General features: G+C 40.7%; 1 protein-coding gene across 10 annotated transcripts; it reads left to right on the top strand.

The window, feature by feature from the left end:
• Window positions 1-1,941: 1,941 nt before the first annotated feature.
• Window positions 1,942-230,768, top strand: LOC115373106 (coiled-coil domain-containing protein 172). Of its 10 annotated transcripts, XR_003929499.1 has the most exons (10): window positions 1,942-2,324; window positions 2,589-2,674; window positions 4,793-4,909; window positions 5,831-5,996; window positions 7,586-7,687; window positions 10,462-10,564; window positions 10,794-10,859; window positions 12,406-12,544; window positions 14,809-14,896; window positions 15,211-16,539. XR_003929499.1 is itself a non-coding variant. In XM_030071370.1 (9 exons), coding segments are annotated over exons 1-9 (864 nt in total). In that variant the 5' UTR covers window positions 1,942-2,245; the 3' UTR covers window positions 230,754-230,768. The 10 variants fall into 10 exon arrangements, 9 of the variants coding, with proteins under 9 accessions (XP_029927230.1, XP_029927225.1, XP_029927224.1 ...); XM_030071370.1 differs by lacking the exons at window positions 10,794-10,859; window positions 12,406-12,544; window positions 14,809-14,896; window positions 15,211-16,539 and adding exons at window positions 217,698-217,764; window positions 228,276-228,417; window positions 230,752-230,768; XM_030071365.1 differs by lacking the exons at window positions 10,794-10,859; window positions 12,406-12,544; window positions 14,809-14,896; window positions 15,211-16,539 and adding exons at window positions 217,698-217,764; window positions 222,897-222,944; window positions 228,276-228,521.
• The last annotated feature ends 13,535 nt before the right edge of the window (window positions 230,769-244,303 follow it).

The following is a 244,303-nucleotide window of genomic DNA, read 5'->3' as shown; positions in this document are numbered from 1 at the left end:
GGTTTAAATTTCAGCACCAACTTCTTCTAGGGAGGGGGCAACGACTTTTTTGAGCGTGTGCTCTTTTTTGTACTGTTGAATGTGAAGCATATGTTGCCAGTTATTTTGTTAGACTTCATCTCCACTTCAGACGAGTTATGAGTGAATAGCCCGTATTTCATCTTTCGCAGTCACGCACTATAGCCTACACAATCCTATAAATTAAATTTCAAGCTTGCGTGCTGCTCCGCCAGTTTGTTATTAACACATTAATTCCATTTTTCAAGTTAGAAAAAAGACATGCAATAGATGCCATCTGTGAGGAGGCTAAGGAACACAATATACATTTGAGAAGGGAGAGGGGAGGGTCATTTTAATCCCCCCGGAATAACATTTAGATAGAATTTAGGTCTGGACAAAATAAAGAGTTTTTTGTTGTTGTTTTTTTGGTATTTGGGGACTGACCTGGCTGCGCTGCGCTCTTGTGAATCCTACCTTCAATCCACAGTGCAGACAGAGTAGGACACAAGTGAATGTCGCCATCTATTGGTGATATGACAGTAGTGGGCCAACACTGGTTAGAGAAATGACAGGCCACGGTTTGAAGCCATTTTAATATTTATTATTTCAAAACAAATCATCATGAAATTTCACACAAACAATAATCAGAATTCATATTAGCTGAGTATCACCTTCTCAAGAGCTCCGACTGAGCAAATGAAAAGAGATTCAGCAAATCTGTGAACACATGACTGTAATAACAGGAAGATACATGGAGCGAAGTGTAAGTCATGGAATAGCCCATTGATTGCCTATGGTCTATTCAGTGGCTAATCCACTTGGCTAAATACATGGGACCAGACTATGTCAATGAGCCTCTCTCTGCATTAAAACCATTGACTGTGGGCTGAATCAATGAAGAATGTTGCCATCGACCGCAGTAAATCAACCTTAGTGAGCACATTAGAAAGAGAGAGAGAGAGAGAGAGAGAGAGAGAGAGAGAGAGAGAGAGAGAGAGAGAGAGAGAGAGAGAGAGAGAGAGAGCAGTTTCTGTCATATGGGAGGAAATAGCTTTGGATCTCAATGGATAGTAAAGGAAGCCATCCATGATTAGGTAGGCGCGATGCCGCCATCAATCCAGTGACACCCTTCCTTCAAAATGGCTCTCAATTTACTTCTATTGAGAGGCCACTGTCCACGACTATTCATAGAGAACATGTCGAAAAACGAGGAGAAAAAGGGGACAAAAAGCGACATACAGGGGCTAAATCTCTGATGATGAAAATATGATGACTTAGCATTTCTAAAATCTCAAAAGGGAGCGTTGCCAACCAGGCTTTGGGGAGGGAGGAGGAGGAGGAGTGAGGAGGGCGGGGGGTAGCAGCATCAGTCAGGTGATTTATGAAAAGTCTCAATCAATATGTAGTATTAATTTTGCAAATGACTGTCAGAATGATGTAGTCCTCAAGTCACGAATGAGCGAGCGTTTCACACTTTAATGCGCCTCGTGGCACCGAATCAAGAGCATTCTCTGTCGGCAAAAAAATTGGTCAAAGTCGGGAATTGAACATAACAAATCTACGCGATGGCGCCACGTCCCGGCACTGGATTGAGGTTATTGATAATGTCTAAAGCGCTGAGTGAGTGGTAGAGACACAATGTCCAGTGTGACTTCCCAACAGCCTGATGGGACAGGGCCCAAGAAGCGACTGTCACCGTGATCATCATAAATACACCATAACCATGCACACAAATTCAAGCAATGAGACACAACAGGCCCTGCTTCTTTAGGCTATAATCAGTGTAGATCATTAGACTCTCAGATAAACACTGATTATTAAAACAAGTGTGATGATTTTGGTAGTTCTCAAATGAAAACACAGTGCCCAGTCGTTAGTAGTCATGAATCCTATTTTTTAAACAAGGTCTTGAACATATCAACGCACAACCGTCACCCAGCTTTCTATTAAATCACGTGCGTCACCTTTTAAAAGTTTGTTTGGTTATCTGCGAAGGATGTTGGTGGTGTTTTGTTAGTCAAATATCAACTTTGTTACACCCATGCAGTTTCCATTCAAGCTGTGTGGTAGCACCTAAACTCGGTAAAGTTAGGGTTTCAAGTTTATCGTTTAAGTGTCGCGGCAATTCTCATAAGCGCGATAAATTGACCTTTGAGGAAAATTGAGCTAGCTTAATTTACTGTATCGTTAGGTCATTTTTCGGTTCATTTAGAGTTGAGAAACCCTTTTTTCGTCTAGTACTATCATGAGTTTGGAAAGTCTGTATCAACAAGTCCTGCTAACGGAGCGGCAGATGTCTGAGCAGACGAAAAAATTTCAAGAAGGTAAAGTTTGCTTGTTAACAGCAGGTTGTGTCAACGTCAGTAAGCTAGCGGCTAGCAGCACAGACCTAGCGATAACTAGCAAGAGTTTAGGTATTGAACGTTTTTACAGTCAGTGAAGGTGATGTAGCCCAACACCCCTTAAGTTACACTTCTCTGTAGTTCATTTCAGTCAAGTTAGCTTTTGTCTCCTTGTTATCGGCATGATATCAAAGGTTTATGCCATAGATTTATTCCCTAGTAATATTTAAGTGATTTTCATTTCAGTCAAAGTGAACATCATTAGATGCAGTGAGAAGATTAAGGCCTCCACTGACAAGTATGAAAAGGCCATTGAGGAACTTCATGGCAAGGTAAGGTCAGCAGCAGAGGTATTGTTAGTTTTACAGTTTGGATTTCCAGCTGTAGTTGTTGCCAATGTGACAGTTAATGAATACATTTTCTGAGAAGAAGAACAAATGATGATTCATCATAAAATGATACATGATGTAATGCCTAGGTGTCTCAACAAAAAAGGCTGATGCAAATAGAAAAGTGGAGTAGCCACCAAATGTCTATTCAAAACTAAGAATTCTGACCTTTTGGATAAGCTGCTTTTGAATTGCATTCCAGTTTCAGCATTTTTATTTGTATTTATTTTTTTTTCCAAACAAAATGATGTCCAAAAATGTATATTTGCAGTATTAGGGTATTCCTCCTTGCTGAAGAAAGTCAGAGGTCTGCGGTTCCTAAGTTAAACACAGATTAAGTATGTGCATAAAGAGAAGGGCATTAAAATGCAGAAAAATCAAGTTCTGTAAAGTGTGAAACTGTATAGGGCTTTTTGTAGGGAAGAGGGGAGAAAGGGAAGGTAGCCTTAGATAATGTTGCTAAGGAACAGGACAGTGTCTGGTTTGGTTGAAGGTCATGTGAAACATTCCTTTGATAACAGGGATACATCAGTTCAAAGAGGATCCTGGTGAGTGAGGCCTGTAGTTACAGGGGTGTGAGACATATAAAGTTAGTTTACCATTAACAGACTATAAGGCACAAGGTCCGTTTCTTCCACACTAGTGAGCAGTGTTGTCAGTCATGAGTGAATAAACTTAAGTTATATTACATCAAATGGCATCCTTTTTTATTTCATTGTCTGGTATTGCATTATATTATGTTGTGTAATGTTAACTGCTGTAAAAGGTAAGGGAAATCAGGAAATAATGATGGTTTCACCTTGAGGTGACACTCAAATGTGACTGGTATTAACACATAAGGTGAAGCAGTGCATATTGGCATTCTGATGTGGTGATCTGCTTTATGATGAAACCACTTAATCTCTCATCCACTTCATCAACACTGTCGGGCATCGATTGCAAGTGTGACTGTAAAATCAATGACTAATTTCCACCGGATAACATTAGTGTTATTGTGGGAAACCTTTTAGCATGTGTGAGATATGTCAAAAGACAGGCTCATTAACCTTTCAGAAATATTGCTAAGCCTGTCCCGTGCTTGTCAAAATGAACAACAGATAGGAAGAGAAAATTACTTGGTCAAATTACAAAGGTAGCTGATCACAATATAGTATTTGTTTAAATATTAACTGCTTCAAAACATGAGACAGAGATAGCTTATCTTGTTTTATTTTTACCATGACATTATGAATCATTTAATCATACTGGTAGGTTGTGATTTAGAATTGATCTCTCAAACCTAAACCTAAAACTAAAACAACTAAAGGACGTACAACTTGTGAGTGACGGCCTTTGTGAATATGCCGAGTTCTACCTGAGATGTGCTATGAGCTTAACTAGTCACATTGTGTTTTTAACACACATATCCACTTAAGAGAAAAACTCCCACATTGTGTTTTTTTTTTTTTTTCCTTTTTGAATGCTGTAATTATCTTAAGACAGCTCTCATAAATGGTACAACTATTCAGCTCTGAAACTTAAGAGCTCCTCCTCCTTCTATATAAGAAACAATAAACTCACTTTTTGACAGCTTGAGTCACAGACAGTCAATTGTACTAAATGTCACGCCTGAGGGAACTTACAAAAGCCTCCCCCATGAATTTACCATCCCATCTGACTTGGAAGTTTTCTTTCCTTTCTGGTGTATAATTACGTAGAATGGAGAAATGAAAACTAAATAAGAAAAAAAAATGATGATGGAATGGTGTACACATGTTGGACAAGGAATTCAGGCAACCACATTCTTAACAGTGGGCCCAGAAATAAGTCATTTCAATTGACTTCACTCCCCATGTAGGGTCAGCAGTTGTTTTTAGGAAAGGCCATCAATTCACATGTTTTAGCAAAGCATTATCAGTTATATGTCCTCAAGCCAAATAGTGTCTTCTTATGTATCTTGTACATTATACGGCAATTTTTGCCACTATCTAATTTCTTGTCCTCTGGGATCAGTGACATAATGTATCTCTTATGTAACACATCTCTGCTATATCCCTGTTTTTGTTATTTTCATCCATGCAGGCTCAGCAGCTGTCAGAGATGACAATGCAGCGTGATCTGATGAAGAAGAATGAGGACCAGTTGTTGAAACAAATACAGGAGCTGCTTGGCGTGCAAAGCCACCTCAAGGAACGTCTAGTAGGTTGAAGTCTGAGCAAATATTTACATCTTATACCATACTGCACTTCGTGAAATACATCACTGTTTGAAAGATAAGTTCCATGATTTAGTGCATGACTGAGCTTTTACAATTATTCAAACAAAGCTTGTGCTGTCCACCAAATAAGACATGGGACAAGTAAAAAATGTGCCGAAACAATTGAAATAAACATTGACATACAGGAGTGAGAAGAACTATCAGTCTTCTTTCAGTGGTGTATTTGTTTTAGGATCAATCATACCATGATGATTGATAGATAGATAGATAAATACATAGAGAACACTTAATTGATCCCTCGAAGTGGAAGTTATATCATTGCAGCTGTTACAATATCACAATAAATAGAAGAACAAAGGGGTGTGGGGTTGTCAGGCCAGAGCAGAGTTGTACAGTGTGATGGCAGTGATTGCGGTGCTAAGTGTTCCGATAACAAACAAAAACAAGTTCAACCACCAACTTGTATTCATTTTTGTTACATCCAAGGAAGGGTTAAATGTATTAAAACCAAAAAAAGAGACACTGGAGCATTCAGTCTTCAACATTATCTGCTGCTTGTCTGGAAAGTTCAGGCATTTTACTGAGTCCTCATTGATAATCAAGAGTGTTAACTTGTCAGCTGTTGGACCTCAGACACACAGTTATTGAAATATTACCCGGGCTTACTGTGTCTTGTTTCTCTACTGTACATGATTCAGTTTTAGGCTTGTTTGTCAAAATGAAAGTATGTGGTCCTGATCATAGGTCCCTTGAGTGGCCAGTAGTGTTAGCTAATATGTTCTAAAAATTAAACAAATTTCACAAAAACGTAATATCACTTTAATCTGTTGCCTTGAAGAGAGAGTTTTTTTGTGTTTATTTGTCTTTTGGAGCATTTACCATGTTCTATCAATTCATATTAGTATATCATTAAGAGGGACTCTAAAGAAGAAGAGGAGAAGTTCCTACAGGAGATCCAGAGGTTCAACAGTGACTTCAGTCTTGTTGGGAGCAGAGAGACTGTGATTGAGAGCCAGACACACTCTGAGATTCTGGAGCTAGAGAAGAAGGTGCAACAACTAAACAGAGGTGATTAAACACAGCTATTGTAGTGTAATCACTTGTGCAGTGGACAGTTAACGATGATCATACTGGGCAAAATATGTTACTTTAACTACAGTAATAGCCACATAAAACACAAGTAACTTTTTTGCTCATTTCAGATTATCTGTCATTTGAATAGTCCAAATGAACAACCCAGTACAATGTTACACTGTACAATGTTAGGAACATTGTACTCGATAAAAAAATTGTGCTGTCCTGCAAGTGTGACACAGTACAGCACTGATGTAGTGTAGTGCTACTCTATATGATTTGACATTATAGAATGTGCAGGAGTAGGACATTTAGGGAAATGAAGATCAGAGAGGACATGTTTCATTATAAAATGCAATGAAAGTGCGTAGTGCTGTAATTCACAAAATGTGTGGATAGCAAAATAAAAGGACCTGGAAGACTTCGGAATATTGGCCTAGTATTGAGTAAAACACCAACTATGCCAGGAAAATCCAAAAGCTTTCACGCAAACATCTGAGTCTCAATGCAACAGTCTATGCTTTCTGGCACTCACTGTCAGTGATAACATTATGCAAGTTTGATAGTGATGTGCTGATGGTGGTTGACTTAGTTCTTAACTATCAGAGACATGTTATAGTATCCATGATACATGGCATCAGAATATTTATGAAATGTTCAGTGTATGTATCTGTTCCTATCAAATAAACATTAAGTTATTAAGTGAATGTGCCATGTATGGAGTGAGCAAATAGATGGGGGGAAGAAAGAACATTACTCAGTCATTTCATTGTAGCATTTCAGTTCTGTGCAGTTCACACTTGAGCACACCTGTCCTCATCTCCACTAATGAGACTCTAGTTCTGAACACACCACCATTCACGTGTGTGGTAAAATAATTAGCAAAAAAGTAAAAATCTTATAAGTTTGAGAGTGTTGAAGACAAAATAAGGGCACATGTCCTACCATTGAAAAAGGTCTATTAAATAACTGATTTTTTTTTTTTTTTTTTTTTTTGGATCAGAAAAATTACTTCAATGACAAAGTACAGAGGGAAAAAAAGTAAAAATCTGACTGAGCACAGTTACAGATTTCCTCAGTATGTACTTCATACATACAGCTGTACATAGTCAATTTTAACCAGCACATTGGCAGGGGCCAAATATCATACAGAGATCATTTTTGCAGAAACTGCAGTTGTGATGGTTTATGGCGATGCAATGTACTGTAATTTTTAAAGCCCAGCAAGTTTTCATTTTAAATTACACTTTGATGTGATTTGAAGCATTTTCAGTAGTTCTACAAGACAGAAGGAGTAGCTCCCTTTGGACTTGTTAGTGAACACCAGTCTCCTCATTTTATATATAGTGTTTCTGGGCTCCAGGGAACCCCATTCACTGATTGCTTGTTCTAAAAAATTAATTTAAAAAAGCCCACATTGCAGCCTTGGCAATATAGATAATGTTTTCTCTCATTGTGCAGTGTCAATATAAATTCAATATAAAACCCAGCCTTCCTGGTAATTATCTTTTGTCTGGCCTGAGGTGTAACAAAGCTACCTCTTTTCCTCTTCCTTCTCCTCTTTGTTGTTCCTCTGCAAGCAGAGATGGAACTCATGAGACACAGGAATAGCCACATGAACTCCATGCAGGAGGAGAGGGGAGTGTTGCAACTGGAACTTCAAGGCTTGGACCACCTTAACAAAGGTAATTTTGTGTCAGGTCGATTTGGTGCTGTCCATGGTGCTGAAAGTGCACATACAGTGCTGCCATCCTTTTTGTAACTCCCCGGTCCCAAACAAAAGACTTGTGGTGATTTTTATGATGGATGTAGCTGAGGAGTTATGCTGAAAGCAAACCACAGCTTGAATTTGATTGCTGAATCTGGAAATTAAAGTGAAACTGGGTGGTATTACAATAGGTTGATGTTGTTTTTTTTTGTGTGGTAGCTTGGGGTGCTCTTTTCCAGCAGCACTCTGCTTTACAAGCCTCCTTTCAACAGAAGGCTTTACCAGGATATCACTTCGCCATTTTATGCCTTTTCACACACAGTCAGTACTGTTTTTGCTGTTAAGCAAGAAATATGAACATGAATTTGTTTACACTGATCATCTGCTGTGTTTTTAAAATCTTTTTTGTTTGAAAGTTATAGTACACATACAGCTACCAGGAATATAACTATATTTTTTTTTCCCCAGTAGAAAGATTCAACTGAGTTATCAGTTGGTTGTGTGTTGTGTTCAGCTTAGTTGTTCATCAGCGGGCTTGTTGTAAACATTCATAACAGTGTATGTGAGTTTCTCTTTGACTAACCTTGCAACATAACACATTACAAGAATATATCCCACATTGGAAAGACAACTTTTTAAAAGTATTTTATTCTGACACCACAAAAAAGCAGATCAAAAATAGGGATGGCTCGATACCACTTTTTCACATCCGATACCGATACTGCAGCCTTAAGGATCGGCCGATACCGATACTGATCCGATTCTTTTTGTCACTCTAAAAGTTGTTAATACGTGGATGTAATTTGCTTGATACTGACATCTAAAAACACCACATTCACTGTACAACAACTATTCTGGTCCCCTAAAGAAAGAAGGAAAATATGGGAGAACAACTGAAGTCAATAAAAGTGCAACTTGGTGCAAATTTTGCATTTGAGTTAGTTTTATCAACTCGGAGTAGTTTCATCTGGAGTTAAGTGCGTGCACAACAGCTATAAGACGAGTCACCATGGCAACGGGGAAGCGTCAGGCTGCGTTTTTCACCCCAATTGAATTGGAAATCTTAATGCATTCATACAGCGAGTTTGAACATTTTTTTTTTTTTTAAAAAGTGCAACACCGCTGCAGCGGCAAAGGAGAGGGAGACGGCATGGGAGAACATGCTCGGGTCAATGCGTGAGTTTAAATGTAGTCCGTTGCAATCAATAATATTACAGGGGAAAACTGCTTGAATTACTGCTGGCCTATTAATTTATTTCATTTAGGTGACGTGGAACGGTAACGCTCAAAAAGATAATTGTCTGGAAATGCTAAAACATCTATGCGCGGTCTTATAACCATCTCCCGACGAATATTTAATTCTCTGCGCAGTAACACTGCACCTTCATCCACGGTATCGTTATCGTAAGGACATGCCATGTTCGTGAAAAAAGCCACCTAACTACTAATGGACTTCTAATAAAGGCCTACTGACTGTTTTTTAATTATTATTTTTTAAATAACAGACGGCAGAAGTAATATGCCATGCCAAAACTCGCCTGCTGACTGAATGAATGAGGAAGTTAAATGTGGCTGAAAGAGGGCGGACACAGAGAGAAACTTGAGGTTTCATGAGAAAAACCTGGTCCCGACCAGGTTAGTTTCATGGAGTCTGTTACTGCGGTAACTGACCGAGAGCTTAAGTTACCTCCCTCTGTGAAACAGGCTAGAGTTAGGCCTACCCCTCTTTCTCTGGTTTGAGTTACCTCCCTTTGTGAAACGGAAAACTCAAGAGTTTCCCTCATTTCAAGGTTAACAGACTCAGAGATTTCACTAAACCTGCTTTGTGAAACGAACCCAAGATTTGCTGCACCAAAACAAAAACGGTTCGCTTTTCTTTGCACTCACCTGTAAAAAGTCTTCGTACTCCTTTCCATGCTGCTTCTTCAGATGCTTTATTAAGTCCGGTGTGTTAAAACTTCCGGTTTTGCTACCACCCCTTGAGACACTCATATTACAAACGTTGCGCTTTTGTCCTCCATTAATGTAAAGTTAACGGAGGACATGACTACAGCCCTGCAGGCTTCTGCTCACGTGACGAAAACACAGACACATGGCAACCATGGCGACAGCTCGTCTGTGTTACGGCATGTCGCGCAAAGTGAAGTTGAGGATATACGAGATAGCTTGGGCTTATGGATCGGATCGGACAGGTTCTAATAAAAAAAATCCGATACCCGATCCAGTCATTTTGGCCTGGATCGGACCCGATACCGATCCAGTGGATCGGATCGGACCATCCCTAATCAAAAACACCAGTAATTTCTCATCAGTGTGAAAGAGTCTACGCAGCTACGTGCACGCCTGGGAACAAGAATAGGGATTGTGAGGATAGGGATTGTAATATAAACCAAACTTGCAGGGATTCATATATTTTGTACTTAAGCCATCACCTTCAGTTAAATGCAAAATGTTGCCAAGAATCTTTTCCACTGAAATAGTGGAATCCACGAGGCACTTGAGGTCTACCCTTGATGGTTTTAACAAGTACAAACAACCAGCAAATTTCTTTTCCCTTATTCTTAAATGATAATGAACTTCTCCTACCACCCCAGGTTCTAAGGGTGGCATCTCTGTTCTGCTGTATAATTTAAACAATGTTGCATCTCCTCTTTTCTGTCAGCCAGCCAAGTGAATGAATTTACAAAGTACCCTGTGTCTATATTGTTTAGGGAATTTATTTTGTGGTTAATTTGCTATTCATCACTGCAGACCTGGATTGCCAGTTGAGTGAGGCTGAAGCAGTGACAGAATATCTGAGAGCAGAGAGTCTGATTGTCAGTCAAAAACCTCTCACTGACAGCACCTGTCTGAGGTGAGCATCATCAACTTTCTGGTTATAAATGTGGACATACAGACAGGCACTATACTAGATTTAGTCAGTTTTACTTTGTAATTATATGAAATTATGCAAAAGTATAGTGTGTGTGTGTGTGTGTGTGTGTGTGTGTGTGTGTGTTTTAAACACTTCACAAGGGAGAAGTGCAACTATTAAGTATAAAAGTAATGCTAAGCATTGCAAAAAAAAAAAATTCCCTTTGTAGAGAGGCCTGCTTTAAAAGAGTCCAAGTCTGCAGCTGGGCAGTTGTACACCAAATGGGGACAGAGAGGTAAAAAGTGTGACACCACAGTTCTTCTCTGAGGCTTGCTCAGAGCATCCTGACATTTTAAATATAGTTGTCAGAGCAGCTGTGATGTTGTCCATGAAATTGCATGGAGAAATGTCAGTGGTGTGTCCACACCCAACACCTCTTGTGAAGGCTTTCACGGGATCTGGTCTAGAAATGTGGAGCCACAAGACTCACCTCACCAATATTCTGTAATGCAATAGATACAGTCCATTTCAGTAGATCGTGTTCATAGCTGAGTTTACTTGTGTGTTGCTGAATTCACTGAGAAAAGCACATAGAAATGGAAATTACAGCATGTTGGCACAGACAACGCCAACTGTGCTGTAACAACACAAAACTACACAGCGTTCCTGCAAGTCCATTATATATTAGGTGTTATTTATGTACAGTAGAATTCAATCATACTGTGATAAGTGCTGAATAGACCCGCAAGCCCACCTCCCTGTCGGTGTCTCTCTCTCTCTCTCTCTCTCTCTCTCTCTCTCTCTCTCTCTCTCTCTCTCTCTCTCTCTCTCTCTCCCTCTCTCTCTCTTGGCTGGAGTCCGAAACTAGAAGTGTAAATAACAGAGCATTAAGGCCATTTGGTTTAATTAAGGCTTTGATCTGTAGCATATTTCATTCAGTCAACAAGTAGGAAAAAACAAAGTAAGCCTAATGTGATTGATGCAGGGAAGATTGTAAGGGAAAATGAATGAGGGGTTGTGAATTATACGTTCACACTGAAAGCTCACACAACTTGCTTACCAGTGAGTAAACACATTTTTTTGCAAAATCATACAGAACTTTAACTGCAAAAAATTCCATGTGGTGTCTCATTTTCTTGGTTAAACATAGGGCTGGGTGACATGGACAAAATAAAATTTTACAATATTTTTGACCAACTACTTTGATATCAATGTGATGATATTGTCAGTCTAGTGGTGCTTTCATAACATATTTACACACTAGACACTTTTGACAATTCAAACAGTCTGGTCAGTTCAGAAAGCTGCATTGCTTTACTGTAACTCAGCTTTTAAAACCAGCGGTTTTAAATTAAATTAAAAGCATTTGTGACCACTTAATTTTGTTGAGCAAACCTGAGATCGTTGTTGGCTCCTAATAAAGTTACAGTTGAGTCATTCAGTGTGCAGTGGTTAATTTTTGTCTTTACTGAGATGTTCCTGTCACTGACCAGCACCTTATTATTAATTCTGGCTGTGCACAGGGAGTCCTGATCTCTTTTATGCTTGAGAGGCTTGTCATCTGTAATGTTGTCTAGAGTGAGCATCCCATCAAACTTGGCCAACAATAGATTATTTATGCTTCTGTAGTTTACTGTCTACATCATTATGTCAACACACGGTAAGATATACCTGCATGAATACTACTTATTTGATATTACAGCTTGTAAAATGCATTGTCATTAGCTCTTATGAGGCAGCCAGTGTGGAATGTGTGTCTCCTGAAATGGTGCAATACAGTAACAATAACAGTAACAACACCACAATAACACAACTTAAAAAAAGGAAATTTGTCTTCACAGTAAGTGCCTCACTGGCCTTGAAGCTGTTGAGAAGACAATGTTGTCTTCTGTCTACAATAGTAATGCAGTAGTCATGGTCTTCTGCATGACTGCTTACCATTCTGAAGACTGCCCAACTAAGGATCAACTAAACAAATGGGTAAATTTTTTCAAAAAGCAAACTCTTGTTTAGATCACTTGTGTTTGCGTCTACAATATGAGTCAGAGCTGAGCTCCTGTTTTTTGAAACATCAGTGGTGTCTGAGTGTTACCCCACCTTGTTGTATAGCATGCTTCTTCACAAAGATAGTTCCTTTATGTAATTAAAGACTGAAGATCAATAGCGTTCCAGGAAGGAAGGGTCGTTGTTATTGCTGATGCTACTACTTTGGTTAATGACCCCTACTCTACTATAGTTATATGTATGAAGTACACACCAAACCCTCAAAGCTTCCACATGATTTTTTTAAATTTTTAATCACATTTTTTCTGTATTTCCTCCTCACTCACTTATGTAAAAGCACTGTATTTTCTCTGCCTTTTACTTAGCCATTATTTTCTACCTTTTGCTTTTCACCTTTCTGTCTTTATACATTTCCCTCCCTCTGCTTGCATTGCCTTAAATCATGAGTGTGGTTAGCATGTGCTGTTCATCCGTCAGCGCTGTTACACATAGGTCCTTCATTACCCCCCGGTTGATTAGCTTCAGAAGTGCTGAGGATGTGTCTTTGGAGGAGAGGAAGAGAGGGGGGAGGAGGCTCCTCTCCGTCATTCGTATGATCATCAATCCTGAACTGAAACCATCAATCCTGTCTTCAGTCACTGCAGGCCTCCCTTTAAAACACATATTTAACTCTCTGCTTATTGATTGTCGGAAATTGAATGCATGTCAATTTGAATGAGTGCTACGGCCTTTTAAAAAGTGTTCAGTGTGCAAAACATGGGATGGGTTCTGGTGTGGGTGATTCACTGTCACACTAGTATATGTGAAACAAAAGTTGTATCACCACAGAAATGTTAAGATGCCTGAGACTGCAAAGCATGATGATGCAGGAGTCCTTTTGTATCTTTTGTGTATTTATTTATTTATTTATTTGAGCTATCTATTTGGCAGTCATTTGTGAGAGGCTTTTCTGTGATGAATGCATTAATGATGCTGAAAGATAACTTTGTGAAGGATTTTCCTCATTGATGTATTGTAGCTAAATAAATTGTGAGGAGTCATTTACAGACATTACCATTGGAAAAGTGATATCAGTTACACATGTTTTCTTAGAAAGCCAATTCTCAGTGTTAGTGTCTTGCTGCTCGAAGCATCAAACTATTCTGTTTGAAAAGCAGTCTCTTTTGCCTCAAAAACACAATTTGTAAGTTCCACAGAAGAGTACAAAGTTAAGAAACACCGATGTTGGTTTTCAGACTGTGAAAATGCAATTTTAGCTTGGTTGCTTTATTGTTTCATTACTTTCCAATAAAAGAAAGAAAGACTCAGCTTATCTTGGATTCACATGTAGCTCCGTATAGATCCTTTAGACACCTACCATTATGCTTAGATCATGGCCGAGGCATCTGTACGCCTCAACAACAAACGTTTCCTTGCTTTTATTAGAAGCTGATATTAAATTGAGGTACAAAGTTGAAGAGTAAATACTATCAAAACAAATGTATAAAAATGCTGCATTTATCTTCACAAATCAAAAAGTCACAGCCACACATCTATGCTACTATAAGAGAGTTTTAATAGACAAAAATAATTACTTTCATACAATGCATGCTTTGGCACAGAGAAACTAATTCCACTGTTGTTGCCGCTTTTAAGTAGAAGTTACCATAAAATTTGAATACATCACTTTTCATACTTCCAAACATATTTTAGAGCTGTGTGATCTTTATTGGGGCCATGCAGCACGCATGACATTATACCATTATTTATTACATACATGCTTTCATTTTTGCATTTCCACAGAAGAAATTGCCATACTTATATTTATAAAGAGGTTATTTTAACCAAAAGTGCTAATAGAACTTTAAGGATGTCCACAAAAGTGACAAGTGTCCACACCTTTATTGTGCAGGGTAAGCTTATGTAGCGTTTATTCCTCCAAACAGTCCACTAACATTGTTCTATGGTAGTGTTATTTTGCCAGGAACAAAATCTTAACAAAAGCTAGGGGCCAGGTTTAAATTTTAAAACAAATCAAGGTAACTAAATATGGTGATACTGAACAATGATGCACAGAAAGAGCAGGAAAAAAACATTTGTGCAGAAATAAGAGAAAAAAGATACACCTAAAGAGTTTAATTTGAACTTAATAGGCTATGTAAGACCAAAGATGCAGAAGCTTCTCTTTGCAGTAAGCTGGCCCTTTCATGGGTTTGCAATTACATTTTCACTGATTGACACTGGTTTCATTTGTTTCCTAGACTGAAGAAGGAGCTTGAAATGCATAAGGAGGGAGAGCAAGAGCTTCTGCGAGAAGCCCTCACCTCAGAAATACAGTTTCTGCAGTCAGTAAGTTGCTGGAAATTTTGTGCAGCCTAAACAACGGTATTTTAATTTACACAGTGTTTAATCAGTACAGAAACAACACCCACACATATGAGCCAGTGTCTTGGAGTTATTTGCCTGTGAACACTGAAAAATGCTATGTTTCTATTACATTTTATCAGATGTGGTGAAACACAGCTTTTAGTCATTTTACACTGTAATGATACTCAGAATGTCTTACTATATAAGATAAATTCAAATCTTATTTGTGTTCAGTCTCATCATGTAGTATGTTCATGTTGGCTCACATGTGGTAATGTACACTGTTGTTTTTGTAGAAACTGGACAACCGCCAGGGCAGCCAGCAGCAGTAGGCGAGATTTACACAGTGATGATATTGGTTACTGAAAATTACAGTGATTATCTCATTTTCACTTTAGCTTTGAATGTAAGTGTCTCTATGCTAGCGCTAATTGAAAGTTGTTCTTCTTAATGTTTATTTTTTGTGCACAGAGCAGGAGAAAAAAAAACACATGTATCTATGTTTACAAAGAGGTAGATAGAAAGAAAGAGAAGGAGAGAGATGAACCACGATCCAAGTGCCTTATGTTTGTCCAAATAATAACTTACGTCTTGGTGTTAGCATAGTTTGTTCTTTAATTTTACTTTGAATGGTAGCATGAAAAAGAGGGAGCAGATTCCATTGTGTCGATAACCTCAGTCAGTACAGACTATAGAGAATGGCATCATACACGTCTGCTATGCTCCACAAAGGGAGACCAGTGCAAACAGTGTGGGGCAATGCAGCTAAGACTGCTGGTAAAAACACTCTTTTTCCCACAGTCCTTTAGCAATTTAAGGAAATCTGTGTATTCTGACAAGGCTTACTTGGGTTAGTCTATATGAAATTACGCAGAGATCTGTCTTGACTAGACAGAATGTAGAAAAATATGTATGCATGTATTTATTTATTTATTTTTATTTGTTTAGTTTAACCAAAAAAGTTACTACACACATGCAGATGGTTAGAGATGCAAATGGTTACTGGAAAGTTAAACATGAAAGTCAATATTAAATTTGAATTTGGTTTATTTATTAGATTAATTCTTTTCAAAGTTCATCATAAAAAATTAGGCTGCCTCCATCCAGATGTTCTCTAAATTGTTAATTGTTAGCTTACATATTTTATTCATTATTATCATTTCAAATCTATCATTGCTATGGACTGCATCTTTATACTGACCTCTCATAAAGTTGGTGACATTGCTATATCACCTGCATGTGACTGAGAGATTAAGTTAAACAAAAGCATTTAACTGTTATTATAAATATGTACAAAATGTTTTACTGCATTTAAGCATTTTGTGGTTCCTACAGCTGCATAATCAGTTAGTGTTTGTGTATTTTCATTATACAGGTATATATGTAGATTAAACTAGACACATGTAATAAATTGTAAACTATAAAAACATTCCTTACCAACTTTATTTTGTCATCATACATGTACCCTGTTTCTTCAGGCCTTAAGCCTGCCAATAAACATTAGAGATGTTTCAGGTTCCCAGAAGTTCATCAACAAAAGTTTAATCACATCATCAAAGAATCTATAAAGTGCATGTGTGTATTTTGTGGAAAAAGCAGTGGCCATAAAAGAATATAAAAGGAAATTCTGTTTGCCAGCTCATGTTTTTTTAGCTGCTGCCACCCAATGGCAAATCTGTGACATTACAACTCATCTCTGGTAACCCCTCAGTCCACAAGTAGTCATTTCACTAATTGATGATTACAGGGTCTGTGGTCGTACAGGATACGTTTGTGGGTCATTTCTCTCTGATTAGAGTGACCACTAATAGAATGATTTTGAATGTCAATAGCTAGTGAGCTCCTGCAATCCATTTGACTCTCTGACCTTGACCTTGGTGTGCTACCTTTTGGATTTGTTGTCAGAAACAGAGTCGGATGTACAGAGCACAGTCCATTTGGCTAAGTGGTTAACCTCATCACAACTGCCACTGTCATTCAGACCAACTCATGAAACATCTAAAAGAGTGAGTGCATTTAACTATAAGAGCACTGTAACATAAAATCTGAGAATAGAGCTGGGCAGTATATCTGTATTATATTAATATTGTCATATAAGACTAAAGACCTTTTGGATATCATAATATTGTGATATGACATATAGGATGTCTTTTCCTGGTTTGAAAGGCTGCATTACAGTAAAGGGAAATCGTTTTGTAGTAAGACTTGTGTGATAGCTTATACAATACACAGAGATGCCAACAAATGAAAACAGTGTTTTTTAACAACTTGCAAAGTTTAATTTCACAGTGAGCACCAACAAATTGATGACATTTTGGTCTGTGCATCACTAAGCCACTGTGTTGTGATCATCCACACACAAGACAGGTGTGCTGTGCCTCTCCATCCTTGCCATGTTTCCTCAGCTCAGCAATAAAGTCATCAAGTATCTTGGTCTTCAGTTGACTATTGGCCAGGGTTGTTGAGCAGTCCTGGGCTTCTGGGAAATAGGCCGTGCTTCCTCCGACAAATGCAAAAGGTGTTTCTAGGAGAGGAGAGAGGGCCAAATTCAACCTCATGTCCATAGTAAAATACCATGGCACAGCAATTTACAGTGAGATGCTTTTTACAAATAACTTAAGGCCCTGTGCAAATAAATAAAATTGAAGAAAATGCAAAATAAAAGTACCAAACTAGCTCCTGTTCTTAGCAGCAGTCATGCAGTACAGACACAGCAAATTGTTATTCCAGTAGATAAAATGGAGCCTTACTATTGCACACTGCCAGTTTGTTTCCTCCTATATACATGGTACTCCATGTTCCATCACTGCAGTCCTCGTACAAACGCGTCATCCTGGGGAACCCAAAATCATATCCCTGTGAAAGGAAACAAAATGAACACATAATCAGTTATCAGATTATCTATTTTTGGACAAAACTGAACATAAAAGTTGCTTGTACGGGCAAGCCTGTTTTTATAAAGCTTCTTCCTGGTAAAATAAAGGCTAAATAAAAAAATAAATAAATAAACATATTTTTTGCAATTTATTTACATCACATACATGATTGCACATTGGTTTGCAGTAGCGTGTGTTACTGAGAGTGACACAGGCCAACCCTCCATTGCTGGGCACCTCTGGCATAGGGCATGTTTTGGGCTCTCCATGGCAAGCTGTTGGCAATAAATAAAAAGAATTAAACATTTAACCTTGTGTGTATTTTTATATTCTCTATTTAGGCCTTGGGATTAGTCAGCATCCCCAGTCCTTTGATTAATCAAATGCTGGTCACTGCACCAGATTTCCCTGATGGTAAATGACGTTGCCTTTTGCAAGACCCAATGCATCTATATAGAGGAAAATTACAACATAAAACAAAACAAATAAAAAACAAACAAACAAACAAAAAACAGATAAAACACAAGCCAAAATAAAGAAAATGCCAGTTGTATCAGCAGCTTAGTGGTTGGGATCAGAAAATACAGCATTTTAGCCCCTTATCCACTGCGTACACACACACACACACGAGAAGCAACGCTGCTGCCACCACCATCTCAGGCTGTTCCTCCTACCTCTCAGCTGGTGTGTGTGCAGAGTGGTAGTGAGATCCCTCAAGGACAGTGCCAGTCCACCTATCTGATCTGAGCTCCACTGAGAGAACAGGGCTTCATGACACTTTGCTGCCTCCTGTTGGTCAACAACAGACACAACACGTCACTCCATATACTTGCAAACCCACTCTCTTTTCAACCATGTCTCCCTCAGAGAGCATGACAGGCAAAGCACATCACAGATTATAGGAATTTAAACACCTCATCATGAGTTGGTTCAAAGATACATAAATTATACATTCTGGAAGAGTGTTTTGGTAGATAGAGTGTGAGCTGCGTTCAGGTGTATCTGTTCCTGTAGCTGTACATGCAGGACAGACCAACTTACCATACCTTTAGGTTATCTGAGAGATGCTCATATAGCTGAGTGTTTGAGCTGCAGTTGTTTGACGTACTCTCGTCCTGAGCTGCAGTGAACAAGACTGCAAGCAAGCAAACAAATCCATGTATATATACTGCTTTATATCTTTGCATGTAGTATTTACAAGCCACACAATCACTTTGTTTTTCCCTCTCCTACTTTTAATACATTGATATTATAATAAAATTACCTGCCAGTGAACAAAGATAAATCAGTGTTCCTCGTATTGCCATGGCGGGTGGATTATAGTTCCTCTCCGTAAACTGAAGGCTGAAAGCAGTGACAGGTGGATATATTGACTTACCTCTGGGGAGCGGGCAAAGTTTACAGCAGTGACCCAATTTATTGTCACAAGCCAAGATTTGCAAGGCGTAACTAGAATGCCAGTATTTCACAAACAACCCTACCTTGTTGTAAGAACAAGGTGCATGAACTTTGATTGGATCATAATATTTGTGTTAGTCATGAGTTGTTTATTTTGATTCATTTCAAATGACAGATAGTGATTACAGAGTACAGGTCCAGAATTCACATCACTAATGGGTTGACACTGTACACTGTATGTTCCTCCAGTGCACTGATGGGGGAGCTGGCACTACACGCTAACTGTTATAATTAGCAGTAGTTGTAGTGTTCCTCTGCTCATTGGATATCAATACTACTGCTTAGTCGTGAACCCATTATAGAGTCAAATCTCAGCTGGAAAGGCACATATTCACACCACCGACACACACCCACATGCACGCTTGCACACGACCTTCCCACCGCCCATCAGACACAGTCAGTGACTCAGTGTCAGTCAGTAAGTTGTGCCACGAAGGATGACTGTGTAAATAATTCACTGTGGATGTTATTCATTATGAATGTCTGACGATCCGGGAGCAAATGAATTATTGAAGCTTTTAGGAAGAGCGATTGAGCTCATTAACACAGAGAATTGCCTTTTTATGTTTGATTTGAGGAACAAAGATTAGCCCTCAAAATGGACCTCGCCGGCTGTCATTATCTTCTTACCAAGATGTCCTTTCACATGCTTGGATTCTTTGACACACGTTTTTTAAATTTTTCATTTCATCTGACGAATGGAGCTGTGTTGTCTGGAATTCCTGTAATATAACCGCACTGTTATGGTCATACTAGTGCACATTAATATAAATTACAGAGTGATCATGTCTACAATTTGAGTATAAGTAAACAGTAGCAAAAAATGTAATTAGAAAGATTTTAGTTATTAACCAGGAAGTACCAATACTGAAACAAAACGGGAGGTTACACATTATCTGGCCCTTAAGTAGCCAGATCAGTATTTTTGTGTAACCAAATACAACAATTTTGTAAATATTCCAATAAAATTTGCACAATCCCACTCTATGCAAATCAGCTCTGTCAAATTTAGCATCATATTACTGGCCCATTAACTTTAAAAGGGCAGCTTGGCAGCTTTGTTTTATTGCAAGGTGAAGAAGGTTGATATCTTTCTTGCATGAGAGAGTACTATACCTCCACATGCTTACACAGACTTGATGAAGAAGCTGTATACAATTTGCCTGATACTGATGAAGTGCTCAACACAAAAACATGTACTCTGTAATGGCTATGATCTAAACCGTGGCACTGTTAAACGCTTCAACTTTGTTGAAGGTGAATGACTGGCTTCAAAATGTAGTCATTTTTCTCCCCCAACTGAAAGCTGGAGGCTGTGACAGGAGGATTTATTGACTCTTGGGAGTGGGCAAAGTTTACAGCGTGAATGCCAATATTTCACAAACTCCCCTAATGTGTTGTAACACAAACTTTTGAGTCAACCAAGGTGGATGTCATGCTGCGTTTGTTGTGCAATTTGGTCATAGTATTTGTGTTAATCATGAATTGTCCATGTTGATCCTTGCAAGTGAAAAACATAGTTGTCTTCAAAATATACAAAAACACACAAAATGCCTCTCAGCTAGAGTAAATGTAGTATGTTTCTTCCACCTTTGGTGGTGTGATATTAACGAGAGCTGCTGTCTTACAAAGAAAGTCAGAATGATGTAAATCCAGATAAGAAGTGAAGTTAAGACCATAATGAGTTGCCATTTACAGCCAGGGTTATCATTAAACTATGACTACAGTATAAGGCAGATATAAAAAAGATGGTGCTCATTTGCACACAAAGACACAGGGGAAACATGTACATATACACACATTTGCACACACAACATGTCACACATACATCAACGCCAATCTATAAGCATTTTCACATGTACATAAATACGCACAGACACATGGCAGCCCTCTGTGACTGCCTGGTGTGATTGTGATGATGAATGGCGTGCCTGATGGCAACATGCTCTCTTCTCTGTCTAACCTTTCTCAAATACCTGTGACATTCTCCCTGTGGCGCTCCTTGTCTACCTCCTTCACAGGCATTGTGCTGAATTGCCCAGCCGTGGAAAAAGGCTACTCTGTTGTCAAATGATTCACATGGATGAGCCGTGGATAGCTAAAGCGAAGCTAATTGGTATTCAGGAGGACGCCGCACTACCTGTTTCAAAAGACTTTTCTGTTGGGGGAGGATTGCTGTGCCTCCAGGGAAAGTTTGAATGCTGTAGCAGCTGATGAATGGCTAATAATGTCTATTAGCTCATTTTAATTACTCCCTCCCTTTTTAGCACGAGGCTGATTTATTTTCTAAACACACAAGCCACAGTGGCTGAAGATTGGTTTTAAAGGTGTAGTGCCCAGGCCTGTACAAGACACATCTAGAAGGTTAATGTCCAATTGCTACAAAGTGCATTTGTAATTGTTAACTCATACTGATAATATAGAACTCAGGTAATGCTATGTGTCTACCTTGTTTAGAGAAGGGTTTTCCTTCCAAATCAAAGTGGAAGGAAGAGACAAGAAGGGGAGCTCGGGCATAGTTGAAAGTGGACCTCATATCTCCAGCTGTGTGCTCTTGACCATCTGGAGCTCAGCAGGAGGCCCAAGTCTGTCTTTCCTAAATCTTTTTTTCTATTCTTGTACACCAATTAACAAACTATTAGAGAGAGGGACGGTGAGAGAGGGGTAGCGTCTGCGGGAGAGAAAGGAACATTGCGTGCACAAAGAATGTGAACAAAATGTTTGATTGGCAACTCCATTATTATAATTCATCTCTCTCTCTCTCTCTGTCTCTCTCTCTGTCTCTCTCTCTCTGTCTCTCTCTCTCTCTTACTCTCTGTCTCTGTCTCTCTCTCTCTCTCTCTCTTTCTTTCTTTCTTTCTCTTCTTTATAGTTTTGTGTACACAAATTATTAGACCATCAGAGAGACACCACTTAGGCGAAAAGTGCACAGTAAAGGACATTTTCAATGAAAAACCATCTTCATTTGCCTGCCTGTCTAAATGGATCCCACTGAGTGAGCCGGTGCACTGGGCTCACACAGCCACTTAGTCATTCAGTCAGTCAAACGAAACATGCAGAGTGCTCAACACCTACAGAAAAAGAAGAGAACATGCACTTATAAAAGCAGCAGCCTAGAAAACACAACAGATGGAGGAAACTATTAATTTATCAAATATTTATAAGGTGTAAATCTGAATAAAAAATGTTGCTGCTGTCCCTGAACACCTGCCTGTGCACCTCCTGCATCTCCGCCTGCTTACTGAGCTCTTGTTTACCGCCTGTCTTCTTACATACTTTCCACCTTCCTGACCACCTGCATGCCTGCTAGCTTACCTTCTGTTTGTCTGCTTTGTTGCTACAGTTTGTCGGCTTGCTTTCGTGCAACCTGCTTACCGATATTCCAGCGAGCACGCCTGCACACACCTTACCTCTGTATCCTTTCTTGGATACAGACAGAAAGGCAATTATTTGCCTCCTCACCTGCTTATTTTCTGTCTGCCTTCTTTATTGCCTGTCCTCCTACCTGCTGTCTGTACTGCCACCCATCTGTACGCTTGTTTACTGTACCAGTCGTGGTTTTCTGCCCACTTACTGCCTGTTTGCCTACTGCCTGACCTCAGCCTCCTCCAGCCTTGATGCTTGTGTCCATCCAAACTGAATGCTTACTAGCTGGCTTGTGAGCACTGTGCTGAAGCTTTCCTGGAAGTAGTGGCTCGGTTAGCAGATAAAAAAAAAGGACCTACTGTAACCCACATGGGTACTAAACCCATTTGTGTTATTTAGTTGTGTTACCGTGCCTCACCACAAGGTGGCGAGTCAGCTCCTTGCTCATTGTCAAGTACACACAGAGTACGCTCTCTCTCTGACCCGAGACACTGACTAGAGAGCTCAATACAACCGAGCGGACAAGCATCGGTAAGAAAGACGGTGTAAAGTCCAAAATTCATGATTTATCATCTCATAGCACTGTCTAATAAGCCTTTTACTTGTTAGGAACGAGTCTATGTATTTTTTGTTGGATGAGAGGAGCCGTTTCATCCGTGTGAGCCCTGAGAAAACTCCGGTAAGCATGGCTGCTACATGCTAGAGGCTAAGCCTCGTTGTTGCTTGTTGATTTAGCTTGTGTGAAAATGCTTTGAAATGAGTTATTTTACCTAAACCAGTCGGAGTTACAGGAGTGTTTCCTAATGTTTGAACCCACCGTGGTACTGTTTGTATCATTGTGAACCGTGTAAACGGACTTTAAAAAGATCGCTAGCATAAATTAGCTAACGCTAACGCTAATCGCGAGTGGCGCTAACACTGCGCTAACTCAGATATTCCCTTGACAGTTGATGTAAACGCTAACCGTTAACATAGTTAGCTGCAGTTACATGAGAGAAATAGAGACATATGATGCATTGTGTTAAGATGCCAGGTTGTGTTAATTATTATTGTCATAATTACAATGTGCATAAATCGTTTTATTGTACTGAGGTTGTTTAAATATTTAGATTGGTTTAAAAAAAAGGTAATGTGAAACTGTTATTTTACATTTAAAAAGGTTATAAGGAGGTGTTGAGCTACCGTTAAAAAGATAAACATTTAAAATGGTTTAAAAATATAAATAAGTGAATTCATGTTAAAAATTGAAGTTCATGATGAATAATTGTCATGGTTAAAAATATTTAAATTGTATTGTAAATGTATGCAGCGTCATTTACACTGATTTGAACACTATCTATATATCCTGCATCTGGGTATATTTATTTATGAGGATATTCTGAGTGAAAAGTGAGAATAGTATGGTGTTATTTGATTGAACAGAGAATGATGATTATATTTTCTGTACTCTATGTGCAGATTGGTTTTTTTTTTTAATTGCTGGATTAGAAACTGAATTCAAATCCCGAGCCTTGGAGGTTCGGTGGCGAGCCAGGACGGACGATTGATTGGACGGAGCGGTGCACAGTGTGGCCAGCCGTGGGATCCACTCCGCAGAACTTCGACATCATCTCACTTACTCTCTGACACAGATAAGAACCACACACAAAACCTACCCGGGTAGTAGTAGTGGTATTTACATGGAACAGAATTGAACTGAACTCTTATCTTCCAGTAAGGAAGAAGGGACACTTTTATTTCATTTTTTTATTTTATTTTATTTTTAAGAAAGAGCTCTATTTTTTGTAATTTTTTATTTTTCATACACTGCAAGCATTTATATGTGTGTGACAATAAATTGTCAACGTTCAACTTCATGTTATCTCATTTGATTAACATAGGGGTCCAACTCTCCGAACCTAGAGAGTGTAGGTGTCTATAGTGTGTTCTTCCAGTCAGGCTAAGGGCGCTACATAAAACTTGGCGAGCCAGCAGCCAGGAGTTGGTTTAAATTCTCTTTGAATCTTACACATGAAAGTTGAACATTTGACACTTTATTGTATTTTCTGTGAACATTGATATCACTTGACTAAGACTGTGGTAACAGTACAAACATGGATACAGTTATATCTGAAAATGTTAAAGTGCCCAATTCACTGCTTGTAAGTGGTGTAACTGGTAGTGAAATAGATGATGAAGTATTTGATTACTTGGCACAGTATGGTAAGATTGAAAGGATAATTAAAGTTACCAGCAGTGAAGCTAAGTTCAAACACACAGCTATAGTGGAATACCATTCAGGTGGAGCTATTGATTACCTTAAAGATGCCTTACCTGTTAATAGACCTACCAGTAATCCGAACACTGTCCACCACATTCAGCTCTTGTCAGAGTTGTACACAGCAGACAGAGGTTCCACATTAACCCAGACTTACCTTAGAGAACTGAAAGATGTTGCTCATCTAAGTGGAGCAGAGTTTGAAAAAGTTTTGCTAGATGAACTAGCTAGGATTCAAGAATCCACCAAGCCTAAAATAACTGAGCCTGATGCATCAGGAATTAATCAGGGGTCTCAGGACACCAGCCCTGCACACATGCCTGATGCGACTTCTGTCAACACACGTGGCAGTCAGATCCTTTCTCCTGAACGTGACTCACCCCCACTCGAAGTTGGTGCTGCGATGCCATCGTCACATAAGAACCCTAATCACTACTTACCTTCTGAGCATCTTTCCACTCCAGAGATACAAAGAGTAGTGGTTGAGCATGTCATCAAGAACAATGATCTTCCTCACCACTATCATGGCAACACCCGTCTTAGACCTTTTTCAGGAAAAGTCCCCTGTCCCAGTTCAGAGTCTGATTATGACACGTGGCGCAGCAACGTTGAGTTTTACCTCGCCGATCCTGCTATGTCTGACACACATACAACCAGGAAGATGGTTGAGAGTCTTTTCCCACCTGCCGCCACAATTGTCAAACATCTTGGACCCAATGCTTCTCCCCATGAATATCTTGCCCTACTTGACTCTGCTTATGGTATCATCGAGGATGGCGATGAGCTCTTTGCAAAGTTCTTAAACACGAACCAAGACCCTGGAGAAAAGCCTTCTGGCTATTTGCAGCGCTTGCAGGCAATCTTGAGCAAGGTTATCAAAAGAGGTGGCTTGGCTGATAGTGATTCAGATCGACAGTTGCTTAAGCAGTTCTGCAGAGGCTGCTGGAACAATGGTCTACTTACTAGTCTTCAGCTTGAACAGAAGAAGAATAACCCACCTCCCTTTTCCGAGTTACTCCTTTGGGTGCGCTCTGAGGAGGACAGACAAACTGCTAAGTCCAACAGAATGAAACAGCACTTTGGGGCTAAAAGAACTTATGTCCAGTCAAACACGCTCTCAGTAGAAGATTATGCCATCAATGATAACATGGCGACAGCTGCCTCTCATGACCCGCAAAAACTTGAAAAACAAGTGGCGAAGCTACAAGCTCAAATAGCTTCTCTAAAAGCATCCTTAAGCTCAAGCCAAGCGTCTGCTAAGCCAGGTAAGAAACAAAAGGCTAAGCCCAAAGTTCTTGCTGAAGGAAATCCTCCACCATCCCCTGAACCACCACTTGTCAGCAAGAAGCCCCGCCCATGGTATTGCTTCAGGTGCGGCGAGGATGGCCACATTGCGCCATCCTGCAACAATGAGGCAAATCCTGAGTTAGTTGAAAAGAAGCGAAAGGAGCTCAAGCAAAAACAAGAAGCCTGGGAACAAAGTTTAAACTGAATGCAGTTCCTGCTGAGGGACTACCAGGAGCTGTAGCTGAGAATCACAGTCCCAACCTAAAGCCTAAATCAAAAGTATCCATCAGATCTCACAGAGTTAATCTTCCTCAAGGGCTTGTAGGACAGAAATGTGTTGCAGATGTCAGTGTGTCAGGAGTTAATACTACATGTCTCCTTGATTCAGGGTCCCAGGTGACCACAGTAACTGCTTCTTTTTCTAAAACTTATCTGTCAGAACACCCTATCCAGCCCCTCCAAGACCTAGATGTTGAAGGTGCTAATGGTCAAAATGTCCCTTATTTAGGCTATGTACCCATCACTCTCAAGTTCCCAAAAGAATTTGTTGATGTTGAGCCCGAGGTTTCCACCTTAGCCTTAGTGGTACCAGACCGCCGTGGTAGTTGTGACTTACCAGTACTCATTGGCACAAATGCACTTGACATTTTGTATGAAGAACACTGTCTTGATAAAAATTTTAATGATTTGTGTGTACCCATTTCTGTGTATGGGTATAGACAAATTCTTCGAGTACTCAAGCTCAGAAATAAGGTTAATGCTACAGGGAGAATAGGGTTAGCAACTCTAAAGGGTAAAATGCAACAAGTTCTACCCGCCCAAGCAAGAGTCTGTTTAGAGGGATATGTGAAGGCTGATACCACCAGTGGCTGTGTTATAGTCGAGCAGCCTCAATCCTCTATCTTACCTGGTGGGGTGTTTGTGGAGTGCTGCCTCGTCAACCTGCCCAAGCACCATCCTCACAAATTATCTGTGTGGATGAGAAATGAGAATGATCATGATGTCACACTTCCCTCAAATTGTGTCATTGCTGAGCTTCACACTCCCAAAGAGATTTATGACAACTTACCTGATTCAGACCAACCTGCAGACACTGTGAGATGTTGTGCTGGCATTCCCAAACCAGCCAAGGAACCAGACCAGTCGGACTTCACTATTGACTTTGGTAACTCGCCCCTTTCAAAAGAGTGGAAGGACAGAGTAACAAACAGTTTGCATGAGTATCGTGATGTTTTTGCCTGCGATGAGAACGATTTTGGGCATGCAACCAGAGTGAAACATCATATAAATCTGAAAGACGATGCACCATTCAAGCAGAGGTCCCGACCAATCCACCCAAATGACTATGAAGCTGTGAGAAAGCATTTGCAAGCACTGCTAGACGCAGGGGTGATTCGTGAGTCTGAGTCCCCTTATGCTTCCCCAATTGTAGTAGTTCGCAAAAAAAATGGAGAGGTCCGTCTTTGCATCGACTATCGCAAGCTGAATTCACTGACAATCAGAGATGCATACGCATTGCCCAATCTGGAAGAAGCCTTTTCGGTCCTTGCAGGATCCAGATGGTTTTCGGTAATGGACCTAAAATCTGGGTATTATCAAATCGAGATGGAGGAACGTGATAAGCCCAAAACTGCTTTTGTGTGTCCGTTTGGGTTCTACGAATTCAATCGCATGCCCCAAGGCATTACAAATGCCCCCAGTACTTTCCAGCGGTTGATGGAGAGGGTCATGGGTAGCATCAATCTGAAAGAAGTGCTGGTGTTTTTAGATGACATCATTGTGTTTTCCAGCACTTTAGAAGAGCATGAAATCCGGCTTAAACATGTCCTCCAGCAGTTGAGAGAGAATGGCCTGAAACTCTCACCCAAAAAATGCCATTTCTTCCAGAGCTCAGTGCGGTATCTGGGTCACATCGTTTCAGACAGAGGGGTAGAGACTGACCCAGACAAAGTCAGTGCTCTCCACACCTGGCCTAGACCTCAAACCCTTGGTGAGCTCAAGTCCTTCCTGGGCTTTGCGGGGTACTACCGCCGCTTTGTTCAAGACTATTCAAAAATAGTCAAACCACTGAACGACCTCACCGGTGGCTACCCACCCTATCGGAAGGGCTCCAGAACATCTAGCCCTGAAGGGTATTTCAACCCCAAAGAGCCCTTTAAGGAGCGATGGACGCCTGAATGCCAAAGGGCCTTTGACATGATCATTGCTAAACTCACATCAGCACCTGTCCTTGGCTTTGCAGACCCAAAACTATCATATGTGCTCCACACCGATGCCAGCACCTCAGGTCTAGGGGCTGCTTTATACCAAGAACAGGATGGCGAAATGAGAGTCATTGCTTATGCGAGCAGAGGTCTTTCATCTAGTGAAAAGCGATACCCCGCTCATAAGCTTGAATTCCTAGCTCTTAAATGGTCGATCGTGGAGAAGTTCCATGATTACCTCTATGGACACACATTCACTGTCATAACGGATAACAATCCTTTGACATATGTTCTGAAGTCAGCTAAACTTGATGCTGCCAGTTATCGCTGGCTAGCTGCCCTTTCAACCTTTGACTTCAACATTAAGTACCGTGCTGGAAAGAGCAACCAGGATGCTGACGGCCTTTCTCGACGGCCACATGACAGTATAACTGACGACCAGGCATCTCTTGAGGAAAAGGAGCGAATCAAAAGATTCACCTCACACCATCTCTCTTCCTCTCCCGACCAACAAGACTTACCTGTAGACGCAGTCGCTGTCTTGTGTCAGCACCGTCTTCTGAGCGAGGCAGACAAGGACCTACCTTCCATCACCTTGGTAGAATCCCTCGCTATCCATCCTGATGCTGTTCCAGACACCTATGTTAATGATGACTTGACAGGTTTTTCTACCATACCTACCTACAGTATGGAAGAGTTACAACAGCATCAAAAATCCGACCCGATCATTGGACAAGTTGTCAACATCTTGGAGGCCGGAGGTGAGGCCAACCTCAACCCTGACTCCCTAGAGGTCAAGCTGATGCTCAAGGAAAAGAAAAGGTTGGAGATGAGGAATGGTCTTTTGTACAGAACACGTCAAGCAGGAGATGCTCTAACTTACCAGTTAGTTGCCCCAGAATCTCTCCGTGCTGCCATTCTCAAGTCCTTACATGAGGATATGGGACACATGGGTTTGGAGAGAACCCTTGATTTGGTTAGGTCAAGGTTCTATTGGCCAAAAATGGCTGCAGATGTGGAGAAAAAGATTAAGTCATGCGGACGTTGTGTCAGAAGGAAGACACAACCGGAAAGATCTGCACCTCTTGTAAATATCCACACAACTCGCCCCATGGAATTGGTGTGCATTGACTACTTGTCCTTAGAACCAGACAATCGCAATACCAAGGACATCTTGGTCATCACAGACCATTTTACCAAGTATGCTGTTGCTATACCTACCAAGGACCAGAAGGCCACAACAGTCGCCAAAACCCTTTGGGAGCAGTTCTTTGTACATTACGGCTTTCCTGAGCGGCTGCTCAGTGATCAGGGCAGGGATTTTGAATCCCAACTCATCAAAGAACTCTGTGCCCTAACAGGTATCACGAAGGTGCGCACAACACCCTACCACCCCAGAGGAAACCCCGTAGAGAGGTTTAATCGAACCCTCTTAGGCATGTTGGGAACTTTAAAGGAGAAAGAGAAAAGTCATTGGCGAGATTATGTGAAACCACTTACGCATGCCTATAACTGCACCAAGAACGATGTCACGGGGTTCAGTCCATATGAACTGATGTTTGGGCGTCAACCCCGATTACCTGTAGACATTGCCTTTTGCTTACCTGTGAAGGATGGCTCTCCCAGATCCCATTCTCAGTACGTGAGACATCTGAAAACATGCTTAGAAGAGAGTTACCAGATTGCCACCAAGAATGCACAAAAGGTTGCTGATCGAAACAAACGCCGTTTTGACAAGGCAGTGCGAGAGTCGACACTAGAGGAAGGAGACCAAGTGTTGGTGAAAAATCTGAGGTTCAGGAGTAAACACAAGCTTGCGGACAAGTGGGAGTCCACTATGTACAAGGTTCTAGAAAAGATGGGAGACCTACCTGTGTACAAAGTGCAGTCCATCAATGGGGATGGTCCCGTCCGAATTCTTCATCGGGACCTACTTCTCCCTTGTGGTGATCTCTCAGAAACGGAGGAAACTGAACCAGCCAAACCTAAGGTTCTCCGGCGAAGAACCCGACATAGTCATCCGCAACTCTTAGAAGAACTGTCAGAATCTGAGGACGATGTGTTCATCTATCCTGCCCAGTTTTCTGTTGCTCCTGAGGAAAGGTTCACTGAGGTGTGTGAAATGCCGAGACGGCAGCCACACAATGCATATTCAGAGGAGAATGAAAATTTGCCAACCATGACATCAAGGTTCTTGACCTCCCAACCTCAGGATGGTCCTAATGACAGAAATTCCCCTGCCGTACCTGCTGAGATGGTAGAAGGAAGGGAACTCGAGGGTACGGTTGAGCAACCTCTTGCTGACGAGGACAGTACACAACAGGATGTGACACATGAAAATGAAATGGATGTGACAAATGAAATGGATGTGACAAATGAAATGGATGTGACAAGTGACATGGATGTGACAAATGACATGGATGTGACCAATAACATGGATGTGACAAACAACATGGATGTGACAAATAACATGGATATGACAAAGGCAACTGATGAGGAAAATTCTGAAGGTGGAGAAAATGTGGAAGTTCTCCAAGATGCTGAGCCAAATCACACTCAAGCATCTAAAACATCTGACCAAGAGACTGGAAGTGAAACTGTAACAGATGGAGAAACAACTGACCCCACACGGAGGTCAGAACGGTCACGACAACCCCCTGACCGTTTTCAGTATGTTAAGCTGGGGAACCCTTTAATGTCTTTTGCACAGATTATTTTACAGAGCTTTAACCAAGCATTAGACACTATTAGCAGCTACGATACTCCCCATCTGAACCAGAGACCGGCTCATGAAGGGACTCATGCAGATTTAAGAGGGGAGGGTGTAACCCACATGGGTACTAAACCCATTTGTGTTATTTAGTTGTGTTACCGTGCCTCACCACAAGGTGGCGAGTCAGCTCCTTGCTCATTGTCAAGTACACACAGAGTACGCTCTCTCTCTGACCCGAGACACTGACTAGAGAGCTCAATACAACCGAGCGGACAAGCATCGGTAAGAAAGACGGTGTAAAGTCCAAAATTCATGATTTATCATCTCATAGCACTGTCTAATAAGCCTTTTACTTGTTAGGAACGAGTCTATGTATTTTTTGTTGGATGAGAGGAGCCGTTTCATCCGTGTGAGCCTTGAGAAAACTCCGGTAAGCATGGCTGCTACATGCTAGAGGCTAAGCCTCGTTGTTGCTTGTTGATTTAGCTTGTGTGAAAATGCTTTGAAATGAGTTATTTTACCTAAACCAGTCGGAGTTACAGGAGTGTTTCCTAATGTTTGAACCCACCGTGGTACTGTTTGTATCATTGTGAACCGTGTAAACGGACTTTAAAAAGATCGCTAGCATAAATTAGCTAACGCTAACGCTAATCGCGAGTGGCGCTAACACTGCGCTAACTCAGATATTCCCTTGACAGTTGATGTAAACGCTAACCGTTAACATAGTTAGCTGCAGTTACATGAGAGAAATAGAGACATATGATGCATTGTGTTAAGATGCCAGGTTGTGTTAATTATTATTGTCATAATTACAATGTGCATAAATCGTTTTATTGTACTGAGGTTGTTTAAATATTTAGATTGGTTTAAAAAAAAAGGTAATGTGAAACTGTTATTTTACATTTAAAAAGGTTATAAGGAGGTGTTGAGCTACCGTTAAAAAGATAAACATTTAAAATGGTTTAAAAATATAAATAAGTGAATTCATGTTAAAAATTGAAGTTCATGATGAATAATTGTCATGGTTAAAAATATTTAAATTGTATTGTAAATGTATGCAGCGTCATTTACACTGATTTGAACACTATCTATATATCCTGCATCTGGGTATATTTATTTATGAGGATATTCCGAGTGAAAAGTGAGAATAGTATGGTGTTATTTGATTGAACAGAGAATGATGATTATATTTTCTGTACTCTATGTGCAGATTGGTTTTTTTTTTTAATTGCTGGATTAGAAACTGAATTCAAATCCCGAGCCTTGGAGGTTCGGTGGCGAGCCAGGACGGACGATTGATTGGACGGAGCGGTGCACAGTGTGGCCAGCCGTGGGATCCACTCCGCAGAACTTCGACATCATCTCACTTACTCTCTGACACAGATAAGAACCACACACAAAACCTACCCGGGTAGTAGTAGTGGTATTTACATGGAACAGAATTGAACTGAACTCTTATCTTCCAGTAAGGAAGAAGGGACACTTTTATTTCATTTTTTTATTTTATTTTATTTTTAAGAAAGAGCTCTATTTTTTGTAATTTTTTATTTTTCATACACTGCAAGCATTTATATGTGTGTGACAATAAATTGTCAACGTTCAACTTCATGTTATCTCATTTGATTAACATAGGGGTCCAACTCTCCGAACCTAGAGAGTGTAGGTGTCTATAGTGTGTTCTTCCAGTCAGGCTAAGGGCGCTACACTACTATAATATTCAGAGGGAATCTGTGTCTGAGGCAGGGACACGCTCTGCAGATTCACGACAGAGCGACGCACAGAAGAGAGCAAGAGTTCATTGTTCGTGTCTTTAAAGGGTTAGCATCGCTGCCAAATGCTTGACAGGAGGACAGAAGGCCGGTGCCAATTTTTCAAGAACAAAAACACCCAGCCAGAAAGCTTTCTGAATGGCACAAGAGGCGGCATCGTGGAAGATCAATACGGTGTTTTCGAAGACTCCCAGACCTTTTTCATTTTAATAGCTTGTTTGCTGCAAAAGGAAAAAATCCAAATCAGCTTGATTTGTAGTGATGCATTCTGACTGTTTTGTTGCTTGCTGTCACACACAAACAGGCTGAGATTTAGAAGTTGCAAACATTTGATGTAGAAGTAGCCTCAAGACACAAACATTTAAAAAATAAATATATAACAGAGCCTATAAAATCATGCATTCATTTGACTAAAATTAATTGTTTTTCTGTTAGTAGCACTGGTTAGAAAGAATGTCATGTTTGATGTTATGTGCTTTGAATGTTTTGCAACTTGCTGGCACACTAGACTCTTCAGGGGGTTCAACTTGTGGGGAAAACAGGACTTTGTTCTGCTGAGGCCTCTTGGTGACTGGATTTTAATGGTTCCAGATTCAAGGATTCTTCTTTTAAGAAGTTGATTACAGATGGAAATTGGCCAAGTTGTGTCCTGCTGGGCATGCTGGCACTCTCCTTCAAAGTGCCCATGCTTTCCAGTGTAGTGTGTACGATCTCGACTGGAAGTTTGTTCCTCTTGTCAGTCTGTTTGATCATCTAGACCCCACACCTCACTTCCACATTGTGCAACTGGGTAAAATGACATTCACTACTATAACACCGAGGTTTGTGCATTTGTGGAGGAGGGAAAAGAGTAAAGAAAAGAAAAGCTCAGTAGACCCTTTTTTCCAAAGGTTTCTCTCTGTTTTCCTGTTTTGCTTACTCACTCTTCACTCTTTCCCAGAGAGATTGATGCTGCTAATGGGCACTAGGATGGTAAAAGGCTTTTCAGATTAGTGTTGCAAAAGCAGCTTAGAATTCTTCCTAGTCCCAGCGGTGGGATCCTCTCTTGTAGGGCAGTTTGGCTCTAAAAAAAAACAAAAACAAAAAACACTTGTTTATTGCTTCAAAACCCAAGTTTGAAACAAGACAACTTCCGACTGAGAGATGCAATGGCTGCAATGATATTTGACGAGATATTCAATGCAGCGCACATTGTCTGTGGTGAATGATGACGTGAATGTGAATGCAAGTTTCCATATGACTTAGTGTGCATATTCATCTGTGTGTGTGTGTGTGTGTGTGTGTGAGTTATTGGTTTAATTTTGGCCTTTATGCGACTGTAAATGAACGTCATTTGAATAAACCTACAGAGGCTCATAAAAACGCCTGTGTTGAGATAGTGCATCTAGTTAAGTTCTTGCTCACATTAGAGGGGGAATGAGCTGATAGGCAGTGACAGAGATGAGGGCCAAATAGACTATTCACCCACTGCTCTGCATCTGTTTTGATGTCTTGTAAGTGATGCGTTCCACCCATCTGTGATATATTAGTAGTTTTTTTTGTTTGTTTTTTTGTTTGTTTTTTTGCAACATCATAGTTAAAACAGACATCACGCGTCAGAAAGAGAAGGTTTTCAGCATGGTGTTGGCCAGCTTCAAACCCATAAAGTCACAGCTTAACGTGGGTGGAGGCCCAGTCAAGCACACTCATCCACACTACCATGGGACCCTAGCTTGCGGCAAATTTATTCATACCTCATTTGATTTCTTATTCAGACTGGGGTGGAAAAAGACATAAATGGTTTCATTCCAAAACACTATATATAGATGTTTTGGAAAGACATTGCTGCCTGAGATTCACAAGACAACATTTCACAAACGCAGATGATTATATCCTCAAAAAACATTTTGTATGGAGATGTTCTAAACTGTAAACCACAATGATGCCTTTTACTTTCATGCCAGCAGTTATTTTGTCAAAGTAGGTATGTTTTTTTTTTTTTTTTCCTTCAAATGGTCTTATTTTGGAATGAAACTGTTCAAATGGTGATGGGAGGAAACTAAAAAAAAAAAAAAAAAAAAAGGCCGATATAGGATTGGGGGATATGAACCTCCGTGTGTAGCAGTGCCGGGATTATTCCCTCATCAGATTCTTCTTGAGCCTGCAGGGATTAGCGCCATGTAAAATCATAACTTTTTAATTGCATGAGGGAAATGATAATATGGTTGCAAGAGTTTATGGGGACAGAACTGTTTACAATGAGATTAGCGTTAACATTAAATTTACATGTCTTACCATATTACATAAATAAATAACTTGAATGTGTACTTCGCCCACGTGCTTCCAAACTGACATGAGACAGTTGTTAAGCACTAGTTTAAAAAAAAACAAAGAAAGAAATCCAGTCGAATTCCAGATTATGGCATTTTCCCAATTATGGAAAAACTGCTATGTGGAAGATTCTTACACTGTAATAGAAACAGCTTGATAAATTGTCAGTACAGGATGCTGACTATGAAAAAAAATCTAATATAGTGTCAGTGCCTAGCAACTCTGCTGCACCACTATGTGAGAATCATGATGGCAAATGGGGAAGACGTTGAGGTGTCACTTCTTGCTTTGAAACGCAAAAATACAGTAGAATCTGATCACTGGTTCCCCCAGGAGGTCTAGGGGGCAAGTCGAAGAACAGTTTAATTTCAGTTTATTAGTTTTTTTGTAAATGGTTTTTATATTTTAATTTTTTTATACATTTTTTTCTGACTTTTTTGTAATTTTCCGGATACTATCTTGTGACTTTTTACTAATTTCTTGCAGATTTTTTTTCAAATGCTGGTGAAGGCTGCATTCAGATACCTTTTACAAGCATTTAGACACAAGAAATGTGATCCAGCATCAGTGATCTGATGTAAAGCCACTTCAGGTGGGGGTTCTTAAATGAGATGGTTCTTAAATGCTTAAATGAGAGTTAACCTGTTGGACTCAGAACATGAAAAAGTTTGAAAACCTGCTGAGGTAGGTAGGTATTTGGAAAGGAAGGGAAAAGATTGGGGGATTAATGAATCAACCTGACAATTTAAAAATGACATCAAGCTGCGTGTGGAGGCAGCCAATAATCCATTTAAAAATGGTCGAGGAGGGGAATACATGAGAACCGGCAGCCTAAGAAACGTCAAATCTTCAGTGTACAAAAAGCAAAATTGTACAGTAGCTACTTTATCATATTGTTAGACATTTAAGCTGTACCGGCAAATCTGTTAGTCAACAAATGACTTACATAACTCTTCACTGACTTATAACGCCCCTCCCTTTTTCCTTCTCGATGATTTCATGACATGACTCTCGGGTCCTCAGCTATTTTTACCCTTTTGCCCTCAAAGTTTTCCGTCCCGCAGTGGAGTGCAGTAGCATTAGCATATGAGTCAGAGTACCAGAGGGGGACACATGCTCCAGCATTTAGTCTCGATAAAAATGTGCAGAGCAGCGAAAGACCACTGAATTACATGTCAGACATTATTTACCTCAAAACTCGCTCTGTGTGTGTGTGTGTGTGTGTGTGTGTGTGTGTGTCAGTGGGTGGTTGGGGGCGTGTATGCTGTGTGTGCGTGTGTTTAACACCACAGGACCTTAGCAGATGCTTCACTAAGCACGTCTCTGAGTGCTGTTCCTCCCTTCATTATTTTTTAAATGTCACTGTTGTCTCTGCATTTTCTATATGCCTTCTGTCCACTAAAAAAAATGTCACAGCCTCAGCACAGAGAGTGGGAAAGTGCTGCAAAGTATCGCTTTTTTTGGTTGTTGTTGCTCCTTTCATTTTTTGATTCCAGCGCTCAGCCAAATTTACTGTGAGGCATTGTTGATTAATTGATGCTTGAAAATTGGGACAGTGAAAGCGAGCGAGCTGTCTCCCTCAGCAGCTCCTGTCGAGGTGCCTGTAGGCAAGGCACAAATGTTCCGAAGCACGCAGCAGAAAGCTGTGGTTGTCCTCAGCAGCTCACAGCCGTGTAGCCTTGTGAATGTGGAGCAGGGTGCCACTAAGAAGAGCCTTCATGCTCAGTCAGCCTCCCCTGTTTAAAAAAAAAAAAAAAAGTAAAATGGATTTAGAAAAGCAAACATAACCAATGAGAAAATAATGTTTCATATAGCCCTTGGTAAGTGCTCTTCAGAATATTTTGGCTGTCGTACTTTGGCAAGAAAAAAATGTGTTTTGATTGCTGTCAAACACATACACGTTCACAGGTATATCCCGCCAAGAACTCAGGAATGTGTGGATTATGCACAATGATCTGTTTGTAGACTAAAGGATTTTTTTTTTTTTTTTTTTTTTTTAAATACCGGTTATTAAAAGCTCAGCAGGGAGAATCTGTCAGATGAGTAAATGACAGCCGCATGTGAGCTCAAACACAGATGATTGCACTGTCTGAAGCTTTGTAACTAATTGATTGATAGACAGTTTGTCTGCAAACAGTGGCAGCTGGTATCCGGTACACAGCGTACACACACATTGACACAACCAAATCCTATTATGGAGATATGACCCTTGCTCTGGTTAGGATCAGGTTATTTTTCCAATATGGTAACAAGCACAGCTATCATTCAGGTTGAGTAGAGAGGGCTCTCAGTATGAAAAAGCCAGCCTTCCACCCATTTTTATTAGCTTTCCACATTATCTGATTTGACTCTTCTAACAGACACTTATTTAAGATGCATTCAAAATACATTAGATAGACAATTGAATGACTCTTAACTATAATAGCTATTACTAATTCAATTGAAAGGGCATTTTGATAAGAATCCAGCCATACTCCAAGCAATCAGGGGTCATGTTATGCTGTGTCCCAGGCTATGCATTCAAATTATCTATCAGCCAATGAGCTTAAGGTTTGAGCAGAATGTGATGTGAAAGGGTAAATGCACTGTGTGAAAAGTAACTGTGGGACAGGCTCAAGATTATTTTTTTATGGCATTTCTGCTTTATTGGATGCTGCACCATAACACTGACAGAAAAGATGAGCATGAGAGGCACGTTGACATGAAGCATAAATCAAGAGTTAGAGTCAAATTCATTCTTTTGCTAGTTTATGGCACTGTAGGCTCCCTGGCTGCTGTGCCATTTTGGACAATTTTAGTACCTCATAGAGCATACTCATGCATGAATGAATGCCTCTGAGTCAGTCTTTTCCCAGTGGGCTTGTTTCACATGGGAGAGAATGTAAACTATTCTGTAAAATTATATAAATATGTATCTTCTAAATCCAGACTGGAATGGTGAAACCGGCCCACTTATGAACAATACAAATAGTGGAAAGCTGCTCATATATGTCAGCCTTTCCAAAACAGTAAGCAGATGTTCCAGAATCACTACAGTAGTAGTAATAATAATAGCAGCACTCATTATGCAGAGAGAGAGAGAGAGAGAGAGAACATGTCATTTGCATTTGGTCCCAGGACAATTGCAGTCACGTACCATTCTCCAGACCAAGAGCTGGACTTGAGCATTGCAACTATTTTTTGTTTAAAAATAGAATTAAAATCCATACTCGGTTCATAAGAGACAGGGAGTGGCTAGCTAGTGTGAGGAGCCAAGACTTGATAATATATGCTTGACCTGTGCTCAATCTCTGAATCCTCTTACCTATTTTATTTCAATCAGGAGAGACTAATGTAGACCTTGAGCGTCATTATTTTCATAAGTCTAAGCCTCTGCTTTGCGTGTGTATCTGTGAGCACATCTGGGGTCCAAACGTGGAATAGTCCAGTAAGGACAAGTGTGTTATAAAATAGCATTTCATTATCACCTGTAAGCCATGAAAACCAACTGTAAAATAAAAGTGTTTATGTACCTCATCATTTTGGCTTATAGTGGCATGTACCAACTGCAGAATCACACCAGCAATTTCTAATAATCAGGATGCAAGCTTATTCTGTCTATTGTAAATAGGATACAGTCTTAACGTCCACAGAAACATTAAAAACAAAACAATTCAGTTTTCCAGATGAAGTTAAAATATGCTCACATCCGCCCACTCGGTGTCATCTGATGGTCTGATGACGAAGGACTCCTTTGCAACAATCTCTCACAATTGTTTTTACATTTGCACATTGATTTTATACAGAAGTGCTTCAGAAAACCAAATCAGTGTCAAAACCCAGCTCTGCATTCTTCACTGCTACTATCCACAGTATGTGCAAGTGCACTACTTTGGTTTTCAGAGTTGCCTGGCACTAGTAATTTCTTGGCTTAAAGAGGGGACCTGTCCAAATAATGTTTTGTTTAATGAGGCTGACCTGTCCTGTATTATTAGGCCACCAGTGTTCAGTGGCACAGACTTTTTTTGTTAGATCCCAGTAAACTAGGTACTTTATTCTTTTAAAAAATCTCTTTTGCTGCTAAAAGTATGGGGTACTGCCCATTCGTTTCATGAGCCTATCATTATGATACCTCTGTCTATCTGTCTATGTATCAATTACAGAAAATGTGGAAAAACAGTGACTGTAGTCCTGGCTGATATGGACCTATGTGTCTGACATAAAGTTAAATTGAATTGAACTGGTTGTAGCCATTTTTGATTGCTCTGTATTTAAAGCTAAAAAAAAAAAAAAAAAAGAGCACAATACTTTCTACTGAACTGGAAAATGATTGTGATTCAATCATGGTATCATGTTGCAGATCCAGTGGTTACTATCCTGTTGGCCCCCACTGTGCCATCTGTCCAGGCAGACAGACAGATGGCCAGACAGCCTAACATATTTACTGGCTCCAGGGCCCCAGAGACAGACAGACAGCTACACTGGAGGTTCTCCACGTTGGCCTCGTGTAAACAGTGTATTTGAACACACACACACCTTCTCTGTGCATCACTTCTTACTCACTTCTTCTTGTGGGGGGGAACTGAACAGAAAAAAGGCCCGAACAATGAGCAAGTGGCCCTGCAGCACAAAATAAGAAGATAAAGAGAGCAAGAGTTGAGAATGAGTTAGGCACAAAATCCTGAAGAAACTCAGATCAGAGCTGGAACTATGTTTGTTTCTGGGTGTGATTATGTTCATAAATGCATGCACATGTGTGCGTGTATACTGAGTGGCCACTTTATTAGGTCCACCTGCACAATGTAATCCAATGCAATCCAGCTGCTGTGCCATAAAGTTTCCTCTTCTGCTGCCTATAATGCTCAGCTTTTCTTGTTGTCACAGTAATAGAGGTGTTCATTCACTTCTATGTTTGGCATTGAGCTCAGCTGTTTGTGAATGTGACAGCTGTTTCCACTATTTTGTCCCCCTCATGTATATAAATAGGGAGGACAAAAAATTAGAAACACCTCACAATATAATGTAGTCCCATAAAAGACCTCTGCAAACTACAACCTCAATAATAAACATAAAATTAAATTGACACATTCTCCACAACGGCAACAAAAACTGAAGATTATAAACTTTGTTAAAAGGTAGAATTTATGGCAGAGCTGTTGCAGAGGCTCTTGCCTCTGCATTAGATTATACAGGTGGACATAATAAAGTGGCCACTGAGTGTATTTTTGTGTGTATGTGCAATTGTATGCTTTCTTTCTTGATTAACAACGAGGACAACTTGAAAAAGACTTGCTTGGCTGTCATCTGGCAGTCATCAGAGAAGTTACAGCAAATTTGAAATTCTGAGAGGCTGCATGACATCCTGTATAATCTGATTTTGTTTTACAAAGTAGAGAGGGGAAGGTGCCAGGTTATATGCTGGTCGTGTTTGAATAGGGAAAAAAGAAAAGAAAAACATTTTAATTATTGTCTATAAATTAGTAAGAGCTTTCTTATTTCAGGTATTCTGCAACACTGAGGCACATCAGCTATGCATGAGATGCAACAACCTTTTCTTTCTGCAAAGCCATAATAGTGTACAGGCCCATGTATAAAAGAACCACAAACACAGCCCTTGATACTGTGATAAAAGGTTCTACCACATCTCCCAAGAAAGAGCAGTCAAAATGGTTACCTGCTCTGACTTTTTGATCAAATGCAAAATATTAGATAAACCATCAAATGGATAACGGCGTCCTTGCTGATCAGAATTTGTGAATTTCTCTGTGCGCTAAAACACATGGAATGGACTGTGGTTCATTCCATGCCAGAGGAAGGGAGAAGCAGCATAGCATAGAGACCTAAATCCAGACTACTTTGATTGTTCAGTCAGAAGATGCACATGTATCTGTCAGAAATCGTCTGTGATACCAGAATGAAATCTTAACACTCACAGCCAGACCGTTCCTGTAGAGCCTTGCCTCTGTAACTCTTGGTTCCAGTGAGAGTAAAGCAAGGTGGATCTTGGCATTAGTGGTTTAGGATTGAGTGATGCTGAGCAATGTACATGGGAAATGTAGCAAGGTAAGCTACCAGTTGCTCAACAAGGAAAGCCCCACTACATGAAAGCTACCCCTCAGAGAAGTGTAGCTATCTAAGCTACAAGCCACAGGGAAGAAGGAGTTTGCTACATTGAAGCTACTCGTTTTTTTTTATTATTCTTTTTTTCCATTGAACTGACTTCATGCCAAATCAGTGACGACATTCAAAAATATTCTGTTTTTTTCTCTTATTCCAAAAACGACAGTATTCCTACAAAGCTGTGTACATGGCTAATGAAAATGAATGTTGCACTGATAGTCTCGTTTACATGCAGCCATGCATACTCGACTTGTTTAACCATGTGAACACAGCCTCAAGCTTGAATTTGTTCAGCCACCTTATTGAATAGGTCAGTGTTGCAGTATTTCCGCAAATCCAAAAACCAGTTGATATCCAAGTCTTTCATAATGTGTAAAAGTAGGTGTGTTTCTCCCTCTGATCAGAAATGTGAGCTTTTCTTTTGTGAAAGCATCTCTAACCCATCCTTGCAAACTGTTGGCTTGTTGGTTTGTTTACAGTGCACAGAACAAGAGGCTGTGTGACAAACTGCAGTCAAACCCTCAACAGAGACGCATATTGTAAATGCTCTGTATACATGTCCCGAGAATACCCGAATTATAGATATATCCCACATGTCTTTATCAGAAAATGTCAGATTCAGAATAAGGCAGCCATGGACTAAAGGTTAGAGAAGCAGCCTTGAGTCTGGAAGGTCACTGGCTCGATATCCGACCATAATATTTTGGTGCGGGGCAGTGAATGAGCAGCATTCTCCTCTCCTTCAGCACCAATGGTTGATGTGCCCTTGAGCAAGACACCTAACCCCTAACCAACCAGTAAAGACTATGGTTATACTGGGCAGCTCTCAGGTAGCAAGCTGTGTGAAGGCACCACAGGGCTTTTTTGAGAAAGAGAATACATGCTCAGTGTACTACCCTGGGTTTTTTAAAGGCCAAATTCAGAATATCTAAATGAAATATGCTGTGTGCATGAACCTAAGAAATTCTGAATATTGTCATATGTAGAATAGTAGTGGCAAACTGGTGTGCATGTAAACATACTGAAAAAAATATATATATTTAGTCAAACTGTCTATTATAAAATGAAATGCTGAGTGTTTGTGAGCAACTGTACCTATGGCTCGAAAACAAACATTAAAGATGAATTCCCATGACTCTCAAATTGGATATGATATAGAACCTGTTCACCAAAATTATACTGTTCGGTTAACATTACTATTAAGGATAAATATTCAGCAGGTTTCAGTGTCATACCGCCATACTTATCCTTTACTGTAAGGGGAAGCATTATCTGACAGCTGAGTGAGACCTCAGTTTCCCTTTTCCCTTCTATTCTCAGGAGAGGAATATCTCACATCCACCAAACTAGTATTGAAACAGTTTCCTGTTTGCCATTCATCAGTCAGCTGTCAGATAATGTCAGATAAAGTTACTGAATATTAATTTATGGTACTCCCCCACCCAGGAGAAATACAAGAGAACATATTTTTACACAACACCTAAACCCCTCATATCTTCACACTTTTGGCCTGTCCAAAGAGTCTCCCATAGACATGGACCAGAGGCTACTGCCCAACACTGGGAAGGAAAGACATAGACATGGACCAGAGGCTACTGCCCAACACTGGGAAGGAAAGACATGTGACACACACACAAAAAAAAAAAATGTCAGAAAGTATCAGCAAAAAACAGTTAATATCCTGTGAGTTGATTTGACAGAATATCCCTCAGCTACATTATCTGAGAGCCATCCAGGGTCTACTCAAACTACTCCTCTCACAATACCCCAGACACAATACTCCAGTCCATGTCCGACCTCTGCTTAGTCTGCTTTAGTTCCTTTTACAGCTTCTGAGCTCCAATTCTACTTATCTCCCAAGTCATTTTCCTTTCAGTGATTTTGTAATCAGCTCCTCATCACGACTGTCTCCAGCCCGGTCTTAATAGGTTTCCCTCTGGCTAATATCAGCTCCTTGTCTCTGTACGCCATTAGCCTCTTTAATGAAAGCATGACCCCTATCTGCGGCCTTGCCACTGTCTCCCTCTCGGCCCATCCAAAGCTCTAGACATCACAATAGTGAGGTGATGGAAAATGTCACTTCTCGTCCTTATTCAATTTGATGTTAGCTGTTATGGCTCCTCAGAGGCTCACACAGACCTAATGCAGGAAATAGCAAAGGAAGCAGGAAGCATTAGGTTGTTTTGGTGTTTTGTTTCTTTGAGCTTGCGCTCATGATAAAAAAAAAAAAAAAAAAAAAAAAAAAAAAAAATCCTGGTGCTTCTCCAAAATGGTGAGATTTTACGAGCTCAACAAAACAACTGCCAAACCCTTCAACTTTGGATTGTGATGGAAGTTCAACTTCTTTTGCTCCACTGCAGTTTATTCTCTATAAATGTTCAGACACATACAAATTCTCAGCAGACTAAATGACTGTAATTGGGTAGCATTTTTGGTAAAAATTTACAACAGTCAGGGAAGCAGACAAGTTTTTATTTATTTATTTTTTTATGTTTTTTTTTTTGAGATCCACACAAAAACACCCAAGCAATTGCTACCTGTCTACTTTGACTGTTTTAATGATGCTTCGCAAGAATTTTTTGACAACCCTCTATGCAGTAGTGGGCACATATGACAAGAAGGGCAAAGAGAAAATCTTAGTAGGGAAAGTGAATGAGTAACCCCCTACCCTCCCTCAGCAACTACGTGTTTTTGAATAAGGCACTTAACACAAAATTGTGAAGGAGGATCTGCTCAGTGAGTGGATCTCCACCAGCAGGAGTCTGTAGTCACACTGCAGAGCGCCCTGATGTGAATGTGTGTAATTGCAAGAATGTGATGTTTAAAAAGAGACTGCACGTTCAGCAAAGCCCTGTGGTGGATAAATAAATATTCAGCACATTTCCTAACCCCTACTGCAGAGTTATGCAGCGATAATAATGGAAACTAGTTGCCTTGATCTACCTCTGGCTAGAATTATCCTAAATGGTATCTGAAAATGGGAAAGTTTTAGTATTTGTTGGAGCTGGTTTGGAGAACCAGATGGGTGAGAGTTCACAGTGAGGTGAGTTATCGATCACAAAAAATAGTTCTTTCTCATTCTTTAATCTGCAGCACCTAAATACAGTAAAAGGAACATGTTGCTGATTTTCAACCCAAACTCATTCTGTTTTGGGGCATACACATGTAAAACACACATGCCACCTATCAATTTTGTGTCTTGAGTTTGCTGTAAGAAACACTGTTTTCCTCTATTTCTAAAACCATTCGCAAATCGAGAAAGCGTGCCATCCTTATTTTGCTTTGTTTTGCAGTGCAGTACCCTGATACGCAGCACATGGACAATTTTATGATGTTCTTTTGGAGTCACATACTGGTGACTGCTTATTTGACCCCAAATACAAAAGAACTCGGCATGTGGAGATCACAGGGAGTTGTTACTGATTGAAACAGGAGGAGCAATCACTGTGCTACTACCAGCTCTACTGGTAGTAGCACTACCTTCATATAAACACTACTCACAAAAAGTTAGGGATATTCGGCTTTCAGGTGAAATTTCAGGATGAACCTAAAATGCATTCTAACCTTTACAGGTGAACTTAATGTGACCTTCTGTAAACTTTTGAATGCACATGTCCAACTGTTCAATGTTTCAGTACTTTTTGCACGAGTTGCTGTTCTCTAACAAGGAGTTTAACGGCAAAATTCACAACAGGTGTTTGATCCATGAATCGACCAATAAATTTCCTGGTTCAATTAGAATTGGTATTTAAACAGTCCTCCTCATTATGCTGTTCACATTTTGACATCATGAGACCAAGACGACACCTAACAATTGATCAGCAGCACCTCGCCATTGCGAGGCTTCAAACAGGATGTTCTCAGACGGAAGTGGCCACTGAGCTTAGAGTGTCACAGAGTGTCATCAGCAGGTTGCAACAGAGATACAAAGAGACTGGAAGAGTCACAGAAAGGCATAGAAGTGGACGTCCTTTGGCCACATCCCACACTGATGACTGCTTCATTGTGAACAGTACCCTGCGGAACCGGATGATGAATGCCACTCAACTCCAGGTACGTTTAAGGAAGGTGAGAGGCACGTGACAAGTGTCACGTCAGACCATTCGAAACCGTTTACATCAGCATGGTCTGCGTGCTAGACGACCTGCAAGGGTACCTGACCACACCACCAGGCACAGGTGTCATCGTCTTGCATGGGCCAGGGAGCATTTACGCTGGACGAGGGACCAGTGGGCCTCAGTGCTGTTCTCTGATGAAAGCCAATTCATGTTGAACAGAAATGATGGCCGCCAACGATGTTGGAGACATCAAGGAGAGCACTATGCATCAGCCACTGTTGTCACCAGACGAGCCTTTGGTGGTGGTGGTGTTACTGTGTGGGCAGGTGTGTCTAGTCAATAGAGAACTGCCCTAATGGTACAGTGACAAGCCCATACTACCTGAATAACATCATTAATCCAGTCATTGTGCCCCTGCATGAACAACACAGGCCTAATTTCATCCTCATGGATGACAATGCTCCAGCTCATCGAGGTCATATCATTAGGGAACGGTTGCTGGAGACTGGGTTACCTCAGATGGAGTGGCCTGCACTTTCTCCAGACCTGAATCCCATAGAAAACCTATGGGATCAGCTGAGTCGCCGTGTAGAGGCTCGGAGCTCTGTACCCCAGAACCTCAATGTCCTGAGGGCCGCCCTTCAAGAAGAGTGGGATGCCATGCCTCAGCAGACAATAAGTCGACTTGTGAACAGCATGAGACGTCGTTGTCAAGCTGTAATTGATGCTCAAGGGCACATGACAAGTTATTGAGACATTGACATTTTTTGTTGTAGTATACCCACCACTGTTGTTGGCTTTTGTTTCAAGAAATTGTTTGAGATGAGGAAATCACCAGTGCATGCTTCTACTTAAATGCCCTACTTTCATGATATAATATCACTGTAGCGTGAACTTTTTACATTTTCCGTAAATTTCACCCGAAAGCCAAATATTCCTAACTTTTTGTGAGTAGTGTATATGAAGGTTATTCCAGTGGTGAAATTATTCTTTAAGCAATCTATAGAATTTGCAAAGACTATCTGATCCAGGTGTGATCCTCTGGGTGTGGCTTGTGTTGTATAATTGTCTTACCTAGATTCCAGGTTGGTATAGCTGTGGTACACAGGGCTCCCCCTCCAGTGGGAGTCCTCTGTCAAGTTGCATTGTAGCACAGTATAAAAGCAGGAGCAGAAAAGAAGGTAAGGGACAATGATGAGGGTTGACACTGACACAGCATGTGGTCTCTCCCTCTCATTCTCTCCCTCCCTGCCACACACCCACATCAAATACACACACGCGCACAACAGAAATCCAAGCCTAGCATCTTAACAATATTGGTTTATCCTTGTGATTATTGATTGATTACCTCCACGCAACATGGCGGTACAAGTTGTTTGTGAATATTGCGTTTGATGCTCATATGGAACAGTTTGTAAGTAAATAATGGATTGGCAAGCTGCCTCTCCTCCTCTTTCTCCCTCCTTTCTCCGTTTGTTCCTTTCCCTCTCTGCTTTGCCTTTCCCCTCTCTTCTCCCGCTAGTGCTGATACAGTGTACTAATCACCAGCTCAATAAATCAATGGCTGAGCCAATAACCATTACTCCAAATTAGAGCTGCTTGCTCCTGTGAGGAAAAGCAGCTGACACCTTCATAAAGGCAGCTTTCATTAGTGGCTATCGACCAAGCCAACCCGGCACAGAACCTGCTGGACAACACACACAGCAGGAGGGAGAAAACAGCAAGAGGGAGAAAGAGACAGACTGCCAGGAGAGAGAGAGAGAGAGAGACAGAGAGAGAGAGAGAGAGAGAGAGAGAGAGAGAGAGAGAGAGAGAAAGGGGAAAAAAAACAGCAACAAAGTTTCCAGTAAATAAATCTTGGCTGCAGATAAATCCCCACTGCCAGAACCTCCCAAATTTATCCTCTTTTAGTGGATGGGGATGAGCTCACCGCGCCTGTAAGAGATGCAATTATTGTACACACGTGTGTCTGCGTTTGAGCGTGTTTTGAGGGAGGAAGGGTTTTTGGAGGATTAATGAAATGGCAGCCTCTCTCTGTCTCTCTGTCTCCCTCTCCTTCTCTGGCGCTCTCCATCTCCTTTGCTCCGTCAGAGGCAGAGAACTGGTGCATCAATGTGGGTCACATGTAAATCAGCACGGCGGGTCGGGCTGGCTTTGCTTCCCTGGTGGGGTACCCTAGCTGAGACATCATGCATCATCTCAGCTTGCTTATTGTAAGGCAGCCACTCACACTGTTGGCTTATAGATCAGTTATGTAAGCGCTATCCTTTTTTTTCCCCCTTCTCTACCCCTCCACTCTCTCTCTCTCTCTCTCTCTCTCTCTCTCTCTCTCTCCCTCTCACTCACTCTCTCTTTCTCTCTCTCTCCCTAGGCTGATGTTGGTGTTCACAGAGTGACCCATAGATGGCAGTATGGTATCAGCAGTTTTAGCCGAAACTGCTGGTCATTCTTGTGTGTCCTGTTCCTTGAGGCAAAAAAAAAGAAACAGGCGAGCACAGGTGAAAACGCACACATACACACACATTATTCAGCTATACACACGCAGGACTAGACAGAAGCACACACTGTCATATACACACTCATATCTTCCAATTCCTCTGCTCTCTCCTCAAACAGTTCCAGTTAATCCCAAAAAAAGTCATAACACACTCCTTAAAGAGCTTTGATTTTTAACACACCGCAGTTTTTACATTGTTCTTTCCCATTAATGAAATAGATGATTAAAAGAAATGCAAAAAGTAGAATGAAGCTTTACATTGGTTCAGCCATGTGCACCATAGTGATTATTATGCTGTGCAGAACATACAGACCACAGCCAATTGCTGACAATAAGGAGGCTTTTTATATAAGCTGACCTGCTTCACAATTATTCCTATTGCAAACATGATTCTGCTGGTTGTGATGAAGCTTCCCTCCACCTACGTTGCTTGTGCTCCATTATCTGGAGATGCTCTTTATGTTAGCTTGCCATGTTTTTTGTGGTAGCTGTATCGAAAATATATCAGTAGAATCAGTAGAATGTGCAACTGTGTTGCTCCCCACCTGCTGCAATAGTGTGGTATTTATACTCCCTGCTAGTCTTTAGCATACTTCACTGCATTTGAGTGAAAAGCACCGGAAAATTCAAGCTTGTAATGTCGCATGTAACCCGACGACCATTTATTGTAACAAATGGTTTAAACTTCATGACGACAGAATTTCACAGCAGATTTATTAATCATCGTTTAGACCTACCTCCCACTCTGCAACACCCAATTAGGGCGATTTGAATGTAAGACTGGTGACATACAGCCATGCAGCTTACGCTTGCAGGCACTGATGCTTACGCAGCTTTGAGTGTAGCATCATGAGTTTGAGTTTAGTTAAGAAGGGGTCTGCTAAAAAGGGTGCAAACAGTCACAAAAAATAAAAACAGGCACAGGTGCATTCGAATCTGTGCTTGGTTTACTGAAACTCGCCATGCAAATTGGGTAAGCACAAATATTCACCAGATCACACTTTGTTTTACTTTGTGATCAGGTAAATAGGTGGTAAATCTATCCAAAAAATGCAAGTACCTCAAAGCAATCAACAAAATCAGGCCTGAAAACAGAGTGTTAGATCTGGCCAAAGAAACATTCTGAACTCCTCAGCAGAGAGCCTCTTTACTTCATAAGAAAATAAATCAAGTCAAATGTGTTATTAAGCAAAGTGGTGAGAGCCTATGTATTATCTGTTGCGTATGTGGTTAATGCGTATGCGTATGGTATGTCTTAATTTTACTCCCTCTAGAGAGGAGAGGTAGAGTGATGGGCAAGGTGTCAAAAAGTCAAAAAAGTTAATCCTAGACTACAGCCAAATGAATACGCCCCCAACCTCACAGGCAGCTATTGCACAGTTCCATATTTAGCTATGCATACATGCAGTTACCTGGAGCTGTCGGACTGCCATTGTGCTGTGGTTCACAGTGTTTGCTAATGTGAGCTAAATGTTTATTTGCCATGTCTGCTGTGGTGTTAATGCAGCTGTTTAACAAAAACACATGTTGATTCTCTCATGTAATGTTACAATATGAATGTAGTCCATGCATGTTTATTACATAAGCTCCCCATGCATTTGAATCAGTTTATCAGAGAAAAAAATACCAATGAAAGTAAACTAAAATTTATGGCTTTTCAATGCCATCATTGTTTGATTGGCATTTGCTTCTCTCTGGGCAGATGGTACGCAAAAATAATCAATTATACAACATTAGCAAAAAAGACGGCTTCATCTAAGCTGTAACTAAATTGAACTGTACAACACTGATCAATATAATTTGGCGTGAACTGGCGTTTATTTGATAAATCATCACGACATGAGGACGTCTTTCGTCTCTACTGAACAAGACTGCCCAGAATGCCTATTTTTTGCTTAATGTAGTGGTGTGTTTGCTGGCTTATACTTGGTTGCAATGAAAAATGTTGTTGACACATATCCTACAGTACAGCTTAGCCGCTGCATTCAGTTAATCTAAATTCTGAACATATTAGCTGATATGATTTTGTGTCACTTATCACCCAGTCTCACAGAACTGATGTGAATGATTTTCAGGGTAGATGGCAGGTATGAAAAAATGCTTCACCTGTTTTTCCTTCACTATTAACCATCCTATTGTGAACATCGCTTTTTTTGTTTTTCTATCTTGAGCAGGGGTGCAAATACATTTTTGTACCCTGCCACAGTGAAATGATCACAGAAAAACAGCCATACTTCCCATTTATAACATTATTAAAAGCTATTTTTGCAGGCTTTTATTTTTCCATTGGCTTTACCTACTTAGTGCCCAACTAAAAGATCAATCCAGGTACCCATAGGTGTAGCTAAGGGGTAAACTCTTCAGAAACTCTTGTGAAAGCCCAGTGCTTAACTTAGGATCTCTCCCTCTTGGCTTTCTTGACGTGCCTCTGCCTCCCCCGCCCAACTAACTCGTTGGATGTTTCTGCTGAAATCCCTGTGTACATTTTACAACACCTCCTCGACTCTGTTGTTATTTGTCAAAGCCATTTGAATTTCAATGGAAGCCAGCCCCTCCTGTTAAGTGCATTTTGGCACAGAGCGCCAGCAGTACCACTGTCGCAGCGCTTATTCCTAATACGAGAGAATAATGAATCACTGACTGAAGCTTCTCAGGAGAGAGGTCTTCAAAAAAGCAACAAGAAAATAAAGAAATAGAAAAACAAAGATACATGCTTTTGGGTAAATGCGCTAGATACTCCATCTACATCGACATACCAACTGTTGAATGACATCGATACATTTTCATTCCTAATGTGAAACGTTGAGCTCCAGATCACGAAGCGAGGAAACTGTGAAGGACAACCTTCTGTAATGGATCAAGGGTCTTTGTCTCCATTTTTCTCTCTTCTCCATCGCTTTCTCTCTCTCCATCTTTTTCTGTTTTTCTCTGATCAGTGTGCTGCCATTCATTTATCTTGATTTCAGGAGCTAAATTGTAATGTTAAACATAACTCAAGTCTCTGTAATGGAGAGGACGACCCAGTTCCCCATTGATTGGCAATCTACCAGTACCTTCAGCTCATCACATCTTCCCACCAACAGCCTCCACTGTCCCTCGCCTGTCCCACAGCTAATTTTATTGATGGCGCCATCTTGCACAAGACAGGAGAGTGAGTCGGTTCGATTTTCGGCGGCAATTTGGTGTAATTTTTACGCCTTTCTCTCCTTCTCCCAGGGCACTCAAAAGTTAGCAGTTAGTATATCATAATTAAAGGGAAATTGGTGATAGTCAGAAGTGGATTGAAAAAGGCAATTAAAATCACTGTCAGATGAACTACCTGAACCTAACTCACTCAATAAAAACGCCAGGGACTCTTTATTGTGAAGAGGAACTCCAAACGAACTGTGCAATCAAAACCAATAATTTCATAACGCTACCCTTTTCCTCTGTACGTGGCTGCTCTGGGTGACTAATTTCTGCTAACAGATATGTGCGTGCATGGAAAGAAAGGGAGAACTAGAGGACAGAGGAAGGGTGGATGAAGGAGGGAGGAAGGATAGGAGACGGTGCCTGCAGAGAGAAGGCATTACAGGTCTATTTTTGTAGTTCAATTTTCCATCCTACTGGCACTGACATGTCTCTCGCCGACTCCAGTGCTTAGCTCAGTTGGTGACATCCACACCAGTGAGAGGGAAATCAAAAACCACATTTCACTTTTGGGGTCAACCAATGCCTGTATTACATACAGTATTTAGGACGGTGCTAAATTCAAACATCCCCATGGTTCACTATAGAGTCTGTATGGATGTTAAGGGGGACAGTTGTGATGTACTGCATCTAGATCCAGTTCAGTGTCTTAAGTATCTATATGCACTAGCTGCAGTTTAAACTTTTGACTTGTGCCATGCCAGACAACAGTCTATACCCCTGCTGTTCTTGTATATGGCTGAGGGTGCAGGTTCCTGTGTCTTAGTTGTGGTGGTCAGTCATAATTGGTGTCAGAGTTTGTGGTGAAGTCACTAAATTTTATGAGACTGTTTGGTGAGTGACGTAAAGCATTTGCACGCAAAATTTAAAATCACTTTATATTTGGAACATCAGTGGTGATGCCAAGGGTGAGACACGTACGTGCCCTCAGTGTAAATACTGAAATAAGCTTTGTTGTGGTCAGCTGGTATAATGTTGATTTATTCTTTATTCACACTGTCAAGCTTAAAAGTAAAATGCTTCGTGCTGCTCTTTTTGGGGTGAGGCGCACAGTAGTTAGGCAGCTGTGATTTGAGTGGCCAAACCAGTAACATGACAGGGTTTTGAAAATTTAAGCAGAAATTCTGAACATGACAAGTACACTTTTCACAGTTGGCCGATCCTAAACCCCCATCCCCCAGATGCAAACCAACCAATCGTGGCCTTGTAAATGTTGCCCTCAGACATATATCTGTCTCCACAGGGCTGCTGCCTTGAAAAAAAAAAAAAAAAAAAAAACCTTGTTGGTGAAACTATGGGAATGAACACAGAAAGAAAGAACCTAGCAGCCTTTTTGAAGGTTATCCCTTTAAAACTGCAGGAACAAACATACTGAGTAGCCTATCACTGAAGGAATAAAAAACACAATAACAGCAGCAGAAGACAAGGCAATGGAAATGTAGCCACATCTGATCTGTTGTTAGGAAAGGCAGTAGCTGTGCATCAGGCCTGTATACACTATTTATTCATTCCATAATACTTAATATTAACAATCCCTGAAGCAAAACAGATTATTGATTCGAAACTAGATACCAAGGTGAACTAAATGTAGGTTAAATTAATGTTCAAATCTGTAACCCAAATGCTCTTTAAAGACTTCACTCCACTCAAAAATGTGTTATGTTCTTCAGGGGTTTCATCAGTAGCTGGAGGGAGACTTTAAATTGCCTATGACAGTTTTCTATGCACATTTTTTATTTAAATTTATAAACCTTGTCATCTGCCATTTCACTATTAAATCAGAGGGAAGGAATGTTGTATTGAATGCTGCTTTGCTAGCACAGTGGGTTGCGTTTGTGGGTAACAAGGTGATGTAATATGGCTGGTTCTGCAGGCGTTGTGTTTGACACACGTGCTGTAAGCCAACCATTGTACTAGTGTGATCTATTTTAACTAATGCAGTGCATTAAATATGGACTGATTACCTCTGAAGGTCATGATGTGCTTTCCTGTTTGCGTCCTTAGAACTCTGACTTGCTAAAACCCCTGAAATATGAAATATGGTACGCTGAGCACATCGTGGCTGGAATGCATGAAATATGAATGTAATCTTTTTTTGTTGTATGTGCATGCACTGCACTGCTGTACAACTCCTAGTAAAGCTTTATTCATTTATTCAAATTGTATTCCCACTAGTGGAATAACTTTAAAGTTTAATGTAAACACCATTTAAAAGTCATCGGCTGGTGTGTCCTTGATGCTCCCTGCTGGAACGGACACAGGAGGCCACACACTTAGCATTGCTCCTATGGGATGGCAATGTGGGCATGCTGTACCCCAAAGGGCGCAATATTATTTAAGGCGGAATACACTGTGGTGGTGGGATGCCCCAGTGACATGAAAGATCCTCTAAGAACTGTCAGGTCATAGTCTGTATTAATTTGTGTTAGTGTTAGTGTGTCCTTGAGTATGACACTGAACTCCCTTGCTCCTGACTGACTGAGCTCTGACCCTCCCGTGAAATGGATGCATGTCTTGGAGGGATATGCATGGGGGGGGATCTTAATTACACAGTGTGTAAAATGGCAATAAGTTGCTCTAATTTCCATATAAAAATGCCATATGTGAGAGCTAAGTAGCCTAGTTGTTTAGCAGCATCTATCCTGTTTAGCAGCATGAATCACCTAGCTGAAGGACGGTCTCCCTACTCTGCACTGTATGCCATCCTGCCACCCATTAGAGGTATCCTCCTGAGAAAATTATTGCAAGTCATGATATATTTACCGCTGCTGACAAATATCAATGTCGGTGTCATGGATTCATTTGAGCTGGTCCTTACAAAGATAGATGGGATTAGAAGTAGGACACTGAGAAGGATAGGGGCGAGGGGTTTGTCTCGCTGTAAGCATATTGCAGACTTATTAAGCATTTTAATCAAATTTTCAATTACTGTTTCCTTGGATACAGCACTTGCTAAGGGATTCCTTCCGACCTAGCCTTGCTGTCAGCCAAATGATTGTCTGGTGAGCTGCCGACTGGACAGTAGAGCCAAAAAGCCCCAGGATATGAGGCTAAGTCCCTATTCTCTCCTTTTCTCTATCTCTCTCTCACTCTCTCTCTTCATCCACAGTAATCCTCAAGAGCCCTGGATGATAATGGGTAATGGACCCCCAGAATGCTTACTGATAGTAACCCCCCATGCCCCCCCTCCAATACGTGCTCACACACACGCACACACACACTATCTGTGCTGAGGGCGCAGGTTCCTGTGTCTGAGTTAACATACTGTGTCCCTAGACCCTGTCCCTGTGAGGGCTCTAGCCACAGTGATTAGCTGGCTAACAGGATTACCCTGCCTCCATCTCTACATTCCTCCATCCCATCATTTATTCTCCTTTCCTCCTTTGGCACAGGCCTCAGTACCGTTGCCACAGGTGCTGCAAAAAGTGGGGCCAGGAATATTATGATGTTAAAGGCAAAAGTTCAGGAACAGCTGTCATTGCCAAAAAGTCAAGACTGACTTGGTAAGCCAGTTATCTGACTCATGGGTTGTGGTGTTATTCAGGCTCTTTATAAAATTGTTATGACAGTTTTCCTGTTTTTTTTTTTTTCCCCTCCCCAGACAGGGGTGAGAGAAGCATGACAGCATGATCTAGGATTCAAAAGCTTTCAGGTTGAATAAGCAGTACATTTCATTAGGAAAACCCTTCAGAACTTACCTAAGCACTTTGAAAAGGCAAAACTACATCTGTGCTGAACCTACACCATTAAAACATCCACATTTATTCTGCTTTCTCCTTACACTTTGTTCCAGTGCAGGAATAGAGGGGGAGAGGGAGGTTAGTTGATAGATGAAAGGCAGCAGTGTGAAACTGTGCTGACCCAAGTTGGTGGTCAGTATCTTAACCGAGAGAAATCAAATCCCCCCTATGTCCAGTAGCCCTGGGCTATTGCATTTCAGTGTGCTTAGATCTTCAACCTTGGCAGAGGCATGAGCAGCTCCTTTTGACTGATGCCCACAAGCGTCAGTCCATGGAGCCAGAGTTCAATTCTCTTCGTCCACAATAGCTGCCAGTACTCAAATTGCTCTCTATTGCACATCAGGTTCATGAATTCATAACCTTTTGAAACGCAGTGGTTTCCCACATCTCCCTCTCTCTTTGTGCTTTTCTTCAGTGCCAGATGAAGGAAAGCACAATGGTGTCTGCCTTCTCAACTTCAGTTCAAACAGGGAGGACACAAATGGTGATTCAAAAAGAACAGATGTTTTTTTGGCTATTAGACAAGCGCTTTGCTGTTGAAACTCTGAACGTTTGCCATGCTGTATACTCTCCTTGGGGAGCCACAGGGTCTTGATAATGGTGATCATGGTCAGGTCGAGGGGCAAAGTGGCGCACACCCTGAAATGACAGCAAGGAAACAGGTAGGCATGTAAAAATACACTAAATTGATCACTGATCACTGGCAGCCTGTGTATGTTATGAGTGTTTATTGGTGAGAAAGTGAAAGGGATTATCTTCTTGCTTGATTGTGTGCCACAAACTTTATTTCTATCCATTGCTACAACAGAAGCCTTAAAAAGTGATGTATGTTGCAGGTCCTTGTGTATCTGTAACACTTTGCAGAGACATTAATTTTCCTGCCGTTGAGGTAATGATGTTGAATATTCCCTTTGAAATTTCAGTAAATCGAAATAAAGCATATAATTAATGTTCAAAGTCATTTGTTTATAGGCATTCATCATAGGCATGTCTCAGAAGACTGCACAAAGAATCAGACTACCTAGACCTAACCAATCAACAGTCAATCATAGAATATAATTATAAAACATAAACACAAGGAAACAAAACAAGGCACAAGGTGTACAATAGCAAGTTCTAGCAGTGATCAGCAATCCTACCTACCTGCGACTACACCATAGTCGCAATCAGATCTGTATCAGGAAGCATCCATCCATAAAAATAAAAAGTCATCAGTGTCAGTCATTAGAGTTTGTTTGATTTGAAGATAAAATAAATGCTTTCTGCAGTGTATTGGAAAAACAGACTAGTAAACACAGAGCAGACAGGTAATGTGTCAGTATCTAAGTATTTGTATTTTTTTTAATTGATTAATTGATCTTTACCCTGTTCTTATACTAATCTTAAAGGCAGCCAGCCAGCCAGTTATAAATACTAATGCCCACATAGATTAATATCATCCCATCTAGCTACTGCATTCCTGATCACGCATAAGAAACATAAGATGAGATGACAAGAAAACAAAAATGACGTTACAAAATGGGAGGAAAGAAAAACATGATAGGGAAACAAGGTCAAGTGTTCAAATGCTGCCTCAAATGTTCACAGAAACAATGGCGGGACTTGTGTACACCGTCAGGTAGAGACAAAGCATCAGAGATGGGACCATGGCCAGCACTAGGACCATGAAAACTAGAGTAGCACCCACATTCAGCTGTAAGGGAGACACTCTGCAGCAGAGATGGGACTAGGGCCGATATTAATGTCCACAGAAAGTAGGAGGGCACCCATGTCCAGCTGACAGGCAGAACACTGCACCGGTGTCTGAGAAAGAGGAAAGATCGACAGGTAGCTGCACACACACACACATATGTTCATGCACACAGCCATGCTGAGCACGACCCACACATTCAAGCAGACATATCCAGTCACATACAGGCTCAGCACTGACAGCAGACAAAAAGTGAGTGTACAACTTGGAGGCAGTCATAGAGTGGGATCCCAATGGCACAGTTATGTGTTAATACTGGATACGCCAAAGTTGGAATAGAGACGATTTCTGGGTTAAATTGCACAGGGTTTGGATCTTTTAACCGTTTAACCAACAGTTTAATGATTTGCATGGAGTTTGTTCTGGTCACAAGAAAACACACAGGCAGTCATCATCTTGTGGTTAGAGGGTGCAAGGTCGTATAGGGATGATGAGTTCACATAAATGTGGTGGTTCCAGTCCATTTAGACTTCAACTCAGATCAGGCTTGGACTGGTGCCCCATGGAGGAATGGGACAAATGTGGTCTAATTTCCATGTTGTGGCTGATATTGTGGCAGCTGCATTCTGTATGCAGACGTATCATGTAAAGATAGAATAGCAGTGGGTATTTTGAAGTTAAAGCAAAATTAAACTTTGCTTGAGTGCTGGGTTGTAGAATTACTTGGGCGTTATGAGTCCATGTGGCGGCAAAATATCCTTGTTAGTTGCTTCATGCTCCACGGGGCTGGTAATCATCAATACTGTATTTGTATCTCTCCATTCACCTCACCACATCATCTCACCATTCAAGTGGCAAAACACTTCCAAAAATAACACTCAAAGCACGTAAATGAACCCAACCAATTATTTGTCAGTTATTTGTGAAAGTACTAGCTGTTTCTTCCCGGCACAAGGCTACTATACGGAAGTTTCCTGTAGATGCTACCTGCTGGATCTTTCCAATTCAAATAGGAAAATGGCAAACATAAGAGCTGTTTAAGTTCCTCAGAAAATGGGTACTTAGACTTTTTGTCCCTGTTTGTATGCCCATAATCTCCTTTGGCCGTATTTGTGTACTATAAGTGTTATTTGTTGGGATCTGTTTTGTCACACTATGAAAGAGAATGGAGAGTTATAAATACAGTATTTTAGATTACCAGTCCGGTCTCAAACAGCACAGTTAATTAAGTAGGACTAAAACCAAGGATCTTAACGAAATAACAGGTTATTTACCACCTTTTCGAGTGTTGTCTCACTTCTGTGGAGAGACCTGGAGGCAGATTAAGATGGTTCAAAAAGACTGCTGCTGGAGAGACAGTCAGATAATTGGTTAGATGCTATTCTTTCAAAGACTTTTAAGAGAATGGTAAGATTTGAAATTGGTCTGCACTTAAGGATGTCAGGATGTTGTTGTTGTTGTTGTTTTCAACATCAGTGTTTTGAAGGTAGAGAGCACAGTGCCAGAGGAGATGGAGGCATTAATGATACTGAGCAAAAATTGTCCTAATATCAGAAGGAAGAGGGTTTGGATAGGCTGGTCTTGGATTTAGAGACACATACTATTTTGGAAAATGTGTCTTGGGAGATTGTCTCAAACTGCAAATGGGCGGTCTCCAGAGTACCAGATGCTTAATCAAAAGAGGGATCATAACCCTGATTCGGTAATGAACTGAGTCTCATCTTAATACAGTCAATCTGGTGTTTAAAGAATGTTAAAACTCTGTGAATGGGGAACTAAGTACAGGGGGAGGTTTGCATAACACTTGTGCTACCGGTTTGAATAGAAATTTATGGTTATCTTTGTCAACATCTGCTGAGTGCATTCATTTATGGTTGGTTTCTTCAGTTGATGGGTCTTTTTGATCAGAGGTGCCACAGACCCAAGCAAATCAGGTTGTGTGGAGTTAAGTTAAACACTTTTGAATGTTATGAGTGAGCCAATTTGTTCAATGAGCGAGGCAAGAGCTTTAGGTAGATCACCTGTGAGTTATTCGACAGTGGGAGCATCAATACAGCGAGCGCTATAGGTATCAATCCACGTTAGTCTGAGAGAAGTCTGATGCAAATTGGAATTGAGCACAGTAATGATCTGACAGTGCTATAGCGGGTATGTCAGCTACTAGATCAGAAATAATACCGCAAGTAAGAACCGAATCAAGAGTGTTACCATTGGAATAGACTGCTTTGTTGACAAGTTCAGGAAAGGTAATTGTACAGATGAACAAATCTCACAAAGGGCTCTTGTTTGTTGTTTGATTTAGGTAAATTTTGAAAACACTAGTATGTTTATGAGTTTTCAGGTATAAGAGGAATTGCAGAATTGCTCTAAAAAGAATAATAAGGCCCTGGTGGGTGATAAAGGATAATTGGGTAGAAAGATAGTGGGAGGATACTGACATGATTACGGTTGCCGCTAGCTGGTGCAGAAGGTAGATAATGAACAGCTCACACGATGAGAGCCTAATATTCAAATGTCGTGTAAGGTTTCGACTAGTTGAAGATTACAGCAACACCCCCACCGTTCTAAGATGTCTGAACATCATGCAAACTGGTATACTTGAAGAGAGGTGCTTCATTTAATGATGGGAAGTTATTTGGCATTAGCCACGTGACACAACGCATCCTCCGGTCCAAATTATATGCCTTAAGTAGGACACTTAAAGAACATCACAGTAAGTGTTGGGAATGTAAAACTAGGGAAAAAATAAAAAACACATTACAACCATTTGCTGAGTCACTGCTGCTTCCAGTTGTGTCAGTATGAAGAGGGTTATTCTGAATACCTTTGACTGAACAATGTTGAATATATTCTTTTCAGAACCCAGACATGAGGTCAGCTTTGCCATTCTTATCAAAGTGAAAACATGCAGACATCAACTTATTTATTCATTTATTTATTTATGAAACCTTTATTTAACGAAGTTTGTGCCACTGAGATTACGTTCTCTTTTACAAGAGAGATCTTGCGAAGAAGGGCAGCAGTGCATATAGTTTAGACACTTAAAAACACCAAGCAAACCGTGCAATACATCAGAAGTGCAAGCAGTAAAAACACAATTTAACATTTACAGCTGTTAATAGACTCTGCTTCCATGCACTTTACAACAGTTTTAAATTCTCTGAGAGTGACTTGGCCCCAAAATTTTGTCTCCCTCTGCAGGCTATTCCAGGTAGACGGTGCACTAAACTGATGTCATTTCATGCTGAAATGTTGGTTTTGCTGCCCCTTCCATGCAAGTTTTTGCAGGGAAAACCCTAAAGATCTCAAGACAGCATTTCACACGTATGAACTGTTTTGGAGTGAATGTCATCCATGTGTGTGTAAGGACTAAACTTCTGTATTGCAAGAGTGTAATCCTGAATTCCTTTAATGAGCAGGTTTTGTTATTTTTATTCTGCTTTTTTCCCACCTCTCCTGTGTAATTCCATGCTAATGATTAAGAGTAATAGTCACCAGCTTTCTCTGACTGTGATCTTATGTTCTCTGTGATGCGTTTGATGTAAAATCTGAAGTGAGGAATGCAGTTCCAACAAAAAGGATAGATAAACAGCCCGGAAGTTTCTCGCCAACACACGATGCATGATTCATTTCATAACCAACAAATCCCGTCTAAACAATGCAGCAGTCTAAAGCACAAATCCTGTAAAACGTGCACTGTGATTTTATGTGACTGCTTGAAAGATATCGAGCACCAACAACTCTGAATGAAAACTCTTGACAATGCCTCTCTTCTCTCCCTTCATCCCTGTCTCTCTCCCCTCCAAAAGCATAAACATCATAGAGGTACGGAGACCAGCCTAACACTAACTTTGCTAAGCTCTGTGCCTGCAGGCTGATAACCAAGCTAAACCAACCATGACATACTTTGCTACGTTTCTTATCACTTTTTTTTTTTTTTTTTTTTTGACTCAGAATGTGGCCTTTTCGGCTCAGTAGCACCACTTGCCTTGGTTGTTGCGCTCGCTCACTTCATGGAGCCCTCCAATGTGGATTTTCAGGAACAGGAGAAGAAGAACTATTCTTTTAAACACTTGTGAGGCAGCAGGAGGAACAATCACAAGAGAGAAGGAGAAAATGGCTGAAAACAGTGCTTGTGAGTTGGTACTGGTTTATTTCATTCTTCTAGAAAAGTCACACAATAGTTATAGAGGATAGAGCATTTGTAATAGGTTCTGAAATTGTTCACCATAGCTTTAAAATGGATGGGAAAATAACATACAGATGCAAGGATTTTTCCCTTCCTAGCAGCATTCTGCACAAACATCACCTTGGCATTCTCGGCATTCTTCTATGCACCCTCAGAGTTGTACATTTGCTGTACTGATATTACAGGAAGTTGAAAAATCTCATCCTTTAATGTAGCACCGTCCAAAACATTTTTAAGATTGCTGGCTTACTTCCTCCTTGATAATTACAGGCTATTGTACTTGTGAACTTATTCATTAGAACACTTACCAAGGCCATTAAAGTCTGCTTCATCATTTATGGTGTTACACTTCTAGAAAGCTTGGTCTCAGAAATGATTTTGCTCTCTGTCTCTGAGTTCAGTGTTGTAAAACTGTTTTCTTTTTTGACTTTAAAGGCGTCAAAAAGGATCCTGAAACACACACAATTGATAGATGGATCTTTTATACATGTTTAACTAACATCTAGTCCAGTGAGGCTTGGCTACCAATCCAACTGGACTACTGTCAGACTGTCCGCTGAGCGCTCAGATATGGAATTTTGATTCTGCACCTACCTGCCATTGATTTAATTGTATTTTTGATTAGATGCATTGCTCGGTGTTGCTTGTCATAATGCTGCTTTCTTGGCCGGTCTCACATGTAAAAGGATATTTTATATATCAGTGTGAATGCCAGCAAATAAAAGGCAACATTAAGCTTAAGGTTTGATTCAAAATGCAGCCAAATTTACTGAAAATGCATGCACTCACAATACACTCTCAGCACTCTAGATAAAAGCATCCACCAAATTGGCATTCTGTATACTCTACCCTTTTAAAGCTGCGAGGAACCAAGTGAGTGAGAAGTGATGGACAGAGTTGTGCAGCCCTCTGAGACAGAGAAATAACTGAGCATAAAGGTCTCATCCATAACAGCCTTATATCTCCCACACTAACATGTAGGAGAAAGTAACTCAGAGGATATCTATGGATCATTCACTAACAACCCACACTCATGTTGCAGTATTGACAATATTGGCAGCACCTACAGCTGTGATTGATGAGTTGAAGCTGAGCCGATCTATAGAATTGACATGAGGAACCAACGTGGAGGATTTTTACACCCCCCAGATCAGTGAGCCTAAAATAATGGGATGTTATCTTATCGATATTGGGATAGAAGATTCCAAGAAAGATTCCACTTCCATAGATCAATAGTTCCCAACCTGTAGGTGCGGTCTGAGAATTTTAAAAGAGTCGTGATATTATTTATGTACTAGGAAAAAATGTATTCCTGCTGCTCAGATTGAGAATTACGTCTGTTTTTTTTTTTTTCCCTCAATGTTTTGTTTCCTGTTGTTTTCAGCCTCTATAGATCTCCTCTGATAATTAATCCAATGAAACAACTTGAAAGAGGAAAAATCATTCTTTGGTTGAACTGTGTGCCATTCTGCTTGTGACACGGGGGGATTGTGAGTATGCATCGCTTCATTTTAAGGGGTCCCAAGCCAAAAAAGGTTGAGAAGGGCTGCCATAGATAATAAGCATACCATTTCCTTGACAACAATTAGTGTTCTTTTTCATGTTATCCTCCTTGGCAGTTAGTTAATCCTTCAGTTCGACTACTAGCAACAAACAAACCACTGGATTCCAAATGAAATCAGTATAAACATTATAAAGTATAACTGAACAGGTTTGCTGCCAAAATTTGAAGTGGGATGTTTCTGTAAAGCAGTTACAGTTGGACAAGCCAGCTGTGGTATGAGCTGCAATATAGAGCCCTATAGCTTTTTGGATGCTATGATCTACTTCCAAACAATAATGAACCATAAAGTGTTATGCAGTATTTCAATCAGAAAAAGCTTCCTCTCATAAAATTACTGAAAATTGAATCTGGTTTAAGCTGGCATAGCATTACCATGTGAATAGGAGCTAAGTATGCTATTGTGGTTGATTCCTTTAAAAAAAAAAGTCTACTATTCTTTTGATTAGAAAGTACAAGCAGTCATTTGAATAATTCCATGAAATGAAGTTTTTTGCCAATACAGCAATTTAGTGCCATTATAACAATTAGTGTTGATTTTTTTTTTTCGTTCTGCCATGCCACTTCAAGTTTGCTAGTTCATCACCCTGAATAGGAGACTCTCATAAAAAAGCTTATTGCCAACTATGTTGGAGAGATTATAAATTGCCGAAGAAGTGTTGGTTGTAATGCTGTTCATGGCACGGTGATGTGCCATGAAATATACATTTTTAGTAGCATGAGCTTACTACTGACACACATGGTGCTTGGCCTTCCCTCACAGGGAAAGAAAGATCTGAGTAGGCCCAGGTCAAGAACAAGGACTCCAGTAGATCTGATGACCCTCAGCATAGACTCCCCTCTACCTCCCCAGTCTGTATAGCAGCTGCTGGTTGTTAAGTACAGCTTGTGCTGGTCAGCATATGTCAGTGGGCAGAGCCCCTGGTGGCCCCAGTGTGCTGAGTGCATACTAATTTAGTTTTACCACAGGGTACACAGCACCCTACCTAGCTCGCTTTATAATCTTAATCAGGCTCATTTTGCTGCAGACTTGGTGAACATATGTCACTTGACCATCTAATTCCTTCTTTTAATTCAGTCTCAGTGGGGCCAGTTAACCCTACACACTTAACGCATCATGTTATGTCACTGACTACCTTGTGTAACAGACACTCCATGGAGCAGCGGATGGTGGCACATATGCATATCATCACATACCAGTTTACAATTTAGAGCTATTTCAGAACTTCAAAATGTAGCCTTTTGGGGGAGCAACTGAAAAGAGAGTGAGGCAGAGAGAGAGAGCGGTTCCTCCTGATCCATGGCGGCCTAATTTAGAAGATTAGCAGAGAGACAAACAAAAGGCTGTAAATCCTTCATCAGACTGTGGGAAGCCCACTTTGTCAGTTATTAGGACTGAATTAATAGGGATCGCCGTGCACACTTGGCTGTCCTGCTCTTAGGCCATGCATATCATCCCTGTTAATTCTTGTCTGAAGCACGTCAACATGCCAGAAGAAAACACAAGACATGAATTTAAGTGTTACGTCTACAGATATGCACTATTCTTCGGCGTTCCTGGGTTGTAATCTCAACATTTTGTGGTATCATTGTGCCTGCAACTTTTTTGATAATTATTCACGGCTGTCACAGCACTTTTGCTCAGAGTGTTCCATAAGTGCCTTAAAAAAGGGCTGCAAAAAATTGTTAGGTAATTGCAAAAATATGTAAGGGTCGATTGTTGTGTAGTCATGTGAATGCATATGAAAATGTTCCAACATCTTAATAAGATTTTACAAAATTCATTTTTGATAATGGCACCAATGTGGCTAAAAGCATCAACGGAAACCAGAGGTATGTGTATACGTGTTTGTGTGTGTGTGTGTGTGTGTGTGTGCGTGTGTGATTAAAGGGGGTATTTAATGATTCAAGAAGGCTTCAGAGCAGAAGCCAGACGTCTTTGATGTGCTGAAGGTTGCTTTCAACTGTGTGGAAATGCCGGTTCTGGGAGAGCTGTTTGTTTTTCATTAAAGCAGACGTCCTCTCAGAGTTTGAGGTGGCACTCCTGTGATTGTCCACGTGCAGTGAAACCCCAGACAATTATGCGAACGGACGCATACACTGGGAAGCACAGGCGCTTGACATGCACAAATGAATTACTGACGCGCACAGAGACTTGCACCCATGCACAACCTGTGATGCTGGTTGAAATGAGATGATTGCCTCTGTCGTATCAGTTTGACCCTGGCTTCACCAGGGTGGCCAGTGTCACAGATACAGACATGCCTTTGTATGTGCATGTGTGTCGTCAGGCCTAATCGGGCGTGCGTTGACATTCTGATAAATCTCTAAATCTCCAGGTGGCAGGCGCTCTGCCCTTTCACAGCTGCTGACTATGCTAATGGAGAGTGGAGATACCAGGTCTCTCTCTCTCTCTCACTCCCTTTCTCTTTCTCTCTTTCACACACACACACACACACACACACATACATGCACACATATATGGCCATGCATAGAGTCGCCCCTCTCCCTCTTGTGGTCTGGAGCGGTTCTACAGCAGTGATGGGTTTGAATAAAATCAATACAGGCTGCAGTTCTCCAGTCTTCCATTCTGCACACATGAACCTGCCATTAGCAACTGACTCAAGTCGGAGTTTAGTTTGGTTTAAATGCCTGGACTGTGATAGGAAACTAGTGAATGAAAAGTCTGCGTTAGCATTGCACTCTGTAAGTACCAAGAATATGCCCTTGAGCAAGACACTTAACCCCCAGATTGCCCCAGGGAAGACGTTTCTTCACCACAAGAAGACTTCAGTAGCTCTGTGAACGTGTGTGACACCGCCTCCTCCCGCAGCACTTTCATCAGGTCAGCGCTGCAAGACAGAATTCGCAGCTTACCCTGCTTAAATAGCGACTAAAAATATTGAAATTAGAAGTTCCTCTCTTGGCTGTATGTTGTGCCTCATAAACATCAAAGTGAGTTCTCCTTTCATCATCATTTACACCTCTTCAAATGTCAAACAAATCAAATTCTGTCTTCTGTTCTTCCGTTCCCTTCAGCACTAACTTTCTATTTCTTTTTTTTTATTATTATTATTATTATTTTGTGGAAAAAACACAGGCTTGACTTCACTAATGCAGAGATCTGTATTATGAACGACAGATGAGTATTACCGTCAGTCACAAATGGAATTTTATTCTGTGAATGAAAATGTGTCCTTAATGGAAGAGATGGCAGGACATGCCTGCGCACTCAAACCGCAGCCACAAGAATAATCTAATATTTACAGCTTCATAACCGAAATTGGCATTCATATCTTGGCCGGTAATTGTGTCATCATTCAAAGACCCAAAGTAAGAAAAATGGCAATAAAAAGTAGCAATGAATCAACAGTTTGAAGTACCAGCAAACAAGCAGTGGGTGCAACCGTCAAAACCTCCAGGTACAGCAATCCAGAACCCTAAAAACGGGTTGATGCTCTGAGGCAATGACTCACTGTACATAGCTAATCTGCTGATGCTTGACGGAAGAAATCAATGGAAAAGCTTTATGCATGATACCATGATACTGCCACACATATTACCAGAGCAAATGACCCTGAAAACAGAAGAGAGAAAATGCCTGCGTGGATTTTACTTTAATGTGTATAGATGACCCTTCTCTACCAAATGGAGGAGGGAATTGTGGCCAGCGGCAAATCAACATCCAATGTAGCCTGATGTGTCAATAATGGAAAGTAGTTTTGGCAAGGGGAATTAGTCACTCTGTGCCCTCCACTGGGAGCAGAGAAGAGAGGGAAGAGGAGAGGTGAAAAAAGGTGGAGGAAGGAATGGGAATAGGGGAAGGAAAGAGAAATTGAAAGTGGACAAGAAGAGAGATGAGGTGAGAGGAGATAATGAGAAGAGGGCATGGGAGACGAGGAAAGGGTAGAGGAGAAAAGAGAGGAAGGATGGGAGGATGAGAAGAGAAAGGGAAGAGGGTAGGGAAGAAACAGTTGAGGGAAAGCAGAGCAGCAGAGTGGAGAGAAGGACAGAAAAGACGGGCGTAGACTAATGAGAAATAACAAAAAAGGGGGCAGATTAAGGAGTTGATAGAGGGATTGAAGAGGGAGAAAGAAAAAAGGCGGAGGGGGAGAGGAGCGGCAGAGGAAAGATAGGGGAAGAGTGGAGGAGAATTTGCACGGAAAGAGGAAAACACTCACAGATGTCTCTTTATAGCCATGTAGCCCGCTTCAAGGCACATAAGTCTCTCGCATCCAATAATCAGGATAATGACAATCACCGGCTTTATGAAATACTAGTAATGGCACATCCGGATACAACATACACATTCATAGCTACAAAGCACTGCGGCTACAGTGTAGCTCTCTGAGAATATAAATGGATGAATGATGACTTCAATCACGGAATGAATGCTTGTCTGGAAATTGTTAGTGTCTCTTCCTCTGTAACCTATTACCATAAATCACTTTAATATATTAGTTTACAAGTGTAATTGTGTTTCTAAAGCCCATTTCAAGCCACATCCTATATTGCTCGGCCATTGTAGGAAAAGACTGGAATACATTCTCTTCAACACAGCCCACTGCTGCCATACTTTAGCAAAAGCCTCTTGCAGATTGGGGAGTGCACGAGGAGTCGTCATTGAGTGATCAGAGAGAGGGCGAGAGAGTTTCATGCAGGATAAAGCCTCTTATTTTTTTTTTTTTCCTCCTGTCATTGTCATGGCTTTGATTTTGATTGACAGGGAGTTGCAAGAACATCCGTCCTTCTCAAGGTCTGTTTCTTTGTCAGGAGTGTGTGTGTCTGTGTGCGTCTGCATAATGTCTTGCAAAACTGTATGTATTGTTTGTTTGTGTGTGTGGTTACGTACAGTTTGTGTGTGTGTGTGTGTGTGTGTGTGTGTGTGTGTGTGTGTGTTTGCAACAACGCACGTGCCTGTTGATACATTTGTCATAGAAGTAAAATTGATGCACTTCCCCCAAAGAGACGCCAAAGCCGGAGAAGCCTCATGCAGAGTTAATCATCTCTACATGGCAATCATAATCACACCCTATGCCTGCCATCACTGGGCAATGGACAATCACCACTCTTGCAATTGCTGGAGGAGCATAAAACAGAGAACACGTGTCTCTTTTTCACCCCCATCTCGATGATTCTCTTCTGCTTCCTCTGCCTCGCGCCCTCCTTCCTCTTTGCTCGATTATCCCTCGCTTTGCATTGCTTCTCTGACTCATCTTTCTTTTTCTTTAAAGCTCCTACTCTCCCTACCTTTCCTCCCACCTTCAGTGTCATTATGCTTAATCACAAGACCCCACTCCCTGTATATGAAGCACTTTTGACCTGTTGGCTGTTTAAAAACAAGCACCGCATACACACATAGTCGGTCTTCACTTTATCCCCTATTCACAGCCGTGAGTATGAGTGTGTATGTGTGTGTGCATGTCTCTGTGAGAGTGTGTGTTTGTATGAGCACAAACTTGTGAGCTTACATACCTGAATAATGCTGTCTTGCTCTCACCTTGATCTGCGCTCACATTCATTCAATGGATGCTGAGGCAGCTGTCAAAGGTGTGCTGCATGCGTGTGTGTGTGTGTGTGTGTGTGTGGATGTGTTTGAGCATAGTCTATGGGTGTGCATGTGCTTGTGTGCACACTTGTGTATCAACACATTTGTGCCTATTACAGCACTTTGTGAGGTTTCTTGTGTTTGTGCATGTGTGAGAGTGGGTAGATGTGCTGTGAATAGGTGGTAGGATGTCTAGCTCTGCAGTCAGGCTTGCACACACAAGGACACACACACATACAAACACCGACGTGTGAGAGACAGACAGAGATAGAGTGAAAGATTGAAGCAGTGAGAGATATGCTTTCAGTTGCACTAGAGCTATTTACTATAGAGCTAAATGAAACAAGGTGGTGGGGGGGAGGCTTCACCGCTCTAAGACCCAGCGCCATTCGTCTGCATTAGGACCACTTATTATAAAGGCAGCAATTTATTTTCTCAGTCCCTTTTTTCTGTGAGGGTGAATAAGCAAGAGAGAGGGAGGGAGAAAGAGAGGGGGGATAGAGAGAAGGGGAGAAAGGAATGGAAAAAGAGAATTGATTTTGCAGGATGAATAGAGCTAATGTGGTGTAATATTTATCTCCACTAGATTAACGAGCCACTGGGTGGTGAAAAAAGGAAGCTTAATTGAACATCTCCAGCATCCCTCTTTTCCTGTCTGTCATCTGCTCTCCTGCCCTTTTCTCTCCTTTTACGTATCCCCTCTACCAGGATTCCCAAATAACAGGCAGAATGGGGAAGCAGTCATCGTCATTCATCGATGTGAGAGAGAGAGAGAGAGAAAGTAAGAGAGAGAGAGAAGAAAAAAAGAGAAGATAAATAATGTTGGTTGATGGATGTGGCATTTTTATTGGGATTGGCAGAGTACTCCACAGATTTGCATTTGGAGCATTTTTCTACCAATTCCAAAGAAAGATGTACACAAGCAGACACATAAAGTGCACACACACACACACACACACACACGCAGGCACGCGTGCACAATGCACATTGACAGACACACATGCCTACACAAATTGGCAGAAATGCACACAGAACATTGGCAGACGTGCACACAAATACGTGCATGTGCACACGCACAGCCTCACGCCATAAAGAGAGGCTTCTAATGAGCCAGCGTGAGCAACAGACTCCAACAGCCTTCCATCCTGACCATCAAATTCCCATGTGCGAAGGGCTCCACTGTTGTTAATAAAGTGCTCTATACAGCCCTGAGATTGTGGTATCCGCCTGTACGCACACCAGAGCCCCCTCAGTGGTAACGTGCACAGTAAGGGCAGACCTACAACACACTCTTTGACTAGCTCTCTTATACAGTCACAATCACTTGGGAATGTGAGGAAAATAGTATCTTTTGTTATTACTGAATGTGCAACTCTGCATTTGATTGATTTGATTCGATTTGTTTGCCCCTTGAACTGATTTTTAGGTGAATTTACTAAACTCTGAAATAATTATTAAATTGTATTATGAAGTACACACTCAAATATACACTCAGTATGCACTCAAATGCTCAAATGCTGCAAAGTGAGAACATCAAAAATAAATAAATAAAAAAATTTAAAAAATTGAGCATTAAATGGCATATTTGCTCCAAGCTCACCAGGCCTCTGTCGTGCTGGTTCCATGTGAACCTGCTTCTATATGGATAATTTATCATAGGACTGCAGAATTATAGTATTATTATTATTATTATTATTATTATTATTAGAAAGCCTAGCCTAATTCTTTATAGCAATTATAATTTATATTTTGATTTTCTATAGGCTAAATGCACATTCTGTGTAAGTCTGTGCTTTTACTGGATGTGGACACTGAACATTGTAATAATGCTTATTTTTCAAAACACATCGTATTTTTGACAGAATAGGCTAAACTTTATCTCAAATTCTTTAACTGTAGCAGCTGAGTGCAGTGCGGTGAGTGCAGGTTAATTTCCTCAGTCACATGACCTGCTTCACTCCAGGTTACACTGAACGTCTCTCGTAGAAACTCTATCTGAAGTTGTGTCTCCTTGAAAATATTTAGTTATGGAAGTGGCTTGGTCTGGGATGTATTTTCAGCTGCACAGATGCTACTGAATGATTATATAAATATTAAAGGAATATTAGAGGAATACTACAGCAGCAGTGTGTTTCTGTGATCTTCTTGCTCCTCTGCAAATACACATCGCTACTTGTCACTTTGATTATGAAGGTGACACTGTTCTATAGAGTATATAGGCTACAATATAGGATAGAACTGAGTATTTATATTATATAGGTTAGAGGATATTATAGATCCAGGATAATACTGACAGAAGGGTGGAACTGAGAGAAAAAGGCACAGTTTCAAATCCATCTGTTATTTCAGCACCACAGACAGCGCCAGGGATTTAGCAATACACAGCACAGTTAGGCTGCTGATATATCAGAGCCGCGGTTGGGGACATAGGTTTGAACTCACTCAAACTTCAGTCAGATAAAAGATCAATGAGTCATGCAGACTAAAAAAGTACTGCACCACAAGGATTAACTCATGAAGGTGAAATGACTCTTTTTCTCCAAAGTAATGTGCAAATATATCACATATTCACACAAGAAAACAACAGCTCTTTGAACCACCATGAAATTATGTAAATGCCTTTCCATGAGAGCAACATAACTCAAAGCAGACACATGCATAGGCTAATTTTTATGTGCAACCAAAAACATGCACATACTGTTTAAACACACACTGGTTTGGTTGGTGTTGAGAAATGATTAAAGTTACCATGGAACTCTGTAGTTCATACTATAAATAGTATTAATAATTCTCTGTCAGGCTAATGAGGATACTGAATCATCTGTCCAGTCAGGTGTCAAACAGAAAGATTGTCTGTATACTTAATGTACTCTAACTATACAGTACCTGTCATCCATCTTCATTTCAGCAGTGCTTCATCAGGCCTTAATGTGGTGGCTGGAGGCAGCAGAAGCCCTGCAGACACCATGCTGGGTATGTGTGTGTGTGTGTGTTCTTTTATCATCAGTACGTGTTGGAGCGATGCTTTAGGGAACCGGTTACAAAGCCTTCAGCAGAAGTCACACACATGCAAACACACAGACACACACACACAAAAGCACAGCATGACAGCATGGGCCCACCTGCGTCCTTATAAGCTGTGCCCAAGGGCAGGGCCAATGGGGGCCAGGGGTGGCACGAGCCCCCACTGGAATCTGGCAAAATCGTGATGCTTGCCATCAGACTCAGAATATGATGGATGCTTGGGTTGAGTAAGGACCAGAAATGAAACAGAACCAAGGCTGTATCTTCCAAACAAACCAAAATGAAGTTACCTACCACAAAGAAAAACAAAAGTCTATGTAGGTCAGTCGAAGCTTGAGTGTTAATCTGTGCACTCTAATGGACAATTAGAAGTTAACAAGTAAATTCATATAGATAGCTCTCACCACAAATGCGAACTGGGCACAGCTAGCTTGGTGACTACTTAACATGCACGTCATAAGTCACAAACACCTATCTTAAATAGAGCTATCAAAGCTATCACTTTGTTTTCATACCATTTCTCCAAAAACTACCCTACATATGTCACCTTTATCTATGAATTGGTAAAATTCTTTTTATGTGACACGTGTTTATGTAAATTAATTTTTTAATGTATATTTTAGTTATATTCGATAACTGAAAACTGAACATAATGGAGTATATCATCTCCTATGGTATGTTTAGCTATACATAGCATAAAGACAAAAAAAAAAAAAAAACTTTATATGCAGAGTTATTTCATTTTAAATGTCAAAAGGGTTTTGTAGCTCCCAGTGTTTTCTTTACTGTAGGAAACGGGTCCAAATGGCTCTTTGAGTGGTAAAGGTTGCCGACCCTTGTCTTAGACCTAGCAGTTTTTTTGGTTAAGGCTATGGCTAAGGATAATTCATACTGACATTTTTTCAGTTCATGCTTCTGCCATAAATTCTGAAAATATGTATTTGTGGTTCATGTTAATCACCAGGTCCCTTCTCTCTGTCTGTGCTCCAGCCTGCCCCCCCGTTTGCTGATTATTGATTAGTGATATAGCACTTGTAAGCCAATGTAAGCAACAGGCACCAGATTAATGTAATGGAAGATGATTTCCTCAGAATGCAAGGTTTTTTTTTTTTTTACCAGGCTTTATATTCTGTAGCAAATGCAATAAGTTTGGTCTGCTGGAATTGTAGAGAAAACAACCAAACCAGGATTTTTTTTTTTTTTTTTTTCACACATGGGTTCAAAATAAAACAAGCAAACAAGTATGATTTTCAAGACAGACTCATGAGACAAAACACAGTATCATCTATGAGCTGTGGTGTACAACATACCATTCTGTACTGTTGCAAATTTGGCACCCAACACCCTGACCTCCATTAAGATTGCCTGTATAATATAATGCAAAGTTTTCCAGATGTAGGTTCTCTTTCTCTCTCCCTTCTTCTCTGTTTCTCTGTGAGGATGACGACATTAGGACAGGGCAGAAGGGCCGCAGGGTATGTTTTTCTTTGCCATTGTCCCTTTAGCAGATGAAAGACCGGACTTGCATCACCCTTTCGTCTCTCTCCTCCCACACTCTCTCTCACCCTTCCCGCTGGAAATACTTTGATCAGGCATAATGAGCGTTTCAGTCATGAGCAAAATGTACAAAGTTGACTGCATTCCCTTTAAGATGTCTTTGTTCTGTCTGCTGTATAAACACAGTGTTGTTGTAATTACCCCATGTCACGCTGCTCAGGACCTTTTGAAGTACACAGCTTTATAGCATGATCTCACTAGGTTTTGCACAGAAAGGTGTGAATTTGACTGAATTGTAGAAGGTGTGGAGCACGCAAAGTTAATGTAAAGGTTTTCAGACTAGTAAAAATGGCACGTTGTGACCAACCCTTTTGGTCCCATGATGATATTTTCATTTTAATTTATGCATTTGGGGCTTGCATTGGAGGAGGGAAATGACAAAGCTAAGGCTTATTTAGTTTGGAGAAATCATCTCATATAAAGCTCCAATATTTAAGAGAGAAATAAATAAATAAAGTAACCCCATACTGAAAGTTTCATTAACACATCTATAAAATATTCATCATTAAATAGAAGAAAATGAGGTTTGTACAGTAGCAGGATTTAGTCTGTGCCTCAGCTTAAACTTGGTTGATTACAAAATAATAATGGGAATTCCCAACTAAAATTCCTTGTGCAAAATTAAAGATTTATAGCTATGCAATTATACATTGCACATAGGTCAATAGTGTATTTTTTATTTTGGTGGGATACATTATGTTTTTAGCGCAAAATGTTATATATCTATACCTTACGTTTATTATTCAAGAAGACTCAGACAACTGGATCCATATTTAATTCTTGTTTTTCACTCACTTCAGTCAAGCTTTGGCATTTCTCTGATCTGAGCTCTTTCTTCAGAAAAAGTAAAGAGCTTTTAGCCTTTGGAGCGATGCTCTGTCTCGCTTAGGTTCACAAGAGAGAGGGCAGGTACTATTTACTTTACTTACCTAGTTTTTCTCTGCTGAAAATCGAAAGGGAACCAAATTCACCATCACATATGAAGGGTTATCTGCTGTGAGGGAAGGGTGAGAAGGTCAGCATTAATGTGTTTCTCTCTGTGCTCTGTTGTTTGGGCTTAGCGATACAAGTGCATACCTGTGTGCTTTCAGTATACTTTCCAAATTGAAATCTCCAAAACAGGCGGCTAGTGGAAGGTCTCTGAGGGGCATTTAAAAACAGTTTAAACCAATTATTTTGCCATTATTCAGTGCCAACATCACTATACTGATCACACAAACATTCTTAAGGTTATGTCCTTTCTATACATAATTTATGTGATGAATGTATGTTTCCAATTCCTCTTTTTAGAATATAACAACAGAACAATGACTAAAGTCAGAATATTCTCTGAGCTGTTTAGATAGAGATGTTAATCTCTCAGGGTTTCCCTACTTTCTACCTTTGGCCCTCTTTCTCCGTTCCATTCCACCCTGTTCCTGTCTTGCCAATTATTTTTTAAAATATACAAGTTTTCCTTTGTATTGGTAGTGAAGATACTGCTGAGGTTGCCACCAATATTCCCAGGGGGCTAATTATTGTGTATATACTCCACATGGTGGAAGCAACAGCATTTACAGATATATTGTCTGCAGAGAGCTCATTTAAATGACTTGTAACATCTGAACAGACTGAACTGCTGTAGCACGGTATTGACTGTAAGTGATGGGTATAGCCTGAATAGCCAAAGCCTCATATTTTCCAAGTTCTCCTTTTGACTATAGAAGATAAAAGTCTGACATTGAGAATACAAAGCATGCCGCTGACAGTACACTCACTCCTGCTTTAGTCAGGTATGACTTAAGTAACCTCACTTCTCCTTGTATGGAATGTTTCAGTATGCCTTCCACCTCTGCTCGTCTGCTGAATGATTCCGTCTATGAATATGTTTGTTTCTGTGGCAGCGCTAATATGATTGCCTCCTCTCACTATTTTTCCAGCACATGAACCACTCAGTGAGTGTGAATAAAGATGTTTGATACTGCGTCTGTGTTGACTAAAGCATTAGTGATTGCTTTGGGTGCGTTGGCTCAAAAGCATAGATCAAACGCGACATCAAAAGAGAGAAGGAGTCAGTCAGGGCATCAAGCCACAAAAAAAGGCATTAAAAAGCTGAGATAGTAAAAAAAAAAAAAAAAATCTTTTAATTTGGCATGGTGCAAAAAAAATGAAAAGTGAGGACAGAAAAATGTAAGCAGTGGTTGAGCCCATCAAGCCAACATCACAGCAGCTGCTTATTTATCTCAGCCTCTTGAGGACCTTTTTTGTGGCGTGATGCTATAACTGGCTGCCGTGCAGGCTCCTCTTCAACCTTGATGAAAACCAGTAGCCATCCCCGCGCCGTCCACTCTGCTGGAGACAGCGCATCTATCTGTCTGTGTTGCCTCGAAGGCTGTTGACCTCAACCCTTCTGTCTCTTCATCTCTCTCCATCTTTCGCTCCCTCCTCTCTCTTTTCCCTTCCTTCACCCATCCACATCCTCATGCCATCTCCCCTCTCGCTGTCTCTCTATCTATCCATCACCCCTGGCTGCCAGAGGTATAAACATTCCATGTAGTGAGTGTCCGCGGGGCTACACATCTCCTTTACCGTAGTCCCATGACTACAGTGCTCCAGCCTTGACCCCAACCCCCCGCTACCCCGCCTCTAACCATCCTTCAGCACCAGAACTGTCAGACCAAGCAGTAGTCGGCTTTGGCAACGCTGGAGCTCGCCAGAAGGGAGCTGGAGGACAGGACTAACCTGGCTGTGATACTCATGATACAACCTGCTTTGCTGCTGTGTTAAAAAAAAAAAAAAAAAAAAAAAAACTACTTGAGAACAAATGTGTTTCACAGGCACACTCTATTTCACTTAAAAGATGTTCTGCTTTGAGTACAGTACGTTTGGTTTAAGGAACAGCTCATAATTAAAAAGAAAACAAAAGGAAGAAGATATTTTCCCATTTACCCCTGGTGGAGTTGATCCATTGATCCATCTAGAGATGTTCTGTGTGATTTGGCCAGGTTTCCAGCACAGCTTTACATATGAATAACTCAGAGATGCCCGGTGTAATTCATTGTCCTGGGGGCAAAGCCTTTCTTCATGAACTATTTCTTGCCAGATAACACCAAAAGACTGTATCTGTCTGCCTCCAAGGAGTTTGAATTCAAGACCGAGAGACACAGTTTGCATACAGTCCAGCATAGGAGATTTGTAGCAGTCAGCTAAATGAGCTTTTCACAAGTCAAGGCAGAGGAAAAAATGATGATGATAATAATAATCAATAACTTATATAATAATGTATATAATAAAAATATATAAATAATAATAAAAAAAATACAGGAGACCATTAACTGAGTCATAATTCAGCTCACAACAACATTAGCCCATGGGCTGTACGGCTTTTATTATGAAAGATTTTATTTTACCCTATGAAAAAAAATCACTTTCATCTTAACTTGTAATTTTTTTAGGGGGCATATTTTTGGGTATTTTTTGTAGTATATTTATATTTATTTATGTGTTTGTTTGTTTGTGTTACATTTAATTATAAATAAAATTTCCTGTTTTACTTGTTTTTTGGTAAGTTAATGATCATTTTCTCATCATTTTTTAAAATTAATTTTCTTTTACGTTTTTACAGATTTTTTTATTGCTAATTTTCAGGTGATTTTTTGCTAATTTTCTCATCATCTTTTCCCCATATTTTTGAAAGAAAACCAGTGAAATTGCTCACGTTTCAAAGGGTTAAATGATTATCAAGGCTTTTCCTGCATGCATTTAAGCACAAGAAATTGTACGCCGATCCAGGTTTCAAAGGGTGAACACATGAACAATACTGATCTATGCTTTTGGTCTAGAAAAAAATAAATAAATACATAGAGTAAATATCACCAAAATGCTTCATAAGCATGCTACCACCTCCACTCTATCCAAATGGCATTCAAGCTTTAGTGAAGCAAAGGTTCCCAAATCTTTTCTGATGACTTAAATAAATAATTCAGTTATCAAACCAGACACAGACGTGGCACAGCAGCTAAAGCAGTGTGCCCAGCATATGAATGACCAGTGCTCCAAATAAACAACCCATCTCTCCAAACTCCCAACATCACAGTCATCAAAAGTGAACAGCAGCACACTGCCACACACACACACACACACACACACACACACACACACTGTAACACCCAGCCACACACACATGAACAATGGAGCTGCCCATGAAATATCACGGCCCAATCATTAAAAGTGAGGTAAAAATCAGGGCAGTAAGGGACAGAAATAGCCAGCCTGCCTTTCAAACTATATCAAACAGCTAAAAGACGATAGCCTGCTCTAATTTCTGAGACATCAAACACAGCAAGCAATGAAACCCAACAGATGAGCTCGAGATTTCACTCCTTAATCAAGCCATTTAGAATGAAATGTAACATTAAGCTAGCTGCCAGCTCACTAACTTGGAAATGCCTTTGAAAACAAAACTACTCTTAATGGGTCCCAACTGCTTCACAGTCAATTTCGGTTAAGGCCCTTCTTTCAAATGAGGCTTGTAGAGCTTCCCCTGCATTTGGGTAGGTGCCATGACTGATACCACACCATCACTAATGATGCATTTAGCCATCATGTAGTAAATTGTAGAAATTAACTGATCTATTTTTGTAACTTATGGTTCAAATGTTTTTTGGCAGAAAGTGGGCTAATTGAAACCACTTTCATTGGCTACATTTCGCTCGAATCGAGGAGCTCTGACATTTGGAAATCCTGCATGAATGATAAACTACCCATACTAAAAACATGAAATCATGTTGTAATCCCTTCTTCCATGGCTCTGCTTCACAGTGCAGTGGTACACACAGCGGCTGCAGCCTGGCCAGCCTTGTGTTGAGCTGTGAGCACACACTCAGACTTACTTTTCTAATGAAGTTCTCCCAGCACCAGGCTGAGATTATCATACATCCCAGACATGTTTATGCAAACTAGTCTCACCCACAATGCACTGACGCTCACATTCTAACTTTGGTTGGAACAAAAAGAAAAAACCGTCTCATCGGTCCTCATTTGCTTTACTCCCACCTACTTGTCATTTACTTATATAGTTGGCTGAGTGGTTTTATTGTCAAAAGTTAGCTGTTGCAGCCAAGTGGGAAGCGTGAGCCTGGGCTGATAAGGCCTGATATTGCTGTTTTTTGTTTTGATTTTAACTATTGCCAAAAATTTAGTATATATAAATTTAATAAATCAAGTACCCAGACTAATGGTTTTGACAAAAGTTAAAAGAGACATGTGATGTGTCAGAACAGTGTGGAGCTGACAAGAGGTTAGTCTGCTGTGGTGTGCTCTGTCGGGTGAATTGGTTCCAAGGCCGGTATCATGTGTTGGCTATTATTTATTAGTTTGTAAAACAACAGAAGCATGAAATATTTTACAGTTCCAAATCCTTTAAATGTAACATGCCTTTGAGGTCAAAAATCAAACTACTACATTATACCTCTAAGTAAACTACATCAATTGGAAGTATCTGGTTAAATGATTCCATTCTCTCTCTCTCTCTCTCTCTCTCTCTCCCTCTCTCTCTCTCTCTCTCTCTCTCTCTCACACACACACACACACACTCACACACACACACACACACACACCCACACACACACACACACACACACACACACACACACACAGACACCCACAGAGGACTCAGCTTCTCTACTGTAGGTAGGAGAAGGCAGGGCTGCTCACCAGAGAGAAACACTATAGAAAAGTGTCAGTAATTTGTCAACAACTGGGTTGAAACAAGTTAAATAGCCTGATGCCTCACCACTGTAAAAAGTGACGGGTAAAACAGCCGTCGCTGTGTCATACATCAGTGGACTAATTAGCCTTGTCTTCATGGGCCCTCAGACCGCTGTGGAACCTTTAATTAGTAGAAAAGTTACCCTGGAAATACTGACTCAAGATGGTACCAGTAGCTACCCACACTCTAGTGCTCTGGAGGTGACCTGGTGATGACTTTACAAATGACTATATTTATTTGTTAAAAACTGCATCATTTCAAAGTTGTATTTGTTTCATATCAGTATGCTCAAATATCCATGAAATGCAGCTAGAATTTAAAGCAGTTCAAACATAAGCCTTGTGACATTATACCACTGTGCATTACAACTCATGCAATGAAACATGCAGCATGGGTGCAAACCTGCAATATTACAAATCACATGCTTGGTTTCATAAAACAGTTTTTGGGGTATGTTTGGGGTCAGTTTGACCCCAAAAGATGTTAGTAAATTTGAACATAACAGCAGGGTTAAATCAAGAGTATCTTGCAAAGCTGCAGTTTCCAAGTAGCTTCCCCAACACTGTCAGTCGGTGACCTTTTCAGCCTTAAATCAAGCTGGTCAGCGAGCTCGTAGGAACGGAAGGTCAGATGGCCCAGTCAGAGGCTGTGGAGAACAACCCTTGGCTGCACTTGGAACTAATTCTAATTGTATACAGTGGATGAATAGTCTTTACATCAAATAAAAATGCTATTAAATCACTTCTCCTGTCAGCACAGTTCTTTATTTTATCACATGGTGTGAAGACATAGTTGGTTTACAGGGTAACTTTTGCTCATTCTCAGTTACAATTAGTCTGTAATCTACCCACCTCTGCTTGTCATTCAATATTGTGTAGAACTGCTAAAATGTGATGAACAACACGCACACACACACGCACATGCACACATATATTTGTGTCTGTGACGCCTTTCAAGTCAAACTTAATTCCCGGGCATCAAGCCTTCTATTCAAATCATTTTAATCACACCTTTAATCAAACCTGTCAACTCTCATCAAACAGGTTTGACAGCATGACTGATAAGAATGAGCCTCAGTGCCGATTCTTCTTCATCACGTTAATGTACACATCGAGCAGTAACAAACTGCAGGCGAGAGCCCCAATAAGTTCTCCATTTGCTACCGCTGAAACCTCAATACATTAAAAATAGAGCACACTCAATACGAAATAAAATCTTTGCCTGTTCACAGTACATTTAAAAAATAATCTGTAGCCTTTGTATTAAGACATCTGCCAATATATATATTAACCATAATATGTGATGAATACTCAGATATCCACAAAAAAAAAAAAAAAACTCAAGAATGCTGCCATGAAGTTCAAGGTGTAATATGAATGAATTGGTGTGTGTGTGTGTGTGTGTGTGTGTGTGTGTGTGTGTGTGGGTATGTGGATGTGTCGATGTGTCGATGTGTGGATGTACATGCTCAGAAAGGCCTCTAGGGTGGAACAGTTTTATTAACTGGCAAATTAGACTTGATGCATGAACTGACTGCTGATGGTCAGTGTGGTTTCACCGGCTCTCACTGTCCTTGTCTGTATATGTCAGACTGGCAGTAGCACACACACACACACACACAGTGCTATTGACACAACTCTTTAAAAACCCAACATAATCCACCTGAGGCAGAAAGAAGCTCCAGAAGATAATATTCATGACGATAAAGTTGATGAGACAAGAAGGGGAAATAGGGAATGGGCCAAAACTGAGGCATATGCATTGCAGGTCATTAGTGCTGTGCTGTCAAAGGATTTGTTGGCCTGTGTATAAATGATTGTATTTAAACGCAGAATTATAATTATGTCTGTCTTCTGACCTTAAGCAACAGTGCATTGACTTTGCAATATCATTAACAATGTATGTGTGCACTGAAAGGATTTCATTTGCTGTTTTTTTGTGGTCACTGAGCAGAGACTGCCATCCGCCAACTCTAAAAAAGACATTTTAATACCACTGCTGCTGCTATTACTACTGCCACCACCAGAATAAACAGACTACAAACTAGAAGAGAAAATGGCCTTTCAAAGAGAATAGATCTAAGCAAGTCTGATCATCCTGTGTGCAACACTGTACTTCTTGGACAACATTTGAAAATCAAAAAATAGGGCCACAAAGTTGGGCTAATTTGACAAAATATTCCTAAACTATTCATGAGGAAGCCTTTCCAATACTAAGTGACCTAACTGTGGCAGTAGTTCAGTTCAAGTTCCCATAATTTGATCACTCCAGCAACAGAAATACTCCCTCAGTCAACCACAAACATATAACTGTTTATTTGAATTTACTGAATAAAATCAGTGCCTTCAGTTAAAAGTAAGGTAAATGTCAATTTCGGGAGACTGGAGAAAATATTCAAATAATTGAGTTTTATATAGAAAAACAAGATAAGGACTTTTTCATAATTCCAGTGCAGCTGTTATGTTTGCCTAATTTTGTCTCATGGAAATCTGAGGATTTTAGCTGCACTATATCTGATGCCCTCTCACTCATCATACATATTTGCATAAGAGCTAAACTAAATGGACAATTGTGTTTCCTCTATATCCACAATTATTGTGAAAATTGGCAAAATTATAATCCAGTCATTGCATTGTTGTGTTTTGAGTTTGAAAACAAAATGTCTCATAGTGGAATGGAACATCGCTACCTTTCCAGCACATACATTTAAAATAAATAAATAACTAACTCTGTCTTTCAACTACTGTATTAAACTATACAGTTACAATAAATAGTAAATAAAACAGTGTTTGATTGCTGAGGAATGCCAATAGAAGATACCATGCATATGGCCCATTATATATTGGCTCTTCTGAGGTCTTGTTGTTCTTTTGTGTGTCTTTCATCCTTTGTACCTGCTCAGTTCTTCCCGGGCTAACAAGGCTCTATAGCCTGTCCCAGCATGCAGTGGGTGGAGGCAGGGAACCTCTCTGGAGAGGCTGCCAGTCCATCACAGGGCAAACATGGATACAGACAGACACTCACATTCACGCCTGAGGACAGTTGAACTGAAAACCCAGCAGAACATGGGGCAAACATGCCAATTACACCTAGACAATGCTAGGAATCACTGTGCTTTAATTGCTGCTATATTTTTGTCCGCTGGTCACACTTTGTGATTTGGTGTGTCATCAACACCCCTCTCTCACTAGCTCGTGTCCTTTTCTCGAGGAAAGAAATAATTGTTGTCATAAATTCAGCACTTCTGGATACATTCTCGTGGTAAGAGAGAAAGGGGAGAGAAAGCAAAGGGCGTGTGTGTGCGTGTGATTGAGACCACACATTCATATTCTGCTATACCTTGAGCAAGGTGTAGTTCCTGAGTGGGTAGCTGTTGTAGATTTCAACCAAGTGTCCTGGTCCTATCAGTGGTTTTCGTTATAACCGTTAAGCCGAGTTTTGTTCAAACCCACAGAACTTTATTTTAAATTCTAGTGGAGATCCTCAGGTTTCTAAAGATACCAAATATGTCCTGCTGAATTACAGTGATGTGGCTTCCATGATGCATTGCTATCAGCAGATGCAGACTGAGGGCGGGGCGGTGTGAGCCTACTGTTGGTGCTGAACAGCTTGACACCTAGCAGGCAGTCTCTGCTATCTGTGTGTGTGTGAATGAGTGAATGTGAGGCAAACCTTTTAAAGTGCTTTGAGTGGCTGGTAGACTAGAAATGCAGTCCATTTAACATGTATGTCATGTTGTATTGCAGTTAATCCAGAACGCTGCTGCCCATTTGGTTACAGGTACACAGGAACTTTGAAGCTACTTATGGACCAATTTAACATGGTAGCAGTAGAGTTTAATGGGGTAAATCTGGGTCCTCTACTATACTTTCAACTAGCTTTACTCCTGGGAGGAAGAAGGGTGGTGTTTGTAATGGGGAGGGGTTTCAGTCATAGATGTTAGTATCCAGCCCTCCTGGGTGTATGTGTTCATATAGAAACTCAGTCATTATCAGAAATTAACCACATCACTTTCTGATTTGATTTGTAACTGAGACTGAAATCATGTGTGAGCTATGTATTTTCATGAAACAGTTACGGCGGTGTGTACCTGAGCCAAGGCGAATCTGCAGCTGGATGGAGCAACAAAATGCCAGAATGTAGCAAATGTGGAGTCCATCAAATCTAACATCTACCGTGGCCAACCCTCTGATACAACCCAAAGGGCTGTTTCCTGAATAAGTTATTGTCTAAAAACTCCCAGTTAAGGTTAGGAAAAGGTTATTGTTAAAGTTGGGGAAAGCTTTGTAATGTTTATGGTTACGAAAAGGTCAGAGTTAAGGTTACAAAATGCTATCTACCTTTAGCTACCAATACTTGATTGACCCATCCACCACGCGACCATCCTCCTTATGTGGACTTTGATGGTCCCTTAAGTTTTCACCAAAGTGTTGTTATATACAGTATCGCTAGAGGTCGCTTAACTTTAAATGTAACTGTAGGGCCAATAAGCTGCTGTACAAATGCCTTTTGTGGAGTCACACAGTAGCTATTGATTGCATGCATTAAGCTTGACATCTCCCTAGTTTATTATGAAATAATTATTTTAATTCTATCAAGGTAAAGATTCAGACTGCGAGCTGCTCTTCTAACAGGCTTTAATGATACCAACAAGTGGGCGACCTGTGTCTCAGCTGATTGTTGTGTCTGTGACTGCTGACCACGTTGACTAGGTGTTAATATAGGTCTTAGATGTGTGAAAAGACAGATGGTTTTGCCTTGAGGCTGCATCAATGTCAATTAACTATGAGCTAATGTTAACAATGGTGGGCTTGTCCCTTCTCTGCCCTCATAAATGCCTGTCATTAGTTATGCTCATTTGCTGACAAATATGTTTTTTGCTTCACTTCCCACAGGTGTGTGTGTGCCTATGTGTGTGTGTTTGTAACCCAACCACAATATTTTCCACCGTCACAATTATCACCACCATCCACCTAATTATACAAATGAGGTGGTTAAACTGTTTTTATTTAATTTAATGAATTTGTCTTTCACCAGAAGTACAGATCTTTCCAGTTTTCGGGAGTTGTCTCCTTCCTCTGACAGATAATTAAATGCTACTTGAAAAATCCACTTCCAGGTTGCTTTCAATCTTTTTGTGCAGAGAAAAACAAGGGGTGAAAAACAACACGTTATGGAATCTTAAGATGTGTTAATTAGCCATGCAGTAGAAATTGTGTAATTGACATAAAACACATCACTAAAGGTCAGCTGTGCACCAGGGCAGGAATGCCGCCACACACACCAGCTTTGCAATGTTTGCAGTAACACAAAATGCAGGAAGTTTCACCTCTGGGTCACAGGTTTAGTCAACTGTGTGTGAACTTGTCCATTTTTTTAATACATCTTTCATGAGCATGAATTTAGTTGGTGTTCATGAACACATATTTTCCCTTACCGGAAGTGGCCAAAAACTACCTCCAGAAGGGGCTAAATTTCAGTAGCTTCAGCCATCAAAAATGTATATCCAAATGAGGAAAGGTTAGATTTAGGCATAAAAACCACTTGGTTCATGTTGATCTTGCCTTGGACTCGAACCTGGGTTGCCTGGGTGACAGTTGTGTTGACTGACCGATCCGCCACCTCACCAGCCTCCTTATATGGACTTTGCAGCTCTTTATACTATTCCATGATGCATGGTACAGTCACAAAATATACTACCAACTGCAATACAATACTTTTAAAGTCACGCTGACTGTTATGAAAAATGGACAATTCATGTCTGTGGAAATCCATAGACTGCATTTTCGGGACTATATCACAAACCGCCAGCTGGTGTACTAGTTTGGCATTAGATTAAACTTAAGTCCCATGCTGTAGCTTTGAATAAACTTTTTACTTTACTCATACGGGCTGAGTCATATGACAACAATTGACTTGTTAATCTAGCAAAACAATCGAAGTTGGACAGTTGATCTTTGAGGTGGAACCAGGTAGAGACAACACAGCATAATCACACTGTATCGCGGCACGATCCCATAATGTTGGACCCTGTGCGCTTCAGTAGCACCATAAGATCTGGCTTCCTCTTTCCTTGTTATATTTCCTCATTATTGTACCCACAATGCATGGGGCTGCTTTGGAAAAAGAGCCACATGAAGCATGAAATTAGTTCATGACAGTTGTAAAGACAAAGTCGGTACAGACTAAAGAGAATTATGCTCTGGTATCAGTCTGTGTGGTTCACTGAGTGAAATAGTCCACTATCACTTACCGCCCATTTGGTGGGGGCGAGTGGAACACATCGGAGGGTGATGCAGACGGGGGAATTTTATCAGGCAGTGGCAATGAACCGCTGCTCTTTCACAGACTGACATTTCGCAGAATCACAGGAATGAGACGGCAGATAGGACGTAACAGATGCAGTTATCATTTGCACTAAAATGACTGCATACTTGGGCAGTGACATGGGTTCTAAACTTAGCTCATGCTGCGCTGTCATAAATACAGTAAATATGTCTGCTGTACAGTCAAGCCGGGAGTAAGACTTTCTGCTGCCAACCCCCTCCCACCCAGTACCACCACCCATTCATGCTTCCCAGGCCCACCATCACTGACTTTTATCACAGACACAGAGTTGCTGCTCCTATAAAACTATAGACACAAAACTGTCTGTCCTTATAATAGCACAACTAATCAAAACAGCAGTGGCCGAATATCCAATTTAAATAGACTGACCACTAATCCAAACACTGTCAGCTAAAATGGATCCATAACAACAAAAGCTACCACTTCCTACCAGCTCAAAAACAGTAACGAGGTATATAAATGTTTGGGCTTAGAGAACATGCTATGTCATATGAAATCCAACAAAACATCTGCCAGTAATATAAATTCAGACCTCATTAAAAATAAAATCTCATTGTACCTTTAGTTGAGCGTCTTTTTTTCCCAATACTTTAACCGGGAAAAGTCTTCATCAATGTCCTCAAAATCCATCTGCCTCAAGTAAAGAGTTCATGCTCCATTGAAATTTTCCACCACAGTAATATCCGAGGTCCCATGGCGACTCCTGCTGCCACCTTCTTCTTCCTCACTTTCCCATCCTTTTTTTTTTTTTTGCAAAAATAAAGATAGATATTTTAGGCACACTCGATAGCACTGTACTTTACAATGTGGTCAGCCATTCCGTCCAGAACCAATAGGCCTACCACACCATCCATAATTTTGTTTTTAGTTTCAAAAATATTTGGTGAAATGTAGTTAGCTTATTGCAGTAATAACCCATTTTTTTGTATGTTTGTTTGTTTGTTTCCCAGCTGTTTTATGTTTATGTTTATTTTATTTTTTCAACCAACATGGGCACTTTTTTTTTCTTGTTCCCCCTAGTGGCTGAAATTTTCCAGTGCCCCTGAGTACTTGCGCAACTTGGCCATATGGATAATCCAGGCTTGTGTACAGTATGTATGTGCAATAAATAGACAGAGAGTTGGAGATAGTTGGAGGGAGAGAGAGAGAGAGAAGCAGAGTAAATTACATCAGAAATCAGCAGCAGAACAGAAAGCTTTCACCTGTCTAGTAATGTTCCAATAGTGCTTATCTTTGTCCCCTATAAACCACATGAAATTACTTTAATATTGGACCTGGTGAAAACCCGTCACAGTAAAATACAAAGGTTGGCTCCTGCCATAGACAAAACAAAATTTAAATCCACTCAGATGTTATTTCCTTTACGCAACACAGGTGATGGTTTTCTGCCATTCCATTTCAGTGTAATTTTTTTGACGAAAAGTCTCGAGACATTAATAACTTTTTTTTTTTTTCATTTCCAGAAAAAAACATTTAGAGGAATATTTTCAGGAACGGAGCACAAATTCAACATGACATGCCCTCACAAAGAAACTCCTCTGATGTTTCAAATAGTTTGGGCAATTTCACTGCGGAACAATGATGGATGATGGTGAATAACTGAACCCATCTTGTATTTTGCTCTCTGTGGGAAAGTGAATTGGATGATCCTTTACTAATGCTGTGAGGTGCCGGGAAAGCTCACACCATAAAGAATCTTTAAAACTGCCTCACTTTGATAGTTGACACTGTTAACCTGTGAGACTTAAAATCGGCTATTTGCAATGCATTCTTGGGTCCATTTTGTTGTTTGGTGGTGTCATTTTCTCAACCCCTTAGATAAATTCCACTGTAATTTTCTGCATGATTTAAGCTGGTCATGGAAATGTACACCGAGCTAGCAAACTAATGCAAAGTTCAACAGTATCTTGAGGATGAGTGAACTCACTAAAACATATTAGTTTGTGTGATAGATATATTTACACTTAAACACACACATAACCTTGATATTCAATGAAATGGGTGCAGGATGTACGTGTTCATAATTTTGTTTAAATACTTCCTTTTTCATCAGAGAGTTTAATGTTTTCAAGCCCATTCTAAGATCAGTTTTAACAAATATAAAGACTGAAATTTGCGACAATCACCAAATCATCGATTTATGATAAGATAAGGAATACTTTATTAATACCAAGGGAAATTCAAGTGTCACTACAGCTCCATCCAGCACAAGTCACACATAACAACAGTAGAAAATAAAAGACAGGAAAAAGAAAAGAGAAGGGTTGCTTCTGTCTGTCTGCATTGTGCAGTAGTTATTAACATGTGCAATTCAACATTGTGCAGAAATATACATAGCATAAAATAGCATACGATTACAGCATGTAATTTCTTATTCAGATGAGCATTGCTGATAAGTGCACAGGCAAATTCTATACATTCAGTCTTGTGCTGAGTTCAGTTTTTTGTGGGAAGATGATCGCCTATTAACATGATTCTAACAGACTCCTTTAGCTTATACAGCAGCTGCTGAGACTTTTTGTAACCCAGAACTTGGGACAGGTAACTCCAAGGATTTTGGTGGATTTTTCTCTACTGATGCGCAAGTGAATCATCTGGTTTCTTGCTTACATCTTAAATGTAGTGTATGAGGGTAAATATAAAGTGAATTAGGTTCATCCACAACAGGCATTTTCCCAAAGGTTTAGAGTTTAGAGACCAGAAATGTTGACTTTCCTGGAAAATAGCTTGACAAGTTTTGAGAAAAAGAAATGATGGAAAAAGAAAAGATGGATAAAAGAAATTAGATAAAATTATTACGTGAAAATTAAGACCTCATAAATTCAAATTTAAGACTCTTTAATGATTTTTAAGTCTTATAAAATTGAATTTAAGACATTTTAAAACCTCCTAAGGACCTGTAGACACCTTAATCTACCTGAAGGAGAACCTCAATGGTCTAAATAACCGTTCCTGGTAAGTCAGGGGGCTCATGTTGTATGTTTTTTTAATAGACAGTGCCAGCACATTGAAATACCAATGCCATGCTTTGACTTTTGCTGCTTTTTTCCCCTCAAACTCCTATCTTTAACGTTATTTAACCTCTGTATTTTCATATTGTTGGCTGTTTTTCCTTTTGGTTTAACCATTACAACAAATTAAATAAAGGCCAGTGCTTATACATACTGTAAATGCAGCTAATGAAAAACACTGTTGCTTTGCTCACTCTTGCACTGCCACATGTTAAGCTGGAAATAGCCCACTGCTAGTTGTTCACTTGAGGGAGAAAGTCAAATTGAAGTGCTTCAGTTCACGTCTGTGTGTTTGTGTGTAACAAATGTGCATTTAACAATGTTGACATGGTTGCCTTGCATAGTATAGTACATACTGCTCTGACATTTTCTCACCTTGGTCTTTTGTGCTTATGTAAAGAAACACACATACACACACACACACACCAAATAGTTGTTTTGGTGACTGTATGTGAGGGCATGCTGCAGGGTCAGCCATCGATCTCACACTTAATTCATATTCAAATGAGCAGCCTGATCTATAGTACTTTATCCACCACCTCTCTGATCAATGCTCTATTTTGTAAAGGCTCTGTGTGGTTATCGGGAAATACGCGGTGTAAAAGCTGTGGGGAAACGTTTCAGGTCGTCTTACCGATGATGACAGAGAACATGCCAGTGGCAGCAAACAAAAGATATGAAATGAATAATTGACCTTTCAGTTTTAATTGTTAGGGGGGCAAAAAAATGTGTGCCACATGCACCTATAGAGCTGTCTCCAGAGGACATTAGGCATTTGATTTTCACCCGCGGTAATGCACTAATGATAGAGTTTCTTACTCTACACACACTAATTCAAGTCACCAAACAAAGAAGCAGGCGAATGTGCTTGTCAGCTCGACACACTCAAGTGTTTAATGTTTTCATCTCGCTCCCAAGAATATTCAATTTCACATGAGCACTCGGATTTTAACAGGAGGCAATAAACCCTGGTTTGGTTGAGTGTTTTCTGTTTGCCAAGAAAATTGTTGATATGGGCTACAAATGGCTGCGGAATGATAGAGACAATTGCACTGATATCCCTGATCGCATTTGGTGCGCCATCTGTGTAAGGGAATTGGATAAAAGACTCATAAATGGAGAATAAATGACAAGCAGAACTGCCATATCATGTTATGTCCTATTAAACTGCATACTTAATGATGATAGGGATGAAGGAAGAGGCAAATACAATGTGGCTACCAGAACGAGGTGTTGGTTCATCCAGCAACATAGTTAACAAGACTGGTAGTTCCTGTGGCTCTGGCTGAAACGCTCATTGGATATCCTTAAAGCATCAGCCAGTGCTAGAGCGCTAACTGTACCTAACCATCCCTACCGAGCTATATTTCTTTTTTGTGTTTGAACATTAGTGATGGTGAGTTCTGTAACTGTAGTGCTTGTCTTGTAATCCATGAAGATATGTAATGCCTGTCAAAAACATCTTTGTTGCGGTGCAACCTTTCACCTGCACACACACAGCTAAGGACTGATACCCGAAATCCAGTACAATACTTTGCAAGATTGGCTCTCAAAGCTGTCTGTGTATAAGGGGGTTTACTTGGCAATCTATTCCATGGCTGATCCCTCTTTCTCTCCCTTTGATCCCTCCATTGCCCCCTCCTCTGCCTTCCCCCAGGTGATCAGACTAGTAGACAAACACTATTCCTCACCCACCCCTTACTCTCTGCAAATCATCCACTACCTTTTTAAGACTCCCCATGCATAATGGGGGTTGATGTTATAATATTCCCTCTCCATCCTTTCATTCCTCCTCTCGCTGCATTCTTTATATTCCCTTGTTCGCTTGATTGTTTTAGCAAAAGCAACCGTGGTTCTCCAGCCAGTCCAGTGCAACCTGCTGTTCTTACACTTCCACCGATTCATTTTCAAGGTTGATAAGGGAAGGTTACGTTGTGTGGACAAAATAATGGAAATGCCCTTGTCAAGCCTGGTCAGGTCTGATCAGCCTTTAGGGAACTATGGGAACTCTAATCAGTGACTGGATGTAGACACTCATGGTTATTTCTGGAGAGCTGAACAAAGAACCTTAACTTGCGTTCTGAACAGCGATATAATAATATAAACTACATAAACATTTTTACTTACCTCTAAATGTTTCACTGGCACACAAAATTCCTTATTTCTTGTTTATGAAAATGCATCTTTCTCTTGAGAAAATATCCATTGTCTGTTTTTTTTTCAGTTAGCTGTTATTTATTTATTATTATTATTATTATTATTATTATTATTATTATTTATTTTATTTTTTTAAAGAAATAAAATTAATTTCATGTAGGTTTACCAGGTTTGCAATGATTTTTGAAACATCTGTATGTTGGAAGTGAACATGTGGTCCTGAAAATGGACCCACATGTAGTTATGGACCAGTTGGATCACTGAAAGATTTAATTTGGCTCAAATTTCCTTTATTCTGTTTGCATACCCCGAAGGATATCAATAAGAAATGAATACGGGTTTAATATTTGTCATTAGTTATCAAGGGTTTCCGTACATCATCCACTCAGGGGATTGCATTGCAGTCTGTCTCATGCATGCCCTATATTGACTGGCCAGCGTTGTCTTACCATCACAGTAATTAGCTGGTGTGGGCTTCTGCCAGGTTCACTCACAATAAATTATGATTTGCTCCTCTGCGACCAAGCACATGGCAGGCCCCGCCCGTGATGGAGAGATGTTGTTAATCAATGCCAAGACATTGCATTTCTGTCATCCCCTCTGGGTACAGCAAGGTATTGTACCAATAGCTTACAGCATGTTTTATGCATGGCTTCTCTCTTTCTGATCACACCTACAACTCCTCTGATGGAGATCAAGACTCAGATTAAATTCGACTGGCAAATGAAATCTTTAATCTTAAGTCCTCTATTTATTTTCATATGAGATGGGAGTGAGAGAGCCTTATGCTACAGGTGTCACTACCTGGCCAGGGCGAACACGTCCCTGCTGTTTGTGGCAGCTCTATAGTGACAGCTTATCGACTAAACATGCCAGAGGAAGATGTAGCTGTTCCAATATGCAAATTGGGTCAATGTGACGCCTGTGAAGACTCTCCGCAGCACATGGCCATCGCACTGATCTTCTGCAAATGGCTTTCCAGTGGAGACAAGAGTTTATCCAGAATATTGCTGAATTACATGAACCCACACAGCTCAACAGAGCTTCCAGTTTTTGTAGCAAATGATTTATGATTATATTTATCAGTCAAAGGTTCTCATCTATCTCAGAGTTTCTCCTCATGGTGATTTGCAAGCTTTGGCAGGATTTTATATTGCGATGCGATATTTCACAGGACGTTTGGGAACATTGATTGCAATATGGATTCCACCAATCATTGCTGAGTTTATTTATCAGGTTATTGATGTTTTTTGAGTCGATATCTGCATTTTGTTGGATATCAGATATTAGTTTGTCCATGTCTTTCCTCTCTGACATGAAAGTTATTCTCTACCTCTTTTTTGTCCAGTTTTTAATCGTGTTTGACCGTATCTCTTGTCTTTTTGTTTTTGCAAAACAAAAAGTTTACGTTAAAAAGAGATACACTTGTTTTTTTATTCATTCAATTCATTTTGTTTTTGAATAGAAATATCCAAAATTGAAGATGATGAATACTGGCACAAAATATTGGCTATCAGATCTGAACGATCAGAGTGCTTCTCTTGTTGCCTTTGAGATGCTTAACAGGTGCCTCAAAAAAGTGCACCAAACCTTCACTGCCCAGGAATCCAGTGAAAGCGAGAAGCTGGGAAAGGAGCGAAAACAGGCGACTCACGCTAAAGAGGGTAATTTCTCGTATCCTTGTTGCTCAGGGAAGCAATGAATCAGGCCTTGTTTTCATTTGGAGCGGAGATTTGGATGGAGAGCTGAAGTGACATTGCAAAGAGGGGAGTGGTGGTCGTTCATTTGGATTGTAGATGAGCTGTAGTGCGCCCAGAGGGAGAGAACAACACCATGCTGAACTCTTTTAATGTACTGATTCGAAACCCGCTTTACCCCAATGACTAGTTCTCTCTCTTTGTGCTGCTCTATTCCCACTTTGTCTCCTTTTCTCTTCCAATCTCACTCCTTCAGGTAGCCTGTAGAGACTTGACTGAGCTAATAGAGGCAGAGTGTCTGTCTTGTTTGAAAGCAGTTAGGTGCATACTGATACAATGGGCAACTAATTACATGTTGTATGGATAGTTTTTTGTGTATTTTGAGGACATTCATTGAATAGCTTGATTATTATTGGAATATAAAAGACCAGCGATGGTATTTTTGAAGACTGTCCAACACAGTAGCGTCAGTACGGCTTGACACATGGATATTTTGCACTATTTTCTGATTTATTATTTTAAATCTATCAATTTATTACCAACCAGTCAAAGAGAAACTGCATGTTGGCGAATGAGAATAACACATAATGTAGGATTACATAAAGCAGAAGAGAGAACTACAGCAAATATATAGCATACGGGTTTTGCCATTTTCCTCCCAGAAGAATATACTGCTATTTCCATCTTTCTTGAAAAATTCGACATTCCAACTTTTCACTTTTTTGACAGCAGGTTTGTTAAACTAACAAAATGCAGCAACAGTCAGTGCAGCTGCTAGCCTGGTGGTTTTTCCTTTACTTCCAGCCGATTCTATTTCCAGCTGATGGATAGTTTGTAGTGCTAGGTCTAATTAATTGGATGAGACGTGGGCTGGATTTGACCACCGGGCCATGTCACTGACATCTCTGGTTTAGAGGGTTGGTACAAAGGACCTGTGTGGTTGTATGGGTTGGAGGACCCGTTGTATTTTTGGTAAATACAGCCCATCTGTCATTTGAACGTCTGTCATATCTCCTCATTATTCACGATGCTACACATCAGTTTCTTCATCATGCTGCACATAAATTCTCCATCTAGGAATGTCTTGTAGATGTTTTGCGAGGTGCTGGTTGACAGTGTCAGAAATTAATTAATCTGAGTTGAAGGACACTGGAGGAGGTATGCGCACCAGCTAGCTGTGGCCCATCACATTCTTGCCGTCTCAGCATGCACTGATACAGGTATGTCCCTGTGGTTCAGATCTGACTCTGCACAGCGACTCGCCAGCATTGTGAGGCTGGGTCTCTTCTGTAAGCTGAGGATGACAAGTACGGTGAAGCAGAATCTCCTCCTATCCGCCTGACTACTGTACATTTAGCAAGCCCTATTTATTATGTAGGCCTGTGCTAAGCCTTTTTAATAAATTTTATGTTGCTCTGCCAAGTGACGTTAAACAGAGTGTCAGGACTGCTTCACATCACAGAGCTTTTGGAGTGTTAACTGTCAAGAGCCTTGGAGTGCGCATAATGCAGAGTGTCGAGGCAAATGCTAAGTTTCCACATTGTTGAAGTCTTAATGTGAGGATGTTTATGTTCTGCCATTCATCTTGCTGAAACACAAAAAGCTGAATGCAAACATCAGCAACCACACAGTGTAAATATGTTGGGCGAGTGGCACAAATATTACCATCAAACCTCCAAGAAGCACATGTCTCATGGTATATTTACATTTCCAAGCAAACCTTTGATTATGCATCTTTGTAATACGAACTCCTCAAATATAGAATATTGAATTTATTTGAAAATAAAAAAAAAAAAAAATTGGGAACATACTTCAAGAATTTTCACTTTTAGGACTTTATTATCAGCTTTTAGGGATTTTCATTATTTCAGTGCTGGCTTAAAGCAGAGTTTCGGAGTGGCCCAAAATTCCTTTGATGAAATTAATCAGTGAACATGAACAAAGCCGGGAGTGAGACAGTATTTCAAGTCAGGGGTGCCATGTTACAAGGGTTTTACATAACCCATATTTTGATCTAAGTAATGACATAATTGCATTAATATGCATGAAGTTGCATGTGTCATCATAAATTGTGCTCCTTTATCATATGTTTTTTTTGTTAGTGTACACAGAATGCGAGCTCGTCCACAGCTGTGGTGCTGCGAGCAAAAGTGCACACCTGAATACATGAATACAGTCCATCTGTCTAACTTAGTCGCATGCTATTTCCTCTCCTACCATAACTCATTTGTGTCCTTCCAATTTCATATAAATGCCATACAATAATGTTAACATGAAAGAGTAACAGTGGGTGAGTGTATGTGTGTGACCATTCAGGCCAAGGTGCAGTGAGAACAGCTTGTTCTTGAGCCTGAGTCACATTTCATCTCAGGACCAAAAAGCTCTGATTTACATGCAAATGAGGCTCGTTGCAGCTTGAAATGGTGTGTGTGTGTGTGTGTGTGTGTGTGTGTGTGTGTGTGTGTGTGTGTGTGTGTGTGTGTGTGTGTGTGTGTGTGTGTTTCAGAAAAGCTTGCAGTGTTTGTACTTGCACGTGTGTGTGCGTGCGTATGTCTGCGTGCACTCGCTAGTGCTTCATTGCAAAGAGTGTCTGCCTGCAGCTCATTAAGGACCGGGCTGTCCATTGATTACAGCCATGTAGTGAGACGGCCTTTCTTTCTTTTCTTCCCTTTTGATTAAAGACGCTGCATAGAGAAAGTCTTGATTCATCGTTATATTGACGCTTGTCTGGGCATGTAGAAAAATGGCAAGAAAAAAAACCCAGTGAGATTCCTTCTCTTCATGTACTCTGCATAGTGACACACCATCACACACACACACACACACACACACACACACACACACATCTTTTGCAGCATTTACATTTTCTCCACCCTTATTCTCTGCTCTCTGTGTATCAGTTTGGATGTTCGATGGAGCAGCAGTGACAAAGCATCTCTACAGCCAGCCGACTGGGAGATAATCAAATTCAATAATAGCCTTGACTCTGCACTCTCTTTCCCTCGTTCTCCCTCAATATATTTCTATGTTCTCTCTTTCTCTCTCTCTCTCACTCTCTCTCTCTCTCATGCACACACGTGCACACGCACACTCGCATCCAACTTCCCTCTCATTGTTGCCAACTTGGCAAATGATCAGTGGGCTGGTGTGTCCTATAAGGTTTCTTGCTCAGTCTATATTGAATAATTTAGGAGTCGCATGTGATCCATGCAGACTCCCACACACACACAAACATCACACACACACACACACACACACACACACACACACACACACACACACACACACACACACACAGCGACAGTTTGTCGGACCTTATAGTGTATGCTGTTGTGGTTTACTGCCTTGGACTTCATCAAATGCATTTAATCCAGGCATTTAGGAGTCTGGGCATTGTGTCAATTTCTGTATAAACAACTACTAAATAAAGGCTAAGTTCTAATGATCCAGGGTACGTATCGGTGCAATTTTGATCTCACTCCCAAGCAATAAATAAATACATTCTTATTTTCTTTGCCTGACTTGTCCTGAGTATAAAACCTATACAGGTTTTTGTTGTAATTTAAGTCCGTAGTTGCTTGCCTCTGAAAAATCCCCTAATGATATACGTAGTTAATATGTAGATTAAGGGCAGAAATTATAATCAATAATCATAATTATCAGGCCAGACCACTTTGTATATCCACTTAACTCTTCATTCGTCCGATTTCTCACATTGAACATTTCTGTTGTCAGTCACAGTCTCAGCTGCCAGCCTTTAAAACAGGCAAGCCTCCGAACAATGTTGGCTTACTTACGGCCTCATTATCCCTGTTATCACCAGGATTTTCGGTGATGCATTAGGTTTGCAGATGTTTTCTCATTTAAATGCATCGCAACGGCAGATGAGGCTTGACTCCTGCACACCGCTGCAGGCGCTTTACAAAGGTGGCTGCTACTTCAGTTACTTCTACACTCATGCCACACTAGGGGTGAAATAATGTGTCAAGCCCTGCTGCAGTGTGGCAGTGCCAGCACCCCATCAACCAGACAGTGCCAGGCTCACACAGCCTTCCCTCCCAGCATCCAGGATCATCCTGTTGAATAATGCAGAGTGGAATCGGCTCTTTTTCGCTCCCTCTCTCTCTCTCTCTCTCTCTCTTTCCATCTCTCTCTTTCTCCCTCACACACACACACACACTCTGTCATTCTGTCTGCGTGTGCAGTAGCAGCATCAGGCACACTGTGATGCCATCAACATGCTAATTGCATGCAGATAGGTCTTCCCGTGGCAAATGGTATGAAGATAGGCCATCCGACAGCTTCTGACTCATTCATCATAAGCGGGTTACAGAGCTTAGGGGATCAATATCAATGCCATATGAGCATTCCATCAATGTCACCGTTACCACATTAATGGTATAGGACATTCACACAGGTCCCCTGACACCTCCACCTACACACACTCACACACACATTCATGCATACATACTTTCTTCTTGAGTCCCGGTGTGGTTTTGAATCACAGCTTGAGAGGTGCTGTTACCGCTCACTCTCCCCTGGTGGGTGCCCCCTCCTCTGAAAGAAAGAAAAAACCAAGCGAGTCGAGTTTAGCTGGACTGCCACTGCAGCGTGAATCACTCAAACTGAACATTTTCAGCTATTTCACGTTCCTAGGGTGCATGTTAGTGTGTTCGTGCACCAGCATGAAATTCTGTGAGCTCGCGCATCAGGCACAGGCGACATTGCCTACCGTCTGTTGGTGTGATTGCTTTCATCAGCGGCCCACTAAACAGCCCTTCTGCAATTTGGTCACCTGACAGAAAAAAACAGCCTGTCAAAATTCATTGCGTCCAGTGCAGGCTGGCCAAATTACCTCCCAAACAAGTAACAACGAAGTAAGGACCACATTTCACCAGTAGATGGCAGACTCCGCCATCTGTTTCAGCGTTCATGCTGAATGTAGACTGAATAGGAGGTCCCGAGCCATGATCAACAGCTCAAAATGAAGCATAGATTTGGGAAAAAATGATTGACTTAACTTTTTCAAAGACAAGGTATCATTATCCTTAATTGTATGCTCATGTGTAGGCCAGTGTGCGAATGTAGCAGCAAACAGAGGAGCTTATGCTAGCATTACACAGTTCATTTTGTTGGTCAAAATGTGATTTCATATGGGCATTCGGTAAATAAACTATTGAAACTGAAAGTGTTCAGTGTTTGTCATCATGTCATCTGTTAAACCAATATGAAAGCAAAAGAAACGCAATAATTTCATGTAGGCTAAGGTGGATTAGGAAACTATGTTAGCTTAGCTTTAGCTACTAACAGAATTTTAGATGGGATGAATGAAAGTTAAAAGTAAAGGTACTCTTTGCCATATGTTTTGGCCAACATGGGTGTTTTTTTTTTTTTTTTTTTTTTTTTCCCCTCTTTGCCAGTGTCTGTCAGTCTAGACCTCAAGGACCCCCTGTCCTGCAGATGATATGGTCCAGCTCTTCTGTTGCACATTTGATCCAATTAAAGGTTGAAACAGGTTTATCAAAGTGTGTGGCCCTTTATTAATTGGATCACATGTGTGACACTAGAGGTGGAATGAAAACTTGCAAAACAGGGGGACCTTGAATACTAGATTGAGAACCGCTGCTCCATGCTGATGAAAACGCTGATTTATGTTGCAGTCACATCTGAATTCAGTCCATATTTTTCACACATTGCCCCAAATTTGGATGTGACATCACATGTGGGCGAAGGGGAACGTTTGAGTAGCAACAGCTGCCGTAGCAGCAGTAGCCAGCTTGTTCAATAGAAATAAATCAGAACACACTCTGTGTAGTACCATCTATTCCTGCCTCACTGCTCACTGTGAGCCAGGCTGCTTCCTGTTTAGGCTTTTGCATTTTACATGTACAGCACCAGACAGCGGGACACAGCACAAAATCAAAGCCTCCTCCTCCTCGTTTTGACCATTAAGGAGAGATGCATTTGTATTGGTGGTATGCAAATTCACAGGTTAGGGTTAGCCTGTGAGGCCAAGCCTCACATTTATTTTGGAGCAGCTTTCCATCCGCTCCCAGCAACAAGGACTGAACTTGTAAAGCCTTTGGTAACACTAGCCAGCTCTCCGCTATCGTGCCACTGTGAGCTAGGGCTATCCTCATGCCAGACGGTGCTAATGGCCTGCAGCCTCAAACCATGCCAACAAAAACTATTTGCATTTCCACTGTTGTGCCAATGGCCCGCAATCTTGTGTGGCAACCCACCCATCACATGCTGCCTCAATGTATACATCAAACACCCCGTCCTTGCATGCAAGTGGGAATAACAATAACAACACACAATACACTGCAGATAACATAACCAGACTTGTAAAAAACCCAGTTAACTTAAAATAGCCATACTAGAATTTCAGTTAACGCCTTCGAGCAATCTATAACACAAGTAGGCTAAGATACATTCAGTTGCTGCGGGCCGTCTCTCTGCTGACTGCAGGGCGATGGCCCAAGACACTGTCCATCAACTCATACCACAGGAAGTTTTTCCTTTGGATACCACTTTGTGCATTGTGTGCTTTAAGTGCCTTGTACTGAGACCTCAGGTTTTTTTTCTGTTTTTCACAGGCCTGTCCCATTGTGTGCTGGATCCCCACCACTGCCAGCTCTCTCACTATATATCACATAACATCTCCATTTTGGCAAACACAGTCAATTTGACATTGGACATTATCCTCTGCCCAGATAGTGATCAGAGCCATAATGTCCTCATTTGACCATTACTGCCACTTGTTCTCCATTTTTCTTTTCTCCATTATTTTTCTGCTTCAGAAGCGAGCTGCTGCGCTGACATCTGTACTTGCCAGCTACAACTGTCACCCCACCAAAACCCACGTAAGCCCTGCCTCTGACCCTAAACGCCGCCTCAGGCCTCGGTTAGCCCTGTCTGACCCACAGGTGTTTGGTGGGCCATTAGCACCTGGAAACTGGCCCCGACATAAGCCCACCAAGGTGTGATCAAAGACCGGAAGTGACAATGGAACCGTGGCTGGCTTGGCCAGTGTGTATTTAATTTTCCCTTAGCCATCCATCCCTACCAAATAAACAGCAGCTCAAGAGAGTATAATACAATAGTCGTAAATACTGCTCATGAATAAGCGGTACTTCATCAGTAACTGAACACATAGGTCATTAGATAGATAGTTAGATTGTAGTTAGATAGATAGACAGTTAGATTGTCCAATACAGTTGAGGCTCATTACCTGGTCATTCACTGATGCAATGAGGGGCATTCAGTATTTTGGACTTACCTACTTGGGCTGTACATCAAATAATACCACTAATAATGATGATGATAAGAATTTAATAATCTAAAGGTCTAATTAATAAAACATTCAATAATTGGTACGATAGTGAAGTGGTAAACTGTGGTTTGGTGATTGGAGGAGAGGGTAGTGTTGACTTTGTCCTTCTGTGGCCACTGCTTTAATGTGCTCCCTGAATATAAATGGATTCACACTGTCCAGCAGGAGTCATTTACTGTGTTGTTTGGCCTCCTCTCCATCTGTTCTGAAAACTGAAAAGCCAACAAGAGCCTCCAATAAAGGAACCATTTCTAATTAATATTATAGATCTAATACTTGAATTTCCGGTGGACTAGTTGACAGAGGCCATCATGACAAGAAATTACTGTGCCTACAAGTGTACTGCAATGGCAATTACTAAGGAAACTGGGCTTTATTTGTGCTTTTATGATAGTGGAATGGCTCATAATTGAGATGCCTGCACTCTGACATTAAAGTGATCCCAAATGCCGGCATCTCCAGCTAAGATAAAACATTCGGACATCATTGGAATTTGAATCAGCAGCAATTTGACCATCGGGATAATCATCAATGCCAGACTCGTGGGTCATTAACCATTTCACGCTGTGCAAACATCAATGATAAGACGCATGCCGAGGGGTGCCGTCTAGCCAGGATTCTGATTTTCTGTCATGCCCAGTCTGTTCTTGAGTAAATCAGCTTTGATATTGCCCAGTTTGAGTCCATCTCTAAGCAAATTTTGAGCAGAGATCGCAGACGGAATTTAATTTGATTTAATTTAATACTGATTCTTGTCTTGACAAGAACAACAGTGAGATCCTGAACACCCAGCCATGGCCAGAGAAACAGAAATGAACAGTTTCTGTGGAATGCATGCTTTGAATAATCTGGCCCATTGTGTGGGTTCATGTGAATGAGAGAGAGAGCGAGAAAGCTCCTCATCACTTTGAATAAGACAGCATTGGCTGCTGTAGAAACGATCATATTCGTAGAAATTTCTGAGCTTTGCTTTTCATTAGGATCCTAGCGGACAGACACACACATGTGCGAAAAGAGAAAATATACACATGTTCACAAACAAGAATGTGGAAGTGAGAACAGACATCTCATACTCTGTACATTACACACAAACTATATCACTCCACTGCTGCACACACACACACACACACACACACACACACACACACACACACACACACACACATTCTGCCCAGTGGGACTAGTGCAGCTCTGTTCCATCACAAGTGCCCTTCTCTGTCTCCCTTTCAGGCCTGGGGCGGTGGGCAGTGCCGCTGTGTCACCTGGAAGGCAGGCTGATGTTTTCTGAGCCAACCCTCTCTCTAACCCTCCAGGGTCTGGGCCAGAAAAAGGGCCATATTTCATAAATGTGGAAATTTTACAGAGGGGATAAGCGTGACAAGGATATAGAAAGCAGGAGACTGTCACAGCTTTTTGCTGGAAAGCACCTGTGCATTAGCTACATGACACAGGAAACTGTGGCCATCTAGCTATCCAGCTATCTATCTCTTACTAGCATACTGAAGGAACTGAATCTCAAAGATAATTCTGATTAAAAGGAATTGAATTATAATTTATTTTTATATGTCACTCAAAGAATGAATTATGCATACAGTGGGATAATTATTTTAAGGCTAGAGAAAGGTAGTCCCAAATTAGGAATAATGCCTAAGTTATCATAATGACAGACACCTTGTTAGTCTTATGGGAGGCAGGCAAATCTTTGTAGGTTTAGTGACTGATCTGTAAGCATAAGCCTTTGGACAACTGACAACACACACTTTATTATTAACACTACAGCTGACTCAAACAGCGAGATACACAAGTCTAATTGGGAAGGCTATTTACAAAAGGCTAAACATGAAAAGGATGCCATATACAAGGCAAAGTGAAATTGATCGAATTATGGAACGTGAACAGAGGATGAAAAATGTGGAATGGACCACAAAATGGTGCAGAGGTTGTTACAGTTGACAGACAGGAATAAAAAACAACAGCGGGACAAATGTGTCTACAGTGTCTACAGAACTACGAATTATGAGGACAGGTTTTTTTTGTTTTTTTTTTAAGGACGCGTCCACAGCATGAGCACCATGTGGAATGTCTGTGTGTGTGCATGTGTGTTTCCATCTCTGGGATTGTAAACTGTCTTTGCTTGGTTGTTGCCAGCCAGGGGACGAGAAAGTGGCCTGCACTAGTGCCTTTTTTTTTTTTTTTTTTTTTAACTATTATTTTATGTCAGAGGATGATAGTAGTGCTGGACGAAAATGGTTCCTCCCACTCTGAGTTTTCCCTCAGATCTCATTGAATAGTCTGCCAGCAGCTAGTTGCCTTTCTTACTGCCAAGCCTGCACAGAGACAAAGGGCCTGTGTAAATTATCAAAGTAGAGGCTCCAGTGATCCACAGAACTACACCAGTGATTGCAGTGTAAGCGTTGCAAATTTAAAGGCAGACTGTGCAGTTTCAGATGGGAGGGGCACACCACTTTGTTCACGAATGTTGAGGATGAGGAAGGATAAAACCTTCACGTTCATGCCAGGACTAATGACACACAAAATTAATGTATAACTTTGAATTGTCTGTCTTGACTCTAATGTTTTGATGTCAAATGCTCACTAACACATCAACTATAAAGCGCAGTGCTGTTATAGTTTGGGTTATGATGGGGTAAAAGAGTTGTCCTCAACTCCTGACACATTTATAAGTTCTATTCTTTTGAGAATTGAGTGGCATCATTCTTCACCACTTTCTATCAAGATGAGGTTCCCTCCCCTTTTAAAGTGCCTTTAGTATCTGTGGGCTAAATCGAACTGTATACCTTCACAAACAATGACATGTCACTTTCAGATCCACTCTTTGAGGAAGCAGTACATTGTTCAGTGCTTATTCATTTGGGTCTCAGAGTCTCAGTATGCATTACGAACACACTGATTATTCTAAGCTTAGCTGACACGGCAGTGAGTCAAATCGCTGAATGTGCTTCATAAGACACTGTGCCTGTGGAGATACACAGCAAAATAAATACTATTCTTTGTAGGTGTGATAATGTCAAGAGAGTTTCACTTTGATTGAATGAATACAAAACAGTACTGTTTTTTTTTTGTTTTTGTTTTTTTTTGAATGTGACAAAACTTTCTGTACTTATCTATTCAGTGCTTGTGTTGATGTGAGTGCTGTGGCGAATTCTGCTTTGTCTGGCTTATTCTGTGCCGTGAAAAACAAGCTGATTTCTGTCTCTCTTCACGGGCCCTGATTAGCTCAGATGGAGCAGCCAATCAGAAAGCTCTCTCTCACCGACGGCCTCCACCACGGGTTCAACCTGTTGAATCAGCTGGCCGACGAGGAGCGCTGCTGCAGGACAGTACAGTTTTTGACCCTCTCTAATGGCTAAACGACAGTTGACCGTCAGCTTAATGTGTCAGGGCCTTAAAAGCCAATCTCCAGACAGTGCTTTACTGAACTAGTCCGATCATGTGCCCGCATACTGAATGCTTAAAAGTTGATTTGACATGACAGTGCTATCAAATGAGGTGCCGCTTGTCTCAGGCAGTGAAAAAAAACACAGAGCCTGCAGTATTTGGCCATTTGCTGCTGCAGTATTCAGCTTAGTTTGTAGTTACTTGATTTGTATATTCATCTAAGTACATTTATCTCTTTTTACAAAGAATCAAAGAACTATTATATTTTTCAAATTATTTGCCTAAAAAATAAAGACACGCTAGTTAGAAAATTACAATTATAGGGTTTTTCTCACCATATTAGACAAGTGGAACCGTGTCATTCAAAACTTTTACACATAAAAAAAGTGACTTTCTGAGTCACTGTTTCCCCATGGAAGTCATACCCGCAATATCCTGACAATGCTGACATCAAGGAATTCAGTCCAGCGTTTTGTGATAGTTAATTTTGTCTACATAGTCCAGCCTAATGTTGAGCCATTATTTTTACTAAGCGTGTCAGAACAGAAGGGGAAAATTCTCACTGTGCATAGAGACACATGACTGTGGAGCGGCAAGCAGGAGAGATCAGAGGCCACCCAGTGAAAGCTGTAGGCTTTGCAGCAAGCACCTCATCTCAGAGTGTCTCAGATGTTAGCCTGTACTCAGCAGGTTACATGTTGTGGACACGATTGCTGCAGTTGTCAACTCTGTTGGATCTTTCATGGCTAGGTTAGAACCGACAGTTCCTGAATCCCAGTACCGGGCGTCGGGTTCTGTCACTTGGTCTCTGTCACTTGGGTTGTTCTTTAGGGTTTTGCAGCTTAGTTGTGGATGTGGTTCAGTGCCTTTCACGTTCCCATTCATTCACTCTTCTTTTATTCCCTTTCTTTTGTACTTATTTGGACTTATTGTTTTGTACTTATTTGGACTTATTGTATATTGTTGTATATTGTACATAGGTTGTATATTGTATATAGGAATGTTATATATACTTTCTATTTTATTTTTATTTTTTTTTATATCTATTTTATTCTTATCTATTTTTTACTTGCACAGTGCTGGAGTTGTTGCAATTGCATTTCACTGCTGCTGTACCCGTACATCATGCATGTGACGAATAAAAATCTTGAGTCTTGAATCTTGAACTTGTAGCTCAACACAGGTGTGTGTCGTAGGCCTGCACAATGTTGGCGATCAAAAGACAATTCACAGAAAAGTCAAAAATGAATAAATTATGGCTGGCATGATGAGTAACGGTGATTACTATTAATGTTTGGTCATAGGAAAATAATGGTCCTATTTTCCAGTTATTTAGTGTCATAAAACACATGAACAGAGAAAACAGAGAAAACTGACAACCTGCTGACCTCTGTTGGATAGTTTGCCTGAGCAGTAACCAGGGCCAACTGTTAACATTTTGTTGTAAGCTCTTTTACTTGTTTCAGGCATCTTGATTAATCTGTAGTGGCTGATCGGACATAAGGTCCCTTACAGTGTGTAAAATAAATAAATAAATAAATGCATATATAAATAAAAATGACAAGGTTTTCTGAATAAAAAGGATTGTTTTCAGTGAGCAGATTGCCTTGGCTCCTCTATATTTTTGTTGTTTGTGCGATGCTGTTGTCTTCTTAGCCAAGATGCTGGGAATTACTGGATACGGGTGTACTTGGGTTTGATACTTTAAGCTGTTTAGATTAGTCAGAGCAGGTGGCAGCTAGCATGAGTTTTCAAATGTTAGCACTGTTAATGTGTTCCAGGTTGCATTTTTATTTTACATCTCTCATTCATTTTGTCTGGCAGTAGACTTTTTAAGCCCTTTGTCATTTCATAGGGAAATTTAAAATTCACCCCCTCTTGGGCTAAGGGGGAGACGTATTTGATACCTATAAAAGAAAAGGGATGCTTAGCCTCTTTAAAGCTGCAGGCTGTAGCTTTTTTGACATCCTCAGTGCAGACAGGTCAAACATCATCTTATCCCGTAATCCTGAACCCGAAAAAAGGAAGATATCAGTTTTCCGTGTAGCAGTCTCCCTCCCTCTGCGGGTCAAAGCGCTCATTGATCATTTTGTGGAAGCTCATGGCAGCAGGAGCAGGTGGGTGGCAGGCCTGACAACAGGGAGGGTATGCTGATGTCTCCTTGGAGAGGTGCCTCGTCCCGCAGTGTTCCTGCATTGTTCCAGCTTCCCGGTAGTAGGCGTACAAGCACCAAACGTGTTGATTGCTTGAAATGTGAAAAGGATCTGAGAAACCATAACAAGTACAGTATTGTAACTTGGCCGACAGCCACCACTCAGGAAAAAAAAAAAAAAAAAGAACACACACACACACACTTATCAGAGTCAGCTGTGTGGATTTGTATCAGTTTTTTTCACTTGCCCTTGCCCCAACCTTTGCTCAGTTTAGAAGTCCATCACACTGTATTTTTTCCAAAATATTCAAAATCAATTAACGTCTGTATCTTCAAAAATGTTCATTCAAATTCTCACAAAATTGACTCAGACACTCTCTCGATGGTAGATATCAAGAGTTCCAAGTGCTGTTCAAGTCTGTGGAGATACTCAATGTCTTGCTGTAATTTGAACTTGCACAACATTTTCTTTTTCATTTTTCATTCTTTTTCTTTTCTTTTTTTTTTCCCCAGAATTTAATCCCCAACATTCTGTCGGTTGCAAGCACACAAAAGCACCCTGTGGGTCATATTGAGTCAAAGGCTGCCTTTTGTGCCTGGGTCCTGCTCGGTGTCACTTGCGGCTATATTGCTATGTCACTGCAGAAGAACAATATCCACAACTCATTTTGAAGGTCTCATACAATTAATATTTTATGATGTTGTGCTTTATGCTTTATATTTCACACAAAGGTATTTATGTATTTATTTATGTGCACAGTGGAACAAAAAAGGAACAAAGTATCAACATGCAACAGACTGTGCAGGCTGAGATTAAAAACCCCATGAGGTTATTATGAGATTATCTCACTTAGATAAATGCAGAAAAATGCAGTTTAAATAATAGGGTGTTCCTGAAATTGATTTAAATAATTGATGCAAATGAAAACCTGTTGAATTGAGGCATTCCAGAGGGCAGTGATCACTTTTTGAGTTGTGATACATTAACTAGAGCCAGTCCAGTTTGAGAAGATGGATGAACTTTTGAAAATGCAATAACTACCCCTAATGACCTAATTAACAATCCCTGAGCTCATACCTGTTGAAATATTGGGACAATTAAATTCTTAAAATCTAATATCTTAAAAAAAAAAAAAAAAAAAAAAAAAACGTTTTGTCTGCCCAGTCTTATTTAAATTCGTTTTTCTATCCTTCTTTGCCCTTGGGTTTTGCTGAGAATGGGTGCAGAATCTCTTTCTCATCTATATGAGCCAATATCGCTGGCAGCTTCTGTGATCATAGTTGATGGATGAGAGGTAGAAAATGATTATCCTCAGCGTGTCGCCAGTGTTTGTATGTCTTCAGATTCCTCCTCATTGCCCTACACGTGCATTAGCAGTGTGAAATAGTTCTGTTTGTTTATTTTTTTGCAGAGACACGGCATAGAAACAAAGTTGCATCCTGCATTAAGCATAGCAAAGTGAGCTCACGCATGCACGGCCCACTTGTCAGATGATACGTAGCAGCTCATTATTGCCAGTGTTTATGTTGTGTGTCATATTTGGCAAGTTAGCATTGTTTAGTCAGTTGAAGGGAACTGCTTGTTACTCATGCTTTTTCTCTTTTGGCAGTCTGTGCCGTCGCTTGTGCGGAGGAATGTTTCTGAGACGCTGCTGTTCATTTATGTATGGAAACACTGATACTGAGTGAAAAAAACAGTGCAGTGTTTCCTCTGTAACTGTTTTGATTTTTGGTGATTGTTCCATTTCCTGTGCTGTCAGTCGTCGCTTTGGTTCTGCTGCAGGTTGCGACACTAAAACCTTTTCTTCTTGGATATTTAATTCAGTTAAGCACCACCTAGTCAAAAAGCAGCGGGCAGTGCTGCTTGTTTGTGCTGGTTGAGGCAAATTGAAGCAGAGATTGTTTTTGTTAATCTAACCCAGCAGTTATTTAATGTAGCTTTGGTGGAAATGTTCTCACTGAGGCAGTGGACCACAACTGAGTGCATTGTGATACCTGTACTTTAATATCAGGATTCATGGATTTAAACAAAGACAGTAATGGATTTGTTGCAGGATCCACTCTCACTCTCTGTAGTAATGGCCATGCAACATCAGTATATCTGGATTAGTATGCCATTTTGAAAAATTAGGGATAATTGTTGACGTTTTTATTATTTTTACTGTAAAGCCATGGAGAGGCACCAAAACACCAGTCTTGAAAACAGATTAACTTCCTTGTTCTAACAAAAGTTTTTTTTTTTCTTGTACAAATTGAACGTTTTTCCGGAAATTAAATGGCTCTCCATCAGCAACATTAATGGACAACCCATCCTCTACAATGCCCATGATCTGCTCACTTATTGATGAAGAAAGAGGGGAGCCGTCTTCTCAGATGCTCAGGAAGTTGGTGCTGTTTGTTAGTTTCCTTTCACAAAAATGCTACTTTTCTTGCTTTTCAAAATGTCGCCACACACCACACAGCGACTGTCGCACTGTTCTGGCAGTAATTTTTTGTTGCTGTTGTTGTTTTGGACAGGCTGTGTGATGTTCAGGCTCATTCGGCAGCCAATCACACCAAACTACATCAACGCCCACTCGTGAAAACCAGGAAGGGAGCAGTCGGAAAATCATCCAGTGTCCGTATCTATTTATTCATGCAAAATAATTTGAATAAACAATATGTATTACTTAAAGATAATTCACCTTAATTTATCAAGAAGTGGTCCCATACCTATGCATCTCACCACCAGTCAGAGGCTCTGGTGCCTCTCCGGCTCCTGGTGGCTGCTTGACTCACAGCAGTGCTGCTCTCACCTCCTTTGACAAGTGAGTATGAGGTTCATACAAGACTGATTGAAGTGTGGAATGATAAAATGTGGTTGACAAGCCAGCATTGACTAGTTGGTCAGGTGATGTCTACTGGTGCTGGGGTGGGGGTTGTTATCAGAGCTCCAGACTAACGTTTTTCTCCAGAAAAATAATTTAAACAATTCTAAAGTCAGTGTAAACTCCCTAAAATTCTAAATGTTGTATTTTTTCTTTGTTATTGTCAGCTATAATGGTTATTTGCATAAAAAACATATCATTAAAATGATCAGTAAATAAGTTATTTTGATTTAAATATTTGGTTGGAAGGAAAAAGAAAATCTATCTATCTATCTATCTATCTATCTATCTATCTATCTATCTATCTATCTATCTCTATTTTTGTATACATTTTTGTTGTTATGATTTTTCCAAATTCAAAACAGTGATGGATATTTTCTCCCAAATTATTTTGTTCATGGCAACAGTTCCATCACACAGCTGTCTCTCTGCATTGATTGTTCTCATTGGTTTTTCACTCAGTGAAGTAAAAGCTGGTCAGTTCAGTCAAGTATATCAGCTTCGAAATGCCACAATTTGTACAAATCAGTCTTCAGCTGCCTGTGTGCGTGTGTTTGTGTGTGTGTGTGTGTGTGTGTGTGTGCGTGTGTGTGTACACACACATACACACACACGCATGTGCTTGCAGCTATGAAAGATCTACACATTCAACTTGGCCATATATCTTTTCCTCACTGAATATTGATTTTATTTTCACACTGCTTTGACCTCAATATTCACTCACTGCTTTAGCCCGTGGCATTTTAAGTATTAGTTTAATAGATGTGTATTTTGAAGAAACACGTTCTACTCATCTAATTACTTCTCACGCATAAAGCCTCTGATCCTCAGGATTACTCTTGCCTAAAACTTAAACTGCTGCACTACAAGATATTTTTTCTTTTTTCAAAAACTGGAGCATCAGACACACCTCACCATACCTCATACTCTCTCTCTCTTGGCTAGAGCAGTACCTAACAAAGTGTGTGTGTGTGTGTGTGTGTGTGTGTGTGTGTGTGTGTGTGTGTGTGTGTGTGTGTGTGTGTGTGTGTGTGTGTGTGTGTGTGTGTGTAAAATTCATGAGCTGGCCAACCTGGCTGTGCCTGAGGGCCTGGTGCCAATGACTTTTCCTGTGCTCTTGGGAGGCGTTACTCTGACAGGGTAATGTGAGAATGCTGAATTGCACGCAAACAGAGAGAGAAATACAAAGGAGAGGTGGCAAACACTGCATCTTTGTTGTATTAATATTATTGCATTCATAAATGACACCTGCTTTTCCCATAGACAAAAAAGCTGACCCTTGTGTATCTTCAAGAAACATTAGCACGTGAATTAATTTCTGTCTGAATGTCAGTATTTCTATCCATCTGTCTATCTGTCTCTGTTTATCTGTTTGTGTTTGTGCTTGTGTGCAAGACAGGTTTTTTTAATCTCATAAACTCTCTGACTTTTAATGTATGTTTTGTGTAAAACGATAGCCAGCATCTTACCCAGCACCAATAACAACTGTCGATCACAACATGTGTTATGAAAGCACATGGACCAAAAAATAAGTGAAGGAGAAAGAAAAGAACAGGAGTGTCAAGTCAGTGGAAATTCTGTGATCTTCCTGTTTCATTCCTCCACAGTCTGTCAGAGTATCAAATTAGCGAGCGCTGACCTTGACTCTGCAACTGACAGGTGAGGAGAGAGAAACAGAATGAGGAGACAAAGGGAGATGAGGCTGTTGAGATGGCTTAATCACACAAACACAGGTGTTTGGCCTGCACATGTCAAGCATAGCTCCCACCCGCACACACACACACACACACACACACACACACACATACACATACACACTCATTTACTCATTGCCTTATTGCCTTATCTGAAGTTAATGCCACACATTTGTGATGATGGACTGGATATACTTGAGTATGCACTGATGCCTTTTAGATGACAATTAGGGGTGGTCAGTCGTGTGTAGGTTAACATTGTTCTATCAACAACTGCAGATTAGCAATGGAGGGTCACAAAAGTCAGACATTTAACATGTATGTATACTTGATGGACTTCCACACCCACTTTGATTAGTCTGTTTCAATCAAACCATGGTGCTATTAGTCTTGGTAGGTCAGTTTGTTTGGAAAGATGAGAGCATGCTCTCAAAAGTTGGGATTAAGTCCAGTTCCAAGAGAACCACAGTTCACTACAGTTTGTAAGTGATGACGCAATCCTTTCTAAACTATAGGAAGTGAATTGTAACTTCTACAGCTCAAATATGCATAAAATATGCATATATCCAACAGGAATATAACCTGCAGAAAAACACCAAATCCATACCCAGTCATCAAGTCCATGTCTAACATGTCTTCTATGTAGTGAGAGTTGTACATTTTGTAGACCAAGGGTTTGGACCTTTTAACCCTGAAGAGCTTTTTTTCCCTTTTCATCTGACATTTTTTTCCCCCTGAAAGAGCAATAACAAAGTACATCTGGCAGGTGATGTCACCACTTGGCAGGTCAGCCTGGAGGTCAGCATTCACAGAGATTTGGATTTGAGGGTTAGTTACTCATTAAAACCAGAGGAAATTTATCTTATAGTATAATGAGGATTATTTTGGCAGTGTTACATTTTTCAGGGGCATCTGAAAAGAAGCAGTTTTTTTTTTTTTTTTTTGTATTATTATTATTTAAATAATATCTATCTATCCATCTATATATCCAAACAAAAAAGAAACATGACTGCCTCCTTCTGCAAGTGATGAGTGACAAGGGTATTGCAGAGTTATCCATATTTTTATACCCTCTCCTTTATTAATAAGTACCCTCTAGGGCCACAAGTGTGACTTCATGAGGAGTGCCACTTCATAGTGAAGGGCTAGTGGGAAGGGACCCATTTGGGACAGAGCCTTTATCTGTGTGTCAGCCCTGTGACAGACTGGTGACCTGTCCAGGGTGTCCAGAGAACCATCAGCCATGTTAGCAAAATGACCAGAATGCATCTCCCTTGTTAACCAACCCCAGCCCCAACACCTCTCCCCATTCCCTGTGCCTTGTATTGATAAATCCATGACGCTGTCCGTGGTGCTGAAGTAGCAGATGAATTTGGAATGGCGCCTTTGTCTCTGAGTCTTGCCCTTCTGTTAGTTTCATCTTGGATCTATAATATTCTCTAACTTAGATAATATAAATATTCACTTCCATACTATATTGTAGTCTATATACTCTATAGAATAGTGTCACCTTCGTGATTAAAGTGACAAGTAGTGACATGTAGTCGCAGAAGAGCAAGAACATCACAGAGACACACTGCTGCTGTTGTATTCCCATGATATTCCTTTAATATTTCTATGATCATTCACTAGCGCCTGTGCTGCTGAAAATACATCCAAGACCGGCACACCTGTATGACAAAATATTTGCAGGGGGCACCCGCCTACAGATACAGTTTTTACAGATAGAGAGAGATGTTTGGTGTAACTTGGGAGTGGTGCCGGTCATATGACTGAGGAAGTTAACCTGCACTGACTGCACCGCACTCAGCTGCTACAGTTACAGAATTTGAGGTGAAGTTTATACCGTCAAAGCCACGGTGTGTTTTGAAGATTAAGCATGATGAGTATTCTTATTGTCCACATCTAATAAAAGAGTAGGCCTAGACAAAATATGTGTTTAGCCTAAAAACAGTCCTATTACACCAAACTTATAATCACAATTATACTGTCAAGAATTAGGCAAGGGCTATATGATAATCCTGCACTTCCTAATATAAAGTAGTCATACAGAACCAGATTCAGGTGGATGCGGGTCTCCCTTACTCTCTCTCACGTATAGTACCACAGCAGTCAGAAATTAATAGATGTTGAAGCAAAAGTGCCTTTCAGGTTTTTTTTTTTTTTTTTTTAATTTACTCAATACTTTATACACAGTTATAAAAAGACAACTGTAGTTGGGAGTGAAGAAAGATAGTTACCTTCCTTCTCTCCCAACTACAGTTAAATTGGTTCAGGTGTCCTGCACCAATGTCCTTTGTGAGATGTACATGGGTCTGTATTGGTTGGTGGTGTGGGAGCAGGGGGTGCTCTAATTGGGCCACCCCCCCTGTTGAAAAATAGCAAATCACCTACCGTTCCTGGGAATAGGAGTAAGTGCCGAGGGAAAATGCACTGGTGCATAGATATACTGTACATGTCCCTAGAGATTTGAAATGAGTTTAATTAGTAATATTTTATATGTTTTGCAGAGCAGACATTACCTAACATTTATGGCATTAATGGTGTGTTAACTATAATCATCATAGCCAATCTTGATGGTCATTTAGGACATACTTGTCGCATTTGTCTGTAAGTAATGAAACTGCTACCGCTTCAGCAGTGGAGGCTAAATGCATCAAATGTATTTTGCAAGTACAGCAAATGGTGTTATAATGAAATGAGTTTCTCGAGTGGGTTGAATATCTGATCAGCATCTGTTCTGGTTATGGAATAAAAGTCAGCATGTTCTGATCTAGCTGTGTAGCTGTGTGTGAGTATGTGTATGTGAGAGTGTGTGTGTGTGTGGGTATACACACACATCCAAGTGTGAATGTGTGTAGTTTTGATTAAAGAGCTGCACATGACATCTTGTTTAAACACATCAGCTCCCCAGAGAAAGTGAGAAAGCTGCCTAAACATATCCTGGTCGTGTCTGTGAGCCAAACTGTTGAATATGTGTGTCATGCTGAGTCCGATCAAAATGTGCTACAAGATTTTTAAAAGGTTCAAAAAGATCCACATGGATTTCAGAGCACTGTTTTGGACAACTGTGGACATACTGAATTTAGGTTTCAAAGAAAATGAGAAAGCAATCACTGAAACACTGTACACATAACTGCAATGACACTGTTTGATCTTCCTATAGGACCCTGGAAAACCAGTATAATTCTAAGTTGCTGAGGGAATTTTTTGGAATAGTATAATATCCCTTTGAAAGCCAAAGTAGTAAAAGCTTTTATGATCTTTATTATGTCCACCAAGGAGGTGAAACTTCCGGCAGCGGGTTATGTGATTGACCCTGTCAGTCCATCCATCTGTCAGCATGATAACTCAAAAAGAGCTAGACAGATTTGCACGAAACGTGGTGGGAAGGTTGGTCAGGGGCCAGGGAAGAGGTGATTAACTTTTTGGGCAATTTGGCATTGAGCGGGCGTGGCAGTTGGTGTGGCTTGACACAAACAGGACTGTAGCTTCCAAGCACATCAGCGTGCTGCAAAACTCAGGGAGGAGGCTGGTCATAGGTGAAGTTGGCACTCACAACCTTCCATGCTGATTAGCCGAAAGGGGTGTGTGACAGCAGCGCCTCGGAAAAGGGGGCAGGGCTAAGCACAAACAGGTTTCTAACTTGTAGCTGTGCACTGGCAGAGGTGTTTGTGCTGTACTCTGTGCCTTTTTTGTTGGGTTCTCTGTTCAAGGAAGATTCAACTTTAAACCACATTGACAATATTTAAACACACATCTGAGACTTCTATTTTGTGGTAGTGGTGCTGTTTTGTTGTTTTCTAGATTTATTTCCTTACACCATAAGGTCCTGCTAGTGTTAGCAGAATTATAATGAGATAATTCTGAGGAAGAAGAATTTTAGAGACTAAAGGGGGTTGAAGGGGAAAGACTTACATCCACAAACAGCAAACAGTTTCAGTGCCCTTGTTGTTGTGGCGCCACAATCCATGTATATGGTTACATCTGCCAAAGCCCACAACGCTTTCAGAGTTGAAACTTCTTTAAGAAAGTGGTTTTGGATCCTGAGAGAGGTCTCAACTACATTCTCTTCACCAATCCTTCCATTTTTGAGCCACTTTACCAGGGTCAGGACTGTGGTGCAAGCACAGCATTCCAGATGTCCTTTTCTCCAGTGTGACTGCCTAGCTCTTGTTGAGGTTTCCTATGTAAGACACCACAGGGTAGAGCTGGGAAAGACTGTCAGTCGAATGATTGCCACCCGGGGTTATTTGGCCTGAGAGGATACAGAGTGCAGACCTGACTAGTCTCTCCTCTTGCCTCCTTCACCGTTTTTTGTTTTTTTTCCCCCAGATGCTTAAACCACTTCACTGTTCTCCATGTAGACAATAATCTGTCTGACTCTCTTTGCTTGCTTGTATCCACAGTCTCCTTCCTTCAGTTGCTGCCCAAGGTTTGTGATTGTGAGTGTAAGCATGGAAGCATCAGAATGTAAGCATCAGCCTGAAGATCGATCTGTGAACTGAGAGCTTTGAGTTGCGGCTCCGTTCTGTCTTTATCACCGCGGTCATACAACACCTTGACAACCGCGGCCAGTGCACTCAAACCCCACATACCACCCCTTGCTCTGCTTCCACTGTGTTTAAGCTACATGCAGTAAAGCCATTGAAGACAGTTCATTATTTCACAATATTGAGTTCACTTTTTTCAGCTGCATTCTTCACTAGTATTTTTCTGTTGTGTATTATAACAAGTGTAAAAAAATAATTGACTTTATCAGAACTATCTTGACAGCTGCTACACTGCTTTGTTGAATTCATCCTTAACAAACTGCGTATTGCACTGTAGCTAGATTTTCCCAACAATCAAAACAGACAGGTTACCATTCTTTCTTTTTACACCACTATATCCACCACTGTGGTTAAACCCCTAAGTAGAGCTTTCAAAGCACATGGCGTTCAGGCACACTATCACAACAACAGATCTATTGCTCCCCATCTAATTACTGTCAGAAAGAGAAGTAATGGTGAGTTGACGAGTTAAGTAAATGATACCGACAGGACATGAAACAAAACAGATCTTAAATACCATTGATAGCCCTCCCTGTTCTACCTACTGTAATCCTCCAGGATTTATTACATGTGTCGGTTGAAGTAAGATAAGATAATACTTGATTATCTATTTGCACAGAGATTTGTTCTGCATTCAGGGCTCCAAAAATCAGTTAAGAATCATTTCACACAGAAAAAACCAGCATAGACATCTGAAGTACAGTGCAATGGAATATGATACAGCGCCACTCTTTTGTCCATTTACATGTTCATGAACACAAAACATATTTCCTTACTGTACATTCCCACATAATAATCATACAGGGTCCTTCTCAGATATTATCTGCTTTGGCATACTGAACAAGCCCCCATCTGAGGTTGAGAGAAAAGGGAAAATGGATCATGTAGAAAATCAATGCTGATGTGTGTTTGTGTGTGTTCACTTGGCTGGCATTGCTGATATCTGACAGTCATCAACCTCTGAGCATCTACCATTGTAACATCAGGATTTAAAAGCCCCTCCCCCCACCCCTGTGTTGTTGTCTGTCCATCTTTTTCATGGATTAAATTTCTCATATTGACTTTTTACCGGCAAAGCTTTCATTGCACTTACAGAAACATAACGAGTGTAGTTGTCGTCAGCTGAAGGAGTTCACCTAGTTCACTATCTTTTCTTTGCTCAGCCCCGTCTTCAGAGAGCAGAGGAGATGAGAGAACCTAGTTTGACCATAAATGACAGCAAAACACAGTGAGGACTAGGTTTATTTATGTTATTTACTTAATTTATGTGTACTCGTTTCATTTCAGCCTAGTGTGAGAGTCTCTACTGCGGTTTGCTGTCATTTATGGTTGCACTAGTTTCTCTCCCCTCCTCTGCTCTCAGTAAGGGCGGGGCTGAGCCCTGCGTGTGTGTGCTGCACACACACAGAGCAGAGGAGAGACAGTGAACCAGCTGAACTCCTCGAGCTGATGACAGCTACACTCGTTACTTTACTGTAATTGCAACAAAAGCTTTGCGACTAAAAAGCAAATCAGTAATTTAATCCATGCAAAAGATGGACAGACAACCCCCCTCCAACATATCATCGTCCGTCGTAATGTTTGAGATTGTTTCAATGACTGTTCACATTCATCTTTGTACGTGAGCCTTATCTGCGAGCACTGAGAGCAGATCTGTACCAGGAGCACACATTTACAACATGCATGACGCTGAGCAATAGAAAATCTAATTTGCCTGACAGTTCATCAGCTCAAATAATAAAACAGTCGCACAGACATTCATTTCTTGAATTGTTTGCTGTGCTAACAGTGGTGTGTTGGCAGTCCATCAGCTGTTGAGGCTGAAGGTAAAAAGGCAGAGAAGGGCTCTGACTGAAGCATCCACCCATCTACCTATTAAATTTGCAACCTCATGTCCCCCTGTTGTTGTTGCTGCTATCGTCCATGTTTTGTTTTGTCCAGCACTGCTGACAGTGATTAATGATGGTCTGACAGTGGTGTGAGTAAGTTCAGTGGGAGAAAAACCACATGAATTCTGATGTGAGCGTTCACACAGTTGGCACATTAGCAGGAATCAGATGCATATCTTATTCAGGACCACATATGATAGAGCTTGTGCAGGCAAATCAGATTTGTTTCTCAAATCAGATCTTTAAGCCAGATCATCCACACTGTTATTTGCAAGTGATCAGATAGGATTTGTAGCATGTTGTGAGCGATGCAAAAGACAGTTTGAAATCTGATTTGAGCAGCCCTGGTGTCCAGACTGAGGCACATCTGGAGAGATCTGATCAGAATCATGTTTCAAACCACATCCAAATGTGGGCTAGATCCGATCCAAAAATTGCATTTTTTGCATTGCATTGCCTTTTTTTTTTTTTTTTCTTTTTTTTTTTTTTTTACTTAAAAATCAATCAGGATACACACTGGGTATGCCAAAAGTGGACCTGACTGGGAGTCTGAACAAAAGGGCAAAAATCAGCACTGAAAATGCCAGATTCCATGTTTTGTGCTGTACATACTGGCATAAAATCAGATTTGTGTCACATTTGACACAGAAATGAGATCTAGGCCACTTTCTACTGTCTGAATGAAGTGTGTGTGTGTGTGTGTGTGTGTGTGTGTGTGTGTGTGTGTGTGTGTATGCGCGCGTGTGCGTGTGTGTGTGTGTGTGTGTGTGTGCGTGTGTGTGAGAGAGAAGGTTATTTCTATTTTGTAGATGTTTAGATGTGTAGATTTTGTAGATGTGCTATTTTATTTTTCTAGGTGCAGGGGTCAGGTTCCTCTCCTTCCTTCATCAATCAGTCCAAATTTAAAGTGATAGTGATTAGGCAGCTTGGTAACACAGTCATTAGTTTCCAAGCACCAGTGGGGAGCTGACACATGCCTGTATGGCCCGGCTGCTAGTTGCATCCAGGGAAGAAAGGGTGTTGTTGACCCTAACCTATTGTAGAGTGTTGATGAGGAAGCGTCATACATATGGATAAGATATGGGCTAATCTGCAACTGATGGATGCTAGAGAGCAGTTTGTCTGGCTGAATTGCTTTGAAAACTGATGAAATTTCTATGAAAAGCACTTGAGCATATGTTTTTGGGGAATCCAGATGTTTTGCAACTAAATGCATACAAATAAAGGCTGTACTCTGGCTTGAATGCAAATTTATGAGGGTGTAATATAGGGATTGACCGATCCACTTTTTACAGCTCTCATCTGACTCCGATATGTGAGCTTTGGGTATTGGCCAATGCTGAGCACTGATCCAGTGTTTTCCACTAATGCATACAATGTCCGGTTGGGTCTGCTGGACATTGTATGCATTAGCGATCTTCAGTAGAGTGCAGAGGCTGCAGCAGCATACATCCATACATGCAGCAGCATACAAATTGAGCAGGTTTAACATACAAACAGGTGTAGGAGCGCAAATTGCTATGAAAACTCCTTTAATGTTTTGAAAAACTATAGCAAATGAAGTTCCCATCAATGCATTGTCAGACTAGTTAGTCGATTTCACTCATGGTAATGAGCACAAGAAGCTTTGTTAGAATTTTCTAATTTGACTTCAGTGCTGGCACACTCCACTGTGGCACTCTACTGTAGGCAGCACAATGCATCAGACAAAGAAAAACCTCTGTGTTCACTAGCTACAGCCAGGCTAACACACTGTTGTGGAGACATTAGTCGTAGATTAAGTACAGAAATATAGAAATATTACAGGCGGCATTGTGTGTGCACGTCTATCGCATCTCGGTATGCAGATTAGGACTAACGGCAGTCTGATATCTGATTTATTAATTATGTCTGGATCACCTGATACCAGTGCATCACTAGTCTAATATATTCTGCACTCACAGAGAGTGCATGAGAGGCGTTTTTTTCCAATCGCATCATTAGGGCAGAGTTCAGGGCCACCAGTCGAAAGTCATTGTGCTTGTTGGGGTATTCCTCCTTGGGAAGCAGGGTGATGTGTGAATTTTTTTCTCCCCCTTGCTCTGGAGACACTATGTGTGTTTAGTGATTGCTGGAAGACGAGATGCCACCTTGCTGCATGTTTTCAGGATGGAAGCTCTGATATTGTCAGGGCCAGTGGCCTTGCTTGTGTTGACATGTCAAAAGATACTGCCCACATGGCTCACTGTAATGTCAACTTTGTCTGCAGACCTCAGTGACTGACTCCAGCAGCAGTGGCTTCAAATCAGTTGCGAAAACCAGTGTACAGTTTGTTTGCAGAGGCCAGCTCATTATCCACCACAAATGACTTGTGGGTGCTTGACATGCCTGCCATGTGTTTCATTGTATCCCACATCTTTCTGGGGCTCCCAGCTTTGAATCCATCCTCAAGATGCCTTTTTTACTTTTCTCCATTCTCATCAGTTCCTCTGTGTCCTTATTTTTTTTAAAGCTAATTTCATTCAGCTTATTGTTTGTTTAATGCCCTTGTTTTTGACTGTATTGCCATTTGGATACACCTGAACTTTTTTTGTGGGGATGACAGATTGCACACAGAAACTGATGTAATCTGTTGACACTGTGCACGTCTTATTCAAGCTCCTCTCCCTTAAAATTTTCCAGCCTGTAATACCAAAACAGGCTCTCAGCAGCTCCTGTTTGCTTTTCTGTGTCCTCTGCTCCTCTGTTTTCTAGGTTAGAACAAAATGCAACACTTTTGGGTCTTATTTCTGGAGCAGCAGACGATCAAATTTTCTATGGGAATTTAAAAAAATAAAAATAAACAAATCAAAACAAAAAATCAACCTCATGCACAGAAATTCCATGTTGCTGTTGCATTTTGTGCTCTTGATTGTGTATTGGCAACACCACCGCTCATTAATGTAAATGCAGACCCCCCCCCCCCCTCCTCGGCTTTTCCCTGAGTTGCTATTCCTGCCTGTCTGTATGAATGAAAATCCCTCGGTGTCACAGGGTGAATCCGGAGCTGTGGCACGCAGCCAGGTCTCCATAAAGCACAGTAGTAAAGCCTCACAAAAGTCATAGGAATATCAAAGGCCTGAACCTCATTTAGCACAGTGCTGGTCAGGATTGCTGCTGTCATCGTCTGCTTTTACTCAGCAAGGGCAGGCAGGAAGTTATCAGGGAATAAGGTTGAATGTTTTAAATTTTATTTTTAAAATGCATTTATCATTTTTGTCTGGGATTATTAAGAATTTACACCTGCACAGGATTGAATAAAAAATATTGAACATGGTATAATACTACAAATGGTGGACACTTCCTCCTAGTTTGCATTGGTTTACGAGTGTGGCCACTATATAACATTTTCAGAGATCCTCTTTTTGACTGCTGCATTAGGATATGGGATTGTTCTATTGATTTTTGTATTGACAGTAGAAAGAAGAGGAATATTGGTAACACTTTACAATAAGACTACAACAATTAATGTTAGTTAACGTTAGTTAATGCCGTAATGGTTAATTAACTGTTAGTTAATGATTATTATGGCATATACTAATGTTAATAATATCTACAGTAGCCCTTGAATAACATATAAATTAATACCTTAGTAGGAACAGCATTAGTACATGATTCTTAGACACATTACTTAATTAAATTAATTAGTTAGTTAACTGTTACTTAATGTTTATTACCTGTTACTTAATGTTTATTATGGCATTAACTAACTTTAATTGTTGTACTCTTATTGTAAAATGTTACTGGAATATTTATAGTCTTTTCATTTAGTGATTGATCTTCCATTATTTGCATTTTCCTATTCTGTTCTAAATCACTTAAGTTTTTGGCAATTGCATGTATGTCTTCATATACTTGACTTACAAACTAAATTGACAGTGTGCATATTATCCTCTATCAAATTGGCTCTTCATCAAAGTAACGTCAAACCAATATGTCCACATTTCGATGAGTTTTCATCATGTCAAAAAGTGTCTGCATGCTTTCAGACACTCTCATGTTTCCGTAGTCCACACCTTTTATTTACCAATGTAAGTTAGATGGATTGCTTGAAAAGAGTGTGGTTTAAACGCAATATGTCACACAATGTTCATTCATCAGCAGCTTGTCTGTTTTGTGTCAGCTGACTGACAGCTTTAGTCTGGTCAGCTTTTGATGCCGAAAAGATGATTGGTGTCTTCCACTGTGCCTGCCTCTCTCCTGTTGACTGACAAACGTGAATGAAAGGACTTAGCTTTTACACTCACAGTCACGACTGGCATGTGTGATTCATTAAAAATGGTTTCCCATTCACTAGAGGTGCTCATTGTACGGATGCCCCATGCTCAATCACTGGTCAACATTGTGTGTGTGAGCTCAGCTGGGGAAATGTCTCATGCGTAGCTCCCCTTCCCTCTGTCCTATCTTCCTTGCCTCTCCCCACTGTGACAAGATTCAGTTTTTAACCGGGAGGGATGTTCCAGTTCTCACCCCTGTGTAAATTTAATAAATTTGCTTGACGCCACATAAGCCTTACAGCAGAAAAAAAAACACCCCTATTGCTGTGTTCCCCGCTGGCTATATAAGAAAATATCTATATAGTATACACAGTCCTCCAGGCTCACATATGGACATCGACTCTTAAACATCTTTTTAACAAGCTGAGAGCCTCCTGGATTTTCCACCTCCCCTCCAGCACCCCTTCTACTTGACACACCTTCTTTCTGATATTCAGTAACGCACTAGGCCTATATATACATATGTGTATGTGTGTGTGTGTGTGTGTATATTTATATATATATATATATATATATATATATATATATATATATAAGCTGAAATTGAGTGTTTGATTGCATCATTTATGCATGAGCCTTAAGCATAGGCTTTGTGCTTACAGTTCTATAATAAGATCAGATATTTGCATATTTAGGTTGGGCTGACTGTCTGGTTTATTTGCCAGTGCTGTCATTTTTCAGCAAAATTGCTGTTTAGCGCAAGCAGCGGCGCCTTGACTGTACGTCTTTTTGTTCGTCTTCAGGGTGCTGAGTACATTGTCCTGTGTGACCTCCTGGCATTTCAGAACTGTGTTGTTAAACAAGGATGTAGCGAATGTACTGCTATGGCCAGACATGACCCTTGGAGAGGCAATGCTATCCATTCTGTTGGCTGTGTGTGTGTGTGTGTGTGTGTGTGTGTGTGTGTAGGTGTAGGTGTGTAGCCAGCGATCCATTACATTGACCTGACGCCAGTGTTGCCGCTTGGCTGAACATTAAATCTAGTGGAGGGCCGAGTTTATTTTCTTTGGTTTGAAAGGCCACATTTATTGTTTTCAATTATCCCAGATCCATAAAAGCTGACCCTCGCTCTCTGCTGAACTGCTGGAGAGAGAGAGAGAGCAAATGGAGGTCCAAATTGTATGTTAGGTTACAAGCTTCATAGATTTGTGTATCCCTGTCGGTGTGCTCACTCATATGTATTTCAACATGCATTTGTGTCCTTGTGTGTGCTGTATGTACTGAGCATTAGGTGTAATGCCCCCTTAAACCATTGAAATCTCGATACGGTGTATTTTCATTCCACAGAGCTGCAACAAAACCCGTTTGATCCAGGATGAACTCGCGCTGTATTAACATCAACAGCACCTTCCCTAGTTCTGATGCTAATTGTAGATTAATACCAGCCTTGATGTCAAACTCTTATCATGTCATCGTAAAATGTGCTCATGGCCTGGGGACACACATCCAACTGCTCTCTGTTCTCTTTGAATGGAGAGTGTGTCACCACAGCCGCCGCCCCCCCTCCCTCCCCTCTCTGTTAGCCATTTCAGAGCAAATGCTGCAATGGTTATGGACCGAAAATGATGCCATCTGTGTGAGTGTGTGACTTCCACCCACTCGCAGTGTTGTACATGATCAGCTAACATAATCTTCTTTTTATGTTGATTGTGTACACTTGTGATTATGAAGCGAACGGTGTGTGTGTGTGTGTGTGTGTGTGTCTTTTGCATGTGCACATGTCCTTGTGCGCTTGTTTTTAATGGTTTCAGGAGGAATTTCATGTGAGTGCGTGCAGATAGACTCGCTCATGTGTGCAGTCACACACACCCACACACACACACACACACAGCTTATTGGCAGAACACCATGAAGTAGACATTGAGCAGAAATACAATGTGAGAGATGTTCCTGCATTTAACAGAATCAGTGTGGGGAAGCTAGCTTTTAGATGTAATTCCCTTTTGTCATCGTTAGGTTGCCAGCATAAGATAGTTGCAGTTCTTTGGAGCTAATGGGTGCCTGGAGAATTTTATCAGTACTAATGGGTTTGTGGTTTTGGCACCCACTGATTCCATCCATAGTGAACACACTCACAGAGCTATAAGTTGTTTTTGTGGAACACGTATGCCAAATGCCACCCTCTGCACAGATTAAATTGAATTTTAAAGGACGCGCTAGTTTTACCACTGCCATCACACTGCATGAATTTTTATTCTCTCACTTGGCCAAGACAGAAGCACTTGGCACAACCGGATAAGGCCACGATCATCAGCGCCGGGGCGCAGCTCTAACTAAGGCTCGGACTCCTCATCACAACTTAACTCGTTAACCAAAAGAAGGAGAATTGGGAAATGGGAAGAGGAGGCAGTATCTCCTGGAAAACATCGGTGTTTGATGTGCATCCAGCTGAACTGAAGGTGCAGTTTGAATTCCCATTGCACCACAATGGGAATTCAAATTACATGCTCACTCTCATCTGGCATGACCATCATCCACCGTGGCTTTGTGGTTTAATTACATCGAGGGTTGGCACACCATGAATATCAGGGTTAGGCAGGCTCAAATGGTTATTATGCAGGCTAAAATGATCCAGGCCATGCACTCATTTCCATATGCAATGCGGATGGGCTGTCCAAAGAGCCTTTTCAGTTCTGTGAGGGTTTTTTTTTTTTTTTTTTGGAAGAGTTGCACCAGTTGGAGTCAAACCTGTGCTAGCTGAGCCATGCTGTGAACTGTGTGTGAAAGTGGATTTCCCCACAGGAGCCAAAATCCATATCACATTATTACTATTATTATAATTCTTAAGGAAAGCACAGTGTGTATGCAGTGCAAGCACAAACTTAGAGATTAAGCATTTTGGTAAATCTTGATTTCTGAACCTCAGAGAGAGGAAGAGAGAAAGAGCCAGATAGCGGGTGAAAGGCAGGCATGAAGACGTACATATTTTTATCCCCGACCTACAGTGACACTCATCCTCCTTTCGCACAATAGCTTCGGAAACCAAGCCTGCCTACTCAGCCTGTCAGACCTTGGCTTTCTGAGGGCTCTGTCTTCCTCACAGTGCCGCTGTCCCTGTTGGCTGTCAGGATCTGTCCTCCAGCCATCTGCACCCTCCAGGCTATTACGGGAGTGTGGGTGAGGGGCGGCGACGACTACCGGCTATTTTCTCCTCACACTATTTAGCGCTATTTATTTATTTTAGATCTTCCTCCCTCCCTCTCTCTCTCTCTCTCTCTCTCTCTCTCTCTCCTATCCCTCCAAAAAAGGGGGTTGTGTGCACAGTTGATAATAATTTGTGTGTGTGGTGATGGCGGTGATACTGGCCTTGTGTGTGTGTGCAGGGTTACACTAACCTCTGTTGTCTCCAGATAATCTGCCAATTACCAAGTTCTGCTCAGTGTCAGAAGAGCCTCTCTCTCTCTCTCTCTCTCTCTCTCTCTCTCTCTCTCTCTCTCTCTCTACTGTCTCCATGGTAACTTCTTCACGTCTGACAGAATGGTTGTGGAGGCAGAATGAACTCAGGGATTACCATTTGACAACAGCTTCGGTCCTGGTTTATCTCCAGCCAAATACCACGCTGGGGAAAAGAATTTTTAATGGCCTGAATGTCTCTGTTCAATTAAGCCGCAATTTTATGACTATGTTAGCACTAGTGTTCGCACTCCTCTGCACCCCTACATAATATCTTTGTAGCTCTTCCAAAATGTTGTAATTCGGGGAAATTTTATGGCATCTGGGCCGTGTTCGTAAAATTCTGTAATAACAGCATTGTGGCTCACAAAGTCTGCGGTGCATTTATTTGAATCCTATTTAGTTTACCAGGGCTGTGATGACCATGATAGAGCCACATTATTACTGCTTTATTCTCAGCAATAGCCCATGTAGCAGCTATTAAAAATCAACATGTTAATTAAGCGTTCCATATTTAGCAGAAGCCCTGATGGAATGGATAGAACAAGCTTTCCAAGACTGATGTGAGGTTAGTCTGGCAAGAGATAGCTACAAGTCAGGTGATTTTACCTTCAATACGAAAGTGTCGGTTTTGTATGTAGATAATTTTTTTTCAGCTTTTGCCGATTTTTCTTTAAGCCTGCCCTGTTGCTACGGGTCCCAGCTGATTCCGATTTTCTTTAGCTTAACATAATTAACATCCTACACAAAAAATGCTTTCATCTGTTCTTTAATGAACAACCTAGTGGTCTGAATGTAAAACAGTAAACAGATACAACAACTTATCCCAGTAGGGTAAAAATGAGTAAATAAAGGGCACCAGGTTACAGACCTTACTTGATATTTTTTTTCTGTTTTTCCAAATATATAATAATAAAATTGATAGAAAAATAAATTGAACAAATTTGTTGCTGCCAGCACGTATACATGGGACCGACAGATGGGCAGCAAGTGCTATTGGTCAGCTGGTCATCGAAAGATGTGAACACCATTATTTTCTTTGTTATGGCTTCGGCCTTTTGACCGTGGTGGCCAGAGCCATGCCCTCTATCAAGAAGTTTTTTTCTCTGCTTGGCTGTTTTCTTTTTGTTGCAGAAAGTGAGTATGTTCACCAAGGTGACGGGTCCATGAGTGTTGTATTAAATTTATTGTGCCAAAAGTTTTCATGGTACCTCCTCCACAGGCAGCTTTTTCTTTGCATGTTTTACAAACAGCAAACTTTAAATCTTCTCCATACACTTTTTAGAAATCCCACACAACAGACACATTTGCGCTAGTCAACGCAGGTCAGCCCAGTGTTGCCAGGTTTGGTGGTTTACCCCCAATCCAGCAACACTGTATGAACACTGTTCCACACTGTTTGAAATGTTGAATTGTTCAGGCATGGTTCAAATTCAAATGGTTTCCAACCCACACATTTTTCAACTGTTGAGCTTCAACCATCATAACTATCTGGCAAAACTGCCGCCTGAGACTGGTTAATACAATCGGTTTTATAGTCTGACTGCCGGTCCAGGTCTGAGCCGATCTGACATAAAATCGATCTTGGGCCAATGGATAAGTGCACCCTTTTATAAAAGTCTATTTTGTTCCCATTTCAGTGGAATATGTGGTATATGGTAACAGTATAACATACGCCTATACTGCTCTTGATATGCTGTGAAAAGGATGTTTTAAAAAATTGTATTCGATTTTTCATTTCATTCAATATTTCCATCTCTGCACTTAGCACAACTCAGAAAACCTTGGAACATATTTGTCTGTAAGAGTTTTATTTTGAAAGCTATGTCCAGAAGTCCTACTTTTTCCTCGAGCTGGCTTGAAATTACTGCCTGTCTGAAAGTTCGGTGGACCGCATATAGTGCTGGCTCCAGCCTATTGCAGACCCCAAGCACAATTTTCTCAGGGGGCTACCTCGGGGTGAGTCAGCACAGCAGTGTGGAGTTGTACTTTCACATCAAAGACGAGATGTTTGCTCTAAATCAACACAACAAATGTAGAATGCAAAGCACTGTGTTTGTTTTAAAATAACACAACAAATCACAGCAGTGCCAGCTGTTCAGTTTCATGCATCATACAGCGTATGGGGATCCTCTGGCTGTCTGCTGATGTGTTATTTTGTTACCAAACTATCAGTAAACACACTGTTAATCAGCTTGAGGAGCTCTAGGAGGGCAACAGAGGGAGTGACCACAGTCCCATTGAAAGATAGTTGATTGATGAAATAATTATATATTTACAAAATGTCAAACAACTGAATAAAAAAGATTACAATAAATCTTTGGTAGTCTTAGACAGCAGCAATAAATATGGGCTCTGCCTCAGTATAATAATGTGGCAGATGTATAAGTCATTTACATCATTAGGCAGGAGAGGGCTTCCACACATGCCCTGTGATCTGTGTAATGGAAGAGCTGGCACTGACCACGCACTAGACACCCAGCAGAATCTGCACTTTAAACGAGCAGTGGCACATCATGCAAAATCAACTGGGGAGAGAAAACATGAGGCGCTATTGATAAAAGATTCCAGCGGTCCTGATGTGATACAGTGGTCCCTCGTTTATCGCGGGAGTTACGTTCTAAAAATAACCCGCAATAGGCGAAATCCGCAAAGTAGTCAGCTTTATTTTTTACAATTATTATAGATGTTTTAAGGCTGTAAAACCCCTCACTACACACTTTATACACTTTTCTCAGGCAGGCATTAACATTTTTCTCACTTTTCTCTCTTGTTTAAACTCTCAAAGTTCAAACCTTCGTAGAAAAATAAGTCCAGTATTATAGAATGAACACATTCTGTACTGTACAGGAGACACGGCACAGAGGAGATTGAGATTGATTGACAATGGTCTACAGTTCCTTAGCCAATCAGGACGCAGAACACAATGCACTGTAAAAAAAAAAAAAAAAAAAAAAAAAAAAAAAACATGCAAAATTGCACAAAAAAAAAATCTGCGAAACTGCAAGGCCGCGAAAGGTGAACCACGTTACAGCGAGGGACACCTGTATTGTGAACTTGAGAACCAGGGGCCATCAATTTACTTCACCCTAAACCATGCTGTCGCTGCATCTCATATCATTTATCTAATATAATTTGCCAACAAAACTTCTATGCCCACTTATATCAACTACATACGACCATGGATAGAGCTAGATAGAAAATCTAGAGTAATTTTAAAAAAAAAGAGAGTAAAAAGTACTTTGCAAATTATGAGTCTCCAAGTTACTGCTCATTGTAATATTGTTTGATGTGTGTAATCCAGTGCATATCTCCAAATCATTTTGGAGATATGTCCCTTCCCTCTAGTGCCACCAACAGGCCAAAATGTTGTAGCAGTAGTGGTGATGGTTGTAAGACTTGAAATTTTGGGACAGCATGAATGTGGCCAGAGGGTGAAACCTGCAGCCGAGTTCCAGACCGGTGAATCACACTTTCACTTTAAACCGTTTTGAGCAGGTCTGCAGGTCGGGTGTTGCTCAATTCAACTGTGATTTCTCGGCTGAAAAACCAACCGAGTCAATCAGCACCGCTGTAGGTTCGACAAATGTTTTGTTGACGTAATCAAGCTGTGCCAGAGACTGCGAGCCAGATAACAAACCAGATAGCAGATGGAAAGTAGCTATCTAATACAAACCATCTCCTCTGATTGTTTGAGATGTGCAATTTCCAATCCTGTTTTTTAAATTTGGTGGTGGGGCAGCATTTCAATCACAAACTGTGACAAAGCCATGTCTAGCAATAGGCCTAGCTAACACCTTTTTTGCAGGTGGAAATTCAGAATTGCTTTGAAATCCAATAGCCAAAAAGTTAATTTCACCACTACTCACAACAAGTTTGATACTTTCTTACTTAACTCCCCGGGCAGTCAGTCTCCAGTTTCAGTATCATCACTCTCAAATTTTGTGCACACACTTGCTATGGCATTGTCTTCATACCACAACACTTGAATGAAATCTAGTGCTGTTGTGTTTTTCTGGTCCTCTTTATCACATCCCAGCAGTTGGCGGGGACCCACAGTATGATGTCTGGAAAACATGCAGCATGATGGAATCTGTCTTTGAGTGTGTGTTTTTGCATGCTGGTGCCTGGCCAGGTACCATTAAGAACTGCACCAGGCCGTGGAAGAGGAGGCCTGAACATTCCCACAACATCCCAGAGGCTCTGTCCGGCTGAGGCTGTGCGTTTTGCCAGGACTGAAAGGGCACGTGTTACCTGGAGTAACATGGGAGGGAATTTGGCTGGCAGTCTAGCTCTGCAATTCATCATTCAACACACAGCTCAATGATCAAGGTCCTTTCTGTGCTGAAATGCTGGATGCACTCTGTGTGTGTGACACTCAGTACATTTAAATGCTTTCCTGCCACACTGTGTGCACCGCAGCAGCACTATCTCCTTTGTTGATCCCTTAAAATATTAAATACATGAATGCCAAGACACATCTTCATAGCATAATTATGAGGAGACATCAAATTGCCTCCAATTATTCAGACAGCAGTCAACTGTACTGCATGGTCCACTTCCTTCCCATTAGTTTTTGTGTATTCTATTTGGTGGAGGCTATTTACCTTTCTTTTTTTTTCTTTTTTTTTTTTTTTTTTTGTACTGCAGATGTTTTGTTCAACATCATGGCACAAATGAGGGCACTAGACATATTGTGGGGTTTCAGGTGCACAAGGAGAGGCGTGTACAAGTGGATTTAATTTTTTTTAGTCACAAGCTGCGTATCATATTGTGAGGGTGGACACGCCTTGATTTACATATTCATCATGTCAAGTGTAAACCATGCAGGAGGACTCTTATCCTCATGCGCTACTCTAGGGTTGGAGTCGGTGGAACAGGGCATAATTGTAAAAACTTATTGAAGCAGTGCATGCAGAACTTTGGCGAAGATTTGCATCAGCCCGTAGACTTTGTCAGTATTTTGAATTTTGATCAAAGGAAACTTCAGAAGAGGAGAGAAGAGAAATACACTTGGTCCTCTGAGACGTTGTCACTGGCCTTAGGACCATGGCGTCTTACAGCTTTCCCTGTCTTTTCCTGCTTGCCCCCTGCCACCTGCCTTTCAAATGGAAGCTTAAGTGAGTGAAGTCTAACTGACTTGATCAATGATCGTATGAACAACAGTGCCAGAAGAAGAAAGACTGATGCGTGCGTGTGCATGTGTGCATGCATGGCTGCGTCTGGGAATGGCTTCAGTGGAGCACAGACAGTGATGAACTGTTACAAACAGGTAGTGCATTTGCAGGGGTCATTAACCTCATCTCCCCTTTGCCTCTGGACACATGCACATCCAATGTGCATTGTCCTCTCTAAATAAAAAAAATAAATAAAACATACAGACAAACACATACAGACGATAACATGAACTGTGCTGGTGAGCTTACACGTTGAGGAATGTGATTCGCTGCCAGTTAAAATATTTGTGCTGTTTTCATGAGAGTGGAAATGAGGGTTAATAGGAGTTGCAGGCTTGTGCTGGTTGAAGGATGCTGCTGGGGTTAAGAGTTGGTTAGCACCAGTGTCAAGGAGAGACCTTTTACTCATACAATTTGCAAATTAATAAATAAATAAATAAAATCTCCTGTCTGTGTCCAGCAGAAATGTGGAATTTTATTAATAAATAATCTCTACATTATCACAGTTAAGTCTATTTTGTCACCTGTCTTTGCACCAGATGCATTATATTCAAAGAGCCCAGTATGAAGATGTTAGGTTTATTTTTTTGTTGTTAAACAGTACATTTTGTAATAGCCAGTCCTTCCATGAATTCATTAGTTAGTAGGAAAACAAGCCCCACATTATTTATGAGTAATAAATTTCCCCATAAAACAGGAGAAGCCTGCCACTGCACTTTTTTTTTTCATTTTTTCATTGTCCAGTTGAACCATAAATCAACCAACTATGTCTACCTTGTCAGCAAAGTCTGTTCTTGAGCTTTGAATAAATTATCAACGTCTACAAGCTGGCTTTGTGTAACCTCGGACCAAAATCTTCTGAGTCCTAATCTTACACAGCAACCATAGATTTCACAGAAAAGAGAGAATGAGGGGACACAGGGTGGTAGCTTTATGCATTTCATATGAATTTTTAACTTCTGTACAGGTGGAAGGTGAGGGCACTATTTTTTCCTCTTCATTTAAACCGTATAATTCTACTTTTCTGTTATGCTGAGCCTTTGATTATCTATCCCAAACATAAATATAAGCTTTAAAAAAGGCATGGATGGAGCACAATTTCATTCGAGAGATGTTTGTATGTCTTTCTTATGGGAGATGTGTTTTTTTTTTTTTATTATTATTATTATTATCACAGTGCCATTTTTTAATTCACTTGCATCACGATTTTGGAAAAACAAACAAAAGTAGCAATAAAAGCCACAGCAAAATCAATCATCCCAGGTCTTTGCAGTCACTAAAATAATGAATAAATCCCTAAGGAACTGCCTTGCAATATCTGTAACCTCAACCTTTCCATCAGACTATAGGTTAATAGGTTAATAAACTGGAATATGGCCATTGAACAGTGTTACATAAGTGTTATGCCGAGAAAAAAAGGTCTTTTCACCCCATCAGAATGTAGCCTCAACAACCCTCATCCTGTTTCGCTGCAGAGGATGTGTGACTTGATGTTCAAAACGGTGAGGAAATCCTATTCAGGGTAAGAGATGTATTGGAAGCCGCGGAAGATAACTGACCCTGTCTGAGAGAACAGCTCACATGTACCGTGGCTGTGAGAAAATCAATCACATTAGTACCTTTAATAGTAAATTGATTCTAAACAATCGATCGGTCAATATGAACAACTGAAACACTGGAAGGATAAGGTTCCATCTGATTTGGATTCTTTGGTCAACTAGTTTATATAATTGTTCTTGTAGGTCTATAAACATCATTTTACAGGCATCTGAGGCAGGACTGTGTTCACTTAAAAACACATAGTGAAGGTCATATTGCTCTCAGTAAATGCAATGTGAAAAACTTTCGGTATGTGAAAATGTCTGATGTTTAAAGGATCGTGTCTGCATGCGGATGGTCCGTTATAATTCCAAACTCATGCAATGTCACCTTTTTCTGCCCGATGCCATTTGTCAACTTGGCCAGTTACAATATGAAATTAAGGCTACATTGCTTAGAGGTACCTCTTTTCTTTTCCAAAGTGGTGGAAACCAGATGACAGAAAGGTGAAACAGAATGGTCAGCTAATTATCCTGACTGTCAGTGCTGAGTATGGTGTTATCTATAGCCATTATTTATCCAGAAAAGGTTGGCTAAGCCAAGGTGATTTTTTTTAAAGAAGTTCCTTATTTCAAAAGCTGCAAGCATTGCCACCTGGGAGCTACTCTGTGCAACTACAGACTCCTGCTGTTGGCCACTGAGCAGCTCCGTGGCAGCAGCTGGTGTTCAGGGACCATAGTGTGTGTTCAGGGCTGCGTGATAAGATGATATTTATTATGTGATGATATGGTAATGTCTATCGTTCCATGTTATGCTCTATTGTTTATTTCGTTGTCACAAATCAACTCGATCTAATAATTTTTCACGGCAGTTTATTTTGGGGAATTTCAACATTCCTCTGCACTGCATGTGTGAACGTAAGCAACATAATCTAACTATTTAGCATACATAGCATACAGCTTGATTTAAATCCTTTGTGGAAATGTTGCAGCAGCTCTGTTGTAAAGTCTGTCACACTTCGCCAGTCACTAGATCGCAGTGTCAGGATTTTATTAACTCAGACAAAAACAGAAGAACTTAAGGTTGCATTAACGGAAAAAAAAACTTAACTCCAAAGTAATGTTTTGATTTATTTCTCACTGTGAATTAAGTGACATGTTTAATGACCACAACTCTAACAATGGGGAAAAAAATGAGGGAAAAAAAAGTAGAGTTTCCTATAAGTACAATGCACAAAGTGTGCACTGCCAAAGAGAAAGAGCTGTTCTGAGCCTTGGCTCTGAGTCTGGCTCAGGCCTGGCTAATTAAAGCTGTGAACTAGTGAACTAGTAGCTAACTCACAGTGAATGAGGGGATACGTGATGAAACAGTGAGACCGTCATCAGACTGCTCAGCAAACAGGTGAATCTTCAACTCTCTTGCAGCAAACAACTTCATGCATTTTAAGAAATTTGCTTAATTCCCAAACACACAGCCAGTCTATTTTCCAAGTCACAACAGCAACAGCAGTGGTCTTCAACTATGTAAATGTGACAATGGAATCACAGACTTTTTTCAAGAGTTGGAGAGAATAAAGACGATAGATGAGCTGGGGCGGCTTGTGCCTTAGGGCAATCGGGCTTTGCACCAGCTATCACATCCTACCACAGCGTTACGCTATGTATGCTAGCTAGGACTGCTCTTAACAGTTTGTCCTGCCTCTGAATTTCACTGTCCAATCAGCTTCAAGCTGTGACCTGTGGACTACTGCCACTTCGGGGCAATTGTGGTCTGGTTTAAGGGCGCCCAGACCACTCTCTTAGACCTTCATGTCAAGGCAATTGTTTGCGAACTGCAGGCACTGCAATGCAATCTCTATGGATCTGAGTGGGCTTGCATCATAGCATGTAAACCAACAGGCATTGTAGTCACATTCAAGGCCACAGTCAACATGGCAAGTACCAAGTCAACTCATTGTTTCAGTAAAACAACAACAACAACAACAACAACAAAAACACTTCAGTTATTGTAATAATTGGCTAATAGGCTACATGACAACGGCTGAAGCTGAGACGTGTCTCTCGACCTGAAAGAGAATCAAGACATTCGTGTAAAATGCAACAGGACATGAACGTCTGAATGCACTGGCCATGCTTTCCACAGAGCGAGAACTAGTCAGGAGCATGATGACGTCAGTGAGAGCATTATTGATCACTTTGCTGCTTTGCAAGACAGATGAGCAAAATGTATCCTGTTATCTTTATGGGCTGAAATCTGTGGACAACCATTTCTGATGTCATATTCTTTCGGTGTGGCATTAAAAAACTTTGTACTTTATCAATGCATCTGGTCAGCAAGCATAAACACGCAGTCTGTCATCCACCACCGCTATGTTTTACACAAGCATAGTGCGCTAGCTCAGCTAATAGTGAATTGTGGCAAAGCTCAAACAAAAGTTATCTGTTTGTAGTCTAACTGTTTAGCTTTGTTTGCCACGTATCATAAAAACTGGTATTAATTCTTTTGAACTTAACTGCTGGCTAAGACAAAGCAGTCCCTCCTCCCTCTCCCAGCAGGACCTGCAGGCAGAGAGACGAGAGCAGAGGACAGGATGATGTCCTCTTGCTGATGTGTTCTTCACGGAACACATTTGCTCTTAATGCAAGTGATAATAATCAAGTAAAACAGTAATTTTCGGCAATGTAAGTGGCAGCCAGTTATTTGCACGATGGAATTAACTATGTATAGCAAGTTTCAGGGGTCACAGAGCAGTTGTTCACATTTTTTTGAACATGAATGGAAATGAATCGGTGTAAGCTTGTCTTGACCGGTCTGGTCCTTTTTTAATGGCTTGCTTAAGACAGCTTAGTGGTAGCTGGTGAGGGAAGAGACAGCGTTACTCATTCACTTTCCCCCTGATTTTTTCCAGCAGTGTTTGAGAGATTACAACTGGTGACCTTTTGGTCTCAAAACCGTTGGACCCTTAAATGAAAATGAAAAGCACCCTCAGCCAATTGCTTTGGAGATTGGTTTTGATGTCAAATATTTCACTGATTCTCCTTCACTTTCACACCTGCTACTCCAGCAAAGTGGAGACATTAATTGGAATCCATGATGAAATATCTTGAGGAGAGATTCCCATATTCGTCTAATCTTCTGTCCCCAAAGCGGTCAACACTTTTGGAGTCGCCGGTCACATCCAATCAGCCAATCAACTGCGCTGCATGCTGGGGTATATCATCAACTGCACACCTTTTCACCCCCGCTCGCTTGCCATTCTCCCATCAATACCTTGTCCCCGTTCTCCCCTCTTGGCTGTTACATCAAATACAGACCAGTGGGCGTGTTTCAGCACAACCTTGAACCTCAATCAAGCACCGGCTTCACTCCACTGCTTCAGATCAGACAAAAAAAAAAAAAAAAAAAGTTACATAAGCACTTGATTTCATTTCACCTTCCCTCATGTTTTTCTTGTTCTCATTCCAATGTTAAAATAATAATCTAACCAGTGAAAGTGTGGTTTTTGTGTGCATGTTAGTGTGTGTGTGTGTGTGTGTGTGCAGAGGCGAATGGGAGAGAGGTGTGTAAAACATACTGATACAAATGAGCTGTGTACTAACAAGGGTCATTAACCTCATCTTCCTTTTTGCCCACACACACACACACACACATATATATACACGCCGACACAGCCACACACAGATACACCGTGTAATGGGCTCTGTGCTGAAGAGCTCTGATGGTGATGAATGAGAGTATTAACAGTGTCTAATTAGCGGCCAGCCACAATAATATGCTGTGCTCATGGGAGTGAAACAAAGATGGTGCACTCATGAGGGTCTAAAACTATGACTGTCGTTTATGTTTACTTCTGCATATTTATGTTTATGCTTTGCAATCTGCTAATGGGGTCAACGTGTCTCATTAGGTCTTAATAATAAGTTTACTATAAATGGGCTTGTGCTCTTTCTAAAATTCAGATTTTATTATATATATTTTACATTAACGTTTACTTGCATCTACCGTCCCATTAGAGTATACTGTAAAGAATGTGGGCCCAAAATGAATTGATGATGCACTGGAACCCACTTGAACCATGCAGGATCACAGCACAACACTGAAGGCGCTTACAGTGCATGTGCTTTCTCTGAGGCACCGCAGTGGCACTGCTACGGCAGATTATAGCTGAGCCATTTTGGGAACCAGAGAATGAATGAATGAATGAATGAATGAATGAATGGACTTTATTGTGAATGAATGAATGAAGTGGAAAGAGTGTTTTTCTGATTTGATCTGATTCTGATTGGCTGATACCAAGTACAAATCAGATACCAGAGCTTTTTTTCTTGGTTATTATTACATGAGGTTGTAGTAAACTACACAAAATGTCTCATTTAATGAGCTAAAAAAAAAAAAAAAAAAAAAAAAAAGGAAAAATGCATTAAATATAAATGTATTCCAAAGCATTTTATTTGAGCTGTAGCTTAAGTGGCTTCACACACAAACAGGTGTAGGAGTGTGAATTGCTATGGCCGCTCCTGAGTGCACAGCAGTGTATTATTAACTACTAGGAAGTGGATTTCACTCAAAGTAAAGACTACTACAGTACAGTTTTCTAATTTGACTGCAGTGCACACCACTGTGGCACCAAAATCAGCACCAGGTGTCTGGAAACGCACTGCTGAAGAAGAAAACCTCAGTGTTCACAAGCTACTGCAGGGCTAACAGACTGTTGTGACGGCAGTAGTGGTAGATTAACTACAGAAATATTATAGAAATACTATAGGCGGCATTGCTATCTCGTATCGGTTCGTGGATGTCAGTCTGATGTCCAATCCGTGGACCAGCAGCTGGTGACGATACTGGCACATCGCTGGTTGAAAGTGGCAGCAAAACAAACATGGATTGTTGAAAATCATGTTGTTTTCCAGTTTATTCATTTTGGAGCTGTATATTCCCACTTTAACTCTCCCAGGGAAGGAGTTAACAGACCAAAGTAGGTGGATGTATGACACTTTCATACAGCAGCGAGTAGGTGTTTTTATTTCTATTTTATTTTGGCTTTGAATGTTGGTACTGTTCTGTACTTTATTCTGCACCAGAAATGAAAAAAAAAGGTATGGGTGCATCCCATGTAGTACTACAATAAGCCACATCTGTTCTCATCATGCAAGACAGAGCAGCATTGCTTTAGGAAGTTTTTAAGTGTCTCCCTTTCTGTGTTATTTTACCTTGATTCTCACTAGCAACCAAGCAGTGGACTTTGTCCTGCACATGGAGTGTCATTCATATTTCTGTTTGCATCATAATGTTTTCTCAGTAACCAATGCAGGCATAACTGTTGCACCACACAACTCGGCTTCAGTGAACTGCTTCCTGGGAGGTTTCAACCTCAAAATGTAATATAGGTAGCTGTCAAAATCTAATCTTAAGGATCTGTCTTTTAAAAATTGCTGTCTGGTGGTCTGGGATGTGATTTAGTGGAATTGCTGAAAAGAAGGGAGAACTATTGGATAATAAAATATTTAGTAAAATTCCTTTATATAGTGCCTTTAAGTTCAGTTTTACAATTAAATATGTCAGTGAACTGGACGGTGTTTCAGCTCATCTTTTACTGCAAGATTCCATCTGCCAGTGACCTTAGTTCCATTTTCCCTTTCTTTTTCTGCCTTTCCCTCACACACACACACACATACACACACACTCTCATTCCCCTCAACTTTCTTTGGATGGCGGTAAAACAGTGTGACAGTGAAAGAATTGTGTGTCAAAGTGCGTAACCGCCTGCCATGCAGATCCATAACGGGACAAATATCTAATATCCTGAAGGTTTCATTTATTTTCTGTTCCGTTCATTGAGTTTTTGGCAACGAGTGGCAAAAAAGTAAATGCTTTGTGTGTGGGCGTATGTGTGTGTATGCTTGTGTGTGTCCATGCACTATATGTATACGTGCACACATCATGCGTGTGTCTGGCTGTGTATGGGTTCCTGGTTTTTATAGTCTTTGGCCATCAGTGGCCTATCACTAGGAGTCTACTGCGCACAACAACAAAGACACATTAAAACAACATCAGAATTCAAAACAAGAGAGCAGAAGAGATAACGCAGGACTACAAGACGGAAAGAAGAGAGACAGAGAGAGAGAGAGAGAGAGGAAGCCACAGGACACCGCCCTCAAGGATTTTGGCGGTGCGATAAGACCTTGGCTTAATGGTGTCCAACATCAAGCGTTTCACTGATCTCACCTCGCCGTCTTATCTGCAGCTCCAGAAGAGAGGAAACATTTATGAGTGTCTGGTGAATGTCTGTGTTTGTTTGTGTGTGTGCGTGTGTGTGTGTGTGTGTGTGTGTGGGAGTACAGAGGGAAGGAGAGAAAGGCAGAATGAGAGCACTTTTGTACATTTATTAGCATTTGCATGTGGGAAAGTATATGCGCCCGTGTATGCATGCATGCGTGTGCTTGCATGTCCATGTTCGTGTGTGTGTGTATGTGTGTGTGTGTGAGACTGTATGTATCTGCGTAAGAAAGGGAAAATAGAAAACTAATGCTGGAGAGAGTGATGACTGTGTGCATATGCATTTGCGTGTGCATGTTTCTTGTTGGGTGAGCAAGCATGTGTGTGCTAGTGTGTGTGTGTGCAAGAGAGAGAGAGAGAGAGAGAGAGAGAGAGAGAGAGAGAGGAAGACAGAATGCTGATGAGTCTATGAGCGTATGCATATGCATTAGAACGGTGTGTGATGGGTGTGTATGCGTGTGTTTATGAGTCCTTGTGTGTTTTTGTGAGTGACAGAAAGAGAGACAAGGACACAGAAAACACAGATGCAGATGTATGTTTGTGACTGTGGATATATAAATGTCCTTGGAGGTTTGGGAGTGGAGTGTAGTGTAGTGTAGTGTGTGTGTGTGTGTGTGTGTGTACTTGTAAATGCTCCATAGTGAGGACCAGAATGCATTTTTAACCAACAGAGTGGGGACATTTTGGGAAGTGAGGACATTTCGGTCAATTACAAAGGCAAATTCTCTCTCATTGGTTAAGGTTAGGATTAAGGTTAAGGTAAGGTTAGGGTAAGGGTTTGAGTTAGCCATGCACTGATTATGGTTAAGAGTAGGGAAAGTCTGTAAAAAAAAAAAAAAAAAATACATGGAAGTTATTACAATGACCTCACAAAGATAGAAGTACAAGAATGTGTGTGTGTATGTGTGTGTGTGTGTGTTTCAGTGTAAGCCGAAGCCCCTAACATCACTTATCAGAGTGCTGTGCAGCGTCACAAGGGGAGGGTCACCATCATACACAAGGTGATCCTTCTTAGAGGATTAATACTCGGTATTTATACGAGTACAGTATGCTTCCTGCTGCAAATTGATTCAGGGATTAACTTGTGACCCATTATGAATGTCTGAGGGTTTCATGCGATACGCAGAAAGATATGTGTGTCTGGGATATCCTTTTATCATGCATATGAAAGCAGGGATGGTCGTTGTAAGACTATTTGTTTCTGTGTTGTGGCATTACGGCCCCTGAGAATAAATACTGGCACTGTTTTTCTTTCATAGTCAATGTAGTATCAGCTGCTCGCTCCGTCACAGAGAGACAGCAAGACTCCTCAGGGTTCGTCTTGGCAGTAAGATTACAACAATGGCCTTTACTAAACTTGGGATGTGAGCCTTTATATATTTAAATCCAGAAATTATATTTTAAGCTCAGTGGACGCAACAAACCACTTCATTTTGTGTCTTTTTTTTCTCCCTAGAATCTGTGGACTTACATTTAATGCCTGCTGGATAAGCACAGATGCACAAACAGTGCTTGGCAATGTAATTGGCAGATAGAGACATTCTCGTGAAGGAAGAAAAAAAAGCATTGCACTGTCTAGCGCCATATGAATAATGGTTTTAATTACATTTCTTCTTTCATCTCTGATTTTGCAGCTCGTCAACTTTTTTTTAAGTGTAATTTCTACGCAGTTAGGGGAATTTTGCCATTTGGAGAAGACGTGCATAATTATCTGCAGGTTTTGCCTGCCATTGTACGTGCAAACATGCTATTATTTTTTCTCAGATTTATCATTTTATTTTCATGGTGATTTAGTTTAATACATGTATAGATATGAAAAGACCATCATGTCTTCTGATGCGTTCGCATGGTGATGGGAAGCTCTCACATCTGAGACTTCAAAGTTGCCTGTCAAACAGCGTTGCATTCACGTGCTATTTGGACAGAAAGTCGAACCCAGAGGGCATATGTCATGAAAAGGATGGTGTGGATTTCACTCCTAGATGCTTTAAAAAAGTTATGATAGTCTTGTCAGCAACCGACTTTTTTTTTTTTTCTGATTTATGTGATAGCACATTGTTGCATCATTCCTCTCTTTCTGTTGTAACTTGGAAAAAGTGAATCTTCTCCAGAAAATAGTAAAATATTTGTTTACACACTGAACTGAAATGTCCATGACTTCTAAAAAAAATGTTAGCTGCTACAGTGAAAACTTTAAGGCAAGTTTCTCACCTGAGTATTTGAATTAAAAAGAATAAAAAAAAAAGATGTTTGGAGTCCAGTGGGTGATTAGACATCTGCTCAGAACTCTTATTGCTTCATTGACAGTTCTCAGGCATTTTTCCTATGACTGTTCTGTTGCATCTGTTAGGGCAGGACAGTTTATGCCTTCTTTATCATTGGATACTGGCCATGGTCAAAGCTGACATCACCGTGGACCAAGAATAGTTCCACTCAACACTGACCAGAGTAGATACAAACAAACGAAATGAAATGTTATGTTTTAGAGAAGAGAAGGTATGGCTCTCTAAGTGTTTGCTGTTTGCACAGAGATAGTGACTGCAGGCTGCTTTAACATGGAAACACCATCTAATGTGGGTCGCATCAGGTTAAGTATCAGATTTTTCAAGCTCATGAAAGATTTTTTTTTTGCACATGCCATAGCTTCTGTTGCCTGTATAAGGACTTTATGAGGACTTTGGATTCTGGATTGCTGAGTGCTTTTGTCTCCACTGTAAGAAGGTGGCTGTTTGACGCTGCTGTCTCAGAGTCACTGGCAGCTCACTAAGTTTCAGCTGACTATTAATAGCAGCTTATTGATAGAAAATGAATACATACCTGCTAGCTGCCCCTTAGCCCTGACAGTTGACTTGACTGCGCAGCCTCACCAGCAGAGGCGTGAAACAATGGAGGACATTTAAACAAACGTGTGCGATCTATGGAACGAATACCTGCAACACATTTTCTTTTCGTCCTCTCATATTTCACTTAATTGGATTGGTGCTTTCTTTTCCTCTTGGCTCCATAAGCAATTTGTAAGCGTGAAGGCTTTCAACAGTGTAATTTTATAGACGAAAGCAGGGCTCTCTGTACACATAGAGAGGGACTGATATCCATGTGAGTCATTTTCTTTTTACTGTCAGGTTGCGTGCTCAGTAGTCTGGGGAGTTAATGCAGCTGTCTAATGTGCTAGGTGTATGGTGACAGGCAGGGGAGAGAGGGATGGGAAGGAAGGAGGAATGGGAGAGAGGGATGTTGGGTGGATGGGATGAGGAGGATGATAATCAGCAGAGTGAAGAAGAAGAGGGAGGAGAACTGGCAGGAAATGAAAGGTTCAGGTTCTAAAATAAAAGAAAAAATAATGATGACAACAACAACAACAACAACAACAACAACAACAATAATAATAATAATAATAATAATAATGCTTGTCTCCTTCAACCAAGCTGAATTTAAGAATGATTATTGTGGGGGAAAATTGTGACAGTTTTCTTTTTCCCATAACTTGAATAGAAGAAATAAAGAAAACATAAAATGATGAATCATATTTTTGAGAATCTGGATGAATTAAAGCTTAAGTGTCGTTTGTTCCAAAGCAGTAAGGCCAGTCTGCAGAAACGCATACATAGTTAATCCACATACATACTACAGTATCTAGGCGCTGTTACACTGTAACCCCAGAGGGCAGTTTTTCTACTTTTTGTTTTCTTTATCCACCTACCTGCTCACACTGGGCCAGAGCGGCCTGTAGCCCTGCACAGCCTGAATAAAGGAAGATTTGCAGTCGGTTGGCAGAATGAAGGTCCTTTGGTGGTTCTTAAGTCTTTTTCATCAGTTTCCAGAGCAATTTCATAAAATCGCCAATAATTCCATTTGAGGATGTAATCGCAGCACAATATTTAAAGAGTTGGCTACTCATTCATCAGATATACATGAGGCAAAACTAGCAGTGCAAGGGTCTACTATTAAAGGGCAATCTCTTTATCGCATTTTTTGACATTGTCAGTGGATGTAATCTCACTGGGACTACCCTTGTGTCACCATGAGCAACAGTTTTTACCTGCACCTCTCAACCCCAAAATAAAATCAACAATTTTACCGTTGTAGATTTGTTGATTTGTTGTTTGTGTGTGTGTGTGTGTGTGTGTGTGTGTGTTTGTTTTGCGTTTTCCTATCAGTGTGAAATATCAATTTCATAATCCGGGGTGGCTGGTTACAGGGGCAGCATAGTTGTACAACATTGCCCATGGCTGTAAATTACATTTTTTAGAAATATCCAGAGGGCAGATTCATGGGGCTTCCCTCACACTGCTGCCATGGACAAAGCAAAAAAAGTTGGCAAAACATATCCATCATGGTAACCATTGTGGTATCACATCATTTCTATTCCTCCAAAGTTTTCCGGAGGGATTGTAAAAAGTGTATTTCAAATTGAATTCACAGTGTATATTTCATTTCTGTCCTTTTCTGTTGAGAAATGTAGAGGCCTTGCTACAAATATAGGTAAAATACTTTGGGAAAGACAGGGAACACTTAAGATTTCCCACAAGGGCTTTTTGAAGGCAGTCTATGGGCATTCCCTGACTTTGAGAGACTAGAAACATGCTCCCACTTAGACGTATAAAGAGAGGAGTATTGAGAGAGAGGGAAGAGGGCTTTTCTTTCATCAGGGCAGTGTGCACAGAACTCGTAGAATATTATATTTTAAGGCCTTGCTGTATCTCTATTGCACAGTGCATTTTCCCATGTCTCAAGTGAATTGAGGACAGACCAGTTCAATTTCACACAGGTTCTGCCCTGTATCGAGGCTCTATTGGCTTAACCACTCATCTAACAGCCAACTCTGCCTACTCACCCTATGGCCTCTCCCTTATATAAGGTGACTTTACCTTACGCTTTTCTCCATTGCTAGAGGACAACAACATCACTGAGGACGACATCGCCTGACACTCCGATAGTGAAGTACCGCCTGGTGTGCCCTGCGCTCGTGTTCTCCTCTTGGCACGAGGCTTTAAGGAGAGGTTCATGTTCGGTCGCCCTCTGCTAAAACATCCTGTGCGAGGTGCGGGGAGGAAACATCAAGTGATACATACCGCTACTTCGCTGTGGGAATTGCCTTTGGTTCTCGAAGCCCTCTCTAAAGAGTTGTTCAAGCCTCTTAGGCAGACTTCTCTTAAAGCACTGCCAATTAAGGCGGCACGGCTGCTGGCATTGATGTCAGCTAAGAGTGTGTGATCTCTGTGCTATCCACCCACCCCAGTTGTTTACTGGTGAGAGGGGATTTGGGTAGCACTACACTCAGACAAAAAACGTCCTTCACACTTAGGAGCATCAGTAGTTCTTTGAGGTCCAGGGCGATTCAGTTGGATGCATTTTATCCTCCTAGCCATGCTGGGAGCAGGGAGGAGAGATTGCATCGGTGGTGCCCTCTGCACACATTTGGCGTGCTATGCGGAGTGCACAGCTACACGGAGATGCACACAGCAGCAGTTTGTATGCTATAGCAACAAAGTGGATGGCAAGTCCATGTCAAAACAGAGACTTGCTCACTTGCTTCATGATGGCATTTCACAAGCTCGTGTATCAGTGGGCAGAGAGCCTCCAGTGGTGATACTGATGCATTCTACATGGAGTGTAGCAGGTTTGATGGCCTTTTTTAGTGGAATAACAGAGGAGGTCTGGGTAGTGGTGTCACGGTCGATGTCCAATCGGTTCATCAAATTATATCTGTCGGACATGACTGGATCTTTCCCAGGGTCTGTGCTCACTTTTGGGACACAAAATCCGCTTGAGGAGCACTCATAATGATGTTGTCTTACAGTGCAACACTGAATAAAGGCTTTCAACAGACATTAAGCAGCATCATAAATGTGCGACTCATTCTCTGTTGGAGGAGAATATTGAAATTTTCATGCAGGTGCGGGATACACACACATGTATGACAGCATTGTGTTTCACCCAAGTCGAAATGGGCACTACTTTTGCAGCGTATTCATATGTGGTTCACCCGATCAGTGGAGATTATCTTGATCAACCAATGAGAGTTGATGTCACTTTCTTGTGGAAGATGAAGCAGGGCAGAGGACAGGCTCATTTTAGCAGGTGGAGAGTTCCAGCAACTATTTGATGTTTCTTCAAATGCATACCGGGACAAAGCACCACATGAGAGCTAATGGGGACATTTCTTCTGAGATTCCTGATTTTATTTATTTTTAGTTTGACAATTTTTCCTCAAAATCCATTCTTTTATGGGCATTTTTTTTTTACATCCTTGTTTGCTGTCTTTGCTAAACGTTCATGGACTCTACATTCCTTTTTTTTTTTCTTTTTAAATATGTACACATGTGGAGCAAGGTGACTAGTAAGTTCTGTGCACTGATAGCATGCAGCATAAGCTTAGCTCCTTTTCTACTTGTATTGGATGAGATGGGCACGGACCCTGACTGTGTCCATAGTTTGACAGTCAAACAAGTGTGTGTGTGTCAGATGATCAATAAATCATGGTTTTAGTTATTTGGCTTTGCTCCATTAGAGCCCTGTTAGCAGGTGAAGCTTATGTTAAATAGGACATTCAAGTGTATCACTTGAGCTATGATCATGAATGGAGCCAGCTATGAATCATGTTGCTGTTTGCTTGAAACTTCATAGCTTTCTTGTTTCGTGACCTTACCCATACTTATTATCTGCTTTGCAAGCACTGTGTTTCATAACCTTATAATGAAAACAATTCATGTGCATGTTTTTCTACAATCTGTCGCCTCACTGATTGAAGGTTGTTTTTTAAATGGAGACAAGAAAGCTGTCAGATGGTTGACATTGTTTCTTGTAGAAGAGGAGATAAAGATTTTTTTTTAAAAGCATGGGTTTGTTAGACTTAAATATTATTTATTTTTATTTTGCAGCCATCTTTGATAAGTGATCAGTGCCATGGTGTATTTGCACTTGACATCCCAGGGATTACTTGGCAATTAAATTGTCTAGCCAGTGAAATCCGTGTATCATTCGTTCTTTCTATTTTCAATTGCCAATCAAAAATTAAAAAATGAAAAAGTGACTGATTATTTTGTTATTTGTTTTTTAATCTAACACCAAAATCCAAAATATGCCTGGTTTTTCATAGTTCAATTTTAGGCTCGGATCAAAAATACGAAATGGAAAAACGGGAATCAGGACTGAATTTGATTTTATTATTTAATTGGTCCGGTTTACGTGACCCAGAAGTTTGGTAATGAGCGGTAGCTCACAGCAGATCACAGCAGCCAGGTGCATTCAGTCCCGCCACCCTGATCACCGCCACCATGGATAGTTATTACCTGTTGTTTCGAGGACCAAAGCGTGTGACTCTAAAAGAAGAGGACATGACAACCAACGCCTGATGCCGTCCGGTGCCGCGCCTGGCCCGCCTGATGCCGCGACCGACTGGCGCCGCGGTAGGAGTAGTGACATAGAAGGGCGCAAGCCACTAATTTCCCCTAGGGCGGCAACATAGGCAGAACCGCCACTTTGCAATTTCACAGAAAAGGGCCAGGTTTCCCAGATCGGTTAAGAAGGTCTCCGGAGCTACAACCCATCATTGTTAAGAAGCTCAGCTGATTTTTTCGGTTGTCATGTTCTCTTCTTTTAGAGTCACACGCTTTGGTCCTTGAAACACGTAATAACTATCCATGGTGGCGGTGATCAGGGTGGCGGTGAGCTACCGCTCATTACCAAACTTCTGGGTCACGTAAACCGGACCAATTAAATAATAAAATCAAATTCAGTCCTGATTCCCGTTTTTCCATTTCGTATTTTTGATCCGAGCCTAAAATTGAACTATGAAAAACCAGGCATATTTTGGATTTTGGTGTTAGATTAAAAAACAAAAAACAAAATAACCAGTCACTTTTTCATTTTTTAATTTTTGATTGGCAATTGAAAATAGAAAGAACGAATGATACACGGATTCAGTGATTTGACTTTTTTTTGTTTTTTTTGTTTTTTTTTTTCTGCTACCAAGTGTGAATTTCTGTAGGCTTTGGCTTGTTCTTTGTTTTTTTTTTTTTTGTTTTTTCAAGCCATTGTTACTATCACTGTTGATGCTAACTATCCAGTTCCTTTATTGACTCAAAAACAATTCAAACATGAAACACATAATTTCCTCTAAACCAGAGAGATTTTTTTTTTTCCATCCAAAGAGATTCCCGGCACCAGGTGCTCAGGAAAGCAAATGTGATTGCTTTCACATTATATTGGTTGAATGTGTAGGATGTCTTTGTACATGACAAATTACTTTTACTATTTTATATCAATCTTCACCTAAGTTTAAAAAACAGTCAATCATTTGTATTAAAATATCATGTATCATTACTTTAATGCAACAAAATCTATATATCCTGATTTTGGAGAACCTTTTCATCACTACTTATGTAAGTGGTATTTTACTATTTTTGAATCCATTTCTCACCTTTTGATGGACATGGAGCAGCCTCTATCCTCCATTGAAAATTTCACCTCACTTTCTGATATAGCACACTAGCGTTCTTTTCATATTTCCTTTTGATCTTTCCCTTTCTTTCTCCGTCTCTCGCTCTGAAAGTTCCTCAGTCTCATAGGGCTGGCAGCACTTAGTTATTTCTAGGGGCTGCCCCAAATCTTACCTCGTTGTTACCCCTGTACATGTCAGTTCACTTTACCTTTCTTCTCCATGTCCCGCTCTCCTTAGTATTCACTGCACACTGAAAGTTGCAGGCTACCTCTCCCACCACCTTCTTCTTTCATCCTTTTCTTCTCTCATTCCTTCCTGGCTGTCAGTACATGGCTGTCTCCTCACTCTTTTCTTGTCTGCATCTCCTTCTACTTGTGTGCTCGATTCAACCTTTGACTCCCTCTATCCCCTCTTCTCATGGCCTGCCCATCCATATCCACCATGGCTTACATGGCTGTCTGAAACATTCTGGGTGAACAAGGCCTTTCTCACTGAAGTTTAAAAAAAAATAAATGTAATTTTACACAGCACTGCTGCACTCAGCAGTGGTCAAAACAAAATGACTCAATGTATTGTTGATAAGTTGGCAGTAAACTGTCCGTAGATAATTCTTTATATTCATGCTCATGTTTGTATTGATCTGCCTCACTAAAGAGGATAGATTAAAGAGAGAGAATTTCTCAAAGTAAAAAGGATAAGCAACTTATTCTCAGTCATTTGGCAAGCTTATCATCTCTCCACAGGGCTAAGATATGCATAAGCAAATGAGGCGATGGGGTTCGTTTCAATTTTCCCTTCTTAATTAATGGATTATTCATATCAAATATTTTAAAGCATAACAACACAAAAACAAATGAACCATATTACATTGTGTTAAATGTATGTCTACAAGCTTATCATTTTTTTTAAATCATTAATTAAACAAAAAACCTTAAGCTAAACTCTGCTTGATTGTTCCAGTGTGAAGTGGAGAGCGTAATCAGCAATAAATAGCTCTATGCCTAAGTTTCTAATTCAATTAGAAAATATTTTTTAAAGTCTATATTTGTAGAGGAGAAGAATACCGTGGCACAGTCACCGTTACTGCTGCAGGTCATCTTTCCATGTGGTCTGTGATGATCATATTTCAAAACTGAAGTTTACCATGAGCCAAGACCTCAAGCTGTGTGGAAAAACTAAACATCTGACAATTATAAAGGTTAAATAATGAATTATCCTGTGGCTGAGAGTGACTGTCATCACCAGGCAGGGGCTCTCAGGAACCACTGATCTGCATGTCATGACCCTAATGCACAATCAATGACGTAGCCCATAACAATGTTAAATGACCTGTTTCTAAAGAGTTTTTTTCAGTATGTTAGCTAAAAGGGATTTCAGGGATCCCCTCTAAATCCCTGCTAGTAGATGGTGTGTTTGTGTTGCACTGCTCAGGGAAGTCAATTTCACTGACTGAGCCAAAAAAGATTAGAGGTCATGCCTGTGCTGGGCTCATAGTCTTTGAATCATCAATCTCCTTGGCAAGCAAGTATAATAATCCTTGTTTTTCTTTTAATTGCAAAGCTTACTACCTGAGGATAAAGGCAAGGAAAGAGAAATTGCAGCATAAGCTTTGTGAATATCAGTTAATTTCAGTCCATTAATCAAAATGAATTAAATGGGACACTCCTTAAGCTTACAGTGCAGTATATGTTAATATAAATAATGTTAATGATGACATCAGTGTATACAGCATTAAAAAAAAAAAAAAAACAACACACAAATAAAAAAGATATTAAGAAAGAGCACAGTCCCTGAAACAACTTCTTCAGAGTGTTTTGGTATCACTGATACTGTTCACAGATGGTTCAATGCCAAAAACACCTATTTTTTACATAAAAATATTTCTAGACATCGTCTTTGCAAAGAGCATGCACAGTTCAACTGTAGTGGACAGAGTGGTCCAACAAAGACGGACGAGAACTATGGTTTCAAGTTTTCCTTAATCATTTGATCCATCTTTTGATACAAAGGTTTGCATGCCGGCATTTGTATTTTAGATTTATATGACAACATTATGCTATTAAATCCCAATAGTCTATGTAATCACAAGCTACAGGCTTGTCAAAGGCAGCTTGACAGGAGCGCAGTCTGGCTGATGGATTCCCTGTTGGAAGTGTCCCTCTTGGCTATTATTGGTTCAGTTCTTCTAATCAGGTTGTCAAGGCCTGATCAAGGTGAAAATAACTGGGGAATGCCTCTCCATACATCCACAGTTCAGATGAAATAGTGATATGATATGAGCACATATGCCCCGCTGTACTTTTTTCCCTTGAGCCTTTTTACTTGAGCAGTGTAACAGGTAAATGTGGATAATTTCCAAAAACTGTAGTCTAATGTTGACGAATAGAGAATGGACAAAAAGATGTGCATGTGTTTTATGTCTCTACTTTCCCCCCAATGAAGTACTAGTATGGAGAGAAAACAATTCATATGATTCCTTAATATTTTGATGTATGTATTTAGTAATAAAGCTGAATCTCTGTTACTATGCAAAGTTAATTATTGAATAATCATTTAAATGTATTACTATTTCTATAGCTATTTTGGCATCTGGGTTAGTTTATACTTATCTATAACACAAAAGTAGGATGAATCCAATTCATGCAATGCTATAGAGCACTAACAGCAACACAATGCATCTGCTATGCAAACCCAGCCCAATAATGCAACTTGGAGGGAATGAATTCTCTGCAGAAATTCCGGTTCACAGCGCCAGGTCATGTATGCGCCAGGCCAAAACCAGGATGCTCCTTCTAATGGATCTTGGGCCAACCTTTTAGAAACAGAAATAATTTCCCCCTGTCTTTTTCCTCCTGCCTATTGTGGCAAGTGTCAAGTCAAGCAAGGATACCAGCGTGTCTTTGGGGTTTTAAGCTGTTGCTGTTGTTGGGCATTTAAGTAAAGGATGAATCCAAGTACAACTTTCAAGACACTCGATCCCCAGTGGTCTGTAGCCTCATATGCTCTGTGTGAGTTCATGTGTGTCCTGATGCATGTGTGTGCGCGCATAGCTTGTGTCCACTGGTCAGGTAGATGGTGGTGAGATGCCAGTGAAGCTAGCAAAGAGACAGTAGGGAAGAGAGGAGCTTTCACGTTTGATTAATGGGTGTCATAGTCCATTCCCTGTTGTATAGGTCTGAGTCATACAACAAACCCTACCTACATGCCCAGCAACACTCCACTCACTCTATTATATCACAAAAGCTTTCCAAGGCAACTGTCAGTGTCTCAGCATATATGTATATATATATATATATATATATGCTGAGACACTGACAGTTGCCTTGGAAAGCTTTTGTGATATATATATATATATATATATATATATATATATATATTATATCAGTGAAAACACTTCACACAGAGTTAACTGATTAACTGAAGTGTGGGAGGAGGATGGTGATGAAATGTCACTTCACAAGCAAGGCTATATGCAGTACCCAAGAGTCTAAAGCCCATTGGTGTTATTTTTTTTTCCTGGGCTCAGTAACACTCATTAATTTCCTGCAAATGTATGATTCAGAGTAGTTTATCTTTTGATGCCAACAACATCACTCTTGTCAATCATAGCCTTCCCCAGGCCTGGAGTTCCTCTAAGTTTAAAAGGTCCCATGGGAATTCAGGTTTCCTGTATACATATATGATCAAAAATGTTTAATAAAGACATTAAGTCATAGTTTGAGTGGTAAATTTAAGTATATTGCATTCATTAAGAAAAAAAAAATCCAGCTTTTTAAAGATAGTTTCAGAGTAACTCTACTAAACACATCCTCATGAAGAAATTACCTTTCCAATCAGGTCATTTTGCTGGATTTGAACCGGCACACCTCTGGCAAGCCCCCATCATGCAGTTTAAACTGAATACTATGAAAACTTTATCTCAGTTTCTTCATGCTGCCAAGAGCTTTACAGTGTCCCTGCTCAGCCCATACTGGCAACTGCTAAACCATGACCTTTACCTCTGGGAGCCTGGTAACCACCTCGGGCAGCCCATTTTTATGGTTCAAATAGACTTACTGTACTTTCCCCCTTACCCTGCTCCTCCTGTGGCGATCCAGCCATTTTGCTCGTCAGCCGTTGCACCATTGCCTGCCCCCTATGCAGTTCACTCTCTCATGCTTCATCCCCCAAGTACAGTCACTAGTGTCACTATTAATAGCGATTAGATATTCACACCTCCGATTCCTATGCATATTTATGGACAGTCTCTATGGAACTGTCATACAAGCTCATCTGTATCAGCTACATCTTGTCAGGCTTCACAAATCCCCAGTGCACACAATGCCAACTCTGCAATGCTAACCCACCAAGGTTATGTCAAGGTCACAGTCTCAATCACAGTCTCAATCATCAAGTCAATCGTCAAGTATTTTAAGTATACAATAGGTTAGTTAAAGGCCCATTCTATTTGCAAACGGGATTTTCCAGTTAGGAGAGATGTTGAAAGTTAATTGAAATTTAGGATTATTGAAATTGGGGGTCACTTGCATATTTCACAAACCTAGCATGACCATAATGTAGACTACAGTGGGTGGGATTAACCACAAGCAGGGCTGTGGTATCCAAAGGCATCCACATACCATCACCAAACCTGTTGGGGTGGTTGGTCATGGGTCAAGGCAGCCTTGATCAGCTTTCCACATGAAGCAAAACAGCTTATTTATTTATTTATTTATTCATACCCGCGCCACCTGTTACACTACTGCTGTATGAGTATGGCTTAAGCTGAACATCTGTCACATGTTCTTTGCAAAGAATTCACACAGGTTGATGCTTCCTTAAAAGAAATCTCTTTATTTGACAGTCAGCTGAATTCATGACCAGGAGTTGATGTGATTAGTGTCCCACAAATTACAAGTTGGTCCATCATATAATTTCTGTCTTTGTTTGAAAATGTGGTAATTATGTTTGGCAGTTCAGCCGCAGCATCTGAATTCAAAGATTCCCAGGATTCTGAGCTGGAGCCATTATTAAAAGGTCTGGAAAACTAAATTATTAACTTTGTTTTAGCAGTAAGGGAACATGCATTTGCATTCACTGTGGGTCCCTAAAAATACTTGAACATGAGTCTCGCTAAAATGCACTAGGTCCTTGTAGGGATGGGCTGGCTGTGTCACCACACAACTGTTTTGCAGTGATACAGGGTCAAAGTAGTTCCACCGGTTAGCAAGCAAGAAGGCTGGGAAAGAGCGCTGATAATGAATCCCAAACAAATGTGTGTTGTTTTGCATGCTTCAAAACATTTTTTCAGCTTTGGGTCATGGCTCAAAAATGTTGTGTTTGCTGGGGCAGATCCACTTCATTAATATTGGAGAACACCACCAGGGAAGCCCTCGCTCTGGCAACAGGGAAAAAGCAGGTGGTTCAAACTTGGAGGATCCATTACACTTGTATGGAGTAGCAAATACGACTGTAAGGCTAAGAACCTGAATTATCACTTTAAAGTCACAGTCACATTTTGATTTCATCCTAAAATGCAGATGCATATCTTGAAACAGAATACAGGGAGGGATCATTCAGAGGTGTAAAGCAATGGGCTTGGTGGAGAAGGGCAGTTTTACTATATGAAAATCTGTGATACTAAATTGTTTGGATTTTGTATTTACTTCTTCTGGTACACCATGAGGTAACCATCAGCGATACAGTGTTTTTCAGAGGGAAAAAAAAGATGAAAATACAGTCAAGTAAAAATTGAATATATTTTTTGGGGCATTTCTAGTTAAGCTGGTGTGTCTTACGACATGGAGAATCAGGATACCCAGATGGAAAATGTATTGTTTCATTTCACTGTGATTTTAACATCACTTTACTTTTTTCTATTTTCTCTGTTTATCTTATATTGTTTTGTAATCTCCAAGTGTTGTTGCCTTCACGTTAGCCCTTTAAACAGGACCCTCTTGAGAACAAGTTCTTGCTCTCAGCAAGACTCCTTGTGTAAATAAAGGTTTGAAATAAACTGAATTGAGAGATAAAATTGGCATAAAAACTACCAGCTGTAACGTGTCAACTTTCACTGCCATTCAGACTATAGAATACCACAAACAGCTCAAGCAGGAGACAGTGATGGAACATGTGGGCAAACCTGTGCTGTATTCAGGAGGGAGGACCATATGTTCTGCCAAAGCATCCAATCTGCATGAGTCACCAATAAAGCCTGGTGTCAGCAAAATCTTCTTGAAATGCCTGGAGTATGGCTGTCGGTTGTTAATCTTAATGGCTAGTGGTGTGAGTTCAGTGCATTCATTGTGTCAGGCAGAGCTGGACTGGCCATCTGGAGTAAGGGGAGTTTTGCAGGTGGGCTGGGTGACTTGTGGGCTGGCAGCGAATGAGTTTTAGTGGGCCTTGTGTTGTTTGGTAGTTCGCTTGACGAACTTGCTGCGTTATCCTCTAATTAGTGTAATTTTCTAAATGAAGGGTCACACTCATGGAGCTCTGCTGTTGTGCAAATATTTTGTGTTGCCAACATGAGAACTAAATGGAAAACAGTAATATATTTTGAACTTGAAACATAATGTTACCATATATAAGTCTAAACAAAAATCCCCTGTATTTCCAATACCTATACATGTCTGCATGCCTCCATAGTGCAGTGCAGTGGGTGTAGAGTCTATATGTAGGTCCATTGTGGCAGGACAGTCCAGATCAAATTTCCAAACCTGTTGCTTTTTTTTTTTTTTTTCAAATCCCAGTCCACTGGTGTCAAGAAATGCTCAGTGTGAGTAAGAGCTGAGACAAAAAATAAGGACTGCATTCAAGCACACCATAAGACGATGACAATTTCTCCTCCTCATTTGTAGAAATTGAGATGCCAAATCACTCTTTTGGGCAGTTTGGGCAGTTTATCTGTGACTCTTAAAAACAAGGTAGTGTTAGTTTTGCCGCTGGGTAGTTTACAGTTGTGAGTGAAAAATAATCAATTTTGAAAGCTGTGTTTGTTTTGCATGTTAATTACAATCATCTAAGAGTGAAAATAAAATTACACTGTAATTGAAAAACAGCAAGTCATGCATGCATACATTCATTCATTTCTTCTTGCCTGCAATTTACAGGAAGGAGGTATACTTGGTACCTGCTGTGTGCCAGCAGGAAATTAAACACAGTTGTTTTTCCAAGACTCTTATTATGATCTATTGATGAGTTTCAGGGTGTGCTCTCAAGATGGTGAATCTATGCTGCGTTGCTGCGCATGAGCATTTTTTTTCCTGCCATGCAATTATATTAATTTTCCAGCTTTGCATCGATTTTGCTGACCAAAATAGAAAGTGCAATTACCAGCAAAATGCAAATTGCTATTGCAAAAACCTTATTGAAGACAAAGATGTATGTGTGCAGCTTGAGGAGAAATGCTATTACTTTAAATTTGCAAATACAACATAGATGTTTGGGCAAAAATACCCCTGGATTTCACGCTCGAGTTGTCCGCTTTATAAATAAAGACAAAGAAAATAAAATGGAATCAAACAGAAAAGAAGAGTTATTGGCTTCTGTGCTAACCCTCCATGAGTCTTTTGTAGAATAGAATAGAATAAAATAGAAAGCAAAACAGGAACACCATTTTCAGCATTTTCTCCCTGGAGACAAAAGATTATTATCAAAGATGATTATGTAGGCCTGTATGGGTCCATAATCTACCATCACATCCATTACCCACAAAAGAGTCATGCATATTGATAATCAGCCAATCTCACTTGGACTCCATCCTCAGCTTCATCGTGAGATTATCTCTTATTGTTACCATGCATTATTTATTAAATGAACTGTGGTCAATTTAAAGTTCCATACCTGTGTGATGAATTAAAAACCAACTTCAATTTGAGTGTGCATAAATATGCTCAATAAATACGCCATGAGAATTCTGCCATTTAACATTCAGGTTGTTGCCTCGTAAACAGACCTTAGTTGGATGATGGAGGAATCAAGGCTGAGAAAATGTGAAAACCGAAATCTGCTTCTCTGGCTAAACCAAATCCTGTGGTGTAGGTTCATTTCCACGTCTTCAGGCCTCTGTTTTTGTACTGGTGTCCTCTGAAATGCCCCAGTGCTCCAGATGGCCAGTCTTCTCTTGGCTGTTTTGAAAGGCATGTAGAAATGACTCTGTTGTTCTCTGTGGAACTCATTTTAACCTTACCGATGCAGGGAGACAGGTGTGATGCCTGGAAGTCCACACCAAGTCTTTTAAAATCAGTGTTGTGAAAAGCAGTGGTGGCTGGTGGGAAAATTTCTCGGTAGGGCTGTGCCACATCCAACCAATTTCAGTAAACATCCAAGAATGACTTAATGCAAACTGCACACATTACTAGTTAAATAGTTAAAAATTATTTATTCCAACATGGAATGAAGCAGTAAATAAATGAAGCCTTAACAAACACATAGGGACATCTAATTTTTGTCACCAAGAAAAATTCAGTATAGCCTGTAAGATGTCCTCACATGTAATAAATAATATATATAATGTTTTTTTTTTTTATTGAAATGCTCCTGTGGAAGTTTTATGTTTGGAAAATCAATAAGGAGTTAAAGATTAGCATAAGTAAACATAAATGTGTATTTAGGAATATTGGTGCTGTGGTATAAATCCTTGAGGCCCAGCCAGACATAAGCAGCCCAGGCTTCGATTTGCTTTAATCGTCAGAAGTAACTGACCTGTATTTGAGACCTGTGTCTATTTGGGACTTTGACCTGCCTTTAATTCCTTTTCCACAAAATTCTTGCTCAGCAAAAGCTAGAAAACATAATCAGAAGATACCTCTGTGTGACAGCAGACCAAACAAGCTTTAGTGATATGATCTCTCCTTTTGGATATGAACAGGAGGCACCACATCTCACTTGCACTCTAGCAATGACTCTGGTTCTACTTCATCTCTATGCCAAATTTGCCTGTGGCGCGGTATGTTGGCGGAATTAGCAATCTATGTAAATGCTGAAATTGCTTGGGTCATGTGCTGCCTACCACTTTGAAAAGCCAGCTAGACCATTTGAAACATCGCAGAGGGACTGAATACAATGCACAAAAGCCGGGATAGCCGTACACCAAAAACAGTGCATTCAGTCCATTTTCTTGTGCATATGAAAAGTTTCACAGCGGTTTGGTTTCTCTCTCATGGGTGCTACTGCTGTAGGCAGGTGAGATGTAATGCTTTAGGTGGAGTGTGGATGTATGTATGTGGCTTGTGTAGTCAAATGCATTGACACTTGGACAGATTGTGGCCAGAATGTGTCTCAGAAGTCTTCCTGTGGTGCTTTTAGAGATCCAATGTAAATCCAGCCCCAATGCAATACAGGGTATCCGCAGAGTCTCTTTACAATTTAAAAAATCTATTACAAAAGCAATTGTAAACAAGATAGGCTAAATGTAAACAACATAAATGTCTTTCATATACGTGTCAATGCAGTGTAAATCTTGATATGAATTTGCATAACCCAATTAATAACAGTACTACAGAACATTTGGATCTGAACAATGAATTTGCGACATCTGGAGTCGACGTCTGTCCATCTTTGATTTAAGACAGACTGTATTAATAAATGACTCCTATCTGTAGAAAATACTTTCACAGTGAGCTGAAATGAAATAATATAAATAAAATATTTTTGTTTATTTCAAGGGGGTGGGCAGTGCCCCAAAGTGATGGAAGGGGAAACCCTGGTCTGGATAATAAACAAGCCACTCATGCCTATGCATTCACCCCTGGTAGTTACAGACACACTTGTTGCATTCTGTCCACACTGTGAACAGATCTCCTACTATGCATGGACTTATTTTGCCCTATTTTTGACCTCTATGACTGTTGATGTTCCTCTTCTGTGGGCCAAAACTGGAGTTTGATCATATTAAGTTCACAGTGCATACTGTGTGCATTTAGCATGTGTTAAAATGAATTTCCCTTATCCAGATTTGTTATTCTGGTCATAGTTTGGTAATACGTTTTTTGTTCACATGAGGGAGTGTATGCATGTGTGTGTGTGGATGTGTGTGAAATTTCTTTTTTCCGTAACTGGCAGGACGTTTGCCTTCTCTCAGACTCTCAAAACCCTCTGACCTTTCTGGTCTTAAGACAAGGGAATCTAGAGGTACTTAAACCCGTTCAGAAGGTCATCTAAAATGTCAACAAACATGGGCATCAGAGGGAGAATATCCCAGGTCTTTGCTGTTATTGGAAAGGTTTTACATTTTATTTTTCAGAAAATAGACAACGGCATTATATAATCACAAAGAGGAGATCAAGGATAAACAAAGGAAGCCACCGCAGCATGCTGTGAAGCTTTTTAGCATCTCCTAAAGCAGACTTTACCACCCAAAAGGGACACATTGCTTCCTCATTTCCAAAAAATACCAGTATGTTTTAATGAGCCCAGGGTGAGGATAAATTTACTCCACTTGGGTCTGAAAATGATTTAGCAACTCATCTAATACCACTCATTATTTAAAAAATGTGCTTTTTTAAAGTCATCCCATAATGCAAAGATTTTCTTTTCAATATTTAAGGTTTGTACTATTGAAATGCCGCTTTGTGCAGACAACAAGAGCTGAGATTCTGTGTTTTTATGTGGGAGAGTCAGCAACAATCCCTGTGGGTTCATAGAGAAAGAACGACACACAGACACACACGTACGTGCACACAGAAACACACCTCCCAGACATGGCCAAAGTGGCATCTTGAGACATTTGGTTGATTTCTAGGGAGCACAGTCATAACAGGTTGGCATGATGATGTTTGTTTATGCCTCCCAGGCTTTGTCTCATATACACCTCCACACCCAGCCTGTCTGAAGCCTCAGTGTGACTGTTGTTCATATGAGTGTGTGTATCCATGTGTGCTTACTTACTTTCTTATCCCTGTGTGTGTGTGTGTGTGTGTGTGTGTGTGTGTGTGTGTGTGTGTGTGTGTTCTTCTATGAGCTTGCTCTTGTTTGTCTCTACGCATGGTGCCTCTTTGCATCAGATGCTTTGCCAAGATGTTCGGCGTGTCGCTCTGCGATCACTTGAGACACTTTATAAAATAAATTAATGATCCTCTCAAGATGGATCATTCCATTGTGAAAAGCAAGGACTCCAAAATACTCAGACTACATCTTCCAGTTGTTTTCTCATTATCTCTGTGCTTCAGCTCATTATCCATATTTGTCACTTGGTAGCACACAAATAGACTCAGAGGCAAGTCTTCTCTCTGTCAGCTCTTTGACAAGTTCTCTGCCGATGGGAATGGCGCCCCTATTTCCATGGTGACACTGTACTAAACAGCAAGCTCCGTGCGGGTGTGTGTGAGTGTGTGTGTGTTAAAGAGAGAGAGAATGACAGCAGGCTACACACTCCTTGATGGCACACACATTTTCGTTCATGCTCGCGTGTGTGCGAGCGAGTACATGTGTGCATGTATTTGGCTGTGCATGAAATTCCCTCACTTTGTCATGTTTATATGCCATCTAACGCACACGTGCATCCACAGACATACACACAGATGCGCACACACTCACATTTTTAATTGCCGCTAATAACCAGCCTGTGCACGCTTCCCTTGTTAGCTGTTGTCTCCGTGGTGTGTAGGGAGCTGCTTAATGATCATTACAAACGGAGGAGGAACACTGAGGTGAACAGGGAGGCAGCCACAGAGCTGAGACTTGTTCACTGCGCAGTATGGGAATGTGTTGTGTGTGTGTGTGTGTGTGTGTGCGTGTGTTCGAGTGAGATGGAGAGTGCACATGTATTAATGCATATTTCTTTGAGCATTAGCATGTGTGTGAGACATGGAGGGAGGCTGAAGAGGAGTGTTTGTATGCAATTGAGCAGTAGAGAGTGGAGGAAACCGAGAATGCACCAGAAAGTTAATTTGTGTGTGTATATGAGAGACAGTGTGCATGACCTCATGCATCTTGCATGTCTTTCAACATCCTGATGCCTCCCTCTGCTTGCTAATGAGCACGATGTGCAATTTTGCAACAATTTGTCTGTTTTGACTACGTCATATTTTTTTTGTTGTCTTTCTTTCTTCTTTTGATAATTGGGGGGTGATGATGATTTACCTCCATGGGAGATTCGTTGTTCATCTTCTAAATCAGGCACAAACACACACAGCCATGCGCCATGCAGTGCCATTGAGTTTGGGACTTGCAAACAAAGCCTTGATGTTTCCGGCAAATTATGGAATCAAATAAACAAAATGAGCCAGAACATTCAGTTTTTTAACTGAACAAACTGAAAACAGCTGACCCCGAAAGTTAAACTGAACTTAACATTCTGCTGTTTACTTACTTGGTAGTGTTTAATGTGCTTTACTGTCACCAAGCCACACACACATGGTTAATGTGAGAGGAAAACAGAAGTTGCAGTGCAAGGAGCTGCTACAGTCCTGTCACCACAGCTTCTTTGAGATACAGTGTATATACAGTGAATCTGCCCTATAATAAACTGGGAGGTGTGTGCGCCGGCATGTGTGCCTCTCTTACTTTTGGTAGGGAAATAAGACATTGCTTTATTTTTCACCAGCTAATGTTAATGCTCATTTCAGCGGGCAGTCAAAACTACTTTGGCTAAGGCTTTTTTATGTTTAAGTTTAGGCAACTAAAACAACTTAGAGTAATGAGAGGCTGAAGTTAGCCTCTCTCTTCCACAATATTCAAAAACTCCAGAGGAAGTCTGCATTACAGCCCATTAAAATTTGTGTTTGAGACAAAACCAGAAGTGTTCCCCTCAGAACATTTATTAGCAGCGTCTCAAACAGGGATGGAGTGGACACAACACTTAAGAAACCAGTCAAACACGACATTGTTAGACAATATAAACCATCTATCTGTGGCTAACCATAGCAAGTAGATCAGAGAGAAATGAGCAGATATCCACTGTCACCTCATATCTCAGCTTCAGGCATGCAAAAAAACAAAACCAATCCCTGTATACCCATCTGTCTTGAGAGACTGGGGTTTATTGAAGATATAGGAAAGCAAAGCAATCTGGTTAAAGTTAGGAAAGCATTTGGCCGTGGTTAAATGAGAGGAAAACTTAAGATAACCCTCACTTCACAATAGAAAAATGTGAAATTGGTTTGGAATGAAGCCCAGGTCACCAGAGGTGAAGGCAAATGTCTACATCGATCCGACACTCTGAACTCTCTACAGATACTTTCTGCTGCACTATTGTCAGACTGTCAGACTGCTATCTGTTTCTAGTTCTTCTTATTCTTTTGTTGTGGGAAAATGTATTTCTCTCACTTTTTGTGCATGCGGCACGGATTTGCATTTGAAAGGAATGTTCACATCATTGTGCAAGAAAAGTTTTGCACATGTCTCAGTCATTGCATGTAATGAAGACAGATTTTTTTTGTTTTGTTTTGTCCTGGTTAGCAACCCAATGTATGTGGTACACAGTGTGCCTCTTTCTTTCTTTCTGTCTTTTTGAAAGCCTCGCTCTCTGTTCTCCTTGGAAATTTGTCTCACTCCTTTATGATGACTGGATAGATTCCATCCAGCAAACTCAGCACACATCTGCTTTGTACCACCAGAACCCATTACCTTACCGATGGGGGATTTGTGCAGATAATTCCTGTGTTTTGACCAACAGGTACAGAACCTTCCTTATCGGAGCCCATTAAAAGCTAAGGTCAGTCTGGAGAAGACATACTGAGACCTAAAGCTTATAAAAAATGTGAAACATGTAAGCACACACAGCCTAAAATGCCAAGCTTAGTTAGATCTGCAGTTGAAGTGCTTTGAGTTGCATGTTTCAATCAGGAAGTTGATATGATGTGCTGGTGTCTCAGCTGTCTAATGTGTGCACAACACATCAGCAACTGCGTGATTTCAAATTTATACTGCCTCTCCATGCAGTGTCTATGGTATATTTTTCTGGCTTGCATGCCAGTTTACTTTTCTGCTTAGTGAAGAAGGGCAAGAGGTTGTTTTTTTTTTTTTTTTTTCATAAACATTGCACTACCATGTTGTAATTTGGAGATGTCTCCTCACACTCTCATAGGAAATCTGTTGTGCCTGTTGCTGTTGTCAGGTAAAAATATATTTTAAATGTCACATTTTATTGCATAGTGACAAAATGTAACTTAATTTAACTTCCCAATGTAATGCCAATGCACAGGTATTTCAGGAGCAATGGACTTAGTGGGCAATAGAGTATCAAATCCCTTTGGGCTCAGATTAGCTTTAACAGACACTTCATGTCAGATTGCCATATAACAGGAGCTTTGGGCACTTGGGAAAGCATTAATATAATTCATTATCATCACTAGTGACGTCTCATTATCAGCTGTTCAGCTCATTGAACGGAGCATGATGCTTGCACCTTTAGGTGCCATACCATTCGATTCCAATTCCACTGGGGCAACCCCAACTCAAAATGCCTTGCACTCACATTGCTGTGAGTCACAATGGTTAATAGCATGTGTCAGATAGCGTTAGGTTAATGTCAGTAAATAACTTTAAATAAGGAGGCTGAGACAAGCTTATTGTTTCTCTAAATGACCACAATTCTCACCTCTCTTAGAGCATAAAAGAAAATCACACCGAGGCAATCGACCGTCAGACATTGATTCAATAATTGTTTCTGTCTCTGGAGGTTGAGATGAAGAGTGAGACAGAAGTGTGCCTGTGCCAGAAGCCTTTGAGTCTCTGTATCTTGGAGCTATCCAGCCTCAACTTATCTGCCCACACTCGGATCCCATAAACGCACTCCACAATCTGGAAGAGGCTGTCTTGGCTCAGGATAGTAAGCCTGGAGAGGATCTGTATGTGTGTGTGTGTTTATGTGTGTTTGTGTTTGTGTGTGTGTGTGCGCACTTCTGTGACAGCTCTTTTTCCTCTGCTAGCCTGAGGAGGATGAATTGAACCGATTTCCCCAGTACTCACCACAGCTCTCGCTGTCTTCATCTAACTTGGCCACATGACACTCTGGCAGGAGTTGCATTAACACTTCACTTCAGATTGTTTCACGGGTGCGACACAGATCTGGAATTAGCTCCCCAAAAACTATCTTAGTGTCAAGATCATCTTCATCTAGAGGCTGATGATGAGAGAGAGAGCAAAGTCTTAACAAACTCATTCGTTGCTGTACTTAGGGAATAAGTCAGAGTTTTACCACAATTACAGAAGACTAATTAGACTGCATCTGTGTCACACTCTAAATGCAAAAGTTATTCTTAGTTATCCAGTATAAGAATATGTTTTGCTCTTCGCTGAAGTCATACAAGAAGTGCAACAATCTCTTGTCTGCCTATTTCTTTTTTTTTCTTTTTCTTTTTTTTTTTTGCCTTTCGATTCTTGAGGGAGTTTTTGACTAGGCCTGGGGGTAGGTGAAAAAGTCTGATCTGTCACAGTCAACAGACAGCAGACAAGAAGAAGGGAGAGAGAGAGAGAGACAGAGAGAGAGAGAGAGAGAGAGAGAGAGAGAGAGAGAGAGAGAGAGAAAGTGAAGAGAGAGACAGAGAGATTACCACAGTCAATTACAATCCTGTCCTGCCCCAGAGCCTGTCCTGATTATCAGCTGCCTATCTCAGGCCTATCTAAATGATTCCACAGGCTGAGTAAATAAAGACATCCCTCAACATGAGGAGGTCCTGCCTCTGCAGTGCTGATGCAGGCCACTAGGGGATGCTGTTTCAGTAAGAGATATAAGGGCTACTGAGACGCTGATAACACAGTCTCTGTCTCTGCACTTGTGTTTTTCCCAAGGGAGGCAGGAGTCTGCACCATACAGGGCCGGCTCACTTTCCTGTTTGTGATGGAATTACATGAATCAGAGTGAAGAATCTTACCTGATACAATGTAAACAAATGATACATTCCATGTTTGCAAATCTCACCTATGTTTTTCCTCAAAGCAGGCAGTCCAATTTAAAAACAAAGATATCAGCTAATAATTGACCCATTGCAAGCTTTAGTGCAAGCAAGACACATGAAATTAACATGTCGTTGCATTGTGAATGTATGTCTGTTTACTGAAATGTAAAATTTTTAAGATGATAAGCAAGACACTAGAAACTGAAATTTAACTCTCCGATAACAGGTGAATGCAAGATTTGACTAAAGAGCATATCCAAATTTTGATTAGTAGCATTTTACACTCAAGTACATGCACATTTTGCAAAATGTGCGGTTAATGGCAGGGCCACTTGCTAAGTAGCAGCCTTGGCTGGCTGTTTGATTGCATTTGTATACAATGAATTGGAAGCTGTTAGAGAACTTCTAAGCCCTGCTCATCTGGTATGGTATGTGAAAATAAAGCACATTTTGAACACCATTAAAGAAAAACCTATTTAGCCAAGGTTTGGCAAAGAATTACAGCTTAAAAACAAAACAAACTGTCATGGGATAGAGAGTGAAAAACAACAACAAAGACCGACAGTGAGAGAAGGACTAGAGAAAGAGAGAAAGCAAAAGATGCCGTGAAAGAGCAGGGGAAGAGCCAGAAAAGAGAGGGACTGGCAACAGGGCTTAGGTGAACTGGAGGGAATTGAAATGCAGATGGCTAGGTATTCCCTTTAGTTCTTGTTGCTCTCCCTATTCTTGAGGCACCGTTTCTAATTTCACTCTCTTCACACTTCTCTAACATTTCTTTTTTTTTTTTCGCTTCCTTTTTCCCCATTCCTTTTTTGTTATCCTTAAATTCACTTCTCTTTTATGGTCTATCTTCTGCTCCATTCTCTGTGCCTACGTCTTTATCAGGCTCACTCTTTTGCTCTCCTTTCTTGTCTATCTCTCGGATCCAAACTACATGTGGCAATGCATTCTCTCCCTGGCACTGAGTAGCAGTATTCCTTGGCCAAAAGAAGGCAGGGCTGTGTGTTTTTTATATCTTATTACACTGCATGCCTCTAAGTATGACACTCTGGAGCAAGGTAAAACTTGAAAAAAGCTTCAGACAACACAATTGTGCTCTTGCTACTGGGTTTCATATGTAAAAACAAACAAACAAAAAAAAAACAAACGTCATATTGGCAAGTGGACATTCGTCTGTGTATTTTGGCATAAAACAAACACTGGCACAAAATTAAACAGGTGGAAATACAAGGCAGTGCTATCCAGTTGGTGAGATTGAATGTTACATTTCTACATGCACATCAGGCACACCTCTCTCTCAGCTCCACAATACCGTATCAGTAACAGGTTCAACAGCTTCCAGGCATAGCACATGTTCAGCTGTGACAACCTGGAAAATTCCATCATTCCTGACTGCATTAGCAATGAAGAGAAAGCACATATCTCAAACGATGCATATCTGTGCCATGCAGAATAACGTAAAACTAAACAAAGCAAAATCAAAGAGCATCCACACTCACTGAGACACTGCCAGCCAATGTTCCCCAACATCCAAACATAGTCAAAAGGAAGCTGTTGTCACATGTACAAACTGATGTATCACCGAGAGACCAAGAGAGGACATGGAAGCTGCTGATACCGCCCCATAGCCCTAACATCCATAACATCCATAATAATGAAGTGCCTGGAGAAACTGCTGCTGAACATCATTCTTCCACTCGTCACCCCACACCTGGACCCCCTCCAATTTGCCTACAAGGCAAAGAGGGGCACAGAGGATGCTGCAGCCTGCCTGCTCCACCTCCTCCTCCAGCACCTGGACTCCCCAGGCAATTTCGCCAGGATCCTTTTTGTGGACTTCAGCTCCGCCTTCATCTCCCTACAGAAACACCTGCTGATCCAGAAGCTACACCATCTCAACACCTCAAGGAACTACTGTTCAGCCCCCCCACCCTCCCACCCTCCAGCACCCCACCGTCATAAATGCCCAAACAGTTGAGACAGTGGACACATTCAAATATTTGGGAATAACTCTGGACAATAAACTAACCTTTGATCAGCACACCACGGACATCCAAAAAAGAAGCCACAACTGTGTTGTCACTGTTCTACTGTTATGTTCAGTCGTATGTTATTACCACTGTTGTCTGCCTTGTGATGTGCAATGTTGTCCTCTCTGTAAAGCACAGTCAGTCAAGACAAATCTCCCGACGGGGACCAATGACTCAAATCAATCAATTAATATCAAAACCCAGAAACTCATCACAATAAAGAGGGATTCCACCTGGAGTGTAGTACCCTTAGACTACACCAACTGGAAAGAGGAGGAAGGGTTTAATAAGCCCCAAAGTCACCATCCTGAATGAAACACAAAGCATAATCTACAAGTACATCTGTTAAAAATCTCCAAAGGATGAATTGCTAGGACTATATCTCAGACAGCAGCAGATAGGGAATGTGGATGAAAAACAGAAGCAGTGCAAAGCAAGCTAAGCCCCTCCATGGAATGTACCAATAGGACATAGTGGGGGTCCTACCAATAGCATGAAATCCTATCAGTAGCTTGAAAAAGTTGGACCACTCTAAGGAGCCAATCACAGCAGCACAGGAGCAGGCACCGAGTCAGTAGAAGTGGGTTTTTACTATATCAGACAGGACCCAAGGTGCAGACTGAGCAAAGAGGTCTCACAGTCTAACACAAAGTAGCCATGTACAAGATGCAAGCAGGAACAGCACATCCTGAGTAGCAGAATGAGGTTGTGGGAACTGTGGAACATCTGTGCCAAGTGTGAGCTGGCCCCTTCAAAGTCCAGATGGGAGATGCTGCAAAGGGTGGTTGAGCTAAGATCCTGTGGGACTTACAGGTCCAGACATATAAACGAGTATTGGTTAATCAACTGTACTAATAGACAAAGAGCAGAAAGCAGTGGTGACAGATGTAGCAATTCCCAGGAAGAGGGAATATGGAATGCTGGAAGATCACCAGGGATTTAAAGAGGACCTGGTGAAGTGAAGGCCAACATGGTCCAAGTAGTGGCAGGAGCACTCGGGGCTCACGGCAATCGGCTAAGTTGAGGTGTAGCAGAGGGTGTGGCTTCTCATACGAAGGCATGTAACATCCCATTGGATTCACATAATATCATGAAACTTTAGAGAATTTTTGTGAATATCCAACATCTGTTGCATGCGTTTGCATACTGTTGCATGCATTTTAAGACATTTTATTTCAGGCCAGCCTTGATCATCATAATAAATCAAAAAGCCCCTCAACGTATCTCTTTATATTAAAAAATCAAGTCTTAAAATACAAATTACTGCTAAAGACCAAAAGCCCAAGAAATTTGGGCAATGCGAGTAAACTTATCGTGTTTCTACTGAACAGTGTCATTCTCAAATACCCACGACAACTAGGCTACACTACTGCTTGTTATCAAACATGGCATACAGTGCCAATGTCATATGTGTCTAATGTCATTCAAAACATCAAAATTTATTGTGATTACCAAGAACATTGGTTCTCATGAAGTGTGAAGTCCCTTGCAGTTGGTCCCAGGGCAATGTCTAAGAATACTATTATTTTGTGAAAATTTGTTTTCTATACCCCACCATATTTTTTGATTGGCATTTGCTGTTTCATAGTGCTGTTTCAATTTCTTGTCATTCCAACTTTTGCCAGTTTACAAACATTGTGCTTGTAGACGTCATGTCTTACAACACAATAAAATTAATGTTGTACATCAGTTTCACCCTAAATATTTAAGTTAAGTTTTTGCAATTTTATATAATACTTAGGGTATTTCTTTGTTCACCAATGTTAACTTCAAGAACAAAAAAAATGCCCACTTTTTTGCTCTTCTGCTGGTATTACTTAGCATCCCCTCCGTTGTCAACAAAAAATAGATCTTGATAACATTTAAGCACCACAGCTAAGAGATTAGATCCAGGGATTTGTGAAGCCAAAGCAGAGGAGCTTGAGTTCTTGTACAAGTGTGGTTTTAGCCCAGGAACTCTGGAACTAAAGTTCATGTACCAGGTTTAGGCCTTAGTAGAAAGGGGGGGTAATGTCTCCTTCTCAGTTGTGGAGCTCACAATGGAGCTTGCATGTCATAGTTAAGCTCCTTTGAGAGTCTCTTTGCACCTGTTTAGGAAAGTGAACAAATGCCTCTATTTATCTGATTCATTTTGTTCAGCTGCCTCATGCATGAGGGGTAGAAGAAGATCCAGAGGTAGCCCAAGCTGAACCAGGTAATGATATGCAAATGCTAATTAATCTGTTTTGGACTTGGAGTATCCAGGAGGTACCCATTAGCTAAAATTAGCCCTTTTGCATCTTCTAATAAGGACTTAGATGACCATACAAATCCTGTTTATGTGTTTTACATGCTTGTCTCTGCCATCTTTTTTCTGTGTTTCATAATATCTCCCATTCTTTCTGCTTATCTCTCCCACTTTACCTATTTCTGTATGATTCTCTAGGTCTGTAGTTCTACTGATTATTTCTCCAGTCCTCTGCTCTCTATTTACTGCTTTCTGTTCAGAAAGAGAGAGACAGGGATCCCTTATTCCCTTCCCATGCATGAAGGCCAGCTTTTTATCTGTCACCCCTGTGGAGAGAGAATGAGAGGCAGGGAGGACAGAAAGTTATCTGGGATGTAAAAGCGGTAAACGGGTGAGACAAAGCAAAAGAAAAGAAGATTCTAGAATATTTCCGCATTGTTGAAGAGTCCAACCAGAAAATTAAGAACTGATCCTGCGATGTCATCAAAAAGTAAAATTTTGATGCTTTGTCAAAGGGGAAAAACATTTCAGATGTTGAAACAACTAGAGGCACTGAGGACGAACGTAAAAGGGATAACAGCTATAAAAGTCTAAAGCAGTATGGGCACACAGCTTGCATGTCCACCTATTACTCAGTCTGAAAGGACTATTTTGACTTCTCATTATCAGTCATGAATACAGAATATGCTTTGGTAGCTTTAAAGTCAAGGCTAACTTACCTCAATTCGCGACCATTCATGTTCCAAAAATATGAAAAACTGCTTTGTGAAACATGAAAGTTGCTCCGCATAAGTAATTCCATCTTGTGAACTGGTGGCTGGCAGATATATCCGCTAAATTACCATATATTTGGGCACTTGAAAGTAACTATGTTTTTCCAGGTGCATTCACATTCTGATCATTGCCTCTTTTCAGGTTTGTTGTGAGTGGTCGTGATGGACAACTTGGAGGGCAGGACCCAAGTATAGTCGAGTTCAGTGATTGGCTGAAAGTTACACCATGGCACAGACTAGAAACAGAGAGGGAGCACTTGATATTCAGCCCGACTTACACCTGAACTGAACAGCTAGCTTCAACTTGGACACTTACGTCTCGCCGGGGCACTTAGTAATGCTCAACAACATACAGACCGAAAAATCTGTTGGAGCTTTGAATGCGGAACACATTTGGTATCAATGTGCAAATTTTAACTGATTATGGTAGAGTGAAACAGTCATCTAGTGAATGTATGTCCTAGCCAGTTATTCACTAGATGGAATTACGCCTGTGGAGCAGCTTTCAAGTTGCATAGAGTAGTATTTTCAATTTTTTTTTTTTTTTTTTTAACATAAATGGGACTGTTGACGTAAGTCAGACTTGGCTCCTAACCTACCAAAGCTTATTCTGTGCACACTGATGCAGACAGACTGTCATGACTGCTGATGAGAAGTCAAAATAGGATCAGTATGGTTCTTCAATGTGATTATGAGAACACTGCGGTTGAGACAGAGGCCATAAAACACATATTGTTTGAGGGTTGTTTAGACAAGTAAGAAATGTCCTCCAAGTAAGCCTCTGAGTTTTCAGGAGTTATGACACTTGGCAACTCATCCCGAACACTATAGTTCACTTTGTCTTCAGCCTCCTCCATTCTCCCCCATTACTCCCCTCCCACACTCTGGCCAGTGGCTGCTTGTATTGAATTTAAGCAGCCCTGCTGTTGATGGGCAATGGTGCTGAGAGAGCCATGTTGCCATATCTCTGGGCCACAATCCAGCTCTACACACCAGCCAGTGATCAGAATTCTGCCAAAAGCATCCCTGCCTTGTGACATGTTGGTCATCACTTCACCCAGACTTGACTCTTCTCCCCTCTGGCTCCCAGATGGTGGAATGTCCTGCCCATGCCAGTCAGAACAGCAGAATAGCTCTGCATCCTCTGTCGCTGGCTGTAAACTCATCCCTTCAAGAAGTACCCAACATCACTGTCTCCCGGCTCAGGATATCCACAACCTTACATCCTCCTCCACTTCTAACGAATTTGCTCATTATTTCTACTATGCCTTTGCTACTTTGTTTTTTACATGGCATTTCTGCTGCACTTTTCTTTAAAATGATAATTTTTTGCTCTCAGTAATATCGCCATGGCACTGTGGCTTTGACCGTTGCACCCATAATGATAAAGGTTGGTTATGCAGTAAATGAAGCACATTTTGCAACTTCTACTAAGTTCCCGATATGCAAATGGACTATATCTTGGTTTGTACAATTTCCATGGGATTATTGTCATACCTTGGCGTGAGTCTTATTGCTGGGTAAATAGTGGCAGAAGTTGCAAAAAGAACTGCATAAGTGTAATGAAAGAAATTTGAGTGGATTTTATGATAAAAAAAAAAAGGGAGTAGCATTATGACCAACCAATAGCCACCTTATGCAAGACTGTCGAACAACAATTTGAAAAGAACCTTCTGCAATGCATGTAAAAACCTTAATCAAATTATTCTCATAATAAAAGTAGCAACAATAATTTGCTTATGTGTGTGCAGTAGTTGTCTGTCAAGACTAAGACTGAGGTTGCTTTATTCTGGTCTTAAATGCAGCATTTTGGTTCATGTTCCAAAATGAATTAATTGATTTTTTTTTTTTTTTTTTTTGTCCAACAGGAACTAAAGTCTGTCCTTCACACATTTTCCCCCTTTTGTCTCACGGGAGCTTTTAGTGCTCTCTTAGAGTATGTGAATAGTCAAAACACAGCTCCTGGTTGGCTGGCTCTCTTTTTTTGTGTCAGAGAGCATTGGGAACACTTGTGAGAGACAGAGAGGCTGAGGGAGGGAGGGAAGGAGAAAGGTTGGAGAGCTGACGTTCGGCTGAGCGGAGACAAGATAGTCTCTGCAGTGCGTTCCTTTCGCATCCATGGAGGCCGGCTCTTTATCTGGTGCCTCTACGGGCAGACAGACAGAAAGAGAGTGAAAGAGACAGTGGTGTGAGGGAGGAAAAGGAGACAGTTACCTAGGGTGACCTAGAAATGGAGAGAAGAGTGCAGGGCAGAGGATAAAACCAAAACTTCAAAAGAAGAATAGTTTGAGAAAGAATGTGACTAAGCCTGAAGAACACCCTCCCCCTTCTCAAAAAAAAAAAAAAAAAAACACTTCCCTGGCCACAGTCAGCCTCTCTCTCTCTCTCTCTCTCTCTCTCTGAGTTGGAGGAGAACTGTTTTGTACTTGGCACACTGTTTGGAAGATAATTACCTAGGCCTCTGTAGTCTGCTCCCTGAGCCTGTCTTAAGACGATATAGTGGCATACACAACACACACACACACACACACACACACACACACACACACACAATGTTCCAACCTCAGAATTAGTGATGTAATGACGGCAGATCAGCTGGCACACTTGCTGTTGTGTGCTTGCGTGTGTGTGAGCGCGCGTTTGCACACACTGCCACCGTCCTCGCGTCTTTTAGACTGTGACAGAATCTATTCCCCCACCTGCTCCTCTTCATTATCCAAAATGCAGAGCTGTAGATATAGGGCAGAATTTCCCGCCTGGTTACGTGCTCCTGTCTCCTTCCCTTCCGTTTTCTCCCTCTCCTCTTTGTTCCTCCTCTCCCTTTTGTTATGTCTCCATCTGTTTCCCCGCCTGCTCCTTTCACCTCTCCCTTGGCCACCTCCTTTCTTCCTTCCTCCTTCATCACACCCTTTCCGCTTGATCCTCAAACCTTCCTCTCTTCTCCTCCTCGCTCCCTTCTCCCGACCCCTCCTGCTCTGTTCTCTTCCCTCCTTCACGCCTACCTCGGCATGCCCGCCACGTATTCAATTACTCTGGACTTGATTACATACTTAAAATGCGACATTGAAGGGCAAATGGCTACTTACTCTCCAAAGGAAATCTATTGGAGTCCTGCTTACAATGCCGCTGCTTTCTCTGGGGTTCGGTTTTTGTTTACTTGTTTTCAAGAGCGGTTGTCCTATTTTGGTGCTGTCAGGTGTGTGTCGTGGAGAGCAAGGAGGGAGGGAGCTAGGTTCCTCTGCTGCGGTATTCTCTCTCTCTCTCTCTCTCTCTCTCTCTCTCTCTCTCTCTCTCCCTCTTCAGTCACACACACACACTCTTCCCTCTCACTTACTCCACATAACACCTCGGCTGTGCCTCCTGTCACCTGTCTCTTTTCCTCTACATCCCTTTAACGGCCTTACACACACACACACACACATCCCTCATAATATCTGTTCATTAAGGACACACCTTGGTCATCAGTTGGTTAATAGACGGTGCTGTTTGTGCCGCGTAAACAAATCACTTAACATGTTGCCTTTGCAACACCTGATTTATCTGAGCACTGTGAGGTGGCTACTCTGACGCAGCAAATTATTGGGTCGCCTCTGCTCATTTGAGCAGCCAAGTGCACACACAGACACAGACGCCAGCACACACACACACACACACACACACATGCAAATAAACATTTTGTTATTCAAATTTCGGTTGAGACTCTAAATAGAACTTGATGAGTTTAAATTATTGTTTGTTCATTATTCATTCCTTCATTATTCTAATTTTTAAAGAATTAAGCACAAAGGTTGCCAGGCTGTACAAGATTTACATTTTTGGATGCACTTAGGGCAGGAATGGGCAACTTTTATGGGAATAAGGGCCAAAAAAAAAATATTTTTGGCTTCTGCTAACTCTAGTGCTGCTTGGTAGGAGGCATCAAGAGAACATTTTTTGGAATCATGCAGAATCTTTTGATTGAGTTTATATCACCAGTCAGACTATTATGACTAAGGCTGTGCTTGACAGTGTGGTATACCTTTAGAGATGGGCACAAATATATCAAAAAGTGTCTTATTAGAAATTGCAAATAGTTGCTTGGCAAACTATCAAAATAAATTACAAAATGCTGGTATGAGTGAATATGTTTAATTCAGATACAAGCGATTTGTATTCTGAACATGCAAAAATGCATTCTATACAAATTAATAACCCATTTTAGGCATTTAATGGCCTCAGTATTGGCTTTGGGAATAAAATGACATATTAATAATGTATTTCACAAGTATTTAAAATGCACCAATACAAGCTCTTAAAATATTTTGTTATAAATTACATCTTATTTTTTCTGTCCAGCAAAATTCAAATGAAAATACTCAGGAGTAATTTAATACTTATTTCAAATACATTTGAAATACTGCCTGTCTCTGTATACCTGTGTTAAATCAGCTGCTGTAACCACACCAGCCTGTGGAGATGCTTGAGGTATGAAGAACTGTGAGACTGCAGTTTGGTTTCTGCTGGTCTTGTCAGTGCAGGACTGTTGTTCTCCTGTGCATGCTGCACGTCTGCCAGGTCGCCATGCGCCACAGAAAACACTCACCGACATATTTTGCAGTTTGCTTTATATTCATTTTCACTGACACTGCCAAATATTTGAATAAAAAAAACAATTTTGGGACAATTCTAATTCTGACTGGTGACAATCCTACCTGGGGGCCACAAGGGCACAGTCAGTCGCCCATGTCTGACTTTGTCGGACAACTTTGAGAATAAATGAATTGATTTGAATAATGGCGGAAAATTGCACTGAAGTTAGGAGCCTTTAAACTCAACTTACAAAAAAAAAGTGGAAAAAGCATGAAACTTTTTGGTTGAGTATCCATGGATCTTATTTTTGGTGGTGCTTTTTTGTCAATCGATTAACATTCAATTTTGCATCGTGCACCTTTAACTTGACCTTCTTGTTTAGTTTGAAACAGTGCATCAGAGAGTCTTTTCAGTTAAATTCATGTAATGATATGGACATTTGTGTGAGAGCTTTGCACCCGTGTACTTGAAATTTAGGCGTCAAATCAAGCTGAGCAAAGTTAATAATTCAAGGTGTGGATTCAGTTCCGCGTGCTGCATTAGCTCGGCCGTGCTAAAGCCTGACCGACTAAGAGGTGGGAGGGAAGGAGAGACAGAAGGAGGAGAGAATGACTGTGAAATGTTATTAAAGTGATTAGTTATCTGCTTAAAATAGGATCACGTCCTGGAGGTTACACTTCTGACACCTTCGGCATGTGCCGGGGTTTAAGGAGTTGTCCTTGGGTGTAGGTGAGGTAAGCTCAGTGTGCTGGTTTATTCATCCCTCCCACTGGTGTGATGGAAAGCCTTGGCATGAATTATTCCGTTTTTTTGTTTCTTGACATTGAGATCATTCCTCGCGGACCTTCAGCTGGGACATTTGGCACACATACGCAGGGCAACAGGGACGCCGCCTTATCATGAGTAATCTGGATACTCTTCAAAGTCACCATGAAGGAACATGAGATTTGACTCAGAGAAGCACTCAATTGTTTCTGTTTTTTGGGGTTAAACAGATTCCCACTAAGACGCTTGGAGACAGGTGCAGCTGAAAATAAACACGTATGATAATGAGTTTGGTTTTATGAAACGCTTGTATTATTTTTTCCTCTTAATTACTTGTTGCCAACTTACCGCTGTTACTTGAGAATGGTAAGAAAGTTGTGCAACTAATTATCCATCTTGTCTGCAACGTGAATCCCCCATCTGGATGCTAATTGAAGAATACTCACAAATGTCACAAGATGCCTACTTTAGAGATAACACAATAATAGCCTTTACAGACATTTTAACATGGAGTCGTGCGAGGAATCTAGATAAATACACATTACTCTTGCCATGCGAGGGCCCCCATCTATTTATTAACACGCCCACCACACCATTCATCATATTTATTTGCTTTATTGACCAAATGTCTGTAATTACTCAAAGCATCACAAGATGTTTATCCTCATCAAACCAATGCGAGTGATGCTGATTTCACCGTTATAATAAAGATGATGGATTTTCCAGTGACTGAAGGCCAAATGCATGTATTTGGAAATGGTAGGGTTATTAATACAGTAGATGAGGCAACCCACCCCCCACCACCCTGTTTTAAACTACTTTGAATGGGCAAGGGTAACAATTTATATTTATTAGAGCTGCAATAAATGATTATTTTCATTGCTGATGGATTTGTCTATTATTTTCCCAAACATTTGATCATCAGGGTTTATCTGGAGCATTTCACTGTAATCTACAGATGTTGGCTGTAGCTAATGATTATTTTCATTATTGATTAACCCGTCGATTATTATCAATTTGTTGTTTTGTTCAAGAAAAGGTCACAAAATGGTGAAAATGCTGATCACAATTCCCCACAGCCCAAGGCGACGTACTCAAATGTCTCGCTTTGTCCCAGCCAACAGTCCACCGCCCAAAGATATTTCATCTAAGGAAACCAGAATATATTCACATTTGAGTCACTCGAATCAGAGAATTTGGAAATTTTCTTCTTAAAATTGACTCAATAATTTATCAATTATCAAAAGAGTTACCAATTAGTTTAATAGCTGGCAACTAATTGGTTATTCCACTCATTATATTGCAGCTCTAACATGTATATTAACCCATTGTTTTGGTTGTTTATCTCATTTATATATTATTCCTATTTATTTACTGATTATCGATTATTTTACGTCACTTATTATTTTATTGTAGCTTTTTACTCAACCTCATATTAAGCTTTTTGCTTTTATATTTCCTCCTAATTTTGTATGACTAAGGATTTTTAAATTGTTTTTCTTCCATTTTTATATTTGTCTCGGAAAGCACTTTGTAACCTTGATTTAAAAAGTGCTATGCAAATAAAGCTTATAATAATAATAATTATTATTATTATTATTATTGTTGTTGTTGCTCTAAATGATTATGTGCCACAAGTTCTTTTGTGTGCGTTTTATCATGCGGTGGATGTCTGTCCAGCCCTGCTTTATACAAACTGAGCCGCTGAAACAATCACAGGGCTTTTCTGTTGCACATTAGAGAGTTGAGTAATGAACCTTGCTGCTCACCATCTCAACACTTCCTTGTCAGATTGCACAGGGAGCGAGTTGTGCCCAGACAGGAGTAAAGTCTACACGTTGCAATGTCTGCACTACACCCTCGAAGTTCAAATTAATGTCGCTGGATTGTGTTTTGGATTTCAGTGGAGACAGGAGAGACGATGACTCAGTCAACCACAAGGATGACTCGGCCTTTAATTAGCAGAGGCTGGAGGCAGAGAGGTGTGTCCATGCCTCACACACACACACACACACACATGCATGTCCACACACACGGTCAGTCGCGCACACTGATACCTTAAGTTATTTGCACGCTAATTCACACACAGCTAGCCAACACGGAGCGTGGCTTCCAGCAGGCTCGCATGTCTAAAAGGCATGCTGCTAACAGGACTCAAAGCCTGAGTCACACTGAGCACTGAACTCAAGGCCCACTCAAACATCCAACTTGTCATCACACCTCAACACACACACACACACACAGACAGGAGAAAAAAAATCTCTCAGGAGTGTTACGGAGGCTCAGCAGGCTAAGGCAGATACGAGGTACTCACAGTGTCATGGGATGAATCCGGCTCACGACCTTTCTTGCGTGTCATCCCCTCTCTCTCGTGTGTTTTCTGTCACTCCCCACTGTATGCTATCCAATAAATCAGACATACCATAAAAATAATCTCAAACCCTCTGACTCAAAGCCCCCCCGCCCCCCCCAATCCCAACCCCACACACATGCACTCACACACACGCATACACACACAGGTAGTTACACATGAGCAAGTGCAGATTGGAAAATAGTCTCCGCTTTGACGGGAGCGATTTCAATGAGCTTTTTTTTTTTTTTTTTTTTTTTTTTTTTTCCCTAGCGGGATATGACAGAAAACCAAATTGAGTTGCTGGTATCTCGGTGTTTGCACTGATAATGTGAAAATCTGTCTTAGTATTTGTTACAATGCACATTCCTTCGCTTTAAAACGATTTCAGCTTACAAAAGAACAACTACTGCAGGCGTGTTCTGTTCTGCTTGAGGGACTGCGTCCTTGGATAAAGAGACTTAGTCATAGTCATAGACAGAGCAATCAGTCATCATCATAAACATTCCTCTCGCTCTCTCTCTCTCTCTCTCTCTCTCTCTCTCTTTAGGCCCTTAAGTTCCTTTGCTTGTTCTCTTTCATCCTTCCCTCTCTTTTTCAAGAGCTCTTGTTGGTATCATGGGCTTGCACACTTAGTCATTGTTTTGTGTGTGTGTGTGTGTGTGTGTGTTGCAGTGTATGTGTGCCTGCATAGTTAATGAGCCAATGATGGTCCACCTGCTGACAGTCTTAAACATGGCCTTATAGCAGCACAGTGAACATCTGCAGGTCCTCAACGACACACACACACTTCCTGCAGAGTGATTGATTATATGTCAGAGGTGTGCGAGCGTGTTCACATCTCTGTCTTTTTGTGTGTGCATGTGTGTGTGTGTTGTTTGAACATGGTGCACAGCCATTCGAGATGTAGCTCCCATTGTGCCCTATATAACCCTGTGGTGTTTTAGGTTAAGTGTTTTTAAGCAGTGCACAATATATGAAATATATCAGTTTCAGCGCTTTGCTGCCCAGTTGAAGGGGTTGCATTTAGGTGTATTTATAAGCTGCTTTGGCCACTGCACAGCCAGCGATACAGTCACAGACCTTTTCTCAGAGGCTTACAGGCTGCAGGCTGACACAAGAAAGAGTCAAATAGCAAACCAGCCATTTGGCAGAATAGATTAGTTTTATTTAGAAATTATCTTAAAGGGATGGTAAAGTAAAATATTAAAATGTTCATTAAGTTTGTATTTTTTTGTATTGTATTGTATTAATTGGCTGAAAACCTCATGAAAGTCCTTTTTGGTCGTTTTTGCTGAGGACTAAAAGCCACAACAGAATCAGAACATCAGCTCAGTTTTTATTATTCCCACCCCTGTTTGATTGACTCTTCAACTGCGTCCTCCGCTAGATGAAATAAATGGTAGTAACAGTAATTTTTAGCTTGTTAGCACTGCCAATGTTTTGCTGTTTCTCGAAATAAATTCACCTTTTTGCCACAGATTATAGTACCAATCTCCCATGATATCAGAGCAAGAGAGGGCTAGCACAGCACTACAGTCTAATATGAAGTTTTAGCTAGTGATGGTGGCAGCCATAGACTTTCTCACCTCAACTCTACTACTGCACGCCTGCAGAGTGTATATGAGAGAAGTGTAGCTGTTTCAGTTTTAGCAAGCAGGATATTTTCACTGGACAGCTGGTTGGTCTCACCAGAGTCAAGGCAATTTTCTTATCCTACGAGGGGAACTAAAGCTCGACTGGAACTGTAGAAAATGCTGCCCTTAAGGGCGCTTTGTCATCACTTAGTATCTGCTCTACTCACAGTTTGTTTTCCATTGCAGATAGTGCTTCCTCACGATGAAGCCCCGGCGGTCAGTTGTGGGCGTGTTGACTAGTTTTTCCTCCCCTCTCTAGCTGAGCCCCACGAGTGTTTTTTTAAAAATTAATAAGAAAAATAAGAATAAGAAAAGAAAATCAATAAGACCAACTTGGAATGGCTGCTTCACATGACCAGCAGTAGTGTAACTAAGAAATCATTTTTGACATGGACAGATTATCAACTTGGATGCAAATTTCGCAACTCTCGCTTTTTGTATTTCCTGGTTGTAAGCAGTGACCGGCAGGGCTTTGCCACCAGCAGGGTTTTGCTGTTCAGTTTCTCTCTGACCAATCAGTGCTCTGCAGCGTTTCACATCACATTTTATGATCAATTATAACCTCAACGGAGGTGGTTCCAAAAATAGTATCTGGTGCCAGATACTATCCTAAACTTTTGGCCAACAGAAAAAACAAGTGGGTCGAGTTGAGGCAAGCCAAGTAGATACTATGTAATGGAAAAGTGTCCATTTAATTACTTTAGTTACTGACTTTTAGGAACTCGCAAATCTTGGTGGATGATGAACACAGCACTCAAGAATAGTACTAATTAAAAAAGTCCCTGTTTTCTACTGGATTTACCCTCCCTTTAAAACTATGCAGAACCTCTGTAATAATTCAATAATGTATTAGTGCCAGCTTGAATATTCAAAAGCAAAATTAAACACCAGACCTGTTTAATTCATACCAGTTGCCATACTGGGCCAAACAGTTCAACTCTAAACCTACAAATGAATCTAGACTGTTTTCAACGTTCTGTCTGTGAAAAGCAATATTCCAGTATCACACGCCGTCTCACCTCCCCCCACCCCCCATCTACCCATAACTCTATCCAAGTGGGATAAACACATGCAAAACCTGAATATGTTGTATTTGTGCACACGTTTGTGCTTGTGCTTGTGCATGCGCGTACAGATGCACTTCCTGACGCCTGTTCAAATATCTGTGGATTTGTGTTGTGAGGAACAGACAGCTTCTGATTTGAGGCGGGATGGATACCGCCCTTGGGATGAGGCACAGTGAGATAACTACCAGTGCTCTGAGGGTCTGCGCAAATATATGACAGAGACAATCACATGATAAGAGCCGCATGCCTGAGAGGAGCCGACATGTTTATATGTAGGCATTTATTTACGATGATATGTCAGAGTGAAAAGGAAAGAGATGTTGGGGCAAAAGAGATGTTTATCTTAATATGGGTTGGTGTGTCTTGTGACTGTGTGTGCGTGTGTGTGTGTGTGTGTGTGTGTGTTAGTGTGAGTTATTCAAAAGTGCGAGCGCCACAGAGACAAACCTAATGCAGCTTCGGGCCCTGATCCCTGTGACCGGTCGCAGGGCGTTCTACTCCGATGCCTCTCCATTTCACACAAGATGTTTTACCACTGACGTTACAAAAACTGAAAAATGAAAAAAACAAACACCTTTGCCCACTTTTTGAGAATGCTATAAATCTATGACATAATGCATAGTGTATATCATGCTTAGTGCTGTAAAAATAATGCTTGTTGCAGAAAATAGTGTCTTTTAATGGAAAATAATAAGTTAATAAATAAATAATATCTTAAATAAATAATAATAATAATTTAATACATGATAATTAATAATAACAAACCATTGCTTGTTTCCTTTTAGCAAAATTGAAGGGCAGCTGATAGGAAGATAGAAGGGATGTGGGCATTTGGTCTTCAGTGCCAGTCATTGTTTTTATTGCTCAGAGGCCAGCTGCCCAGCCAAAATGATAATATGGGATGTATGAGGAAGCTGCGCTCTTAAACGACATCTCTGCTCATCCCTCCATTTTTACTCGCACCAGCGTGGCCACCGTACGCAGCGAGAATTTGTACGATTTTACTCCACACAAGAACTCATCGATAACTTGTCAATAACTCATGAGAACCGTGTAGCAGAATGTGGATGTGTGGGGATTTGGTTGTGAAATATTTCACGAGCAAAGGGTATAGTGAAGATTTACACTAAATAAATACAGGCTAAATGCAGGCCTTTTCCGTTAAGTGTGCAATCGTTTTGCTTCGGAAGACTTGGATCGTGCTCCATGAGCTGTACAGTCATTTTGCTGTCGGTTTTGCCCTTTTTGAACTTTAAAAAGTGATGGCCATTGACTTCAGTTCGTTTGGAGAGGGCTGCTGCAGAGTAGAGCTGTGTGTTGTACAGATGAAGACGCTTCGCCACGTGTATTTCAACACTGAGGTGAGTAGATAAGGGTCAAGTTTTCATTTGAAGGTGAACTGTTCCTTTAACACAGTATAGCTGATATACTGAGGGCTCTGCATGTGTGCGTGTGTGTGTTTGCACGAGCGCTTACTTACATGCATGAAAGTGTATCTATCAGAAAGTGACTGAAGATAACTTTGTTAGAACAGAGACTAGTGTAGACTCTGTCACTCTCACTTAACTCATACAGCCTACCTGTCGGCGATCCTGCTGCATGCCAGCGGGACGGCTGAGGCACTGTGACATACAGTTTTGCTATCTGACTGCTAAGAGATGTCAGCGCAGTAGCCACCATGCTGACTTGTGCTCAGACTCTTTCAGAGATACGAGGATAAACCTTAAATGAAAAATTGGCCCTGGCAGCAGATAAAATGCTTGAGCTCTGAATGTCTTCACTGACTGTAACGTTAGCAAGATGAATAAAGTTCAGACGATTTGCAATATATGTGATATGATCTGTTTGTGTTTTTATATGCCATGTTATGTTAAGCTTTATTCAGTTATAATGGAGACTGTATACATTGCATTATCTGATTTTGGTTTGCTTTTCCCTTCAAGAAGCAGTGAGACAGAGAGAGAGTTATCACACTGATTTGCATGTTTTACAAATCCGATAAATCCTGTGTATCTACTTTGTTGGTCAGCTCAGCAGGAACCTTCCAGCTAAGGCTGGCTTTATAACAAGAACCAATATCTGATTTTCTAAACCCTCTGAGCAACAGGAACCCTTGCTTTTTTTCTTTTTTCCATTTTCAGCTTGCAAGCAAAAGCTCTGGGCTGGTCTGGCGGGGTCATGAATCTGATATTTTCTTTTTACAGCAAATCCATCTCTGTCCTTCATCTTGTCTGCCTGATTCAGACAGTCTAATGGTGATCATTATTCCATTTCATTATGAACACCTCACCTCTTGCCACCCAGAGCAACCCTCTGTAACCCCTGCCGAAACCCCAGTAATCTCCAGCAAACTTTTTTCTTCAACTTTCTGACATTTTTGTATGGGCTCCCTGATTAGTTGATTCAGCTTTTTTCTTATGCATGGACGCATACATCTGAGGGCGCGCACACATGCAAATGCAGCCCCTTGCTGCCAACCATACAAGTACAGTTTTTAACCTCACGACTTTCCCCGAGTGGCATAATTTAGGCTCTTAGACAAGAGAACACTTATCCTGTCTTTTAGGTGTGAAGGTGAAAGATGTCCCCTATCTCTCTTTCACATGGTTCGGGGCCCTTTTCAGCACGAAAGACTCTTAAAACACTCAACGAAATTGAAGGGTTGCCAAAGGTCCCTTTCGGTTGAAATCTTTATAGATGGCAATCATTTGCAGTGAATGACAGCGACAGTAAATAAAGCAGTATTGGCCTCACAGTAGCACAGCCAGGAAAAAATGGCAGTAGCACTCAGATCTGGTGACAGACACTTCAGGTTCTTTGTAGCTTTTATCTCCACTTCTTCCCAGTGGTAAACCAAGCTGCTCCCACACCAAAGGACATCTGATATATAATATGTAACAGAATCTGTTCTATATCAGCCAGGGCTGGGCAATAAGGAGAAATTTTTCCAAATACCTCAGTGTCAATAATGTGACACATTGCCATTGCGGCCATTGGTGCCTTCACAAAATGCCTACAGAGTGACATTAGTAATGTGGATATTATGACCAAGCAGGTAGAGGCAAATAACACAACAGCTACAACTACAAGTTTAGAAAACTGTAATTCAACCTTTAAAACAAGGAAAAGACAACACTTATGCCATATCATGGTATTGTGCTATCAAAAATCCCTTTAGATATCTAGTCTTACTTCATGATATTGATATAATATTGATATTTACACCAAAAGTGGTCAGATTTTCCTCAGTGCCACGTCAGATAGATCATCCACAGAAACAGTTGACACTGAAGAGGTGTGTTTCCATACTGTAATTACAGGCAGTTTAATTAGACGGTTGTTTGACACAATTAGTTATGTTGCTGCAAACAAGTCTATTATTAACCTGAACCAGAATTAATGTTTGCTGGTCAGGTTGTTGGGTACATCAGGGGGAATTAATTATTGGTAATGGAGAAAAAACAGTGCCAAGTCTTTATCTTGTCTTGTCAGTATTAGTAGTTAAAAGTGTAGCTGCTCATCGTTTGTGATGATTTTTTAAAGTGCACTAGAATTACAGATAATTACAGGATACAGTAGCGTAATTTGTTTGTTTGTAACATAAATAATAAACAAACAAACAAACAAACAAATTTATAAAGATTAGAGCCCTGAGCTCCTACAGTATATTCATAATACTACAGTATAATAATAAACATTTGTCAAAAATTCAATCCATAACAGAATTAGGAGGGAACAAGAACTTGACTTCTTTGTTCCCTAAATCTTTCAGATTAGCTCCCCTGGGGTGCGGGCTATCAATACATTTGTGAAAGCATCATAAACTGGCTGGTGCTGCGCACAGCAAGGCCATCCAGACGTATGTAACAGGCTGACTGATAAGGAGGCACACCGCACAGGGCAGCAGTTAAAATCTCCTGGAGGAGCAGGAGATGCCGAAGAGAATTACATTAGCCTTTAGTATAGTATGTTGAACTCTGTGGGTGCAATGTATTTTTTAAGCTCGATAGTTTAATTCTATATCTGAGCGATCGGTCAAACGCATTGCTTTTGCTTTGAGCCAACACATTTACAAATTGCTCTTCCCAGTCTGTATCAGGATGAAGCTAATAGCCTCATAGTTTTGGCTTTTAAGTAAGCCTTCCAGTGTATAACAGCAGGAGGCGAAGGAAAACGAAGATGAAGACCAACACCTAGAGCCACAGCCTTAACAACAACAGCAATGGCCAATAAACAGAGGAGGAAGGAAGCAGTAGACAATGCACATCTTTACTGTTCATTGGGCAGCAGAATCTCCTTTATGCCTATTCATCTTGTTTATTGGTTCAATGGTAGCCAAGGTAGTGACAGACACATAAGGTATTCTCTCTGTTTCTCTCTAGTGCTGCGGCCTTGTGAGGCTCACTGGTCCACTCCATCAAGGTAATGTGATTAGTTTACTAGGCTTGGGACCTGGACAGGTTTCCTCTTGCTGCAAGCTGTTTGTGTGTGTATATGTGTATGCATGTGTGTGTGTGTGTGTGTGTGTGTGTGTGTGTGTGTGTGTGTGTGCGCACACGCACGCACGCACGGACGAGCGCATGCGAGTGTTGCCCCCATGTGGACATTGTGATGGATGAAGAAGATGAACAAATCAATACAAAAGGCCTGTCATTGCTACTACATCCCAATTTACCTCGGCACGTCTGCGCTGTCAGTCAGCAAGAAGAGACGGAGGAAAAGGAGAAAAAGAGAGGGAGAGGAAAATAATGATGAGGCTATGGGGAGGTTTAGAGGAGAGAATGGGGAATAAGGAAACAAATTAAGAGGAGAGAAGGAGAGGGACAGGTAGGGAAATGTAGAGGGGGATCAATAAGGAGGGGGCACGCAGGGTGGGGTTAGAGAAAGAGGGGAGCAGAATGGATGATAAAGACACAATGGCTGACTTGGGCATTTTGCCAGACACGATATCAATCAGATTTGGTGCTTGTATGAAAAGGTCAGAAAATACACTTGGATACCTCCACTAATTGACAATCCAATGATGCACGCGCACACGCATATGCAAATGCAACATGTGCAAACCATCACACACATCCATGCATGCATCTGTCCCAAAGGGTTGTCAGCCTCTCCACTGCAGAGATACGCATGCTAACCCTTGACGCCTCACAAATGGATTAAGAGCCTCTTGATTGTAAGTCAATTTTCTCTAAGCTGTATGCCTTAATGTGTGTTTTCAGCCCCAGTGCCTTGCTTTTAATGGTTTCTGCCTGCTTTTATGAATTCAAGGATGGAATTAAGTTATCTAAGAGGAAATAATTCAATGGAAACATCACCTCGCAGGCGACTGCTGCAGGATTGAACTGGCCTGTGTTTCTGTGGGTGTGTATGTTTGAGTGTTTGCATGTATATTATGTGTACATATGCCTGTCTGTGTGTGCTGAGCCTGGGCACCGAGTGAGCAGAATACTGAAGTTGCATTAAGGCATCAGTAATATAAGCGATTATCTTCTCCAATCTGAGCACTTCACAGCTCTCTGTTGTGTCTATTCAACTGTCAGGGATGACAAGTCGACAAATGTTTTTTTTTTTTTTTTTTTTTTTTTTTGTACTTCTCAACAGTTCAAACTTTCTGTAAACGTCTCAAGGCTGTGGTTATGAAAGATGATGATTGCATGGCAGCAAAACTGTGTGTCAGATTAGATCAGAGAAGGCATGCATTAAGTCAGTTCCTCTTGTCACGACACGCTCAATTCATGCTTTAAGTGGCACAGTTGGAGTCAGAGCACTGACATGACAGGTCAAAAGCACCGAAGCAGTGGTATAGCCATTGTGGAAATCATTATTTTAACCATGCGTTATACATGAGGCTGGTAAAAGTTGAACTGGAAAAAACATATTGCAGCGAAGCTTGTGTCTCACAAACTACTGTTGTTACAATTTCTTTCAGCAACATTGCAGCAGTAGCTCTCCGTTGCATGAAGAAATGTGTAGTAAGTTGTGATGCTTATATAATAAGTTGATGTCTAAATAATGCCTCGAATAATAACGACATAAACATTTTGACTTTGTGAGCAAGAGCTGGTCATCTTCCAAGTTCTAAGGCAAAGTGAACAAAACAGCTTAAATATTTCAATCCTTCTGGGAATGGATAGCGTTCACACAGACAAATTGCAAATCTTACTTAAACACGCAAGGTGACTAAAAACACATTTTTACTCACAGAGACAACTGGTGGGAGTAGTTGCAGGGGGGACATTTGCAATCATGCACATGCGCCAACCTGGCAACTGTCCAGTGCAACTTCAGTCTTGTTTTCTTGGACGCCGGAGGAGTTTGGGATTAAATGCCTCGCTCGGGGGTACATCAATGATTGATACGGAGATAGAAAGGGGTGATAGTCGTGTTTGTCGAAGTATCCAAGTTGTTCTGATGGAGATAAACTTACCACTCAAAAAATTGCTTTTCATGATTTAAAAGCAAGGACGAACACATTGTCGCAGTCGAGACCTTGTCCACAGCAAGCCGCCTTAACTCGAAAACAAATCTTGTTTGTCTTCCGTTTGTCCTTCATTCCACACTTAGAGTATTCAGTCCCGAGAAATAGATAGTTTTGAATACGCTCTGTGAAGTGGATACATTCCAATACACTGATCTGGCAGCGTCGTGTGAACGGGGAAAACGGGGAGTTTCAAAAGCACATTTTCAAGCTGCAAACGAAAAACGAAAATGGATGGAGATGGAGTCGGTATGTCTTTTACCTGTACTATTATGAACATCTCTCTTTCTTTCTTTCTTTTTGCCTCAAGGAGCATGATTAAATTTGCTGTCTTAAAAGCGTGGCATGATTAAGTACGTATTTAATGACAACAATGACACCTTTTGCTCATGCTCCATACATTCTACATGTATTCAGCACGAGGCTTGTTATGTTACATGTAATGTTAACACGTCATGACATATTACAGCACACATTGCTGACAGTTACTGACTTATCTCATTACATAGAACCCAGCAGCTATGCTTTACAGCCATAATGTCACTGCTTGATCCAGTCAAGAGGCTGTTTCAAACCCACACAAGCTCCACCTATAGCTCTCCAGATTTTGAACGCGTGTGTCCTTGTCGGCTCCGCCTCACCCCTTCGCCTCCTGTTTTCGTCTGAGGACAAACTCATTTTCTTTTTATGCCTCTCTGCCCCTCCCATCTCCCTCCATCTCACTCTCTCCCTGCTGTTTAATTGGAGGACATTCACCTTTAATTGGTGTTATGGCTTTCCCTCTACGTTGCCACAGTAATGAGACCATTTCTCACTCTCCCATTAGCATGTGATGTCACTTCCCCACTCCTGGCATAGAGGTGAGCCAGGCAGTTCTGGGCAAAATAGGATCAAATCTGTCACGGCGTCATTCGAGCAGAGAGGCCGGGAAGGAGGGAGAGGACTCATGGAAGGATGGAGAGGGAGGGAGAGAACAGAGAAAAGAGAGAGAGAGCAGGGGGTAGGAACAGAGACGGTCCGAAAATCTATCAAACCTCAGACAAACAAGGTGTGGGCATATGCACGCTCTTCCACTGTCTCCGCTTCTGTGTATGTCCATTTACATAAATCTGTGTGTATGTGTCTTCTTTCTCCTCTTGACTCTGTGTGTGTGTGTGTGTGTGTGTGTGTGTGAGCAGGCCACTCTGGGGAGCCAGCTAGCCAGCTGCTGGGAGGGAATTATAATTCCTGTATTTCTCAGGCCAGTCAAAGACTAATAACTCTGCCGACTGTCCCAGCAGAGGGTATTTTAAGACATTCAACTCCATATCCATTATTGACGAGACGGACTTGAATTTCACTGAAATCTGTCTCTGTCGCCCTACCTGACGTACTCTACATATGACACGTGCACAGATGCTCGGATGCACACATGCGTGGACATATAGACACACATTAGCTTATGCTGCGTGTCAGTCATGTGGATCTGTGGAAAGGTAGGAGTTGATACACACATGCAGGAATGTGTGCATATACGAGCTGGTGCTGGCCACATGCAAACACCACACCCACACACATCAGCATACACACTGAGGCTTCAACGGGGGAAAACAAGCCAAGCATTGATTGTGACACAGCAGAAGCCAAAGCAGAAAAAAAAAAAAAAAAAAAATCACACCCATGCCGATGCACATCACACTCATATGTGGCTGCGCACATGCTCAGTCAGACACACACACACACACACATCAAATATCTTAAATAGGGAGAGGAAATCTGTTATTTGATTGAATAATCACAATTGCAGCTGCAGGGACGAGGTAACAGATGAACTGAGCAGTAATTAATTTCTCTTTCTGCCCATGTCTCCCCTCCTCACTGTCTCTCCTTAGGTAGCCCTCCTCACTTGTTCCACTACTTTCAGCTGGTCATATTCTCTCACTCTGCCACCTCTCTGGCCCCAAGGCCCTTCCTGCGCTACTCAACTCAGAGCTCATAACTGCCTTAATTGAAACCGTCATTGCCTTAATTGCTTTAATTAATCACCTTTCCTGTGTTAAAGCCTTTGAGGGGATTTGTAATAGGTGCCGGCATTGGCAGGTCTGTTAAGTGTGGCAGGGGAATGAGAGAGTAAATATCTGTACCTTAGTGAAGGGATGCATGGATAGAGGGAGGGGGTAAGCCACGTAGCAACGCTGAGGGATGTGAGACACAATGAGTTTTCATCATATGCAGTCTGTGACTTTGGTGAGCTATTGACACCTGGAGCACAGCTGCATGTTTCCTGTACGCTTTCTTTCTGCATCTGTGTTTCAGGAATCAGTGCACTTGTAAGCGCCTCTCAATATTCGAGTTCCCCACATGGTGAGTTTGTTTGTTTTGCATAACTTTTGACAACAGCGGATTAGGGTCATGCCCGGGTTTAGTTGTGATTGCGGTGAGAATTGGTGGCATATTGATTTTTTTTTTTTTACAATCTTAATAGTAAAGCTGGAATTTATAAATCAGTTTTTAAATTACATTGTAAAATCAAAAAACAACAACAAATAAATAAAACAAAAACAATTACAGAGCACATTCCTCTGCCAGTTGTCAAGATATGCCAGTTCCACATGTTGGATTTTCACCAGAAGTTCTTCAGTTCTTCCTTGCCACATGACCAACCTTTCCACAATGTTTAATGGTGTGTTAATCTGCAATTTTATGTGAGGCCACGCCCACTGTCATAACCCCATTTTGGCCAGTGGCTGTGAAAAGTTAATTGGTTCTTCGCTGGCCCATGACCAATGTTTCCACAAAGCCCCATGCAAATCCGTTGGTAACATTTGGAGATATCCTGCTAACGAGTAATCAACCAACAAACAAGGACACAGACAAAGAGAATGGGGTGAAAACATAACCCTCATTCAAATCGGAGGCAGAGGCCATATTGTTGTCAGTGTTTGCATGGGATCAGAAAATCAAGACTATTCCTGCCATATTTTACCATCTTGGTCATATTGTCCATGCGTTCTCACCTCTTAACTGGGACATTTCCAGCAGTACTTGAAAGCAGCATTGTAGCTTAGTGGCAGGATTATGCCACTACACACTGATGTTAGCAGAGCTGACACGTGTTGCAACTGAATAAATGATTCAGTTCATGGCATGCCTTTGCTGTCGCAGGTGACTGTTTGGCAGTTTGATTTTTCACTTTGTTTTTCACTCCTAATTTTGCATTATTGGCTGCCTGCTGCTCCATGTTCATTTGTTAGGTCGACCCAGTGGCAAATTATCTGCACCACAATCAGCCTGTCATTGGCAGCACCACATTTGAAAGGGAGAGCGTGCAAAAGCAAAGCTGGCGTGGGAAAAGACGGTTTCATGAGACGTGATGAACCTCTGCCCCCTGAGCAGAGATATAGGGAAGTAGAGATGTAAAGAAACATAAAAGAGTAGAGCTACATTCATCTTGACAAGCCAGGTACCCTTGTAGTTAATTGCATTGCCCTCTTTTCACATTTGGCGTGACACTTTCAAGGATTTAGGATCGATTCATGTGTCTTGATGTCTGCTGTAATTTTGTACACTGCTGTCCTTCTACATCTATAGTCTTTTTAGATCACTGTGAAGCTGAAAAACACTTATTCAGGGTAACCCACCAAACACCTTAAAGGAGAAAATAGCTTAACTGGAGAATTAGGTGGATAGAAAGAAAGGAACAAAGAAAAAAAACAAACCCTTAATTGGGTGTTGCTTACAGTTGTTCCAGCAAAGGCCATGTAGACTAAGCAAACAGATAAACAATCAGACATCATAAATCCAGCAGTTTTGCAAGACACTTGCATGGAAAAGACTGGATACCCAGACCCCCACGTATGCTGCAAAGTAGAAAACTAGACATGCCTAACATGTAACCACTGACATATTGGTGAGGTACCATTGCAAGTTTTCCCCGCTGAAACGAGTGGAGTACTGGCCAGCCAATTAGAAGCCAAAGTTAAATTGGTGATTGACAGCTTGTCAGGTCAAGCAAACGGAATTTCTGGAACCCTGCAGAGTCCAGGTTGAGAAGCAGATGAAAGCGCTTTCCTGATTTGCAGCTGTCAGATTTAGAGGAGAGGACCATCAAAACTCAGTCATTTATCTTTTGAAACTAACAAGCAATCGAGAATACGACACGCCTGCGTCCAAATTGTCTTTCATCTTGGTGAGTGTTAGCATGCCAATGGGTTGCATTTTTTTTTTGTATTGCCATTAACTTGATTTTGTTGTGCCTAGTTTGAAGTTGCCCACCTTAAAGTGACAGTACAATATATTTTTTGTGTTTTTTCCAAGGGTATTATTTTGTCTGGGCAAATTCTCTGCAGTTTGGATAGATTTACAAATTTAATAGCATACCATATGAACTGAACTTAATTTTCATAAAGCTTTGACTTTGAAATAGACTGACATGTTAAGTAACTAGTACTATTTATTTAGCACTTTTGAAAGCTTGGGGTTAGAAAGTGCATCAAAATCAAAGCAAATAAGAGAGCAAAATGTAAAAGTATGTATACACACATGCATACACATATATACACGTTAAAAACAAGTAACAAACCAAATGCAGAAAAGCAATAAATCAGTGCACGCAAATCAAATCTTTTAAAGTGAGCCTTGTAAAGACATTTGAAACTTAGAGTGTCGCCCAGAACAACAAACATATGTTTCCCTCTGGTCTTCAGTTTAGTAAAAGAGATTGCCAGACTTCAATCAGAGATATTCTGGTACTGAATGAATTATAGCCCATATGCCACAATATGTTACCTGGTATAACTGAATTATTGTACATCAGCAAACTCTAAGGCCTATTTTGTGAATGCAGGTCAGGTCTCATGGATCCCCTGAGAGAGTGTCTAGCCGATGTCCTACAGAAGGCTTTATCTGATTTACTTGATCCCCGTTGTGGTAGGGTGCTGTTAACTCCACCGAATTGGTCCTGTGGTCACATAACACATGGGGCTCTCGTTTTGTGACTCAAGGCACAGATGCAGGTGGTGGTGCAAGATCACGGTACAAACTCACTTGGGCGTAACCAATAGATTTTTAGTAATTTCATGACCAAAGGGGCTGGCATAGCAATGGCAAATCAGCAGCAAAGTCGTGAAAGAGGGTGGATTTGGAGGAATATCTTACCAGTTGTGAGAAAGGGTACAGCATCAGTTATGACCCATAAAATCAGCTCTTCTGATTCCCTGTGAAAGCAGAAATGTGGAATTTTGAGCTTTCTTGTATAAAACAAAACACGCTATCGAATCCCAAACAGTTACAGTTAGGATTCTGCCCTGCCACACCGTTGCTTGTGCCAGCCATAGGTCTCTGTTTATTGCACTTAAAATCGCCATGCTTCTGGTGCTACTTTCAGGAGACATTGTGGAAACGTGATGCATGCACGCAATCCAGCATTTTTGGGTTCGAATACAGAATGAGGGCTGATTATCATTTGCACTGTATGCTGAATAGCCTGACATTTAATAGCCAACCAGTTTGGTATCCACAAAAACAAATAATTTTTTAGAACTTTTACAACAGCCTGGTCCTGGTAGCACAAGATTTAACCTTGGTACCCACACTGGAGTTTGTGTGCATAATTGCATTGTGCTTAGAAAATGCCTTATCCCGTGTTATCCTTAAAATAACAAGATAGCCTACTGATGAAGCAACATACTGATCCTGCTGCATCAGATGGCTGTAGAAATTTTATCAACCAAAAGGCAAGGCTGTCATACATCCTGGAGGCAGTTGTGGATCACAGATACAAGGAAGGATTAACCTTTTATCTAACCCAGTGCAGACTATGCTTTACTGGCAGCGGGTGCAGGCAGGTAAAATTCTTTGTGCACTCCACGAAATTACCACTTCACCCGCTCTAAGTCACTGCGCTTGTTCTGCGCCGGAACGAAAATTGGGCCCAAAGTGCACCCTCTCTGCAAAACAATTTGAGCACAAACCTCCTCATGAAGGGAAACAGATGGCAAAAATCAGACTCTAAAACACAAAGTGATCACAATCATGGTTCAACAATTTAACACACCATTTTTGAAGAACCAAATTTTCTTTCTCTTTATGTAACAATGATGTTTACTTTAGTAATATGTACTTCACATTTGTTACAACTTTCACTGAAGTGAACTTTTCTGTTAAGACTGCTTCATGTCCACCCATTGATGTCATCCTGTCTCTTCATTATTTCTCTCAAACCTAGCTTTTTTGTGGATCCACAAAACTGTAATGGTCACAGAAAAGTCAGCTATTAGGGAGTCAAATAAAGCAGTGATCTACTTACTCCCTGAGTGGACTGCAAACACATAATGTTTTCATGCACTGCATTATCTGTTCATTATTAACATGTCAGTGCTTTATCTATGATAAACCATACGATGTAATGTGTCAGGCCAGTCAGCTGTAGCGCATGCAGATGGAAAGCTGACTGGTCCTAACCCCCGACTGTAAGCAGGTGTGTGTGTCTGTGTGTGTGTGGGTGCGTGGGCTTTCTCATTAACAGCTTTCTGCTACTCTGCACTCACTCAGGAGAATGTAGCATTTGTAACCAAGATATGTTCAATATGCTAATTTGACATCAATTAGAGAGTCAGCGGCATCATCTGAGGCCTTCCAAATAGATAGACAACACCACAATGGGCCATTTAAAAGCCATTCTATTACAACCCTGATAATACCAGGCTAGAGCTGGGCCTCAGGCCAAGGGCTGGACAACCACAACAAAGAGGTCAAAGGGATACCGCAATATGCTGCATTTTAAGCTGTAATTTGTTTGTCACCATATGTGGAAGAAACATCTGGACTGTTGCCACTCTCCAGTGAAAACTAGTTACTTCTAACTGCAAGATATCTCGTTAGTGTGCTCAGTGAGTACCTGTTGCTTTTAATGAGGATCACTAGCTAACAGGCATGATTTTTTACACTACTGAGACTAGGGCCTGATGAAAATACAGATCTGAAAAAATATAGATTACGAGTCAATGTACATATTTAACTTTGCTGGCTTGGCATCTCAGCCAAACCCCAGCCAAACAACCCAGACTTGTGAGGCTTAAGATGTTTACCTCAGACACACAAACCCTCAAAGACAGCTTGTATGGCTCACATTCCCATATCTCACAAGGAACACCATGCAGATAAAACATAACCCATTCAAAAAGACTAACGAATCTAGCTGTGACTTGGCTTATGATGCGGTTGACTTTCCAGTTCCTTCCTTAAAGCCAATCTTTAGTATTAACATTGTATATGTGAACTTTATGGTTCTGTCCACATCTCAATGACATGTGACATCTATGAAAAAAAAAATGTGTTACTGTCAAGTACTTCAGAACTAATCAGACATTAACTGGTAAAATTTAGCTTCTTAAGATAAGATGCAGGATTAAAATGTTCTGTACATGCTACAAAATTATATAAAGTGACATATAAAAATAACAGCAGAGAGCAAAACACACAGGGACATCAGATCGTGATGACAAAAAGCAAGCCAGAGTGCATTAATAGAAGAGTGTATTTGCTAATTATTAATGAAACAACAAAGCTGTTTCGTGACTGAAGTGGCTGCTAATGAAAGTGATAAATACTGTGGAGAGCCAGCCACATGATGATTAAGCCATAAACAATGTAGTCGATAACAACTCACCTCAACAGAAATATACATTTTCAAACATTTGTGCGTGAGAAAGACCAGTTCTGTGGCTCATATGCACTGAAGTTTAGCTCTCACAGTTTTTCAAAAAATACATAGGAAACAGAAGTCAGAAATTTGTACAAGGGTCCCGCAGCATGGATGAAGAAAAATTGCTGATTCCAAAACTAAAATTCAGACTCAAACCAGTAAGGCGACGTCACCTTTCAGAAGGCATGATTTCAGAAAGTAAATGTAATCCACTGATCTTTTGAGGCAGTGCTACCCTCATTGAACTGTGAAATAATTATACAATTAAAACTGTATACATTAATGCTTACATGGTCAAGCATTCGTGCGTTTTCCAAGGCCGCCCAAAGGAACTGAAATCAATACAAAACAACAGTTGAAGTATGCTCAATCCAGTTTCTCATGCAGTGTACATATTTATCTTGTTAAGCAGGCAACATGCTGTTAGGTTAACCTCTGCACTCTGCTTAATTGATCCAAATCCTCACTTTCACCAAGCCTGATTAGTTCAGCTTGAGTGCAGCAGCTGCAAAACAGTACACTTCTTCGTTGAAATACGCCAATGCAATAAAATATGAGGTAATCTGACCACTCTCTCCTCATTGCTCAACACATTCGCACCTTTCCTCAGTTGGCCTGATGGGGGGGGTTTCCCAGCATAAAGGGCAGGACAGCACACGGCAGGGGGAGTGAGATAAACGATGTGTGTATTTCACCGTTTTCACCCACCATGTCAAGATGGGTGCCATCCATCACTCTGCCACAATGACACTCTAAATTGGTTACGTCAAATTAACCTGATGTATCATGGCGCCATGCTGGGGGTTTCAAATTGGTTTTGTGTCCTGTTATGAGCAATGGGAGGGCATTCATCAGGATTGGTTTTTACATGTCCTCAGGCAGGTCTTGGTGTACTTTCTACCATACCCTCCAACTGAGGAAAGCTATAGATGTGTTAACTTGTCATGAGCATACCATGCTTTATCCTCTGAGGTAGCACCACAAATATCGGTCGCTGCTTAGAGATCCACATATTGACCTTGAAACTGATTTGTGAGGACTGGTTGGTTGAGGTATCGTATAGGCTGTAGATTTCAGTTGAGCACTGCATAAAACTTTACAGGCTGTGAAATACCTTGTTAGATTATGGGCAAAATGAACTCTCTAGACTGTCAGTAATCAGTCAAAATGTATAGCAGCTCATGCTTAGAAGCATTATGAGGTAGTCTGGCTCATTTTGCCATCTTTGGTTACACTTTAATTGCAAAATTTTGTCTTTAGGAAAAAAAAACTTATCAGCAGCTATCCAGCATGTTTATTAGCACATGGCATGAAATGTTCAAGCTCCGACAGGCATTAATCTTGGCTGGATGACACGTACACCACTGGCTCTATGGCTACCATTATGGATCACTATCTTGTTACAGTGGCACCCAGCTGAATAGTGTCATGGAACCAAAGAACCACTAAGTACCAAAACCTCCTCCAAAAAAAAAAAAAAAAAAAAAACGTTAAGCATGACCCACAGTTTCACAAAGTGTACCACAAAGAATCACGCTGCCATAAAGTGTACCACAAAATATCACTAGATAGATAGATAGATAGATAGATAGATAGATAGATAGATAGATAGATACTTTATTCATCCCGCAGGAAATTCACAGTTTTTCAGCAGTATCCACAGATTACAGATTAAATAAAATAAAAAAACATAAAAAAATAAAAAATAAAGATAAAAAATAAATAAAGAATAAGATCTAATTTTAAAAAAAAGATAAAAAATAAAGAATAAGATCTAAGAGACATAAAGCCTTTCACAAAACACTATAGTGAACTACAAAGTACCAGAGAGCGTAACAAAAAATACCACAAAGGACCACAAAACACACACAAATAAACAGTAATTCACAAAGCACTGCACCTTTCAGTAAGTGGAACAAAATTTCCCAAAGATAACAAAGAACTGCAAAGCACAACAAAGCACACCACAAATGACCACAAAGTTCAACAAGTTGGGAAAATAGGACTATAGATGAATGTAAATGATTTGCCCCAGTGCAAACATAAATACTTTACCGAATTATTCCCTTTTCTCAAATAAAAAGGCTTTCATATGAGAAGAAAAAGATGTTGGCTTCCAAAAAAACTGAAGTAACAACAGCTTTGAGGCAATGAACCACATTATTAAATTGGATACAGACTGGAAGCCCCAAAAGCTTCCTGATTTAATTTTGAGGCTTAAGTCGATATCAGAGCTACACTATACACAAAGACAGTCGGTACAGACAGGGCAATTACACTATTATAAAGAATTCCAAAAATACGAAATGCCCAAAACACTCTGGGAAAGCATCAGAAAATGCAACAAAAAACTGTTTAAGGAGCAAAAAAGAGCAAGCAAAGCTGAAAGAGCAACGGAAACAGCAAAACAAAGCAGAGCAATGTGCTCCGCCTTGTGTGAGTTTGTCATGCGCTCTCAACTGTCAACTGTATATATAGACACTGAAGTCATGAAGACGCCATAAAATACAACTTAACAGCTTGAGGCAACCAACATATGTTAGTCATCTTCATGAGCCATGCCTTGAGGGCATTAGTACCTGTAATGTTACCACAGGTGTTAAAGAAACAGTTCGCCAATAATAACAGAGCTGTCATTATTTCACGACAGCTGAAACACAGGTGGATTGTAAGCTGATAAAACATACAAGTGTATTGGCATAACTTAATACCATTCTTCAGCAGAAGAGTCCTACTTCTTCAGAATGCCAGAAAGGGGAAAAAATCCTAAAAATTTCTCTGTTCATGCAATCCCAACAGTTCTCCCAAAAGTCCAGTATTCACCTCTTTATCTTCTAGATTTCTCTACTCGCAGCAAAAATTTGTGAAATCTATGTCTGAGAATCTCTTGTGAGATTTTTGCTTCATGCCTGTGCTCCTTCCATGCCCCTACATCTGAGTTGTCAACCCAGCATGTATGCATAAATATTTTAAAGTCAGAAATAACTTTTGATGACTTTTGCAAAAAAATACACGGCAGAGAACTTCATTCTGCAACAGCAGAATAAAGAGAATATTCACACCAGTTTGTATTTTTTATAAGATTGTTGGCTATATGTTGCATATGCATAAGACCTGAAGAGTGAGGATGAGGCATCTTGGGTATCACATAAAATTTCACTACCGGGTCGATCAAGTATAATTACTGCTACCTGTAATTACAAGATTTGAAATGGCACTTGATGGCAGCATCTGCTGGCTGCTGTTGTGGATGTGCATGTGATGCAGACTAAGTGCTGGAAATCAAGGAGATAACGAGATAACTATTGGACTTTTGGACCCACAGTACAACCATTTGGCTTCATGTGCTGCATGAGCTGTTAGGAGTAAATTTACGGCATTCTTTGTAACAGGCTTTGAGGTACCCTGAGGTTTACCATATAAAGTGCATGCAAAGGTTCATATCCAGTGTAAGTGTGCAAGTGTGTGGATGCTGAGCCCTGTGATGGTGTGTGTGATTTTCCCATGTTTTAATTTCTGTTGTATGATACTAATAACACAGTTGCCAGAGGCTGCTTTACAATGTTGAATGACACTAACTTTGTGGAAGGAATGGGTGGGGTTAGGAGTGTTGGTGAATATAATTGTTTGTTGAAATCATGTGAAATAATATATTTGCCTATTTCTATTGATTTGTGTTCGTGGCTATGTGTGTTTTGTTGTGAACATGACAGCTCTCTCTCCCCTACGCTCCTCAGTGCCTGCAGATCAGTGTGTGTTGATCAGTTGCAGGTGTGTGTCATTGGTCAGCTGACTGGAGGCTGTTGGCTGATTGGCTGGAAATGACTACTTCTTCCCACCGGTATATTTTGTAAAAATCTATTGAAAAGGAGCACAGAGCACCCTGTAGGAAGGAGAAGCCCTGTTTTTGTTTGCATCATTTTCTCCTGTTTACAGTTAGGAGCTAGATTAAACTCTTTGTTTTTCTTATTTTCACGCCAGGTAGGTCAGCATTGTAATTAGTTGTTTTGTTAGTTGTTTTGGGTGAAATATTTCTCCTATCCGAAGTAAATAAAAAAAGCTACTCTATGAACTTCAACCTTGGTCCAACATTCTTGAGGATGAAAAGAGCGGGGGCTCTAATCATGTTGTGGGTCAAGGTTTCCCCTAGGCCAGGGACATAACAGAAACGGCATGTTGTTAATGACGTATTGAAATAATCAAAACCAACGTGGTACCGAATGCCACTTTCTTTGTCCAATACTCTGTAGCAGCAAGGTATTTAAGGTACCAAAAAGGTCCTGTATTTTGATACCCAGCCTTACTCAAAATATGAGAAACATTTCTGTGTGTCGGCAAGCAAAAGTGCTGATTACATGGTGATGGTGACCACGAAAGGAGGCGGTACGGCCCTGGATAGGGTGCATTCTACTTGGGCGGCCATTGGTATTCCTGAGTGTGGCGCCCAACTATAACGTGTGAGAAACATCCGACTACCCCGTTGAGGTAGTTGGCATGTATATCCGTAGTTCCCTTTTGGTATGTGTGCCTAGTCTATAACATAGAAAATTTAATGAGTAGAGCTGGCATGGGCCTTTGGTTCATGGCAAATTTCACAATTGTCAGAATAACCTTCTGGCTCTTGTTTTGATGCAAAGTAAAAAAAAAAAAAAAAAAAAAAAAAAAAGTTGGTTTTCAGAATTGAGCTTTACCTGGTAACTTGTTTATGCCATTGCTTTGCCATAAATCAATAACTTTGTTTACAACATCACGGCTAATTAGGATTAACTTAGCTGACAACATCTAATTTCCTAATAATGTTTGCCTGAGATAGGCTATGAAAGAGCTTCCATTCATTTTAAAAACTTTAGCAGCATGTCAATGATTTTAATTAATTCCATGTGTTAACTTGCATTAATGCTAGAATTCCCCAAACAATGGTGGTTCTGCTCCATGGACCATACATATTTACTATTTCATTACATGCAAGACCAGTGCATAGTGTTGTTATTATTGGTGCCTGCTGCGTTACTTCATTTGCATTTTTGTATTGGCCACTTCATTAAACTTGTGCTTACTGTATTAATGATTTCACTTCAAAAAATTGAGACCAAGTTTTTTTGTTTTTTTGTTTTTTTTTAATATCTGTATTTTTCTAGGGCAGCACTCACCAAATCTCAGTTCCAGGCACCTGCACCGTTCCATATTTGTTAAATTACACCACCAGCACACCTGATTTAACTTAATGAGGTATTGATTTAGGTATTGCTTGAGCATGCCAGGATGCATCACAGTTGTGATAAAGAATCAGGGTTACTCCACCAGATATTGATTGTTGAACCCTTCCTAAGAGGACATTGGTATTTTTATGATTTATCTATGGACATCAACTTTTAATGGGTATTGGTATATAATGGATATGGATATAAATGTTTATTTTGCATTGTTTAGTGTATAATGAGATTTTGTATTTTGGAGTATTTTGACCAGTTGTCAATTTCTGCACATAAATGCTTCGAATGAGAACACAATTAAAGTTTACATAGACACATACCCATAAACTGTGAAACTGAAATGCTGATGTGGTCTCCTATTTTTTCCAGTGCTGTATAGTTATAAAAATGTGGTGCATCTGCTCATTAAGCAACAGGAGACAGAGGCCTGACATACTCCCACAACATCCCTAGACAACCCTGTCCAGTACCTGTCGCCAGGGTGGAGAGGACACAAGTTACATGCAGTAACAGGGAAGGAATGTAGGCTGGGCACTCTGGATGTGCAAACCTTTTCAAAATGTGGCACAGCTCACTTAAGCCTCGTTTCTAGCCCTTAAAAGTTGGGATCACACATGATGGGACTCACAGGGTTCTTACTCTGTCTGGAAAAGTAAGGAAAAAGTATAGAATATGATTTTGATTGTTTCCATCTCTGGATAAATACCAAAAAAAAAAGTAAGTGAAGATGTGTGTTTCCATACTTTCTTGTATTTATAATTTTCTATAAAGCGGTTTTCTAAAAAGTGTAATTCGCTAAACGTATCATCAAATATATGCTTACTTTGTTTCCTAAGGCTTTTTGTTAACATAATTTGCCTTGCGGCGTAAGAACATTCCCTCTGATTATGATAAATGAATGAAATGAATAAACTAAGCAGTATAGCTTATAACTTCTGACCTCTTGAGTCTGCATTGTGTGTAAGCCAATGGAAAGAAATACATTTTAACAAAACAAAGTGTAAAAAAAAGTATAGTCTTTATTCTATACACAAAGCCATCATATACACCACTATCTTCGGAACAGACACAGCTCCCTGTGATTACATGGACATCACATGTCAGCGCCGTACAGGCACAGCTATTGTTACAGCCCGTCTTATCTCAGTGATAACTGTCATGGTTTTGTTGAGAGTTAATTGGCTTTATTGTCCTCCAGTGTTATGAAGGAAATCAATATGTGAGTAGGTCTGAGAAGAACTGAAAGTGTCTTCACCCACAAGAGGCCATCTGTTCAATGGAGGGAGCTGGAATGAACTTACTACTCTCTAAGTGGAGGAAGAAATGGCTTGTAGGAGTAGGACTTTGAGTACAGTCTGTGAGTCTTTCTGAATGCTTGCCTGTGCATACGTGTATCTATCCAAATATTCCAGCCTCATAGCTGTTTATACACAGCATTACAGGCAGCCATTAGAGTTTATGGGTCAATTGTTATCACTATTTCAAAAGCAGACTCTTTGGCTCAAATATTAAGGAATCGAAAGAGTAAATGCAGTCAAAAATGCAGACAAGCTTCAGGCAGTGCGACTGTGAAGAATTCAAACACAAACTCTCAGTCAAACTTTCCAGGCAGTGTCTCATTAATGCTCGCTTAAGATGGAGAGAAAAGGGAAAAAAAAATATGAACCCTGTCTGCTTGCACTTCACTGTCATTCTGCTGGTTTGCATGCAAGAGAGAAGGGGGAGACAGTCAGAGATGGAGAAGGAGACAGACAGACAGATTGAGGTTAACCGCCCCAATTACACAACCCCACCCACCCATGTAAGGTAGCCAGGTTAACACAGAGGGACTCGCCATCAAGTTGTCAAAATGCTAATGCAACGGACGACGCTGGCTGTGTTTGCAATATTCAGACTCTCTCAGTCAGGGTGCTTTTCCTCCTCCCCAAGGCCGGAGGCATGGAGGTTGAGATGGAGGAGAGCAGAGGACAGGGAATTGAGTGATAATGCACTCTGTGGTATCTGACCTTTCCTCTCTCTCTCTCTCTCTCTCTCTCTCTCTCTCTCTCTCTCTCTCTCTCTCTCTCTCTCCCTCTCTCTCTCTCTCTCTCTCTCTCTCTCTCTCTCTCTCTCCCTCGCCAGCTGACTTGCAGCAGCAGTCTGTCAGGAGAAATCTAGGCTTCCTGTGAGTCACAAGCTTGTGTTATGAAGACATTGCTCCATGAAAAATTGTGTGTGTGAGAGAGAGAAAGGTGAGAGACAGAGAGAGTGTATGTTGGGGATCGTTTGTGAAACTGGTCGTCTTCCTGTGACGGTGTACATTCATCTGTGTGTTTCATATGATGTGTGTATGTGTGTGTGTGTGTGTACACCCGTTATCACCCACCTCCAGCACAGACTGGTCTCCTTCCATCATATGAATTACCTTCTCAAGCCCTTTATGCTGGCACATGGATTCTGTCATCCTGCCCAGCTCAGCCCTGAGACACAAGCCCCTCAGGTGATCCACAGCATATCCCTGTCAATATGGCCCATATCTGTCTGTTGCCATCTTCATCCCAGTTTGAGCAAAACCTCTTCAATTTCAGTGTACCACAGAAATGGATTTGTCAGGAAAATGGAGGCACTGTTCAGAGCTGGCAGCACCTTCAACGTTGTATCAGCAAAATGCTCTATTCTTTGTGGCTGTCACTTGTTGAAAAATGTTTTGTTCACTCTTCCTTTTATTGTGATTACAATAATAGAAATTTTGTTTTCACGTCTAGCTGAGGAGTTGACAAAAAAGAGAATAGGGAGGAAACATTGAATATGTAATTATCGTTTGATTTGATGTTGCGCTGTTTTTTTTTTTTTCCAAAATTGTTAAAACTTTCCAGGTGGTATATTGACCTTTGTTTGGTCTGGTTTATATGCGTGATAAAAGAGTGATACCTCATGTCTATTGTAATATCACAGGTTGTACACCTTCCCTGTTTTCCTGCAACCTTACAGGATTATTCACATGATTTAAGTCAGCCTATATCAGGCCTTGAGGAGTTGCTATGGCAGCCGTATACGATGACTCTCGACCTGTGGTGGAGCTGATGACAGTTGGAAAAATACCTTGGTCCTAAAATAGTGACACAAACACCACACACACACACACACACACACACATCTACTACTGCTCATGAAGTCGCCACACTGTGAAAGTACCCTGGTGCATTCTGAGAAGAAGCGAGGTGTTAATTATGCATCTGTCGCTCCACTGGAACAAAATAACACTGGTGGGTCTATGTGCTCTACATGTTGAGAGAGAGAGGGATTTCTTTTATAGATAGATAGATAGATTTTATTGTCATTGCACAATCATATACGTATAATAATGCAACGAAATTAGGGCTCAGTCCTTTCGGTGCAGGGGAGAATAGAAAGCATCGTGCATTCTGCTAGTTGATTTGCCAAGTCCAGTAATAGATGGCTGCAGCCATGTCTCTGATATCAGAAAAAATGCAACAGTCACGGAAAACACTTGTTGGATGTGCAAGCACAGTTCGTCATCCCATGTTCGCCATGGACCTGGCGCTGGAAAGCCCAAAGGGCTGTCCTTTCAGCCGTGTCAACGCACCGGCCCTGCAGCCTCGGCGTCCTCCGGAATGTCCTGGCAGCGACGAAAGTCCGGTGAAATTGGCATCCCGCAGCGCAATCCCAAGCTCAAAAGGTGCTGATAACTGTTGTTTCCTTTGCTTGTTTACATTTCCTCCTGGACTTGTCACTGGGAAGAACTATCCGCGGAGACCCCGGTGTTCTAACGGCGTCCTCAGGAATGTCCTGGTAGTGATGAAAGTCCGGCGAAATTGGCACCTCACAGCACAATCCCAAGCTCAAAAGGTGCTGACGACTGTACGCGTACATTGCCCAACATAAGGTGGTGTTTTAAGCTAAAAACACAACCTTTCACACATACAAAAACATATAATACGGCACCGAGAGTGGAGAGCTGTAGCCGCTGCGTCTATGCGCGCCGCCATGGCAACCACCAGAATGCATTTGTGCATTTGTTGTGTGTCTTAAGATATGTGCATGTATGTTTTTTGTAACCATGTTGTATTGATATGTTTTGTCTTCTTTAGACTTTGTTTTTTTGAGAGCCCATCTACCAAAGACAGTAATAAAAACTTTTGAAAAGCAAGGATTCTATTAAAACAGTTTCTGGAAGGGAAAAGTGAACGACTTTCACTGACGCCTGCGATGCATTATTGTCCATATTTTATTAAGGAGAGGGGGGACTATGTACATTCAAACTAGATATCTTGCATACTCCAACCCATGCCACCTTTAAGCTGGAAAAGAGTGTTAGAGAAAGTGTAGCTCCCTCTCTGCTCCTTCAATCAACATTCATGCTCCACTGGACTGGATTTCCCAAGCGTGTACTACATTTAACAAGGTATACAAAGCACACACACATACACACACACACATGCACGAAAAGATAGCATGACTACATTTGAGGCACAGTAACACACGCTGCCCTATATACTTCACAGTCAAAGCTGCATAGGACTTGTGTTGTTCAAACAAGACACAATGAGAATGAATTTGAACAGCAAAGGCTCTCAGTTCCCGGCCAACAAGCAACATTTGACCCGCGCCTGACAGTTGAGCTGCCTGTGCCCAGTCCGCTAATTCTACAAATCAGTTGTCTTATTAGCATAGAGCGCATTCACTGTTATCTCTCCACTGATGCAGAAAGTGAAAATTAAAAGGGCTACGCACACAATATGTCAGGATTTCCTCCACCATTCAAGCTGCTTGGGGGTGGGAAAAAAAGGAAAAAAATGTTGAGATAAAAGTGGCCCGTTTTCAGCAGTAGTTACAGATGTTACTCAACACAAAAATTAATTTGTTTTTCAAAGGTTGGAGGCGGAGGTTGATGTATGCAAAGTGTTTAATCTAAGCCTGCTGCAGGGATGCTGTAAATTAGGTTTATAGGTGTATGTGCCAAAAAGGTAATCTAACTCAGATGTTGTGAAGTATCCAAAACTTAAGCCATTTTGCACATTTTGGATGCTTCTAGTGTGGGTTAAACAGTTTCAGTATAAATGCATACACTCATGCTGCTGCCTGCAATATTTCTGTAATATTCCTACAGTAACTTCATGTGTCATGTGAAACCATTGAAAGGATTGTGAGCTTAGGCTTATTTAGATCTAAGCAGTTTAATAATTTACACACTGAAAACTGTTACAATGCTTTTTTTAATGCAGAGGGCCTATAAATTAAAATAATAACATTAATAATGGTCTAATTACATGTAGCTGTATCTCCCTTCAGCAGCTCTCCTCCCCCTGTGCTGCTTACCACCTTGCATTGTAACATAAATTGTGAATGAGGGGTAGGAGTTCATGCTTCACTTCATATCCAACAGCACTTGTCTCATTGTATTTCACCTGTCGTCTTCATTCAGGGATGGGGATGGAATACATAATGGAATACATGTAAAGGGATCATGTATTTAAAATACAAAATATAAGTAACTGTAATCCATTACAGATTAAAATAGGGCAATCAGATTACTTTTGCAGAAATATTGGGAATTATGTGGAGATTTCTTTGAATTTTAGTGCTTATTTATTTTATATTTTCATTAATGTTTAAGCAGGGCTCCAAGCACTACAGTAATCAGAAACATAACATGGAGTGGAATGCTTTTACAGCCTGGAAATACCATGAACATTTTCAAGCAAATCAATCAATCAATCAATCAATTAATCAATGGTTGAAACATAATTGTTGAAGGGCAAATGGTGTTGGCCAGCAATGAAACAGCTTTCAGCATCAAGAGACCTCAAACCTTAAAAAATATCTTGAAGTGAGCCATCTTTTTTATTAGGATAATGCTCATTATCCTCAGCTAGAATCACTGGCTAGCAAGCTGTTTGCATGGCACTTTTAGGTTAAGTTAGCAATAACACTGAATCAATTTTTCTCTCGGTCGTATCATATTTGCTGTCATTAAATTTTTATGATTTAGTGGCAGCAAACTTCACGCAATCTGGAAATTAATGTAAAACAAATTCAGAAGTATAAATTGAGAAAATTTGTTTTACTTGAGTCATTGAGTTTGAAACAAGCTACCCTAATTTATGAAAACAGTATTCTAAAAGTAATCTAATGTATTTAGATTGAGCTTGCCGCTGTGCATGTCTTTACAGTTTTACTTTTAACTTGTCAGGGACAGGCCTGACAGTCACCACTGGCAACTGGCAGGAAAAAAAAACTAGTCACAAAGTAGCATTTCAGTGTCCATCTCAAGCCCTGCCTCTAAAACAGCCATGGCTGTGAAACATGAGTGTAAGTTTGTGAACTCAATCATGAAATGTAACCTAGGAGACGACTGTATTACTGTGTAAGAAGGTTCTTTGGTGCAAGAGAAATTATGACTCACCTGTGTGGGAAACAATCAAACCACCAGCCTTGTTGTTTCACCGCAGTCTGTCTGAACTAGCCTCTGGTCAGTCACGCCAGTGTACATCGCAGTGCTTGGTGCTGATTATGGTATAGCACCACTGTGGAGTGTGCCAGTATTGCAGTCAAGTTAGAAAGGTTATATAACTGTACTGTACAGTTTAAAAAAAAAAAAAAAAAAAAGTTAATTGTGCTGTTGCATGAAATTTGAGAAACTGCATGTTTGACCATGTCATGTGAATCTGTTCGCAAGTTATGCAGCTTTTTGTCATAGGCCACTCCCACTGCCACACCTCCTTTTAGCCAGTTGGCATGAAGAGTTAATCAGCTGTCCTTTCACTCATGGCCAACCTTTCCACAAATTCTTGTGCAAGTCCATTTGGAAGTTATGTGCTGTTTTTGGGATAGGCCACTCCTATTGCCACACCCCCTTTGAGCTGGTTGGTATGAACATAAACACACACATAGACTTGATCTCCGTGCCAAATTTCAGCCTCCTAGGTCGAAAACTGTGGCCGCCAAACAGTCGGAAAATTTTGTTGAGCAACCGACCCAGCAGTCAACAGAGTGATACTATAGAGAAATAAAGTATAGAGCGGCTGGTTGCAGCTAATAACCTTGAATATAGTCAGTTCATACTTTAGAGACCCCCCCACCACCACCACCACCACCAAAAAAAAAAAAAAAAATTCTCAAATCAGGAAGGGGAGCTCATGTCTTATTGAAGGGGAGCTCAGTTCCCCCTGGCTTCCCCATAGTTTGCACCATTTGCAAGGCTACTCAGCATTTCAATCAATATTAAGTGTGGACTGCTACCTAGGGAAGGTAAAATATTAATCCATTGACACTTTAACTGCGCAGCAAGTGTAAATGCATTTGAGCGTATGAAGGGTTGAAGAGCAAAAGCAGTCAGATGCCATAATATGATGTTAAAAATGTGGGTGGCAAAACCATACAGAGAACTGCTGTCAGTGCATGTTGTAGTTTGACCTAACTGCTTTAGTGAGGCAACCTCTGTGAATTTGGCGCCGTTAATTGATTTTTAAGCTGATTGATGGTGTTTGGCCATGAATAACAGTCCAATTTTGTGACGATTAAACTGCAGCAGGGTATTTTCTGTGTCTTTCCACCTTAATATTGATATGGCTCTCACATAAATTTCTGTTTATTCCTTCTGTCAGTGCGTGCATGTGTGTGTGCATGTGACTGAGTGGGTTGCTTACTGCAGTAACACATGGTAAGTGCCATTGTTGTGCTATATAACATAAATTGCATGGTTTAAGAGGCTGCTTTGGTGGCATTATACTGGCACTCAGCAGTGCTTGAGATGATGTTAAGTACAAAAAGTAACAAACGGAGCATCATAAATGTCGAATACACACGCAGGCTTATACACACCCATGACCACCAGTGACAGATGCACTATGGTCTGCTTTCATCTTGAGAGAAACAAACCTTTTCTATGTGGATTTTTAAGAAAACAAAGCAAAACACCTTCAATGATGCAGATAGATAGAGATATATACACATAGTGCTATAAGTAAGGAATTCACAAATATGTTCATTTTAATACCAACATACTTTTCAATTGTCTTCCTCAAGCTGAAAAACATGTGTATACCAGATCTAGCAAATCTCAGGGAGGCAGACAAATGACACATATAACACACTATCTCAGAGGCACATACCATAATCGTCTGTCAGACTTCACATTCACACTTGCAGTTAAATAAAGACAGGGGTTGTGATGTTCTCAGAAGAATGCCTGTGACACTTTGCTCTTCCTGTGCTGAGTGAGCCAATTTCCTGTAAAGGTGGTAAATCAGTCAAAGGTAGGCTACTTACCTCCACTTGAGTTGTCTTAGCAACTCAAGTATCTCTGCGAGCACATACAGTGCCTTCAGAAAGCATTTAAAACGCTTGACTTTTTCAGTTTGTTGTGTTGTTTCATTCCCAAAAGGATTCCATTGCATCCTATCTACACTTATCTACAATCTACACACAATAAAAGTGTATATTTATATTCACCAGTTTGTTGCAGATCAATAAAAAATGAAAACACTGAATGTTTGGAGTCACCAAGGATTCAGCGTCTTGCCAGTGGCAACTTATTAAATTAATGATTGAGTTGAAGGTGCATCCAAATTTCTTAAAATGTCCTTGAGAAGTCTCTCCAACTTGATTGGAGTCCACTTGTGGCCAGTTCAATTGATTTAACCGGATTTAGAACAAAATACCTATGTATGCTGACAGCTGACAGGCCATGTCAAAGCAGAAACTCTACCATGAAGTCCAAGGTGTTGCCAGATAAAATAATATAGAGACAGAACTGTTATGGGGCATAGATCAGAGGAATGGGATTATCCAGCTTTTTAAAAGTTTACAGGAGCACGCTGGGTTCCATAGTTCCATAGTTGCGTTACAGAAAAATGAAGACATTTTTCTGTAACGCACTTCATGCCTTAGTTGGTTCTTCATATAGTGGAAATGGAAACAAAAGGCAGTCCCTGATCTTCACAGGTTTTGAAAAGTCCCAGGTTACAAAAAAGTCTGGGTTCCTGATGGTAGTCGAGAAGGATTTTTTTATAGTGCTGGTTGTTTAGCCAAAATGATAACAACAATAATAATGATAATCTATAGAGAACTGTTGTATTTCTTGGCCATTATGGGTAATCTTACCTTAAATTCAGAGCAGCACTTTGAAAATTTGAGCAACATGCAGAAGGAAGCCACTCCTTTGTGGAACACAGTGTAAGGATGGAGAAAAAGATGATATGGTCTGAAACAAAAATTTTACTGTTGAGCTGCAAAAAAAAAAAAAAAAAAAAAAAGGGGGACTATGTGTTGCAGAAACCAGGCACAGCTCATCACCTATCTAAAACCATCCCTACTGTGAAACATGATAGCAGCAACATCAGGAGGGATTTTCAGAGGCAAAGATGGGGAGACTTTAAAGATAGAGGCAATGAATGGAGCCAGATATAGGCAAGCTTTGAGGAGAAGCTGCCTCAGAATGCTGGTCTTAGATTGGGAAAATGATTTATGTTCCAACAGGACAAAGACCAAAAGTACAGAGCCAAATCAACACTGAAATGGCTTAAGACCAATGATGTAGAGGTCCGATCAAAGCCCAGAGTTGAATTTTATTAAAAATCTATGGAATGACTGTTCAGAGCCTATCCCCTTCCACTGTAGGTTTGTATAGTCAGACATGCAGTTTCGCAGAAGGAGAAAACAAAGAAATCAGCTGGTTTTAGGGCAGAGGTGTGCCATCAGGGTCCAAGAGTCCTGTCGTTCCAACACTTAGGCAGATGATTGATTCGCCCAGAGAGGAGCAAGTAATCAGGGAAGTCACCTTGGTTTCCATGACAAAATGCATACTCTTGGGTCTTAATGGCACAGCTCTCAGCCACCGCTTTATGCTACATTTGCAACGCTGCAAAAACATTTTTTTTTTTTTTTTATCTTTTCTTCTCTTGACTTGCTGTTTACGTTATCGTGTGAACCATTATATCTGATTTGTGTTTAAACAAAGGTCACATCCCGAACCAGAGCATGTGCAAATGATCTTTAACAAATGTCAGCGTGCAAGCTATGGTGCGACTCACTTAACCATTATTAGCTGTCCATCCGTGGTGATAAAAAGATAATGGAATCTGATTTTCCTTTTATGAATCCTCCAGTACCACTTTAGTTGAGATAGCAATAACAAATGCCACACTGTCTCGCGTAGATGTCACCAACAACAGTGAAGCTGCACTGACCTTTTATGTACAGCCAATGTGGTTACTGCTATACCACTTTTAAGACTAAGAACTTTTGATACGTGGTGCAGACATACCTATTAGCCAACTTGGCATTTTTTTTATTTTAATACAAAAGACAAGCAACTTTTAATCTTTTTCTGTCGGGTTTAAGAGAAGGATTAGGCTTTGTCCTGTGGGGAAAGAAATGCTGACTTAATCTGTCCATGTAAACAGCCAAGCAGTCCAAAAGATAAAATGCAGTTGAATACATTTTTGTTTACTTCTGGCCCTTAGATAGTCTCTCACCTGTTACCTGCTGCCACCCATTTGGATTAGAATTTGGATAATTATGGGTGGAAATGGCATTTTATATACATGCTCCCTCAGAGGAATATTAAATGTCTTCTGTGTTGAAGTGTGGAGGATCAGCATCACTGGGCACACCTGTTTCTTTCTGAGAAATAATATAAAAGATAACTCCACGGCTTGATTATAGGACCCAGTTGTGATATTAAATCCCCACTGTGCACAGATAACTGAGGATCTAAGCCACATTTTGTTATGGCTGCATGACTCTGCATGGCCAAGTCTCAATGTCTGTTTGTTCTCTCAATACTTTTTATATATAGAGCAGCACAGATGATGCCAGTGATATTTTTGCTATGTTCATTGTAGCTGCTCCAGGGATTTGTCCAGTGGATGAGCCTGTTTATGTAGGAGGAGTGTAATATAGACGGTAACCCACAGGGGAGGAAAAAATGTTGAATCACCTTAATTGTGAAAATGGAAGGAATCATACTGGGCAGGTGAGGCGAGAACAGGGAGGAAAAGATAGGAAGTGAGTGCGGACACGAGAATAAGTTAGGAGAGATGGATGCAGAGTGAGTCAGAGCCTAATATCCTATCGTTCTGTTAACATCTGTCTGGCTGCTCCTAAATTCAGGAAGCCAGCTGCAGCTCATCTACTGATTACAGCTGTAATCAATCACTCATCACTGTGTGTGTGAGTGTGTGTGTGTGTATGTTGAGTTGAGATAGTATTAATAAAGCACAGCCAAGTTGAATCCAGTCTTGAGCAAAAATTATGCTGAGCTTTGGATAAGCAAGACTTTATATAAAAAATGTCATCCTCAATGACTGACAGCCTATTCATGTAGTTAGATTTGCTACTAAGCTACACTTATCAGTCAAGCAAGAAGAATGCTGCACCCTGATTTGGATGAAAACCTTTATTAAAACCCCCTTTTCTCCACAGATCAAATGCTTCTCCAATATGTGTCTCCTTTCACCAAACAGTCTAACATTCAGGTCAGCTTTTCATCCTTGGTTCTCCCAAACTCTGTTGTGTCTTTTTCCTCTGCTGACATGGTTATTAGTGAGCACAAAGGAAAAACAACCCGTAATGGTCTGCAGGCCCAGATTCCTCCCTCTCCATAGAATATGCTGTGCTATGTCACCTCGATGCCGGTAAAGTACATCCTTGTGTCTGCCTGAAATGACATGATGAGTGTTTTTGTTGTCCTATGGGGGCACTATGCTTACCAGCACCATTAGTGGCTGGAAAACCCACTGGCCATCTTCAGAAGTGAAACACAGTCTCTCTCCTTAAGAGCAGTCAGTGAGCAATCCATCCAGACTTACTAACATTAGATCACTTATCTTGGCCCTTTGATAACTTTTGGTATGACGTGATCGAAGACCAGGTGGTAAACATGGTATTATCTTCTAACCTTAGTGTGCACATTTTAGAAAACACATTTGAGCACCATTAAGAGCCATCAAAATGCAAAATTAGAGTTTTAACCTGTCTTTAAGTGCATCTATTTCTAATGGCCCACAACTGTCAGGCATTGCCACTGGACCTCAGCCACTGAGTGAACACTCCCAGTAAATTCACTTTATCCTGGTCCACTGGCTGCATCGTGCCATGCCCCACCGGAGCCCCCAGTGTCAAAATTCAACTAGATACAATTCCCGCTGGCTGATGAATGGAAAAATAAATGACAAATGAAAAGAGGCACATCAAGTTGTTCAATCAAATATGGTCTAACACTGTATGTAAACTATTCACAGACAACCTAGTGTAAGCTATTATGCATTATTTCATAGAAATAGAGTTCAAGTTTAGCTTTTTATGAAGTGCGTATTTCTTGCAGGCTGTGTGTTTGTTTCAGCCCAGGCCATATTGCCATATGCAGTAAGTGTGCCATCCAGTTGATGCAGCGCTGATGGCATTGCCTCCGGTATAGCTCCTCTGGAAGCACTCCCTTTTCTTGTCTAACCTTAATCTGAGGACAACAAACACTTTTGAACTGCTGCAGTCTTAAAAGGATACTGAAAAACAAGGTTGAATTATTATAGGAATATACATTACTATAATAATCACACATATTTTACATGCCTGTAAAGCAGGTTACACATGTCGTTTCCTTTAAGGAGCACTGGAGGATGCAATGATGATCTGCAACTTCCCTGTTTATAAAAGTATTCAATAGAAACAGCATTGATGACAAAACAGTGCTTATTGCCAAAGATATTTCCAAAATAAAGATGAAGATAAAGATAAAATAAATTTGAATGTTTGAAAAAACAGTCAGTATAAATTAAATAAAGTTTTCCTTCAGTTATAATGGCTATGTAATTGTCTGGGCTGCTCCCCTTGGCATGGTTTTAATCCCTTCTTCTCTTAGAAGACAAAGTTAGTAATTACCAAGACAAGTATAGACTGTAATAAGGGCTTCGTTAACACCTTTTAAAATTGGAGTGTTTGCACAGCTATCATTGTTATCATGCTATCTAACCCTTTCAGGAAAGAAAAGCATGGTTTGGATGAAAGAATCACTTACACTCTCAGTATTAATTAGCATTTATGTTTACTGATAAACCACCTCTTTAGGAAAAACCTTCTTTCTCTGTGGATGTGTGTCTGTGCCAAAACTGTGGAGCCATGACATGGTAGAGTTTCCCTCCTCAGAAGCCACACATCTCTGACATCTAAAAGAATCCTCCAGCTTTCACTCGAGTCTCAGCGGCACTGTTTGTTTCACTGGAGTGTGAAAAGCACATCCGCCACTCCTCTTTCCATGTCATCATAGCAGTTGAGAGCCAGCAGAGTGCGTACACACTCATCATGAGCACAGATCCCTGCTATAAAACATAATTGTCAGGTGTTCACCATCCATGACAAAGCATTTGGTTAACTAAAATATATTTTTTTCATCATGCTTCTTTTTTTTATTTCTTCTGGTGTTTTGTTGTGTGCATGGCTGCTGAATGTATAATCTGAGGGCCATAATGCTATACTTTTCTCATTATGTCCTCATCACAATAATATGGGGGTAGGTGGCTTCCTCTGCATGATTATGTGAGCCTTGTAAGCATCCCATTACAACCCGTAATACCATTTCAAGTGATACTTCATGTGGAAAAAAAATGTAAAAAAAACTCAAGTCAAATCCCCAGAAATGCCATGGCATCATCCCCATCTAAATATCCTGCAATGGAAATGAGTATGCACAAGTGGTCATGTGTGAATATGCCTATAAAAAGCTGTGCACTGATTTATGAACATGCATTATTTTGTGTGTTTACAATTTAAGTTGTGGCCTGCGTATGTGTGTGTGCCAGCGCAGACATCCTTCAGCTGTCTGTGCATTGTGTTCAAACCATTTTCGCTTGGTTTGACGCTTACTGACACTTAAGGAGTTTGCGTTTGCTTTGAATTATCTGGAGAACACTTATCCAAAAGACTTAATTAGAGCTTAGTGAAACAGTCAAAAAGAGAAACTTTCATTTTCCCTGCCAGTACCCTTGCTCTTCATGAAAGGATACTGCAGGGGAAAATATAGGTGTTTTTTTCAAATCAGAGTGCAGTTTCTCAGACATAAGTTCAATTTATTTCATGATTTAAATGCAGGGCTTGCATTATGTGCTATTCAATTAAATAAAGATCTTGGCAATCTCTTTAAGCACAACATAAGTTAGCAAAAAAGAGCCCATATGTAGTAGGAGTGAAATTCCTGCTTTAAAATCACCAGGGGAAACCATTAATCTCACTGTTTTATTTAGGGTTCTGAAATACCACACAAAGTGAAGTGCATATGCAAATGTAACAAAATGGAAACAGAATATAACAGTTTAAAATTTAAACTGTAGCTACATAGGCGTGCTTGTTTGGCATCATTATTTGTGCATAACCAGAATCTCAAAGCATGCCCGATCCCATTGGCTGTCACAGAACACTACATTAATTCAACTTGCTGTCACTTTTGTGACATATATGGTGTGGTTTGCAGTGATGTATGACTTGCACATCAGCGGTGCACACGGCAGCACCGTGCACGGTGTGTGTGCAAATGTGACAGCTATGTGATGTGCACGGATATGCACTGACGTGTGTGTATGTCTGTGTGTGCGTTAACACATAGTGCGGTTGCCAGCCGTTCTCTCATTGTTTTATCTGATCCAGTCTTGAGACTTCCATATCTGCCTGCTCCCACAATCATTGGGCTTTTCAGTCTGATCACTCTGTGTTTTTCCTGTGTGTCTGTCTTTGAATATGTGGAGGAAAATGTGTGTGTATTGTATGTGTCTTTCTATATCTGTGCAGTAAATTGCCAAAAAAAGAGAGACAGGAGAGAGGATGCAAACCCATGTGCAGAAAGACAGAGAGGGAATGAAAAAGGATGCATAAGTTTGTCTTGTTGAATTTCCACACATCCAGCAAATGGCTGTTTCCCTGTTGAATTGTGAGATTTTTTCTGTGTGTTTGTGTGTGCGTGCCTGTTACACTTAAAGAAATATGGTTTCCTCTTGGGGTGCATAACCTACATGTTGTGTGTCTGCTGGCTTTGTGGCTAGCCACATTACCCATCAGGCTCTCGTGATTAACCCCCGTAATGTCTCCTCTCCCCTCTTAGAATCAAAACCCATGAGTCCTATAATTATCTTACCTGAGTATCACAGTAGTGTAATGAGTTACAGTTTAAAATGGGGTAGTGATGCACAATATTGATTTTTTTATCCAACATGCTGATATTGCCCGACTCTTTTGGCCAATACCAATACATGCACATATTTTTTTTCCTTCCACCTTCCAACTGCAGAAAACATCTAGTCTCTCTTGTACTGAAGTGGAGACAAAAAAAATACAATGCTTTTCAAAATGTACACATTTGGGGAAAATAAGAAAACTACTTCAACTGAAGTTATGTAAAAATACTTTATTTTCCTATACTGATGCTCTCCCTGAGAAAAGTCAGTTGACAATTATCCTATGTGAATTGAAACATAGATGAGTCAGTGACTTTCAGTGAGCAAAATTAGAAAAAAAAAATCCATATATTATTTTTAGGTTTTCATTATGCTCTCGAAGCACTGACTGCAGGATTTTTTGTCTGAGGCAATTATTTTTTAATTATTATTTTTATTTATTTATTTATTTATTTTAAATCCGCTACAAGCTTGTAGGCTATAGGTGAAGTGAGTCATGATAATGGCACTTTATTTTACTTTATTTTATTTCTTAATATTTACTATTATTTTTAAGTTATTATATGGACTTGGTTTTAAGATAGTTAAGAGATTGTTTCTGCTTCTATGATTTTCATTAGCTCACCACTTGGAGAGTAACATAATGAGCAATATAGCAAGCTACCATGTACAGAAAGTAATGATGCAATTAAACCCCAGTATTTTTTTTAATGGGGAGTAATAAGCAATATGCCACGTTTTGACAGTAACTTCCCCAACACTGAATGCCAGCATAGCTTCTTTCAAGTTAACCAAAACATAATTGCATCCTGGGGAATGAATTTCGGCATCCTGTTAGAGTGTTTAATTGAAATCAGAGGCAAGCATTTAGTGTAGAGTGGGGGTGGATGTTGGTTTCGGTGGAGAATGTGTGACAGCCATCTGTCCTCTAAAAGGAAACCGGCCTGCTTCTGTAATACTATACCGCAGCTGTGTCATTCACTCCCAAGGCCTTGTGTATGTATCACCGTGTGTGTACATGTGCATGTGTGCATACATGGGCCAACTTGTGTTCAAACACTCATGCGCGATGTTTAATATGTTGTCACAAAAGGCCCCTAATCCCTTTCATGCTATAATCCTTTTGATACTGATGCCTAAGTAGTAGCGCTATTTAGAAGAAAAATCGGCTTTGTCTCCCACCGACACTATTAAATTAACCATTGGTTCATGTCCACTTTTCTCTGAAAGCCACCATTAGGAACCATCTAGTAAACAATCCATCTCAAGCACAAACGCACACACATGCACGCATTCTCACACACACATACACGCACGCACACACCCAATCAGAGAGAACATGGGCACTGGCAGACCTATCAACACCCGTGGCACTAGTCAGGTTAGCGCAGAGGCTGCTGCTTTAGAATGCCAATTGGGAAAAAAAAGAATAGGTCAGACTTTGGTGTACCACCATGGACACACATCCACACACGTGCACACACACACACACACACACACACACACACACACACACACACACACACGGACTCCAGCTCACGTCTGCAACTGACAAAATGTCCTACTCAATCATGTTCTCTTTTTCTCCCTTTCATTGTCACTCTGCTCTGCAGCAGCATTGCCAGAAACAAAACACAGACCCACCTTTCCCTTCTCTCCATCTCCCTCCCTTTCTAATCCCCCTCTTATCAAAACACAAACGCTCCATAAATCCAGCTATGACCATTTTGTTCAGTGCAGCCGTCTCGTAACTCATACATCTACAGTTGAGCTGTAACTATGTGTTTTGTGCCTGTGTGTGTGTGTGTGTGTGTGTGTGTGTGTGCCTGTAGAGAAAGTGTGGGACTAGTAATTGTGTGTCTCTTATCACCATTGTCAGAGCTGTGGGCTGATGCACGCCAAAGTGTCAACAGTGTTTAGAAATGGAGGTAGAAATGCACACAGCAAATCAGTCACTGGCAAAGCGCAAAAAGCTCCTTCTTTTGATGTACTTTGACGATAAGGACAGGGCTGTTGTTTTCGCTTTCCGTGTGGGTGAAAAATGGCTGTGATTTAATGAAATTCTTCTCTCATTACCTTCCGCTATCTGGCTTTTATCAAACCGCTCACAAATTTTTATGTTTGCTCTTTTGGCAGCCATGGCCCATACTTGCACTTGCGAGCTGAATCAGGAGGGGGTGGAGGAGTGTTAATATGTGTATTAAAGAGCCGGCGAATACAAAGACCATTTATTCTGCTGTCACTGGGCTGCTTGGGATACACAACCAGGAAGGAGCCCTCCGTACTGCACTGTTGAAGAATAGATTACGCAGCCTGGCAGGAAATTTCAGAGTGTTCCGGTTCATTCTGAGGTAGAGGGGCTGCGCTTGCTTTTATACATAATGGGATTCAATCCTATGAGCAAAAAAAAAAAATGTCTCGCAAACGTTTTGAAGGCTGTGCTCTGTTTGTGTTGTGTTATGAAGGACGGAAAGCGCCTTTGCTTCTTTACACTGTGGTAAACCTTGGGCTTGAACTCATGAACAAACACTGGACTGCTGCAGAATGTAGGGCTGAATTTATATTTGTTGCACTTACGGCATGTTAAATGACTGATTTGTAGGTGGCAGTAGCTGGTGAGAAGTAATTGCAGGTATTTATTATGTCGGTACAAAAATGCCAGGAAATTGATCTGCCTATTTTGTGGAAATAATTTGCAGTTCCAGGTACTTTCTGGCAACAGTGAACAGCACAACTGAAATATTTCCAAACAAAACAATATGGCCAAGTGTGATGTCCAAATATCCAAGCTGCTATTTATAATTATGTTTTATTTTTTGAATAAGAGAAGAATTTATGCCAATGATGCTTTGGCTTTTAAATCCTATTCTTCAGATTTAGAAAACATGTTTGTTTGGTACAGACCCTAAGAAAGATCACATCACCATTTTAGACTTTTTTTTCTCAGGGAAAATGGAAACTGTCACAATCAAAGTCAATCGCAATTATTGCAATACGATTTTTTTTTTTTTTTTTAATCTTCCCATATCATTCAGCCTTATTTACTGGTATCAAGTGTGCATTGAATTCAAGAAGTGTGTTGTACTGTTGTTAAATCAGGTTGATGTTTGTGTCATTTCAGTGGTAATACCATGCAACACCATCTCCTAAAAATGATGTTCCTGTACAACTAAACTGCATTCTCACATCACATTTATAGGGAAACATATTTTGTTGCAGATTACATTTGTTTCTGATGTATCACAAATATGTTTCTAATCAACATGTCTGGTTCCCACACAACTAAATGAGATGCACTGGGGTTTCTTGCTTTTATAGTGGGTCACATGGGTAGGTTTAGGCACCAAAACCACTTAAGGGTAGCTTATGCACCACAAGAGGAAACCATATTTCTTTAAGTGGTTAAGGTAAGGGAAAGGCTAGGCATAAAAAACACTTGGTTAAGGTAACATAACTAAACATAACTTGGTTCTCCTTAGTGAAAGCTGTGTTGCCACCCCACCTTCCTCCTAACATGGACTTTCGATTAACTGATTTCAAACATTTCTGTGATACAATATGAACAAATGTAATCTGCAACAAAATATGTTTCCCATGAAATGTAATTGAGAATGCAGTTTAGTTGAATGAGAAAGTAATTCTTAGGCGACACAGTTGTACCATGGCTAGAAGTCTGTAAAATAAGTGATGACACATTAATTTCCGCAGTTGCAGCACAATACTTTGAGGTACCATCATCAGTCAATTCAAAAGCTCTATAATAAAATCTGTAAATTTACTAAAAATGCATCATGATTGCATCTGTTGGTATCTTTGGTAGCTGATTTTAAGGTTGTTAGTGCCACAAAGTAGCACCTTATCGCTACAAAATTACTATGGGAATTTATCATTTTATTTTACAGGCCCTCTGCCACCGTGTCATCCATGAATAATACTTTTATTAACCTGGAAACACTGAATTAACAACAGCACCTCAAACCTGCTGAATACAGATTTAATATTAATAACAGCAAGTACATTGTTACAACTTGTTACCACATACCTACAAAATGCCACATAATACGCAGATTAACTACCTGATTTTTCTTTTTACAACTTGACAAAATAATTACCGGCAAGTACTTCCTCTTACCACATAATTATCTGCTCCATGTCATGTATTTATTGTACTGTAAAATAAAGTACTGCCCTGATGGGATCCTAAACATAGCGTATCTGAGAGAGGCATTTCGCTAGAGAGGTGCCGGAGACTCAACGCAGTTTTCTTTTATAGCGTCATTTGATTTGTAGCTCGAGACTCATGAATTTACATAAGATGGGGGCATATTTAGCAGTCAGGCGCTTGTTCAAGCCTTTCAGGTCCTGCTGGAATTTTGTAATTTTATTCAGAAAGTAAATGCATACCATCAGTATCTGGGTAAGTGTGACAAATTTAAAGAAAGGTCATTGTATTTGATGTTTTATAAAGCCAGCGGTGGAGGGTGAGAGCGGTCTTTGGGCTCAGCAGTAAATAAAGCAAGAGAAATAAAGGGTGTGGCAAGCTGTTAATGCAGTAACTCTAATTCTTTAATATGTCTTCCTTTGTCCTCTCTGGGAGACTGAATGCTTTGTTCCTGGACTTGAATAGCCCCATTCTTCACTTTGATTAGTTTCCAATGCTCCAATAAGTGCTCTCCTAAAGCTGATTAGTTAGTTTCCATTCCACAAACACATTAAGTCTCATCTTCATTGCTGCCTCTCATAATGGTGCTTTAATTCCACACCAGCCAACATGACAGTGTTGGATGCACATTCATATAGAAATGTGTGTTCTCACACACGTGCACACTCTAATGCAGGCTGACACTTGCAGACTCCCACATATAAAGACGCATGCACACTCAGCATGCCACACACACACACACACACAGAAAGAGAGACAAAATTGTTGAAATGATTGTGTTCCAGGAATGCTCCACCTAATATGACAGTGTTAGATGTACTTTCTTACAGAAATGGACTATCTAGTATATACTCACACTCACACACTCATACAAAATTGTGAAAATGATGCCGTTCCAGGAATGTGCCACCCACTGGAACAGTGTTAGATGCCTATAGGGATATATGTGGTGGCCTCCACCCACAAAAACACATTGCCATCATTTATCCAGCAATTTAGAAATTAGTTTGTCCATAAATCATCCATCCACATATCCACATTTAGGACTTAGTAAAATATCTGAATTGTTCATGTGTTCAAACAAAATTTACATGTCTCAGAGGCTGTGAAGCATGTCTTTCACTTCAACTGGATTGTAAATAGGCAGCTTTCGGTGTGTAACTACTGTTTCTCAAGTTATTAATCTGTTGTAGATGGTCTTTCAATGTGCTTTTATTCTATAATCAGAGAGAGTGTTTAAAGAGCTAAAGTAAAGTCACAGATAATTTGGACTCATGAGGGAAAGGAGGAGTGGGTGAAGAGGCTCAGCCCACAGTCCAGTTGGGTGTGCTGGGTGGAACGATGCCACACACCAACACATCTCCACTGACAACACTGATCTGCGCGTTGATAGGGAAAGCACAGCGGTGCTTGTTCCCATGTCATTGTGCTTGGTTTAGTAGTGAACTGTTTGAAATAAAACCACTGTCTTTTATTTACTGAGTTATTTTTTTTCCAAGGTTCTCTCTGAGAATGTATCATAAATACATTTCTGCTCCATGATGACCCTTCATATGTGTGTTTTCTTTGAGTTTGGACATTATAGCACTGTTCCTGCAGCAGAGTAGCATTGGTTTGTTTGCTGTTTGAACTACACATAGCGTTTTCTTGGTTTCTGCAGTGCTGAGGTGGTTTCAAACTGTCTTAGATGTCACTGTGACCTAAAAGACTTTGACTGTAGGTGTTCTCCTTTGCTTTAGACAGTATTTTCAATTCAGAGCCATTATCTTAAGTTATGAGTATGGAAGTCACTTAGACATGGTTCTCATTCAGGAATGATATGGATGAAGACATGTGCTTCCAAATGTTTGATGAATGTGGCACATTATTATTCTTCACAGAAATGTGTACACAAATTCTTGTGTACACACAAGCACAGACACACACATTAATACTTTTTCTCAGTAGAGATTCATGTGGTTCCAGGAAAGTGGTAAAGGACAAAGAACCCTCCTTTTGGTGGACAAAATAAGATTTAGACAGCTGTTGAGTGGTGTTTGCTCCTGAAAGGCTGCCTGTTGCTTCCTGGGTCAGTCAGGAAAGACAGGATGATCAACATTTTGCGATCTCTATATTAAAATAATGTCCTCTTCTTTTAAACTCCTTTAACATCTACATCACCTGTCAAGTATATATAGACGCACAAACACTCAATATGCATTTACACCCACAGGCACAAGCTCATATACACACACACACACACACACACACAAACAAACAACTTTATAAACAACTTTACAGCTGGTGTCCTGTAATCCACAAAATCTATTTTATGCTCCACTTTATCTTTTGGCACAGTTTTGATGGCCAGTCATCTGTCCATTTTATGTGATTCTGTCTCATCAATAACTCACCCTCATTATTTCCCAAATGCTTCAGGCTAGCTTCTCCTCAGTGAGATTTAAAGGCATCTGTAAGCGATGTCTGAAAGACTCGCATACCCATTCAACAACATCACAGGCCCTTCAGAGCAAATGGGGACATCTTTTAAAAAAAGAACAAGCCTTGTTCGAATGGAAAATGTCGCCAGGAAATAGTGGCGGGAGCTGGCAGGATCCTTGATTCTGGATGCATTTCCGTTTTATAGGCAGTGTGAAGATGAGGGAGAGACACTGAGCGCCGAGATAGTGTCATTACTAGCTAGTTCACCTTGAGGTTATGTGCATTCCACTATAAATCCTGGGCCTGCTCTCACCTTGGCCAGGTGCTACAAACTGCTCCTCTAAAGTGGTGTGGGGGAATCATTCATCTAATGAAATGTTTGGGGGAGCCGTGTTTGAAGAGAAGTGCACGACTTTCAGAGCCTTGCCTTGAGTTATTCTTCAGGACAGCAGCTGCATTTGTTAGTTGTACGTGTGACAGAGTTACTTAAATATTGTGTCTCACACTGGCTGTTTACAAGACAAAGTGCATTATGTCCAAAGTGAAAAAATGACACAGCAGCAAATTAATTGTGCAGCATTACCTACTGCTAAATCTATACTGAAACAGCTTCTTTAATTTGATGTGTTTTGTTTGAACAGCATTGGAGCCAGGCTTAATGCAGAGAGGGATCACTCAAAAATGCTCTAAGGTTCAATAAGGTTCAAAGATCTGTGATGACGTGGTTAGTTGAATTGCGTATGTAAACATGCCTGTGCACCATGAAATAACCCCCCCAGTCTTGTTGATTGACCCATGAGCCACCCAACCTTCTCCCCACCTTCCTCCCATCGATCTGTATAACACACCAGGTTGTCTTTACTTACAGGTCTGGCAGGTCGCATAACTTTAAAACATAACTATAATTAGTCATAAGCTGCTTGTACAAACAACCTATGGGGTAGTTTGTGCTGGAGGACAGTTGCTCTTTATGTTATTGTGACTTTAAACCCATCAGTTCAATGCTGCTCCATTCAAGACAGGTTTTTTTTTTGTTTTTTTTTTTTGTTTTTCAGCAAGCCAGCCTTCATGATGGCAGAGAAAAGCAGAGCACAGAAGCCCGATCAGCACAGAGTGGGGGTGGTGAGTCACTGCTCGCTCACAGATTTAAAATGACTATTGAAATGTTAACAAACTGACTAACATGTACTGATGTATAGCGCTGTGATACTTCCAAGACCAGCCACATACACACGGACACACAAACTTGCAACGGGGCCAAAGCCACCACCCCTCTTCCGTCTTGGGCCAGTGCCTGTAGCAGGGTGAATGTACTGCTGCCAGGTATTGATTTTTGAATAGCAGGCCAAGCAGTGCTATCCTGGACTGAGAGGCCCTGTCAATACAAATCTTATCTCCACATTGACAAAGTGCAATAATTTCATTAATTCCACTGTGAAAAGTATAGAAAGAGAGGAGCAATCTGGCCTCGCTTCGGTTTGTCCAGTCAAAGAGGTGCTCTGTTTGCACTCAGCACATCTTGTCTTTTCTAATAGAGCAAGAGAGTGAGAGTACGAATGGATAGCCGTGGACATCTGTATCAAATATTATGTAATTCCACTCTCATCCAATTACACTGAAAGACCAGGAACACGCAGTAAATTTTAACTCGCTAGCGATATTCTATCTTTAGAGATAAAAACTGAAAATATTGCAAAGGATAAAAGCTAAAATGCCTTCCACAGATGAACAAGCCATTATCAGTATGAAATTTTACATTCTGCAGACCACAATACTATAATGTAAGGGCTGTTTTTAAAAAGTAGGATACTAATTTAAGTAATAGAATGGAACTTCTTGTGTTACTTGTTATACCAAGTTTTATGTCCGTTATGACAGGTGATGTTATTAAAACATGGGTAAAATGGCAACAAATTTCATACATTATTTCTTTGTGACTTGACCTTTTGCTTTAAGTGTGGAGAGGCAAAATGATAACATATTCTCCAAGTTAAGCAAATCAGTATTCATGTTGCTACACCAGTAGTGGGCCGATTTAAATTCATGACAAGCCCTGGAGATTTCCAGAGTCCTTTGGGTTCAGGGTATATTGGCACGCTCCAACTGGTGCCGATGAACAAGATGCCTCCCTGTCCTTCCTGAGACTCTTTAGGATTCCCCAGGGTGGACAAAAAAAATCTGTTTGGCAAGGATAAAACTGATCAAAGATTTCTGCATTGCTTATTGAGTCATTTCAGGACATTTTTGTTTCCTCTTCCCTTTGGTTCCACCCTCATGAATGGCAGTTCATTTAGGAATCGATTTTCCTCCCGATTCTCACAAAATGATAGTTGTCACTCTTGAGCATATCCGTCATAAACAAGAAAAAAAAATCAGTAGCGAGACACGGTCAGTTGTCACAAAGGACACAGTGATGACGACAGACAGACAAATAGAGATGTTCTGACAATGCAGATACCTGGCAGATGAAGAAGGAAAAGACTTGAAACTGCTGGCACAAGGCATAGCAGTAGTTTATGTCAATACTATTGCCCTGCTTTGTATTTGTTTGTCTTCAAGACCTCGACTGTGGGCTGCTATTTTTCAAGACGTTCCTCCTGCAGTGTTGTGGGATTTTTTTTGATCATCTCAGAATACATTTGTAAAGGTTTTGAAACAGTTGGATTTTGGATTCAGCATTTCAGACACATGAACAGCCTCAAAGGTGGCAACAAAAACTACAAGCCAACATCACAAGACCCCCATAGTGTTTCAGAAATCCCAAATTGATTGAAATAGATTTGATTCAGGTAGATTTGACAATGATTATCCAAATTACTGGGGGGTACGGATTATATGAACAATCTCTTTAAAATTTCCTTTTATTTCTTTTATCTGTTCAGTGTATAACATCAAAAACATAGATATGCTGCTCTGATGCATGAATTCATGACCTCATGGTTTTGAAATATGTCTGTAATTTTCTTATTGAGAGGCTGCTGTATTTTTTCCCAGGCCCAGACTTTGTAGTGTCACTCCCTCTAAGGGTCAGTATGAACAGTATTGATCTGAGCCAGCAACAAGGCTACTTGTACAGCCAAGTCAGCAGCGCAGTGCGAGAAGGGCACAAGTGTCCCGTCTGCAACTCAATATCCATCTCCAGAATGACGATTGCGTTAAGTGGTAGGCAGCGGATGGAGAGGAAGGGCTGACAAAGTGTTCAGAAGGTCAAGAGAAGCCCAAGTTAAAGACTGTTATCAGTGGCCCGGGCCTCTGCTTCTGAACGATTACCTGACAATTACGTTGCAAAGCGGTGGCTGTACGTAGAATTGTAAACACAGCAGAGGGCCTCCGCTGCTTCCGCCACCCTACCAACTTCCATCTTTTAAGCTGTCTCGTACAGTATCCAGTTCCCTCTTTATCTTGATCTCCAACCGGCAGCCACTTTCCCTTTTTCAAATATCATTTCAATTTTCACATCATGTACCTCAGTGGTGGATCATAATGATGACAGGCCTTTGGTCCACAAAAAATGCCATCTTTGTATAGCACACAATTGGGACTCCTGTGGGTTCTTACATGTGTGCGGCTCCCTCTCCGTCTTTCAGAAATTATTTGGGCACAGCAGACGCATCATAATGTCTGTCTGACATGAGTCTATTTTTCCCAAACTGTACTTTTTCCAACCATGTGGTCAAGCATGTAATCCACCACTCTGAATTCAGCTGGGGCCCGAGTACCTCGGATGACTGACAGATTCACCCCTCTCAATATCACACTTCCTACGCTGAGCTTCTTTCTCTCTCTCTGTCTCTCTCTCTGTGTCTTTCTCTCTGTCTCTGTCTCTCTCTCTCTTCTCTGTCCTGTGCTCTCTCCATCATTTTTCCTCCTCTACTCAGCCACCCATCATCCGCCACTCACAAACCCTTTTCTGCTCATGGCAGCGTTCCAGTGGCAGTTACAACAGAGCAGCTAATTCTCGAGCCCGTTAGCATGCGGCTCTACAGCACGGCAGCCCAATCCCTTTACACTTATATAATCTCCTGAAACCGTCACCTCGCCACTCCTAACATTCTCTCTTTTGCTCCTCCATTCACATGCTGTCTCCCTTCATACTTTATTTTGCTTTTAACACATACTCATTGTGGGGCCAGAGGATGGTTCAGTGTGAGAATGAGATGATGGCAGAAAAGGAATTAACGAAAAGTGATGATGTATAAATAGATTCTGCAAGTGGAGGACACTGATTGTTGATTTTAGAATGTGTGAGAACAGATCCTTCCCTTAACTCGGTGTTACACAACCAGAGCTGTGCTTTGAGTGCTCCTCTAACACGAAACCATTCTTATTTTTCCATTTCCATCTGTCTGCCTGCTGGCCTGCCAACAACTATCTTTCTGTCAAGCTAACTGTCTGTCTTTGTACCTTGGATTTGGTTAAAAGATTCTCTTATGTATATAAAAACTCAGAGGTCCTGAGGGGAACCTGTGCTGCCTTAAAAGATGGCTTCAAAAGAAGCGTGGAAGAGAGCATGTTGCAGAGCATTAATTAGGCAGATTGGTTGAATTTATAATTTATGGGATTTAAAGCTCAGGGCAAGCCACCACCACCACAATAGCTGTGAAGTGGCAGACAGAAGTGAAAAACTTATCCCAGATACGCTGTGCACACACAGGCATGCATGCATACATCAAACGGCAGCTACAGTTTCTGTTTCTGTTTTAGCCCATGTACTACAGGGCATGTACTTTACGATTATAGCTTTTTTCATGCCAATTCATGCTTGTTTAGATGTTTGATGCATTTGCAAAATGCTGCAAAACAGTCCAGTCAACAGCAAACTAATCTAGATCATCTGTTTCTCACCATGGAAAGGATGATGTGGACTTTGCTACTTAAATATATATACATACATATATATATATAAGATAGATAGATATAGATATATAGATAGATATATAGATAGACATAGATATACATTAGATAGATAGTTATACTTATATAATAGTTAGTCAGGCTACCAAGTTGGTTTGTTTTGTGCTTCTCCCAGTTCTGCCCACCAGCACATGATCGACCTAGCAGACCTTCAGACTTTTCAGGTATGTGTGCAAGGATCTCCAAAACTACCATAGAAGAAGTACAATAACAAAACAAAAACAAACCAAAAAAGCCCCCATGAAAAAGAAATGGAAAAATGTGTTAAAAATGAATTAAAACACACAAAGGCATGGCATGCTTTGAGAAAAGGTTGGTAGTATTATAAAGTGTGTGTGTGTGTGTGTGTGTGTGTGTGTGTGTGTGTGTGTGTGTGTGTGTGTGTGTGTGTGTGTGTGTGTGTGTGTGGCTAAAACAAGAGTATTAACTGAAATTGTGCTTTAACATCATATGAGAATTATAGCATTGAAGATTGCAGCAAACCATTTTTTTACAACGTTCAGTATCTGGTAGCAAGACAAATTAGGTATTTAAATAGCACCAGGCTTTATATTCTTTCTTTTCAGAGGATCCACATTAATCCAAATTCCCAAATTATCACTCATTTAATTAGTTCACGTTTTTTTCGTGTGTCATGGGATAACTCAAGCAGTAAAGCCTGGAGCTACACCACTGACAACAAACACCTTGTGGACACATTAGATTATTTTGAGCTCATACATTTTTGAACCATACATCTTTGTATTTTGGTAAGAAAATGAATTTGTCCCAGTAAATCATTCTGGGTAATTTTACTTTTTTCTGTCTGGTCGTGTTACACACATAACTGCACAGTTTAAATGGGTTAATGGGATGATTTAGGCTTAACTTGATTGGAACTTAACATGAAACATTTGCTGCCCAAACAGTCCCCACAGAAACTGCTGAAAATTTTCTGGCTTTTGCACAACTGGATCAGGACAGACCTACTCAAATGTAACACCATCGTTTTGAATCTGGTTAGGACCACTGAGGTCTAATATGATAGATCTACTGATCGCAGCCCATGTTGACCTAAAGCCCCATCCCAAAGTATTAATATTAATGAAAATACCGCAAGACACAAGGGAGTCATTATAATATCAGAGACACCTTACAGACCTTGCCTGAGTGTGAACATATTACCAAAAGCCAGAAATTTTGTCCTTCAAGCCATATATGTACTGGAACCATCTGGTGTGCACCTATTTCTAAAAAACAGCTGTTTCCAGTTGACCTAACATGTGCATAAGGCATTGAGTGGAACCCCTCACTACCTTGTCATGCCTGATTCCAACTTGATTTAATTTTCGTATCGACAGAGCAACAACACGCTGGTTGCTGGAGTTGCAGATGGCAAAGTGAAACAGGTAATAAATTGTACCCATTGTTTTTGACTTTATGATTAGTAATGCAGCTATATACACTATATTACCAAAAGTATTCGCTCACCTGCCTTTACTCATACTATGAACTGAAGTGCCATCCCATTCCTAACCCATAGAGTTCAATATGATGTCGGTCCACCTTTTGCAGCTATTACAGCTTCAACTCTTCTGGGAAGACTGTCCACAAGGTTGAGGAGAGTGTTTATAGGAATTTTTGACCATTCTTCCAAAAGCGCATTGGTGAGGTCACACACTGATGTTGGTCGAGAAGGCCTGGCTCTCAGTCTCCGCTCTAATTCATCCCAAAGGTGTTCTATCGGGTTCAGGTCAGGACTCTGTGCAGGCCAGTCAAGTTCATCCACACCAGACTCTGTCATCCATGTCTTTATGGACCTTGCTTTGTGCACTGGTGCACAGTCATGTTGGAAGAGGAAGGGGCCCGCTCCAAACTGTTCCCACAAGGTTGGGAGCATGGAATTGTCCAAAATGTTTTGGTATCCTGAAGCATTCAAAGTTCCTTTCACTGGAACTAAGGGGCCAAGCCCAGCTCCTGAAAAACAACCCCACACCATAATTCCTCCTCCACCAAATTTCACAGTCGGCACAATGCAGTCTGAAATGTACCGTTCTCCTGGCAACCTCCAAACCCAGACTCGTCCATCAGATTGCCAGATGGAAAAGCGTGATTCATCACTCCAGAGAACGCGTCTCCACTGCTCTAGAGGCCAGTGGCGGCGTGCTTTACACCATTGCATCTGACGCTTTGCATTGCACTTGGTGATGTGTGGCTTGGCTGCAGCTGCTCGGCCATGGAAACCCATTCCATGAAGCTCTCTGCGTCCTGTACTTGGGCTAATCTGAAGGTCACATGAAGTTTGTAGCTCTGTAGCAATTGACTGTGCAGAAAGTCGGCGACCTCTCTGCACTATGCGCTTCAGCATCCGCTGACCCCTCTCCGTCACTTTACGTGGCCTACCACTTCGTGGCTGAGTTGCTGTTGTTCCCAAACGCTTCCATTTTGTTATAATAGAGCTGACAGTTGACTGTGGAATATTTAGGAGCGAGGAAATTTCACGACTGGATTTGTTGCACAGGTGGCATCCTATGACAGTTCCACACTGGAATTCACTGAGCTCCTGAGAGCGGCCCATTCTTTCACAAATGTCTTGTTTCACAGTCTGCATGCCTGAGTGCTTGATTTTATACACCTGTGGCCAGGCCAAGTGATTAGGACACCTGATTTTGATCATTTGAATGGGTGAGGGAATACTTTTGGTAATATAGCGCATATATATATATATATATATATATATATATATATATATATATATATATATATATATATATATATATATATATATAATTTTATTTTATTTTTTTTTTTTTGGGTGCATTTTAGGATGCTTTCTAGTGCCCCTTCTAAAGTCTAAAATTAATTTAGAAGAACTTTACATGCACTTAAGTCCAAAAAAAAAAAGAAAAAAAAGGTGTCTTGTCATGCTCAGTTGTTGACAACTTCTTTGCTCTCTGTCTGCCGAACATCACATTATCGTAGAAAATTCCAGTGTTCCTAGTCCTACTTACCACATTGCTTTGTTTATGTGTGCTCAACCTGTGAGTATGATTTTCAACAACACTTAAAGGTAGCAGTGGGCTTCACTATATTGGGATCATCATTTTCCTTAATTCTAGACACCAGAGATTAATGTGAGACTGGCTTCACAAAACTTCACAAACCAACTTAACAAACAGCCAAGAGATGAATGTGAAAAAGGCAAAAAAAAAAAAAAACAATTGTTTGGATTCCACCGTCTCAAAAGCTAGCAGACAGTGGTGTCCAAGAGGTCCCTGAAGCCCAGAGTACAGTCTTATTCAATTTTTGTTTGTTTTGCTAAATGTCAATTTCAGCAATGCATTTTTGAAATAAGTTATATTTAGGGATACTAAATAAAATGCACTGCAAACCTGAGGCGTTCTTTACAAAGGGCCTAGTGATGGCAATCACTGCCACACATCTCAATACAAATTCCCAAATTCCCACCAGTGTGGCCGCAGGCTGCTGCAAGGGAAGCCTGGGATATGCTGTTCCAGGAGCTGAACATGAAACACGGGGGTGGCACGAGGTCCTCCGAGGACATCACCGCGTGTGCGCACAAACATACAAAGAGACACACATACACTCACACGCACACGCAGTTGAGCGCAACACAAGCAGACAGGCAGAGAGACAGCATTCGAATTGTAATTAGCACCAGCCACCCAAACAGTCCAGCAGGCCTCAAAGGCATTACAGCAGAAGAAGGACAATTACACAGAATCCTTTGAATGTTATTCTGTGGGCTACAAAACAAGGCTCCAAACAAACAAACACTGGGCATAATTAGCAACTTATACACAGGTGTTAACAAGGATGGAATGAAGCTATAGCCAGCTTGCCTGCGGCTCAGACTTGTCAAGACGTGATTTGGAGAAATATTATTTTGCCACTGAATATTTCTTAGTTTGCTTGTCCTCAGACTGCAGCCAACACTTTGCTACAGAGTTGCCAGTTTGCTTCTTACAGCAGGGTACTGGAATCTAAGACTATGTGGCATAAATTATGATATTTTCACACAGTGCAATCGTTTCAAATAAGTTCAATTAATGCATTTTTAAATGAATATATAACATTGTGGAACTAAGCAAATATTATGAAACTAACTTTCCAAAAGATGAATGCATACCAAGGCAGGAACACTATAAACCAGGTCATGGAAACAGGAACAATCTCTAATGTAATCAGTAAAAATCAGTAATCATTAATGAGGTACTTTTGGGTAATCCACTCACTACTGTAGGTAAGACTCAGTGAACTGATTTAAATTGAGTTTGGAGTCAGGATTAATTGTTTCTGTCAGAAGAATGTCCTCTGGGGTCTTGAAAATGTTTTCTCAGAGGTCACTGGCTACCGGGTCTTTGAACAACGAGGACAGTGAAAGAAAGAAATCTAAGTGTGCAGCTAAACAAATCTTTAACATTATTCCGCTATTTGTCAGGCCACTGAAGAGGAGACAGACTTCCCTCCTTCTGTCGCCTATCTTCCAGATGGGAAGATGGCCAGAAACCACAGGACGCGCCACACTTTTTGGTCTTCCACTTCCCCTCCTCTCCCTCCTTCACCTCCCCCCCGCTCTACTTTTTTCCTCCTCTCCTCTGCCCCCTGCTCCATCCCCCATCTGCCCCCCCATGCCACCTAGTAAGTTAGCAAGCTAGTGCTCTGTGCCCGGTGCTCTGTGGGTATGTCCATTAAAGCTGTGGCGGGGAGGACCATTAGCGCTCCGCTTCATTTACTACGGCCCAGCCTCTAAATCAGCTGTCAGCCACCTCCAGCCGTTTATACAGAGTCGCAGTTCCAGCCATTAGACAGACGCACAGCCTGCACACTGCAGTTCACTTCAGAATTGCCCACACCGGTCCTCACTTGCTGATTCTTACTCTTAGTCTCTCTCAGAAGCCCTCTACCTCTTTCTTTCTTCCTTTGTGTGATTGTGTCCAGTGACCAGCGCGGCCCACGGATCCTCTTCTGATGTCTTTGATCAGTGGAGCTTGATGACACGTCTTCTGCTCTCCAGTTAAAGGTGTTTCCTTGACATTTTGAATCTTAGGCTATTGTAATCCACCAGGCATTTGGCACAACCTGGGAAGTAAGTGTTAGCATTCCTCAGTGAAACCCACCAAAGTGGTAGTTGCAAACAAATGAGGTGGCTTACAGCTAACATTATCCAATGCTTCTGAGAAATCAGAGCAATTCCAGCAATGAAGCTTATCTAGCAAACATTCAAACATTAAATGTTAGTAAAACCCTGATGGGCCCTGATGGAGGCTTGCCAATGATTACTTACAGCCACTTCTCTTTCTCTGTCTCTCTCTCTCTCTCGCTCTCTTTTTTTTTTTTCAATCTGCTACCTGTGCAAGTCTATTCAGGGCAGAAATTTGGAACCCCCCTCTCTGCAGAAGACTTGAGGTTATTTCTCTGTTTTGCTGATTAAGAAATGTTTGCATTCTTTATGATTGCAAGCTGGTTGCAAGCCTTTTCATCTATGACCAGTTAAAAATACAGCAGCTAGGATCTTAAATAGATCTAAGAGATCATTTAACTGCCATCTTAGCCTTTCTTCTTAAAGTCTCCCTGGGTCCCTGAGTGTGTACCACATAATGATGAAGTAATTACAAAGTATTCATGACTGTACAGATGGCTATAAGATATATATATCCAACATAGCTATAGGTGTAACTAAGAAGGATAAATGCATAGAAATCACAGCTTAATTACTTAATAACACCTGTGCTATTACTTGTCACTTTCTTAGAAACACCTTTTGTATTACCAAATTATGAAATTGTATATCTGTAAGTTGTGCAATTTGTTGAAATTTCATTAATAACAAGCTTGAGCATACTTACATAACATGATACTTTGCCATAATCTTTTAGTTTCATGATACATAAATACTACTTACATGCGTGCAAACTTTCTCTCTGCAGTGTTCTGCAATAAGCCGTCACTGTAATGACTAACTATGGTGAATTTAATCATTTTATTAGCCCCTTATTGCTTTATTGTCTTACTTTATTTCCCTTTACACTATCATGTTTAAACATGTTTATCCATATTTAATAACATATTAAGATTAACATATTTACCTACTGAGGGTGATTAAATATTTTACACTGGCTTGCAGTTGGATATGTAATTGACTTCAAGGTTTCACTGATTTTTAATCAATAAAGGGCTTTGGACCATTTTGTTTTATGAAACCTTTAACTCCTTGCATAAAAAAGTAAAGTCTTAGATCTAAGATAAAACTATTTGTGCTAATCCAAGAGATCTAGGTCAAAGACAAGATTTTAAAAAAGAGACAATTAAGCATTTGCAATCAAAAGTTTGGAAGAACCTGCCTGAGGAAATGGATTTAACATTATTGAATCTCAAAAAACACACAACTGAAGACTCATTCGCTAAATTTGCAATTAAGTGATTTAACTTGTTTTTGCATTATTAGTTCTGTTCATCATAGTATCATTCATAGAAGTGAAGTATTGTCAGTGTATTTTGTCCTCTGTTGTTTGCCTTAACAACCTACTGTCAGTGGACTATTCTGTAACTGATTGTTTTGCTGAGATGTTTGTTTTGTTCCATGTATTCACATCATAACTCTGTTGTGGAAAGTCAAAAAGAAAAAAGAAAATAAATAACAGTGCACTCAAACAGCACGTGTAATTACAACTGACACCAATAATGACTGAGTGTGCTCTTCTCTCAATATTTGTCAGGTGACTGCGCAAACAACTTTCAGGACCATGGACAGCGACTGTCTGGATAAAAGAGCACAACATGAACGCAGAGCACATTTGATCCGTCACAGTCCCTTGTTTCCTCTCAGATTCCTTCATTTGTGTCCTCCCCTCACGAGATGTGAGCAAGACTAATCAAAACGTCCTCTGACATGTTGCACACCTGTTTTCACTTGTCATTACTTATAATGAACTGTTGCCTATTGTTATACAAAATCTAATATTCTGCAAGTGCTTTTTCTTTATAACTTTCACTTTTTAAAAAAGTAATCTTGATGTGACAGTTTTCAAAGTAAAGGAACATAAAATGTAAAAAAGTTATCCAAATCCTAACTGCATAATGTAGACCTATCTGAAAGGGCTTGACACATCCTGCCTAATATTATGTCTGGCATTTTAGACATGAACAGAGTGGGTAAATAATTTGATGCTATTACAGTGCACATAAGATCAAGACAGGCTTTGTTTGTTTATAGCTTTTAGTTTCAGCTCCCTGCGGGTGTGACAGCTTTTGTGTGCATTGATTCAACACTACACAGCAAAAGGACATAGTTCTTTTAGAAGATCTGAACTAGTTAATCTTTTGTGAAACAACCTTCAATCATCAACTCTGCAATGACTGATAAATGACACTTATAGGTCCAGAGGTAAGTACATAAAAACGTATGCTGAAGTTGATGACGCTGTTATTCCAAATGTTAGCTGTGAACATGGTGGAAGATTTATGACCTATGTCATTCCCAGAGGTGAGTAAGTCACATATGCAAGTCCCAAGTTACTGTGGTGTTCCTGCTTTAAGTCCACCTGCTATAAGTCAGCCTAATGAAGTCAAATTGTTGCTTTGGTCAAGCAAATAACATAATAAATAATCAAGTCATATGAAATTCTGATGATCTTCACCAATTTACACATTTAAATGAACTGACAGTGGTCATGAAAAGTTGAGTTTTATTTTGAACATTAATGAAAACCATAGCAGCCTGCTTGCACCTTATAAATCTTACTGATATTTGACATTTTGTGGCAATCAACAAGAAGCCTCCTAAATGAACAACAAAGAGAGTGGGGCTCTGATCCTATAATATAGCCCTATAACTCTAAAATGCTGTTAAGCTGTAAAGTGATAACAGAAGTACATCAAAAAACAAAAACAACAGCAACAACACACACACACACACACATATGTATAACTACTTGCCATTGTTCTATTGAAGGCCTTCTTGCCAAACTTATGCAAAGTTAATGCAACACAAAACACAAGCAAGAGTTTTCAACAGTGATAGAAAAAAAAATTCTAGCCTATTGCAACACCACTAATGAGTGGACAGTTATACCTGTACACATGCAGCATCAAAGAAAAAAAGGTAAACACATAAGCCTGTAGGTTCAAGCCCAGAATTTGCTTTCCAGGCATAGAAAAAGTTAAAAGCTGGGTTCCAACTGAACTTTGCGAAGTCAATCAATCAATAACTTTCTTCATCCCTAGTGGGGCAACTGGTTGTCAGCTACAAGGTCAGCAATTCTGGCACCATTAAAAAGCTCTGACTCAACCAACAGTCTGAAACTATAAACTATATGAACTAGAGAGCAAGCTATCAATAGGAGCTAGCCAATATTTCATGTATAGCAGCATATAACCACTCAATTTTTTTTTTGTGTGTGTGTATTTTACAAATACACAAAGGTCTGAGAAAAAGCATGGGTAAAAGAATATCGCTTCTGGAGTAGCTTTCTGGTCCACTCTTCCTCCTGGAATCTTTCAGTTAGATCCTTTTCAGATGTGAACTTTGTTGAATAAAATGTGCTTGATGTGGTGGTTGTCTGGGTCTGGCCAACAGTGGCAGTGGTGATTCTCCAGGTCCACATGATGGATTTGTTTTCCGTTGCATCGAGAGATGTACTGGCCACAGCTAAGCTGGTGCAGTCAGACTCCAGTGGCCCCTCACTCTGAATTCTCACTCACCTACTAGTTGTGTTTGATTTCCATTGTCATGGACTGACAGCAGCACTTACTAAACTAATGTAGTGTCTACCTCATCCTAGTAGCTAGCCAGGTTTGCGTGCATTGCAGTAAAAATCAGCCAATCATGTTTCAAAAACAAAACGTAACATCTTAATATCTAGAAAAATGCACAAATTTAATTTAAAAAAAAGTCCTTTCGAGTCATCTTCCTCTAGTCTAAATCAAGTGTCAAGTCATGAATACCAAGTCAAAGTCAAGTCAAGTCATTTATCAGTATTAGACAAACAAGTCTCAAGTCCTCAAATTTATGACTTGAGTCCCCCACCTCTGGTCATTCTGACGGTAACATAAAGATAAATCAATAAATGAATAAAATGGAGAGGCTTATTTGTGGAATGCACTGACGGTTTTCTTGTGTTTACTTGCTCAAGGCTCCTCTGGAAGGCTCCTTGCTCCTTGAACATTTAATGAATTGAGACTTCCTTCTTGCAGGAAGAGATTGATTTCCAGGTCATGAGTTGGAGGACGGTGGACTATGGAGTTGAGGATACAATAAAGAACGGGTTTGAGTTCCAGCTTATGGTGTTGGAGCATTCCTCTCAATAGACTCATAGCTGACCCCGGCCTTAGACTCAGAGGAATACCACAGCAGTAACCACTTGGGGTTTAACATGGTGGCTTTAAAAAGAAGACACAAAACGACATACCGCAGCTCATGCATTTGTTGTGGTTTTATATGCTCTTTGCTCTTCCTCGTGCTGTGCTGGCTACCACAGGATCACTGTGAGGAGGCTGATGGACAAACTGTGACCATTCCTGTGGACTCCGAGCACTGCCTCTGGAACTGTCGCAGCTTGTGTCCCACCACCAGGACCGTTTTCTCCATTTGAAGCTCACCTTTTGCCTGCTAAGATTTACCTTTCTTCGCCATCACTTCACCAGTGGTTTGTTTCACGAGGCTCTCAAATCTGTGTGTCAGTTGCTGTATTCCCTCTCCCTAACTACTCTAATAAAATGTCTACACATGTTTTATTCAGAAAGACAGAAATTTGTGTGGGAGAATGAAAGAGAAGAAGTATTTTGAGTTTATGCGATATAATGATAGGTATTTGGTTGTCATGGTTGCTCCTCAATATGCAAGTGTATGCAGAGCTGTCAATTTGTCATCTGACTGAGTCATTTGACCTTGGGAAATTCAGCCATCCTAATGTGAGACATAAGCAGGTGAGTGGGCTAAATTACAGTTGCACTTTCTGTTTCTTGATAAGCCTTTATTACAAATTACTACCTGAATAGCTGGCGAGAGGCAAAAAATGGAGGCGAATCAAGGGAGTAAAGAATTGTGGAGGAGGCCAACGCAAATGAAAATGCACAGTGTAGAGTGTGTGTGTGTGTATGTGTGTGTGTGCGTGTGTGTGTCTGCGTGCGTGTGCGTGTGCGTGCATGCTTGCGTATGGCATTCAAGGTGGCAATTTTCCTGTCACCAACCAGCAGAATGATTTGATTTCTTGGTAACAATAAGGGATTCATGTATACAGATTGAGTCTGGTGTTCTTGAGCAGCTGAAGGTTACCGCTGGAGTGTTGGGACAGATTTACTGAGAGAGAGGGAGAGAGAGGGAGAAAGTGTGAGAAAATGAATGGGAGTGAGTGTGAGAGAGTGAGAACATATGAGAGGGGGATAGGGAGAGAGAGATGGGACTCTTAGGCTCTCTTCATTATCATTTCACTCGGCAGCTGATGCGGCTCTTCACCCAGGCAGGTTGGTGAATAGGTGAGCGACACAGAGAGGCAGAGGAGGGGTGGGGGCAACCCGAGGAGAAGGGGATGGCAAGGAGCAGCAGACGGTGGGTTGTCACGGCGACAGAGAGCTCTGACCTCACAGGTTTTGAAGAGCATGCCAAGACAGATGTCCCGACAGTGCATCATGTTCATTACTCAAGCCATGACACCAAGTAACTCACTTTTACAAAGCAGAGGTCTGCTCATTATGGGCAGCATCAAGCCAGTCGGCTTTGAAAGAGGAAGAATCTTTTCTTGATTTTGGCTGATTATGGTGCGTCACCATCATTCTATTTCAAAGTAATCAAGCTTCTGTGTCCAGACCAGTGCTTGAATCAGGACATGCATCATTTAACAAACTGGAGAAGATGATCCCAGCCATTTTGAACACATGAATATTCGCAGATGTTGTGGCTGGTGTTGGCATATGTTGGCACATGTTGAGCTTGGCATGGCATGTTTGGTCCCTCAGTCCACAAATTGCCGCATTTCGCTTTGACCTATGCATTCTTTGTCCATTTTGGGCAGCACTAGCCTTGATGAAGTTTCCTTGGACTTGCAGTTTTACCAGATGGCGAGAATTTGGGGGTTTCCATTTCTGCTTTCACCTGTCTTGCAGAATATGATTCTACAGGAAAATGGTGATATTGAAAAACAAGTGGTTGGCAAAATATGGAGCTCTTGGAGGCAATATTCAATGACAGTGATGCGGAGACTACAAATAACTGGGACCATTAACAAGTTGCTCTTTCCTGTTCAAAGTCAGCCTAACAACTGGAGAGACAAAACAAAGGATGGTGGGTGGGTCTGATTAGCTGCCCCCTTTGTCCACAGTAGTCAAGGACCTTCTTCCAGGCCTTTTACGCTTTACTCTGTACATTTTTTACTGCACAGAAGAGAGAGCCTGGGATCCTTTGCCTGGAGAACAGCCTAATTTCTTCAAGGCATGAATGTATCAAGGTGCTGGAAAAATGCCTGAAGGATCTTTACTAATGCTTGATCATTTTCAGGGGTATGTCATTCTGCAGACACCCCATTCCATCTAATTCCCAGAGATATCCTGAGTTAAGACCTGGGAGCTGTTCAGACCATGGGAGTTTCACAAACTCTCTGTCATGTTTATGCAACCATTTTGCACCCATTGTGACATAGGACATTATCCTTCTGGAAGTATCCATTTAAAAAAGGTAGACTGTGGCGTCACTGTCTTGTTAGAAGCTGACAGAAGTGAAACCCAGCATGGTCTTGTGCTTGCCATAGCCCATATACTGTGCGCTCTGAGATGCCCTTCTGCACATCATTATTTGTTTTCCTATGGCAAGACAGCTTGAACAAGTCTCGCCATAGTTCTCTGCCTCTTTCATCAATTTACAGATGGTTATGCAGAAGACTACCGCTTGTGCAGTGCTCTTTCTGAGGGTTTGTTTGCACCACAACTTGATTTGCATTGTGCATACAATGAAGACACTGCAGTCTTAGCTCAAGCATATGAGGTGCCAAAAAAAAAAAAAAAAAAAACATGCAAATTGTCCTCATAATGAATTCGTACAGTTATTACTAGAAAGGAAGTCAAACTTTGTATGATGATAAAAAAAAAAAAAAAAAAAAAGATTTCTTCTTATAAGTAAAGTTTTTCATCCAGAGCTACCGCTTCCAATTCACAACTGAAAGCTGCAGTATAAGTACAGTTGTTAAGATTTGGCTGCCACACAGCCCACTGGAACAGATGGAAGTGAGGTGCCTTGCTAAAACCTGGGCATTATATGTATCATAAAAGAAAACCTTATGGCAGAACATTTGTATTGTATTAGATTGTGCAGGTGTACCTAATAAAGTGGCCACTGAGTGTATATGTATATTTTGTCATTGCTGACATAAGACATAATCACATGGACTAAAATTCCAAAAAACCATAATTACACAATTGCTGTGAAAACGTACATCTTTAGCCACCTCATATGTCATCAAAATTTGTCTTACATGACCCCTTTCCCCATCACGTTACAACATCAACTGGGTCAGCGTTATTCATTTGAAAGGTCAACTTAGCTGACAAGATCAAGTGATAATGAAGTGTGTGAAAGTGTCAGAGAAGGCGCTGGAGGCTGGCTATCTCCTGGTTGAGACTGAACTGAACATTCAAACAGTTTCTGTCCTTATCTCTCAGCATCTGAGAATTCTCAACAGTAGATTTAGTCACTATTTACCATCACAGTCTTTTGCACAGTTTGACTGAGTCTGGCTTTGCACAGGTGTTGGATAATATTGGAGAACAAGTACCCAATAGTTTCAAATAGTACCATTGCAATTCTGCCACTCTTCTCGATGACAATTTTGTGCAAACTGGGCTTTTTAAGCCTAACTTACATCAAAAACAACTACAGGGAGCAGCGGACGGCTGTGGACCAGGAGCCTGAGGTCTTCACAGGTCCACCCAACCCAGGGGACCCAGGACCCATATGGATGTGGAGCCACGTTTTATCATTGCCAGTTGAGTCTGGGTTGGGTTGTGGTCTCTTGTCGTGGGTCCTGGTCCTGGGTCTGTTTAACAATATGTGTAATACCCAAATGGATCCGAGAAAGTCTGGTTGTAATTGGACAGCACTGATCATGATGGAGGTGCTCTGTGTGTGTGTGTGTGTGTGTGTGTGTGTGTGTGTGTGTGTGTGTGTGTGTGTGTGTGTGCGCATGTTGTAATTTGCAACACTGTAACATTAGCAGCTGTGACAACAAATGAGCAACCTTTATTTTAGCTCAAAAGGGTAAACTGTCAAAGTTATCTTTCTTGTGCCAGGTGTAACAAACCTGCAAAGCTGACTTTAAATGAGCAAGTGGACTTTTAAGCTGAAATAATGAGTGGTTTAGCCGTGCTGTTTACCTGGATGTATTTTATCTACCTTCTTGGCAAGGAGGATGGATTATATGCACCACAGCCAGGCACAGGGGAGAAGGCCATTAGTGTTTCATTAGAAATGACATAAAGTTTTGTTTTGACAACTTGCAAATTAACGTTAACTTGTTAATACTCCTCTGCCACTCATCCATCCCTGCCAGAATACTGTCAAGTTTCCCATTGATGGTAAGTCACATTTAACCCCTCCCCCCTCTGTACTGTGTGTGTGTGTGTGTGTGTGTGTGTGTGTGTGTGTGTGTGTGTGTGATGTGTGTTGGCTGAGGGTTGCACAGGGATGCATTTTGGAAACTTTTTAGATGTGTAAAATCTCAGGTGTGACCTAACTTTTAACATATTTTTAAAGGGTGCAGTGACTGAAAAAAGGTTGACAAATGCTGATGTAGAACATTCAATGCTGCTTTTGATTACATTAGGCCTAAGAACTGACTTTTGCATAAACCACATTCAAAGGCGTCCGTTACTACGTTGCACAACCTTTAAAGCACATTGTCAGAAGCCTCATTCAACTTTTTGTGTTGAGTTATTGATACACGTTTAACCTAAAAAGACAGAACTTGATTAATGAGGCAGTTCAGTCTTGATACAACAAGAGCTGGTGGCTAAAAACTGGGGAAGAAAGTGAACCATGAAAAAGGTTAACTGTTACACCACTACTGACCGTAAATCCACCCAGAATACATTTGGTGGATGCTGTTATCCAAAGTGTCTTATAATCCCATGATCACTGACATGAGAGGGAATCAAACTCCTGACCCTGAGAGGGTTAGTGCCACAGCGTGCTCATTGAACTATGTAGGGTACTATTATTAACCCATCAGAACCATGTGTTGTATAGTGCAGTCCAGCATGATAAATGTCCGGTCAAAGAAGAGACTGCAATGTATGAAAAATGACTATGATTATGATGGCAGAGTTATAGCAGCTTGAAAAGGTTTCCCTGTCTCTTCTTCCTCAAGTACAGGTCTTTTCCTGTATAGGTCACCTGTATTATAAATTTGAATATCAATGGTTTCCATTGTTACCAACTCTCAAGAATCCCCCTAACCACAGCTTGCACCTTTCCTCCCTTTGTATTCAGCTGAGACTGTGGATGTTAACTGGCGTTAATACCACAGTCTCTGGGATATTTTTAAACCAATTACTGTACCACAGACAGATGCCTCAGTTGTTCCTTAGTGTGCCTTCTGTGAAGTTAGTTGTCGTTTTATCTCATTTGGTATCCCACAGATTAATAGCCACAGCCATTTGGTGTGTTTTCCGAAATCCCCAAAGAAAACATGAATGGCTTTTCAAAAAACTGCAAATACAAAGGCTGTATGAGGTAAATATCCTTGAGATTTTGTTGTATGTTTTGTTCCAGGTTTTAAAATCACCAATACATCACCTCTGTTGGTTTTGAGTGAATTACTTTTAATATTGACTTTTTATTTACAAAATGCTAATGATTAGGAAAGCGGACTATTGTGAGCATCCTCCTTACCTCCCAGAACTCAATCTCCTGATTACAGTGTACTTTAAAATGAAAATTTAAATTGTGTCGCACTGCTGAGTTATTAGTCAAGTAATTTCTAGTGATTTTTTCATATGTATTTATCTTATTACAACACAACAAATGGACTGATAGGTATGGCTGAAAGTCTTCTTTCCAAAATAAGTAGCATTTACAAATATGATGTTGTTTGATGTAGGACTGGGCGATATATTGATATCTTACCAAAATAGTGATATGAAACAAGTGATATGAAGTATCATGATATTGCATACATCTTTTTCTGGTTTTAAAGGCTGCATTACAGTAATGAAAGGGAATTCTCTGAATTTATTGGTTGGTTCTAACTGTTTTATTATTTGTCTTTACCTGCTTGGTCATTGTGTCCACCTTTCTGATGACTGTTTAGCAAAAATCTCTTGTGTGTAACTATCTTATGAAAGCACCAACAGTCATTCCTACAATACTGATGTCAAGGTATTTGGTCAAAGATATGGTGATATTTGATTTTGTCCACATCACAAAGCCCAGATTTGAGGAATTTTATTTCATGAAGCATGGACTTTATTATTGGTGATTCCTGCAAACCTCATTTTCCACAAGCATTTTGGACTGAATGGCCAACAGAATAGCTCTCTTATTACTACATAAAGACCCAAAGTGTCGCATTTCTTTAAAGTTACATATTATGTCAAATGGGCACTTCTGAGTAATAGGCAGCCTGTAGTGCCTAATTACGTTCGTGCTCATGCATGCACACACAGACATTTACACACACATGCACACACACACACACACACACACACACACACACACACACACACACACACACACACACACATATAAGTAATGCAGCGATGCCAAGTAGGGAAATGGAGTGCTCTGTGGGAGCTGTGGGCAGGGTCAAAGTGCAAAACTTGCTATGCTTGCTTCAAAGTGAATTATTTATTTATTTTTTATTTTACCTTCAACAGCTGAGCAACTGCCAAAGTTACCTCAAACCATACGGATTAAGCACTGGTACAAAAGCAGTGGTTAACAAACAACTAAATCACCATAAAGATAAGGTGTAATTTGAATTCCCTTCTCGTCTTTCTCCTGGTTATTATGGTAAAATGAACAATGAATTGCCATAGAAAACACTGAAAGGACTCTGACCTCAACTACACATAAACACACGCACACACAAGAGGCCTATTGAGCTACATGAGGGTGTTTGTCCCACATCGCTTTTTATTAGGTGACATTAGGTCACATTCACATGGCAACAAAGCACCGCAGAGAGGAGAGGAGCCACAAGTGTATCCTTTTTATTGCTAAGGCAGTGTTGCATCCTTTATGATGACAATCAGCAGACATCATTAAAAGTTGACTAATTATCCTTCAGAGTGAGAAACAGAGGAATAGATGCTGTAAGCTACAAGGCAAATGAGGTTGGGTGTGTGTCGTGACACATTTGCATGGTGTGTGTGTGCGTTTTGAGTCATCTGAGTGCATATGCAGTGCCACAGGGTAGAAGGAATTAGAGGTGTGTCTGCAATGCTGTATCTCACTGTTAATTAACAAAAGACAGACTGACACCCTGCTCATTCATACAAGCGGATGCCCACACTGCACACCACACACACCCACACTCACACCTACACTCCAAACCGCACACACACACAGATGTAGTCCCGCACACAATGACATACACACAGAGACAATCAGAGATTTTTCATGCCTTTGATGTTTACTGGATAGCCACTATTCTCTTCCTCTGGCTGTCAGCACTCAAGCTCCTGCCTGTGCTTCTGTTTGAAGTTTAAACAGTCATTTCGGATGCATTTTCCTTTTTCTTCCTCATAAGCCTTCAGCAGTGTCTGCTCTTTATCCACCTATCCCACTGGGATGCATTAACAACAGTACACTGCTGCTTTACATCATATGTAGGACACCCTTCTTACTTTGCCACTGTAAATCTCTTGATGGTGTGTGTGTGTGTGTGTGTGTGTGTGTGTGTGTGTGTGTGTGTGTGTGTGTGTGTGTGTGGTGTGTGTGTGTGTGTGTGTGTGTGTGTGTGTGTACACGTGTGTGAGTGCAGTTTTCTCCTGCAGCCACCATCAGGAAGGCCTGTTAGAGGATGCCATTAACTGGCTCCTTGCTTTCCACAAGATCAATCGCTCGTGCAGATTGTCTAATTTGAAGCAGGGGTTGTTGCAGGTGTGTGCATGTAAGTCTGTGAGTCTCTCTGTGGGTGTGTGTGCATGTGTGTGGCAGGGCAGGGTTAGCCGTAGCCACATGCTGAGATCAGTTCTAAATTAAGGATCTGACTCATTATGTAGCAGGATTTAAGAAATGTAGGGAGACGTAGGTTAATGAGATGAACTTTCGCATGGCTTCTTTTCACTGGATTTAAACAATAGCTCTGAAAAATTTGTTACAGATACACTTCCTTGTGGATTGTCCCCTACAATCTACAGAATGTCAATTGATGCATAAGTTCTATATCAACAACAAGTCAAGGGGCCACCTCAGTAGCTCCCCTGATGCAGCGTGTGCCACTTAGCAAGGCTGAGGCCTTGCCCCTGCTCCCGGGGCCGACTCCTACCCCAGCCCTGTGCTGCATGTCTCCCCTGCTTTTCCTGTCTCTTCCTACTGTCACTGTCAAAATAGTGAAATGTGGGCGTGTTAGTGCTGTTTTGGGAATATATATACACTAGTCACAAAAAGTTAGGGATATTTGGGTTTTGGGTGAAATTTATGGAAAAGGTTCACGCTATAGTGATATTATATCAAGTAGAAGCATGCACTGGTGATTTCCTCATCTCAAACAATTTCTTGAAACAAAAGCCAACAACAGTGGTGGATATACCACAACAAAAAATGTCAGTGTCAATAACTTGTCATGTGCCCTTGAGCATCAATTACAGCTTGACAACGACGTCTCATGCTGTTCACAAGTCGACTTATTGTCTGCTGAGGCATGGCATCCCACTCTTCTTGAAGGGCGGCCCTCAGGACATTGAGGTTCTGGGGTACAGAGCTCCGAGCCTCTACATGGCGACTCAGCTGATCCCATAGGTTTTCTATGGGATGCAGGGCTGGAGAAAGTGCAGTCCACTCCATTTGAGGTACCCCAGTCTCCAGCAGCCGTTCCCTAATGATGCGACCTCGATGAGCTGGAGCATTGTCGTCCATGAAGATGAAATTAGGCCTGTGTTGGTCATGCAGGGGCACAATGGCTGGATTAATGATGGTATTTAGGTAGTATGGGTTTGTCACTGTACCATTAGGGCAGTTCTGTACTGACTAGACACACCTGCCCACACAGTAACACCACCACCACCAAAGGCTCGTCTGGTGACAACAGTGGCTGATGCATAGGGCTCTCCTTGACGTCTCCAACATCGTTGGTGGCCATCATTTCTGCTCAACATGAATCGGCTTTCATCAGAGAACAGCACTGAGGCCCACTGGTCCCTCGTCCAGCGTAAATGCTGCCTGGCCCATGCAAGATGATGACACATGTGCCTGGTGGTGTGGTCAGGTACACTTGCAGGTCATCTGGCACGCAGACCATGCTGATGTAAACGGTTTCGAATGGTCTGACGTGACACTTGGGTGCCTCTCACCTCCCTTAAACGTGCCTGGATTTGAGTGGCATTCATCATCTGGTTCCGCAGGGCACTGTTCACAATGAAGCAGTCATCAGTGTGGGATGTGCAGTGGCGGTGCCAGAGATTTTTTCTTGCTGGTGCTGTAGTGGGGCTGAATCATTCAGTGATGGGGGTGATGGATGTACCGTATGGTAGCCTTTAGTTGCGCAAAAGCCAGACGCGCGGGATTCAAAAGTAAGTTTCAGATATGATTTTACCAATGCCGCTATTGATTCACAAAACAACAGCGTTTTTCGTGTTTAATATACAAGTGAATTGCGTCAGCAACATGGGAGACAATCCGGGCTACACAAGAGCATAAACAATAACTTAACAGAACTTCCGAGCCAGAGTGCACATCAGTCACACACCAATCCAGCAATCAGCATTAAATGCGTGCTTTTCAACTTAAAAACAATGTCTACTACTATTCATATTACACTGACAGACAACAACGCCAACAGACAGCCTACATTAAAGTCAAATAAGGAAAACAGCAGATGTGAGGCTTTATAGGAGTTGTAGGACAAACCATATGCAATAAACAAAACTATAATTAAAACAAAAACCAAGAATCACCTTTTGGAAGTCCATAAGCAAAACCAGCAGGCTTAACAACAGTAACCGAGTGACATGTTCTGTCTCTAACCATCTCCTCGGGCACCGGTCGGCATAAGGCGGGCCGGCCGCAGCACCGGTCTGCCAGATCTGACAGGTGAGCGGCCGGTGCCGCGGCCAGCCCACCTGGTGCCGCGGCCGACTGGCGCCGCGGTAGGAGTAGTAACATGGAAGGGCGCAAGCCAGTAATTTTGCCTATAGGGCGGTAACATAGGCAGAACCGCCACTGCATTTTACCATTCCACTGCACAAACATTAATAACTTTGAAAATATACAGAGAAAGCTAGAATTTAAAGGTGATAATTCAGTTATTTTCTTGGTGGTGTTATGGTGGTGCTATTGTAATCTCTGCTGGTGCTATAGCACCAGCTGGGCACCACCCCAGCGCCGCCCATGGGGATGTGGCCAAAGGACGTCCACTTCTATGCCTTTCTGTGACTCTTCCAGTCTCTCTGTATGTCTGTTGCAACCTGCTGATGACACTCTGTGACACTCTAAGCTCAGTGGCCACTTCCGTCTGAGAACATCCTGTTTGAAGCCTCGCAATGGCGAGGTGCTGCTGATCAATTGTTAGGTGTCGTCTTGGTCTCATGATGTCAAAATGTGAACAGCATAATGAGGAGGACTGTTTAAATGCCAATTCTAATTGAACCAGGAAATTTATTGGTCGATTCATGGATCAAACACCTGTTGTGAATTTTGCCGTTAAACTCCTTGTTAGAGAACAGCAACTTGTGCAAAAAGTACTGAAACACTGAACAGTTGGACATGTGCATTCAAAAGTTTACAGAAGGTCACATTAAGTTCACCTGTAAAGGTTATAATGCATTTTAGGTTCATCCTGAAATTTCACCCGCAACCCAAATATCCCTAACTTTTTGTGAGTATATGTATATAGATATAGATATAGATATCTATAGATATATATATATATAGATAGATAGATATAGATATAGATATATATGGAGCTGAGGGGGGATAATATTCCAAGAAAAATTCCAAGATTAAAGTTGTAAATTTACAAGAAAAAAAAAACTTTAAAATTCTGAGATTATAAAGTCACAAATTTACGAGGGAATTTTTTTAAACTTTTACTATATATTATTGTTTTTAAATACCTTTTGATTTTTAATATATTATCAACTGAATGTCTGTTTAAGTTTGACAAAACATTAAACAAGATATTTATTAACTTTAATCTCTCTATCTAAAGGAAATGACATCCTGTTTATGCACATTGAACCACATGAACCAACTGACTTAACAAGTCAAATTCAGTGGCAGTGGATATGGAGAGAGAAGAGGTTCACATCTGTTTACCAGCTGTGTTGTGGAGCTCAGTGCTCCTCAGTTGTTGCTGAAAGACATAGACTATTAATGAAACCTTCAAAACACACTGAGAAACACCCACTTAACATATTGAAAGGACATCACACTAATTATTTTTGAAAAGGTATGACTGGGAAGCAGTTGGGGTCAGCTGTCTGTGTCAGCTGTGTGTTCAGCCTCACTACCTGCTCATGCTGATATGTTGGTGAAATGTAATTTAAGATGTAGAAACATTCTGCCGGCTCACTGATATATAATTCATTTATCAGCTGATATTCTGCTGAATATTTATGGAGGGCTATGTAAAGGCCTTGTGACCGAGACCCTTTCCTTTTTCAGAGTAGTGGATGCCCATGAAAATGTGTGCCAATAAACCCAAGTACATAACTGATGGGTGGCATGTCAACACCTATTTTGGTGTGTTTACACTGTCATTTCAGTTTACACTGATTTGTCAACACAACATGAGGTTGGCTTTTGCATTGTAGTGATAGCTAAAATGCGACTGATTTCAGAGAAACATGCGTATGCTATGTTTGTCTATTTGACAGTAGCACAAATTAGAAATCACACTTCAGGGGCAAATAAGGGTCTCATAACAGCTAACGCCCTGTTTGAACAAGGCAGAATTTATCTGTACTCAAATTTAACAAACACTCGAGCTAATACAAGTGAACTGCACATATCAAAACTGTCACCTTGGGGAAAAAAGAGATTGAGAGAGAGGTTGGTGCAGGGGTAACCTGTTGACAAATCCCTAGCCTTGAAATGTCTCTTTAATCCATGCTGGTCTATGCTCTATTTGAGGTTTAAATTAAGCCATCATAGCCTCAGACTAGACAGCTTGAAAGCCACACTCCAGAATTCAGAAGCGGCACACAGCAATCCTCTAATGCTCTGAATGTTTAAAAGAGAATCACTTTGAGTTAGGGGTGTAACAGTACGTGTATTCGTCCTGAACCATCACAGTGTGGACATCACGGTTCAGTGCATGACATTGACATGCACATGAAGAATACGTTGTAGCTTACATGCAAAGAATGATGAACGCAAGCGTGAGTTCCACCTGGTAGCAACATGTCATGCCAAGCTGTGTATGACTGAGTCACACTTTCGTGAGTTCAAAACGACACACAGGAGGTAGAAGCCCCACCTGTTCCTTTCAAATCAGCTGTGTGGGAAAATTTCTGATGCCCAGTGAACTACAACAGAAATGGAGGTAGTGGATTGAAGACGGTATGCCAGCGTTGTGCGACAGCTGTACAGAAGGTTTGTGTGCTGAAACACACTGAACACGCTTATGCTACCAAAGTTGCCAGTTGGCAAAATGCTACCTGGCTGACTGTACCTGCTACCTCAGTCCCACCCGACTGGCACGGCTGTTTTCCTGTCTTTTATAGGGAAGGTTGGGCTGAAGCTATGAATGTTTAAACGCAGTCTAAGTGGAACAAATTGATTAACCCTAACACACATTTTTTTTTTTTTTTTTTGTATACTTCTATTTAGTTTGTATTTTTATAACACAGTTTTCAGTTTTGTAGCTGATTGTCACCAATTGCCTTTTGTTTTTTTTGTTGTTGGTTTTTTTTTTGTTTGTTTTGTTTTTGTTTTTTTTGTTTTTTTGTTTTTTTAATCAGCCCTACATAACTACCAGTTACCTCAACGGGGTCTAAACAACACCAGAAACAGAATCAGAAATACTTTATTGATCTCCATTGACAAACAGAAGATGCATAACAGCTGTTCTAACGCAAAATATGGACGTGCAGCAATTTCAAGGACAACTGATCTAATAAAATCTGATCTGTTTTGTAAGTCTTTGAAGGGTTTTTGGAGGTATTAATCTGTCATTTCTCACTTGGATAAATCAAGGTGCTCATTTGAGACAAACAAACACTTTTGTATAGCCAAGTGAAGGCCTTTGGCTTTCACAGGGGCCAATGTGCAAAAAAAAGGCTGTCTACAGAGATTTGCCACTTCAAATGATGATAAAATTGTACTGATTTTGTAGAATTTAAATTGACTGGGATTTTTTTTCCCACTAAAATTAAAGTATCCATACTGCTAGAAAGCAATGGTTGTGCAGGTTAAGTTTGTGGTATTATCTGACCAGAAAAATAATTTATCTTTACATTGATTATGTTAGGATTCTTGTTGTTTTTACATTTTTGGCAGTGTGCTTGTTTGGATAAACTATAATTATTCTTCACAGTCTGAAAGTGGGAATGTTGGCCATTTTATTACTTTAGCCTTGATAGCATTAGAAGCCAGCAG

Source organism: Myripristis murdjan, chromosome 15 (genome assembly GCF_902150065.1).
Source record: "Myripristis murdjan chromosome 15, fMyrMur1.1, whole genome shotgun sequence".
Lineage (NCBI taxonomy): Eukaryota > Metazoa > Chordata > Actinopteri > Holocentriformes > Holocentridae > Myripristis > Myripristis murdjan.
The sequence above is the reverse complement of the archived record's forward strand: the minus strand, read 5'-3'. Positions and strand labels throughout refer to the sequence as shown.

Excerpts from the sequence above, each read along its gene's own strand:
- LOC115373106 (XM_030071363.1), top strand. The coding sequence starts at position 2,246 with ATGAGTTTGGAAAGTCTGTATCAACAAGTCCTGCTAACGGAGCGGCAG. Across the intron at positions 2,325-2,588 it reads GACGAAAAAATTTCAAGAAG|TCAAAGTGAACATCATTAGA; the intron begins GTAAAGTTTGCT and ends TTTTCATTTCAG. Across the intron at positions 217,765-222,896 it reads ATCAGCACAGAGTGGGGGTG|AGCAACAACACGCTGGTTGC; the intron begins GTGAGTCACTGC and ends TCGTATCGACAG.